At 38.5% G+C, this 243,793-nt stretch overlaps 1 protein-coding gene and 3 pseudogenes across 7 annotated transcripts; 2 read left to right on the forward strand and 2 right to left on the reverse strand.

Moving 5' to 3' along the window:
- The first annotated feature begins 3,639 nt into the window (after positions 1 to 3,639).
- Positions 3,640 to 4,285, forward strand: LOC123827758 (annotated as a pseudogene).
- A 3,825-nt stretch (positions 4,286 to 8,110) lies between these two features.
- Positions 8,111 to 9,140, reverse strand: LOC123827759 (annotated as a pseudogene).
- Positions 9,141 to 108,466: 99,326 nt separating this feature from the next.
- THOC2 (THO complex 2) lies at positions 108,467 to 226,300 on the forward strand. Of its 7 annotated transcripts, none has more exons than XM_045852173.1 (39): positions 108,467 to 108,558; positions 126,147 to 126,205; positions 130,278 to 130,369; positions 132,267 to 132,318; positions 138,837 to 138,907; positions 139,743 to 139,864; positions 140,433 to 140,566; positions 156,840 to 157,006; positions 168,482 to 168,574; positions 171,258 to 171,413; positions 172,014 to 172,186; positions 173,416 to 173,611; positions 184,332 to 184,373; positions 184,819 to 184,949; positions 185,044 to 185,145; positions 188,631 to 188,715; positions 189,307 to 189,400; positions 189,953 to 190,033; positions 191,839 to 191,935; positions 194,632 to 194,749; positions 195,346 to 195,525; positions 196,273 to 196,437; positions 200,881 to 201,156; positions 202,414 to 202,555; positions 203,002 to 203,159; positions 204,305 to 204,433; positions 205,196 to 205,327; positions 205,417 to 205,601; positions 206,017 to 206,195; positions 206,446 to 206,548; positions 207,183 to 207,613; positions 207,816 to 207,874; positions 209,383 to 209,418; positions 213,895 to 214,032; positions 214,376 to 214,445; positions 214,528 to 214,685; positions 216,721 to 216,797; positions 217,260 to 217,309; positions 225,527 to 226,300. In XM_045852173.1, the coding sequence occupies exons 1-38, from the start codon at positions 108,488 to 108,490 to the stop codon at positions 217,267 to 217,269; spliced, it is 4,764 nt and encodes a 1,587-aa protein (XP_045708129.1). In that variant the 5' UTR covers positions 108,467 to 108,487; the 3' UTR covers positions 217,270 to 217,309; positions 225,527 to 226,300. The 7 variants fall into 7 exon arrangements, with proteins under 7 accessions (XP_045708129.1, XP_045708125.1, XP_045708124.1 ...); XM_045852169.1 differs by having other exon boundaries at positions 217,264 to 217,309; XM_045852168.1 differs by lacking the exon at positions 225,527 to 226,300 and adding an exon at positions 223,504 to 223,635 and having other exon boundaries at positions 217,264 to 217,309.
- On the reverse strand, positions 222,614 to 224,164 carry LOC123827760 (annotated as a pseudogene).
- Positions 226,301 to 243,793: the final 17,493 nt, after the last annotated feature.

A 243,793-nucleotide genomic window follows, 5' to 3' on the forward strand; every position in this document is an offset into this window, starting at 1 on the left:
CTCGGTGTGTACATGCAGAAAGGACAAAGGTCAAGAGGCAGTCACAGGACAGGAAGCCATTCCCAAAGGGGGATAAGGAGGGAATTACAATCCATTTCCAAAACAATACACATTCTTTTTAGCTGGAGGCCCTTCAGCCAACCTTCCATTTTGGGGTTGGAAGAGCCATGTCTAGCATGTTTCCACACCACCCTAGAGTACCAGACCAAAAAGGGTACCCACGTAACATCCAGCTGTGAAAAACAGCAGGGTTTCTGTCTGCCAGGGAGAGATGACTAGAGATGCAGCCACCCTTATAAAGTGCCAACACACAAAATTTTGTTTGCAGTCACTCATCCTGGGCTCCAGTAGAGGCAGGACAGAGGGGACTATGGCTGTGTGAGGAAAGTCTGGGGTTGGTGGCTCTGGCAGAGAACTGAAGGAACAGCCACCAGGATCCCTGTGTTGAGACATCCCCCATAGTGCAGAAGTCATCTTTCTCAGGCAGAGCACTCCTCTCCATATAACAACAGCCTGGGGAGAAGCAATAGCCCCATCTGAAAGAATCCCTCTTGCCCCACCCTGTGGAGCTTAAGCCCTGCTGAGGAGTACAGCTGGAGGTTCTTACAGTAACTAAGTCTAATAAGCAGCCTGCAGGTGGAGGCAGATCTCTGGTTGTTTCCAAATTTTGTTGACCTGTCCCTGGGACTAGAGTTGGTAAAAGCTGGCCTTGGGGCACACATTGGTACTTTCCACACCATGCACCCAAGCCCAGCAGAGGGAACCACAAGCCGTGGATTGCTGATAGCTTCGAACATGTTGCCCAGGGCAAGTCACAGGCAACATCTGACATTGGTCTCTATCACAGTCTTTGAAGACCTACCTAACAGAAACAAACACAAAGAAGCTGCCAAAATGGGAAAACAAAGAAACAGACCCTAAATGAAAAAAACAAGAGAATTCTCCAGAAGAAAAGCTAAATGACATGGAGGCAAGCAATTTATCAATATAGAGCTCCAAGTAATGATTATAAGGGTGCTCAACAGCACAAAAAAGACACAGAAACCATAAAAAAGAACCAGTCAGAAATAAAGAAGGCAATATCAGGAATAAAGGACACACTGGAAGGAAAAAAAAAAACCCAGCATGTTAGATGAAGCAGAGGAGTGAATCAGCAATTTGGAAGACAAAGTAGAAAACATAGCCAATCAGAGTAGCAAGAAGAAAAAAGAATTTTTAAAATAAGGATAGTTTAAGGCACCCTTGGGGCAATATGAAGCATGAAAATATCTGCATCATAGAAGTACCAGAAGAAGAAGAGAGAGACCACGGGATAGAGAACCTATCTGAACAAATAATGACTGAAAACTTCTTTAATCTGGAGAAGGAAAAAGACACACAAGTCCAGGAAGTGCAGAGAGTCCCAAACAAGGTGAATCCAAAAAGGCTTGCACCAAGATACAACATAATTAAAATGGCAAGGGTTAAAGGCAAAAGACAATCTTAGAAGCGTAAGAGAAAGAGTTAGTTGTCTACTAGGTAGCTCCAATAAGAGTGTCAGCTGATTTCTCAAAAGAAACATTTCAGACCAGAGGGGTTTGGCATGAAAAGCAAGGACCTACAACCAAGACTAATCTACCCAGCAAGGCTATCATTTAAAATTGAAGGAGAAATGAAGAACTTCCCAGACAAGCAAAAGCTAATGGAATTCAGTACCACCAAACCAGTATTACAAGAAATGTTAAGGGATCTTCTTGAGAGAGGAGTAGGAAGAGGTGAAGGAGAGAAGGAGAAGAAGGGAAGAAGGAGCAGGAGAAGAAGATAAAGAAGGAGGAGGAAGGAACAGAGGAGCAGAGTTAGAAAGAATAAAAAGGCAATAAAACTTAGCTATCAATACTCTAAATGTAAATGGTTTAAATGCTCCAATAAAAAGACAGAAGGTAGCTGAATGGATAAATGTTGCAAGCCCCATACCTACTCTGTCTACAAGAGAACCACCGCAGAATGAGAGATATACACAGAGTAAGAGTAAAGGTTTGGAAGAAGGTATTTCATGCAAATGGAAATAAAAAAAACTGGGGTAGCAATACTTGTACCATACAAAATAGACTTTAAAACAAAGGCTATAATAAGAGACAAAGACGAACACTACATAATGATAAAGAAAAAAATCCAACAAGAGGATACAACCCTTGTAAACATTTATGTACCCAACATAGGAGCACCTAAATATATAGAGCAAATTTTCATGAACATTAAGGGAGAGATCAACAGTAATACAATCATAGTAGGAGATTTTAATACCCCATTGACATCAATGGATAGATCTTCCAGACAGAAAATCAACAAAGAAATAGTCGCCTTAGATGACACACTAGATCAGATGGATTTAATTGATATCTTCACAGCATTTCATTCCAAAGGAACCACATATACAGTCTTTTCAAGTGGATATCGAACATTTTCTGGAATAGACAATATGTTAGGACACAAAACAAGACTCAATAAGTTTAAGAGGACTGAAATCATATCAAGCATATTCTCTGACCATAATGGTGTCAGAGAAGGTGACACCATAATGGTGAAACTAGAAATCAATTACAAGAAAAAAACAACTCAAAAACACACAAAGACATGGACAGTAAATAACATGTTACTAAACAATAAATGGGTTAACAATGAGATCAAGGAAGAAACAAAAGATACTGGGAAATAAATAAAAATAAGAACACAACAACTCAAAATCTATGAGACATAGCAAAAACAGTCTTCAGAATATTCATAGCATTACATGCCTACTGCAAGAAACAAGAAAAAAAACTTAAATAAACAATCTAACTTTACACTTAAGGGAACTTAAAGAAAAGAAAATCAAAGTCCCAAGTGAGTAGAAAGAAATAATAAAGATTAGAACAGAAATAAACAATATAGAATCTAAAAAAGCAATGCAAAAGATCAATACAATTAAATACTGGTTCTCTGAAAAGATAAATGAGATAAACAAACAAACAAACAAACAAAAAACCTTTAACCAGACTAGTCATGAAAAAAGAGACAGGACCCAAATAAATAAAATCAGAAATTAAATAGAAATAATGACAGACACCAAAGAAATACAAAGGACTATAAGAAAATGTTATGATATGCCAATAAGTTGGACAATCTGGAAGAAAAGGATAAAATCCTAGAAACATACAGTCTTTCAAAGTGGAATCAGGAAGAATTATACAATGTGAATAGACAAATTACAACTAATGAAATTGAAGTGCCCTGGCAGGTGTGGCTCAGCTGGTTGGACATTGCCCCATAACCAAAAGGTTGCAGGTTTGATTCCCACTCAGGGCACATACCGAGATTGAGGGTTCAATCTTTGGTCTGGGCGTGGGAGCATGCGACCTGTGGCCTGGATGCATAGGACCCCTAGTCCAAAAGCGAATGATCCCCAGTCCAGGCACCAACCCCTGGTCTGGGCCAGACGCATATGGGAGCCATCCAATTGATGCTTCTCTTTCGCATTGATGTTTCTCTCTCTCCCTTCTCACTCTAAAAAAGAAAGTAATGAAAACAAATGTCTTTGTAGAGCAAAGCTGTGGTTGGTGGTGCTGTCTCACTGGTGAGGTAGTGAAGCCAGGGAGTCCCGCACCCTGTGGAGCCTGCAGCCCCTGGCCTCCCACCAGCATGGAATACTTCATTGGCATACAGGGCCCCAATTTTGTCCTTGTTGCCTCTGAGCAGGTGGCCACTACCAGTATAGTCCAGAAGAAGGACGATCCTGACAAGATATTTAAGATGAGTGAAAAAATCTTACTCCTACGTATTGGAGAGGCTGGAGACACCATACAGTTTGCAGAATATAGTCAGAAAAAATGTGCAACTTTATAAGATAAGAAATCGTTATGAACTGTCTCCCACAGAGGCAGCTAATTTCACACAGGGGAACCTGGCTAACTGTCTTCAGAGTCAGACCCCATATCATGTCAACCTCATCCTGGCTGGCGATGATGAACATGAGTGTCTGGTGTTCTGCTACATGGACTGCCTGGCAGCCTTGGCCAAGGCCCCTTTCACAGCCCATGGCTATGGTGACTTCCTGGACTGGTACTACACACCAACTTTCTCACGTGAGATGATGGTAGAGAGGATATTTGGAGATCTTCTTGCCAATCCCTTCTACCCTGCAAAGTTTCTTTTGTGAAATCAGCTGACAGTCTGTTGGGAACTTCTCTGTAGGTTACTAACTGCTTTTCTCTTGCTGCTTTTAAGACTCTCTGATTATCTGTCTCTTCCAGCTAAGATGGAGGCATAGGTGGACGCACCATACCTCCATGGACAACCAAGATTAGAATAACAACAACAATTTAGAGGCAGAATAATACCCAGAACTGGCAGAGAATTTATCTGAATGGAAGTCAGACAGCCAAGAAGTTGAAGTAGACCCATTCATCCATACCAGTAGGAGGGGTGGAGAGGAGCAACCAGGCGTGGGTCACGGCGCGGGTCTCGGCAAGAGCAGAGAGAGTTGGGAGAATAAGGCAACCAAGGGCGTGTAAGACATCTGGGGCTCGCAAGATCGCAGCTGATGGACCCTGAGTACACAACTGGCAGCTGGCAGACCCAGTGAGGCAGCGATTGTGGAGCAGGGCAGAGTGTGCAACCCAGGATCCCAGAGAAGGGACTGAGGTCCCAGGAGAACGGAACTACTGCCATTGTCCCCTCCCGCTCCCGCCCCCACATACAATGTCACAATCCAGCGACTGGAGTGCCCAGCCCTGGTGAACACCTAAGGCTCCACCCCCTCATCCTAACAGGAGTGACCAGACCCCCCCCCCCAAAAAAGAGAGAGACATGTCTCAAACAGAAGAACAAAGCAATGCCCCAGGACTCATCATTTTAAGTGGCCAAGAGATAGCCAACCTATCAGATGCACAGTTCAAAACACTGGTGATCAGAAAGCTCACAGAATTGGTTGATTCTCGGCGCAAATGAGATGAACAAATGCAGGTTACCATAAAAGGCATGAAGGAAAATTCACAGGGAACCAATAGTGATGGGAAGGAAACTGGGACTCAAAACAATAGAGTGGACCAGAAGGAAGAAAGAAACAACCAAACAGGAAAGAATGGAGAAATAAGAATTCAAAAGAATGAGGGGAAGATTAGGAACCTCCAGGACATCTTTAAATGTCCCAACATCGAATTATAGGGGTACCAGAAGGAGAAGAAGAAGAGCAACAAGTGGAAAAGTTATTTGAACAAATAATAAAGGAGAACTTCCCTATTTTGGCAAAGGAAATAGACTTCCAGGATGTCCAGGAAGCTCAGAGAGTCCCAAAGAAGTTGGACTCAAGGAGAAACACACCAAGGCACATCATAATTACATTAGTCAAGGTAAAAATGAAGGAGAGAATCTTAGAAGTAGGAAGACATAAGGCAACAGTTACCTACGAAGGAGTTCCCATCAGACTGTCAGCTGATTTCTCCAAAGAGACCTTACAGACAAGAAGGGGCTGGAAAGAAGTATTCCAAGTCATGAAAGACAAGGACCTACATCCTAGATTACTCTATCCAGCAAAGCTTTCATTTAGAATGGAAGGGCAGATAAAGTGCTTCTCAGATAAAGTCAAGTTAGAGGAGTTCATCATCACCAAACCCTTATTTTATGAAATGTTAAAGGAACTTATCTAAGAAAAGAAGATAAAGAAAAAACATGTATAGTAAAAGGACAGCAAACTCACAATTATTAACAACCACACCTAAAGCAAAACCAAAAGAAACTAAGCAAACAACTAGAACAGGAACAGAACCACAGAAATGGAGATCACATGGAGGGTTAGCAATAGGGGAGTGGGAGGAGGAGAGAGGGGGAAAAGGTACAGAGAATAAGTAGCATAGATTGTAGGCTGAAAATAGGTAGGGGGAGGGCAAGAATAGTATGGGAAATGTAGAGGCTAAAGAACTTATAAGTATGACACATGGACATGACTAAAGGGGGGGTATGGGTGGGAAAGGGTGTACAGGGTGGAGGGGAGTGAAGGGGGAAGTGGGACAACTGTAATAGCATAATCAATAAAATATATTTTAAAAAGACTCTCTGATTATCTTTAAACTTTGACATTTTAATTTTGATATATCTTGGAGTGGGCCTCTTTGCACACATCCTGTTTAGTATTCTCTGTGCTTCCTGGACTTGCATGTCTATTTCCTTCAGCAAATTAGGGAAATTTTTTTTTGTTGATTTTTAAAAACAGATTTCCAATTTCTGGTTCTTTCTCTTCTCCTTCTGTCACCCCTATGATGTGAATGTTGGAACACCTGAAGTTGTCCCAGAGGCTACATACACACTCCTCATTTTTTTGGATTCTTTTTTCTTCTTGTTCTGATTGCCTGGGGGGGGGTTTGTTTGTTTGTTTGTTTGTTTGTTTGTTTGTTTGTTTTTTGCTTCTTTATGTTCCAAATCTTTGATTCGATTCTTGGCTTCATCCATTCTACTGTTGTTTCTCTATAAATATTTCTTTATTTCAATTAGTGTATCCTTCATTTCTGACTGTATCTTTTTTTATGCTGTTGAGGTCCTCAGTAAATTCCCTGAGGATCCTTATAATCAGTGTTTTGAATTCTGCATTTGATAGATTGCTTATCTCCATTTTGTTTAGTTCTTTTCTTGGAGTTTTGATCTGTTCTTTCATCTGGGCCATGTTTCTTTGTCTCCTCATTTTGGCAGCCTCCCCATGTTTGTTTCTATGTATTAGGTGGAGCTGCTGTGACTCCTTATCTTGGTAGCATGGCCTAATGTAGTAGGTGTCCTGTAGGGTCCAGTGGCACAGCCTCCCCTATCACCCAAGCTGGGTACCTGAGGTGCACCCTTCATGTGGGCTGAGGACACTCTCCTCTTGTAGTTGAGCCTTGGTTGCTGTTGGCAGATCAATGGGAGGGATTTACCCAGGCAAGTCATCTGCAAGGATTAGATGTGACAACTTACCTCCAACCTCCACTGTCTGTGGAGTATCAGCTATGCTTGGGCAGGGTGGTGGTGCTCCAACATGGTCTGTAGCTGTTCACTGAGTTTGCTGGCCCTGGGGCTTTTTGGGTGGTGCAGGCAAAGTCAGCCCCCACCTGTGTTTTGCCCAGGGCCACCCTGCCTGAGCTATAAAGCTATCTGAGATGGCTGCTACTTGTGCTAGGTTTGGAGATTCCCAGGTGAAGCGAAGTTATGAACCTAGGCGGGCTGATGCTTGTGCTGCGCCTGGGGCCACTTAACTAGAAGCATGGGGGCTGAGGGCTCACTGAGATTGGCTGTTGCTTATTTGACAGGATTTAGGAAGTTGTGAAGCATGAGCCAAGATCTGTCATTCATGTGGAAGATTCTCTGTTAACAGCTTGGGTGGGCCCATTTGTTGGATGAGATGGAGTCTCAGAGAATATCCATGGTGGGACTGTTTATCCAGGTGATGGAGTCTCAGGTATGGCACCCACCTTCTGGCTTTGTGGCTCTGAGCAGGGATTATTGAGAAAGGGACAATGGCCTTTCAGTCTGGGAAAGAAAGATGTCCCCCAGCTCTTGCCTTGATGCCAAACCATTTACTTCCTCCCTGTATGCAACTGGTGCATTTTAAGCTCCTATGTCAGTGCTGGAGCTCAGAGAAAGTAAGTCTGAGTAGGTCCATGTGTGGGTTCTTTAAGAGGAATTGCTTGAGGCTCCAGCAGTTTCTTCCCCTAACTGAGTTCCTGCTAATTTTTGCAGCCAGAAGTTGTGGGGACTTATCTTCCTGGCACTGAAACCCTGGGCTGGGGGCCTGGTGTGGGGCTGGGACTCCTTGCTCCTCAGATATTCCCCCTGAATTTTTGCCTACCACATATAGGTCTGGGACCAGCCCATTCCATGTCTCTGCCCCTCTTATCAATCTGGATGGATGTGATTTCTTTAATTCCATAGTTGTCAGACTTCTGTTCAATGCAATTTCTGATGGTTCTGAGTGATGGTTGTTCTATAATTTAGTTGTAATTTTGATGTGGTTGTATATGGAGGTGAGCAATGTTTACCTATGCTGCCATCTTGAACAGAAGTCTAAATTGCTTTTGAATGGGAGCTTTCTTTCCAGTACTTTAAGATCTGTAAGACATATCATGGAAATTTACTGCTGTGGAAAATGAAGAGTGTTTAAATCACATAGGGAAAGGGAAAGGGCTTGCCGTTTTTCCTTTTGATTAATTGCTGTAAGATTTTCTTCAGGTGGCTGTGGGGGTTTCATATTTTCTTTAGATTGTTAGGCACCACTGAATCTCCTTCAGGACAGCTTGATGCCATATGAATTCTGCCATTTTGCTAGCGCTGATTAGGCTTGTAGATCCACCACTCCATTAGAACTATTAACTCCATTCATATTAATTTTTGTTACAAATCTTACAAAGAGGAGTGCTTTTGGGTACTTAGGTCCATGTTGGGAATAAGGAAATTAGGAACTAAATGCGACCTTAGTAAATAGGGACCACATTGTAGCTAAAAGGAACTAATAAGGGAGACAAAGTGCAGTTAAGCAAACATCCTGCGTCGAGCAGATGCTCTCCCCTGGGTAGGCTAGATAAGCAATGCTTTGTAGTTTTAATGAGAAAATAAGAACCTAGCTAGCTAGAGCCAGGAGATTACTAGGTTAATGAAGAAACATCCTGCCTTCCCGCCTTATGCAAGAATGCTTGGTTTGAAATTCCCACGTGGTCTTTGTAAGCGAATTGCTAACTGCCACGCCTGCTTCTGTATGACGCTTGCTTGCCCGCCCCTATATAAGGACGTAGTTGTAAGCGCTTGGCGCGGCTCTTGTTTGCAGCTCCTTGTGGGCACTGTGTCACTGAACACTTTGAGAGTTCGCCCCTGCGCAGGTTAAACTTGGCCAATAAAGTAACATCTTTGATACCCTGAAAGTCTCTGATATTTGTTATCGCGTTTGCTGGATGCTACAGTCCACAATCTATTTTAAAGCTTATATTACATTTTCATAAATTGTTCTTGGAGGCCCAATTATTACCCTTGTCCATCTTGTAAGTTTCATGTCTTCATCATCTTCTAGATCCTTGCTAACTGTGCCACCTACTACTCCTTACTGGTATTTCTTCTTACAGTTGGAAATTGCAAGAGACTTTTACCCCCAAGCCTGTGGTGGCTGCCATCTTGTGTCACTGTTGCTAGAAGGCTGACTACTTGAAGAGCTTTCTGAAACTACTAATTCTTGGACACTCCTTGCTCTGCAAATTGAGTCAGTAAATCTTGGCAATGTTTTGGAAAATGTGAAGCTCCCTCATACTCCCCAGCTGATTCTGGTGCAGTCAGGTTTGAAAACCACTTCCAAAGGCAAAAGAACCATCACAGGAATTTTTAGTAAGATAGTGAAATGATCAGAGTTGGATTTTAGAAAAATTACTCTGGTATAGTAATGTTGAGAATGGGATCAGCAGAGGGTGGGGGATGGTGAGATGTCTTAGGAGGGGATTGCAGGAAATAAGGAAGTTACCAGCAGAGCCAGTAGCAATGTGAATGGAGTGTAAGAATTGTGAAGAGGGGGTATTTGTGAATGAAAGAAGGAGGAAGCTGGGGATGAATGGTGGCTTCCTATCTAAGACCAATCCATTTAAAAACTCTTTCCTGAAGCCTTATCAAATTTGTATTCACACCCTATTGAATACTCTTATCTGCAAAGGAAAGTGGAAAGTGTATTCTTTTATCTGGACACATTACCATCTGGAATAAATCAGGGTTCTTTAAGGAAGGAGAGAAGGATGGATTTTGGGTGGACAACTAACTGTCTTTGCCACCACAATATTCATGGATTAGAAAACTCAATATCATAAAGATATTTTCCTCACACAAATCTAAATATAGATCCTGTGCAATTCCAATAAAAATTGCAACAGAGGTTTTTAATGGAATTTGACAAACGAATTCTAAAATTCCTATGGAAGAACAAACAGGCAAGAGTAGCAAATACAATTTTGAGGAAGAGGAACAAGGTGTGGAGACTTGTCTTTCTAGATATCAAGATACATTATAAAGGATATAGGGATTTAGACAATATGATGTGGTCCACATATAGACAAAAACAGAAAATAATGAATGAATTAGACCCTCATGTTTCCATATGGAAAATTGATATATGACCAAGGTAGCATTACAAATTATTGAGGAAAGAATGAATGGGCCAGTCAAGAAATGCTGTGTCTACCTGGACTATGTTGGGGGAAGGAAGATATTTTTCCACTTGATACCCTTTAAAAATCTACTCCAGGTTGATTAGAGATATAACTGTAAAAGGAAAAACTTTTAAATTAAAAAATATATATAGTAGAATACAATTTAATTAGAGTAGAAAAAGATTTCTCATAGTTTCCATGCTTTTTGCTCTCATATCCCTAAAAAATTTTTGAAAAATTATAAATCCTCTTTTACATGTTTAATGTGACATAGGAATGTTTCCATTATAAGTTAAAATACTTATAAAGGATATAATTTCCAATCTATTGTAAATATTGGTATAAGAGTCAAACCCATTCTTTATTATTTTCCATAATTATTTTAAATGAAATATAAATACATAGTAATTTGATACCCACTGTCCACTTGAAAATTAAAGGAATAAGCTCTTCTTTAACAGTCAGAAAATGTATATATATTTGACTTTAATTCATTTTTTCCATTTCACTTCCCCATCAGATTGTATCTTAATGTGATATAATTTTATGCTTAAGAAGTCTTTTATTGATCACCCTGTAATCATAGCTAAAAGCTATTAATTTTTTTCCAATTGAGTTATTGTAATAATTATTATTGATATAAAATTGCACAAAATGTAAATATAGTATACATTTTGATAAATGAATAGAAAATAAAAAGTCAAATTTTATTAGTAATGCAAACTTTAATGAGTTGGATCATTTTTCCCTCCCATGTATGTATGGATGGATACTACTTGTTGCTAGAATAAGAGTTCAGTGTCAATTTTATTTGTGTTTTATTTTTATAGATATACACACTGAGAAACTTGGTCAAACGTGTAAGAATATGAGAATATGCCTTAGCCAGTGTGGCTCAGTTGGTTGGAGCATTGTCCCATATGCCAAAAGTTTGGGGTTCCATGCCTGGTCAGGGACCATGCCTAAGTTGCAGATTTTATCCCTGGTTAGGGTGTGTAAGGGAGGCAATCTTTCACATCTATGTTTCTCTCTTTCTCTCTTCCTTCCTCTCTCTCTAAAATCAATAAACATAGTTTAAAAATTGAAAAAAGAATGAGATATAGCTTTCTAATAGAATGAAATTTAATTATTTGAACTCAGAGTTGTTTGCCAAAAACCACAGAGTGATGTATCAGAAATGTCTTTTTATGATCTATTGTCACATTACCTGATTATATTTTCCTTCAAATTTGTTGAAAGCAAAAAATTGGAAACCACCTGACTTGCAAATGAATTTGTTACTTATGCACTAGAGTCATTCACAGTTTCAATTTCTCAGAACTATACCCCAAAGTCTATTTAGATAACTAGTAAATATACCAGCTTACTTTTTCACTTGGGGATAATTTATTTAACTTGATATACTCAGAAAGAGTTGGAAAAATTAAAAAAAATGTTAATTTGAATGAATTTTCACCAACATAGTGTTTTAAATCAAAAGCTTCTATTTTATCTTGTGCTGTAAATATATTTTCATCAAAACTTTTTAGAGCTACTGATTTATTCAAGTTGTGGAAAATGCCCACCATATAATCTAATTGGCAGAGTCAGTCCTACTGTGTTTTAAAAAGTCTGACTTTTAAAAATTTAAATAAAATGTGTTAATGTATTCCTTGTAACAAGTATCTCATTTCTGAATTCTAATTCTAAGATAGGTGAGTCAGAGAATCTTGCCATGAGTTTATTGCCTAGATGAAATCAGGTGCTACTCCTTCAGTATTTCTTACCAAAGCTCTCATTGCTTTGTTCTCATGGATCCATCTCTCAGGAACAGAAAAAGACACAAGAGTTTGATTAGTGGAGGCTTCCTCAACATCAGTATTTTTATTTATTTATTTTTTAAAGTACTTTGTAGTGTTTTTTTTAGATGCTATTTATTTATTTATTTATTTATTTATAGAGAGGGGAAGGGAGGGAGAAAGAGAGAGAGAGAATCAATGTGTGGTTGCCTCTCACATGGCCCCCACTGGGGACCTGGCCTGCAACCCAGGCATGTACCCTGACTGGGAATCGAACCTGCGATGCTTTGGTTCGCAGCCCACGCTCAATCCACTGAGCTACACCAGCCAAGGCTAACATCAGTACTTTTTTGTATCTCCCCTCAACCTATTATTTTTTCAAAATTTAAACAAATGGAGTTAAAAGAATTGTACACAAATATCCATATCCTTGACACCTAGGTTATGCAATTAACATTTCACTATGTTTACTTTATTACCTATCTCGCATATATCCATTTCCATATCCATTCTTTAACCCATGTTATATTTTTATACATTTCAAAGGAAGTTTCAGACATTTACTCCTTAAGTATTTCAACATGCATATTATTTGCTTTTATTTTCTTGAGTTAGTCAATCTTCATTCCCACCCCAGAAGGAACCACTGTTCTGATTTTTTTCATTGCAAATTCAGATTTTCTGTTCTATCATTTTATACAGATATAATATGTACACTTTTAACATCAATATTTTGATTTGCTTCTTTGTTTTGGTCATCAGAGGTTTTATACTTAGGGCAAAAACAACAACAACAATACTAAGATTCAGGTTGGGGCAAAAGCGGACAGGCACTTGTGAAAGGAAAGGTGAAAAAAGAAATCCAGAAGGAATCCATCACACGTGCATTCTGAAATATTTCAGTTTTAGGAAAAAAATAGGTATGAAAATGAGGATCTGGAAATCAATTCCTTCAAAGATATCCATAGTCTTAACACCTTCAAATCTTCATATACCCTTAGGGAACGTGTGTGCCCTAGACACACACTCCTCCTAGATCACTCTCCTACACAAGAGGCATAAAGTACAAACCATAAAGGAAAAATTAGTAAATTTAATTATATTATATTTAAAACTTCTGAATAAGAATAGATATCATAAATAAGATATTTACAACATGTAAGAGATACATGATTACATCTTCCCGGCTGGTGTAGCTCAGTGGATTGAGCATGGCCTGTGAACCAAAGGGTCACCAGTTTGATTCCCTGTTGTGGCACATGCCTGGGTTGTGGGCCACGTCCCCAGTAGAGGGAATGTGAGAGGCAGCCACACATTGATGTTTCTCTCCCTCCCTTCCCCTCTCTCTAAAAATAAATATATAAATAAAATCTTTTTAAAAAGAGATATGTGATTAGCATCTGAATAAAGAGCTTCTTCAAAAAAGGATTAAAGACAAACAGCTCAACAGAAAATGAACAAAAGATTCAAGTAGACAATATATAAAATAAAATGTGGATAATATGAAAATATGTTCAATTTCACTAGTAATCAGAGATATGCAGGTTAAAATAATAAGAACCCAAGAGAAATGAAAGTATATGTCCAAAAAAGACTTACAGGACTGTTCATGGTGTTATAGAACCAGCCAATGGTGTTTTGGAACAGCTATGGGGTTTGATTGCCCACTACCAAGAAACATGACTCCCAAGGCAACAGTTTGTTGAAAAAGGCAAGGGGTTGTTTATTTAAAGGTTATATAGATTTAAAATAATGGCAGATTTTTCTATTAAGTCCTGCTCCCTTTAAAAACACTCTAAAACAAATAGCCCTGCCTCCCTCTGCCTTGCCAGACCAGTTTCAGAACATATTACTCAGAGGTACTATCTTTCAGAAAAGCAGAAATCTGCAGCTCAGCATTCCCAGTCACAGTGCAGCTCAAGGCATCTCTCATGTCTCTGTGTGAGTGGCCAGGCAGATCCCCATAGCTCTGCCGGCTCTGTTGCCATCTTCTTCAGGTGACCCACACACAGACCTCCAGGCAGACCTCCACTCCTTGTGGCAGACACCTGTTACTTGACCAACCCTAATTTTATTTTTTGTTTTATTTTTTAATATATTTTATTGATTATGCTATTACAGTTGTCCCATTTTCCCTCTTCACTCCCCTCCACCCTGTAAACCCTCTCCCACCCATACCCCCCTTTAGTCATGTCCATGTGTCATACTTATAAGTTCTTTAGCTTCTACATTTCCCATACTATTCTTACCCTCCCCCTATCTATTTTCAACCTATAATCTATGCTACTTATTCTCTGTACCTTTTCCCCCTCTCTTCTCCCACTCCCCTGTTGCTAACCCTCCATGTGATCTCCATTTCTGTGGTTCTGTTCCTGTTCTAGTTGTTTGCTTAGTTTCTTTTGATTTTGCTTTAGGTGCGGTTGTTAATAATTGTGAGTTTGCTGCCCTTTTACTATACATGTTTTTTCTTTATCTTCTTTTCTTAGATAAATCCCTTTAACATTTCATATAATAAGGGCTTGGTGATGATGAACTCCTTTAACTTGACCTTATCTGAGAAGCACTCTATCTGCCCTTCCATTCTAAATGAAAGCTTTGCTGGATAGAGTAATCTGGGATGTAGGTCCTTGTCTTTCATGACTTGGAATACTTCTTTCCAGCCCCTTCTTGTCTGTAGGGTCTCTTTTGAGAAATTGTTACAGAACAAACAAGGGGGGGCTGGGACGATATAAAGAAGCCCCCAGGTCCGTTATGTCCGCCGCCAGAGGAAAGACGTCTCTCAATGCCAGAGATTTGTGAAAAGGAAAGGAAATGTTTATTTAATGCTATACAAACTTAAAGTAGAGACCTAATGTCTTCACCAAAAATCCTAAAGTCCCTTAAAGCACCCACAAACAGACACAGTCCTTTCTTCCTTCCCCCTTTGCCCAATCCAGAGTACCGTATCTCCTAAAGCTGCGGGGGTCCCTACTCTGCCAGAGCCACGTGGTTCTCCCTCAGGGTCGCGAGAGTCTTCACTCTGCTAAAGCTGTGTGGTTCTCTCCTGCGGGGCTGCGCATAATCCTCCCCGCCTCAAATGGCTGCCGTGTCTTGGTTTAAATCCCAGCGCCAATCTTCCTCTGAAGCCCCATTTCCGGCTCCTCTCACAATTGGCTACAGCTGCCAGATTCTGGGCAGGTGTGGCCCTGTGGTGTGGAGCCAATTATCTCCAGGCTCTTCTGAATCTTATTACAGATCCCTATTTGAAACTCCCCTCTTGGCTGCACCCTGTTACAAAATCAGCTGACAGTCTGATGGGAACTTCTTTGTAGGTTACTGTCCCCTTATCTCTTGCTGCTTCTAGGATTCTCTCCTTCTTTTTTACCTTGGCTAATGTAATTATGATGTGCCTTGGTGTGTTTCTTCTTGGGTCCAACTTCTTTGGGGCTCTCTGAGCTTCCTGGATTTCCTGGAAGTCTATTTCCTTTGCCAGAATAGGGAAGTTCTCCTTTATTATTTGTTCAAATACGTGTTCAATCTGTTGCTCTACCTCTTCCCCTTCTGGTACCCCTATAATTCGATGTTGGGACATTTAAAGATGTCCTGGAGGTTCCTAAGCTTCTCCTCGTTTTTTTTGAATTCTTATTTCTCCATTCTTTCCTGTTTGGTTGTTTCTTTCTTCCTTCTGGTCCACTCTATTGTTTTGAGTCCCAGTTTCCTTCCCATCACTATTGGTTCCCTGTGAATTTTCCTTCATGCCTTTTATGGTAACCTGCATTTGTTCATCTCATTTGCACCCAACATCAACCAATTCTGTGAGCTTCCTGATCACCAGTGTTTTGAACTGCGCATCTGATAGACTGGCTATCTCTTGGCCACTTAAAATGACGAGTCCTGGGGCATTGATCTGTTCTTCTGTTTGAGACTTGTCTCTCTCTCTCTCTCTCTCTTTTTTTTTTTTTTTGGTCTGGTCGCTCCTGTTCTGGTAAGGGGCGGAGCCTTAGGTGTTCACCAGGGCTGGGCACCCCAGTCGCTAGATTGTGACATTGTATGTGGGGGCGTGGGTGGGAGGGAACAATGGTGGTAGCTCCGTTCTCCTGGGACCCCAGTCCCTTCTCTAGGATCCTGGGTTGCGCGCTCTGCCCTGCTCCACAATCGCTGCCTCACTGGGTCTGCCAGATGCCAGTTGTGTACTCAGGGTCCACCCGCTGCGATCTTGTGTGCCCCAGATGCCTTTCGTGCTCCCTCCCGGTTGCCTTCTGCACCCAGTTCTCCCTGTTCTCCGTGCGCTGCGACCTGCACCCGGCTGCTTGTCTTCGCCCCTCCTACCAGTCTGGATGAATGGGTCTACTTCAACTTCTTGGCTATCCAACTTCCATTCAGATAAATTCTCTGTCAATTATGGGTGTTATTCTGCCTCTGAATTGTTGTTGTTCTAATCTTGGTTGTGCGTGGAGGTATGGTGCATCCACCTATGCCTCCATCTTGCCAGAAGTCGGCCAACCCTAATTTTAAATGCTCAGGTCAGAACTTCCTATGTGACCTAACATCTGGCTCTTCCTATCATGCATTAGTATCCGTCATTTTTGTTAGCTCTTCAGTTTCTGTGACCCCCTTTTGGCTGCCATCTTTAGTTAGGGAAAGAGTTCCAAGCCATGCATAGACATCTGGGGTGGACCTCTGCCCCTGCAGCTCATGCAGCACTGCATCAGCTTCCCTTTGGCTGTGTCCTGAGTCTTTCTGCTGAGTCACCCTGCCAGCGCATGTTCTCACAGTCATGTACACCGTTTTTCAGCTTCAGCAGATCTTTCCTTCAGGAAGGGATGGGCTGTTAATCTGACTTTGTTATGCAACATGCCATAAATGTTATATATTTTCACTATTCCCCGCCCATTTCCAGACTGAAGGTAGGATTGTGGGGGTGTTCCCCTATTATTAGGGGACACATGCTCTGTACCTCATTACAATGGCAGTTTTTTATTGTAGTATTTAATTACATTTTCATTTAAAGTAATTGTTGATAGATATGTATCTATTACCATTTTATTATTCATATTTTAAAGTATATATTATTGATTATGCTATTACAGTTGTCCCATTTTTTCTCCCCTTTATCCCCCTGCACCCGGTATTCTCATTCTCTCCATCATTCCCCCTCTAGCTCATGTGCATGGGTCATAGATATAAGTTCTTTGAGTTCTCCATTTCTTATACTATTCTTAACCTTCCCTGTCTATTTTGTACCTACCAATTATGAATCTTATTCCCTGTATCTTCTCCCCCATTCTCCCCACTCCTCCTCCCTGCTCATAACCCTCCATGTGATTTCCATACCTATGATTCTATTCCTGTTCTAGTTTGCTTAATTTGTTTTTGTTTTTTAGGTTCAGTTGTTGATAGTTGTGTGTTAGTTGTCATTTTACTGTTAATATTTTTGATCATCTTCTATTTCTTAGATAAGCCCCTTTAACATTTTATGTAATAATGGCTTGGTGATGAACTCCTTTAACTTGACCACATCTGGGAAGCACTTTATGTGCCCTCTCATTCTAAATGATAACTTTGCTGGATAAAGTAATTTTTGATATTACCTTTGATCTTGCCTTTCATGACTTCAAATACTTCTTTCCAGCCCCTTCTTGTCTGCAAGTTTTCTTTTGAGAAATCAGCTGATAGTTTTATGGGAGCTCCTTTGTAGGTAACTCTCTTCTCCTGCTGCTTTTAGGATTTTTCCTTATCTTTAATATTTGGCAAGTTAATTATAATATGACTTGGTGTGTTCCTTTTTGGGTCCAATTTGTTTGGGACTCTCTGAGCTTCCTTGACTTGTATGTCTATTTTCTTTGCCAGATTGGGAAAGTTTTATTTCATTAGTATTTCTTTTTTTTTAAAGATTTTATTTACTTATTTTTGGACAGAGGGGGAAGAAGAGAGAAAGAGAAGGAGAAAAACTACAATGTGTGGTTGTATCTCTCTCACCCCCTGCTGAGTACTGGCTTGCAACCCAGGCATGTGCCCTGACTGGGAATAGAAGCGGCAACCGTTTGGTTCATAGGCCAGCACTCAATCCACTGAGCCACACCAGCCAGGACCTTTCATTAGTATTTCAAATAAGTTTTCAATTCCTTGTTCTTTCTCTTCTTCTGACACTCGTATGATTTAGTTATTGGAACGTTTAAAGTTGTCTTGGAGGTTCCTAAGCCTTGTCTCATTTTAAAATATTTCTATTTCTTCATTCTGTTCCAGTTGGGTATTTCTTCCTTTTGTTCCAAATCTTGATTAGAGTCCTGATTTACTTCCATTCACTGTTGGTACCCTGTATATTCTGCTTTATTTTTCTTTGTGAAGTCTTCATTCCTTCCTTCATTTTGTGACTGAGCTCAATCAATTCTCTGAGCATCCTGATTACCAGTGTTTTGAACTCTGCATCAGATAGGTTCTCTATCTCCTCGTTGCTTAGATCTTTTACTGGAGTTTTTGATCTGTTATCTCATTTGGGCCATATTTCTTAGTCTCTGCACAACTGTTACATCGTAAGAGGTGGAGCCTTTGGTATTTGCCAGGGCAGGGCAACCCATGTCCCTGCATTGTGGCACTGTATGTGGGGGATGGGACAGAGAGGGAACAATGCCACTTGCTTGGCTCTTGCTCCACTTTTAGTGACTTTCCCCACTTCCCACATGTGTATTGTACCCTTCCAGGTACTGCTCTGGTCCTGATTCCTGGGTAGGTGGACTTGTGTATGTTCTAAGACCTGGTGAGCCCTCCAATGGACTCTCCTATGAGACTGGCAGTTTCTCTCACCACTGCAACTCCCACAGGATTTTACAACCAACGGTTTTAAGGTTTTATTTTCCAGGTGCTGGAACCCTGGGTTGCACAGTCTGTCTTGCTTGCCCATTGTTCCTCCTGGTTTATCTGCAGGTGAATGTGGAAGCACCCAGTCTGCCAGTTGGTGCATCACCTGTCTGGTCCGCCAGCTGCCACCTTGCCCTGCATACTCTCCCTCTCAGCTGCCTGTCTCTGCCCCTCTTACCAGTCTGGAAAAATGTTTCTTCTTGGTTGTTGTACTTCCATACAGTTCGACTTCCTGGCAGTTTTTTTGCTTTTTTTTTTTTTAAATTGGTTATTATTCTTTTGGTTGTGCGAGGAAGGAAAGAATATCTGCCTACACCTCCATCTTGGTCAAAAGTTATTATTCATATTCTTTAGTGGCTGTCTTATTCAAAATAGCCAAAAACTGAAAAGAGACCAAGTATCCATCACGAGAAAAATGGAGAAACAAAATATAAAAATATTCATACAATGAAGTTCTACTTAGCAATAAAAAGAAACAGACTAGTGACAAATGCAACAATCTAGATGATTCTTAAAACATTATGGTGATTGAAAGAAATTTTCCATGAAAGAGTACATATTGTATCAAGAACAGATGAAACTAATCTATTATGAAAAAACAAAACAAATATAGAATAGTGCTTACCTGGTGGGAGTAGGACAAGGTATTGACTTGAAGCAGAATTAGGAAACTCTACTGGTTATGGTAATATTCTCTCTCTCTCTCTCTATATATATATATATATATATATATTTTAAATTTATTTTAATTATTGTTCAAGTACAATTTTCTATGTTTTACTCCCATCCCAGCCCACCCACCCAGCCCTCCCACCTCCCTCCCATTTCCACCCACCCCTAGTTTTAGTTCATGTGTCCTTTATATTTGTTCCTGTAAACTCTTCCCCTTTTCCCCTGAAATTCCCCTGAAATTCCCCTGAAATTCCCTCCCCTCTCCCCTCTGGTCACTGTCAGCCTGTTCTCTATTTCAGTGTCTTTGGTTATATATTGCTTGTTTCTTTGTTTTGTTGTTTAGGTTCCTGTTAAAGGTGAGATCATATGGTATTTGTCTTTCACCACCTGGCTTATTTTGCTTAGCATAATGCTTTCCAGTTGCATCTGTGCTGTTTCAAAGGGTAGGAGCTCCTTTCTTTCTGCTGCATAGAATTCCATTGTGTAAATGTACCATATTTTTTGATCCTTTCATTTAGTGATGGGCAACTAGGTTGCTTCCAACACTTGGCTATTGTAAATTTTGCTGCTATGAACATTGGGGTGCATAGCTTCTTTTGGATTGGTGTTTCAGGGTCCTCAGGATGTAATCCTAGCAGTGGAATTGCTGGGTCAAAAGGCAGTTCCATTTTTACTTTTCTGAGGAAATTCCATACTGTTTTCCACAGTGGTTGTACCAGTCTGCAATCCCACCAACAGTGTACTAGGGTCCCTTTTTCTCCACAACCTCTCCAACACTTGTTGTTCATTGCTTTGTTTATGATGGCCATTCTGACTGGTGTGAAGTGGTATCTCATTGTGGTTTTAATTTTCATCTCTCTGAGAGCTAGCGATATTGAGCATCCTTTCATGTGTTTCTGGATCCTCTGTATGTCCTCTTTGGAGAAGTGTCTGTTCAAGTCCTTTGCCCATTTTTTAATTGGGTTGCTTGTCTTCTTAGAATGGAGTCATGTAAGTTCTTTATATATTTTGGAGATTAAGCCCTTGTATGAGGTATCATTGGCAAATATGTTTTCCCATACAGGTGGTTCTCTTTTTATTTTAATACTGTTTTCTTTAGTTGTGCAGAAGCTTTTTTATTTTGATGAGGTCCTATTTGTTTATTCTTTCCTTTATGTTCCTTGCTCTGGGGGACATATCAGTAAAAAAGTTTCTGCGTGAAATATCTGAGATTTTCCTGCCTATGTTCTCCTCCAGGACTTTAATAGTGTCATGGTTTATATTTGAATCTTTTATCAACCCTGAATTTATTTTTGTGTATGGTATAAGTGGGTGTTTGAGTTTCATTTTTTTTGCATGTAGCTGTCCAGTTCTCCCAACACCATTTATTGAAGAGGCTATTGTTACCCCATTTTATGTTGTTGTCCCCTTTGTCAAATATTAATTGACCATAGAGACTTGGGTTTATTTCTGGGCTCTCTGTTCTGTTCCATTGGTCCATGTGCCAGCTTTTATGCCAGTACCAGGCTGTTTTGATTACAGTGGCCTTGTAATACAGTTTTGTTTCAGGTATTGTGATCCCTCCTACTTTGCTCTTCTTTCTCAACATTGCAGCAGCTATTCGGGGTCATTTATGGTTCCATATAAATTTTTGAAGTGTTTGTTCTATGTCTGTGAAATACACTATTGGTACTTTGATAGGGATTGCATTGAATCTGTAAATTGCTTTGGGTAGTATAGACATTTTGATGATGTTAATTCTTCTGACCCATGAACATGGTATATGTTTCCATTTGTTTGTGTCTCCCTTGATTTCTTTCTTCAGTGTTGTGTAGTTTTCTGCATATAGGTCTTTTACCTCCTTGGTTAGGTTTATTCCTAGGTATTTTGTTTTTCTTTTTGCTATATTGAACAGGATTTTTTTCTTGATTTCTGCTTCTGCTGTTTCATTGTTGGTATACAAAAATGCCTTTGATTTTTGGATATGACTTTGTATCCTGCTATTTTGCCAAATTCATTTATTAGGTCGAGCAGCTTTTTGGAGGAGTCTATAGGATTTTCTACATACACTATCATGTCATCTGCAAGCAATGACAGTTTTGTTTCCTCCTTTCTGATTTGCATGCCTTTTATTTCCTTTTCATGTCTGATCACTGTGGCTAAAACTTCCAGTCCTATATTGAATAGAAGTGGTGAAAGTGGACAACGTTGTCTTGTTCCTGATTTCAGTGGAAAAGATTTTAGTGTTTGCCTATTGAGTATGATGTTGGCTGTAGGTGTCTCATATATGGCCTTTATTATGTTGAGGAATGCTCCCTCTATTCCCACTTTGCTGATTGTTTTTATCAGAAACGGGTACTATACCTTGTCAAATGCTTTTTCTGCATCTATTGATATGATCATGTGACTTTTGTCTTTGCTTTTGTTTATGTGATGTATTACATTTACTGATTTGCGAATATTGAATCATCCTTGCATCCCTGGAATGAATCCCACTTGGTCATGGTGTATGATTTTTTTAATGTATTGTTGGATGCGGTTTGCCAATAATTTGTTTTGGATTTTAGCATCTATGTTCATCAGCGATATTGACCTGAAGTTTTCTTTCTCTGTTGTGTCTTTATCTGGTTTTGGGATTAGGATGATGCTGGCTTAATCAAAAGAGTTTGGGAGTCTTCCACTATTCTGGATTTTTTGGAATAGTCTGTAAAGGATAGGGGTTAGCTCTTCCTTAAATGCTTTGTAGAATTCTCCTGTGAAACCATCCAGACACAGACTTTTGTGTGTCAGGAGTTTTTTGATTACTGCTTCAATGTCATCTGCTGTTACTGGTCTGTTCAGGCTTTCTGCTTCTTCTTTACTGAGTTTTGGAAGATTATATTTTCTAGAACTTTGTCCATTTCAGCTAGGTTTTCAAATTTCTTGGCATACAGTTCTTCATAGTAATTTCTTACAATCCTTTGTATTTCTGTGGTGTTGGTTGTAATCTCTCCTCTTTCATTTCTGATTGGGTTTATTTGGATCCTCTCTCTTTTTTTCTTGATGAGCCTGCTTAAAGGCTTGTCGATTTTGTTTATCTTTTCAAAGAACCAGCTCCTGGATTCATTGATCCTTAGAATTCTGCTTTTAGTCTCTATGTCATTTAATTCTGCTCTGATCTTGGTTATTTCCTTCCTTCTGCTTGCTCTGGGCTGTCTTTGTTGTTGTTCCTCGAGTTCTTGTAGACATAGGGTTAGGTTGTTTGTTTGAAATATTTCTGTCTTTTTTAGGTAGGCCTGTATTGCTATGAACTTCCCTCTCAGGACTGCCTTCTCTGTGTCCCATAAGTTTTGGGTTGTTGTGAGTTCATTTTTGTGTGTTTCCAGAAACTTTTTGATTTCTTCCCTAATTTCATTCTTGACCCATTCTTTGTTTAATACCATGCTTTTCAATCTCCATGATTTTGAGTGTTTCGGGTTGTTTTTTTCCTTGAGGTTGGTTTCTAGTTTCAGTCCCTGTGTCTGAGAAAATGCTTGGTATGATTTCAATTTTCTTGAATTTGTTGAGGCTTGTTTTGTGTCCTATCATGTGGGCTATCTTTGAAAATGTTCCATGAGCATATGAAAAGAATGTGTATTTAGCTTCTTTGGGATGCAGGTCTCTATATATATCAGTTAAGTTCATTTCATCTAGGGCATTGTTCAATGCCACACTATCTTTGTTGATATTTTGTTTGGAAGATCTGTCCATTTTTGACAATGGGATGTTAAAATCCCCTATCATAATTGTGTTGCTGTCAATATCTTTCTTGAAGTCCTCTAAGATTTTCTTTATGTATTTGGGGGGTCTTATTTTGGGTGCATATATATTTACAATGTTTATGTCTTCTTGATGGATTCTTCCCTTGTGTATGATGTAGTGACCTTCTGGGTCTCTCTTTTTTTTTTAAGATTTTATTTATTTATTTTTAGAGAGGGAAGGGAGGGAGGGAGGGAGGGGGAGAGAGAGAGAGAGGCGCATCAATGTGCGGTTGCTGGGGGCTGTGGCCTGCAACCCAGGCATATGCCCTGACTGGGAATCAAACCTGCAATGCTTTGGTTCACAGCCCGTGCTCAATCCACTAAGCTATGCCAGCCAGGGCTTGGGTCTCTCTTTATGGCCTTTTTCTGGAAGTCTATTTTGTCTGATATGAGTATTGCTACCCCAGCTTTTTTTTTCCTGTTCGTTTGCTTGGAATATTTGTTTCCAGCCCTTCACTTCCCGTCTGTGTAGATCTTTTGTTCTGAGGTGGGTCTCGTAGGCAGCATATGTGTCTTTCATGCTTTCTTATCTATTCAGCTATTCTATGTCTTTTGATTGGAGCATTTAATCTGTTTACATTTAAGGTTATTATTGATAGGTACTTATTCATTGTCATTTTCATACCTGTGTTCCTCTCTCTCTCTCTCTCTCTCTTTCCCTTCCTTTCCTTAAAGCAGTCCCTGTAGCATCTCTTGCAGAGCTGGTTTGGTGTGGGTGTATTCTTTTAGACTTCTTTTGTCTGGGAAGCTCCTTATTTGGCCTTCTATCTTGATTGAGAGCCTTGCTGGGTAAAGTAGCCTTGGTTGTAGATCTCTGGTTCTCATTACTTGGAATATTTCTTGCCATTCTCTTCTGGCTTGGAGTGTTTCCATTGAGAAGTCAGCTGCTAACCTTCTTGGGGCTCCCTTGTATGTTACTTCCTGTTTCTTCCTTGCTGCTTTTAAGATTCTCTCTTTGTCTTGGTATTTTGCCATTTTAATTATGATATGTCTTTAAGTGGGCCTCTTTGGGTTCTTCTTAATTGGGACTCTCTGTGTTTCCTGGATTTGTGTGACCTTTTCTCTCATGAAATTAGGGAAGTTTTCCTTCATTACTTTTTCAAATAGGTTTTCTATCCCTTGCTCTTCTTCTCCTGGTATCCCTATTATATGGATATTATTACATTTCATATTGTCTTGCATTTCTCTTAATCCCTCTTCATTCTTTCTGAGCCTCTTTTCCTTTTCTTGCTCTTTCTGGGTGTTTTTTTTTTCTACTTTGTCCTCTAGCTCGCTGATCTGATCTTCTGCTTCATCAATCCTGCTTTTTATTCCTTCTACTGTGTTCTTCAGTTCAGAAATTGTATTCTTCATTTCCTCTTGGCCCTTGTTGATAGTTTCTATTTCCTTTTTCATGTTGATATAGTTTGCAGTGAATTCATTGTAGCTTCCCTGTAGTTTCTTGTAGCTCATTGTGAGCTCATTGAGCTTCTGATAATCATTTCTTTGAACTCAATATCTGATAGTTGAGTTGCCTCTGTTTCATTTAGCATTCTTTCTGATTCTTCCTCCTTTCATTTGGAGATTGCTTCTTTGTCTTCCCATTGTTTCTGAGACTCTTCTTGTTAGCCTCAGCTTCTTAAATTGATCTGTTCTGACTCTCTGGGTTTATGGTGTGAACTTCTGTGGTAGAATACCTGTGAGATTCAGTGGTGCAGTCTCCTTGATCTCCTGAGCTCACTGGTCTTGGGCTGTCATTTAAGTTGGCTCTGTGTTTGTCTTTGGGTTTTGGTTGTTGTTGGGTCTTTCTTTGGTGGGTCCGTCCCACCAGCTGGTTAATTGAGGGCCACTCTATCTACCACCTCTTGTATTTTGTTTTGCTGGTGAGGGCAGGTTGTGTTGAAGCTGGTTTTTCTGTGTGTACAAGGTTTTGAGGATTCTCTTATGCTCTTTTTCAGTTGTTTGTACTGGGTACTGTCTCCACTATTTAGTTATATTTCCAGATAGGTCCTGGAATTTGGTTTATGTGGTTTCCACTCTCTCCTTCACCTTCTTCTGTTGTTGTCTGTTAGTAGTTCCTTTGTTGTTGGGTTCCCTCTTCCAGTGGGTATCCTAGTGTTCACCACTTCCACCTACTCTTTTTTGTGATCAGTTGGAGGGGGAAGGCAAAATGGTTTAAGACAACAAGAGAGTGTTCTATGATGTTTACAGTAGCAGCCAGTAGAGAAGAGATAGGAGATCCTTTGGCTATGTATAGTGTTAACCCTGATCTTCCACCCAACTAGCTGATTTTTAGAAAGGATGAAAAGAAGATAAGACTCTTGTTGTGGAAGGAAGGATTGTCAGTTGGATCTAGAAAGCAGTGAGGTTGTGGGAGGTCAGATTCTCAGGTAAGGTGAGAGTAAAGAATAGTAAATAGGTGTAGGGTGTGAGAGAATAGAATTAACCACTACAGTAATAGAGTTCAGGAAACTGTGAAGTAGGCTAAGATCTGGGAGGGGTGTTGTGAAGTATTTACAATTGTATGGAACAGCTATTATTTACAATAACATTAGTGCAACAATCATGACAGAGCCTGTGTGATCTGGATAACAAGAATAGGGAGTATAGAACCTTGAGGAGTGTGCTAATGGGACACAGGTGAGGTGGAGGACAGTAAATTAGCAATACACTATGAAAGAGATATCAGGGGAAACCTGTGAAGTGATACAATATAACCATCCTAGCAAAGCAGACTATACTGAAAAAGAGGAGTACAAAAATACTATTAAAATAAAAGATGTAAGAATAGTGGAAAAATAATAATAAGAGAAATATACAATAACTTGCAGGTTCTCTGTAATAGCAGAGTGAAATTTGTCTCACTGTCACAACTCTTGTGATGCCCCTTATTTGCGTCCAACTCTGGTCTTTTCAGTTCCAGGGTTTTTTGTTTGTTTGTTTGTTTGTTTGTTTGTTTTTTGTCTCATTTGTAGGTATTTTAAAAAAAAGGGCAGACAAAGGAAGAAGAGATAAAATTGGGAAGAAAGGAAGAAGGAATAAAACAAGATAGAAGGAAAGAGAGGAAGGAATTGAAAGAGAAAAAATAATAAAAAATAAAAAATTATTAAAAAATAAAAATAGTATAAAATTAAAAAGCCTCTGGGTTTCAAAGTGTCCAAACCGGTTTTTCTGGTCTCGCTGGCTGCAGCAGGCTGGGGGGCGATTGGCATGGCTTTTCTTCCCGATCTGCACTAAGTCAGTTGTGCACACACTCCAGGGAGCTATCCTGGCACCTCTCCCCTGTGCCTTGGGTGTGGGATCCAGGCCTTTCCCTTGGGTTACCGCTCTGGGCTGGGGTGAGGTGGTGCTACCCTACCCTTCTCAGTGCTATGGGGATGCACAGGGTATTCTGCACAACCTTCCGTGCAACCTTGGGATCGCTGGCTAGCTGGGTGGCAGGGAGGCTGGAATGATTACTGTAGGAGAATTCCCCAAACTGTGTGTGCCTTTTCACTTTTTCTTTTTGAGAATTCCTCCTACTGAAGCCTGCCACTCCATACAGTGGCCTGGCCTCTCTCACAGCCCAGTTCTCCAGCCAGACCAGTGACTATGGGGGTCAGGGACCATTGTGCAACTCTCAACTCTGCCGGTGTCCACAGACTCCAATGGTGCTCACAGCCCCTGTGTGTTTGCTAGCAACCGGGTTTCTCCTGGTGCTGCTCAGACCTTGTTTGGCTGGTGAGGGAGCAGTTGCCCTTGCTTTCTCCCAAGGACTCTGTGGCAAACCTGACAGCAGGTGTTGGGCCTGGGGCTGCAGCCCCCCTGGACCCTGGGACCTTATTGTCCTGAAGCATGCTCCTTACCACCTGGTTTTTCAGTTCCGCTACAATTTTTGGTCTCTTATTTTCATATGCTGAGGTACTGTTGGTTGTTTACTCTTTTACTCTGTAGATTGGCTAGGATTTTCTCCCATGTGTAGGGGGAAGTGGAATCTGCTCCCTCCTACCCTGATGCCATCTTCATCCTCTGAATGTTCTATATTTTTATTGAAGTTTGAGTTACACAGGTGTACAAGGCCTGTCCTGAGAAAGTCCAACCATTGTTAATATAATGAGAACTGTTTGCGTGACGTCGATGTACCCTGGCAGCCAAGGAGAGTGGACTGGAATGCACATGCATAATAATGATGATTTCACTGGACTAGTCAGAGGGGGCAGTAAGTGTTGTTGAGTGAGCATGTGTACTGTGTGGCCATTGCATTCAAAATGACTGAACGAGTAGAGCAACGAATCTGCATCAAATTTTCATTAAGCTTGAACATTCCTCTGTGGAAACTATTCGGATGATTCAGAAGGCCACAGCTATGGGAAACTGCTCATTGGCAGCTTCATCCTGACAGTGCACCTGTTCACGTATCATGTCTTGTGTAGAGTTTTTTGGTGAAACATCAAATTACCCAGGTGACTCAGCCCCACTACAGCCCAGATTTGGCATCCTGCAACTTCCGGCTTTTTCCAAAACTAAAATCACCTTTGAAAGGGAAGAGATTTCAGACCATTGATGAGATTCAGGGAAATATGATGGGGCAGCTGATGGCAATTGGGAGAACTGTGTGAGGTCCCAAGGTGCCTACTTTGAAGGGGGCTGAGGCATAATTATCCTATGTACAATGTTTCTTGTATCTTCTTCAATAAATGGCTGTTTTTCATATTACATGGAAGGATACTTTCTGGACAGACCTCATATATCTATTTCTCAGAACTCAGTGAATATATACTTATGGTTTGGGCATTTCTCAGTGTATAAATTTTACCTTAAAAGTCTGTGAGCAAAAATTGAATTCTAATTAATGATATATATGCTGAAGTGTTTAGGGATGAAGTTTACAGTACTGATGTTTTCGACTTACTTTGTAACATATTACAAAATATGATTGATTTTGAGTTATACGTAGAGTGATGGATAGATATGTGATAAAGCAAATAGGACAAAATGCTCATGTAACCACCACCTGAATTCACTGCATAATTTTAAAAATTTTATTATATGTTTAATTTTCATAATAAAATACAAAAGCCAAATGAGGTTATCTTATGCCCATCAGATTGGTATAAATGAGAACAGAGTGTTGTGTGAAGATGTGGTTAAATGTAGTGGAGTATAAGCTGGTACAACCACTTTGGAAAGTAATTTAACAATATCTAGTAAAGCTGGAGATGCTCATTGTTTATGGCTCAGAAATCCCTTTGTATATACATAACCTAGAATGTCATATGCCCAAAAAGATATGTGCAAGAATGTTCTTTGCAACATGGTTCTCCCCAGTAATCTTTTGTATTGAAACACTTAAAATATTAAGTTGCAAGAATAATACAATTAATACCATAATACTATTTATCAATTGTTAGCATGTTCCCACATTTGATTTATCTATGTGTAAATATACATTATTTTTTTCTGAATTACTTGAGAATAAATTGTACTCAATCCCTAACTACTTCAGCATGTATTTCCTAAAGCAAAGACATTCTTCTGCATAACCACAATACAATGACAACACTCAAGATATTTTAACATTTATTAAATGTTATTATCTAATTTACAATCCATATTCAAACTTCTCCAATTATTTTAACAATGTCTTTTAGTGGTGTTTAAAAGTCCATGTACAATGGATATATACTTACCATGAATATACACATAATAAATAGTTCTATATGTAACCACAATATCTACATTAAGCTAAAGATGAGTTCATACTTATGTCATCAACTCTAATCTAGCATCATATGAACTGTTCTAGTCTCTTCCTTTTGCTTATCTGTAACCTCTTAGTCCAACCATGAGCAACATATCTTCTATCACCCCTATCATTTATTTATTGTTTGGAGTATATGTTCAGCGGTTTCAGAATTGTTAACCTTTATCCCCATAGGAAACAACTTTGGCAACCAGAGTTCAGTGTTTATGTACAGCTTATTTTGCCTTTAGTTGTATAGACTTCACTAATTTCCAAAGGTACTTAGGTTAGCACCTTTACCTCTACCTTCTTTTATGAGATTATGTCATACATTTGTAATACAGTTAGATTCTTTTGTCACAGTCTTTATTCCATCCTGGGATTCCCCGATATCCTAAATGATTTTTTCCTAATTTGCATACATTAAGGTTTACTCTTTGTGCTATAAGATTCTATGAGTTTTGACAAATGATAGCTAAAAAGTAAAAACAGCCAAGATAGCCTTCAATATGTGAATGGATAAACAAACTCTGTGGTACATTCCCACAATATAATATTATTTTGTACTAAAAAGAAATATACTATTAACTCATGCAGCAGTATGGATGAGTCTTAAATGCATATAGTTAAGCAAAAGAAGCCAGCCTGAAAAGGCAACATACTGTATGTTTCCACCTATATGACATTCTGGAAAAGACAAAACTATGGAGACAATAAAAAGGTCAGAGGTTGCCATGGCTTGGTGTGGAGAGAGGGATAAATAGGCAGATGTTGGTTCACAAACTGGCCCCCAAACATGAAGGGAAGAGAGAGACCAAAGAAAAAGGCAAGATTGTTAGGTGGCAGCTTTAATAAGCAAAGGAACTTAATGAGGCTTACCTTGGATGCCTTCAAGACAAGTAGATCTTTGCACCCACCTGCCAGAGTCTTAAAAGTTTATATAGGGGGTTTAACTGGGTTCAGTCAGGTATGGTGTCCAGATGGTCTCAAAAACACATTGCTCTCTGGCGAGGCTACATCCTTGAAAACAGCTCTCACTGTGGGAATGGTCAGCAGGATATACATTCCAAGGATAGGGGAGGGGGTGAAGAGCCTTTGTTTGCCCAGGTCCACTTCTCAGGTTAACTGACAGTATTGTCAGTTACTTGATGGCCTCCTACTACAACAGCAGAGAACATAGGATTTTAAGGCAGCAAAACTATTCTCTATACTTTAATGGTGAATGCATGTCATTAAACATTTGTCCAAACCTATAGACTGCATAACACCAAGAATGAATGCTAATATAAACTATGGACTTCGGGTGATAATGATGTGTCAATGCAGACTCATCAATTATAACAAATGTACCACCTGGTGGAGGATGTTGATAGTGGGGGGAGGCTGTGCATCAGTAGGGGGCAAGGGAGCATATAGAAACTCTGTACTTTCTGCTCAATTTTTCTGTGAACCTAAAACTTCCCTAAAAACCAACTCTATCTAAAGAGAAAAATGAATGGAGAATTACACAGGTATTTCTTTTATTATTCTCTATACTTGTTTGTATGTTTAAAATATTTGATAATAAAAAGAAAAAAGGTGCTTGCAAACAGGCATTTCTTCAGGACTCAAAACAATGTTGAACTGTCTGTAAATGTTCATAGCAGTTAGTTGTATTAATAGCACAAGATTGTAAACAACAGTTTATCATCAGGTAAATTGGTAAACTATGGTGCATCTACACAATGGAATACTACTTAGTAATAAAAAATAACAAATCACTGATATATGTACCAACCTGTGAGAATCTCAGAAACCTAAAATTGAGCAAAAGGAGCTATATGCAAGAGTTCATACATTATGATTCCATTTATGTGAAGTATTTATAAATGAAAATCAAACCAGTAGTTGACCCTTGGTAGAGAGTGGTGGTCATTGACTAGAAAGGGGCAAGTGGGGACATTTTTTCTAATTGAGAAATAGTTGTTATATAACATTTTGTGAGTTTAAGATGAACTATGTGTTGATGTAATACATTTATACATTGCAATATGATAACCACTGTAGCATCAGTTAACACCTCTATCATATCACATAATTATTTCTTTTTTATTGTAAGAACAGTTAAGATTTAGTTTCATAGCAATTTTAAAACTTGTAATGCAATATTGTTGACTATAATAATTATGCTGTGGATTAGATCTTCAGGACTTATTTATCTTCTAGTTGCAAGTTTAAGTGGGAACTTTTTTCTTATTTTTTTTATCCTTACTTGAGAACATTTTTCTCATTGCTTTTAGAGAGAAAGGAAGGAAGAGAGAGAAACATGGATGCGAAAGAGAAGTGTTGACTGTCTGTCTCCCATTCCCACCTGGACTGGGAACAGTACACACCTGGACCAGGTGTTCAAATTCACAACCCAAGCATGTCCCCTGACCTGGAGTTGAACCCGCAGACTTTTGGCTATGGGAGCATGCTCCAACCAACTGAGCTACACTGGCTAGGGCTTCAGTGGAAATTTTTGAGGTGATCAAAATGTTCTATAACTACACAGGGATGGTGTTTATGTCACTATATGCAGGGTTCAGCACAAATAATGTCCCTGTTTTATTACAAAATTATAAGCATGTAATTCTGTAACACAACAATATCACTCAAGCACACCATATGATATTTTAGGTGAAATGTTCAAATTAAAACTATAAATTGTTACACCCATATTATTACTCTACCAACCACACTCAAGCAGGCCTTATTTCTTCTGGACCTTGTATATTAGTTGAAAACTCTTCAAGTAGTACACTTAAAAGCTACATAATTTTATGTAAGCTATATCTCAATTTAAAAATTGAAAAAAAATGCTGAAGATGTTATTGTGCCTCAGAGGTAATCTTAGCTGAGGTGCACAGAGGGGAACAAATTAGTTTATAGGCCTCTTACTGTTAGAAACACCAACAACCTTCAGGGGGTAGGAGGACTCAGAGCTTGTCAATGGCATCAATTGTAGCCTCAGTCCATCATGCTTTGGGCGCAATCACAGCTTGGTTGTATAGATGGCTCAAGGCTTGTCAAGCTCAATGCCAAGGTCTGGGCCTGACTGATTTGGCCAGTAAAGATACAGTGAATCACTTCCAGATTTAGACATTTTATCACTTAAGTAGAATAGCAAAAAGTAGAAAAAGTCAAAGGTGCTAGGTCCCTGTCACCACTGTGTCACACAGTAAAAAATGACAACACAGAAACAATGGTGTTTCAGTGTTGCTGAGGAGCTTGTTCTAGGCTGCCACTACAGTGTTTTATGTTGTGCAGTTCTATTCTGAAGGAGTAGAACAGAAATCTCCAAACCTCATCAGAATTGGGGAGGTGATAAAAAGCTCTCTCATGACAGCTTCCTCTCAAAGGAGGTAGGGAGGCAAGTGGGACATGGCATTATTGTAACTTTCACAGACCTCCCTACTTCGTGTTTTAGGAAGACTACAAGACATTCCACCAAAACTCAGATAGTTCATCTCTGGCTGGTGTGGCTCAGTGGATTGGGTGCCAGTATGTGAACTGAAAGGTTACTGGTTTGATTCCTGGTCAGAGCATATGCCTCAGTTGTGGGTTAGGTCTCCAGTTGAAGCACATATGGGACTGATCTCTCTGTCTTTCTCTCTCCTTTCCCCCCTCTCTAAAAATAAATGAATAAAATATTTACATTTGACTATATGGTTACATGCAATATCTTTCATCATAGGACTGTTGGTCTAACGAAGCTATTTTTGTATTGACAATGGATAGAAGCAGTAGCAGCAGCTGCCTTGGGTAAGTGGAAGGACCCAAGCCTCTCCTGAGAGATCTGGCAATGTCCTCTCGTGATTGATCATGATTTGGAGGAAATCCAAGTTCAGTTTTCAGGTAACTGGATGTTAGTTTGTAGAATCCTTGTGTTGTCCTTGTGAAATCCTTGTGAAAGTGAATCAAGATTCACTTTCCTATGCCACACCTTGCTAAGGGAGAGAAGGAATTAGTGGTAATACACAATTTTTGCCTTTATATTAATTGTGATATGCTATACTTTTTATTATATTCTTCCTAGAGCATAGGTTCCATTTTCTCAATTAATTCTTTGAATTTTCTTTAGAAATTCCAGAGCAAAGATCTCTTTCTGTGTTAAGGAAAGAGCTCTTAACTGGTGGTTGGGCCTGAGTAAGAGCTGTAGCCAGGTTTCTGTCCAGAGAGAGTAGACTAAGTCAATAGTTCTACTTCAGGATGGTAGGCGAACAAGGCCTATTCCTGTTTGGGTATGCCACATGTTAGAAAACATTAGGAAAAATTAGACTAACATTAAAAAAGTCAATAACCCACAGGAAGCCTGTGGACTATTTTAAAAATACCGTATTGGAAGCCTGAGAAAATATATGCCAACAATCAAAAATACTAGACACTTGGGAAATAAAATATGCAGCTTGGTTAACTGGCAAAGTCAAAGAGGCTATTGTAAGAGGGAAAAGGATGTCTTTCAAAAATGGAAATGTAGTTTCTAATACGGAGAACAGGGAAGTGTGGAAAATACAGCAGCTCAAATACAAAGTAGAAATTACATGGGTTAAGAAAGAATGAGTTCTTTGCGAGGGACTCTAAAACTCCTCTCTGAAATATATCCAGGAGAAAGCCAGCTAGAGAATCAGGGATTACAAGGATTAAAAAGGGATTTTGACATGTGGCTGGAGCCTGGGAGGTGAAGGTTTCAGGTTGCTGGTAGTTTAAATGAGAAGGCTTTGGCAAAGCTTTGGGTAAGGCCCTGGATAGGTGACTAAGAAACATTTTACCTTTTCCTCTCTCTCAGTTTCTTCTTTCTTACTTCTACTTCATTCTCTCTCTGGCCTCTTCCTGAGTTGCCATTGCTTTGTTATTTGCCTAGAATGTCCTTTTCCTGTTTCTTCTTGACCTGATCTTGGTCACTTCCAAGTTGTGGTGGCTAGGGGTACTGTGGAACACTTCAAACTGGGCTTACTCAGTAGTCACACAAGTTCTTACTTAAAATTGCTATCAAGAAATTTCTGCACTCAAATAGTTCCAAACATGAGTACATGAGAGGCAAATGGTTGCATGGAAGTCCTTTGCTCCTTCCTCTGATGTTAAACAGGATGGTCTACCTGCTCTTCCTTGGCCTAGTAGGGTTTAGCTAGGGGAGGCTGACACCTGGTGGTCACCCTTAAGAGGTGCAGAAGAGTTCATAATAGCCCCATGCCTTTACTATTTACTTACCTTTTTTTTGAGCTGTTTGCTTTATATGAATTATCTCATTTAAAATTCACAACAAAAAAATAAACAAAACCCACAACAAACCTGTGAAGTATCATTATTCCAACTTGATTATAAATGTTTTATGTTAAACAGATATAAACTGATTTAAGTAATGGGGTAAGGGATTTTTTTTTCCTTTTCTAAATTCCTGGCATGGTACCTGGCACATAGTATGGTCTCAGGAAATATTTGTTGAAATAATAATAATTTTTACTTTTCAACATTAGGAAACTTTAATTCAGAGGGCAGTCTCTTTGTAATAGAGTTAATGTGAATATAGTACAACCAGCCAGATAAACCTAGACTCAATCTGTCACAACTCTTGCTTAAATATCCTTTCCCAGAAATCTCTCCATCTTTGATACTTGGAGACCAAGTCTGCCACTGAAAAAAATTCAAGTCTATAGAAACTCTACTCAACTACAATCATCCTGGATTCTCTACCTTGAATACCAGAAGGTTGAGTCTCTGTTCAAATGCAGCCATTTCAGCCCTGGCTGGTATGACTCAGTGGATTGAGTGCCGGCCTGATAAATGGTTGCTGGTTCAGTTCCTGGTCAGGGCACATGCATGGGTTGTGGGCCAGGGCCCCAGTTGGGGGTGTGCAAGAGGCAGCCAATCAATGTTTCTCTTGCACATTGATGTTTCTCTCCCTTCCCCTCTTTCTAAAAATAAAAAATAAAATAAAATCTTTAAAAAACCAAACAAATGCAGCCATTTTATATTGAGAAGCCACTAGGAAACCGGCTGTCCAAATGCCACCTTCTTAGATTCCCCCACCTGGATAATAGATGTCCAAGATCAATCCTTGTTAATAGGAACATTGAAGTTGCTCGGGCCAGTTTGTTAGAGAGGGAGACTATCACTCAAGTGGCAACATACAGAGAGAGGGAGAGAGGGAGAGAGGGAGAGAGAACTGTAGGTTGTTAGACAATCACAGTGAAGAAGAGATGAATGGTATGAACCTCAATGAAGCAATGGTGAAGCAGTTATGTGGTTATGGCTTGGAAGCAGTGACAAGGTAGTAGGAGAATGCCAACCCTGTCTCTGGATCCTGCGATATGTGAAGAATTAATGAAAAAGCAGCCTTCACTGGAGGGAGATGCAGGAGAAGTGGTGTCTTGAGGGGAGAACTGTGTTTCATTAAAGCCAGAAAGTGGGAGTGTTTCCATGGAAGAGAGTTTGTGTATCTTTCAATGAGAGTTCCCTAAGGCTAATTGGAAAAGTCTGGGAGAGAGAGCTACAGTGGGAATTTGGTGGGTGAGGAAGCACAAAGCAGTGTGGAGATGAAAGAAGAGAGAGAATTAGTGATCAGATGTTGATATGATGTAGAGAAGGGTAATATTAGCTTCCCTCAAATCTAAGGCAGGCTGAGACCCTTGGCTATGGTGGGGAACTGGAACATTTGGTCATTATTTTGAAACTCATCAGGGAGGGTAATGGAGCTATGAGCATAGAAGTGGTGGTTGCAGAGATAAAATCAAAGCCATCAGAGTGACTAACTTTGGCAGGTAAGAAAGGCCAGGAGTAGAAGGTGAAAAAGAAAGGTGTTCTCAGAAATCAGTAAGCTGCCCCACAAGAAATGCCATGTTCTTAACCCCCAAACCTTATCTGGCTCCTTCTTTGTCTTTTGATTTCACCATCTTCTTGGAAGATAGTTGTCCAAACTTGGTTAGCAGGCCTTTAATGCTTCTTTTCAGATATCTCTTGTTGATCCTCATGGATTCCATTAAGGAAGTTCTGGGCTCCTTGAGGCCATGGATCAACCATGTCTATCTCTCAGATGCCCCTCTATCATTGTCTCTGCCCATTTGATGTTTTCATAATTGAAGTAAAGGAAGTGAAGCAGTTGAAAATCCAGAGATTTTGAGGTGGAGAAGAGGGAAACTGGGTAACCTCATGTTGATATTCTCATTCTTTCCTGTACAATGGAAGGTATGGTCATTGGCTGCAGGTGAGAGTGGTGATTCATATTGTTACAGAACAGTTTGGGGGGGGGTGCTGAATGATATAAAAGACCCCCCTGTTTTCTCTAGGGGTTCCTCCTCACCTACTGGGTTCTTTTTGCCCGTTGCCTGAGAAAAGATGTCTCTTAATACCAGAGATTAGTGAAAAGGAAAGAAATTTATTATTCATTTGAAATAACACAAACTAAAGTTCCCCACAAATGCACACAGTCCTCCCGGCACCCTCCACGTGGCCAGAGGGAGCACTTCCAAAGCCTTGTGGTCCTGACTCTCACCCAAGCTACATGGTCCCAACCAAGACACCAAGGCCGTGTGTTCCTAGACAGATGCATGGTCCCAAAAAGAGAGACGCCCAATGGCTGCTGTGCCTCCATTTAAATCCCAGCACCAATCTTCCTCTGCAGCCCCATTTCTGGCTCCTCTCACAATTGGCCACAGCTGCCCGCATTCTGGGCTGATATGGCTCTGTGGTGTGGAGCCAATGATCTTCAAGCTCTTCTGGACCCTATTACAAATCCCTATTTGGGGGTCCCCTCTTGGGTGAACCCTGTTACAATATCTTATAGGGTTGTTGTGAGCATTAAATGCAATAGTGGATGTAAAAAATTTAGCACAGCCTGTGGCTCAATAAAATGGAGTTTTCTTAAAGATCTCTATAGAAAAGTCAAAGTCCTGACTGGGTATGGCAGTAGTCAAGGCAACTAACAAGGGTTGGGCAAGGTTCAGTAACTGGGAAAATGGTATAGGGTTGGGTAGTTGGTGTACAGCTGGGCAGCGCTAGGCAATGGATGAGTGAACAGACAGGAGCTGGGATCTAAGCAAGGAGAGACCAGCAAACTACTAAAGCTCAAGGAACTGATGTTTAATCACATCGTATAACCTTAAACAGTGGGTTTTAAGTGAGGCATGGATGCTGGCAAACCATTCGCTAGCAAGGGGGCCACATTAGACTCAAAGGTTATGCCTTTCCTGTGTTGGACTTCAAGAGCTATCTGTTATGACTAATTATGGAGGCCTGAGAGCCTGACCATTAGTACTGAATCTAGGCAATCTGATTTAGAGAGTTTCCTTAATAAAACTTAGTAGAAAGAGGAAGTAGAGAAATTGGGTCAGGGTACGAGCTGGCAAAAGGAGAAGTGAATGGGAAATTTAGGATAGCAGAAGGCATGTTATTGGAGTGTTTGATAATAGGATGAGGCAAAAAGAGAGAGAATTTTTTTAGGATAGTAGATGACTACAAAGAAGAGGAGATGGAATAAAACATTTTATATCTGGCTACCCTCTGTCAATTATAGTACCCAGAACACAAATATGGAATTGCTAGAAATTAATTGTAAGATATGAAGTGAATTTATTTGTTAAAAATTGATTAAAACTATACTACCCACAGGTTCAATTCCCAGCCAGGATACATGCCTGGGTTGCAGGCCATGACGCCCAGCAACCGCACATTGATGTTTCTCTCTCTCTCTCTATTTCCCTCCCTTCCCTCTCTAAAAATGGATAAATAAAATCTTAAAAAACCCCTATACTATCAAAATTAATAAAATGAAAAAACGGACTAAGCAGTATTGATGTAAGACATTTCCCCAGGAGTTTTAAAAATTCTTTCTCTCAAGGAATAAAAGATGTTTCTGTGTTTTAAATCAGTGGGGAATTTTTAAATTCACATTTTATGCTGTAAAAAAGTCCTATGTTTTTGCAATGCAGTTTATTTACTTTTTAATTATATTTTATTTATTATGCTATTATGGTTGTCTTGATTTTTCTTCCTTTGCCACCCTCCATCCAGTACCCCCATCCCCTTCAGGCAATCCCCACACCATTGTTCATGTCCAGGGGTCATGCATACAAGTACTTTGGCAACTCCATTTCTTATACTGTACTTTACACTCCATGCTATTCTGGAACTACCTATTTGTACTTCTTATTTTTTTTAAAAGCTTTTATTTATTTATTTTTAGAGAGAGGGGAACAGAAGGAGAAAGAGAGGGAGAGAAATTGGGAAATATCAATGTGCGGTTGCCTCTTGCATGCCCATACTGGGGACCTGGCCTGCAATCCAGGCATGTGCCCTGACTTGGAATTGAACTGGCCACCCTTTGGTTCACAGCTCAAGCTCAATCCACTCAGCTACATTAGCCAGCACTATCTGTACTTCTTAATCCCCTCACCTCTTCACCTTCCCCTGACAACCCCTTCTCATCTGGCAGCCATCAAGATGCTCTCTGTATTCGTGATTCTGTCTCTGTTCTTCTTGTTTGCTTAGTTTGTTTTTTAGATTCAATTGTTGATATATTTTTTTGCCATTTTATTATTTATAGTTTAAATCTTCTTTTTCCTAAATAAGTTCTTTAACATTTCATATGATAATGGTTTGGTGAGAATCAACTCTTTAGTTTTTTCTTGTCTGGGAAGCTCTTTATCTGCCCTTTGAGTCTAAATGATAGCTTTGCTGGATAGTGTAACCCAGGCATGTGCCCTGACTGGGAATTGAACTGGCCACCTGAACATAAGAAATCAAAAAACAACCAATCAGAACAAGAAGAAAAAAGAATCAAGAAAAATGAGGGTAGTATAAACAGCCTCTGGGACAACTTCAAGTATCCCCACATTCACATTATAGGTGTGCCAGAAGGAGAAGAGAAAGAGCAAGAAATTGTTCCTCACTGTCTAGGTTCTAGGTTACACTAGAACCTAGATACTGAATACTTCTTGTCAATCCCTTGTAGCCTGCAAAGTTTCTTTTGAGAAATCAGCTGATAGTCTTTCAGGAGCTCCTCTGTAGCTAACTAACTGCTTTTCTCTTGCAGCTTTTAAGATTCTTTCTTTATCTTTAACCTTTGGCACTTTAATTATGATGTGACTTGGAGGGGGACTCTTTTCATCCATCTTGTTTGGGACTCTCTGTGCTACCTGGACTTGCATGTCTATTTCTTTCATTAAATTAGGGAAGTTTTCTTTCACTATTTTTTTTTCAGATAGATTTACAATTTCTTGCTCTTTCTCTTCTCCTTCTGGCACACCTATAATGTGAATGTGGGGATGCTTGAAGTTGTCCCAGAGGCTGTTTATACTACCCTCATTTTTCTTGATTCTTTTTTCTTCTTGTTCTGATTGGTTGTTTTTTGATTTCTTATGTTCCAAATCATTCATCGATCTGATTCTCAGCTTCATCCACTCTACTGTTGTTTCCCCATAAATTGTTCTTTATTTCAATTAGTATATCCTTCATTTCTGACTGAATCTTTTTCTATGCTGTTGAGGTCCTCACTAAGTTCCTTGAACATCCTTATAACCAGTGTTTTGAACTCCGAATCTGATAGATTGTTGTGTTGCAACTGTTCAAGGCTGGACAGGTTCACACAGGACTCAGGCACACAGAAGAAAAATTGCAGAGCTGTTGGGATGCCCAACATGCCTTTATTCAAGGGTGGGGTGATCCATACATGCTGCAAGCCACTGTCACACTGGCAGGGAGTCCCAACTCCCTTATATGCTAAATGCACACAAAGCTGGCAGGGTGCCAAGATATTGTATAACAGAGCTTCATTCTGTGCATGTGGGCCCATTCTCAAGGTTATGGGAACACTGCCTATCAGGCTCAGTGAGTGAGCCTGACTGATTCCATTTACCCTACAATCCACCCTGTCAGGGTTCCTCACTGTATAATCTGTGTGAGGGTGTCTTCTGAGAAGGTCCCTTGGTGAGGAGGGCAGAGCTCTACACCCATAACCCACAACAGCAGAACAAGCTGCAGCAGAAAGCAACAAATAAGGCCACCCCCAGATACAGTGGCCAGTCTAATTTCCGGGCAGGTAAGGCCACCCATGTGAGCCACTTACCCAGAGGGCCTCAGTGGAAACTGCAGCCCACATATCATTCTGTGTTTCCCAGGAATGCTCTAGAGTCTGAGTCTGACACAGACCTGTTGGAGTCCAGCTCATGTAGGATTGTCCTTTGAGGCTCTGAATGAAAAGGAGAGCTGGTCTACCCAGCTCCACAGCCTCAGCTGTGAGCCACCTGGAGCCATCCCATATGGAGTAACTAACTAATGGCCTGGGCCAGTCATACCACTGCTTTGCCCCCATGTAGATGTCAGCCCAGTTTGTATTCCACAAGGAATATGCACTGTTCCACAGGTGCTGTAACCAAGTCCAATTTGAGATTGAAGCTGGAGAGATGCACCATGCAAGGTTGGCAGATGTGCTCAAGGGAGATTTCAGTGCAGACCCAGCATGCTGATTAGTCAGCCACTGAGGCATAGGTATGTACCCAATCCACTAAGGTGTTACTTTGCATCCGGTGAAAAGACAAAGCAGTTATAGGCACCAACAATGGCAAATCACAATCCTCAGAAAATATACAAGAAATTTTCTGTCTAGCCAACAAAGCAGTGGCTGGCAGAGGAGGCCTTCCTGGGTGTGAATTCCAGACCTTTTGTGCTTCAACTGGGGGCTCAGCATCTACCTGCAACAACAGTGGAGAAATCATAACGGGCCATAAGAATGTCACAAAGGTGCCATGAAGAAGCATTTCATGGTCTGCTGGCCCTAGATATGTCACCTTTAAGACTGGGGGCCATGTCCCAATCATCCAGGGCACCATTCGCAAGTTTCTCTCCATCCCTTGTCTCCAAGAGGCAACAAGAGCCACCCAACGCATGTGGGGGACTTTTATTTCCCAAGGCCACGTCCAAGTGGCTATTTGCCTTCGTTCTAGGCCCTCAGATGCAGGCAAGAGAATATTCTCCTGTTTTCCCATGCCTGGTTTCAGCAAAGCATCCTTAGTCTGTACCTGTAGCTGAATTGGAGCAGCAGTCTGGTGGAGTAAAGCTTCCACTGGAGCTGGGCCCCACCTCTGACTCCTCTCATTTAGAGTCCAGAGGACAGTCCACAATGGTTTTGTCCAGTCCCCCAATCCCTCAGCATGGGGGTGGCAGCTGTGGCTCACAGCCCCTGCTTTAAGGGACCATTGCACTGTTTAATCATCCCAGCAGCTTGGGGGTGATAGGCCACATGGAACTTTCAGTCAATCCACAGGTCTCAGGCCCATTGTTGCACCAAGGCCCCACTAAAATATGTCCTCTGATCACTTTCAATGATCAAGGTTTGCCCATCAGCAGCACCTAGGTGCTCCAGTGCAGTGACCACTGCCCTTTGATCCAGGTGGCATGTGGGGTAAGCTGCCAAAAATCTAGTAGCCATGTCCACATAAGTTATTGCATACTTATAACCCTCAGAACTAGGCAGGGACCTGACCATGCCAACCCACCACCAGGTCAGCAGTACTTGTTCCCACACCACACCTGCCCAATAGTTTGCACAGGCCTCTAGGGATGCTCTCGTGAACATACAACATAGGTCTCACAAGCTTCTTGTACCTCTGCTAATGTGACAGGTAACCGCCAAGCTTTTATAGTGGACCACATGGTCTTCTGCCCAGCATGTAAGAGGTGACAGTGCAGCCACTGGGCAATGACTCTTTCGGACAGGTCGGCAGGCACCGTTTCCAGACACCACACCTTGGCTAAAGTATCAGTCTCATCATTCCCAGGGGAAGCAAGGGGTTCATGTCCAGTAACATGATATACAGTGATTTGCTTCTGGTGGCCTAATTTCTAGAGGTCTTGCCACAAGGCCTGTCCCGATAATGGCTTATGCATAACCATCCATTTATTTGTATGCCGTGTAGAGATTCACAATGTTAGCCCCTGTACAACGCCCAACTATCTGTGCAAATAGTCACGGGCGGTGCATTATTTGCAGCCATGAGCCATACACCACATCCGGTTACTTTTCAATCAAGGAGTACTGTACCTCTGCTCCCTTCCACAGTTGGGACCAGAAGCTCAAGGGATCATGTAACTGTTCTGATTGATGCCAAAGACCCCACCAAAAACTTCCTTGTGGTACATGCACCTTTAGCTCACAGTGTCTAGCAGGATCCAGGGCACTCTCCAGCACTCAAGCAGGCCCTAGTTTGGAGCTGTTTCACAGTGGTTTGCAACCACAATCCTTGGAGCACATAAATGCCCAGGATATACTCAGGAATGAGGGACACATAAATAGTATACTCACGGGGGAATGGGCAGTCTCCCAATACCCAGCCACAGAGAGCCTCATGGCCTTCACCTTTCTGGTCCTCACCCATCCCCTATAGCTGGGTTCTTTGGCCTTTCCCCTATTGAAATTTCCAAAGGATATTTCCTCCCCCTTCTTGGAAGGCTGGCACAGCCATACAGTCCTACAGATGCACAGGATGGGCCTCTTGGGACACACTCCAGGGGGCGGGATTTCCTCACTGCCTTCTTCTTCTGGGGCCGTAGGAAACGTTGTTGAGTTTGCAACCACATGGGGTCGCTCTTTAACTGCGTGACAGAGGGAGCTTAAGACACCATCCCTCCAGACAGCTGCTGCTTTTCCTCGGGCCGCCCCACTGCCACCTCCGTGGCTCCAGCTCCAGCCTCCACTGTCTTGTTGGCCACCACCCCCTGCTCTGATCAGCTGCTCAAGGCAGAGCTTTCTGGGTGCCAGCATTGCCACTGCCAAGCACCCAACCCAGGTCCCAGTTCTCTGGCCCAGTCACTCTCAGCAACTATGTTCATGTCTGTGTGGGGCAGGTGAGTGGAAGGGGATACAGAAGTGGCAATTCCCCTTCTCTTCTTCCAAGTCATTCACCATGATTGGGGAGGGGGAATGTTATGGCTCTGGTCTTTGGAGGTCTTCCTCCAGGGCATGGACCTAGGCTTCTGCTCCCTCATGGAGCTCATAGCTGTGCTGCATCGTGAAATGCAGTTTCTATCACAGCTTGCAAAGTTGTAAGAAACACCTAGCTCACCACCCCATGGCTGCCTGGCCAGTCAGCTTCTCTAGGGTCTCCCCTACCACCCATAGGGCCTTCCCTACTGTGTCAGGTGAGCCACTAACTTTGAGCCAAATTCTGGGGGGAAACCCATGAATTCAGAAGACTCACCACCGGATACTACATTCCGATGACCAGCCACCCTTCCAGATCCCCTTCCAAGGGGCTGATGGCTCCTTCATAATGTACTGTGATGAATACTGCCAACTATGCCAATTGTGTTGCAACTGTTCAAGGCTGGACAGGTTCACATGGGACTTGAGCACATGGAAGAAAATTCACAGAGTTGTTGGGATGCCTGACATGCCTTTATTCAAGGGTGGGCAACCCATGCACGCCACAAGTCTTGTGTCTCACCAGCAGGGAGTCCCAACTCCCTTATATACTAAATGCACAGAAAGCTCACAGGGTGCCAAGATATTGTATGACAGAGTTTCATTCTGTGCATGTGGCACACTCAATGTTATGGGAATCTGCTTAGCAGGCTCGGTGAAGGAGCCTGACTGACCATTTACACTACAATTGCTTATCTCCATTTCATTTAGTTTTCTTTCTGGAGTTTTGATCTGTTCTTTCATTTGAGCCAGGTTTCTTTGTCTCCTCATTTTGGCAGCCTCCCTGTGTTTGTTCCTATGTATTAGGTAGAGCTGCTTTGACTCCATGTCTTGGTAGTGTGGCCAATGTAGTAGGTGTCTTGTAGGGTCCAATGGCACAGCTTCCCCATCATGACCAAGCTAGGTACTTGAGGTGCACCCTTCATGTGGTCTGAGTCCATCCTCCTCTTGTAGCTGAGCCTTGGTTACTGTTGGCAGATCAATGGGAGGGACTTACCCAGGCCAGTCAGCTGCAAAGACCGGCTGTGACCACTGACCACCACCCTCTGCCCTCTGTGGAGGATCTGCTGTACAGGGACAGGGTGGTGGTGCTTTGATGTGGTATGTAGCTGTCTACTGGGTGTGCTGGTGATAGGGTTTCTTAGGTGGTGCAGGCCAAGGTCAGCCCCCACCTGTGTTTTGTCCAGGGCCACCCTACCTGAGCTACAAAGCTGTCTGAGACAGCTGCTACTTGTGCTGGGTTTGGAGATTCCCAGGTGAAGCCAAGCTGTGAATCTAGGCTGGATGCTGCTAGTGCAGGGCCTGGGCTCACTGAGGCCAGTTGTTGCTTGTTTGGTAGGATTTAGGAAGTTGTAAAGCATGAGCCAGAACCAGCCATTCATATGGAACAGCAGCTTGGGTGGGTTGGAATCTCTTGGGATCTCCAAGACAGGTCCAACAGTGGTAGGTAGGTTGATGGAGTCTCAGATACGGCACCAGCTTACTGGTTTTGTGGGGGGAGGCTTTAGAAAAGGGACAGTGGCCTCTGATCATCTTGATGCCAAACACTTCAGTTTCTCACTGTGTACCACTGGTGCCTTTCAAGCTGTTATCCCTGTGCTGGAGCTCAGAGGGGGTGAGTCTGAGTAAGTCTGTATGTGGGTTCTTTAAGAGGAACTGTTTGGGAATCCTGAAGTTTCTTCCATCAACTCAATCCCCATGGGTTTTTCAGCCAGAAGTTATGGGGACTTACCTTCCTGTCACTGGGATCCTGGGCTGGGGGTCCTCATGTGGAGCTGGGACTCCTTGGTCCCAAGATATCCCTCCTGTATTTTTATCCACCCACGCGGGTGTGGGACCAACCCCATCCATGTCTGTGCCCCTTCTACCAGTCTGGATGCATGTGGTTTCTTTCATTCTGTAGTTGTCAGACTTGCATTCAACTCAATTTCTGATGGTTCTGAGTGATGGTTGTTCTACATCTTAGTTGTAATTCTGATGTGGTTGTGCAAAGAGGCGAGCTATGTTTGCCTATGCCGCCATCTTGACTGGAAATAGTCCTATTTTAAATAGGTACCACTTTGCTAACATGCACTGGTAATATTTTAGCAGTCACAGTTGTTTCACAGATGAAGATGTTTGAGGAAATTCAGTTGCCTAAATTATATTCACTTGTCAAAAGAGAAATTAAAAGAAATCCTTGGCATTTAATCAAGGTCTATACAAAACAAAGTAGAAAGGAAGTAGAGACAAGGTATATTAGTTTCACATGGCTGCTGTTACAAATTACATCAGACTAGATGGCTTGAAGCAACAGACACTTATTTTTTCACAGTTCTGGTGGCTGGAAGTCTGAAACCAAGGTGTCAGCAGAGCCATGCTCCTTTGAAGGTTTTAGGGAAGATTTTTTCCTTGTCTCTTCTTAACTTGTGGTGGTTGTCAGCAATCCTTGGCATTCCTTGCCTTGTAGGCCCATAACTCCAATCCCTCTTTGTCTTCACATGGCATTCTCCTCTCCCTATGTTTCCATGTGTCTGTGTCCAGATTTCCCTCTTCTTATAAAGATACCCGGCATATTGAATTTAAGGCCCACCCAATCCAGTATGACTCATCTAAATTAATTACTTCTACAAAGACTTTATTTCCAAATAAGGTTACATTAACAGGTTTCAGATGGACATGAATTTTGGGGGACACTATTCAACCCAGTATACAGGGGTAATGTACTCTCTTGAGAAATGGTATAACAAGGACGGTAAGTGTACTCTGTCTGAATTTCTGCAGCTATGAATGGGGATGGCAGAAGAGTGACTGGTAGAGAAGCTAGAGAGAAATGCAAAAATTTAATGATAGTGGTGAAGGAGAAGGTCCTCACTACTTGCCTATTAACCAGATTTCTTAGAATCTGAGCAGAACGAATGTTTGGGAAGATTCCCTGGCCCTCAGATTGAATCTTTTGATGTGACTGTTGTGGGAAGAGTAAAGTATTGTGTGTGGAAACAATAGTTGCTTCAAAGTGGGCCAGCTCTATGGAGGAGTGGGATAATACTGTTCCAGCAGAAATCGAGGGTGCAGAAATAGGCAACTTGGGTTGTACTGCTGATGGGATTTATAGTACCCACCTAGAAATGGACTCATGTCCTGCCACCACTCAGCATGTTAGAATATGGTCCCTTTTCAGAGCTGGACCCATAGTTATACCTCTGCTTAAAAAACCACAAGGCCTACCCTCACTGAAACTTAGACCAAGGCTGACAAAATAACACCACTCAACTCTTAGAACCAACCTTGCCTTATATCTCACTGCTAGTCAATACATTGCCAAAGTAAGTCATGTATTGGGTTGGCCAAAAAGTCCATATTTTATTTCTGAAAAATAAATGACACATTTTTTCATTTTCACCAATAACTTTTTTGATTTGGAGATTTTGAGTATGTCAGCTATCTCCCACATGATATAACATAGATTGCTCTCAATTAATGTCTTTATTTGATTACTATCAACTCCAACTGTTGTACTCGACTGTGTAGCATCGTCCAGTGAGAAATATCCAGAAATCTGCACAAATCTTTTTAAGTTTTATTTGCATTTTTACCTTTCTTGAAATAATAAAGCATAATATGCCAAAAACATTGCTTATTTTCTCCCATCTTCAATATTAAAATGGCTACATAAAAATTCACCAATTTTGATGTTTTTAAAAAATGCATGCTGATATGACAGCTGTCACAATACAATCTAACCAAGTTGTTTCCGAGTGAAGTTAAAGACAACTAAATGCTACTAGAGTGATCTTATGGGGAAAAACCAAATGAACTTTTTGGCCAACCTAATAGTATCACACTATTTAGCAAGCCTCAGTGAAAGCTTGTGCATTGGCCACAATACATAAATATCTCACCTCATGTGGGGACATGTATCTCAGGAGAATCTACATCCATTCCAATCTTCAACACACTTTGACAGAGTCCTGCTCAGATCACTGCTCAGACCCACACATTCGTATGCAAATCAGGAGACAGCTCTTACCTGAGAATTGGTCCTCTATTCCCATATCTTTAAAGTTTTCCAAGAAATGGCCCTCTAGCAGACTAGAACCCATATTCATACCAGCGTGAAGCATACTAGTAGACAGATTCAAATCCAGACAAAAACAAGAGTCTTTCCATACACATACTTTGTTTCAGCACATCATGGGAAAGTTAGCACAAAGGCCAACATCCATCTGAACTGCTAGATCTCAGTATTCTATAGAAATTATAAAGCAGAGACCAAGGAATGCATATCCCATCATTCAGTACATTATCAGGGACTCCACACCCAGAACAAGGAATGCATCCCTGTGAAGAGCTGAGCCATTACACAAAGCTGTACATCCATCACACCAGCAGAGAGTCTGTCTTGGATGGGTGCATACAACCATGCCAAACCACATGGCTCACTATCAGGCAGGACCAATCCAGAATAGAGCCTTTACCTACACCACTCCTCTCCACACCAGGACCTGAAGGCAGTTACTTCCCAGACCATATTTTGTGGTTACACCAGAACTGACCATACCCAGACAAAGACTTAAACCTATGTTATCACTCAGCCCATATGGAGAACCCCACTCCTTAGCTAACATAGTGTCTAGGGCACAAATGGCAAACACAAGGCCTGTGGGCTGAATCTGGCCCTCTACCTTATTTTATATGGCTTGGCACCTTGTTTCTACCCAATGGCAATGCCGAGCTCTCGCTTAACTGTTACGAAGTAGTTATATTTATACAGTCCTAACATTACATTCGGCCCTTTGAAGGCAACTGCAAGGCTGATGTGGCACCTGGTGAAAATGAGTTTGACACCCCCTGGTCTAGGGCATATCCCCTCAGCACCACTGGTGCCAAATCCTTCCCCGACAGAGGTCAACATCCACTCTATGAACATGCACCTTAAGAGGCAGTACCTGTTTAGGGAAAGGCCATTTGTTTTTCTTTCCAGATCAGAACTTCACACAAGAGGAGATAGACCTGATCAAACTGGGGCCTACACCACCTTTTGATGAACCAATAGACAGCCCCAGACAAAAACAGCCTATGAACACATCTCTGCTCAGCAAGTCACTGGAGAGTTGGGGTGATCAACACACTGCTCTGCATGGTGAGCGGTGTCTTGCCTAGAATAGGGCATAGACAGGAGCCTGCTTGGTGTGCACAATGTAACCTGAGAAGGCACAGGGCTAAGTGCACATACCTCACTTGGCATACCAGGAACCATCAGAATGAGTCCTACCTGAGCCATTAGTCAGGATACTATGAGAAGGGTCTCTCCAATCAGACCTGGACTCAGATCCCTGCCCAGCACTCAGCAAATCATGAGACAGCCCCAAGCCATACACCATGCCACCACTTGATTAGCAGAACAAACTGTGATACTGGTTCCAATACCAGGTGAAACAACTGCCTGTAGGACTGTATTCTCCTTGTTTGTCTACCCATTAAGGCACAGGACAATCTTTGCTTAGATCATGGTCTATATGAGTACATGTGTAATGCCCCCTTCCCCCCCGGTGGAGACCCAGTGTTCTTAGCTGACAGGATAACAAATGGGAGACTTAGATCAACATTCAGCACTTCATAGCATGCCTAGATATAGCCCCCCAAAAGAATTCTCTCTTCTATCTCTTCATTCCTCATTCACTCCTTTTCTACTTATAGATCCTCCCCCAATCTTCTTCTTATAATCTGATGTTACTCTTCCGTCTTAACACCAAAACCAGCCCTTTCTACTTTTTATTTGTATTATGTCAAAGTCTAGCTTTTAGAAGAGCAGTCTGTAACCCTGTCTCCACCTCCTCACCTTCCATTCATTCCTCTCCCCCTATACGCTGTCCTCTGCCATCATGCCTGTGCAACCTCTCCCAAGATCACTGGTTACCATATCCAATGGTTGCTTTTCCAGCTCTCACCTATTGGACCTGGTTGGGGGAATCAGACACTGGGTCCAAACTTTCTCCATGAAACTTGCTCACTCAAGCCCCTGGATCCTGCTCCTACCAATCCCAACTTCTCCCCTCACCACTTCTACTGTCTCATGCTCCCGTGGATGATGTCCTCTGGGCCCTACCAGGCCTCTTCCAAGATCCCCTTCTTTGCACAACTGACCCACGAGACTCCTCTCAGGTGTCCCCTCTCCAGGAAGCCCTGGTTGATCCCACCCTTGGTACCTGGACTTGTCTGTAGCACAGCGGGACCCTGTGCTCCAGGCACACATCAACCCCCTCTAGACCTTAGGTCTTCACAGGCAGCAATGCCTCGTCACTCACCTCTGGGTCCCCAGGACAGGACCCAATAACACCAGGCACCACTTGAACTGAAGGGCTGTGTGTTTGGAAGCCCAGAGCTCCTGGGACCTGCACATCCCAGGGATTTCTGAGCTCCCAGAAATAGGCAGGAGAGGAGAGGCTGGCCTGGTCTGTGTGTTGCTGCAAGACAAGCTGTGAGGAAGCAGGAGGGGCTGTCGAATCAGGCCTGCTCCCAGCAGTGGCCACCTCTAATGACCCTGTAAAAGGGTTCAGTAAATGTGTGTAGAATCAGCTGAGAGGCGTCAGTGCAAACTTAGCCATCATGAGAGGCATGGAGGGCCCTTGAATTCCCGCTGCTAGTGGAGATAATTTGGCAGGCAGAAGAGAGGGAGGTGGCATCGGTGGCTTGTAGAGAGAAGTGCCCAGCTGCAGCAGAGTGAGTAGTGGTGGTGGTGTCCGTACAGTTTCAGGTCAAGTGCAGGACTCTGATGACTTCTGGGCATTGAGAGGAGCCAGGGCCTTCCATCCATGCAGAGCTGGAGCACTCTGTACAGTAGTGGGTGATGCACATTCCATCACAGAAGTATGGGGGGATGGCCTTCAGGGTGACCAACTGTCCCAGCTTTCCTGGGATGGGGGATTTCTCAGGAAGTGATATCTTCGGTTCTCAAGCCAGGATAGGGTCCTGGACAGTTGGTCACCGTTGGTGGCATTGGAAGGAGTGCCAGTGTCAAGCAGGGCACTCATCCCTTCTGTTTAGTGGAAACAGAGGGGGTCATGGTCTGAGTTGTAGCCCCATCAGGACATGCCCAGTGGGACAAAGGGTCTGCATCCAGTCTGTGTGGGAGGGCTACCCAGAGGTGGCATGGGTTGGGCCCTCTTTGGGAGAGCTTACCCTAAAGGAGTTGGGCCTCAGCTCTGCTGTGGGGTCACTGTGCATGGTACATGTATGCTGTGAGGGTTAGTGCATATATTAGTTTTCTATAAGTGCCAAGCCTCAGGTGCTGGCTGCATATAATGGAATATGCAATAAGGCTGAAATTACCCTGAGCTGTTTTGCCAAAATTCTTAACTGGTGCTTGCCCCTGGCCGTGAAGCATGAAACATATTGATTACTAGTATGACTGTATAACCATGGGTCCCAAGGATTTCAAGGCAGTTTGTACTACCATGTCAACATTGTTTTGTTTATTTATTTTTAATTGAAAATAAATTCACACAACATGAACTTTGCCATTTTAAAGTGTACAATTCAGTGGGTTTTTTTGTATTATATACTCACAATGTTGTACAACTGTTGCTATTACCTGATTCCAGACTGTTTTCATCACTCTAAAAAGAAACTTTATGGTTCCCAATTTTCCCCTCCCTCCATCCACAGACAACCACTGACCTATTCTCTGTCTCTATGGATTTTCCTATTTTAGACATTTTGTATAAGTAGAACCATACCATATGTGGGCTTTGTGACAAGCTTCTTTCACTTAGCAAAATGCTTTCAAGATTCGTCCATGGTGTGGTATATGTCAGTATTCCATATTCTTTTTATGGCAGAATAAGATTCCATTTTTGGATTTACCACATTTTGTTTATCTATTCATCAGTTATGGGTATTTTTGTTGTTCCCCTCTTTTGGCTATTATGAATAATGCTGCTATGAACATTCATGTACAAGTTTTTGTATAAATGTATGTTTTCAGTTTTACTGGACATATATCTAGGAGTGGAATTGCTGGGTCACATGGCAACTGTATGTTTAATTTTTAAAAAAGATATTGCCAAACTGTTTCCAAAGTGACTGCACTATTTTACATTCCCACCACTGTGTCTGAGTGTTCTAATTTCTCCTAATTCTCACCATACTTATTTTCTATTAAAAATTATAGCCATCCTAGTTATTATGAAGTGGTATCTTGTGATTTTGGCTGGCATTTCCTTAATGCTTAATAACATTAAACATCTTTTCATGGCTTTTCAGCAAAGTGTACATCTTCTTTAGGGAAATGTTTTTTCATATGCTTTGACCATTTTTAATTAGGTTCTTTTTTATCACTGTTGTAAGAGTTCTTTATGTATTCTGAATACCAGAGCATTTATTTCATTAATATTGAGATTAATAATTTGCACTCAATCTTCGTGCCACACACTGTGGCTCTGGGATTGACCTTCTGTGGTCCCTGATCTAAGAGAGAAAGTACATCCTGCCATGACCCTTAGAGGAGACAATTGTAGCTTAGAGGGGACATCTGGTGTCTCCAGATTCCTTTCTGTGAGGCAACCTTTACCTATGACTTACATCCTTATTTTCTTGCTGTATCATACCTTTCTCTTATAATAAACTTCATTTGTAAGCATAGTCATATTGGGTGCTCTGAGTCTTCTTTAGCAACATAAACCTGTTTTACTACTAGGATCTAAAAGTAGTGGAGTTGTGCCTGCTTCTTTTCTGGAGATTTATGGAAGCAGGAGGATTGTAGAACTAAGCCACACCAGCATGGTATGAAAGAACTATAATGTGCCACCTAGACATGAGACATCCAAACATCTAGACATGAGAGAGGTCCAGGTTTTGTCTGATTCTAAAGCCCATGTTTTTGATCACTTGTCTATACTGTTTCTTTTTCTTTGTTAGGGGTTCCAGTCACAAAGGAAGTCTTTCCATTTTATAGCTTTGTCTCTCTTCTTGGAACTGATGCTTGGCAAGTATTTTTCTTCTTCCTCTCCTCCCTCTCCTGCTCCCTACCTACCCTTAGTCCCCCCCCCCCGCCTTCCTTTCTTCCTTCCATCTGTTCCTTGCTTTTTTCCTTCTAAAAATTTATTTCCCTTCCTCCCTTCCCCCCTTTCTTCCTTCCTTATCTACCATTGTGTTTTTCCCATTGTCTGTGCTGACATCTTGCAGCCCTGGGTTAATCCCATGCTTAATCCACTACTTTACAATATCTTGAAAAAAAAATGGACACTAAGATTCATCTTAGCCTCCTGCAGCAACATTAGTGGAAGGGCATGGAGGACACTCCTTAGCCTATTTCACAAGTACCAAGAGCTCTGCCTATGAGAAGAAAGTGATGGGTATTTTTTGTTGTTGTTCTCCTTACACACCACAATCCATCTCCACTTTTTTCTGCCTTGCATTGTGCCCAGAGGGCTGTATCACATGGCTCCCTTGTTCTGTGGCTTCTGGTTGGGTTTGGCCAGTGGCAGGTACCAACATTACATTGGATGGTAAGAATAAAGAGAAGTCAGTGTGTGTGTGTGTGTGTGTGTGTGTGTGTGTGTGTGTGTGTGTGTATATAGTTTCCTTCCTTCCCAGCTATGGTCCTGGAAAGAGCAACATTCCAACATTCCTCAATGGCCACAACCCTCTTCTACAGCCCCATTTCTCAGCAGACTCTAGTATTATTTCCCTCTCTTTGCCTCTTCTGGTCAAGGGGTGGTAGTGACTTCCCTTTTTTGCTAGTACCCAAACACTTTACCATCTCTTATTCCTGTGATTATGCTCATTCATCTCAGATAAATCCTTACAGTGCCATCTCTTTCCTGCCAAGACAAGAAGCTGACCTAAAACTGGGGCCAGGACAGTGCCATTTTCACTGAGCCTGGGGCTCTCTGCCCCATCAGGTGAGAGTATTTGTTTTCAGAGCCATGGCTTAGGTCCCAAAAACCAGGAAAATATGTATCTCAAGTACAGGTGCAAAAGGCAGTCATTCTTTTCTAAAAGGCTTTTGGGATTTTTGTGGAAAAGTGAAATAAGAAGGCCAAGCTTTGCTAGGACTACCAGACCCTGAACAAAGAAGATGTCACAAAATCATTATCTAATTCTGCTTGCCTCTGACTCACTGGTTTGTCTCTGGGTGGGGTGCAGTGGGGTTGGGTAGGGGTGAGGGTGAGGGGCTAGGGTGAGGGGCTCAGGTACTTTCAAACACAGACTTCATGGGAATGAACAATTCTATCTGAATCAGAGAGAGTGATAATCAAGATGTCATTTTAGCCCTTAGCAGGGCAGTGTGAGTATTGGGTGTTCCCTTTGCCTTCACTGTTCTTATGGAATGACAGCAATCAAGTCAGAAGATGACTACTGTAGGTCTCCTGGTTTGTGTTAATTGTTCCCATGGCTGGAATTCAACCATGTCTGGATATATCTCATAACCTGGAGGGGAAAACAACACACAGATGTTTATTTGCATCAATATCAAATTGCATAGAACACCTGTGTAAAAGAGGTTTGCATGGGCAGCTTGGGAGACATGAAAATAAAGAAGATGTTACCTTATTTTTCTTGGGTGTTGATTTTCCTGCCCAGCCTCAGACACACATATATTTGAGCTCTGCAGAGAGACAGGCTAATGGCACCAGCTGATGTATCTAGTTCCCAGCTGAAGAGTGATAGTGTGGGAGGGAGCACTCTCCTGGCACCTCAGTGATTTGCAATTTCAATGATATAGGGAGGCTACACCCTTGACACAGATGTTCTTATGTGGTGGTAAGAAACAGTATGCAAAACTTGGAAATAAAGCAAAAAGATGTCCTTTCCATGTCATATTGGAGCATTGTCTAACAGGCCTACCTGGAGATTATTTAATTCTTGATTAAAATACATTTTGTTTGACTTACTATTTACTATTGGTTAAAGTCAAGTTTCTGTTAACTTTCAGACTTGTTGATACACATGCAAATGATTCTGTCCAATAGAAAAGATGACCCCAAAAGTAACAGTTGTATTTCCCTATAGGACATTAACTGGTATTGCATCTAATTTAGTAATCTTATTCTAGAATTCTTTCTTTCAGTTGTACTTGCTTTCAAATTATCCTTTGACCCAACTTACCATACTGCTGTTTCCTCATTAATGGGTTAAATTTTAGTGGCTCACTTTACATTTTGTATGAGTTATATTTTTAACTTTGTAAAAATGATACTTGGACACTGGGCATGTAGCTGTGGCAAGGGTAAGACACAATGGATATTGAGCAATGGATATTAATGAGAGGGCTGAAGCAAGTGAGGAGAATGGTGGGTGCTATATGTTAACTATAGCTGGCAGATAAGTTCATGAGAACATTAGAAATGCTTCCTGGGGACTCCCAGACATCACTTGGTGAGATAAATATTTTTACCTAAAGTGCCTGGTTGCATCTTGACTGTGAAGGAAAAAGGAAATCAGAAGAGGGAGGTTTCTGGAGTGGTCTGCCTCTTTCTTCAGTCTTTCCTTGCCCTCCATGTAAGGGGGCTAGTTACAGATTTCACTGGGAAGTTCTCAAGGTTTGGAACCAACAAAAGGTTATACACATGTTCTTTATATTAGTCTTATTCTAGCACTTGTGATGTAAGCTTGAAAATATCTCCAATTAAAATTTTAAAAAACAAAGTAATAATACCTTCATTAGAATACTTATCATATTATATTGTGATTGTGGCGGCACTAGTCCATGGGCAACCACAGACATGGCTGTGTCTTATTCATCATTGCTAGGGCCTGGTGGGAGGGTACCTTCACAGGACAGGACAAATTGTAGGTATGCTATGAATATTTGTTGATCAACCAGAAGTATTTGCAAATGGTTGTACTGATGAGGGTTATTTCCTGGGTAATGTGTTAGATAGGAGTTCAAGCAAGTTAAGAAATGTCTGCTCATGCTCCTAGCAAAAGCATTGATAAGTTTCTTGATGTCATTGCCTCTTCCCTTCAGAGCTTCATTTGATACTATAGGCATTATCTCTGCAAAGCATGTGTTATGGATTCTTTAGTTCTGAATATGTTCAGGCTTTCCTAAACTAAAGCCCAAACAATTCCTGCTATCTCTATAGTTGAGCAGACACCCTGAAAAATTTTTGAACACTCCCATACCACCTTCACAGAAAGATATGATTATAAACTATGAAGAGGTCACAATTCACTAAGAAAACTATCCAAACAAGTACCTGACTCATTATATCTGCCTCTAATTAAGAGAATGATTCATTATTATTCCATAATGGTAATTATTTTTACTACTGCTTGTGACTATTTTCAAGGAAGCATAATTCATTTATTCATTAAGTTAAAAAAAAAACACTTGTTGAGCATCTACTATTAAATGCAGTGAATAAAACAGGTATATCCCTGGTGTTTACAGTCTAGTAGGGGAGACAGACATTAGATAAGTAAATGTATCAAAGATTACCTTTGTAAAACTCAATCTTTCAAAAAAGATTTTTTTTGGCTTATGACTCAACATTCTTGGAAATTATTTCTTTAGTAAGTTTAGGTGAATATATTTTGTGGTTTAACAAAATGATCTGTTACAGAGGGTTGTTTTTTTTTCCTTTTATATCTTCTCCTTGAATGAAAAGTTAATGATGTTGCCCTGACCAGTGTGGCTCAGTTGGCTGAGCATCATCCTGCAAAGTGAAAGGTCGCTGGTTTGATTCTGGGTCAGGGCACGTGCCTGGGTTGCAGGCCCGGTTCCCGGTTCAGGAGTGTGTGAGAGGCAACTGATTGATATTTCTCTCACACATTGAAGTTTCTCTCCTTCTTTTTCTCCCTCCCTCCCCTTTCTGTAAAAATAAAAAAAATAAAATCTTTAAAAATTAATGCTGTGTACTTGTCATTAATAGAAGTAATAGAATTGACTTATCATTAATCGAAGTAATAGAATTAACTTGTCAAGGAATTTTCTCAGTGACATAAAAATGAGTCCTGCATCATTTAACATCCAGAGGGAACAGATGGCACACTCGAACTTTTAAAAGAAGCATTTAGTGGAAAAAAAAACTATAAAATTTAGGTAGTGCATAGGGAATCCACAAGTGACACCGCAGATCCCAGGCTAGTAAGGCTGTTAACACCCTGATACTTGAAGCAGCAAAGGGAGAGAATAGTTTCTTGAACTCAGGTGGAGAGAGAGCAAGTGCCACTTGACAACGGCTATCTGACCAGAGGAGTTATGATTTTCAGGGAAAACAGCCAGCCAGCCTACAGAAACCTCTCAGGGAAAAAGTCATAGATATAAACATTCCAATTTTATTCTCTGCCATCCCTGCAGTTTCTTGCCTGTCCTCCTCATTGGCCAAACCCAACTGGAAGCCAGAGTCAATGGAGTCCACTGATGTATGTTATATATACAGGTCAGTACAGAGCAGAGTAGAGAGTGAATCTAAAAGAGCACACCAATAAAGCATATGTAGCACTGTTCCCTATTACTCTCTTCTCATCACAGCATAGGTCTTGAACTGTTGGCCCCAAACTATCTTATATTTTATTTTCTGAACTTTCCATCTCATAAACCCCTTTTCTTATTTAAAATTGAAGATCTTGGCCCTGGCTGGCATAGCTCAGTGGATTCAGCGTGGGCTGCAAACCAAAGCATCGCAGGTTTGATTCCCAGCCAGGGCACATGCCTGGGTTGTAGGCTATGGCCCCCAGCAACCGCACATTGATGGTGTTCTCTCTCTCTCTCTCTCTCTCTCTCTCTCTCTCTCTCTCTCTCTCTCCCCCTCCCTTCCCTCTCTAAAAATAAAATAAATAAATCTTAAAAAGTTAAAAAAATAAAACTGAAGATATTCTTTGGAAGCTAATGCTCTCATTGCATCTTATTTGTGACTTCTGTGTTCCTTCATTCCTCATCCTTTTGATCAAGATGTTTTCATCTGCTCTGGGTAGCCTTGTCTGGTTCAACATACACTTTAGAACACTATTTGAGCAAGGACCCTCATAGCAAGTACCCCTGCTATATTTGCTTCAGCTCTGTAAGAGGCAACTGGATGTGACGGGATGAGATGATGACACTGATATACATTAGACTAATAACTCAGTCATCACTCCAGCTCTGTTTACCTCCACCCACTCTCTTGTCTGACAACCACACCCATGAATAATAGATTAGAATCAAGAATAAAGACACTGGACTCCAAACAACCAGATTCAAAGCACACCTCATCAGAGGAGGGATGAAAAGTGTATGAACCCGAATAACTAGTATTTCTTGCCCATGCTAGGTGATGAAATTTTTGAAAAGGCAGGTTAGTAAAGAATTCAGGCATGCATGGGGAAGATAAATGCCATTTTCACTATAGTAGCTACCTTTGGAGCAGGAGAGAAAAGAAATCCAGAAGAAGTACAGAAAGAGCTCCAAATGAGGCTGTATTTTATTCATTTTTTAAATATATATTTTTAATTTGCTCCTTTTATGTGCCCTTACCAGGGATTGAACCCACAGCCCTGGCATATTGGGATGACTCTCCAACCAACTGAGCTACCCAGCCAGGGCTGTATTTTATTTCTTAGTAAATGAAATTCTGAAGCATATACAAAAATGGTAGAATTAAATAGTGAATGGTGGGGTACTCCTTATGAATGTCTTTGTGCTTTTCTCTGTGTGAAGAGTACAGTTGAGAAAAGGAGACGTACCTAAGAAAAGCAGACAGAATGCAGAGTAGTGTAATTACCTGTCTCCCAGGGTCCTAGTGGTGTTCTGCGAGCATGTTGCTTCAGTCCAGCCATGGGCTGAGGCCCCATGGGGCTCTGGAATCATGATAACACTAACAGTTTGGAGACCCAATAAAGGTTGCATTCTTATCTCTGCCCTACAACGGAAATAGTTCCCTGCAGTAGTTAGGAGCCAGTCTATAGGGCCAGACTGCATGGAGTCAGATCTTGGTTTGGCACTCATTGACTATGTCACTTTACCTCTCTGTATATCAATTTCTTCACCTGTAAAATGTGATGAGAATGTCTGTCATCCTATGTCAAAGGTTGTTGAGAAGATTATGGCTACAGGCTGAATTTTATGCTGTTATTCCCCCAGATAGGCTGAACTAATGGGAACAGTCCTTTTTTTGTAAAGGGCTAGGTAGTAAACATGTGAGGCTTTGAGGGCCTATGGACTCTGTCCTAACTATTCAACTCTAGTGCTGTAGTGACAGAACAGTGATATGCAACACATAAACAAATAGTTGTGGCTCTGATCCAACAAAACTTTATTCATCCTGGCTGGCGTAGCTCACTGGATTGAGCGCGGGCTGCAAACCAAACAGCCCCCAGCAACCGCACATTGATGTTTCTCTCTCTCTTTCTTTCTCCCTCCCTTCCCTCTCTAAAAATAAGTAAATAAAATAAAAAAGAATGCTATAAAAATTAATAGTCTTAAAAAAACTTTATTCATAAAAATAGGCAGTGGGTCCATGGATTATAGTGTGCCAACTATTTCCCTAGCATTTTATTTCTTTTTCTTTTAAATTAGGTTTATTAAGACCATGTCAAGTGCATAGCAATATGCTGTTGAGTTTTCCATTTTATTGATGTATTTATTTTTTAAATTTTAATATATTTTATTGATTATGCTATTACAGTTGTCCCATTTCCCCCCCTTCACTCCCCTCCACCCTGCACATGGCCTCCCACCCACATTCCCCTCCTTTAGTTCATGTCCATGTGTCATAAGTTCTTTAGCTTCTACATTTCCCATACTATTCTTGCCCTCCCCCTGTCTATTTTCTACCTACCATCTATGCTACTTATTCTCTGTACCTTTTCCCCCTCTCTCCTCCTCCCACTCCCCTGTTGATAACACTCCATGTGTTCTCCATTGCTGTGGTTCTGTTCCTGTTCTAGTTGTTTGCTTAGTTTGTTTTTGTTTTTGTTTTAGGTGTGGTTGCTAATAATTGTGAGTTTGCTGTCATTTTACTATATATGTTTTTTATCTTCTTTTTCTTAGATAAGTCCCTCCAACATTTCATATAATAAGGGCTTGGTGATGATGAACTCCTTTAACTTGACCTTATCTGAGAAGCACTCTATCTGACCTTCCATTCTAAGTGATAGCTTTGCTGGATAGAGTAATCTTAGATGTAGGTCCTTGCCTTTCATGAGTTGGAATACTTCTTTCCAGCCCCTTCTTGCCTGTAAGGTCTCTTTTGAGAAATTAGCTGACAGTCTTATGGGCTCTCCTTTGTAGGTAACTCTCTCATTTTGTCTTGCTGCTTTTAAGATTCTCTCCTTAATTTTAATCTTGGCTAATGTAATTATGATGTGCCTTGGTGTGTGCTTCCTTGGGTCCAACTTCTTTGGGACTCTCTGAGCTTCCTGGACTTCCTGGAAGTCTATTTCTTTAGCCAGAATGGGGAAGTTCTCCTTTATTACTTGTTCAAATAAGTTTTCCACTGGTTGCTCTTCCTCTTTCCCTTCTGGTACCCCTATAATTCGGATGTTGGAACATTTGAAGATGTCCTGGAGGTTTCTAAGCCTCTCCTCATTTTTTTCAATTCTTATTTCTTCATTCTTTTCTGATTGCATGTTTCTTTCTTCCTTCTGGTCCACACCATTGATTTGAGTCCCAGTTTCCTTCCCATCACTGTTGGTTCCATGTACATTTTCCCTTATTTAGCTTAGCATAGCCTTCATTTTTTCATCTATTTTTCGACCAAATTCAACCAATTCTGTGAGCATCCTGATTACCAGTGTTTTGAACTGTGCATCTGATAGGTTGGCTCTTTGTCGCTTAGTTGTATTTTTTTCTGGAGCTTCGATCTGTCCTTTTGTTTGGGCCATTTTTTTTTTGTCTTGATGCACCTGTTACATAGTGAGAGGTAGAGCCTTAGGTGTTCACCAGGGCAGAGCAACCCAGTCACTGGGTTGTGACGCTGTATGTGGTGAAGGGGTCCAAGAGGGAACAGTGGGGCTTGCTCCACTCTCTGCCAGATTTCAGTCACTTCCCCCACTTCCCTCAAGCAAATTGGACCTTTCTGGTGCTGATTCCCCTGTGGGTGGGTTTGTGTACATCCTGGGACCCTGTGGGTCTCTCCAACGAACTCTCCTGTGAGGCTGGAGTCTCTCCTGGCACCTTAACCCCCACAGGTGTTTTCAATTGGTGTTTTGAGGCTTTATTTCCCAGAGCTGGGACCCTGGGTTGTGCAGTCAGTCCTGCTCCCCAGTTTCGCCTGGTTTATCTCTGTAGGGATGTGGGACCGGATGCACCGTGCCCCTCTATAATCTGCCACCTCACTGGGTCCACCAACTGCTGCTTTGAGCTCCCGGGGTTTGCCCACTGCCACCTTGCATGCCTGGGGTCCCCTGGGGTCTGCCAGCCACCCTGTGGCGAGACCTCTCCATCCCAGCTCCCTGACTCCACCCCTCCTACCGGTCTGGATGAATGTGTCCACTTAACTCCTTGGTTGTCAGACTTCTATACAGTTCAATTTTCTGTCAGTACTGGTTGCTTTTTTTTGTTTGTTTCTAAATTGTCCTTATTTTTGTTGTGTGAGGAGGCACAGTGTGTCTACCTAGGCCTCCATCTTGGCCAGAAGTCTTCCCTAGTATTTTAATTACTTGGATGCTCCATGTATCGCTCAGAATGGCGGGTGGCCTAGGCTGTTTGGGATGAATGGCATGCATTCCTAGGTCTTAGGTGGACCCTTACAAAAGAGGATAAATTATAATGCTTCAACACAAGCTGGGACTACATCTTGACCTTCCTAAGTAGATTCTGCTTATGACACTCCACTTGAATTACCCCAAGTCTCAGGACTTGCTCCCTACTGAGAGGCTCAAAACAGTCTCTCTTTAGTCACACCATTACTACTTGAGAAAATTCTCCATCCTTTTTGAGTAAATATGGGAAGCCTCTCACAAAGGTATTAATAACCTGCCCACAATTCATGGTGCACAGTCTCTACAAATTGTATCAGAGATAATAGCATGAGTCAACCATTAGTTAGGTAGGGACCAGACAAACACTGAGAAGGCAACTGTCTTAAAAGGGACCACTTTGAAAACTACCACTTTCCAGTGTGCCAGGGGACAGTCATAGTCCATATCATTATCTCTAGCATATACCTTAGGTCATACCACCAGTCAAATTATATCATGGCACAGCAGCACTGCCAAGGACAGGACCCATGTATATACCTGAGGATAGCACTTTCCAAACCAGTTTGTGCCCAGACCAGAGTTTATGGCCAACACTCAGCTAGACATACTGTGAAGACAGTTGTCCCTCAAAAACCTGCTCATGCTCCCACTGAGGGAGCAGGCCTTGCCCAGACCTTCCCACTCAGCACAATGGAACACTGGATCACCATGAGCCTGACCACACACCCATGCCTAACCTAGTCCATAGTATAAGATTAGGAATTATCCAAGACAGACATAGGCCATACCCAGATTCACAATCCACCCTCCTCAGCTCAAGACCATGCTGAATCATCTCGGCTTACTTCCAGCAATTTATGTGTACATCTGTCAAGCACAGTGACCCCACAGCAGAGCTGAGGCCCAACTCCTTTAGGGTAAGCTCTCCCAAAGAGGGCCCAACCCATGCCACCTCTGGGTAGCCCTCCCACACAGACTGGATGCAGACCCTTTGTCCCACTGGGCATGTCCTGATGGGGCTACAACTCAGACCATGACCCCCCTCTGTTTCCACTAAACAGAAGGGATGAGTGCCCTGCTTGACACTGGCACTCCTTCCAATGCCACCAACGGTGACCAACTGTCCAGGACCCTATCCTGGCTTGAGAACCGAAGATATCACTTCCTGAGAAATCCCCCATCCCAGGAAAGCTGGGACAGTTGGTCACCCTGAAGGCCATCCCCCCATACTTCTGTGATGGAATGTGCATCACCCACTACTGTACAGAGTGCTCCAGCTCTGCATGGATGGAAGGCCCTGGCTCCTCTCAATGCCCAGAAGTCATCAGAGTCCTGCACTTGACCTGAAACTGTACGGACACCACCACCACTACTCACTCTGCTGCAGCTGGGCACTTCTCTCTACAAGCCACCGATGCCACCTCCCTCTCTTCTGCCTGCCAAATTATCTCCACTAGCAGCGGGAATTCAAGGGCCCTCCATGCCTCTCATGATGGCTAAGTTTGCACTGACGCCTCTCAGCTGATTCTACACACATTTACTGAACCCTTTTACAGGGTCATTAGAGGTGGCCACTGCTGGGAGCAGGCCTGATTCGACAGCCCCTCCTGCTTCCTCACAGCTTGTCTTGCAGCAACACACAGACCAGGCCAGCCTCTCCTCTCCTGCCTATTTCTGGGAGCTCAGAAATCCCTGGGATGTGCAGGTCCCAGGAGCTCTGGGCTTCCAAACACACAGCCCTTCAGTTCAAGTGGTGCCTGGTGTTATTGGGTCCTGTCCTGGGGACCCAGAGGTGAGTGACGAGGCATTGCTGCCTGTGAAGACCTAAGGTCTAGAGGGGTTGATGTGTGCCTGGAGCACAGGGTCCCGCTGTGCTACAGACAAGTCCAGGTACCAAGGGTGGGATCAACCAGGGCTTCCTGGAGAGGGGACACCTGAGAGGAGTCTCGTGGGTCAGTTGTGCAAAGAAGGGGATCTTGGAAGAGGCCTGGTAGGGCCCAGAGGACATCATCCACGGGAGCATGAGACAGTAGAAGTGGTGAGGGGAGAAGTTGGGATTGGTAGGAGCAGGATCCAGGGGCTTGAGTGAGCAAGTTTCATGGAGAAAGTTTGGACCCAGTGTCTGATTCCCCCAACCAGGTCCAATAGGTGAGAGCTGGAAAAGCAACCTTTGGTGCTGAATGGTGGGCATTTCAGAAACCCCAATATGAATGTGGATTTCTTGCTGTATGATCAATGATGGCATGAAGATCCCATCTGCATGAGAGCTTATCACATTCTGTTCTGATTCTTGGCCTGTGAATGATTTCTCTGTGGAACATGGACTGCAATTAAATGTGCTGGGCAGCAGACGTGCACCAGTTCTGTTCTCAGCAGTGACCATAATGTAGTTTTTTGTTACATGTTATGTTACAGCAAAGGTATGTGTTTGGGCCTCAGGCTTGGCTTTCCCAAGATATGGTTAGTATATGTAGGAGGCACAGGCCCAGCCTTAGTTGGAGACTGTCTCCTGGTGGTGCCTTGTATTGGCCCTGATATAGATTATGTAACCCATGGCTTGCTTCTGTTTGTTGAGCCTTTGACTGGGTTTAGGGGTTAGTCTGGTCATGTGGTGTCTCCTTGTGTTCTGAGTCATTCTGTTGTCATGGGCTCTGGTCTGAGTGAGGTCTGTCTCTTGGCGTACTGTGTGATGTGTATATGCATGTTGATTCTATTATAGGTGGTAGCTGCATAGAGATATATCTATCTGCTTATAGATATAAACCCTCATCTGAGAGATCCCCTCTTAGTGTGCTGAAGGTTGCTCTGCTCCACGACTCTCTGTGCAGCAGTGGAGAGGTGTCTTTGACTGTAGGTACTTTCAGGGGAAATAAACCAGCTTTAAAACAGATGGAAGCATGCAGTGTTTTTTTTTTTTTCTTTTCTCATCAATGAGACAAGATGTACCTCTCTCACTCTGCACTGCCCAAAGCAACCGGGCATGAGAGATGCCCATTGATAAACAGTGGAAGCCAGAATAGCTGATTTTTCAGGGCTCAAAAAGGTATTGGGAGAGCGGGGACTTTATTTTCCTGTGAGAAAAGGGCATACATCCCAAGGACAGGGTGTCAGGGTGGGTGTGGGGAAATGATTCCTTAAAAGGAGGAGAACTCTGCACTGGGGAGAGGGATGAAGAGAAGAGCTAGGGAAGAGGTTCCTAAATTATGTGCCACTGAACATAGGTGTGCTTCTTCTGGGATCTAAAAGTCTTGAGGTATTGTCATCCTCAGTCCTCAGGATGGCCACACAAGGACTAGTATAGCAGAGTCCCTAGACTAATCATCTTTGGGCATGAACAGTCTACCCATTTGCTGCTGTGTACCCAGGGAAATCAGTTTCTATGAATACCATGACAAGAAAATGACAGGGAAACACTGAATTAGGAAATAAGGTGTATCTAAGGCACCACTCCTGATCTTTCCATCAACCTGACCTTGTACAGTTTTGAAACAAATGCCTGAAACCTTAGGTCAAGAATTGCTTAAGGTCTTCCACATAGGTAAAGGAAGACCAAGTAATTCAGACCAACCTGCCTAAAGACAAGTAATAAAGGTGGAGTGGACAATGTATATGAAAAGATATGTTCAAAACCATCAAAAAGCTGTGAATGTTGTAAACACTTTATTGGTTCAAGACCAATAAATTATTTATTTATTAAATGGTAAATTTTATGTTATATACATTGTCATAATAAATTAAAACAAACACTCTTTGGTGACTTCCCATTGTCCATGCAGTGGCATAATGATGGTTACTGGGTTTTGGCTGCCCAGTATCTCAGCCTCTACAAGTGAGCTCTCTGTGTGAGACATGCCTATACACAAAAAATTTCATTGTTTATCTGGCATTTAAATTTAACCAGCTTACCCTATTTGCAGCAGGAGTACCCCACACCTTTGGAACGGCCCTGCCCAAACTTCTTTCTTCTGGATTGCCCTTATCTGGCTAAGCTACCCCATTTATTAAAGATCAGGCAGCACCTCCCCAATGGAGCCTGCCTGGAGCTTACAAGCCTAGTGTGTGGCCCACTCCTCTCATGACCAGGGCTTTCTGTTCAAGCCTCTTTATGGAACATCTCCCTGCATTATGGTCACCTGTCAACCTGGACCCAGTTACATCACCTGAAGCTTCTCTGGGACAGAACCAGACCATGATAACCTCTCTGTGTGTCCTCAGGATTTAGACTGAGGTCTGTCTTGCTGACCAGTTGGTCAACCAGTGTTTACCATTAACTGCATAAGGAATTGCATTCTGTCAAGTTCCTAAGTCATCATTTATTTACCTATTCTTATATTTGGACCCTTTAGGCCAGTTTCAGTTTTTCTTCTTGCCATAAATAAGCTACTATGGGCCTCTGTGTGATTATTTTTATTTCCTTTGGAGTCATATCTTTAGATCGAGTTTCCAAAATGAAGTTACCAGGACAAGGTTCTGGCTAGTTTTGTAGGTCTTGTTATATGCTGCTAGTACCCCTCTGGGACAGATCAAACCCGATGACAGAGCTCTCTGCTTCCCAGAATTGGTGTCACCCTAGAGCTTGGTGAGTCCCCAGGGTTACGGGCCCTTCTGTGGGCACTGTAGACCATGGAGGTTCTGTTTATATCATATGGACAGGAATGGTGATATTTAGGCCATGTGGAAAGGTTCAATGTAATGCAGAGAGCATGTTCATAGAATCCTCGCCACAGCCCACAGCCTGTCAGAGCCTGGGTGGAGCTCAGTGTGAAGGATACACCTAAGATCACTATTTGTCCTCTAATTGGATTGTCCCCCATCATTTTGCCAGAAGATGCACAAGATTCTGAAAAATCTGAGAGTGAAAAATGGTGTCAATTCCATCTATTGATTTATGACTTTCTGTGATTTGGGGAGAAGCTGCTATTTTAAGCCTACTTGGTGAGACATCTTATACCATCCTGCAGGCATCCTCAGGCTCAGCTCAGCTCCTACTCCACTGTAGAACTAAACAGGGAGGTCCCAGGGGAGGTGAGTTTGCTCAGCTGAGAAAAGCATGGGCTGAGTTCAGATTGCAGAAGTGGGTGGGAATGGGAGAAGGGTGAACATCATAAGCAAGAGCATGTCACTGGGGAAGGTTTGAGATGATGTTGGGAAGTGAGGCTCCTGGCTGGTCTGAGCAGAAGCTTGTTCAAAGATGGTGGAATATTATGTAGCTTAGGACCAAGGGTGTCCATAATGGAAGGTCTTGAATGCCACACTATTTGCTTCTCAATATCTAACTAATAGACAATTTCTATATTAAAAATGAGAGGGATTCTCCACTTTTTATAAAATTCTTTAAGGTTCCTTAGGGTCATCTCATCCTGTACCCCTCACCCCCACCCCTTGCATTTGCAGGGATCTGGTTGGCTGGATAGAACTGGTGGTGGAGATTCTCCATGCTGGAGGCTGCCCCTAGAAAACCAGATGAGGCTGGAAAGGGGTGGCTGGTGGGATGATGGAATGTGGCCCACCAACTGGGCTTTTGTCTTCCTCAATCTCCCTGGGGCAGACAAAGAGACCATTCTAAGCCCATTAAGAAGCCAGTGGTGCAGCCTGTTGAGGTGCAGAAGCTGGAAGACCCTCAGGTCTCTAGAGAGCTAGGCATGAAGGTGACAGTCAGGGGTGGCAGGAGGGCTGGAGAAATTCTTGGATCCCTGCCTTGGTGGAGATCTGAACTCCCAGATATTGCTCCAAGATGTGGGAGGACCCAGGCTCTTGGGCTGCCAGCCTCATGACACTTTGGTCACCATGACCCCTTTTCTTCCAAAGCTACCTTCTTCAGAGCCAAAGCTGGGCCCCAAGGTTAAGTCCAAGGCTTGTCTGTCTCTGCTGCTGGACTTGAGTTCCTGAGCACCTTTGCTTCCTCAGGGCCTGGCATGGATCCAGCAAAGAGCTGAATGACTCAGTGATGCTTCCCAAGGAGATATTTAGTTAATAAGAGGATATCATGACCAATCTTATGTTAGATACTTTATTTTAAATTGTCTTTAAATCCTCACCCAAGCACGTATTTATTGATTTTTTTGTAGAGGGAGAGGAAGGTGGGGTGGGAAGAGAGAGAGAGAGGGAGAGAGAGAGAGAGAGAGAGACATTGATCAGTTGCCTCCCATATGCGCTCTGACCAGGGATCGAACCCACAACTTTTTGGTGTATGAGATGATGATGCTCCAGCCAACTAAACCACCCACCTGGGGCATGTTAGACATTTTAACATTTAAATAAAATGTATAAATTTTCTGAAGGCATAACATCAAAATTGACACAGAAAAATGGAAAACTCAAATAATATTAAATTCTAGGCCCAGAGGGCTTTACAACTGAATTCTACTAAATATTTGAAGAAAAATAACTCCAGTCTCTTCCAGAGACTAGAAATAAAATATTGCCCAGTTCACTTTATGAGCCTCATATAACCTTGGTACCACAGTCCCACAAGGACAACTTGAGAAAGGCAAATGACAGGCCAATCTCATTCATGAACATAGATACAAAAATCCTAAACCAAATTTTAGCAAACCAAGTCCAGCAACATATGGTGGAAAGGATAATATATCTTGAGGAAATTTAGTTTATTCCCAAAAATGCAACGATGTTTTGACATTAGAGAATCAATTATTTTAATTGGTCATATTAACATATTAAAAGGGAAAATCATGTGGTAATCTCAGAATACAGAAAAACACAAAATTCAAGATCTGTTCATGATAAAAACTAATAGCAAAATAGGGATACAAAGAAATGTCCTTAATTTATAAGGATCTTGCAAAAATTTACAGTCATTGTCATATTTAATGGTGAGCAATTGGAAGCTTCTCCTCTGAGATCATATACCATGACAAAGATCCCACTATCATCACCATTTTTCTTTAACATTGTAGTAGAGATACTATGTGGTGCAGTAAGGAGAAAAATCATTCAAGGTTTTGAGGGGATAAACCAGAATTTTTGTTATTTGTACATGACATGACTGTGTATGTAAGCATTCCAAAAGTACATACAGATCAATTAGAATTAATAAGATTGTTCAATGAGGATGTTAGATAGAAGATCTATAGGCAAAATTCAATTTTTCCTACATAATGGTGACAGAAAAAAATACAAATAGAAAAGATATATGCTAGTAACATCATAAAAAGAACTTGGAATATTATGTTGAAGAATGTAGGGATAGGTGTACTGATGTATGCAATTCGCTTTGAAATACACCAACAATGATATGGATTAATGAGTGGATAGAGGAATGGAGACATAAATAAATACCTGATAGAGCAAATATAGTGAAGTGGTAATGGTAAAATCAAGGTGGTGGGTATATGGATGTTCCTTGTAAAATTCTTTCACTTTTTCTGTATTTTTGAAAAATTTCATGATAAAATGGAAAACCTTGAAACAAACATCAGTTTATATCCTCTATGAATAAAAACATAAAACTTTTAAAAGAAATATTAAAGAAGATCTAAACAAATAAAGAGATATACTGTGTTCATGGATCAGAAGACTGAATCCATGAACACAGTATATCTCTGTGTTGGAAGAGGTCATCTGGAGGACATGACCACCAGCTGACCCTTGAGCTGCACCCAGGCAGTTGGAGGCTCCTCACTCCCTCCCTTATCCTTGGAATGTACATCTCGCCCACCATTTCCACACTAGAAGCTGTTTCAAGAATGCAGCATTGAGACAGGAAGATGTTGAGACCATCTCTACTGAATACATGACTAAACCTAGTTAAAGCTTCTACATAAACTCTTAAGACTCTGGTGGGTGAGTGTGAAAATCTATTAGTCTTGAGGCTGCCCACAACAAACATCACATGCAAGTTTTTTTGCTTATTAAACCTTCCCCCACTAATCTGTAGTACTCTGCCTCTTCTGTCTCCCCCTGGCCGGCCCTCTACGTACAGGGACGAATTTTAAATTTCACCTGGGGAATGAACCAGCAATTGTAAAAAGACAAATGATGTATAGATTCAATGCAATTACAATTAATACTCCAGCAGGTTTTCTTTGTGGAACTTGATAAGCTGATTCAAAAACATACTTGGAGCCCTGACTGGTGTGGCTTGGTTGGAGTGTCATCCCCATATATCAGAAGGTGGTGGGTGTAGCATCCAGCAAACGCGAGAACAAATATCGGAGACTTTCAGGGTATCAAAGATGTTACTTTATTGGCCAAGTTTAACCTGCGCAGGGGCGAACTCTCAAAGTGTCCAGCGACACAGTGCCCACAAGGAGCTTCAAACAAGAGCCGCGCCGAGCGCTTACAACTACACAACTACGTCCTTATATAGGGGCAGGCAAGCAAGCATTATACAGAAGCAGGTGTGGCAGTTAGCAATTCGCTTACAAAGACCGCGCGGGAATTTCAAACCAAGCATTCTTGCATAAGGCGGGAAGGCAGGATGTTTGTTCATTAACCTAGTAATCTCCTGGATCTAGCTAGCTAGGTTCTTATTTTCTCATTAAAACTACAAAGCATTGCTTATCTAGCCTACCCAGGGGAGAGCATCTGCTCGACACAGGATGTTTGCTTAACTGCACTTTGTCTCCCTTATTAATTCCTTTTAGCTACAATGTGGTCCCTGTTTACTAAGGTCACATTTAGTTCCTAATTTCCTTGTTCCCAACAGTGGGTTTGATTTCCTGTCAGGACATATACCCAGTTTATGTTTTTGATCCCTGGTTAGGGCATGTATGGTAAGCAACCAATTGATGTTTCTCTCGTACATTGATTGCTCTCTCTCTCTCTCTCTCTCTCTCTCTCCCTCCCTCCCTTTGTCTCTCACCAAAATCAATAAACATGTCCTCAAGTGAGGATTAAAATTAATAACAAATAAAAAAACAGAAAGCATTAACCATAAAAGAAAGTATTGATGGAGATACACACACATACATACATACACATACACAGAAGCTGTCCTTCAAGAGTAGAATAGTTAAAGTCAACAAAAATGAATAAACTATAGATATAAGCAAAAAGTTATGGTTTGGAGAATTATCTGTTCTTGCTTGAATCTTTATTGAGTAAGATTTGTATCATGGGTTACAGGGGCAGAGATAAATTTAGTCCGTGGTCTGAGGGGTCTTTCCCTATGTTTAATGGTAGTATGTGGCTAAGTTGTGTCATGCATTGACATATGCATAAGCCAGGTGCTTAGGAAAGAGTATACCATGCTCTATAGTAGTATAGATTTAGGCTCTGTTTTGGTCTATGGCTGGTGCCTAGTGTGCTAAACCATGGTATGCATATGGATATGGACCCTGACCCATCCTTGGTGAAAGCTGTCTTCTCTTATACAGTCATAGCATGGGTTTAGGCTCTTGACTGAGAAGGTATTTATAGGCAGTTAGAGTATGTTGAGAGGTTGTGTGGGTAAGGGCCTCGTCTAAGCTGGCACTGGCCCTTGCCTTACCAGATTTAGCTGCCAGTATGGTTAGAGGACTGTGTCTCAGAGTGCTATAGGGGTTACTGTAGCCCAGTGACTTGTACATGGTAGGTCCTCAATAAACATTGATTTAATGAATGAAAGAATTACTGGACTTCCAGACAAGATGGAGGCATAGATAGAAACACTGTGCCTCCTCGCACAACCAAAAGAAGGACAACCACAATTTAAAAACAAAAAACAACCAGAAGTGACAGAAAATTGAACTATATGAAAGTACCACAACCAAGGAGTTAGAGAAGACACATTCATTCAGACTGGTAGGAGGGGTGGAGTCGGGCCGCCGGCGCAGAGAGGACTTGTTTGTTCCTCTGTTCCTTGTTTGTTCAGTCTGTTCCTTGTTTCTGTACCTCTGATTCTATTTTGCTTGTTAGTTTATTTCATTCCTTAGATTCCCCTTATAGGTGAGATCATATGGTATTTGTCTCTCACTAACTGGCTTATTTCACTTAGCATAATAGTCTCCAGTTCCATCCATGCTGTTGCAAAAGGTATGGATTCTTTCTTTTTTACTGCCGTGTAGTATTCCATTGTGTAAATGTTCCATACTTGTTTTTTCCATTCATCTACTGATGGGCACTTAGACTGTTTTCAAATCTTAGCTATTGTAAATAGCACTGCTATGAATGTACAGGTGCATATATTCTTTTGAATTGGTGTTTCAGCAGTTTTTGGAAATATTACTAGAAGTGGAACCACTGAGTCAAAAGGCAGTTCTATTTTCAATTTTGTGAGGAAAATCCATACTGTTTTCCAGAGTGAATTTACCAGTCTGCATTCCCACTAAAACTGCACTAGGGTTCCCTTTTCCCCACATCCTCTCTAGCACTTATTATTTGTTGATTCATTAATGATAGCCATTTTGGCAGGTGTGAGGTGATTTCTCACTATGGTTTTAATTAGCATCTCTCTGATGGCTAGTGATGTTGAGCATTTTTTCATATGTCTATTGGCCACCTGTATTTCCTCCTTGGAGAAGTATGTATTCAGGTCCTTTGTCTATTTTTAAATTGGATTGTTTTCTTCCTGAGGCTGAGCCATATGACTTCTTTTTTTTTTCCTTTTTTTAAAAAATATTTTATTTTAATTGTTGTTCAAGTACAGTTTTCTGCCTTTTACTCCCATCCCAGCCCACCCCTCCAGTCCTCCATACCTCCCTCCCATTTCCATCCCGCCCCTTGATTTTGTCCTTGTGTCCTTTATACTTGTTCCTGCAAACCCTTCCCCTTTCCCCCTGAAATTCCCTCCCCTCTCCCCTCTGGTCATTGTCAGTCTATTCTCTATTTCAGTGTCTTTGGTTATATTTTGCTTGTTTGTTTAGTTGATAAGGTTCCTGTTAAAGGTGAGATCATATGGTATCTGTCTTTTACCACCTGGCTTATTTCACTTAGCATAATGCTTTCCAGTTCCATTCATGCTGTTGCAAAGGGTAGGAGCTCCTATTTTCTTTCTGCTGCATAGAATTCCATTGTGTAAATGTACCATAGTTTTTTGATCCATTCATTTACTGATGAGCACCTAGGTTGCTTCCAGCACTTGGCTGTTGTAAATTGTGCTGCTATGAACATTGGGGTGCATAGGTTCTTTTGGATTTGTGTTTCAGGGTTCTTAGGATATAATCCTAGCACTGGAATTGCTGGGTCAAAAGGCAGTTCCATTTTCAGTTTTATGAGAAAATTCCATACTGTTTTCCATAGTGGTTTTACCAATCTGCAATCCCACCAACAGTACACTAGTTCACTTATATATTTTGAAGATTAAACACTTGTCCAATATATTATTACCAAATATGTTCTCCTATATAGTCGGTTCCCTTTTCATTTTGATGATGATTTCTTTTTAAAAAGATTTTACTTATTTATTCTTAGAGAGGGAGAGAAAGGGAGAGAGAGGGAGGGAGAGAAAGGGAGAGAAAGGGAGGGAGAGAAAGGGAGAGAAAGGGAGGGAGAGAAAGGGAGAGAATCATCAATGTGTCATTGCCTCTCACATGCCCCCTACTGGGAACCTGGTCTGCAATCCAGGCATGTGCCCTGATGGGGAATCGAACTGGTGACCCTTTGGTTCACAGGCCAGCACTCAATCTACTGAGCCACACCAGCCAAGGCTGATGATGATTTCTTTAGCTGTGTAAAAGTTTTTAATTTGATGTAGTCCCATTTGTTTATTTTTTCCTTTATTTCCCTTGCCCTAGGAGAAATATTGAAAAAGTATTGCTATGTGACATATCTAAAATTTTACTTATGTTTTCCTCTAGGATTGTTATGGCATCATGGCTTATATTTAAGTCTTTTATCCATTTTTAGTTCATTTTGGTGTTTGTTGTAAGATGGTGTAATCTTAATCCCCTACTATGACTGCATTGCTGTCAATTTCTTAAAGTCTTCCAATATTTTCTTTACATATTTATGTGGTCCTATGTTGGGTGCATGTATGTTTACTAGGGTCATATCCTCTTTTTGGATCAATCCCTTTAGTATTATGTAATGTCCTTCTTTGGTGTTATGCTCTTTGATTTGAAGTCTACTTTGTTAGATGTAAGTATTGCTTCCCCAGCTTTTATTTTGTCTCCATTAGCATGTAATATTTTCCCCATCCCTTCACTTTCAGTTTGTGTAAATCTTTTTTCCTGAGGTGGGTCTCTTGTAGACAGCATATATATAGATCATGTTTTCTTATTCACTCAGCTACACTATGTCTTTTGGTTGGAGCCTTTAATCCATTTACATTTAAGGTTATCATTGATAGATACTTGTTCATTGCCATTTTATTTCTTAATACCTATGTTCCTCTTTCTCTCTATTACCTCTTTTTCTTAAGGCAGCCCTTTTAACATGTCTTGCAATGCTAGTCTGGTGTTAATGAATTCCTTTAACCATTTTTTTTTTGGTCTGGAAAGCTCTTTATTTTGTTTTTCAATTTTAAATGATAGCCTTGCTAGATAGAGTAGTCTTGGTTGCAGATCTTTTTTAATTACTTTAAATATTTCATGCCAAAACCTTCTGGCATGAAGTGTTTTTGTTGAGAAATCAGCTGTAAGTCTTATTGGAGCTCTTTTGTAGGCAACTAACTGTTTCTCTCTTGCTGCCTTTAAGATTCACTCTTTGTCTTTTAAACTTTTCATTTTAATTATGATGTTGCCTGGTGTGGGTCTTTTGGGGTTTTTCTTGATTGGGACTCCCTGTGCTTCCTGAACTTGTATGTCATGTATTTCATTCACCAGGTTTGGGAAGTTTTCTGTCATTATTTCTTCAAACAGGTTTTCTATCCCTTACTCACTTTCTTCTTCTTCTGGTATCCCTATGATACAAATGTTACATTTCATGTTGCCCCAAAGTTCCCTGAAACCATCCCTGTTTTTTCTTTTTCAATTTCTTTTCTAAGTTTAGTCAGCACTCACTTCACATTTTCATGTTTGTATCTAATCTGGGTTTTTGAATTTCTGATTTATAGTATCCTTTCTATCTGTAATTGATGAATATGTTATAATCAATGCTTTGCCTTGTGGTTGGTTTTGTTGGGCATTGATTATTTTACCAGCTGAAAAGTTTTTATTTTTGCTTTTTTTTATAGTATCTTTGTGCAGATGTTGGGTTCCTTTTTCCGATAATGATAAGTGTTGCTGGATCTTCCTGATTCAGCAATGAGTTGATATTATATGAAAAAAAAAGAAATGAGGATGCTTTATTTGGTTTATGGGTTCAAGAGCACCCTCTTCTGTTGATACAATAAAGTAGTTTCTTTAATTAGCAGTGGTTTTGGAGGGAGGGGTCATTTGAACTTCTGTAATGCTATTCTCCAATGGAAACTTCTTCCTTCCAAGTTACTGCCTTTTTATTTCTCAAGGCTTTAGTTCCATGCAATTTTCAGGTCCCTTCCTTTTGACTCTTAATGCTCTGATCCAACAGGTCTCAAAACTGTTCTTAGTCAAGGTGAGAATTTCTCCTGAGAGTGTACTCTGAGTGATAGTATCATATTTTACCTCTGCTGGTACCTTGCAAAAGCCCCCTCTCTTCCTCACAATTCCTGCCTGACATTTCATATAAATGGAGTCATATAATATGTGGCCTTTTGTGTGTGGATTCATAATGTCTTCAAGTTTCACCCATGTTGTAGCAGCTATCAGTACTTTGTTTCCTTTTACAGGTGAATAATATCCAATTATATGGATATACCATAATTTGTTTATCCATTATTCAGTTGATAGATACATGGGTTGTTTCTACTTTTGGAGTATTATGAATAACACTAATTTGAACATTTATGCACACATTTTATGTGAACTTGTGTTTTCATTCCTTTTGTATATATACCCAGAAGTGAAATTCCTGATTTGTATGAGAACTCTATATTTAACATTTTGAAGAATGGCCTAGTTGTTTTCCAAACTAGCTGTACAATTTTATAATCCCATCAGAAATGTAAGAGAGCTCCCATTTTTCCACATCCTTGCCAAAACTTGTTATTGTCTGTTTTAAAGGTTATTTTATTGATTATGCTGTTATAGTTGTCCCAATTTTATTCTCCCCTTTATCTCCCCTCTGCCCTGTACCCCTACCACCCTCCAGCATTCCCCCCTTCCCTTAGTTCATGTCCATGGGTTGTACATAGAAGTTCTTTGGCTTCTCTATTTCCTATGCTATTCTTAACTTCTCCCTGTCTATTTTGTACCTACTAATTATGCTTCCTATTCCCTGTACCTTCCCCCCATTCCCCCCTCCCTCTTCCCACTGACAACCCTCAATGTGATCTCCACTTCTCTGATTCTGTTCCCATTCTATTTTTTTGCTTTGTTTTTGTTTTATAGGTTCAGTTGTTGAGAGTTGTGAGTTTTTATTATTCATAGTTTTATTATTCATAGTTTTATTATCTATCATTTTATTATTCATAGTTTTTTATCTATTTCTTAGATAAGTCCCTTTAACATTTCATGTAATAAGGGCTTGGTGATGATGAATTCCTTTATCTTAACCTTATCAGGAAAGTACTTTATCTGCCCTTCCATTCTAAATTAAAGCTTTGCTAGATAGAATAATCTTGGTTGTAGACCCTTGCTTTTCATCAGTTGAATACTTCTTGCTAGCCCCTTCTTGCCTGCATGGGTTCTTTTGAGAAATCAGCTGACTGTCTTATGGGAACTCCTTTGTAGATGTATGTATCCTTTAGTCTTGCTGCTTTGAAGATTCTCTCCTTGTCTTTAATCTTGTATAACTTAATTATGGTGTGCCTTGGTGTGTTCCTCCTTGGGTCCAATTTCTTTGAAAGTCTCTGGGCTTCCTGGAGTTCCTGAAAGTCTATTTCCTTCACCAGATTGGGGATGCTTTCCTTCACTATTTGTTGAAATAAGTTTTCCATTTCTTGCTCTTCCTCTTCTCCTTCTGACAGCCCTATGATTCAGATGTTGGAGCTTTTAAAGTTGTCCCAGAGGTTCCTAAGCCTCTCTTCATTTTTTTGAATTCTTGTTTCTTCATTCTGTTCCAGTTGGATGCTTATTTCTTTCTTTTGTACCAAATAGTTGATATGAGTCCGTTTCCTTCCATTCAGTATTGGTTCCCTATATATTTTTCTTTATTTCACTTTGGGTAGCCTTCATTTTGTGACCAAGCTCAATCAATTCTTAGAGCATCCTGATTACCAGTGTTTTGAACTCTGCATCAGACAGGTTGTTTACCTTCTCATCACTTAGTTATTTTTCTGGAGTTTTGATCTCTTCTTTCATTTGGGCCATATTTCTTTGTCTTAGTGCACCTGTTATGTTAAAAGGGGTGGAACCTTAGGTATTCTCAAGGGTGGGGCAATCCTCTTTGCTGCATTGTGGCACAGTCTGGATGAATGTTTCTTCTTTAACTCCTTGGTTGTTGGACTTCTATACAGTTCAATTTTCTGGCTGTTCTGGTTGTTTTTTTTTTTGTTTTTAAATTTGTTGTTGTCCTTCTTTTGGTTGTGCAAGGAGGCAAAGTGTATCTAGCTATGCTTCCATCTTCCCCATAAGTGGATGGAAATATATGTCAATAAAGAAAGTAAAATGAAGACATTTTGGGCAAAAAAAACCCTGAAACAATTTATTACCAGAAGATACTTACAAAAGGAAATTTTAAGCACTCTTCTTCAGGCAAAAGGAAAATTATCCCAGAGAGAAACTCAGAAATATAGCAAGGACTATTAAACAAAGAAAGTGGTAAATATATGGGTACTAAGTAAACACTGGATAAAATAGCAATAATCAAGTCTTGTGAAACATATGTAAATATATATTTAAAATAAATTACAGCATACAGTTACAATTTTGCAAGATAAGAAGTTCTAGAAATCTGTTACATAAGATGAATATATAATTATGAATTATGAATTAATACTATTGAACAGTACACTTAAAGATGGTTAATGTGGTAAGTTTAATGTTATGTGCTTTTTACTACCAATAAAATTAATGACAATAATAGCACATAAGTTGGGAAGAAGTTAGATGGGTTTAACTGGTCTAAGGTATTTGCATTGTCTGAGAGAAGGGGAAAGGTAAAATTACTATTAGATGTTGATAAGTTAAGAAGCATATTTTAATTTCTAACCATGAAAAGAATTTTTAGATGGTATAACCTTCAGACTGATGGGAGAGGTGAATGAATAATTTTTAATGTAACTAATCCAAAAGAGAAAAAAACAATAAAATGGAATACAGAACAGTAGGCATAAAGAGGCAGTATATTAAAAAGATTAATGCATGCTCATTAAATTAAATGTAAATTGACTAAATGCTTTCATTAAAAGAAAGATTAACACACACATATACTACATGCTTTAACAAGGGATACATCTATTAGAAAAAGATACAGAAAGGTTGAAAGTTTAAAAATATGGAGAAAGCTATGTCATTCAAACACTGCCCAAAAGAAAGCTAACATAAGCTATATTAATATCAGACAAAATAAACTTTAAATTAAAAATTATTATTCATACAGTCATCCTATTTACCAGGAAGATATAACAATTCTAAATATTTGTGCACCCAATAATGTGGTCTCAAAATATATAATGAAAAATTGACAGAACTACAAGGAGATATAGACTAACCAATCATACTGGATAATTTTAATCTCTTGCTCAGGTAGTATCTCTGGTAGATGTTGCAGCTCCTCTGTAAACCCACTGGGTAACCTTGGTGATTAAGTTCCAGTAATACCACCTCCTGCCTTCCATCCCCTAGGCTAGGGGCAGTAGCTGCTCCCTGCTACTCCAAGCTGTCACTCATTGTCCCCCATTTGGTTTATCTGCTGTTCCATTACCTGTGTAATCAATTCCCTGTATTATTATGGTCTCTGTTCTATTTCAAATATTCAGAGCAGCTTCTATTTTCTGGTTGGACGTAGACTGATACCCTTACAAAGGAAGATAAACTGGGATCAGACTTTTCACCTGTGACACAGAAAGCTAGAAAACTTTGGAATACCATCTGCAGAATGTTGGGAGAAGAGAACTACTAGCTAAAAATCCTATACCTAACTATGGAAGGTTGCTTCTAAAATGGCTCTCACTGATCCCCACCTCCTGCACTTGTGCATGTGTTAGACCTAGTGACTTGCTTATAACAGCCTATGGCAAAAGTGATGGGCTGTCACTTTCATAATTAGGTTATGAAAGACTGTGGCTTCTGTCTTGTTTACATTCTCTCTCTGGCTTTCCTTTTGTGATTACTCTGATGTAGAGATCTACCCGGTGAGGAACTCAGGCCATCTTCCAATAACCAGCAAGAAAGTGAATGAGTGAGCTTGGAAGTGGATCCTGTCCCAGCTGAGCTTTGGGATGAGTCTGCAGCCCCACCTGATGCCTTGATTGTCACCTGTCAGAGACCTTCTGTGGACACCTTGATTGCAGTCTTATGTGAGATTCTGAAGCAGATGATTCATTTAGGCCATGCTTGTATTCCTGACCTGCAGAAACTGTGGTATCATAAATGTGTGTTGTTTAAACCACTAAGTTTTATTTTTTAAAAAAGTAAAAGTCAAGATTAAAAGTAATAAAAATGACAAAAAGGGCACAAATTGTTCAATCTTTTTTTAAGAGGTTTCATTTATTTATTTTTAGAGAGGGAAGGGAGGGAGAAAGAGAGAGAGAGAGAAACATCAATGTGTGGTTGCTGGGGGCCATGGCCTGCAACCCAGGCATGTGCCCTGACTGGGAATCGAACCTGCAATTCTTTGGTTTGCAGCCTGCACTCAATCCACTGAGCTACACCAGCCAGGGCTCAAATTGTTCAATCTTTAATGAAGAGGTGAACCATAAACATGTATGTAGTGAATTATTATAGCAGCTTAAGATTTAAAGCCAAAACTCTTAGAGTTCATAAAGATTTTGACAAAAAAGCACAGTCATAATGGAAGATTATAATATACCCCCTTCAGAATTTAACTGGTCAAGTAGATAAAAAATGAGCTAGAGAGGAACTAGAGTTCTGGCCAAGATGGAGGCATAGGTAGAGACCCTTTGCTTCCTCACACAACCAAAAGGAGGACAACAACCAATCTGAAATCAATAAACAACCAAAAGTGCCAGAAAATCAAACTGCATGGAACTCTGACAACCAAGAAATTAAAGAAAAAATCAACCAGAACAGCCAGACCGGTAAGGCAGTGAACCTGGCCAGCTGACTCAGAAAAACTGTAGTGACTCGTGGACATTGGAGTCAGGGGTACCTGCCCAGCTCTGCTAGCTGCGAGGGTGGGGGGGGTGACTTAAGGGGACTCAGAGGTGGCTGTGGGCTATGACTGGGGTTGCTGAGGTGGGAGTTTCTCTCAGTCTCACAGGAGAGTCTGAGAGTCTGTTGAAAAGTACTCTAGAGACAAGCAGATGAGCCACACCATTCCCTCTCTGGCCCCTCCTGCACAGGCAGCACCACTGCACAGCAAAGAGGGTTGCCCTGCTTGGGTGAATACCTAAGGCCCTGCCCCCTTACAACCTATCAGATGCACCAAGACAAAGAAATATGGCCCAGATGAAAGAATAGGGTAGAACCTCAGAAAGACAGCTAAGCGAGGAAGAGATCACCAACCTATCTGTTGGAGAATTTAAAGCCATGGTAATCAAAATGCTCACAGATCTGACTGAGCTTGGTCGAAAATGAAAACAAACAAACAAACAAAAAAACAAAACAAATGAAGGATACTCAAAGTGAAAATAAAGCAGAATGTTCTGGGAACCAACAGTGAGGGGAAGGAAACTAGGACTCAAAGCCATGATTTGGAACAAAGGGGAAAAATAAACATCCTTCCAGATCAAAATGAAATAAGAATTCAAAAAAGTGAGGAGACTCTTACAAACCTCTGGGACAACCTGAAACATTCCAATGTCCAAATTGCAGGGGTGCTAGAAGGAGAAGAGCAACAGCAATAAATTGAAAACTTATTTGAAAAAATAATGAAGGAAAACTTCCCCAATCTGGCAAAGGAAACAGACTTCCAAAAAATCAAGGAAGCCCAAAGAGTCCCAAGGAAGTAGGACCCAAAGAGGAACACACCAAGGCACATCATCATTAAGTTACTCAAGATTAAAGACAAGGAGAGAATCTTTTTTTATAAAGATTTTATTTATTTATTTTTAGAGAGGGAAGGGAGGGAGGGAGGGAGGGAGGGAGGGAGAGAGAGAGAGAGAGAGAAAGAGAGAGAGAGAGAGAAACATCAATGTGCGGTTGCTGGGAGTTCTGGCCTGCAACCCAGGAATGTACCCTGGCTGGGAATCGAACCTGGGACACTTTGGTTCCCAGCCCACGCTCAATCCACTGAGCTATGCCAGCCAGGGAGGAGAGCATCTTAAAAGCCGCAAGAGAAAAGGAAAGAGTTACCTACAGAGGAATTCCCATAAGACAATCAGCTGATTTCTCAAAAGAACCCTTGCAGGCAAGAAGGGGCTGGAAGAAGTATTTGAAGTCATGAAAGGCAAGGATCTACATCCCAGATTGCTCTATCCAGCAAACCTTTCATTTAGAATGGAAGGGCAGATAAAGTGCTTCCTAGATAAGGTCAAGTTAAAGGAGTTTATCATCACCAAGCCATTATTATATGAAATGTTAAAGGGATTTATGTAAGAAAAAGAGGATAAAAAACATGTATAGTAAAATGACAACAAATTCACAACTATCAACAAATGAACCTAAAAGAAAAGAAAAACAATGAAACAAAAACTAAGCAAACAACCAGAATAGGAACAGAATAAGAGAAATGGACATCATCACATGGAGGGAGTTCAGCAGGGAGGGGGAAGGGAGTAATAGGAGGAAAAGGTACAGGGAAGAGGAAGGATGGTTAGTAGGCATAAGGTAGACAGGGGGAGATAAAAAAAATAGTAAGGACTCAAATAACTTATATGTACAATCCATGGACGTGGACTAAGGGTGGGGAATGGTGGAGGGTTGGGGGAGCAGGGCAGAGGGGAGAATAGAGAGGGAAAATTGGGAAAACTGTAATAGCATAATCAATGAAAATATTTAAAAATAAGCTAGAGAGTAGATGATTTGATTAATATAACCAACAAGCTCAATGTATAACCATATATATGTTTATACATATCTAAAAATGTAAATTATTTTCTAATGTCCATTAATTGTGTACTTCATCACAGAAGCAAAACTTCACTGATTTAAAAGAGATTTTAGAGGCTATATTTTCTCATTATAATCTAGTAAAATTAGAAATAAATAATGAAAGATGGTCAAGGACAACTGTAATATAAAAACAATAAAATTTTTTAAAAGATGGTCAAAATACCTTTACGACTTGGAAATTGAGGAACATTAATTTAATTCTAGATTAAATAAAAAGTAAAACAGAAATTATAAATAATTAGGAAGCAACAAAAAGGGGAATAGTTTATACCCAAACCTCTGGAATCATCTAAAGCTCTATTGAGAAGAAAATATATAGCTTTAAATCAGGAATCACAAATGTACTCATGGCCTAGGAAGGTGATGTAGATGTAGGAAGTGGCTAGATGTAGAAATAGAGGTGGGGTTTGTGAAAAAAAAAAAATAGAAGGTACATGACTGTCCTAAAGTCATTGAAGTCCACCAGTTTGAGACACTCCATTTTAATCCTCACCCAAAAATATGGTTATTGATTTGATGGGGGTGGAGAGAGAGAGAGAGAGAGAGAGACAGAGAGGCAGAGAAAATAAGTAACATCTATTGTCTCCCATACGTGCCCTGACTGGGGATTGAATTTACAACCTAGGTATGTGCCCTGACAGGAAATGGAATCCACAATCTTTTGATGCATGGAATGATGCTCCAACCAACTGAGTACCTGCTCAGAGCAACAAGGAAGAACTTTTTCAAAAAGATTTTATTTATTATTGGAGTGGGGGGAAGGGAGGGGACAAAGAGAGGGAGATTAATATTGATGTGTGAGAGAAATATTGATTGACTGCTGCTTGTGCACCCCCAAACAGGGATCTGACCCACCATCCAGGCATATGCCCTCACCAGGAATCAAACTTGTGACATTTCAGTTCACAGGCTGGCACTCCATCCACTGAGCCACTCTGGCCAAAGCAGGAAGGAATTTTTAATGAATTGAAATTAAGAATGAGCTATTCCTAATAAAAAACAGGAAAGGGATATTCTATTAGTTTGAGGTTTCATTGTCCCCCAAGATTAGGAGCAGTATCTCTGAAAGGGCCAGGTTGGGACCTCAAACATGGTGTGTGGATGTGCTGTGGCACTCCTGAGGGTCCAGTGCTTTAGTGGACTCAGAGTGCTCCCAATGCCCAACTCACTGAGATTTCCTGCCAGTTTCCACACTGGCTTGACTGGTTGTAAATCAAACAGGAAAAGCTCCTTGTCGGTCCAATATTCTGGAGTTCTGTGATAACATTTAGTAAGAGCTGATGGGATATGTTCCACGTGTTGTGTTATAGAATTTTTTCAAGTGATTGCTAAAATATATGGGATCCAATTGTTCTGTAGTACTCCTACATGTTTTATTTAGATTAGATTTTAGGTAGTCAATAGATCCATAAGTTGCCCCCAGGGATTCAGCAGAGTAACTGTTCCATGGCAGAAATAGAAGAAACTGCACTGTAAAAAGAAGAGGAGGAAGAAGGAGGAGGAGGAAGAGGAGGGCGAGGAGAAGAAGAAACTGTACTGCCCAGTATGCTGACCATTAGCCACATGTGGCTATTGAGCACCTGAAATGTGGCTAATCCAATAGGAAATGTGCTGGAAGTATAAATACACACAATATGTCAAAGACTTGGTATGAAAAAGAAAAGAGAATATGAAATATTTCATAATTACCACACTGATTAATATTGATACATTTTGGATATATTGGAGCAAATATATTAAGATTTATTTGACCTAATTTTCTAAAGTATGGCTACTAGAGCATTTAAAATTGCACATGTGGCTCACATTTGTGACTTGCATTCAATATCTGTTGGACAGTGCTGTACTAGATATTTACTATAGAGTTTCCTGAATTCTCATGATTTTGACTCATTCCGAGTTCCAACCAGTACAGGAATAATAGTAAACCTATCCTTATAGTCTGCCATGGCTTTCACAGTATAAAGCCAAGGTATGTCAATAACGTATTCATCTTCAGTTCTCCATAATCTTTTGATTAACAGGGAGGTCATACAGAGGTGTCCTGTGTCTATCTACACTGGAAAGTTTTGTGTTTAAAAAATTTTTTTTGATTGTTGTTCAGTTACAGTTGTTACTGTCCCCTGCCCTACTCAACCCGCCACCTTCCACATTTAATCCTCCCCCTCCCCCATTGTCTTTGTCCATGGGTACACTGGAAAGTTTACATCGAGAGAGGGGCTTATGATGGGAAGGCCACAAGCACAGGCAACAACAAAATACCCAGGAAGAAGCCTGGGCAGGGTAGCTCAGTTGGTTAGAGCCAGGTCCCAATACACCAATGTTGTGTGCATTCCATCCCATCACAGATCAGAGCACATACAAGAAGCAACCAATGAATGCATGGATGAGTGGTACCACAAAATTAATGTTTTTCCCTTTCTCTCCTTTCTTCTCTCTCTCTCTCAAATCAATAAATAAAAAAAATTAAAAATACATTAAAAAAAACCCTCAGTAAGTTATCCTGTACCAGGTAGGATAATGGCTCCAGGGAGTCTTTTTGTTGACCTACCCTGTGAAAGCCAGCTTTATAGCAGTGCATTCAGCTGAGGTCCTGTGGCTGGGTACCATTGTGTACCACAGGATCACTCGATTAGTCAGCTGAGGCTGAATGTCTGGTGCAAGAGGATGTACCCAGTGGCAGTGGTAGGAGCTGCTTCAGAAAGGACAAAGCATCTGGAGCCCGGGGAGGGGGGGAGAAGGAGGAGGGAGCAACAAAGGAGAAGGAGATAGCATCTGGACCAGTGACTTAAGACAAGGCCTGGCAGCTTTTTCCGCAGCAGCGAGGAAAACCCTAGTTAGGATCCCGGGAGTTGCAGCTTCTTCTTAATGTAGCTGATTCCACTGAGCTTCCCTGCTGCCCTCGCTGTCCTCTCCCCTCTGTTCAGAGTGACCTGGCCCCTAGGACTCTGCACCAAGGCAAGGTCCAGCTGAACCCCAAGCTAGGCCGGCCCGCTTGCCCCCCAAAGCCAAGTATTTTTTTGAAAGGATCAATAAAACAGATAAACTCCTGGCTAGCCAGACTGAGATAGAAAAGAAGAAAAGGAGGAAGGAAAAGAGGGAGGAAGAGGAATAAAATATTAGTAATGACAAAACAGATTAAAAACACAAATATAGAAGATATTAAAAGACTTTTAAGAAAATATCATGTTCGCCCTGGCTGGCGTAGCTCAGTGGATTGAGCGCGGGCTGCGAACCAAAGTGTCGCAGGTTTGATTCCCAGCCAGGGCATATGCCTGGGTTACAGGCCACGGCCCCCAGCAACCGCACAGTGATATCTCTCTCTCTCTCTCTCTTTCTCCCTCCCTTCCCTCTCTAAAAATAAATAAATAAATAAATAAATAAATAAATAAATAAATAAATAAATAAAGCAATAAATCTTTAAAAAAAAGAGAAAATATCGTGTGCAACAAATGTGAGCATATAGAAGGAATCACTGATTTCCTGGCAAACTATAAACTACCAAAACTGACCCAAGAAAACTTCAAGACAGGAATAATTATAGAAGAGAATGGAAAGTCAGCAGGTCCCTTTGGTTTGACAACTAAGTTCTAGCTAACCTTTGTCAAACATAATTTTAATGTGATTTGATCCGTGCTAGACAGTGTTTAGAAAATATCTGCAATGCCCTAGCTGGTGTGGCTCAGTGTATTGAGTACCAGACTGTGAAACAAAACATCTCAGGTTCCATTCCCAGTCAGGGCATATGCCTCAGTTGTGGGGAAAGACCCCAGCTGGGGGCTTATGAGAGGCAAAGTATTGATGTTTCTCTCCCTATGTTGCTCCCTCCCTTCCCCTCTCTCTAAAAATAAATTTAAAAAATATTTTAAAAAAGAAAATATCTGCACTGAAAGGCCAATTTTTAAAGATTTACAATTATTGTGGAGATATGCTTTTGTAAAACCAATGAAATATTTAGAAAAACAAAATAAGCAAAGTGCAAACTCGATTTTTAAATTTTAAAGATTCAGCAGAAACTAATTATATTTCATTAAATACAATCAAAACAAAGGTCACATAGGGACAAAAAGTAGTTACAAAAACTGATTGCCTTATTCCTTGATGAGTCCACTGATCATTGCTTAGATCTCATATTGATATCGAATTTTTATAACAGTTTCAGAATGCTCTCAATTCTGTACACATCCAATCCTCAGACCACAGACAATGAAGGAAAGATCCCAAATTCATTTTGCAAAGCTAGTATAGCCTTCCATATGGTAATATGATTTTAATATATGATAATATTTAGACAAAATATACACTTAGAAATTCCAAATAAAATATTAATAAACTGAATCTAGCAGTGTGACAAAAGTATAACACACCATGACCAAGTATGTTTATTTCAGAAATGCAAAAATGATTCAACATTAGGAAGTCTATCAACGTAATTCATGACATGAAGCAAGGAGAAAGCCCATAGCATTATGTCAATAGAAACTGAAAAGGTATTTAAAAATTCAGCAGCCATTCCTAATATAGAAAATAAAATGGAAATAAAAAAGAAATTACTGCACTGGCGGGTGTGGCTCAGTGGATTGAGTGCTGGCCTGTGAACCAAAGGGTCGCTGGTTAGATTCCCAGTCTAGGGCATATGCCTGGGTTGCAGGCCAGGTTGCCAGTAGGGGGCATGTGAGAGCCAACCACACATTATTATTTCCCTCTCTTCCTCCTTTACCCTCTCTCTAAAAATAAATGAATAAAATCTTTAAAAAAAGAAATTAGTTAACTCTAATACAGATTGTTTGCAAAAACTCAACAGCAATTAGTATCCTACATATAAATGATGAAATACTAAAGTCATTCTCATTAAATTCAGAAATGAGAGAAGGATGGTATCACCAATATTATTCAACATAGTTTTGGTTGACCTAACTAATCTAATAAGACAAAAAAAAAAAGAAGTAATATGTAGCAGACTGTTTTTCTGTCTTCTAAAATCTGTTCTCCTCTTCTTCCTTCAAAACACAGTTTTAGATAAGGATGTGGCTGAGAAACTACTTTACTTAGCTTTCTCTTTTTTAAAAACCTCAACATTATACTGTGCACCATAACATGTTTTAAAAATTAAATGAAAATCCACTACATGAATGAATTAGAAAATTTGTACTCTCAATACTATTTTTTTTTTACCTTACTTAACTTTACTGGGTACAGCTAAATTTTGTCCAAAGACATTAGAATTTTTCATTTTAGGTTTTTCATCGTGCAGTTTTTATAATTGCTGCTTTAGTTATTGTTGCTTTACTCATCTTCCTACACATCATTTTGATTATAATTTTCAGATGTTCAACATTGTAATTGACATCTGTATACATTACAAGGTGATTACTTCCAGAAGTCTAGTTACTATCCATCACCATACAATTGACCCCCTTCACCCCTTTTGTCCACCTTCCCAAATCATAAAACAAAAATACTACCAAACTGGAATTAATTAAAATAAAAACTTTGTGCTTTTCAAGCCCTGGCTGGCATAGCTCAGTGGATTGAGCGCGGGCTGCAAACCAAAGCATAGCAGGTTCGATTCCCAGTCAGAGCACATGCCTGGGTTGCAGGCCATGACCCCCAGCAACTGCACATTGGTGTTTCTCTCTCTCTCTCTTTCTCCCTCCCTTCCCTCTCTAAAAATAAATAAATAAAATCTTTTAAAAAATTGTGCTTTTCAGAAGAATAAAAGGCAAAATAAATAACAAAATAAAAAGGCAAATCAGACTGAGAAATAATAATGAAAAATAAATAACTTACTTAAATATGGGCAAGAGATTGGAATAGACATTTCAATAAATGATGACAAACGGAAAATTAAGATATGAAAAGATGATCAACATTACTGATCATCAGAGAAACATAAAAGCACAAAAAATACACCCCTATTAGAATGACTAAAATTTAAAAAGCTGACAATACCAAATGCTGATGAGGATATGAAGCAACTAGAAGTCATACACACTGCTTCCAGGAGTGCAAAATGGTCACATATGTTGAACAATTTGGCAAAATATAAATATACACTTACCCATATGCCCCAGCAATCCCATTCCTGGGAAAACAAAACCATGTGACCCCTCTTTGCCCCTACAGTTTCAAATTATATCTCTTTAGTGGGGTTTTGCTATTTTGTTCATCTCTGCAACACCTGTTTTTATCTCACTCTATGTATCTCATTTCCAAGCTTTTCTTGTTTCATCAAGTTCATTCTTCATAGTTTTCTTATAACTATATATAGATACTTGTGGAGAATCTGCCTGTATCCTTTGTTTTCTACTTGCTCCCAGACTAAAATCTTTTGTCTTTAATGTGCTTTTCTTTTTCCTTTTTTTTTTTTTTTTGTGGCTATTTACGTTCCTGTAGTAGCCACAACATTCTTTTCATCCTGGTATGGACAGCTCCATTCAGACTTTCTTTCTGAGGCAGTGTCAATGAATCCTCACACCCTCTCCACCTTATTTGTGACCAGTCCTCCTCCTCCCAAGTTACAGGTTGAGTATGGGGTTCTCTTTTCAATCTTTTCTGTAGTCTAGGATATAGGGGAGTGAATGAGCTCAGTGAGGCTCAGTGTAGCCCTCTTTAGGGAGTCTCTGCTTTCTCATCTGAGATCTTAGTACCTAGCCTGGCAAACAGTGGAGGTACCACCAGGCATGCCCAGCCAAGTGAGTATCCAACTGCTTTGGGCTTTGACTCCCTCACCCATCTAAGCACAGTTCCTTTGAAAGACACTTACCTGTTGGGCTTCTGCTCTGAACAGTTTATCCTCAGGTTACTTACTGGTTATTTCTAAGTGTTTTGTAAAGTCTTAAGAGTTTCCTCACTGAGCCCTGGCTGGTGTGGCTCAGTGGATTGAGTGCCAGACTGAGAACCAAAGGGTCGCCAGTTCAATTCCCAGCGTAGGGCACATTCCTGGGTTATGGGGCCAGGTCCTCACTATGGGGTGTGCAAGAGGCAACCACACATGGATGTTTCCCTCTCTTCCTCTCTTCCCCTCTCTAAAAATGAATAAAGAAGTAAATTTAAAAAAGAGTTTCTCATTGAAAAATAAAAACAAGATTTAAAAAAATTTCATTAAAAAGTTTATTCTTTCTTTCTTTGTTCTTTTTCTTTTCTTTTTTAAATTATTCAAATACAGTTGTGTTCATTTTCCCCACACCACTCCTCACTGCCCCACCCTTCCCCACCTCCCACTCCCCATCCTACCCACCTTTGGCTTTGTCCATGTGTCCTTTATACATATTCCTTGATAACCCTTTCCCTTTTTTCTCCCATTATGCCCATCCCCTTTCCCCTCTGGTTACAGTCAGTTTGTTCTTTATTTCAGTGTCTCTGGTTGTATTTTGCTTGCTTGTTTGTTTTGTTGATTAGGTTCCACTTATATGTGAGATCATATGGTATTTGTCTTTCACTGCCTGGCTTATTTCACTTAGCATAATGCTCTCCATTTCCATCCACACTGTTGTGAAGGATAGGAGTTCTTTCATTCTTTCTACTGCAAAGTATTCCATTGTGTAAAAGTACCACAGTTTTTTGATCCATTCATTTACCAATGAGCACTTAGGATGCTTCCAGCACTTGGTTACTGTAAATTGTGCTTCTATGAACATTGGGGTGCATAGGTTCTTTTGAATTGGTGTTTCAGGATTCTTAGGGTATAATCCCAGCACTGGAATTGCTCTGTCAAAAAGCAGTTCCATATTTAGTTTTTGAGGAAATTCCATACTGTTTTCCACAGTGGCTGCACCAGCCTATATTCCCACCAATAGTGCAGTAGGGTTCCCTTTCCCCCACAACCTCACTATTACTCTTTGTTTGTTGTTTGTTTATGATGGCCATTCTGATGGGTGTGAAGTGGTACCTCATTGTGGTTTTAATTTGCATCTCTCTGATGGCTACTGATGCTGAGCATCGTTTCACATGTCTCTGGGCCCTCTGTGTATCCTCCTTGGGGAAGTGTCTCTTCAGATCCTTTGCCCATTTTTTAATTGAATTATTTGTCTTCCTGGAGTGGAGTTGTGTGAGTTCTTTACATATATTTGGAGATCAAATCCTTGTCCAAGGCATCAATGGCAAGTGATTTTCCCATATGGTTAGTTCCCTTTTCATTTGGCTGATGTTTTCTTTAGCTTTCCAGAAGCCTTCTAATTCGATGTAGCTCCTTTTTTATTCTTTCCTTTATGTCCCTTGCTCTAAGGGACGTATTGGCAAAAATATTGCTATGTGGAATATCTGAAATTTTCCTGCCTGTGTTCTCCTCTAGGACTTTTATGGTGGCACGACTTATATTTAAGTCTTTTACCCACCTTGAGTTTATTTTTGTATATGGTGTAAGTTGATGGATGAGTTTCTTTTTTTTTTTTTGCATGTAGCTGTCCAGCTCTCCCAACACTATTCGTTGAAGAGGTAATTTTTACTCTATTTTATGCCCCTTCCCCCTTTGTTGAATATTAATTGACCATAGACATATGGGTTTATTTCTGGGCTCTCTATTCTGTTCCATATATCTATGTGTGTGTTGCTGTGCCAGTATCAGACTGTTTTGATTACAGTGTCTTTGTAATATAGTTTGAAAACATGTATTGTGATCCCTCCCACTTTTTTCTTCTTTCTCAAAATTGCTGTGGCTATTCAGGGTCATTTATGGTTCCATATAAATTTTTGAAATGTTTGTTTGATATCTGTGAATTATGTCATTGGTATTTTAATTGGCGTTGCATTGAATGTATAAATTGCTTTGGGTAGTATGGACATTTTGATGATGTTAATTATTCTAATCCATGAGCATGGTATATACTATCATTTTTGTGTCTTCCTTAATTTCTTTCTTCAGTGATGTGTAGTTTTCTAAGTACAAGTCTTTTACCTCCTTGGTTAGGTTTATTCCTAGGTACTTTATTTTTCTTGTTGCCATAGTAAATGGGATTTTTTTCCTAATTTGTGTTTCTGATATTTTGTATTGGTGTACAAAAATGCCTTTGATTTCTGAATATTGACTTTGTATCTTGCTGTTTCGCCAAATTCACTTATTAGGTCAAGTAGGTTTTTTTTTTTTTGGTGGAGTTTGTAAGGTTTTCTATGTACACTATCATGTCACCTGCAAACAGTGACAGTTTTGCTTCCTCTTTTCCAATTTCAATGCCTTTTATTTCTTTTTCTTGTCTCATCACCATGGCTAGAACTCCCAATACTATGTTTAATAGAAGTGGTGATAGTAGACAACCTTGTCTTCTTCCTGATCTTAGTGGGAAAGATTTTAGTTTTTGCCTTTTGAGTATTATTGCTTTTTCGTATGTGGCCTTTATTATGTTGAGGCATCCTCCCTGTATTCCCACTGTGCTGAATATTTTTATCATAAGTGCATGCTGTACTTATCAAATTATTTTTCTGCATCTATTGATGTGATCATGTGATTTTTGTCTTTCCTTTTGTTTATGTGATGTATTACATTTATTGATTTGTGAATATTGTACCATCCTAGCATCCCTGGGATGAATCCCACTTGATCATGGTGTATGACCTTTTTAATGTATTGCTGGATGCAGTTTGCCAATATTTTGTTGAGAATTTTAACATCTATATTCATCAGTGATATTGGCCTGCAGTTTTTTTTGTTGTGTCTTTATCTGGTTTGGGATTAGGGTGATGACGGCCTCATAAAAAGAATTTGGGAGTCTTCCCTCTTGTTGGATATTTTGGAATAGTTTGAAGTATACAGATTAACTCTTTCTTTAATGTTTTGTAAAATTCTCCTGTGAAACCATCCAGTCCAGTGCTTTTGTGTGCCGGGAATTTTTTGATTACTGCTTCAATTTCACTAGCTATTATTTGTCTGTTCAGGCTTTTTGCTTCTTCTTGATTCAGTTTTGGAAAATTATATGTTTCTAGAAATTTTTCCATTTCACCCAGGTTTTCAAATTTCTTGATATATAGTTCTTTGCAATAATTTCTTACATACTTTTGTATTTCTGTGGTATTAGTTGTAATTTCTCCTCTTTCATTTCTTATTTTACCTATTTGGGTCTTTCTTCTTTTTTTCTTGATAAGTCTGGTTAAAGGCTTGTTGATTTTGTTTATCTTTTCAAAGAGCCAGCTCCTGGATTTGTTGATCCTTTGAATTGCTCTTCAGTCTCTCTGTCCTTTAATTCTGCTCTGATCTTGGTTATTTCTTTCCTTCTGTTCACTCTGGGCTTTGTTTGTTGTTGTGCCTCCACTTCTTATAGATGTAGGGTTAGCTTGTTTATGTGATATTTTTCTATCTTTTTTTAGGTAGGCCTGTATTGCTAGGAACTTATCTATGAGGACTGCCTTTGCTGTGTGCAGTAGGATTTGGACTGTTGTGTGTTCATTTTCATTTGTTTCCAGGAATTTTTTTATTTTTTCTTGATCTCATTATTCACCCATTCACTGTTTAATAGCATGCTATTCAGTCTCCATGAATTTGAATGTTTTTTAGTTTTTTCCTTGAGTTGTTTTCCAGTTTCAAGTCTTTACAGTCCAAGAAAATGCTTGATATGATTTCATTTTTCTTGAATTTGTTGATGCTTGTTTTGGGTCCTATCATGTGGTCTATCTTTGAAAATGTTCCATGTGCATTTGAAAGGAATGTGTATTTTGCATCTTTGGTATGAAAGGTTCTGTTTACATCAGTTAAATTCATTTCATGCAGTAGGTCATTCAGTGCCAGGATATCTTTGTTGATATTTTGTTTAAAAGATCAATCCATTGTTGATAGTGGGGTGTTAAATTCCCCTAGTATAATTGTGTTGCTGTCTATGTCTTTCTTGAAGTCCTCCAAGATTTTCCTTATATATTTGGGTGCTCTTATGTTGGGTGCATATATGTTTACAATGTTTATGTCTTCTTGATGTATTCTTTCCTTGAGTATTACAAAGTGTCCTTCTGTGTCTCTTTTTATGGCTTTTGTTTTGAAATCTATTTTGTCTGATATAAGTATTTCTACTCCAGCTTTTTTTCCTGTCCATTTGCTTGGAATATTTTTTTCCAACCCTTCACTTTCAGTCTATGTAGGTCTTTTGTTCTGAAGTGGGTCTCTTGTAGGCAGCATATGTGTGGGTCATGTTTTCTTATCCATTAAGCTACCCTATGTCTTTTGATTGGAGCATTTAATCTATTTACTTCTAATGTTACTATAGAAGGATACTTATTCATTCCCATTTTTTCTTTTGTACTTGTGTCCTCTCTTTCTCACTCTGTACCTTAATATTCTTAAAGTTGTCCCTTTAGCAAGTCTTGCAATGCTGGTTTGGTGGAGGTGGATGTTTTTAACCTTCTTTTTTTCTTGGAAACTCCTGATTTTGCCTTCCATTTTAAGTGACAGCCTTTCTCAGTAGAGTCATCTTCGTTTGCAGGCTTTTGCTTTTCATTCCTTTGAATATTTCTTGCCATTCTCTTCTGGCTTGTATTACTTCTCTTGACAAATCAGCTGCTAGCTTTATCAGAGCTCCCTTGTTACTATCTGTTTCTCCCTTGCTACCTTTAAGATTCTCCCTTTGTGTTTAAAAATTGGCATTTAATTATGATGCATCTTGGAGTAGATATCTTTAGTTTCCTCTTAATTAGGACCCTGTGTACCTCCTGAACTTATATAGCTTTTCCCTTTTACAAGTTAGGGAATTTTTTTGTCATTATTTTTTCAGACAGGTTTTCTATCCCTTACTCCTTTTCTTCTTCTGGTATTCCTACGATTTGGATGTTGTTGTATTTCCTGTTGTCTTGTGGTTCCCTTAAACTACCCACATACTTTTTTAGTCTTTTTTCATGCTTCTGCTCCACCTGGGTATTTCTTTCTACCTTGTCTTCCAGCTCACTAATTCAGTCCTTTGTTTCATCTAGCCAGGTTGTGATTCCTTCTAGTGTATTTTTTATTTCAGACATTTTATTCTTCATTTTCCTGGTTCTTGTTTATAGTTTCTATTTCCTTTTTCATGCTGTTGTATTTCCCACTCAGTTCCTTGTAGTTGTCACTGAGTTCTTTGAGCATTCTTATAACCGTTTTTTAAAAAATTCTATGTCTGACTGATGCTTGCCTCAATTGCATTTAGCTCTTTCACTGGGGATTTTTTCATTCCTTTCAGTTGGAGGGTCTTTCTTTTTCTCCCAATTTTAGGTGACACTTTTTGTTTGTTTCTGTGTCTCAGGGTTCTCTGTTTTGCTTGGCTGTCTTCATGGGGTAGACTTATGTAGTAGGAGTTCTGTGGTACTCAGTGGTGCAGTCTCTTTGATCTTGTCTGTATGCTCTAGGATTTCCCTTTCTTCTGTGTGCTCTCTGTTGTACTTGGATTTTACTTGTTGGTGGTTTCTTTGTTGCTGGATTCTCCCTTCCAGGGGGCTTACTGATAGTCACAACTCACACTTTGTCTTGTATGCTGTTCTACAGGTGTTGGTTAACAAAGTGGTATTAACAGACAACCAAATCTATGACAGCAAAAAGAACACCCCCACCACATCAGCAAACTTAATTGCAATTGAGCAAAGATTAATAAAGTTGAAGAGAGATCACAGATATTATAAGATATGACAAAGGAATATGAGATGACTACAGAGGGAAAAATGTTATTGAGTGGTAAGAGGAAGGAGAATTGATGAGTTGGTATAGAACTGGGGTGAAGAGAGGGAAAGAACAAAATTTAAAACACAAGTAAAACATGGAAGTGCAATAGGAACAATGAAGTAAGGAAAGGGAAGAGTATCCTACCAGGTTTGAAGTAAAATTGAAAAAGTATTAGACCAATGGGTTCAAAATTGCCGAAAAACCACAGCAGGATCAATAGCAATAACAGCTGACTGAAGTTTATAAAGGTAGAATGGGAATAAAAATATTGTACAAAAGGGAAAAGTGAATATGAGATATCTACCATAGAGAAAAGTCATTTTGAGAGGATGGGGGAACCAAACTAGTAAGTGTAAGGAGTAAGCTCAGGTTGAGAGAGGGGGGAATAAAAGAAAAGGAAATTAAATAAATTCCTCACTCAACTGATAAGGGGTAGGGGAAGGCAAAACAGAATAAGATAGGGGGAGAGTATTTTATGGGATTTAAAGTGGAAACAAATAGTGAACAAATAGGTTCCATTGAAGAAGTACAGCAATAATGGTATTTTGCCCAACTATCCACTGTTTATAAAAAGTAGAAAAGAAATAAGACTCTTATGAGAGGGGAACAGCAAATGTGAGCTGAGTTAAGAAAGAACGCTTATGCAAGGTTAGATGGAGGAGAAATAGTGACTGTAAGGCATAGCAACATGGTATGTTCTGGCAGAAAATAAAGTTTACAACAGCAGTAATAAAGCTCAGGAAGATGGCGAAATGGATTAAGACCAGGGAAGGGTACTGTGTGGGATTTGGAAGAACGATAATATGATAAAAATATATGCTCTGAATAAAAAGAATAAAAAGTAGAAGACCAAGAGTAGTGAGTTATTTAGAATATGAGTGAAGTGAAAGAAGAAAAATTAAAATGCAATATGAAAGGGAAAAGCAAACAAACTAAAAAAATGAAAAGAAGGGAAATTTTATTTATTATTTATTTATTTTTAAAGATTTTATTTATTTATTTTTAGACAGAGGGGAAGGGTGGGAGAGAGGGAGGGAAACATCAATGTGTGGTTGCCTCTCTCTTGCCACCACTGGGAACCTGGCCCGCAACCCAGGCATGTGCCCTAATTGGGAATTGAATCAGGGACCCTCTGGTTCAAAGGCTGGCACTCAATCCACTGAGTCACACCAGCCAGGGTAAAAAAAAAAAGAAGGGAAATTTAAAAATGCAAGTTCTGAAGAAGAGCAAGGTGAAATTTGTCTCAGCTGTTGGTGGTCACCTTCTGACTTTTCTGGATCTGTTCCTCGTTTTCTCTTAACTTCAGGTCATATAGTCTTACTCTTGAAAGAAAAAGAAAAAAAAAGCCCCCCCCCCCCAAGCTTGTTGTTAAACCTGCCCAGCTGGTTTTGCAGGTCTTCCAGGCTTCTGTGGGCAGTGGGGGGCGGGGGTGGGGCTCTGTCTTTTCACCCTCTTCGAAGTTTCAGCAATGATGTAGGCTCAGTCTGGGCTTTAATAATCACAGGTGCCCAGTTTCCAGTCCACACCCTCAGAGCACTGTGTGGCCTTCACTTTCTGGGCAGTTACGTGGGTTGGTAGAGATATACCACCTCGCTTTGTGTCCCTTCGATCAATCCGTGAGGTGCACTGAGTGGGAGTAAATTGTGCTCTCACTCCTCCCTCTTTGTTGGCCAGACCTCGGTGTGGGCGAGGTCCCTGCACAGTGTGCCTAAGTTCCTCTTTTGAAAAAGTCTCTGTTGGCACCACTGCCACTTTGAGCCATTGTCCGGCTTACCACACACTGCATCTCTCTGGCAAGTCCAGAGTCTATCTGGGTCATGGCCAGTTGCCACCCACCTCTTCTCCCAGATGCAGGTGCTGCCAGGATCCCCCAAATTCTCTGGCACTCTCCTCAGCTTGGGTATGCCAATGGCTGTGTGTGTGCTTGCTGCCCTTTCCCTGCCCAGAGAATTTATGTGTTCAGGTCTCTCATGGTGGGTCTGGACTTGATCCAGAACCCCGTTTCCCACCAGGCTTATATACATCCTGCTCTAACAGGGGGCCCCACAATAGTATTTTGGGTTTCCTGTCAGCCCCCCCAAAATATGGGTATTCCTCTTTCCCCACTGTATAGTCACACTGATACATGGCCTAGGTCCTGTTGAGGCAGAATTGCTAGAATCATAACTGTATATTTGCTGTGGTATTTCAGCAAATTTCCTCAAGGGGACCTGGCATTTTCTTTACTTGATCAGTTCTGGGTCTGAGAACCTGCTTAGGGATGGAAACTAGGCAAGGTATCATGATTTTTCCATTGTGACAACTAACATCAGTTTACTGCTCAACTATTCTTGATTGATTGATTGATTGATTGATTGATTTTAGTTTCATAAGCAATACCCTTATTTGATCCTGTTATGGGCTGGATTGAGCCCCTCTCCAAATTTATATATTAAAGTCCTAACACCCAGTACCTCAGAATGTGGCTGTATTTGGAGAGAGGTCCTTTAAAGAGGTAATTAAGGTAAATTGAGGTCATTTAGGTAGGCCCTAATCTAATATGATTGGTATCCTTATAAGAAAAAGAAATTAGGCATAGACACAGACTGAGGAGCAGTTCTGTTAGAACACAGTGAGAAGGAGATAGCCTCAGAAGAAACTGCCTGTGGTGACAACTTGATCTTGGACTTATAAACTCTAGAACTGTGAGAAAATAAATTTCTGTTGTTTAAGCTACTAAGTCTGTGGTATTTTGTTATGGCAGCTCTACCAACTAATCAGGCTTCTCATCTATATTGTTCTTAGGCATGCTATGGTTTATTAGCTATCTCTGTAGACCCCTACAGATCACAAAGCCTATCTTTGCCATTACAGATTTGCTGACCATTAGTGTTAGTACACTCACCTTGACTCTGACAGTTAACTGCTGTCACCTGGCCTCTGCTATTCTAGACTCCTATCATTGCCACTGATACCAAGGAGCCTAATTACAAAGCAGTCTCCCCTACCTTGAAACCTGACTCATAGAAGACAGCCACTGTGAAGCTTTTCAACAATGCTAGCAATATACTTCTTGTTGCCTTAATACAAGAGATATCCTGTGCATCCTCCCAGGGGACATTGTCAACTGGTGTGTTTTCTGACCTTATATAAGAAAGCCATTCTAATTTGCCCACCTCTGACATTTTGACCCTTCTCTCATTCCTCTGTCAAGGCAGTTCCAACAATTCCACTTCATTTATTAAATGGGCTTTGTTGTGTCCAAATTTCAACCAGCCATTCCAGCAGCATACTAGGACTGGCTCCAGATTTCCTTGCCAGGATGTTAAATTCTGAGTAATAAGAGAGTGTTTTAATATAATATTTCTCTCTCATGGGATATAGGGTCTACTAAGGGAGAAAAATCATACAATAAGTATATAATTGCAAACTGTGAGAAGTGTTAGCAAGGTATGGCAGACATAGTTGTTCAGCTAACCCAACTCCCAATCCCATTTACTCCAGCTTCTTTCCAGCTAGAATTCTGGTCAGTGGAACAAAAGTGGGTTGTAATAGGCAAATCATGAATGCATCCCACATCCTAATCCCCAGAATTTGTAAATACGTTACATGGCAATAGGGAATTAAGGTTGCAGATGGAATTAGGCTTGCTAACCAGTTAACCTTAAAATAGGGAGCATAGCCTGGAGAATCCAGGTGGGCCCAGTATAATCCCAAGGATTCTTGAATGTGCCCGTGGAGGGCTGAAGATGAGAGAAGGAAGTGTGATCACAAAAGCAGAAGTCAGAGTGATTGTGATTGCTGGAAGTTATGGTGGAAGAGGGCCATCAACCAAGGAATAGGGACAGCCTCTAGAAGTTGGAAATGTCAAGGACACCAATACTGCCCTAGACTTCCAGAAGGAATGCAACTCTGTCAACACTGATTTTAGCCTAGTGAGACCCATTTCAGAATTATGATTTCCAAAGCTGCAAGATAATAAATTGGTGTTGTTTTAAGTCACTAAATTTGCAGAGATTTGTTCTAGAGTTTATAGGAAACTAATGCATGGGTTCTTGGGGGAGAACTTATGCTTTTCTGACACAGGTGTTATCTTTTCCTCTTCTTTCTTATTCATGTCTTTCTTATTCTTATTTGCTCCTTGAATGTGGACCTGTAAATGTCATGTAGTGACTTTGAGGGAAAGGTCAAGAGAATTGCAAAAGCCGTCAACTCTGGCATCATTGAGCTACTGAACTAATGCCAGCTTTCTAGTTCTGTGAGAAAAATAAACCCATAGACACATATTTTAAAGCCCTTATAGTTAGATATTCTGTTACATGCAGAAAAAAAACACATCCCTGAGTGATAAGAAGGCAAAAATATAAGGGGCCATGAGAGAATATTACAGAGACCTTACCTAATCATGGAAGGTATGTACAGTGGATTTTTCTCTTTTTGCTGTTCAGCACCCAATTCCCCTTTCTATTTGGAACAAAATTCCCAGTGGGCACATCATTGGTAGACTTCATTACCAAACCTCCCACTTCAAAATTTAAAGGAGGACATTTTCCATCGCCCTGCCCTTTGGCAGCCAGTGCATAGGTACAGGTTCGCCATTGTATTTTCTGCATATAACTTGTACATAACATGTAGTAGTAGCTCAGTGAATTTTTAGTGTATAAAGGAATTCATGAACAAGGACACAAACACATAAACATGCATACACACACACATATCCAAAAGTGTACTCACTACATCATTTTTTGGGCCATAATTAAAAACTGGAAACAAACTGAGTGTTCATCTATAGGAATTTAGTTATACAAATACTTGATTTTTAAAAAGTAAATTCTTGGTACATTTCAACAGTGGAATATTCAGCCTTTATAAACAGTGAGGCTGGTGTTCAATGTAGTGACATGAAAGAATGTTCATAATTTATTATTAAGGGAAAATGCAAGTTGCAGAACAGTATGACCCTATTCATGTGATACAGAATAAATTGAAGCTAATTGCCCTGGGAAGGAAGAACATGGAGAACCAGAAAGAACAAAGAGTCAAATTCTTGGCTTCAAACTGTTCCAGGAACACACACCCAGCACATTCCTGCCTCATGGTCTGAGCACGTACTGTCTGTCCTGCCTGGAATACTTGTCCCTCACATATTAACATATTGATTCAAACTATTAATATTAATATATTAACAAATTACAGCTTTCACTCTCCTTTCATTAAGGTCTCTGTTCAGTGTTACTTCCTTATAGAGGCCTGTCTTGACTACCCTGTCTTAAAGAGCATGCCCTATCACTCTCTATCCCCTTGCTTTGTGTAAGGCCCACAAGGCCAGGGATCTAGATGATTCTGGTGCAGCTGCTGATGTACCTCAGTTTAGAGACCACGCTAATACTTATAGCAGCAGTTCTCAAGGTGTAGTCTCCAGACCAGCAGCACCAGTATCACTGGGGAACTTGTTAGAAATGCAAATTCTCAAGCCTTACCTACTGAATCAGAAACCCTAGGAGTTTATAAGGTTTCACGATCATGCCACACACACTAGTCTGCAATGAACTTTTTTTTAAAATTTTGTAATGCTTCGTGGAAATTCTTCCAGGCTAATAAATTGTACATCTAATTCATATTTTAACAGCTGTGTCATATTCCATAGTATGGCTATACCACTTCAATATTGCTAAATGTTCAGATAGTTTCCAGATTTGTCGGTTATGCCCAGCAGTCTGTTTTCAACAAGCCCTCCAGGTGATTCTGATGTACACTAAAATGTGAGAACCATTAACTTCAGTTTTCTTTTTTAGTCAGCATTCTTCAGCTCTTTTCTTGGTATATTTTCTAGGTAGAAACATATCAACTCTTTTCCTTATTCTTTCCTCTATGCTGCTTCTAAGAATATTCTAAGATAGGAATGCTGAAATTCTGTTTAAGTTACCTTAAATTTAACTTAAAATTTTCTTGAACTTTACTGTCTAGAAAGGGGGATGCAAGTAAGTATTTTTGGCTTTGCAGGCCATACAGTCTGATGCAAACTATACAACCCTACCATTGTAGTGTGAAAGCAGCCATAGACAGCATGTAAATGAATGAAAGTGGTTGTTTTCCAATAAAACATCACATATGGACTCTGAAATTTCAATTGTTGGCAATTTGGTGGCTAATGTATATATAACATGATGTTATTTTGCATTTCCCTGATTACCTTTTGATTACACTCATTTTGCCTCTTCTGTGAAATGCTTGTCCATTTCTTTTGCCTTTTTTTCTATCTGCCGGAGGGAAGTCATTCTAGTGGGTAGCACCCTTGGTCATTCACTTTATATGGAAGGAGATGAAGCCTGATATGTAGACATACATTGAATCCTGGAAAGTAGCAAGTATTATTGGAGGCGTAGAAGGAACAATGTCGAAATACCAGTGGCAAGAAAGTATAGGAAAGATATATATAGATGGACTCTTGGGAGTGGGCTCAAAGTGCACAAATCTTTGTGCTTCACATTGATATCTGCCAAAGAGCATTCATTGCATAGGAGATTCAAGAACAGCAAGATGGGCAAGCCAACCTCTGTCTTTGGTCACCCATTACTTGCATGATGGGCCCATCAATAGGTGGTTATTCAGGCAGAGAGGGAGGCTATGCGTGGGCCCGCCCAGCAGCATGGACTTCACCTCCCCAAGGCTGATTTAGCTACCACCACTGCTGAGTGCCCAAGAAGCCAATGACAGAGAACAATGGCGAATCCTTTATGTAGTACCAGTGATTGAGGGGCACTAAGCCAGCCTCCTATGGCAAGTTAATTATACTGGACCTCTTCCACCTTGTAGGGAATAGTGAGCTGTCCTTAATGAAATCCACACATACATTGAATTTGGATTTTCCTTGCTTGCCAGTACTGCCTCTGCCTATTTCTACAGCCTTCTAATTTCCTTCACAGGTTTCACTCTTCAGCAAACTCTTTGCACTCTTAACCAGGTAATAATTTATTAATTATTGTATTATTTTCCAGAAAAACAACTGTAAGTGTACCTTTGTACCATCCTGTATACTGCAAGTCTTCCAAGTCCTCCTCAGACTGGTACCTGTGGTCATTTACTAGGCAACCATGACCACAGAAACAAATATCTAGAACCTTCTGAGAGTTATCAGATTCTGGTTTGGAACCGATGCTAATTCTCGAAGACTCAGTATGCCACTGTGCACACTGTGCACAGTGTGCATCTTTAATGCATCATAATGCACTGTGCACACTGCGCATCTTTAGAGTGGGGGCTTATGGAGTCAGGTGATAAATTAGGTTTTGGTTTGAGTTCATTTCAGTGGGAGCTTGAACCCAACTTGGCAGAATCACCACACATTTTTCTGACCCACTGATCCACGGAGAGGATCAAGTAGGAAGGGTCAAGTAGTGTCCACTGGAAATGTACCTCCCTTTCCTTTCACTCCTATGGCCAATACAGTAAATCAAAGCAATACCAAATTCCTGGGGCAAATGAAAAGATAAGAGTCACCACTAAAGACTTGAAAAGTGGAAGTATGATGATTCCAACCACACGCCTCTGTGTAACTTTCCCTTTTGGCTTGTGGGAAAAGCCACATGGGTTTGGGAAAATGCTTGTGGATTATTGCTAATTTAATTAGGTAGTGCCACCATTCAGAACTGTGGTTCTCAATGTTGTATCTCTACTGGAGCAAATCAACACAACCTTGGCACCTATTCCTCCAGCAAATATTATCAGCAGAGATAATCAGAAATAGTTTGCCCCTCTTACCCCAGGGTAACTATGCTGTTTTCAGTCACAATCTAGTCTGAAAAGAAGTTGATTGTCTTTTTATTCCACAGTCAGAATGCTGACTCACTACATTGATAACATTACGCTAATAAATCTGAGGGGCAGAATAAAACGAGTACCCTATATGCCTTATTGCCAGAGGACAGGTGATAAACCTTGTGAAAATTTAGGGGCCTGTTTACATGGATGACATTTCTAGAGGTCCAGTGGCCTGGGAAATGTCAGGATATCTCTTCTAAAATAAGAAGAATCCACTCAATCATCAAATGGCCACAAGTTGTTTCTGTGTTACTACTACAAAGAAAGGAACCAATGCTTGGTGGACCTTTTTAGATTTGGAAGGCAACATATACCATATTTGGGCATGCTGCTCCAACCCATTTAGTGAGTAACCTGTAAGGCTGCCAATTTTTTTATCCTCATCTGAGACCATGCTTACTGATTTTTTTAGAAAAAGGTGAAAGGAGGGAGAAAGTGAGGGAGAGAAACATAGATGTGAGAGGGAAAAGTTGACTGGTTGCCTTTCGCAGGCATCCTGACTGGGGACCAAACCAGTAACCTAGGTATGTACCCTGACCTGACCAGCAAATAAACCCATGACCTTTGGTTTGTGGGATGACACCCAAACTGAGCCACACTGGCCAGGATGAGGCTACAAGTTTTGAGTGGGGTCTGAAACAAGAAAAGTTTCTGCAGCAAATTTAGGCTGTAGAACATGCTGCCCTATTTCTTGGGTCTTAGGACTCTGCAGACCCAACAGTTTTGGAAGAGTCTGTGGCAGAGATGTTCTATGAAGCCTCAATGGAAGCCTCACAGCACAGTCCCTTAGATTATTCTTTCCTTACTTGACAATTGTTCTCTATCTAACAAGCAATGACTGGATTGCTACTAGGTCCTGGTAGTCACTGAATTCTGACGATGGATCAGAGACTATGTGACTTGAACTTCCCATCATGAACTGGGTGTTATCTAATCCACGCAATCATCAAATGGCCAGGTACAGAAACATTCCATTGTTAAATGGAAATTTGTATGAAATCAGATCCGAGCAAATTTGGAAGGTAAAAATAAAGTGAACGAGGAAGTGGCTCAGACTCTCATAGTACTTGCTCCCACTGCATCACTGCCTCTCCATCTGCCCACATGAAGGGCCTCAAGAAGAGTTCTCTATGATCAGTTAATAGAGCAAGAAAACACAGGCCTATAGGTTTTATAGGTGGATCTGCATGGTAGTCTGGCACTTGGTAGAAGTGGGTCACAGTTGTATAACTGCCCCACTCAGGGATGACTCCTAAAGACAGAGGTGAAAGAAAATCCTCCCAAGTACTATATCTGATTGTCTATTTTGGTGGAAGGAGAAATGGCCCAGTATACTAATATAGACATATTCAAGGATAGAGGCTAAATATTTGGCTGGAAGAAGAATGTGGAAAGAATAAGATAGGATTTTTGTAGACTGTTTTGCATGGTGTTGGTCCAGCTCCCACTCAAAGATGCACAGGACCCATGCCCACGGATAGGTTCTCCCGTGGGGAATGAGGCCTGCAATGTGCCTAGGTCACTTTGAGTCTTGCTCTTGCTAAAAAGCTCCCTCATCCTGAATTGAGGACATTTACTGAAAAGTAACTTGCTAAAATCCATGCTAAACCTTCCAAGGGTGAGTGTAACCGGTTCAACTACTTTTGCCTTTTCATTTGCAAATATCTCTCTTCTGTGATGTGATTAGCGGCATTGGCTCCTTTGTTTTCTGTCAAAGGTAACCACCTAACACGAACCTGTGCATAGTAAATGAGGACCATTATGTAATGTGCAGAGGAGAGAAACAAAGGCCTGTCATGGTGGAGGCAGTTGGTTTTGCTCCCCCTGAGAGAAAAGCCATGCTGTCCCTTTCCCTCCACTGGACTCGGTAGTCCGTGTGAATGTCTCATTTCATCTGTAATGATGCGGACACTGTGGGCCATTGTCTGCATCAGATTTTGGTGATAAGGAGGTCTAGGAAAGATGTATATGCATAGGCTTCTTATAATGAGCCAGAGTATAAAGATACTTGTGTTCCACATAACTGTTCCCAGAGGGCATCCACTGTGAAGGAGGCTCTCAATGGTAAGGTGGATTAGATCACCTATTCTGTTCATGTTAGCCTCTTCCTTCAGCTACCCTAGTTCTTGCTCAGTAGGCCAAAATACAGAATGGCTGTGGCAGCTGGGATAGGGTATATATATATGGTGTCTTCCCTCACCGAAGCTGATCTATCTGTCACCACTGTATTGGCAACCTGCTTATCCGCAGAGACCAAAGGCTGAGGCAATAACATTGCACCGTTATCTGGTCCCTAGGGGGACCAGATAGTTATCTGGTGGCATATTGGTTACACTGGAACTCCTCCATCATGGGTGGGGGCACTGACTGTCTTTACAGGAAAAGATGCATATTCTGAATAAGGATTTGCTTTTTATGCTTGCAATGCTTCTGCCAGCACCATCATGGGGACTCACATAATACCTGATTTATCACCATGGTATCCCACTCAATATTGCTTCCAACAAAGGAACTCAGTTTAGCCTGAAGGAAGTGTGGTGATTGGCTCATTCCCATAGAATTTATTGGTCTTATTACATGTCCCATCACTGAGAAACAATTGGCTTGATACAATGGTGAAATTTCCTGCTGAAGGCTCAGTTATGGCACCACAGCCTGAACGTTTGGGGTACTGTCCTGCACAATCTAGTAGTATATCTTTCAACAGTGGCTGATAATATATCATATTATCTCACTTGTAGCAAAAATGTATGGGTCCAGTATTCAAGAGATGGAGGTAGGAATGACCCCTCTCGCTGAAGAAATACTTGCTTCCCATCCTGACATCTTGGATTCAGTGGGTTAAGAGATTCTAATGCCCAAGGGAGAAATGTTCCCCCACAAAGGGAACATGTTGGGATTCTGGAGTTTTAGAGGCTGACACTGCCTTTTGTCCATTTTGTGCTCCTCATGCTGTTAAATGAATAGGCAGGCAAGGGGTCACTGTGCCAACCAGAGTGGTCTACCCTCATTACCAAAGAAAAATTAGGTTGCTGCTACACAATGGAGGTAAGGAGAACTATGTCTAGAATACAGAGGCTTCACTGGGGTGCCTCTTATCACTCCTGTCAGCCCTGACTGGTGGCTCAGTTTGTTGGGCATCATCCTGTAAAGTGAAAGGCCACCTGTTCGATTCCCAGTGAAAGCACAAGCCTGGGTTGCAGGTTTGGTCCCTGGTCAGGTCACGTATAAGAGGCAAATGACTGACGTTTCTCTCTCACATCAATGTTTCTCTCCTTTTCTTTCTCCCTCCCTTTCTCCTTCTCTAAAAATAAATAAACACAATATTTAAAAAACAGTACGGGTCAATGAAAACTGGTAACCTAATTGAGGTAAGATTTTTAAGGATTCATATCCCATAGGGATGAAAGTTTAGATCACTGCACCAAGTAATGTATCTTATTTTACTGTGATGCCAACAGAAGGCAAGAGAAACATGGAGTGAGTAGCAGAAAAAGGAAGCTATGATTATCAATTTAGAGCATGCTTCTAGCTACAGAAGCAGGGACTATAGCAACTGTGTTCTATGTTTATAGTCCCCTTTTCCCTTCTACTTTGTATGAAAAGCACTGGTGGTGACTAATACTTTATATTTCAAGTGAGAGTATGAATGAATTGACATCACCCTGTAATGATACAGTAGCTGATGGGACTTTGTACATTCTGTTTAAATGTATGGGTTTTTCATCTGGACAAAGGGTAAGAGTAGTGTAGAGGGGCAACAGGAATGGTGAGTGCTGGAAATTCTGTTTTTCCTTTCAAGATCTACCTTCCACCCTGCTCGGTTTTCTAACCCCTATCAACTTCATTTCTCTATTGCATTACGGCTTCCAGTAGCCATCAGCCAATGAAAGGTATCAGCAGATCAGATGATGGAGGGAGAGAAACTTCAGGGTATTTATTCCCCAGACTCCCTCCCTGCTGGGATGTGAGTTGGCAATAATTCCACTATCAAAGGCCACAGTTTCTGTTGAATGTTCCTTTCCTTATTGTTTCATTTTGTTTTACTTTTCCTTATTTCCTTAGTTTTTGCTAACCACTCCCTTCCCTTGACCCTTCAGGCTTAGGTGTACTACTTTTAGTACCTAAAGTGCTGCTTTACCATCCATTTGTTGGTTTCTTTTAATCCTGCACACACCCTTATGCACGGTTCCTCAATGAAAATATCATTAATTATCTCCTTTGAGTATGTCATAAATTTCCTGTCATGAACCCAATCTAAACAGTTCTTAATATTTGTTTATAATGTACCTTCTCTCTTTTTTTAATAATCAGTATTGCTAGAGGTTTGTCAATTTTATTAGACTTTTCAACCAACCAATTTTTGGTTTTGTTGATCTTTTCTATTGGATATAATTATTTTTCTTAGTATTTGCTATTTTAAAATATCCTGATGTCTGCTTTCTTTCATTTCCTGTTATTGTTTTTACAACTTCTTAAATTGATGCTTAGCTTTTTTATTTACAGCCTTGTTTCTTTAATAATACAAAGGTTTGATGATATAAATTTCTTTCTAAATATTACTTTAGTGGCAACCCATCATGTTTTTTATTAGTATAGATATGTAACATTTTCATTACTGTTCTGTTTTAAGTACTCTAATTTTTAGTATGACCTTTTCCTTTTGTTGCAGGAGAAAATCCCAGAAACCCAGTTCTTCTTACCAATTCGGTAAAGAATTACAGATCAGTAAGCCTACTAACATGCAAGCAAGTTTTATTAGTGCTAAATTCTAATGGGAAAGCAATAGTAGGGGTTGCAAAAGCAAGAGTGGTAAAATCAGGATGGCCAGAGGCTAGGTGGCCAAAAGAGGTGGTCAGGGGCCTGGTGGCCAGAGGCCAGGTAGCCAGGAGCCCCCCAAGTAGCAAAAAGAACCAAGAGAGTGAGTCCTTTGTTCTGAGGGCTTATGTAGTTGGCAAGATGGGGGTGAGGGAATTACATATTGATTGATGGACAAACGTGGTGCCAGCTCCCCTCCACTGAAGATGTTACTACCCAAACGTAGGTATGCATGGGGTGTCTTAGCCTAAATCCTTATCTTGCTCCAGACTCTACTTGTTCATGTTGCATACATGACAGGAGGCAGGCAGTTAACCAAAGTTGTTTTATGGGTTTTTCTTTGGGTACTGTAGTCCCTCCCCTTCTCCCTTCCAGGCCTTAGGCTCAAGGTTTTTCTTTTCCCAGCTAGTAGAGATGATATGCACAGACTTTCAAGGGCTTCCCCTCTGCACTATCATAGTTTACTTGTTCAGAATGCCTGGCAGCCTTATCAAACCAGACTCAGGACAACTGGGTCAATGGGTGAGCCTTTGCTTTTAGCCTCCTGTATTAAGTTCATTATTAGATTGCAATGGTGAGGGTGCTGCCTTTATGTCCTCTCTGGTCACTCATTCTACTGTAACACTTTGACTTGTAATTTATTTCAATGTATGTTTTTTAAATTTCCAAATATAAGTGTTTATTTTCCATTTGCTAACTATTGCATTCTATGTATATCTACTAGATTAAATGTGTTCACTTAATATTCATATTTTCTACATTTTTACCTATTGTAAAAGGCGAAAGATTTATACGATCTGAAGAGAAACCAGAGTATTATTTTTTACCTATTGTTAATCTGCTTTATTTCTGAGAGATGAATTAAAGACTCTCATTGGGGTGGTGGATTTGTCTATTTCTCCTTTTAGTTGTGTTAATTTTTGCTTCATATATTTCAAAGAGGTTGAGTACATTTCAGATTAGGATTATTACATTTTCCTGGTGAATTGAAATTTTTCTCAATGTACAGTTACCCTCTTTAAATCTAGTGATTATTTTCCCCTTAAAATCTGTTTTATCTGATATTAATTGAGCTGGAACAGCTTAATTTTATAGATCTTAGTATTTGACTGGTATATTTTCCCCATCATTTTTACTTTCAAACTCTGTGTCTCTGTGTTTTAAGGATGTCTCTTAAAACAGCTAGACTACTTTAAATCCAATCTGACAATCTTTACTTTTAACAGGAACATTTAGTTCATTTATATTTTATACAGTTCCTGATATATTGAAGGTTAACCCTACCATCTTTCTCTGTTCTCTTCGTCCCACCTTTAAAGGAATTTTTCCTCCTCTCTTTTTTTAGGTTTGATATTTTTTTTCTGTTTCTCTCTTTCAGTGTTTCTTCTTCCCAGCAGTTTGGAAGATATATAATATCTTTTTGTTATTTTAGAAATTGTAATTTGTATATTTAACACAACTAAGTGTTTAGTTCATAAACATCCATTTCCAATATTCAGCATTTCAGGGGTCAGGCCCACAAATGGTACAGCTTTTGTATTCATGCTTTGATTATTTTATATTTTGTTTTTATATGTTTTATTCTTGATATACTTATCTGTTTTCACTGAGATGATAAGATTGCTTGACTTTACAATTACCTAAAATCACCTCATCACTCTATGCATCAGATTGCATCAGAATGTCAACACTGGAGGGAGGAAGGGAGAGAGGAGAGAGAGAGAGAGAGAGAGAGACTGGTTACCCTTTCTACGTGCCTCTAACAGGTTGCCTTCTCTATACGTGCCCCTAACAGGGATGGAATCTGAGACCCTTCAATCTATCAGACGATGCTCCAATCAACTGAGCTACACCGTTGATAGCAAAGTTGTATTTATAAAGCCTTTTTAGTGTTAAAAATTGTCAACTACAAGAGAGAACCTCTGTACATCCTTCACCCAGATTTCTAAAATGTTAGTATGTTACATTGGTGTAATCATTCTTTTTATCTGAATACCTTTTTGAGTAAGTTGCAGCATAAGGTCCCATTATCTGTAAATACTTCAGTGTTACAATCAATGACATAATAACAGTATTAATAACACTAATACAATGTTACATAACCTATAGATTTTAAAGTATAGACCATTGTTCCAATAATGTCCCTTCTGTAGCATAAGAAAATGCTTTTTTTCCTGGTGGGGATCAGTTGTTATGTCTGTAGTCTCCTTTAATCTAGAAGAGCTGTCTCTAGTGACCTCGGCGATTTTGAGTAGTGCAAGCCAGTGATTTTGTTGACTGTCTCTCAATATGGGTTTGCCTAGTGTTCCTCACGATTACATTTAGGTTATGCAAATTTTGGCATGATGGACTCTACAAAATTAGAGCCTTAACAGGAGGCACTTGGTATCATGGTTTATTGTTTTTCTAGTCCCGGCATCTAGCACATATTAGCTGCTTTAAAAATACATGTTTGAATTAGTAGCCTGCAGTAGATACTACGCATGAAGATAAGGGCTATGAGTCAGCCTCGGGATGGCACTTTTCTTGTTGTAATGGGAAGCTAGGACATCTGTGAAGGGACCCACGGGTCTGGGCGACTTCGTTTGCCACGGGGCCTCGGGCTTCCGCGGGGTGGAGAAGACCGTGGGGCGGGAAATCAAAAGGCGAATTCGCAGTTCCCGGCATGCCTAGTGGGCGGCGCTTCACTTTGACCTCTCGCTCTCATGCTACACATCCGGGCTTCTGCTACTAGTGAGGGGAAGATGGCGGCCGCAACGGTGTTGGTTCCCGTAGAGTGGATAAAGAACTGGGAGAAATCGGGGAGAGGCGAATTGTGAGTGTCGGGACTGGAGGCGGGCGCACCGCCAGGCCGGGCCTTGATGTCAGCCGCGCTCTCACACATTGGGGGAGATTGGGGGTGGGGGGGAGAGGTGTGCCCCCTCCCCCATCCGGGCGGCGGGTGTGGATGTTTGGCTAGGAGTTTCTAACTGAGGTGAGGTGCTGTGCTAAGCAGCGCGGACCGCCTTCCTTCCCTGGCCTTGCCGAAATCTCCTTAGCCCGCCGTACGCTGCTTGTTAGCAGAACTCCCGTTTCGCCCCTGTGGGTACCCGTGCTCCTGCTCGGTCTCTCTTTTTTTTTGTCCCCCTCTTCGCTTCAGCTCACTTGGTTCCTTTCTCTTTACGGGCCCGCGTCGGGGGGTTTCGGACTTTCCGTCTCTCTCTTGTCCCATCTCTTCACTCTGCACCCGTTCGACTCCGCAGTTTGGAGCCTGGCGCCTCCTCTGCCCGAGGAGGGCGAACCATCCTGGACTCTCTCTCCCCTCCTCTCCGCCCGCCGCCGCGAAGCCCGGGGCGTCGCGAAGAGCCCATGTTGGCACCTCACGTCTTCCCGGGGAGCGGTCTTTCGGACTGTCCCGGCCTTGCACCGCGCCGCAGGCCGTGAGAGAAGTGTAGTAAGCATTGCTGCTTTCCCGAAGACCTACCGGCATTTCTTTGCTCCGTCTTTTCACCTTAGGAGCCATTTCGGGTTGGACTCAACTTTCGTCATTAAATGTTTCCTAAACCCCATTTTGTCCTGGGACTGCAACTAATTTTGGCAACTCTCCAAGGTTCTCGAGTACCCAGAATAACGCGTTTCCTTTAGTCATAAAACTTTTTTTTTTCCACTAATACATAACAGTAATTTGCCATACCCGCAGTTTCCTAGCCCAAAATTTCAGCGCTGTCTCGGAAAAAAAAAATTGTTTAAGTATCAAAACAAACCCTAGCTACTAAAAAACAAATAATTTATTTCTAATTTTCTTCTTTGAATCGCTTTATTAGCTAAGGCTCAGTCCTGTATGAGTTAACTCTTTAGCCAATTTTACCGCGTTGCCCTCTCCACTTCCCCGCAGTGGTCAGTTTACGGTTGCTGGTGCAGTGTACGGTGGGAACTTAGTTACTTAGAAGGAAACGCGGGGAAGGCGTGCGCAGGTATTGTTGCCTGCCTATATGGCCTCCCCAACTGCACTCTCACTGCCTTACTTAGTCTTAACTATGAGCTCTAGATTGGATTGCCTGAGTAAGCACCAGTCTTAGCCACTTAACTAGCTGAGTGACCTTGGATAAGTTCCTTAACCACTTTGACAGTTTCCTCTTGAGTAAATTGGGAATAAGTACTCAAAGGATTGTTGTGAAGACTAAATATTGCCTGTAAAGTACTTGGCTTATTATAAGTGCTCAAGTGATAACTATTATAAGTAATATTATTATTACAGTCTTTAGATATTTAAACTTTCTGTGCAGCTCTTGCGCTTAAAGTCTGTACCACTTCGGTTAGCAATTAATTGGTCCCTGACTCTTATCTGTAGTCTTAATGAATTGAGAGACCCTTGAAGAGTGGGGACTGTGTCTCAAATCTATTTTGGTTCAATTGTCCTGCTTCCCCCCCTCTAGACTTTCTAGCATATGCTTAGAATTTTCATTGGCTTATTAACTGACAAAGAAATCAGTTTGATGAATATTCATTTTTAACTGTTTGGAATATTTTCCAAATCCTTGTACTACTAGTTAACAAACAGCTATTAGGTCCCTTGTGTGCAGGGAAGGCAGGATGGGAAGTTACCAAACCATCATTTTCATCTGCATTAGATTAGGATAAATCAGTTCATTGTTTACTTTTAAAGTCCAACTTAGTTATTTAGGGGTTGTCATCTTTGTAAATTGCTCAACTTCCTCCTTCCAGCTAACTGTTTTTGACAGTTTTACTATTGTGACTCCCACCGTGGAATGACTGGTTTTAGGGCTGGGAGGTGAAATTCTGCTTGGCTTCTGACTGGCAGGCAGTCTTTGGAGAAAAACAAAGTGATGTAGTCCAAATGGAATTTTGGATTCACTTTATGTATATTTACATGATGCATGCTACCTGTCATAGTTCCTATGTTTGAAGAGCTGCTTCAAAACTGTTGCATGTAATATACTTATTCCATGGCTTGTGGAATGTAGTTTGAATTAGAGTAGATCCAAATTGATATAGTCAGTTTTATAATTGTATTCTGTTATATAAAGAGAGTTTAAACTTGATAGTTGTGCGACACAATGAAATCTTTTAATCAAACACATCACCATTCAGTACTTAGTCTTTTATTTGATACTTTGTTGCACATAGTTTAAACTTGGATTTTTTCTATCTTGCTAAAGATGGATGTGTTAGCATTTTCATTTTATTAGAACAAATGGTGTTGTAATTCATTATAAAACAGCACCTCCTTTGTCTGAAAACAGCCTCTTAAAAATAAACCAGCAACTGGAAATATTAAAAACCAAGGTAAGCTTTTCTGTGCTGATAACACTCTAGCAAATCTGGTGAACAAAAACCCACGTGGCTTTCTGTAAGAAGTGTGGCCACCATCAACCCAACAATGTAACAAAGTACCAGAAGGACAAGGACACTGTGCTCAGGGAAAGCAGCTACGACAGGAAGTAGAGTGGCTATGTTGGGCAGACTAAGAAGATTTTTCTGCAAAAAGGCTAGAACTACAAAGAAGATTGTGCTGAGGCTTGATGCACTGAGCCCAACTGCAGATCTAAGTGAATCCTGACTATTAAGAGACACAAGCATTTTGAACTGGGGGAGATAAGAAGAGAAAGGGCCAAGCAGTCCAGTTCTAAGCTTCATATTTTGTTTTATTTTGTGACAATAAAATCTTGAGGATATGTTCACTTCAAGAAACAAGCAAAAAAACAGGTAATGTGCCACCAAATTATTAGTGAATCATATATAGATTTGGCTTTCAGAATATGACCACTATTTAAAATTATATCTTGGGTGGATTTTTCCTTCTTAGCAAGATGAATTAGCAGATTGCCTTTAACTTAACTGAACGTTACCTTTTAAAAATGCATGATGCATTTCATGACATTCATTTCTTGTCTGTTACTTCTTACTAGTGTAAGTCTGTATTCTGGGAGTTGTAGTAACTTTAGCATCATAGTGTTAAAGCACCATATGAGATACATGGGGCATTTTATATAACTTTAAGAGAGGATAATTCTTAATTGTGCCTCATGAAAAGCAACTGTCTATTAAGATGGAAAGTCTTCACTTTGAAGAATAAGTTTTTTTAGGTAATTAGGAGGAAACCCCCACCCCCTGTATTTTGCCATCACATATCTAGCTAACCTATTCTTTCCAGAGATATTGATTTAGATGGTACATTACAGAACTTTTAAAATGATTTCTTTGACAATATCAAAAGGACAAAGGAGGACTACTGAACCATAATAATTGTGTTCTTTCCAGTAACACATCTATTCTTACAAGTTTCACATTTTTTTTTTGAGTTAGTTTTTTAAAAAGATTTTTATTTGTTTATCTTTAGATAAAGAGAGGGGAAGGGAGGGAGAAAAAGAGAGAGAGAAACATCAATATGTGGTTGTATCTCTTACACCCTCCCCCCCCACTGGGAACCTGGCCCACAACCTAGGCACTTGCCCTGACTGGGAATTGAACCAGTGACCCTTTGGTTCACAGGCTGACACTCAACCCACTGAGCCACACCAGCTGGGGCACAAGTTTCACATCTTAATGCAAACTCTTTCAAATACTATGACATATGCAAGATATGGATTTAATAGCTTTATTTTTTGGAATTAGAGTTTTAGTTTTTTTAATTTTTAAAAATTTTATTTATTTTTAGAGAGAGGGGAAGGGAGGGAGAAAGAGAGGCAAAGAAACGTCAGAGTGTGGTTGACTCTCACATCCCCCCCCCGACCCCCTGGGGACCTGGCCTGCAATCCAGGCATATGTCCTGACTGGGAATCAAACCCATGACCCTTTGGTTTGCAGGCCAGCACTCAGTCCACTGAGCCACACCAGCTGAAGTGTTTCCTTCTTTTTAACTTGACTTTTTATTATTGACACTATTACAGATGTCCTCATTTTCTCCCCCTTTGTCCACCTCCACCCAGCCCTGGCCCCCCTTTCCCTCAGGCCATCACTGCACTGTTGTCTGGGTCTATGGGTTATGTATATAGGTTCTTTGGCTAATCCCTTTGCCTTCTTTCATCCTGTTCCCCTCCCCCACCCGTATGACAGCTGTCAGTTTCTATTTTCTATTTGTTTCTATTTTGTTCATTCGATTCCACATATAAATGAAATTATATGGTGTTTATCTTTGTCTGACTGGCTTATTTCACTTAGCATAATAATTTCCAGGTCCGTCTATTCTGTCACAGAAGGTAGGAGTTCCTTTTTTTATTTTTTTTAAGATTTTATTTATTTTTAGAGAGGGAAGGGAGGGAGAAAGAGAGAGAGAAACATCAATGTGGGGTTGCTGGGGGCCGTGGCCTGCAACCCAGGCATGTGCCCTGACTGGGAATCGAACCTGCGACACTTTGGTTTGCAGCCCGCGCTCAATCCACTGAGCTATGCCAGCCAGGAAGAGTTCCTTTTTTATGGCCAGTACTATTCCACTGTATAAATGAACCACAGCTTTTTTTTATCTGTCATTTACTGATGGACACTTGGGCTATTTCCAGATCTTGGCTATTGTTAATAACACTGCTATAAACATAGGGGTCCTTATATTCTTTCTAATTGGTGTTTCAGGATTCTTAGGATATATTCCCAAAGTGGGATTGTTGGGTCAGAAGGCAGTTCCATTTTTAATTTTTCTGAGGAAACTCCATACTGCATTCCACAGAATGCAGGCTGTACCAGTCTGCATTGCCACCAACAGTGCACAAGGGTTCCCTTTTCTCCACAACCTTTTCAGCACTTGTCGTTTGTTGATTTATTAATAATGGCCATTCTGACAGATGTGGGGTGGTATCTATTTATGGTTTTAATTTTCATCTCACTGATTAATGAAGTTGACCATTTTTTTCATATGTTTCTGGGCCCTCTGTCCTCTTTGGAGAAGTATCTATTCAGGTCCTTTGCTCATTTTTAAATTGCATTGTCTTCCTGGTATTGAATTGTGTAAGTTCTTTATATATTTTGGATATTAACCCCTTATCAGAGGTGTGATTCACAAATATGTTCTCCCATACAGTGGGTTCCCTTTTCATTTTTGTTGATGGTTTCTTTTGCTGTGCAGAAGCTTTTTTTTAGAGTTTTAGTTTCTTGATGATTTCACATTAGTATGGGACTTGCCATGGATAAGCTAATAAACTTGTGTGTACTGGTAGATCCAATGGAGAAAACGTTTTCAATAGAAATCATTAATATGATGAGCTGGGTATTTCATTGTGTCATAAGCAACCTTAATGTAGGATTTATGTTCTAAGCTCTTAATCTGTAGGTATTAGCCTCATGTCAATGCTTAGTCAGATTTTGAAATACTTGCATTTATTGACTATCATCTACTTACTTGTTTGGACTTAATTCTTTTAAAAAATTACATATCAATTAGAATTTTTAGGTCTTATTGGTAGTTAACAATAAAGTTTTAAAATTTAATTGCAAAATGTTTTTGTTACCATTCTTTTTATTCTGCTGCTAAATGCTTCTACACATTCAGAACATAAGTACATTTGGATGTTCACTAGATGTTGCTTGATCTGAATTCTTTGGAGGGAAATAGGAGGGGGTTGGTCATGGCAAATAGAAATTTCTAATTCTAAGAAATTGCAGTCTTTGTTAATTGAATCTTTTTTTCTGTATTATTTTTGTATGTTTTTTTCTTTTTTCTTAAAGGGTGCCCTAAATTCAGCTGAAGCTTTATTTGAAACATTTCCTTCATGTCTTAGTTTTCATTTGGCATTTATTTTCTCATTTCGACTTGTATTCGCAAGTTATAAGTCTTGGTCCATTTTCTTGGTAAGAGAAATGCATTCTCCAGGAATTGTTGTAGCAATATCATTCTTTTTAGGCTACTGCTTTCTTTGTTAGAAAAATTAAATTATTCTACAATACTTAAATATTAAGGTAGAGTGAGAGCTATTAATGTACTTGTGTGCAGGAACTGTTGTCTTTTTAAAACATTTCCTGTTCCCTTTCCTCCTCAAGTGCATGCTTTCATTTTCATAAATGTATATTTCAAGTTAAAACTACATGTCCCATTATTCATTTTTTGTGGGTTATGTCTCTATTCTAACAATGATAATAGAAGTAGCACTTTACTTAATCAAATTTCCTTTTTTTGTTGTTTTATTTTTAAGAATTAAAGTACAGATTGACATTAGTTTCCTATGAGAAATCAACTTTCAGATGTTGATTTTAATCAAGTAGTTCAGGCTTGTGCTGTTTGCTTTTTTACTACAAAATGGGAACAACTAAGGTGGTAAGCTAAATACTCATGTTAAGAAGTAGTCACAAAATACTTCTGTCCTTGATAGAATTTCAGACATTTTATTCAGTTTGTTTCACAGACCTTTGACAAAAAGTAGATTCTGTCTTTGTTCTCAGGGACCTGAGACACCATCTCTACAATAGCACCAAACTATTTTAAAAGTGGGAAAGAATGGTAAAAATCAATTATTTAGAGTTTATTAAGGGACTGAAATAATTATTTGAATGTGGACTGAGACAGAATATTTATTTTTAAAGTCACATTAAAATGGGTAACCGTTGGAGAAAGTTTGTTTTTTCCCTTAATCATTTAGAATAGCGTACTAAAGCTGTTTTCAATAGGTATAGTAAGATATGCAGCATGCAGAAACAATTGTTTCTTTAAAGATACTTCGTGATCTTCTGTTAGTGGATTACTTAGGGAGAAGAGCACAAACCTACTGATTGGGGGAAATTTCTTTGTGATTGTTTTTGGTTTCCTTCTACAATGAAGGAAGAACTGTTTTGTACTAGGGAAATAAAAATTTCTGTTATGCAAGTGAATTCCCCCTCAGTGATTCCTATTTGAGCAACTATTTTTTTTTAGGTTTTATTTATTTATTTTTAGAGAGAGGGGAAGGGAGGGGAAAGAAAGGTAGAGAAATATCAATGTGCAAGAGAAGTATCGATTGGTCGCTTCTCACACACCTCCAACTGGGGGCCTGGCCACAACCCAGGCATGTGCCCTGACTGGGAATCGAACTGGTGACCTTCCGGTTCATAGGGTGGCACTCAATCCACCGAACCATACCAGCCAGGGGTTGAGCAAATATTTGAGATGCTAATTAATAGTTCATGTTGATATTACCATCTGTATCCTGATGAATATGTTTGTGGCCTTGTGACTGATAAGATGGCATTATATTTCAATTATGTCTTAAAATTATGTAACAATGATTATACTGTTAGATTAGGTGGGATATGGACATTTCCCCCTCCTCACTGGAAGAATTATCACAAAAGATATATGCATTAAGCTCATTAAAACAAACAAAATGAAGCTACTGAAAATGAATAAGCACAAACATTCACCATAAGGACTAGTTAGCTTTGCTTTTTCGTAATCTGGGCACAAGACGAGTTACTTGATTCCATTACATTCTTCTGTCAAAGGCAGGTTTGCTGCTACTATATTCTAAAGGGAATTGAAGCTATGCAGACAGTGAGAACTACAAGGGAGAAGTTTTCTAATACTTTATAGCAAATATTGAAGCAGTCTTCGTATACTTATATATTTACTCTTGACAAAAGACTTAGGTTGCAGACATTTTTAGGTTCTATTCTCTGATACTAATCTAAAACAGATGTTATTTCTATGTTGCCTATTGGAAGGAAGATTGATTTTGTTTCCTATTCTAGATAAGTTTGTGGTAGATTTAATGTATTGAGAAATGAGAAGCTTAACCACTGTTCTCAACACATTGGAAATCCCTGTCTAGTTCTCCAGGGAAGTAGTTGAAAGTACTTGGAGTCAAACTGAAATCAGTTTATTTTATCATTTCTAAGGTGTTCTCTGAAAAAAAATTTTAAATAGGAGTTGGTTAAAAATGAAACTTAATTAGATTTTCAGATTATGCAGATTTAATGTAGCAATTATTCTCCATTGGCAAGGCCTTTTTATTCTTTGGTTTTGAAAATAATTTTGTGAGACCTACAAGTGAATTATTGACCAGGAAAAGTTGGCTTTGACTTTTAACAACCTTGTACTGCTCATCCTGATGATGGAGTATTGAAATACTCAAAAGACACAGAGAGGTGGGCTTTAAGGGCATGGATAATCTGCAAAGTATATAATCTCTGTGGATGATTGTAATGTGGCATCATATTTCAATTTAGGTGTGATATATAAGCATATTCTATAAATTTTAAAATGACTTGTTTTATTGACTGAAAAAAGGATTGCTAGATGTAAAAGAGTAAGAAATATCTGTTCATTGGTTTTCTTTTGTTGTTAGAGCCTTGTACAATTGTAATAAGAATATTTCTTTTCCTAAATTGTGAAATTAAAAAAATACAGAAAAGTGCATAAAACCTAAATGTAAAACTTAAAGAATCTCTAAGATGCACACCTGCATGTAACTTATACCCAGGTTGAGACAACATAACCTTCCCTGCTGATTGTTCCCCCACTTACTTCCCCGAGGTAGCCATTGTCCTGATGTGGTCTTCTCTTCCTTGTTTTTATTTACACTTTTACTACCCAATAAGTTTAAGTTTTTCTTGGACTACACATAAATGGGATCATAGAGGCCATATTCTGTTGTATCTGACTGCTTTTGCTCAACATTATGTCTTTAAGATCCATTCATATTTTTGTATGTATTTGTGGTTCATTGATTTTCCTAGTTACAAAATGATCCATTGTGTACTCATACTATAATTTGTTGATCTCTAATGCTATTGATGAACAAATTTGTTTTCGGTTTTTAGCTGTTACCAACACTGCCAATAGAAACATTCCTATATAAGTATCTTGGTGTATACAAGCATATGTTTTGTGGGATATATATTAATACTTCAGTGTAGAATTGCTGGGTTCTTGATTGTGATTATACTTAGCTCCATTAGATACTGCCAAATTATTTCAAACTATACTCCTACCAGTAGTATATGAGTGTTCACCTTGCTTCACATCTAATATTGTCAGACTTAAAAATTTGTCAATATGATATGTACTAATGGTATTTTGTTGGGGTTTATATTTTCATGGGCATCTTTTTATGTTATTGGTCATTTAGATTTCTTATTTCTTGTGAAAGCCCTCTGTATCTTTTCCCCACTTTTCTATTGGATTGTTTGAATGTCTTTCATTGATTTGTAGGAGTTCCTGTTTGTTAAAAAAAAATATTTATTTTCAGAGGGGAAGGGGGGAAAAAGAGAGGGAGAGAAACATCAGTGTGAGAGAGAAACATCGATTGGTTGTGCTCTCATGAAGGACTGAATCTGCAACGTAGGCATGTACCCTGACTGGAAATTGATCCACTGATCTTTTACTTTGCCAGATGATGCTCAACCAACTGAGCCATACTGGTCAGGGCTATAGGAGTTCTTGATATAGTTTGTATTTGCACCTTTTGTGGGTTACACTATATGTGTGGCAAATACCTTTTTATTCTTTGGCTTCCACTGTTATAATGATGACTTTTAATGAACAGAAGTCATGCTCTTTAATGTAGTCAAGTTTATCAGTCTTTTCCTTTATGATTGGTACTTTTGTTTTTAAGTAGTCTTTCCCCATTTCAAGGTTAATGAACTTATCCTCCTTTGATGTTTCTGTAGATGTATTATTTTGCTTTTCATTAAAAAAATCTTCACCCTCAGTTATCTGGACTTCCTGGAAATCTGTTTCCTTTGCCGGATGGGGGAAGTTCTCCATTTTTTAAAATATATTTTATTGATTATGCTATTACAGTTGTCCCATTTCCGCCCTTCACTTCCCTCCACCCTGTACACCCTCTCCCACCCACTTCCCCCCCTTTAGTTCATGTCCATGTGTCATACTTATAAGTTCTTCAGCTTCTACATTTCTCATACTATTCTTATCCTCCCCTTGTCTATTTCCTACCTACAATCTATGCTACTTATTTTCTGTACCTTTTCCCCCCTCTCCCCTCGTCCCACTCCCCTGTTCTTAACCCTCCATGAGATCTCCATTTCTGTGGTTCTGTTCCTGTTCTAGTAGTTTGCTTAGTTTCTTTTGGTTTTGCTTTAGGTGTGGTTGTTAATAATTGTGAGTTTGCTGTCCTTTTACTATACATTTTTTTAAAATCTTTTCTTAGATAAGTCCCTTTAACATTTCATAAAATAAGGGCTTGGTGATGATGAACTCCTTTAACTTGACCTTATCTGAGAAGCACTTTATCTGCCCTTCCATTCTAAATGAGAGCTTTGCTGGATAGAGCAATCTGGGATGTAGGTCCTTGTCTTTCATGACTTGGAATACTTCTTTCCAGCCCCTTCTTGTCTGTAAGGTCTCTTTTGAGAAATCAGCTGACAGTCTGATGGGAACTCCTTTGTAGTTGACTGTCCCCTTATCTCTTGCTGCTTCTAGGATTCTCTCCTTCATTTTTACCTTGACTAATGTAATGATGATGTGCCTTGCTGTGTTTCTTCTTGGGTCCAACTTCTTTGGGACGCTTCTGAGCTTCCTGGACTTCCTGGAAGTCTATTTCCTTTGCCAGAATGGGGAAGTTCTCCTTTATTATTTGTTCAAATACGTTTTCAATCTGTTGCTCTACCTCTTCCCCTTTTGGTACCCCTATAATTCGGATGTTGGAACGTTTAAAGATGTCCTGGAGGTTCCTAAGCTTCCCCTCATTCTTTTGAATTCTTATTTCTCCATTCTTTCCTGTTTGGTTGTTTCTTTCTTCCTTCTGGTCCACTCTATTGTTTTGAGTCCCAGTTTCCTTTCCATCACTATTGGTTTCCTGTGCATTTTCCTTCATGCCTTTTATGGTAACCTGCATTTTTTCATCTAATTTGTGACCAAAATCAACCAATTCTGTGAGCTTCCTGATTACCAGTGTTTTGAACTGTGCATCTGATAGGTTAGCTATCTCTTGGTCACTCAAAAGGATGAGTTCTGGGGCACTGATTTGTTCTTCTGTTTGAGCCTTTTTTTTGGGGGGGGGGTCTGGTCGCTCCTGTTATGTTGAGGGGTGGAGCCTTAGGTGTTCACCAGGGCGGGGCACCCCAGTTGCTAGATTGTGATGTTGTATGTGAGGCCAGGGTTAAGAGGGAACAATGGTGGTAGCTCTGTTCTCTGTGGGACCTCAGTCCCTTCCCTGGGATCCTTGGTTGCGCCCTCTGCCCTGCTCCACAATCGCTGCCTCACTGGGTCTTCCAGCTGCCGCTTGCGTACTCAGAGTCCACCCGCTGTGATCTTGCGCACCCCAGATGCCTTATGAGCTCCCGGTTGCCTTAAGCGCCCAGTTCTCCCTGTTCTCCGTGCGTCACGACCCGCGCCCGGCTGGTTGTCTCCGCCCCTCCTACCGGTCTGGATAAACGGGTCTATTTCAACTTCTTGGCTGTCTGACTTCCATTCAGATAAATTTTCTGTCAGTTCTGGGTGTTATTCTGCCTCTAAATTGTTGTTGTTCCAATCTTGGTTGTGTGTGGAGGTACAGTGCGTCCACCTATGCCTCCATCTTGCCGGAAGTCTCTTTCTTCAAATAAGTTTTGAATTTCTTGCTCTTCCTCTTCTCTTTCTGGTACTCCTACAATTCGGGTTTTGGAATGTTTAAAGTTGTCCCAGAGGTTCCAAAGCCTCTCCTTATTGTTTTGAATTCTTATTTCTTCATTCTGTTCTTGCCGAATGTGTATTTCTTCCTTCTCATCCACACTGTTGATTTCAGTCCCAGTTTCCTTCCTGTCACTGTTGGTTCCCTTTGCATTTTCCTTTGTTCCACTTTTCATAGCCTTCACTTTTTCCTGTATTTTGTGGCCATACTCAACCAATTCCTTGAGAATCCTGATTACTTCCAGAAAGTCCAGGAAGCTCAGAGAGTCCCAAAGAAGTTGGACCCAAGGAAGCACACATTGAGGAACATCATAATTACACTAACCACGATTAAAGAGAAGGAAAGAATCTTAAAAGTAGCAAGAGAAGTGAAGCCAGTTACCTACAAAGGAGTTCCCATCAGACTCTCAGCTGATTTCTCAAAAGAAACATTACAAGCAAGGACTGGAAAGAAGTATTCTAAGTCATGAAAGGCAAGGACCTACATCCCAGATTACTCTATCCAGCAAAGCTATCATTTAGAATGGAAGGGCAGATAAGGCGCTTCTCAGATAAGGTCAAGTTACAGGAGTTCATCATCACCAAGCCCTTATTTTATGAAATGTTAAAGGGACTTATCTAGGAAAAAGAAGATCAAAATATGAACAGTAACATGACAATAAACTGAACTATCAACAACTGAACCTAAAAAAATAACAAAGGTGAACTAAGTGAACAACTAGAACAGGAACAGAACCACAGAAATGGAGATCACATGGAGGGTTATCATCAGGGAGTGGGAGGGGAGAGAGAAGGGGGAAAAGGTACAGGGAATAAGTAGCATAAATGGTAGGTACAAAATAGACAGGGGAGGTTAAGAATAGTGTATGAAATGGACAAGCCAAAGAACTTATATGTATGACCCATAGACATGAACTGAGGGGGGTGTGTGGGTAGGGGGGTTGCAGGGCGGAGGAGAATAAAGGGAAAATAGGACAACTGTAATACCATAATCAGTAAAATGTATTTAAAAGAAAAATAAATCCTCACCTGAGGATATGTTTATTGATTTTACAGAGAGAGGGAAGGAGGGAGGGAGGCAGGAGGGAGTGGCTGGGGAGAGAGAGACATCGATTTTAGAAAGAAATGTCAATTGGTTGCCTCCTGTGCACTCCCTGACTAGAGATTGAACCCTCAGCCTAAATATGTGCCCTTACTGGGGATTGGACCCACAACCCTTTGGTGCATGGAGCAACACTCCAGCTAACTCAGCAACCTGGCCAGGGCTTGCTTTTCATTTTTAAGTCTTGCCTAACCAGAGTTGATTTTTACGTATGCTGTGAAGTAGGGGTTGCAATATATTGTTGTATGATGTATAATGGAGAAAACCCAGCCTCACAGAGGAAAGTAGTTGGCTAAAGGAACATTTTAATAGCCTTTTCAGATAATTGTAGATATTCTTTGATATCATATCAAAATTTATCAGGTGGTAGTTTCTAGATGATTTGTTTCAATGCAAAGTCGAAAACCACATTAGTGATCTTTTGTGATTTGTTAAATTAAAATCCATTTATTTCTCTTTTATACTTGGAATCTTTTCCCCATGCATTATTTTGCAACATTGCTTTCTCCGTTAAAAAACATTGGTTTCACTAAAGGATGCAGCTCTTCTAAATATTGACACAGTGCATTGTTAATATCAGAAAACACATTCTTTAGTATCACTGCACTATCGGGAATCTATGAATTGGGAAGTAGTTAAGTACATGGTGGCACATACAATGTTTTCCAAATTCTAATATTTAAAATTATATTTTATTTATGCTATTGCAGTTGTCTCAGTTTTTTCCTTTGTCCCCCTACACCCATTCCCCTAACTCCCACAGGCAATCCCCAAACCATTGTGTATTGTCTGTAGGTCATAGCATATTTGTTCTTTGGCTACTCTATTCCCTATGCTGTGCTTTACATCCCCATGGCTGTTCTGTAACTCCCTGTTTGTACTTCTTTTTTTTTTAAGATTTTATTTATTTTTAGAGAGGGAAGGGAGGGAGAAATAGAGAAACATCAATGTGCGGTTGCTGGGGGCCGTGGCCTGCAACCAACCAGGCATGTGCCCTGACTGGGAATTGAACCTGTGATGCTTTGGTTTGCAGCCCGCGCTCAATCCACTGAGCTACGCCAGCCAGGTCCTATTTGTACTTCTTAATCCCCTCATCTCTATGCGTTCCCCCACACTCTGCTTGCATTTGGCAGCCATCAAAATTCTCTGTGTATCCATGATTCTGTCTCTTTTTCTTGTTTGCTTATTTTGCTTTTTAGACTCAGTTTTTTGATAGATATGTATTTTTGGCACTTTATTCATAGTTTTCATTCTGTTTCTATTAAATAAATCACTTTAACATTTCATATAATAATGGTTTGGTGATGATGAACTCCTTTAGCTTTTTCTTGTCTGGGAAGCTCTTGATCTGCCATTTGATTGTAAATGATAGCTTTGCTGGGTAAAGTAATCTTGGCTATAGGTCCCTGCTTTTCATGACTTTGAATATTTCTTGCCAATCCCATTTAACCTGCAAAGTTTCTTTTGAGAAATCAGCTGACAGTCTTATGGGAACTTCCCTGTAGGTAATTAACTTTTTTTTTCTCTTGCTGCTTTTAAAATTCTTTCTTTATCTTTAACGTTTGGCATTTTAATTATGATGTGTCTTGGCATGGGCCATCTTGTTTGTGACCCAGTGCTTCCTGGACTTGCATGTCTATTTCCTTCAAATTAGGGAGGTTTTCTTTCATTAGTTTTCAAATAGATTTCCAGTTTCTTGCTCTTCCTCTTCTCCTTCTGGCACCTGTATGATGGGAATGTTAGACCTCTTGATGTCCCAAAGGCTGCTTATACTATCCTGGTTTTCTTCTGGATTCTTTTTTCTTGTTCTAGTTAGTTGTTTTTTCTTCTTTATATTCCAAATCATGATTTCATTCTTGGCTTCATTCACTCTATAGTTGTTTCCTTGTAAATTGTTCTTTATTTTAATTAGTGTATCCTTCATTTCTGACTGGATCTTTTTTATGCTGCTGAGGTCCTCACTAAGTTTCTTTGAGCATCCTTATAACTAGTGTTTTGAACTCTGCATCTTATAGATTGCTGATCTCCATTTTGTTTAGTTCTTTTTTCTGGAATTTTGATCTGTTCTTTAATTTGGACCATGTTTCTTTGTCTCCTCATTTTGGCAGCCTCCCTTTGTTTCTATGTGTTAGATAGAGCTACTTTGATTCTATGTGTTGGTAGTGTGGCCTAATGTAGTAGGTGTCCTATAGGGTCAAGTGGCACAGCCTCTCCTCTCACCTCCACCCTCCATGGAGGATCAGCTGTGCAGGGGAAGGGTGGTGGTGCTCCAATGTGGTCTGTTTTTTACATTTGTTTCATAAATTGCTTTACTCCCAGTTTTTATGGACTGGCTTAGTGCAGGGAGAGGCCTTTACCAATCAACCTGGTTGTAGACTCTGGGGGATTCATATGTAGAGTCATATGTAGAATCTGTACATTTTTTCTACATATGTCCTCCGGTCTTAAGAGTATTGATTCCAAATTGGAGGGATGTTCCAGTTTCTTTCAGAAGTGTGTACTTTTTTATCCTCTGGTGTCCAGCTGTTGTACCATAGGTCTTATGAAGCAGCAACACACCACTCAACACTTTGTTGTTATTAGTGGCCCCCCAGGCAGCTAGAGTGTGCCAGGTACCATCAGCACTGTAAGTCAGGATAGATTGAAACCAGTCTCTCAGACAGTCCCCACAAGAGCTGGACTGTTGGACACATGCTCTAGTCCTCTCTTTCTCCCCTGAGGGAGAGGTTGCTGAGCTGTATTAGTCTCTGTTTGCTGGGTTCTCTGGATCTGCAGCTTGCCACTCAGTTCTTTGTTTTCAGCAAGTTATTTAGGCACCTAGAGTATGTCAGGACCTGTATCCAGGAAGTAACTAGTCCCTCAGGCAGCCTCCTACACCAGTCAGAACATTAGATGTACTGTTCAGTCTTCTCTTTTCCTCCCCATGGAGAATTTAGGAGCTAGGAGTTCCCTTCCAGTTGTGTGTTTCTGTGCCAGGAGGAGGGACTATGGTGAATGGGCAAATTTCCCTACCTGCTTTTATGAAGCTGGTTTACTGCTCACCTGGGATGTAGAAGCCTCTTAGTTTGTTTCTGAATTTATCATAAAGGGAATTGGTATGTACTTTGTTGAATTGTTTCCACGGGAGGAAGGAAAGGCCCAGGGCTTCCTATTCTCCCTTCTTGCTGATGTCACTCCCATCGAGCACATTCTTAAGTGAAACTGGCTTTTGTTTGTGGAGGGTCATGAAAAATAAAACAGTTTGGTGACATCTTACATGAGACTAGCTCTATTCTTTCCTTTGATTTCTTGATCATGAAGAATCAATGAGGCAGTTTGGTGTTTCTGCCTTGATGCATGCTAAGGTGCCAGCAGTCTTATCTTCCTTTGCTTTTTAACATGCAAATGTTAGTGTAGCAAAAAAAGGAAAATGAAATCTTAGTATTATCACAAGTATAGTTCTGACCTTGCAGAACTCCAGACAGTGTCTTGGGGATCAAGAGTTTGTGAACTCTTGAACCGCTACTTTATCAAATTATAACAGTTCCTTTCTATTCCTATTTTCTAAGAGTTCTTTTAAAAGGTTTTATTTATTTATTTTTAGAGAGGGGAAGGGAGGGAGAAAGAGAAGCAGAGAAGAGTCAATCAGTTTGTTGCCTATCACACATCCCCAGCTGGAAACCTGGCCCACAATTCAGGCATGTGCCCTGACTGGTAATTGAACCAGTGACCTTTTTGGTTCACAGGCTGATGCGCAGTCCACTGCGCCATACCAGCCAGGGCACATGGCTGGTCTTTAAAAAAAATATTAATGGATGTTGAATATTGTCAGATGTTTTTTATGCATCTGTTGAACAATAGTGTGATTTTAAAAAGTCACCTTGATATGGTGAGTTAATTTGAACCACTTTGCGTATTTGAGATAAACCCACACTAGTTTTGCTATATTTTAATATTTTCCATTTATATATATGTCAACTGCTGGCCAATCTTGTTTCTTCTGTAACCCCACCAATTTCCCCATTCTGTTGAAGTAAATATCATATGATACATAAATATTTCAGCATCTATCTCTGAAAAATAGTCTGTATGAAGTATTCCAGTAGACTCGTAAATGTTAATTTTTTTAAATATTTGTTTGAAACTGGATTCAAATAAAGATCCATACATTGTGATTGATATACCTCTTAAGCACTTTTTACTCTGAGGATCCCCCACTATCTTTTATTTTTCCTAGCAATATATTTGCTGAAGAGACTAGGTCATTGTCCTATAGAGTTTCCAACAGTCTGAATTTAGGTCAGGGCTTTTTATTTTTTTAAGACTACGTCATAGGTGTGTGGTATATTCTTTTATCAGAATCAGGAAGCACATCAAGTCTGATTGTCTCTGGTGTCTCTTGTGATGTGAACAGCCATCGAAGATGCCTAGGTCTTTTAATTTATTAGGAATCTTAAAATGGTAATGTTGTAATTCTGTCATTCCTTCATTATTTATTAGCTGAAATACTTAAGTACAGAGACATTTCTTATTGACTGTTGGTTCATATGTGAAGGCAGAAGACGTGCTTGATTTTTTATTATGTTTTACTAGTTTTCAAAATAATGAATTGATTCACTAATATCCTCCAGTTCTGACCAATTGGGGTTTTTAGATTTGTTCTATTCTTATTATAAACTGGTGGATTTAATCATCTGATAAATTTTCAAATATTTTTATTTGATACAATTTTCTCGATAAGGATCATCTTTAAGGTTTGAAATTAATGCAGACTATTTCTGTTTTTTTCTAGTTTGCATTTATGTCGGATCCTCAGTGAAAATAAAAGCCATGATAGTTCGACTTACAGAGGTAAGAGTTTCAAAAGTATAATAGCTATTATTTTTGGCTTGGTCAATATTAATAAATATCCCATTTTTCATCAAGTTGTTATGAATGAAAACAAAAGGTATAGGATAGTTCACATTATTTAAAACTTTTATATGAATATATTACAGTTAAGATTAAAAGTATAGTTATGGTAAGACTCTACATCTTGTATAAGGATTTTTTTTTTGTATAAGGATGTTTTTGACCTGTATAATAGTCATGTTATTGCTTGGCTTTTATAATTATGACATGGTGTATTTAACCAAATTTCAGCAGTCACTAGCTGTATGAAAAATTACATAGATTAGTTATCAGTCGGTCATAAACAGAAGAAAAAAAACTAGAGTGGCAGGAAAAATGATTGTGATCTTATTTACATGAGGAAATTTCCAGTAACTGAGGTTCGGTATTTTTACTAAAGGTATCTGGGGATCTTGTTAATGGCAGTTGTCATGGAAAACCTTAAAAGCAAAGGAGTTGTTTACTGCATATCACAAATATGGTGTATTAAGTAAAATGTTATGGAATTAAACATTAAAAATTTTTAGTTACTTTAATTTTGAAGGATGTTGCTATATATAACATTCATTAATTTAAAATTAGGCATATGGATTTAGAAAGGAGGGTTAAAACCAAAAGCAATTATGTCTAGTAAGTATCAAGTATCTTCTTACATAGCTTTCATTGGGGTTGAACCCATAGTGTTTTTTTCAATCTGGGAACAATTATTTATAACGAATATGTTATTTTAACTCCCAAATTATAAAATTCACTGCATTTACTTAAATTATGCCTTCACAAATAAAAGATTAAGAACAGAATGATTTTCTATAGATAAGTTTGCTTTGCTTTATCAAAAATTATATATTTCTTAATATGAGATTACATGCTTTTTAAAGAAAATTTGGCTTTTTGAGTGGAAAGCATTTTTTAACGAATGAGCTTTTTTTTTTCTTTCATTTTGGTTAAGATCTCTTTCAAGATTTAACATTTCTAGCCCGAGTCCCCATAGTTATTTTCCAATTCATTCTGCCTATAAAATTGTATGACTATTCATAAAGATTAAAAAAAACAGGGTGGAGGGGAGAGAAGGGGGAAATGGGACACCTGTAATAGCATAATCAATAAAATATGTAAAAAAAGATTTCTGAGGTTGACACAGTGCCTTCTTTTTCTTAAACATTTTTTAAATTGTTGTTCAAGTGGTTTTTTGCCCTTTTTCCCCACCCCTCCCCCTTCTTTTTTGAATAAGTTAACTGCCAGAAGTGTAAAAAAGAAAAAAAAAAACAACAAAACTTCTTTCTAAAAGCACTTGGGTGCTTAGTTTTTTTTTCTACCCCATGTTTAAAACAAGTTTTTAACTTCTTGGTTAACTTTGATATTTGCAATTGAAACATTAGTAGGTAAGAGAAAGAATTCTTAGAAAAACTATAAATAGCATAACAGGCTTATTCCTCTTTTAGTTTTAAATGGGGGCTGTGTGGATCATTAATAACTATCAGATATTGTTACTTTACATGGCTGTTCTGATTCCTGTATGGCACCAAAAATAATTATGGACGTGGCCTCATTGTCTGAATTTGTTGGTGGTCTCTTTTACTAGCTGTTGCCTACTTCCTGAACACATACACTCTTTGTCTGCTATCTCTAACAATCAAGCTTTGGTTTGAGTCCCCCATTTGGTATCTATGCAGGAAACTAAATGTCATTTCTTCGGAATTTCCTTTGTTCTATTTAAGGGGATCTAGTTTTAAGTAGTGTTCCCTCTGCCCTTTCCCTTTTCTGCCCCTCCCCTTGAATTGATTTCATTTCAGACAGGCAGTTTCCCTTGCACATACTATGTCACCTTGTTCTTTTTGTAATTCCTTCCCCCCATTAAAATAACATTGTGATGGTGGATTATAAACATGAGTACTGTAGTCCTAGTGATAATCGACATAACCAAGAACTGGTGTCTTCAACGTTCAAATGCCACAATGAACGTCTAGGAATCTTTAGAAGTCCCTTTTACTTGTGGCTATTCTTAAAACTGCTTTTTCTGAAATGTTAGCATTAAGATAAAATATTTATTTTTGTGTATAATTATACGGGTTATAAGTTTCTCTCCCATTGTAAATATAAAGTTTTTCAACTTTAGTATAGATTTTACAGGATTTTTGTGGAGTTAGCCTGGTAGTCTTAAGGCACCACTTATTGCTTCTATAGATAAAATACAATGGGATTTCCTAACGACTTAAATGGGCATTTAAATAACTTGTGAATTGGGGACTGTTTTTTGCTACTTTTGGATTACATTGTGATTGTTTTTATGTCACCTAGCATCACCAAAATGACCTGAGTTATTCTCTATTTTAATCTTCTGTGATTAAGATTAGAACTCCCTCAGCACCATGAGCCCATATTCTTATGGGAATTTAGTTTATGCACAGCTGTTTTGTCCTTTCAAGAGTTATTGCTTTAAAAAATTAGTTATCTATAAAACTTGAAATGAATATTCTTTCTTGTAAAAGCATTTTATTAATAGAAAGTGAAAACATGAAATTAACCCCATATTCCTACCATAATAACAAATACAAATTTTCCTTTGCATTTTAGCTGTTATATAGTTGATTATAAGTATAATGAAGCCATATTTGTGGAGATGGTAAAATATATAATAAAAAAGTAAATATATTTAGTAAGAACTAAATATATTTAAATTAGTCTTCAAAAGGAATTGGGATAATCTGGCTATATATATTTCTTTAGCGAGTAACTTAATGGGCAGATTTATTTCATTGCAAAATACTATTTTCATTGTTCAGAGGGAGATTGATAAAAGTTTTGATTTCTATTATATTCCTTTTTTGTGACTAGTAGTCAAACCAAGGGAGAAGATATTTTTTAATTTTTAAAAAATATTTATTTATTTTTAGACAGAGGGGAAGGGAGGGAGAAAGAGAGGAATAGAAACATCAATGTGTGGTTGCCTCTTGCATGCCCTGCCATGGCCCACAACCCAGGCATGTGCCCTGACTGGAAATTGAACCAGTGATCCTTTGGTTTACAGGCCTGTGCTCAATCCACTGAGCTATACCAGCCAGAGCAGAGTTTTAAATATTTGATTTTTTACTTGCAGTTTTGTCTTGAAAGATTTTTGAGTCCCTTCAAAAGGAGATTATAAATCGACTTTATTTTGCATTAATTCTTTTTAGAGCTACTTGTTTCCCTACTTTAAATGAGAGGAAGGATATAAAGTTTTTAATGTATGGAACTGAAGAAAAAGATGGCTGGAAGGAGGAGGCATTCACCTGACCATTAATCTCCCCCCCAAAAATAGTCCTTCTCTAGGAAAGGGGGTTATGCTAATTAATAGTGAATGAGACTGCTTGTGGTTGACAGTTCTCATAGAACTGCTGTTTTATGACTATATTTACATATGCAGTTTTTTTTTAGTTTGAATTCTGATGGAAATAGAGGAGAAAACGATTTAGGTTTGGGGAGAAATTTCTCTGATAGTAGGATATGGATAAAACCTGATTTTATGTTTACTGCTGTCGTTTACCTGTTGTCAGTGTAGTCTTGAGATTGACTTGACTATAATGGATATATTTAGGAAATCTATGAAATCTGCTGGTGAGAGGAATGGTTAATTTAGATTATATCCACTTGCTGGAGTTCTGTGCAGTAAATGAAAATAATTTTGGAGGTTTTGGTAGCATGAAAAAAATGCTTTTAAAAGTATGGGGATATCAGAATACCAAATTGTGAGTACTGTGAATGCATCTGTGTAAAATATATAGACAGAAAAAGATCGGAAGGTGTATTGCTCAAGCAGTAATTACATTTTAGTAGTGGAGCCAAGGTTAACTTTTTCCTACTCTTTTGGTATTGTCCTTTTGTGAAAATAAAAGGAAAAAATTTGCTAAAGTAAAACATTAGAAGTATGCTTATTATCATCATCATTGATGTTTATGATAAACTGAGAAGTAGGGAATATATAGATCGTACTCAGAGGGTCTGCCTTTCATGTTTGAGAGACTGTGTCCTTACCTCTTTCTTTTATGTTCAACAGATTTCCAGCAAGCTCTCTATGAATTATCATACCATGTGATTAAAGGAAATCTAAAGCATGAACAAGCATCTAATGTTTTTAATGACATTAGTGTAAGTGTATATATGTATGTTCTTTAATTTAATAATTGTTACCTATTTCTTTTCCTTTGATACAAATATCCCTAAAGCGTATAACTTGCATTTCATTTTGTTCACAATGAAATGTTTAAGATAATATTGGCAAGTCATTGTTTCTAGACAAATAAAGATATTTTAATTTTTTTGTCTGGCTGTGAGTAAGCTGGGAGAGCAAAAAAAAGCATGCTTGTAATGAAATCAAGATATAGTTAATTTAAAATGTTACTATAAAAATACTTTGGCTAGAATATTGAAAGATGAGCTCTGAAATTGTAAAGGTGTTAATAGTGTTTATTTTAAACCAGTAAAGTTTGAATCTTTACAGTGGTGTATTATTCTATTAGGCTGGATCTTAAACTTGTATAAATAAAATTATATGCCCAATTGAGAACACCTTTCATAATAAGCATGATTGAGGTGGGACCTGGAGCTTTTTAATTTAGTACAAATTTCCCCTGTGTTGCTTTAAGCTTCTGTAGCCTGTTTTTGTTATGGTAGGTAATCGCCTTTGTATGATATTTATGCTTTCCTGGGGAGAGTCTTAAAGAACTTTTATGTCTAGTTGTGATTTCCCCCCTCATATTGAGATGTATTTAAACAGTAAGACTTTAATATGAGTTTCTCTTTTATCCCTAAACTGTCTGTATCTACAGATAACAGCAGCATTAGCTATGTTAGAGTAGTCTATTTCTTACACAATTAATATTCCATCTTTGAAAACTCCTCTTGCTCTATTATTTCTGATTTTCAAGTAGCTTGAGTACTTTCATTCAAGTAGACATAGCCAAAGTTCTTAGCCTTTAAGAAACTAGAGACTAAAGTCTGCTCTGTAATTAAGGTTATTTCATTCTGTAAGTTGGGCATCAATGTAGGGTTTAGTGTGGTTATGGAATCTGATCCTGATACTTTATTGAAAATGAATAGTCCAAAATAATATGTATTTGGTTCTCACCTCCTTTCCTTTGAATATTTAGTGATACATATATATACGTTTGTAGCTGGATTGTCTTTGTCATGGCTTTCTCATAGTCCCATATAGCCTCACTGTCCCATAACTCAGCCACAGAAGCATATCTTGCATATCTCTTACAGATGCCCATTTGTTCTTTAGAATTAAATTTCTTTCCTTTAGTCTCTGAAAATAGGTTAATTTTAGGGTTGCTATAGTGGCAGCAAACTAATTGCAATAATTGAACTGTGATCCTTACTAATGAAAAATGGCTCTAAAATTGGGCATGGGAGTGGGAAGTGCTGAAGTTTTCATGCAGAAATGAGGGGAGCATTTTGAGTCAGTTTCTCCAGATGCTACAGACATCATCAATGCATAAGGAAGATAAAGATAGATTTTTGGTAATTATTTTCATCTTTAGAGAATCTTGAGTTATAGAACAATAGCTTGTAATTGTTTTTATCTTTTTTAGATTTCTGTTCTGCTGCCGCCACTATGATTTTTACATATATCATTGTTGGCTTAGGCACAAGCAAAGCATTTAAAGTTTTTGATGAAAAATTACTATTTTAACAGTCTTTAGATAGATGTGAGGTCCTCTAAATTCCAGTGGTTTCTAACATGAAACTTAAATGGAAAAATATTACTTGTTTGTGTGCTTTAATATCTCCTGAGGTGCTTGTTTAGGTTTCTGGTTTTTTTTTTAATCAAGTTATTTCATGGTAGACATTTAAATATTTTTTCCAACAGTTGTCTCCCATTTTTTATTTTCTCTATATTATGAAACTTGAAGAGTTCTTTGTAAATGTAGTGGTGTTCGGGTTTTGTTTTTAAATTTTACTGAAGAGTGTTATGCTGAAGTTATAATACTTGCTAGTGTGTTATTGTATTTACTATGAATAATTATGTTTTTAAAATTAGGAATTTCGCGAGGATCTGCCCTCTATTCTTGCTGATGTGTTCTGCATATTAGGTAGGTATTAAGCTTTTATTTTACCTGTAACAAGTGCTGTTTGGTAAACTAATGTACTGTGTTGCATTGTTTCCTTTCAACCTAAGAATTTTACAGATGTACAAAAGTTTATTCAAATCTACACTGTATTTTTTTATTTTATAGAGAATATAATATAGTAAGTCAAATGTGAGTATAATCACTTTATAAACTAATTTTACATAGTTTTAGTTTATAATTCAAATAGTTCGAGTTTTTTAGAATGTATCTTTATATAATAAAATTCAACTAAGGGATTTCAAATAAATAAGCCAAGTTTTCTGAAGTTAGTCTGAATTATTCTGATTTTAGTATAATTAATCTTATTCAGTGAATGTCAGAATCTCAAACTTAGGACACTTGAGATATTTACTTTTCTATTGTATTCTTGATTCTTAATTTTAGAAAGAGCAGGAAGAATGAAATAATTGAAATTACTTTTGTTTCGAAGATGAGGAAGCAGCTTTGGAAATAGCAACTTCTCTGTCCAGAGTAAATAAGAATTCATGCAAGATAAAAAGGATTATTGCTTTTTTTTTCAAATTATAAGAGAAAGTTACAGAGGTAGTAGAAGTGAGCCAACTGGGCAGTATAGGCTCAGGAAACAAGTTACGTAAGTAAAAGAAAGGCCCTTGTAGCTTAGTAGAGGGAAAGGTCAAAATGATGCACCTGAGGGAAAGAAAGGCCAAAATAATGCACCTGAGGGAAAGAAGAGGGGGAAGGGAAAGGCGTGAGGATATTTCTTGCCCTGGCCCTGGCCAGGTGGGTCAGTTGGTTGGAGCGTCATCTCATGCACCAAAAAGGTTTGCGGGTTTGATCTCCAGTTAGGACACACTCCTAGGCTGTGGGCTCAATCCCCGGTCAGGGCTGATACAGGGGTGGCCAATCGATGTTTTTCTCTTACACCCATGTTTCTGTTTCTTGCTTTCCTTTCCTGTCTCTCTAAAATCAATAAACTTATTCTCGGGTGAGGATTAAAAAAAGAGGAACATTTCTTTTTACAAAAGTAGCATTTTTCCATGGGAAGCATGGATTGAAAAATAATGTATATTGCAAATTTACTTTTCTAATTCTAGATCTGAATTAAAATAACTGAGCACAGTTTTTTCCCTCAGTCTTAGGCTTTCTATACTTTGATGTAATAGCAAACATTACGAGACATTATAGTATTCACTTTAGAATAAGACTTAACCTCTGTAGGCCCTGGCCTGGTAGCTCAGTTGGTTAGAGCATAGTCCTGATATGGCAAGGTTGAGGGTTTGATCCCGGTCATGGAACATATGAGAATCAACCAATGAATGTATTAAGTGGAACAACAAATTGATGTTTCTCTTTCTTTCTCTCCTCCCCCTTTCTATCTCTGAAATCAATAAAAAATAAAATAAGACTTAACCTCTCTGAAATTTGAAATTCAGCTGGCAACAAGAGTTTATAATGAGGGGCTGTGACCTGTATGAGACAACAGTGAACATGAATGCCCTTCAGCTACATGCATCGACATGAATAAATCTAAAAGAATAATGTTGATCAAAATAAGTGACTTATAGACGATTGTAAAAAAGTATTATTCCATTCATATAAAAGAAAGAAAGGGACAAATCCAGAGGAATATATATAGTTTAGACACATGCATGTCAGTGGGCAAATTGGCCCCCCACACAGAGGGCAAGGAGAGATTGAAGAGGCCTACCACTCCAGATTAATAGGTGGCAGGTTTAATAAGCAGGGAAATTTACCTTCAAGGCCTGTCTCTTGTGGATATAAGACTAGTAAGTAGGTCTCCACATCTGCTTGCCAGAATCTTCAAGTTTATGTAGAGGTCCTAATGGGATTTAGTCATGCATTCCATATACTGTCCAGATGGTCTCAACAACATGTTGCTGTCTTAAGGTTGCCTCCTTGAAAATGTCCTCCACTATGGGAACAGTGGGGAGAACTTAAGAAAAAAAAAGATTTAAATTCAGAGTTTGTGAAATTGGAATTAATGCATTTATCTCATTAATCCTAATTTCTAGAATTAGATAGGTTACTTAACTGTCTTACTGAGACTCTGGAATTTAACTTCAATAAATCTAAATGCCTGGTATTTATAAGATTTCATTAACTACAGTAATGTTGGAAACAGGTCCAAAATGTGTGGACTGTGAGTGAGAAATGAAAAGTTCAGACCATTGATGGGGTGACCATATGTCCCAGTCTTGTTTTGTTTTTCCTCGCATAATTATGAGTAGTGCCTTTTCAAAAAAGATTTTATTTATTTATTTTTAGAGAGAGGGGAAGGGAGGGAGAAAGAAACGGAAAGAAACATCGATGTGGAGGAAGAGGGGGAATGAAACATCTAAGTGCGAAAGAAACATCAATCAGTTGCTTCTTACATGCCCCAAGCCGGGGACCTGGCCCTCAACCCAGGTATGTGCCCTGACTGGGAATCGAACTGGTGACCTTTCAGTTTGCTGGATGATGCCCAGCCCACTGAGCCACACCAGTCAGGGCGAGTAATGCCTTCTTTCAATCTTAAAACTGTCCTGGTTTATAGAAACAACAACAAAACCCCTTTAAGCTTATTTTTTTAAAGCATGAACTATATAGATAGTAAATTATGTTACAGATATATGTAGCATGAAACAAGTTTCAATTTTAAAATTGGTTTTACTATAAGTTTGTAAGAGTGAAAATGATTTGTAGGTAACATTTTGTGGAAGCTGTTATTCCTTGATAGTGTCAGGAGTATATGTTTCTTTGGGTATTCATCACTCATCAGTTTATTAGTAAGTTCTAATAAATTCTTTTTAAAAAATGTTTTAAAATATTTTTAAAGATTTTTTGTTTATTTATTTTTAGAGGGAAGGGAAAGACAAAGAGAGGGAGAGGGAGAGAAACATCAGTGTGTGGTTGCCTCTCACATTCCCTCTACTGAGGACCTGGCCTGCAACCCTGGCATGTGCCCTGAATGGGAATCGAACCAGTGACCCTTTGGTTTTCAGGCTGGCATTCAATCCACACCAGCCAGGGCTAATAATTTCTTTATTGACTTATTAGGATATATTTGCCTTCATAGGCATTTAGTAATATGATTTATTGTTACAGGTCATTGCTTTTTACTAGTAGCATGAATTCATGAAAATGATTTTGGTTGTTCTTGGGAAATTTCTTTTACCCTATCCAGCCTATTTTTACAAGCAAGATTTAGTTAGGATGGCAAGTTTGGAAAGAGAATTTCCCTCACCTGCACCCTCACTCACATACCCTGATCCTTGGCAGAAAAAATGATCCAAGGGTGACTCCAGATCAAGGTGGGGGATAGGAGTAAGAATGTGAGCTGTCTCTGATGATGATGAAAAGAAAATAGTAAAAATAATGTAGGTGCCATTTTGGAGCACTTCTGTCTTCTAGGCATTGTGTTAAGCACTTAATATCATTTTACTTCCCATAGCAACTTGCGTAAGGTAGTTGTAGAGATCAGAAAATTGAAGCTCAGAGAAGTGATTTTTTTAGGGCCACATAGCCAGTGAGGCAGGGTTTGAACCTGGATCTTTTTGGTTCTAGAGCCCATGATCTTTTAACTACATCATGTTGTTTTTCTAATATTTTAATAGTTATATGACAAATGAGTGCTGTACTTTCCTGGTTAATATATCCATTTTCTTTAAAGAAACTTTGCCCTCGTGTAAGGGTGAGGGATTTTGAGAACTTTATTAACCTGAAAGGGGAGGAGTCTGATGTGACTTGATGTGCTGAGCTCAGGTAGATGATTGGTGATTCTGGGACCTAGAGTTAGAAATGGCTGAGGACTTTGTAGTAAAATCATAGGGGATATTAAAGAGATAGCTGAGCTAAGAAATTTACTGAGGGCCTATTAAGTATTTCCTAACATGGTCAGAACCCAAACAGTGGTATCTTAATCACGTCTGTTGGCTAAAAGGAGAGCATTTTGACTTGAAGAGGATAAACCTGTTACCCAGGTGCTCTGATCTTAGGAACCTTGGGAGTAGATCTTAGGGATTTACAGGTCTTGGATGGTAGATAGATGGTTAAAAGAATGGGCCCAGTTTTGTCCTGACTGCTCACAATCAGTATCCATGAAGTTCTAGGCTGAGTAGGGACCACAAGGCTAGGTAATGGGGAGACAACTAGGAGTTCCTGGAAGGGGGCATAGATGAGATACCCATGGATTAAAAATCTTATTGAGAGATTGAGATAGTACTGCAATTTACATTGCGTAAATTACACATGAAATTTCTTTAATACACTTGAGTTGACTGTGTGCTTAGCTATAGTGGCCATGATATTGGTAAATGGCACTGTCCAAGAAGGGTAAGTGGAGAAGGGCCAGGAAAGTGTAGATGTATTTGATGATAAATTCCTTTCTCTTTTGATTCTCAGTGATGGCAGTAGAAAGCAAAGCTGTGGTAGGACATCAGTTTGGGGAGACCCTAGAACTGTTAAAGGACAATTTTTATTATATGACAAAAAATTGGTGCCTCTTTCTATAGCACATTCTAATTATGAGTTCGTTGGCTTTTAAAATACGTAATAGTGTATAATCAGCTAAAGTAGTGATCCTGAGATCAATCTTGTAATCTTGCCAATCCTGGTTGAAATTTTTTAATGCTTGGCATTTAGAGCTAATTGTTTTATTTTCTCTATGCTTCATATCAGAAAGTTGTTGAGAAAATTTTTGAATAATTTACTGACACTTGCCCTAACTGGTGTGGTTCAGTGGTTTGGACATTATTGGGCAAACCGAAAGGTTGCCAGTTCTATTCCTGGTCAGGGCACATGCCTGGGTTGCAGGCCAGTTCCCCAGTTGGGGGTGTGCGAGAGGCAACCAATTGATGTTTCTATCACACATTGGTTTTTTTCCGTTTCTTTCTCCTTCCCTTCCCTCTCTCTAAAAATAAACAAAATTAAAAAAGATAATTTACTGAAACTTAAGGAGTTCTTCAAAGTATTTAGTGAGAATAAAACAAAAATCATGAATAATTTTTGTTTGTTAAGTAGACTTGTAATTCAAAATAAGATGTTAAAAATATCTTTCACATGCATTTTAAATGGTAAGAAACTGGGTGCCCATTTAGAAAAAGTGAAAAGCACTGGAAGCATTGAAACCATGATCAGAAATAGCCAGCCTTGCGTAGCTTCAGGTTTTAAATGTGCACTAATTCTGCTTCTAGATTATATTTTGAACCTTTTATGTGACACATGGTTTTTTTGGGGGGGCGTAATGAAAACCATGTTGAAGACATTTAATAATCATTTTCTGTTAGTGGTACTAAGACTACTAGTGAGAAGGCTTTGTACTTTGGAGAAATCTTAGCATGTTATTGTATAGACAGAGACCATGAGACACAGCACCTCTTCTGGATGTGCTAACTTTGGATAACTGCTCGTAGGTTGCACATAACTGCCATTGCAATAAACACTGGAAAAGTGCATGGTCCTGTTCCTGGTACCTGCCCATACCCCCCCGCCACGATCTCCCGCAATTGGCACCCATTTGCTTTATTTTTTTAAATTGTACTTACTGATTTTAGAGAGAGGGAAACATTGATTTGTTGTTCCACTTATTTATGCATTCATTCATTGATTCTTGTATGTACCCTGACTGGAGATTGAACCCACAACCTTGGTGTGTTGGGATGATACCCTAACCAACTGAGCTACCTGGCCAGGGCTAATACCCATTTGCCTTAAAATGCACTTTACCTTGAATCATGCAACACAAGTGTACTCTTCTCTAAGTTTTTGTGTCATTTATGGTGCCTTGCATAATGGTCAGAGGGCTTGTGTGTTTGTGAAGTATACAATAAACTGTTTTCAAGCTAAACAATATCTTTTAATACTTTCTTTTCATAGAGTTGGTGGCAAAGTAGCTTGGTTAGAACATGGTACATGGTACCAAGGTAGCCAAAGTCAAAGATTTGACCTTCATGAGTAATAGGATCTTTAGTATTAGAAGAAATTTTGTCACCCAGTTCATTTTTCCACCTAAGGAAGGAACCTTTTCTTTAGCATCTCTAACATGTGGTCATTTAAACTTTGCTTAAATATTGTGGATCTTTTATGTTAAATAAAATATATTATTTAAAAAATTTCCATGTTTGAAAACAGAATTTTTTCTTTTTTTCTATCACCATTTATCCCCCCATACCCTCTTCCACCTCCACCCACTGTCCTCCCTACCCCAAAAACAGTACTTTTTGAAACTTTGTTGCTTCTAGTGCCATAGCACATAGCTTCTCTGTAATTGACTTACCATTTTATGGATATGCCATTCGTCACAGGATCAGTCTCTAGTATCAGGAGAAATTAATTCTTAGCATTCATATGCATATGAAGGACATCTCATATTTACTATAGTTTCAACTTTTTTCCAAATTCAGAATGAGGCATTTTAAAAGAAGCTAATTTTAAATAAATTGTATTATCTTATTATAGTGCTGGAGAGAGTCTAGAAAATCAATCACACTTTTATCTTTTTTTTCCTTTCATCATTGTAGATATTGAGACAAATTGTTTAGAAGAAAAGGGCAAGAGAGACTATTTTACACAATTGGTATTAGCATGTTTGGTAAGTTTTAAAAAATATATTTCCTTTCTAAATTTTACATTGAACAAATATAATCACAGTTAATCATTAATGGAGAAGGGTATTGACATTCAGTTGACTATTCATTTTAAGGTATGATTTGGGTGTTCTTGAAATGGAATGAATGCTTTGTAGAATTAGACATGCTAATTATGTCTATGAAATAGGCATGCTACTATATATCACTTAAGGTATTTATACATATAAAACCTTTGGTGATATTCCTGACCTAGTAAGTTTCTAACCAAGTAAAAGGTAAGCATCTATCAAGTGAGTAGAAATGATGTGGACAGCTTTTAAACTGAATAATTTTTATAAAATTTTTTATTAGGTAAAGAGAAAAAGTGGAGTTTAAAAACAGTAAATTTTAGAACTTGTTATAATAATTGTCTCGTAAACAATTTCATGTTCATAAATTTAGAACTAGAAGAAATGTCATTACTCAGACCTGCAAGAATGTCTTTATCTTTGCTGTACTAGAATTATTTGGTTTAAACAGGAGAATCAGAAGAAGGCTTAAGTGCTGTATTTACTTAAAATTCATTTGACTCAATTTCAATCAGAATTTCATCTGTAGTTCTCATTTATAGACTGTGGACAGCATGCATATACAATCTTAGCAAGTTTTTAAAAAAGAGCTATATGTTGTTTTTACTTTATTTGGAGAGTTGTCATTTTTGTTGAAGTTCTAAGATTTGTTATAAGTTGATATCTATAGTATGATATTGATATTTTAATTATTTTCAGTATATTTAAGATTGTGGGTGCATAGTTGGAATGCTGAATAATAACTAGCCTTTAATATTTTTAAATATAGTATTTAGTTTCAGACACAGTTCTAAAGGAACGCCTGGATCCGGAAACATTGGAATCATTAGGGCTTATCAAACAATCACAGCAATTCAATCAAAAGTCAGTTAAAATCAAGACAAAACTCTTGTAAGTACATGTATTTTTATTTTGCAGTCAAGTACCTGAGTATGTGTTTTAGTTCTCATTTTGAATACTAGAAGTTTCTAAAGGCAGTGTAAATATTTTTTTTGTCGCTGTTAACATGTGTCTTGTGTTTTTTTTCTCTTAAAAGTAGCCCATGATTCAGTCAACAATGAACATTATCTATGTGAAACCAATGTTAATTTTCTTCGCATTGGAAGTTAAAATAATCAGTGCTTTTATTATTACTAATAAAATACTTTAGATTATGGCTGTACTCTAGGGTATATTCTTAGACAATCTTGGAAATAGTGGTATGTTATTGTTCCTTGGGATTAGCCATATCCTTCCTGTGGGTTACTGGTTTTCCCTGTGTAACTAACATTGGGGTGTCTCTTATGAACAACTACAGTTTTCTATCCTAAAAGATAAACAAAGAGGTAAACTTTCAACAACTACTTTTTATGATTGCTAATATGAGAAATAAGAAAATTCAATAACAGTACATTACTCTTTTGCAAGCTTGTTAATTGAAATTAATTTTATCCCCTTTATGATGTTTATCTAATTTCAGTTATAAGCAACAAAAATTCAATTTGTTAAGAGAAGAAAATGAAGGTTATGCCAAGCTGATTGCTGAATTGGGGCAAGATTTATCAGGAAATATTACCAGTGATTTAATCTTAGAAAATATCAAATCTTTAATAGGTAAGACATTTATTTATATATAGTATGTGTTAGTAAGATAAGGTTTTTTAACTGTGAAGACTATCCATAAAGAAGAAATTAGTGCATTCTCTATAGGTTTTTTTTAAATTAAATGAGAGGAGTACCCAGCTTATACTTTAAAATTTTTATCAATGATAATAAAATTTGGGATGATATTTATGAGAAATCTTCTTTTGTCACTGTAACTTGTATTTGTATTAGTTTCTGCTCTCTCTAGTACTTTTATCTTTAAATTTTAAGTATTTCTCAATAATTTTAATGTGGGCAGAAAATAAGCTAATGTGAAACTATAATAAAATCTTTGGTGTAAACTATTAAAACTTGAAGATATTTTAAGAGTTCAGACTTGATTTAAAAAATACCTTTACAAGGGACTTCGATACACCCCTTATTTTATATTTTGAAGTCTGTTAAAGTAAGTGCAGGGATGCTGTAAAAGTGTAACAGATAGGAAAGTGTTATTCTCCCTACCTTTTAAGTATGTTACTGTTTTTATTTGCATTGAGCATTTGGAGGAAATAGTTGACTTTATATACAGAAAGGAATGAATGGTAGAAAAATAGAGTAATCCTGATTTTTCAAGAATGGGAATACTTTTCTGCTGTTCTTTGTTAGGTGTTATGCTGTTTTACAGAAGATTCTGCAACATGTAGATGTCTTAGGTTTTTAGACTTCTCAGAGAAGTTATATTCTCTGCTTCACTGGTTATATTTTAGGAGATTCTTATTCTCAACTTCTCAGTTCTTTTCTGTTTTTGAAATTTATGTATGACTAAAGAGAGGTTTCCTAATCCTTATCCCCTTCTCTAATGCAGCGGTGTCAAACTCATTTTCACTGGGGGCCACATCAGCCTCGCAGTTGCTTTCAAAGGGCTGAATGTGATTTTAGGACCGTATAAATGTAACTACTCCTTAACAGTTCAGCGAGAGCTCAGCACTGCCCCCAGTAGAAACAAGGTGCTGGGCCAGATAAAACAAAGTGGTGGGCTGGATTGGGCCCGTGGGCCTTGTGTTTGCCACCTGTGCTCTAATGCACAGGGATAGGGACCCAGCTTTGGCTTTTGGTGATCAACAGGTATAGAAGATACAGAGCTTGTAGTTTAAATGTACCCTTGTCTTTGAAGTAAGTCTAGTGGTGACAGCTGATTTACTCTCTTCACTACTTCCAGGTGTCAATTTAACAGCAAGACGGGCAGCCCCATTGGTTAAAACTTGCTTACCTGTGTGGCAATGACCCATTTTTAAAATTCTTGTAGAGTTGTCTTTCTATTCTTTCCTCTGTTCTTGTTCCTTGGGATTAGCAATATTCTTCCCTTGTGTTACTGGATTTCCCTGTGTAACTAACATTGGGGTGTCTGGCTCTACGTTTTTTCTGGCAGCATTTTGATCTAGCTTGAGATGCTTGTCAGTACTGCATTGCTATAGCTTTGTCCTTTCTTGTATCCTGCCATGTACTTTCTTAAGATAGTATGCCCACATAAAAATTCTGTCCAGTGTACCTTCCTCAGTTGTTTATGTTTTTATTTTATCTGCCTATTTGTTGACATCTCTTATCTGCCCTTGTTTCTTCTATTTTTTGTCCTTGTGGGTTTATACCTTTTTAGTCCTTTGTTGTTTTGGGAACATTTCAAAGAGTGATTTTCTTGAATTGTGCTTAAATCTAGCTGGGAAAATGTATACTACTTTCTTATCTTGAACTTTGCCCTTATAGAGAGTAAGTTATGTTACTGTCTCTGAAGAACAATGTAGCAATCACCACTGCAAGCCCATGACACACATGGATATTACACGAATATGAATAATTTGATTAAATTTTTTTAATTGTTGTTCAAATACAGTAGTCTCCATTTTCACCCCACCATGCCCCCCTCCCTACCCATCCCTGTCTCCCAACCTCAAACCTACCCCCTTTGGTTTTGTCCATGGGTCCTTTATACATGTTCCTTGATGGTCCTTCCCCTATTATCCCCCATTATCCCTTTCTCCCCTCCTCTCTAATTACTGTCAGTTTGTTCTTTATTTCAGTGTCTCTGGTTGTATTTTGCTTGCTTATTTGTTTTGTTATTTAGTTTCTACTTATAGGTGAGATCATATGGTATTTGTCTCTCACCTCCTGGCTTATTTCAGTGAGCATAATGCTCTCCAGTTCTATCCATGCTGTTGCAAAGGGTAGGAGCTTCTTCTTTCTTTCTGCTGTATACTATTCCATTCTGTAAATGTACCATAGTTTTTTGATCCACTCATTTACTGATGGGTACTTAGGTTGCTTTCAACACTTGGCTATTGTAAATTGTGCTTCTATGAACATTGGGGTGCATAGGTTCCTTTGAATTGGTGTTTCAGGATTCTTAGGGTATAATCCCGGATAATGTATATTGTAGTGCCTCAGTTGTACTATGAAGCTTGTTAGTTCAGAAGCACTCTAATGTTGCCTCGTCAGTGTAGCCTTTCCTGGACACCCCTCTCAGGGCTCCCTATCATTCACTAGTTTTCTTCTTAGCACTTAACTACCATATAATGTACAATGTATTTTATTCCTAATGCCCACTGGAATGTAAGATCCATGAGGACAAGGGTTTTGTGTGTTTTTTAGTAACTACAACCTCAGTCCTTGGTATATAGATGCTGAATAAACACTTGTTGAAAAATTATTGAATTTTCCCCCCTTTCTGGTAGAGTTTATAGTGATTCTTAGCCTCTTTTTCCTGATAAAGAAGATTTTAGAAAATTTACCTTCCTGGCTCAGTGTGTGTTTGGTTTTGGCTATCTGACTCTCTCATCTTCCCCTTTGTCTGAGAAAGGAATTTTTCAATGACATGAAAATTGACATTAAGAATTCTAATTCCAATTAGTGTTACAACTTATTGGATTCCTCCTCAATGCAGATTCCATGCAGGCCTTGTCTCATTTGGCCGGAGCAGTTCACTGACACAGCATCCTAATTTTCATGGCATTTTTAAATGTTTCCCCTTGTTTATTCCCATTGTTTTCTCTAGGATCAATTTAGACAGATAATACCTCATACATATCTATCTCAGGTGTGATCTCTTTCACCAGCCATTGGCAGAATGGATATCTAGTTTTGGAGGTATGCATTTTAGATACATTACATTTCAGGGTACTTGGCCAAATCAGGAGAAATCCTTATTTATCATCCTATAATTAAAAATATTCATTTGCTCCCTAAATGATTCTGGTACATCAAAGGGTTTATATCCTAAATATAAAAAACAGTGTTTATACCCCATCAGATGGTTTGGGGCTAAGCAAGGAAACACATGGGTAAGCAAGGAAGTAGAGTCTTCATGGTGGTTGTGATCTCAAGTCTGACATTACATTTGGAAAACTTAAGTAGGAATTGGTGGTAGTGATTAGCTTAGGCTCTTGAGCTGTCAAGACATAGACCCCATACAAATGAATCCTGCATCAAGATGGCAAAAAGCATCTTTCAGAAATTACAGGAAAGGATATTCGAGAAGGACTTCTTTGATTGTTGAGCTCAACTATAAGCACTCTAGTTTTCTTAATGCCTTTCAGAAAAAGGCAGTAGGTAGGTATTCATTCCTTTTTTCTAAATGAGTGGTCAGCAACATTTTTTTTCTAGAGGGTGAGCTAGTAAATATTTTGTTCTGTTTTGTAGGCCATGTGGTTTTTTTTGAAATTACACAACTCTGCCATTATAGTGAGAAAGCAACCGTAGCAAATATGTAAATAAATGAGTGTGTCTGTGTTCTAGGAAAACTTTACAAAAACCTAATGGATTTGACCCAGAGGTCATAGTAAGCTGATTCCTGTTCTAAGTCAAGAGTACTGGCTAAAAATTAGTCATGGAACTTACTTGAGTTTGTTTGTTTATATCCCTGCTCCCCCCAAAATCACTACACTGTTGTCCATATTCGTGAGTTCTTTTTTGTTTTTGCTCAGTCCCTCTACTCCCTAACCTCTATCCCCACTAGCTGTTATCTGATGTCCATGTATGAGTCTGTGTCTGTTTTGCTTGTTAGTAGTTAGTTCATTAGATTCCACATATGAGTGAAATCATATGGTATTTGTCTTTCTCTGCCTTATTTCACTTAGCATAATGTTCTTCAGGTCCATCCATACTATTGCAAAGGGTAAACTTTTCTTCTTTCTTACAGCCAAGTAGAATTCCATGGTGTAAATGTCCCATAGTTGTTTTATCTACTCATTTATTGATGGACACTTGGGCTGCTACCAAATCTTGGCCACTGTAAATAACACTGCAGTAAACATAGGGATGCTTATGTTCTTTCAGATTAGTGTTCTGGGTTCCTTTAGATATCTTCCCAGAAGTGGGATCACTGAGTCAAAAGGTAGATCCATACTGTTTTCCACAGAGGCTGCACCAGTCTGCATTCCCACCAACAGTGCAAAAGGGTTCCCCTTTCTCTACATCCTAGCCAGCACTTATTTGTTGATTTTTTGATGATGGCCATTCTGACAGGTTTGAGATAGTATCTCATTATGAATATAATTTGCATCTCTCTGGTGATTAGTGACATTGAGCATCTTTTCATATGTGTCTTGGCCATCTGTATGTCCTCTTTGGAGAAGTGTCCATTCAGGTCCTTTGTCCATTTTTTAATTGTGTTGTTTGTTTTTTTGGTGTTGAGTTTTATAACTACTATATACATTTTATTTTATTATATTTTTCAAAAACAACAGATTTTTTAATAATATATTTTATTGATTATGCTATTATTGTCCCATTCCCCCCCCCTTTATTCCCCTCTGCCCTACACAGCCCCTCCCACCCACATCCCTCCCCCTGCCCCCGCTTTAGTTCATGTCCATGGGTCATACATATAAGTTCTTTGGCTTCTACATTTCCTGTACTATTCTTAACCTCCCCTGTCTATTTTCTACCTAACATTTATGCTTATTCTCTGTACCTTTTCCCCTCTCTCCCCCTCCCACTCCCCTGCTGATAACTCTCCATGTGATCTCCATTTCTGTGGTTCTGTTTCTGTTCTAGTTGTTCACTTAGTTTGTTTTTGTTTTTGTTTTAGGTGTGGTTGTTAATAACTGTGAGTTTGTTGTCATTTTACTGTTCATATTTTTATCTTTTTTTTTCTTAGATAAATCCCTTTAACATTTCATATAATAAGGGCTTGGTGATGATGAACTCCTTTAACTTGACCTTATCTGAGAAGCACTTTCTCTGCCCTTCCATTCTAAATGAAAGCTTTGCTGGATAGAGTAATCTTGGATGTAGGTCCTTGCCTTTCATGACTTGGAATACTTCTTTCCAGCCCCTTCTTGCCTGTAAGGTCTCTTTTGAGAAATCAGCTGAAGTCTTATGGGAACTCCCTTGTAGGTAACTGTCTCCTCTCTTGCTGCTTTTAAGATTCTTTCCTTTAATCTTGGGAATGTAATTATGATGTGCCTTGGTGTGTTCCTCCTTGAGTCTAACTTCTTTGGGACGCTTCTGAGCTTCCTGGACTTCCTGGAAGTCTCTTTCCTTTGCCAGATTGGGAAAGTCCTCCTTTATTATTTGTTCAAATAAGTTTTCGATTTCTTGCTCTTTCTCCTTTCCTTCTGGTACCTCTATGATTCGGATGTTGTAATGTTTAAAGATGTCCCGGAGGTTCCTAAGCCTCTCCTCACTTTTTTGAATTCTTGTTTCTTCATTCTTTTCTGGTTGAATGTTTACTTCTTCCTTCTGGTCCACACCATTGATTTGAGTTCCAATTTCCTTCCCATCACTGTTGGAGCCCTGTGCATTTTCCTTCATTTCGCTTAGCGTAGCCTTTTTTCATCTAATTTGTGACCATATTCAACCAATTCTGTGAGCATCCTGATTACCATTGCTTTGAACTGCGCATCTGATAGGTTGGCTATCTCTTTGTCGCTTAGTTGTATTTGTTCTGGAGCTTTGATCTGGTTTTCCATTTGGGCCTTTTTTTTTTTTTTTTTTGGTCTTGGCACACCTGAGTCACGAAAGGTTAAGTGCCTAAGGCAGGTTCTGCTGAAAGGACTGATGCTCCCGACTGGCTTGGAGGTAAAAAGGCTGGAGTAAATTGTCCCAGTGTAAAAAGTCTACCCGCATCCATGCAACTGCAGTTCCTTAGAAGAAAGTATGTTCTCGGTGGAAGGGATGGATCACAGCTCTTTTCTTTCCAAGTTTTCTGCCTGCCACCTAATTTTTAGATATGAACCCCTTATCAGATGTATTGGTGAATATGTTCTCCCATTCTGTGGGTTGTCTTTTTATTACGCTGATGATTCCCTTTGCTGTGTAAAAACTTTCTAATTTGATTTATTGTTGATAAATAATAATGATTATTGATTAAATTAATAATAATTATTGTCAGAATGCTTTAGTTTGATTTACTATTTGTTTATGAATGATAAACTCATTTGTTTATTATTTCTTTTGCTTCCCTTGCCAGATATAGTGATAAAATATTGCTACAAGCAATGTCCAAGATTTTACTGCCTATTTTTTCTTCTAGGATTTGTATGGTTTTGGGTATAACATTTAAGTCTTCAATCCATTTTGAATTTTATTCTTGTGTGTGGTATAAGGTGGTCTAGTTTCATTTTTCTGCACATATCTGTCCAATATTCCTAACACCATTTATTGCATAAACTATCTTTAGCCCATTGTATATGCTTGCTTCCCTTCTCGAATATTAATTAACTGGAAACATGTGGGTTTATTTCTGGGCTGTCTATTCTGTTCCATTGACCTGTGTGTCTGTTTTTATGCAACTACCAGGCTGTTTTCATTGCTATGGCCCTGTAGTACAGTTTGATGTTAGGTAGCTTGATTTCTCCAACTTTATTCTTCTTTCTCAGGATTGCTGTTGCTATGTGGAGCCTTTGTGGTTCCATATAAATTTTTGAAAAATTCGTTCCAGTTCTGTGAAATACGTCATTGAAATCTTGATAGGAATTGCATTGAATCTATAGATTGCTTTGGATAGTAAGAACATTTTAATGATGTTACATCTTTCTGTCCATGAACATGGTATCGGCTTCCATTTATTTGTATCTTCCTCCAGTTACTTTCTTCAGTATCTTATAATTTCCCAAGTACAGGTCTTTTACATTCTTGGTTAGGTTTATTCCTAGGTATTTTACTCTTTTTGAAGTAATTGTGAATGGGATTATTTTCTTAATTGCCTTTTGTGTTAGTTCATTATTGATATACACAAATGTAACTGATTTTTGGATATTAATTTTGTATCCTGCTACATTGCTGAATTCATTATTCAGTTCTATTAGTTTCTTGGTGGAATCTTTGGGGTTCTCTTTGCATAGTATTATGTCATCTGCAAATAAAGACAGTTTTACTTCTTCCTTTCCAATTTGGATGCCTTTTATTTCTTCTTCTTGTCTGATTGCTGTGGCTAGGATTCCCAGTACTCTGTTGAATAAGAAAGGTGAAAGTGGACATCCCTGTCTTGCTCTCAATGTTAAGGGAAATGCTTGTAGTTTTTGGTCCATTGAGTTTGATGCTAGCAGTGGGTTTGTCATACATGGCTTTTATTATGTTTAGGTATGTTCCCTTTATTGGCACTTTGCTGAGATTTTTATCATAAATGAGTGCTAGATATTATCAAAACTTTTCTGCATCTATTGATATAATCATGTGGTTTTTATCCTTCATTTTGTTTATGTGGTGAATCACATTTATTGATTTGCAAATGTTGTACCGACCCTGCATTCCTGGAGTAAATTCCACTTTATCATGGTGTATGATCTTTTTGATGCACTGCTGTATTTGGTTTGCTAAGATTTTGAGAAGATTTTAATATCTATGTTCATCAGAGATATTGGTTTATAATATTCTTTCCTTGTAGTGTCTTGATCTGGTTTTGGAATTAGGATAATGAGTTTGGGAGCCTTCCCTCCTCTCAAACTTTCTGAACTATTTTGAGAAACAGAGGTATTATTTTTTCTCAGAATGTTTGGTAAAATTTGCTTATGAAGCCATTTGGTCCAGGGGTTTTGTTTGTTGGCAATTTTTTTTATTACTGTTTCAATTTCACTAGGTGTAGTCTGCCTATTCAGATTCTCTTATTCTTCCTGATTTAGTTTTGGAAGATTGTATGTTTCTAGGAATTTTTCCATTTAATCCAGGTTGTCCAGTTTGTTGGCATATAGTTTTTCATAATATTTTTTTACAGTCCTTTGTATTTCTTAGGTTTCAGTTTTTATTTCTCCTTTGATTTTTAAATTTGAGTCCTTTCTCTTTTTTTTGTTGATGAGTCTGGTTAAGTGTTGTCCATCTTGTTTATCTTTTCAAAGAACCAGTTCTTGGATTCATTAATCTTTTGTATCATTTTTTTTTAGATTCTTTGTTATTTCCTTCTTTCTACTCTGGGCTTTGTTTATTGTTCTTTTTTAAGTTCCTTTAAGTATAAGGCCAGATTGTTTATTTGAGCTTTTTCTTGCTTGTTGAGATAGTCCTGTAATGCTATGTATGAATTTCCCTCTCAGAAGTGCATTCCCAGTGCCCCACTGATTTTGGGTTGTTGTTTCTGCAATTTCATTTGTTTAAATGTTACTTTCGATTTCTTCGTTGAGCTTGTTTTGACCCATTTATTGTTTAATAACATGTTATTTAGCTTCAGTGTCTTTGCATGTTTTTCAGTGTTCTTTTTGAGACTTCTAGTTTCATAGCATTGTGGTCAGAGAAGATGCTTGATATGATTTCAGACTTCTTAAATTTATTGAGACTTGTTTTGTGTCCTAAAATGTTGTCTATCCTAGAAAACATTCCATGTGCTCTTGAAAAGTATGTATGTTCTGCTGCTTTGGGGTGAAATGCTCTGAAGCTATCAATTAAGTCCATTTAATCTAGTGTGTTCTTTAAGGCTTCTGTCTTGTTATTGATATTCTGCCTGGAAGATCTGTCCATTGAAGTCAGTGGGCTGTTAAAATCCCCAACTATGGCTGTATTTCTGTCAATCACTGCTTTTAAGTCCATTAAGATTTGTTTTACATATTTAGGTGCTCCTGTGTTGGGTGCATAAAGGTTTACTAGGGTTATATCCTCTTGTTGGATTGTTCCATTTATCATTATGTGGTGTCCTTCTTTGTCTCATACTGTAGCCTGGTTTTTAAAGTCTATGTTGTCGAATATAAGTACTGTTACCCCAGCTTTTTTTCTTTTTCATTTGCATGAAATATCTTTTTCCATCCATTTAGTTTTTGTCTGTGTGTATCTTTTGATGTGAGGTCAGTCTCTTGGAGGTAGCACATATATGGGTCTTGTTTTCTTATCCATTCAGGTACCCTGTGTCTTCTGGTTGGAGCATTTAAGCCATTTACATTTAAGGTGATTATTGATAGATAACATGGTAGTACGATTTTATTGTTAGACTGTTTTCCTCTGTTTTTTTTTTCTTTCTCGTTTTCTTCTTTTTCTTAAAGAAAGCCCTTAATATTTGTTGCAGTAATGGTTTGGTATTAACTAACTGCTTTAGCTTTTAATGTCTCAGAAGCTCCTTATTTTTCTTTCGATTTTAAATGACAGCCTCGCTGGGTAAAGTAGCCTTGGTTGTAGGTCTTTCATTTTCATCACCTTGAATATTTCATGTCATTCCCTTCTGGCCTGATATGTTTCTGTTGAGTAATCAGATGCCAGTCTTATTGGTGCTTCCTTGTAGGTAAATACTTGCTTTTATCTTGCGGCTTTTATGATTTTTCTCCTTGTCTTTAAGCCTTGTCATTTCCATTATGATGTGTTTCGATATAGGCCTCTCTGGACCTCACTTGTTTTGAATCTCTGAGCTTTCTTGACTTCTGTATCTTTTTCCTTCACCAATTAGGGAAGTTTTCAGTCATTATTTCTTCAAATAGGTTCTCGATCTTTTGGTCTCTCTCTTTTCCTTCTGGTACTTCCATGCAGTGGAGGTGGTTATGCTTCATGTTGTCCAAAATGTTTGTTAAGCTCTCCTCATGTAAAACGTTTTTTTTTTCTTCCCCTCTATGTTGCTCTGCCTGGGTATTTTTTTCTACTTTGTCTTCCAAAACACTGATTTGATCTTCTGCTTTATGTGACATACTGTTTATTCCTCCTGGTATATCATTTAGTTCAGGTATTGCATTCTTTATTTCTGACCAGTCCTTTTTTTAAGATTTCTATGTCTTTTTTTCATGCGGTTGAGTATCCTTGTAATCATTACTCTAAATTCTATCTGATAAATTGCTTGCCTCTGTTTCATCTAGTTCTTCTGGAGAATTCTATTGTTCTTTCATTTGGGGTCTGCTTTCTTTGTCTTTCCATTTTGGCTGTTTCTCTGTATTTTCCACTTTAGCTGTTAAAGTAATCAGTCCCCAAGCTGATCAGTAGTTAATATAATCAAGCTATAATCAGCATCCTGGCCTGGCTTAAGCACCAGAGAGTGAGGCAGAGTAATTCCTGTGGGTGGGTATATTGCTTGCCCTCAGGCTGATGCCACTCTTGGAGGGGATTCCTCTGCCTGAGAAAGATGACTTCTGCAATATGGATAATGACTCAACAAAGGGATCCTGGTGGCTGTTCCTTCAGTTCTCTCCTCAGAGCCACCAATCGCAGACTCTCCTCACACATCTCTAGTCTACTCTGCCCTCCTTCTGCTGGAGCCCAGGGCAAATGGCTGCAAATGAAATTACATATGTTGAGCCCTGTCAGAGGCTCTCTGCGTCTCTAGCCATCTCTCCCTGGCAGACAGAAAACCTGCTCTTCACAGCTGGATGTTATCTGTGTTCCTTTCCATTGCTGGTGCTGTAGGCTGGGGAGCCCACCTTGGGGTTTAGACCTCATACTTCTCAGAGGGAACCCCATGGCCGATGAAATATCCCCCTGGATCTTCAGCTGCCACCAGTGGGATCTTAGCCAGCCCTCTCATGCCTCCTTTGCATTGCCTACCAGTCTTGTGAAGTGGTTTCTTCTATCTGTCCTTGGTTATAAGACTTCTCTGCATCTCGTGTTCAATTGGTTAACAAAGATGATTTCTCTACAGTCTTGCTGTAATTCCAGATTGGTCCTTGGAGGAGGTTAGTGTAGCTTCCACTTACTCCTCTGCTATCTTGGATTCTTGCTTAGTTGAGCTTAGGTTTGGAGAGTGAAAATAGTTCTTCCTCGTTTTGGGTTTAGTGGCCTAGGATGTTTTTGGCATAGACTCTTAATACTTCTTACCTAGAATCAGAGCCCATTTCACCAAACCCCTCAGGACCTTCCTTTGTTACCTGTTGTCTAAGGTTGTAGATTTGACTGGGGATGCACAAGTATAGGGTGAGAGCCTCTGCCCCTTCAGCCTCACAAATACCCTTGGTTGCTTGTTAAGTGACCATAGGAACATTAAAATAAAAACCACAAGCCAAACGCTTGTTCCTCTTTGTCCACATTATCTTGAGTGTACTTAGTATTTTATCTTTGGACCAGTTTGGTTGTAAGGGCCATTCAGCCTAGAAGCATCTTATTGTGTTAGTTCTTTCCTATGCCTTTGACTGCCACTTGCATGCCTCCTTTACTTAAGTATTTGCTTTGTTGAAAGCTTCTTTACTACACACTAGGTATGAAGAAGTTGTTATTGTCTACTATGAAAAAGATGGCAGCAGTTGGTGTTCTCAATCATAGTTGTGTTTTACAGTTATATTTTTATTTTGTTAGCTGTATTTCTTTGCATCTTTGTTTTTTGGTAGTTTTTGCCTTTAGATGTGCAGTTTTTTTTGCAAATACTATTTCTTAGAAATAGCCTAGCATTAAAAAAAAAAAAGAAATAGCCTAGCATAAGTTTTTACTAGACTTTTTTAGTTCATTTGACTGCTCTAGTAAAATACCACAGACTGGATGGTTTATAAACAACAGAAATGTGTTTCTTACAGGTCTGGGGATTGGAAATCCAAGATCAGGGTGATAGCATGCTCACATTCTGGTGAAAAGCCTTATTTGCAAACTGGTGACTTCTTGCTGTATTCTCAGATAATGGAATGGTCAAGGAAATTTTTTTTAAGCGCATTGATCTCATTCATGAGAGCTCTGCTTTCATGACCTAATCACCTCACAAGGCCCCCACTTCATAATATCACATTGGGTATTAGAATTTCAAAATATGAGTTCTTGGGGGGGGCAAACATTCAGACCATAACATATCCTGTTTCTAAAGTAATTCTAGATGCTAGATCATGTCTAAAACATGGTTATTTAAAACATGGTTTGTTTTACAAGCTCCATTCTGTCAGGAATATGATGATTGAAGATAGCATTTTGTCTTCTTGTCTGAAATGTACAGGAACAGACATCTTGCCCATTCATGTTTACATTGTTACCTTGGTCTTTTTCTGTTAAGAATCTCAATTTGGCCTGTTCCTGAAACAGTCATTGTTGGTTTAATCATACCTTTTGCCTGTAGTTGCAAACACTTGCTCTAATATACTGGCCATCTTGGCATCTTTGGGGAAACTTCATTTACTTTTCAGTGCATTTTTCTCCAAAGATGTTTCATCTAAAAGGTATGAATTCTCCTCAAGGGTAGGGAAGCCATTTTCTTAATCTGTGTATCGTAAGCACCTGTCACACAGTGGGTAGTTATTTAATGTTTAAGTGAAAGAATGAATCTGTGGCATTACAGGCCCACCATTTCCTTATTTTTCCATTTGTTCCCTTCTAATATGGTTCTCTATTTGTTCCTTAAAAGGCATAAAGGTATTGTGTGTATATGTTTGTGTATTCCTTAATATAGCTAGCTGGTGATAGAGCTATGGAGCTAGGCTTATGATTTCTCTCAGATCACATGACTGCTGTGCTTGAGTTGGACAAAAGCCTTTTTAAGATGCTTGAGCACAAGAGTGCTTCTGTTCTATTACTGCTGCCACTAGAAAAAATATTTTGGACACTTCAAGCTTACTGGTTGTTCCTAGATTATCATTGTATATGAAATAGTTTAACTGTTGCTTAGCAAATTTTTAGGTTTAAAAGATTTTCTAAATCTTAGTTTGGCAACTTTTTCCATCTTATGTAGCAAAGGTCATTGTAATTGATTGGATCAACATATGGCACATTAGACATTTAATAGAAAATTTATAAGCCAGTGGAAAATGCAAAGGTTGATTTCTGTCATTAATAAAAATATGTGCCTCTTCTAGATTCCTGCCTTAAATTGCACCTGGAAAGGAATTGGTAGTTAGTCGATAGTACACATCATTGATAGAATAGCCTTGATAGAGTACTACTATTAAATAAAACATAATGTCAATGGTTCACATTATAGCACATTGAAAGTAGAAACTTTAAAGCAATATGAATGAAACACTTAAATTTCCTTGTACCATGTTACTGTTCTTAGACCTTATTCACAAATTTTGTGTATATAACTTAATGGGTAATTATAAGTCAGCCATTTTTTCAAAATTATATTCAATTATCTTTGTCCTCTCTGCTAGAATAAAGTATTATTCATTTTATTCAGTGATTGAATTTTTACATTTAATAAACCTGGGAGCAGTTACAAGGTTGGAGAATTTGCAAGATCTTACTTTCATAATCTGTTATCAATGTTGCAGCAGTTTGGAGACATTTTTCCACTTTATTCAGGCATAATTGACATGAAATAAACTGTGCATATTTAAAGTGTACAATTAAAGTCTTAACATATGCATACCACATGTGAAAACATCACTGCAGTCTAAGTAATGCATATTTCTATCACTCCTCTCCACAGTTTCTTCTTAACTCTTTATATTTCATTTCCCCTCAATCCCCCTGTCCATGCACCCACTGATCTGCTTTCTGTCACTATAGATTAGTTTATATTTTCTAGAATTCTTTTATAAATGGAATGATATAGTGAGTTCTTTGGTTGTGTCACTTATTTTAGCATAACTATTTTGTGATCATGTTGTTGCTGGTATTATTATTTTTTCAGGTAACAGCTTTTAAATTTTTTTGATTGTTTAAAACATTTTATTATGCTGTGACAGTTGTCCCAATTTTTGCTCCTTTGCCCCCCTCCACGCAGCATTCCCCACTCCCTCAGGCAAATCACCCACCATTGTTCATATCCGTGGGTCATGTGTATAAGTTCTTTGGCTACTCCAATTCCTATATTGTACTTTACATCCCTGTGGCTATTCTGTAACTACCTATTTGTACTTCTTAACCCCTCACCTCTTCACCCATTTCCCCATATCCCCTTTCATTTGGAAACCATCAAAACACTCTCCATATCCATGATTCTGTCTCTGTTCTTCTTATATGCTTTGTTTTTTTTAGACTCAGTTATTGATAGATATGCGTTTATTACCATTTCATCATTCATAGTTTTGACCTTCTTTTTCTTAAATAAGTCCCTTAACATTTCATATAATAATGGCTTAGTGATGATGAACTCCTTTAGTTTTTTCTTGTCTGGGAAGCTCTTTATCTGCCCTTATTTCTAAAGGATATCTTTGCTGAGTAGAGTAATCTTGGCTGTAGGTCCCTGTTTTTCATGATTTTGAATGTTTCTTGTGAATCCCCTCTAACCTGCAAAGTTTCTTTTGAGAAATCAGCTAACAGTATTATGGGAACTCCCCTGTAGGTAATTAACATTTTTCCTCTTGCTGCCTTTAAAAATATCTCTTTATCTTTAACCTTTACATTTTAATTATGATGTCTTAGAGTGGGCCTCTTTGTATCCATCTTATTTGGGACTCTGTGCTTCTTGGGCTTGTATGTCTATTTCCCTCACCAAATTAGGGATATTTTCTTTCATTATTTTTTCAAATAGGTTTTCAATTTCTTACTCTTTCTCTTCTCCTTCTGGCACCTTGTTTATGTGGTAAAATTGGTTTTGTTATACATCATTTTGCTTCAAGTTGTAAAATATTGATGATGTTAATTGAAGACTTACCCTTCAATTAATCGGACATTAGTTTTATAGCATTTAATATAATTAAGTGTAAAATGTAGAGTTAATAGGAGTAACTCTTGAGATTTCTTCTTATAAAATATAGTATATACAAATTTTCTTTGAAAAATCCCCTAAGTTATCCATAGGTACAGTGTTTAGACCTAACATCTCTCCCTAATTTTAATACACTTGTTCTTTTTTCATGTAGCATTAGAAGAAATTAGTGTTTATTTGCTTGCCCCAATGAAGTGGTTAGCTTGCATTGAGGGGCTACATCTAATGAAAAATATGTTATTGAAAATATTAGAATTTCATTTAACTTGATGCATAAGGCACGTAGAAACTGATGTAAATTGAGGGAACAGCAGATTGATAGCTCATGCTCGCTCTGGGTCATAAGAATACATTTTGAGAGGAATGGTGGGTGGAATGGCCTACATTACTTAAATTACTTTTCTTATTTGCTGTGTATAAATAGATGCATCCTCATAAATTAAATGCATATATGATGTGACTGCATTATAATTTAATTATGGTAACAGCTGAAGCTGAATGCAAATAGAGGTGATACACATATTAAGAGGAGGGTGGCTGACAGGAATGTTTGTTAAGTCCATGGGCCCTTTTTAGCTTACCATTGGAGATTAGTAAGGATAAGTGGCCATCAGCACCTATTCAGTGCTTCTTCCCTTTCTTTTCCTGCTCTACCTTGATCGTCTATTTTGTTCTTGTTTTGCTTGTTTTGTCTAGTCTTTTTTTATGTCCCTAGTTCTTTGATGTTTTCCCATCTCTTTTGTTATCAGCAGTATACGTGTTTTCCCTTTAGAATGCTACCAAAAGCAATAAATATAATCAGTGATACAATTATGTTTTGTAGTTTTGTTGTGTATATAAGATAAAACTACAAAGTTATTCTCAAAATGGTCTACTTTTGTGAACTTTTTATCAACATTACAAATAACTTCTGCATGAAACATTAAGAAAACCTTTAGTTGTCTAACTTGTAAAAAATGCATTGTTTGATTTTCATACTTTGCTAAGTGTTCAAAAATGTGGTGCTCTTTCACTAGCCTGAGTAATGAAGAACTGATGAGACAGTGTACCATAGAAGAAAGTTTACTCAACTTAGTGTCACAGGTTTTGAGCACCAGCCCAGCCCTGTTATTAACCCATTTTGTAATCGTGGGCAAGTCACATTTCTCATCTGTAAAATGTGGGGCATGACTTGATGATCTTAAAAATTATAAAGATTTCCCTCTGGGGCAGGGGAAGCAAACTTGTAAAAGAAGTTGTTTTTAAAAATATTTTTATCTTATTTATTATATAAGTTGTCCCTGAAAGTTAATGGCTTTACTAGAAATGATGTATAATCATTTTGAATTTTGTATATCTCATCTGTTACAGGATGCTTTAATTTGGATCCCAATAGAGTTTTGGATGTCATTTTAGAAGTGTTTGAATGCAGGCCGGAACACGATGACTTCTTTATATCTTTATTAGAATCTTACATGAGTATGTGTGAACCGCAAACACTGTGTCATATTCTTGGGTTCAAATTCAAGTTTTACCAGGTAAAAAAAAATGTATGTGTGTGTGTGTATCTATATCTATCTATAGGTTAATTTCATGATTTTATATGTATAATTTTATTTGTAAATTATTGGTTTCAGCTCAACCATTCTAGCAGAGGAGATAGATAAATGGATAGCTAACAATAAGCTGTAATAAGTACTGTATTTGTAAGATGAATGATGTGATGTGAAAGCCTAGAGGAAAGCATAATAAATTTTTTGCCTTGGGAGAGTTGGAATCAGGGAAGACTTTATAGATATAAACTTTAAAAAACCTGGACCTTGAAGAAGGACGAGTGCTTGTTTATTGAGAGTTGTCTGTGTAGAAGTAATAAATAGTGTGAGTGAAGATGTGATGGTATGAATGTACATAAGAGATTGAAGAAATGGTGTATAGTCAGATGTGGCTGTTCTGTAAGATGTGGGGTAAAGAAGGGACAGGAAGTGAAATTGGAAAGGTAGGTGCACTTTTTATTGTCAAGTGCCTTGAATACTCTGTTGAGTTATAATTTTATTATGTAGACAATGAACACTGAATAATTTTCACTCAAGCCACTTGAGTAGTTACGTAGTAAATCTTTGCCTCTGATTATTTCTCTTTAAACTCATCTTTCATGTTATTTATGCTATTACATTTTAAAAGAGATCTAATTGACTGCTCAAAAACCTTTCCTTACAGGATGAAATTCAAACTACTAAACATGTCAGAAAAGGCTATTCACAGTGTAGCCCTATTCTTTCTTTCCAGTCTCAACTTTAGTGTTCTTTGCCCTCAAATCTGATATTCTGGTCATATGAAATTACTAGCTATTTTCTGAACTTAGGTATAGGCATTGGTATGTATACGAGGTCTCTCCAGAAAAAATCCAGCCATTGTTAATATAATGAGAATAGTTGCATGACCACTGATGTAACCTGGCAGCCAAGGAAAGTGGACTGGAATGAGCATGCACGAGCAGTGATGACTTCACTATACGAGTCAGTGGGTAGTAGCCATCCTGTAGAGTGAGCATGTGTATTATGTGGCTGTGGCATTCAAACTGACTGAGCAGAGCAACAAATCTGCATCAAATTTTACATTAAGCTTGAACATTCCTCTGAGGAAACTATTTGGATGATTCAGAAGGCCACAGTGGTGGGCAACTGGTGATTGGCAGCTTTATCATGACAATGTGCTTGCTCATGCATCACATCTTATGCAGTTTTTTGTGAAACATCAAATCACCTGGGTGACTCAGCTTCCCTACAGCCCAGATTTGGTGCCCTGTCTGGCTTTTTCCAAAAGTAAAATCACCTTTGAAAGGGAAGAGATTTCAGACCATCAATGAGATTCAGGAAAATATGACAGGGCAGCTGATGGCGACTGGAAGAACTGTGTGAGGTCCCCAGGTACCTACTCGAAGGGGACTGAGGTGTCATTGTCCTGTGTATAGTGTTCCTTGTATCTTGTATCTTCTTCAATAAATGTCTCTATTTTTTATATTACATGGCTGGATATCTTCTGGATAGACTTTTGTTTACATGCAGTTCCTTATAACCAGAAAACTATTCTTATATAACTCTCTCACCTGTCTTTCCTTAATCTTATGAACTTCTATTTATTCTGTAAAATCAAGTGCTGCTTGCTCTATAAAGTCTTGGCTGATACTTCACCCATGCAGAATTAGTCACTTCTTGATCTATATTTTTGTAAAACTTGACACAGACTAACACTTCTCAGGTTATATTAGAATAAACTATGTCTATCTCCTTTGCCAGATTGTGAGTCATTTAGGGCAGGGTCTATGTTTTACTAATTTCTCTGGATTAAATTACTACTTAGTCTATAGTAAGTGCTCACTAGTTGTAAATAAGTGGTCTGTCTCTTGATAGCATGGAAGATTTTAATGTAATAAGGCCTCCATTAGCCTTTTGGTATAGCTTTCGTGATTTGTCTGCTTGCTTGGGTTATTCAACTAATCAAGAAATACTCATTTATTGAGTATTTAAGATATGCTGTTGTTTTGTGAGGTACTGTGAATTCTCTGGTAAAGCGTGTCTATTTCTGTCCTCTGGAACGCAAGTTCAGGATAGATATTAAGATGATTTCTTTTAGGATTCTCAAATGATATACCACCTACTGCCTCTGGTTATCTTTTATTTTTCACAATCTGGGATGCTCTAGAATGGAAATCAGATCAGAACTTGAAAGCATATAGCTTTTTGATATCAAACAAGACACATGGTAGGGTTTTGAGGCAAGAGTATTTCACCTTTGTTCAAAAGTTAGTGATGGCAGCTATTCCAGTTCCTATCAGAAACCAGGGAGTCCACTCTTAGTACAGGGAAGGAGAAGTTCAAGTATTTCATCACATATTAAGAGACCATGATAGTTTTGGCTTTGAGAACATGAAGCCAACTGCTAAAGTGACAGGATAATTGAAATTTAACTTAGGCATGATTAATTGGAATATAGGTTAGGGCTTTGGAGGCTGTAGGTTTACATAGCACACTTGAGTAATAATGATCTATTGTATAACATCAAGTATTGTTAGTTGAATATGAGTTTTAGAATTAAAATTTTTATATGAATATATTCCTCATAATAGTAACACTTTTTGAGCTGAATTAAATTTCCCTGGGGGTTGACAGTGTTGGAATAATCCTTTTTTAAATAGATATTGGGCCATTTTACAATACAAGGTCCAGCAGAAGTAAGGCCAGCTTGAGTGTGGTAGGTAGGGTAATAATATAAGTGTAATAATTTGTAGTTTCCATTTGAACATTTCACCTAAAATGTTATATGGTGTTCTTGAGTGTGATATTGTTGTGTTACAGAATTACATGTTTATGCTTTTGTAATAAGAAAGGGGTGTTATTTGTACCAGACCCTGTATAAGAAGTACCCAACCAAGAAACATGTGATTTAGAAATAACCTAGTGTTGGAAAGAGTAACCCTCATATTGCTTTTTGTAACACCATTGCCTTGTTTCTATTACCTGAGGTATCTGGTTGTGAGAATCTGCAGTCTTAAGGACCACTAAGGCCAGGGGAGGAAATGTCAGAGAATTTTAGGTAATTTGTTGTCTGGGAGGTAAAGTAAGGAAAGCCACCAAAATCAGGAACTGCTTAGAGAACATAACCCTGGTAATTGGCTCCTAGGCATGTATGGTCACCCTGTATGTTCCTTGCTTTATTCCACCCTCCCCTCTTTCCATCACTGTTTGATAATGTTCACTCCTGCTTGCAACCTACATTTTCACCAGTTGGGACTTATTTGGGTTGACAGGCCACTGTTCCCCCTCCCCACCTTAATGCTAGGACTTCTAGGCAAAGCTCATTATTTCTGCCATGAAGTCAGTGAGAGTGATTTTATTCTAGTTTCAACCTGTGGTTAGCTATCCTGGATGCTTTGACTTGGAAGGGTAGTAAGGGGTGTAAGCAGTTTTAGAGTGTATGATCATTTTGGAAAATTGGACAGGCATATCTGCTTGACTCCCCTAACAGGGATTGCTGTGATAGAAGATTTAGGGACAGTATGAGGGGCAGCACAAAGGACAGGGAAGAATGGAGTACTAGAAAGTGTATCAAAAGACAAGCTTGGTTCGAGGTGTCTTGCCATAGGAAAGAGGAAGGAGATGATGACTCTCACCATCACAGCTCCTTGATTTGTGGAGTCAAAATACAATAGTAGTAGTAACAGTGGTAGCATGATTAGGTGATGTTATAAACCAAATTGATTCATTTAAGAAATATTGATTGAACACCTTTTACATGCTAGGTAATGTTCTAGGTGCTGGGCTACATCTGTAAACAAATAGAAAATCTTGCCTTTATGAAGCTAAACTAACATTCTAAGTAAATTATATGGTATGTTAGAAGTAGATCAGTGAGATGGAGTGAAAAAATAATACAGAGTAGGATAAGGAAGATTGGGAGTGCTGGAGTGGCAGGTTGTAATTTTAAATAGAATAGTAAGAGTAGACCTCATTGAAAAGATGAGATTTAAACAAACAAATGAAGGATGTAGGATGTAGACTATAGATATCTGGAGAAGAATCTTCAGGCAAAGAGAAGAGCTAAAGCAAAGCAAAGCCTTAAGGTGTAAGCATGCTGATGTGTTGAAGAGCAGCAAGGAGACCAGTGTGGCTGGATCAGAGTGATTGAATGGGAGAGCGATAGGAGAGGAGTTCAAAGATGAGAGACTAGATTACACAGAGCTAGTGCGAAGTTTTTGACTTTGATGCTTGCTGAAGCCTGGAAGATTCTGAGTAGGAGAGTGATGTGATGTGACTTAGTTTTTTCATTTTGTTTCTTTTTACTTTTTCACTTTATTATGAACATTTTCAAACATATAGGAAAGAGTGTATAATATAACATATACCCATAACCCCGTCACCTAGAAGTAAGTTTATTAACATGGTGGTATACTTTTTTTGAAATATTAATTTATATTACAGGTATCATGAACATTTATTCCTCGATATGTTAGTTTGTATTTTTTAAAAGTAAGGACATTTTTCTGTTTAACCATGATACCAATTTCATACCTAACTAGATTGTTATCATATAATAAACACAGACCATATTCATATTTCCCAAATTGCCTCCCTCCCCCAAAATGCATTTTACAACTGGTTTGGTCAAATGATCTGATCAAACACAACAACATTATATTTGATTGTTAGAATTATTTGATTTAGAATAGTATCTTCCTTTTGTTTAATGACATCAACTTGTTCAATCCCCATAGCACACTCTACCTTTTGAATTTATCTAATTGCTTTTTCATGGTTGGTTTAATTTGTTCTTTGTTTCCTGTCTTCCTTATGTGCCTGGAGTTGGGCCTAAAGGCTTGATTTGATTATGTTCGGGTAAAATATTTAAAAGCAAAAATACTAAGAGGGTTGTGCATTATGTTTTATATTGTGTCTGACTGTTAATGTTCCAGTAAGTTGATGACAGTCCTTTTACTCCATTATACAGTGATACTTCCTCCCTTGTCAGTAGCAGGTTATCTGCAGGTTGATACTTAGTCACCATGTGAACACCCATTTTTTTCCATCAGTCTTACATTAAGTGGTTTAGAATGCATGTATGATCCTTTCCTGAGTCAACTATTTAAGGTTTCAAATTCTTGAAATTTACTAATTTTATGATGCCTTCTACATTTTTTAGGTGTCATTCTTTTTATGAAGAAGAGTTGTCCCTTATCAGCTTGGTTGTTTGGTTACCCTGAAATACATTCCTACTGGAAAGACAGGACAAGTGCTTTAATTTTTCTCTATTAATTACTAGCTCTTAAACTGAGGAGTTTCTTTAGTAGCCATCTCTAGTAATGACATGAGTAGTGTTTGTGTGAGAGAGATGAGAGACAAAAAGAGATAGTGTGCATTTGTATTTTGACTGAGGTTAAAGGATTGATATGGTTAAGGTAGCAGTGGAAGTTGATGAGATTCTGAATATATTTTGAAGGCAGAGCCAATAGTATTTAGGTAGATTAGATACAGAATATGAGAGAATAGAGTTAAAGACTTTTTGGTTTTGGATTGAGCAGCTACAAAGATGGTGTTATCATCATCTGAGATAGGGCAGATTTCAGGTGAAATGGATGTAGAGTATTGTCAGTAAGGTTAAGTTTTGGACCTGTTAAGTTTGAGATGTCTGTTAGATATCCCAGTGGAGATGTTCAGTACATTACTGGACGTATGGATCTGGTGTTCCAGAGAAAGGACTGGGCTAGAATAGAAACATAGGTGTCAAAAGTGTGGAGATGATATTTAAAGTTGTAATAATGGATGAAATCATCAGGGGTTGGCTATAAAGAGATAAGAGAGGAGATCCAAGGGCTCATTCTTGTGGCATTTCAATATTAAAGGGCCTGGGAGGATGGGAGGAACATATGAGGTAAGAGGAAAACAAAGAGAATATGGAATTTTGGAAGCTAAATGGAAGAAGGAACGATCAACTCTGTTAAATACCTCTGATAGGTCATTTAAGGTGAGAACGAAAAATTAATAATTGGATTTATCAGCAGTAAGGTCAAAGCTAGCTATTTTGGTAGAGTTGGAGTAGTGTTAAGAGGGAATGGGGAGAGTGAAATTGGAGACAGTGAGATTAGTCAGCTCTATAAAGGAGTTGCTGCAGAGACACAGACAAATGGGGTGGTAGCTGGTACGGCAAGTGAGCTGGAGAGATTTTAAGATGGGAAAGAGAAACTCATTTCTATGCTGATTGGAATGATTGAGTAAAAAAGAGGAAAGCTGATGATGTAGGAGAGAGGAAAGAATTACTGGAGTAGTGTTCTTGAGTATGAAAGAGAATGGAGTTAATGACATAAGGGGATGGACTGACTTTAAATAGGCGCACAGAGAATTTATCTATAATAGCAGGTGGAAAGGCAGCATATGTTGGTATAGTTGTTGGTAGGTGGGTAGATATGATGGTGATAGTTTATAAAAGTCCTATTGATTGCAGTAGTTTCTCATTGAAATAGAAAGCAAGGTCATCAGCAGAGAGAATGACAGAGGAGGTTTTGGAGATTAGGAGAGATGATAGGAAATAGTTGTGTAAGACAGTGAGAGAGTGAATGGCCAATGGAGATAGAGTATGATTGGCCATCAGCATTAAGGACCCACTTGAGGGTAGATATGTGAAATTGGCATTTTGTAGGGGTTGTAGGTATTGGTAATACTAAGTTTAAGATATCGAGGGAATGGCTGAGATAGGTAAGGGAGAAGATTTGGGGAAGAGAAAGTCAAGGAGCAAAGAGGCCAGCAAGATGGAACTATCATTTACATGTATATGAAAATTTAAAATTAGGAGAGGAATAGAGATGGGGAGAGCTACAGTGAATCAGAGGGGCAGTGCTAAATGAAGGGCAGTGATGCTGGGGTCCACAGATGGCAACAATAAGACACCATGAAAATGGCAGAGTAGAGAACTCTGGAGGTCTGTCCCTCCATAAAAGTAACCAAGGAGTTGGCAAAAACTGTCAATCAACTTTTACAGGACTCTGGAATTTAATAAAAAAAAAAACGTAAAACAACCAAGGAAAACCTTGGTGAAGAAAGCTACTGCTATGGGATAAGAGCAATGTCACATTTTAAATTGCCTATGTACTATCTATCACACTCAGATACATGGTTGGCCATGAAGATAGAAGCCCACACTCCTAGTGAGGATCGCTAATGCCAGAGGATGCAAATAATTGTTTTCAGAGAACTGTGGGTTTTGACCTATCTGGGATGGCCTGTCTTTTCTTTTGCCTGACTGGGAACATCCCCAGAGCTGGGGTGGCTTTTGCCCAAAGGATTTTGCCTTTAACAACTATTGGCTTTAGCAGCCTGGAACAAGAAACAACAGTTGGACAAGTGATAGAGGGACTTGAAAAGTTGGGAAGGAAGAAGTTGAATAAGAAGCTTTGTGGCAGGGGGTGGAGGAGGGGAATAATGGCTTTTAAAAAGTAGATGAATATACCAGGTAATAGGGGAAAAAGGCCATGTACATGCCTAGAACTCTATGCATGCTCAGAAAAGGGCTGAGAAGACCCTGAGCTGTTTTCCTCTGAATGGCCTTCAGGCTCTGTAAAAACAGGAAGTGAAGACTAAGGCAGGGTTATAAATGACCTTGCCAAGTGTTGAGGAGTGCCCTAACACACCGCCAATTTGCAAAGAGTGGGAGGTTATTTATCTTCTTTTTTTTTTGGCTGGGTGGGGCCCTCTGGCCTTTAAAAAAACTTAAAACACTAGCTGACTACTAAGTTAACAGAATGCAGATTCAGTGGCCACACATGACAATAATATAGACTTTAGAAAATGAGTTTAGGAAAGTCACTGTTCAAGCAAACAATAACCCCCAGTAAGCAGCATCAATAAACCCCAGAGCAGGTGCAGAATGTGATTTTCTAAGTTGCTGCATAATACTCAAATGTCCAATTTTCAACAAGAAATAATGAGGTGTGTAGACAAACAAAATATGGCTTATTCGCAAGAAAAAATAATAGAAACTGTCCTTGAAGAAACCCAAGCAATGGACTTACTAGATCAATAATTTAAGTCAACCATCCTAAATATGCTTGTGATCTATAGGAAATCATGGGGAGAACTAAAGGAAACCAGAAAAGTATGATCTCATCAGATAGAATATCAATAAAGAAATAATTATAAAAAAGGAACCAAACAAATTCTGGGATAAAAAAGGTACAATAACTACAGTGAAATACTTACTAGAGGGGTGCGAGAGCAAATTTGAGAAGGCTGAAGAAACAATCAGCCAACTTGATAGTCAATTGAGGCTATCCATTCTGAGGAGCAGAAAGAGGGCAAAAACAAAGAAACATGAACAGAGCCTATGAGACCTACAGGACACCATCAAGTGTACCAGTATGTACATTATGGAGTCCTAGAGGCAGGGGAGAGAGATGAAAGGACAGAAAGCATATTTGAAAAAATAATGGTTGAAAATTTCTGAAAAAATATGAAACTTCACATCAAAGAAAGTCCACAAACACCAAGCAGGAAAAACTCTAAAGAGATTTCACACTGAGACACAGTACAGTCAAATTGTTGAAGCCAGAGACAAAGAGAATCTTGAAAGCAATAAAATAGATGCGACCCGTTATGTACAAGAGATCCTCAAAAAGATTTACAGCTGATTTCTCTTGGGAAGGCAGTGTGATGTCATGTATAAGGTGCTGAAAGAATACAATTGTTAACCAATAACTCTGAATCCAGCAAGACTGCCCTTCACAAATAAGAGATGATGATATTCCAAGTTAAAACAGGAGCTGGGGGAGTTCATCACTAGTAGAGCTGCCCTCCAAGAAATGCTAAACGGAGCCCTTCAGGCTGAAATGAAAGGACACTATAAAATAACTTGAAGCCGTATGAAGAAATAAACACTAGTTAAGGTACCTATAGGTAAACATAAAAGCCACTGTGGTTATTATTATTACTATTTTTGTATTGTAGCTCCTTTTTTCCTATATGGCTTAAAAGAGAAAGGAATAAAACAATAATTATAAATCTGAATTGGCACACAATGTGTAATGTTATAAAAGAGGGAGGGATAAAGATGTATAGGTGCAGAATTTTTTATACTATTGAGATTAAGTCAATATTAATTAAAACTAGGTTATTATAAGTTTAAAGTGTTAATTGTAATAGTACCTATGGCAACCACTAAGAAAATAACTAGGAAATAAACAAAAGGCAAGGAGAAGGAAATCAAAATGGTAAACTACTAAAAAAGTCAAACACAAATGAAGGCAGTAAGTAATAGGAAATGAGGAAGAAAACATAAGATACATAGGCTTAGCAAAATGGCAGAAGTCCCTCCTTGTCAGTAAATTTAAGTGTAAATGAATTAAACTTTAATTAAAAGGCACAGTTCAGCAGAATGTATAAGAAAAGCAAGATTCAACTATATGCTATCTTTAAGAGACGCACTTTAGATCCAACAATACAACTATGTTCAAAGTAAAAGTATGGAAATACATATCTCATGCAAATAGTATCCAGGAGAGAAGTGGGGCTATTCTATTATCAGACAAAATAGACTGTAAGATATTTTTCTAACAACAGACAACAAAGAATATTATATACTGATAAAAGTGGCAACCTACCAAGAAGGTACAGTATTTATAAGCACATGTGCACCAAACAGAGCCTCAGAACATTAACAGAGTTGAAGGGAGAAATTGGTTTTACTAAATAATTGTTGGGCATTTCCATACCCCACTCTCATTAATAGAATAGTGAGACAAGATCAATAAGCAAATAGAGCACTTAAACAACATTATAAACCAACTGGACTTTAAACAGACATATAGAGAGAACACTCCATCCAACAATAATAGGTTACAAATTCTTCTCAAGTGCACATGGAACATTATCTAGGCTAGACCCTGTTAGAGACCACAAAACAAATCTCAATGAATTTGGAACATTGAAATTATACAAAATAAATTCTTTGACCACAATGGAATGAAAACATCGCAATTGTGAGGGATAGTAAGTGATAGGGAATTAAGAGCTGGGTGAGCTTTAGAGAGAGGGTGCAGGGAAATAATATGAAAACAGCTTTAAAAAGTAGACTCTTACCCCACCTCTGGGCCTAGTAGTATCAGGGGTCTGGGGAAAACAGCACCACTTGACTGGGTTGTAGTGGGTGCGGTATTTCTGGGGAGTGCTAAGCCACCTTTGAGCATGAAGGTGGAGGGAACAGTTAGAGGAGAGGTAGGGGGTTTTGCTGCGAATGGGTCATAAATTCCAGAGGATTCTGTGGAAATTTTTTCAAGAATGCAGAAAGGTGAGGTAGTACAGAACAGGGATTCTGTGGAGCAATATGAGGATCAGAGTGTGGGAGTTTACATTTGGCCTGGTAGTTTGGGCTTCTGGTGGTGACTCATTTAAACAGATGTAGAAATATTGAAAGTATTCCTGGTGGATTCAAGTAAGGTAGTTAGCTTTTGTGGGTTTGCCCTGAAACCCTGGTTTTCTTTTGTTTTTATGGATAATGTGTTACTACAGATAACCCTTTATAAACATTTAAAATGAAACTGTTAAGTTGAAAACTTATGTACCCTAAAACTTACAGTGAAACAGTGCCTTCTTTATATATGTATTAGTTTGATTAGCTTCACGTGTTATGTGCAGAATACCTCTCAACAATTGTAGGGGGAGCCTTACTTAGATCTCATTTTCAGCGTTGAGTAGAAGCAAAATATAATGTATAGCCACTGTTTGCTTTTTATTTACATTCGGTCATTTAGTAATTGCCAGGTGCTCTCACTTCATTCTTCTTTTCATCTGACCCCAAGTAGTGTAAAAATTAAGGAAGAATTCTTTTTGATAGCATTCAAAGATCCTTCTGTTTCCTTGTAGGGTCCAATGGACTGGCCTGGAATTGGTGATTCATTCTCTCTCTCTCTCCCCTCTCTCCTCTCTCCTCTCTCATTGATTTATCCATGTGTAATATATGTAGACACCTATTTTGAAGGGGAAATCAGCTGACAAACACACATTCTTAGCACAAAACCCAAGAAACAAAAGAATAGGGAGTATGTATAAAGCAGACACAAATGGTTCTGCATTTGCAAGTTTGTCAGTCTTATCTGTGTTTCCACCTAGAACTATTTGAAAAAAAGCAAGTTAAGAAAACACACATATAAAGAAATTCAAACTAAATATTATGCAGTATAAAATCACCCTATTCTGTTTACGTTTTAGATTTGTTCAAATATTAGCATGCATTGTAAAATGTGTCCATTTTTAAAACTCCTTTCTTTGTGATCATCATCAGATGTTTCAGTATGAAAAGGGATATTGACATAATTATCTTTGTCCTGAATTCAGATGTTATGTATGCTCAGGAAGAGCAATGGCTATTGTTGAGCAAGAGTTATTGATCTAATTTTTTCTTAAATATTGGTAGATAAAGGATATGATTTTAATTGTACTTTATGCACTAAATAGAAACTTTTGTTTTTCAAGGAACCAAATGGAGAGACTCCTTCATCTTTATACAGAGTTGCAGCAGTACTTCTACAAGTAAATCTTATTGATTTAGATGATCTCTATGTACATGTAAGTCAAGTGGGCTGCTAAGAGTCTTTGGTTGTCTGTTCCAGGGGTGGGGAAGAGAAGTAGGCAGCTATCTAGTACTTCAGGGTTGGTCATAGACTCTCAAGTCTTAATTTTGAAGCCCAGATGCATTATTACTTTGTGTTTATAAAGTGAATGCCTTTAATTCTTTTATAAATTATGGAAATCAAATACCTTTTGTCACCCTTACAGAGTTCAAGGTTGGATATGAAGTTAAAAGTTCTTAATTATTATCAAGTCAGATCTTGGGGGGGAGGGGCCAAGTTCTAACCAATGTGGTTTTAGACTTCTCTATTATGTGCAACAAATTATAGGAAACACGGGATTACCTAGATATTCTTTCCTTCTCTCTACAATGTTAATTTTTGGCATTCAGGATGAATGGGGAAGTCTTCGCGTATTTTTTAAAAGTGGCTTTTCTTGTGTTTTTACTGGGTAATAAATGACTAGTATTGTACTTTTATTGCTGGATCCAGATATAGAAGAGTATGTATGTTATTGTGATTGATGATCTTTAAGGTAGCAACAGATTAGCCTGTTAGTTTGAAAAACTAGGTTTGTAGTATAGAACTTTCTGTTTTATGATGTTGTGCATTAGGATATCTATTAAGTTAAAACAAACCTGTTCAAAGCTGACATCATCTTCACTGCCTTTGAGGTCACTTTTAACTTCCTTGCCTATCATCATATATTGTGGTTACAGAGGTGAATAAAACTTGATCTCTACATTGGAAGCAGTCATAATCTACTGGGAGAGAAAACATTTAGCATTGTGTAATAGGAACTATATTGGAGGTATTCACATAGTGCTGTGTATGTGTGGGGGGTCCTCAGACTAGATAGTGATCCTTTCTTTCTGGGGGCATTCAAACTAGTGATGTTGAACTGGGAGTTTGATGATCAGTAGGCAATGGCTATGCTTAAAAGGTGGGAAACTTCATAGGTAGCATTAACTGGATATAAAGGCAGGAGGTTTGAAAGGGCTTCATTGTTACCAGGAAGCTCAGAGTAATTGGAGCCTAGGATGGTATGTAGGGGTGATGAGGATGAAAAGTAGGTTGGGTCTAAACTGTGAAGGACCTTAAGTGCCATAGTAAGGAGTTTGGGTTTTTTTCTTGTTGGGAATAGAGAGCCATTCAAGATTTAAAGGAGAGGAATGAAGTACAAACTGAAAACATGGAAATTTGGTCAGGAAAAAAGGAGAATTTGAAGACATAGGTATGAGATTATAGTGCAGACTGGCAGGACAAATGGAAAATACAAAAATGATGATTGATTTATTAATGGTATGTTTGAATTTAACAATAAATGAAGGCAGACTAAGTGTTCCTGTTGAGGTGACAAAGATGTCCAAACAGGATTAAAAACCAATTTATTGATTACATAAGACTTCTAAAAGACAAAGAAGTTTGAAAGTAAAAGAGTGGGAAAACTATAGTAGGGAAATTATGATTATTAGACAAAATAGACTTTGTGGTCTGTTTTGGTCATAATAATGAAGTTGTATTCACTAGGAAGATGTGATAGTTGTAAGTTTATATACAACTAAAAATATTCTCAAATACACAAAACTAGAAATTGAGAGAACTATAAAGAAATTTACAGTTCACCCATTATAATGGGAGATATTAGAGGCAATTACAATAGTCTAAGTAAAAGATGAGGACCTATGGCAGATAAGTAAAGCAATAAAAATGGGTTTGATTGCCAGTGGGGAGCATAAATAATGGGAGAAAGTCTTGCTTACCTCCTTGCACCAGTTTGTAGTGACTTTTCTTCCACCTCCCCATTATTTGACTAATGGGATGAAGTCTAAAATATGTAGTTCAATATTTTGCTATATTTCTGTTTATTGTTTCCTGATGGTTTACTTTGCTTTGGAATTAGCTACTGAAATAGAGTATGCATTTCTAGAGGCAGGAACATTTGTTTTATAACTCACTATAGTGCCTAGCTGAAATTACTAAGTAATGGTTCTTTGGTTATATTTTTCTTAGTGTGATTTATTTTATGAAATGTCTACATTAACCATCTTCCTCTCATATATGATAGCTGTACTTGACATACTTGATCCTTTTTCATAATGGAGGGTCGACAGTACACACATTACTTTCTCTTTTGTAATAAACTAGAAACTAGTTTGTGCGTTAAGTCAAATAGGTATCTAGAAAATGAAAAGTGAGGTGTCAAGTTCATAATTTTTCTACTTGAAATTTTTAATTTAAAGAAATCAATTTTACCTCTTTATATAATTTAGCTATCCCAAATTGGGTCCATGTGAAGTACTTTACTTAATTTGGGCTTTGGCTTTTAAAGGGGAAATCTATAATATTTTTCATGGAACATGTACACATTTTCTTGTATAAACTAATAAATTCAATGGTAAACATCATTGTAGTATTATATTAATTTAGGACCTCTAACAGACAGGGGACATGAAACTCAAACTAATACCAAGTTTTAAAGGGTATACAAAATTTAGGTACTTAACTGTGTCAGATTTTAAGAACATAATGGAAAGAAACTTATTTAGATGGGAAATCATGGTCATGAATAGGCTAGACTTCTTATGTACAGTTTTATCAATCGATAGTAAACAGTATTTGCTTTTTATATATGCAAATAGTATTATATATTTTATGAAATTTTAATGAACCATTTTTAGCTTCTTCCAGCTGATAATTGCATTATGGATGAACATAAACGAGAAATTGTGGAAGCTAAGCAAATTGTTAGAAAACTTACGATGGTTGTATTGTCTTCTGAAAAAATTGATGAGCGAGAGAAAGACAAAGAAAAAGAAGATGAGAAAGTAGAAAGGGTATGTAGTTCTTTCTAATAAAATTAACATTGTTTTCTAGATTTATAATTATACAGTTTAACTTGTAATAATTAATCAACTTATAGAAGAATAATTTCGTAATTTTGATTTTGGTGAAACATGGTTTTCAGAATACTAATTTGCAGAGGTGGTTTTGCTTTTAATTTGATTGCTACCTTCCCAAAAGAGGCTGTCATATTTTTATATAAAATTCAAAATGTATCTAAGTAAATCACAAATGTATTGACTATATTTGTGCTATGTGTATTAATGTCTTTCAAGTCCTAAAGGGATTCTCAAAGATGAATGAATTCTGGTTCCCTGTGGCCCAATAAAACATTAAGTACAGCTCAATATAATCCTAAGCCTGTAAACTGTCACACTGCCTCTGCTAAATGTAAAAGAAAATCCTGTTGGTTTTTTTAATAGCTAAAATCTTGATTATACTTTGAGGACTATAACATTGCATTTCCCATGAATGACAGCTGTTGGTGACATGCATTGCTGTGTGTGTTTAGCTCTCTTTTATTAATGAAAAAATATTAAGATTTATTGGTGTTCATATTCTGAGAATTTTTTGCTGTAATTGTTTCTTTTTAGCCACCTGACAACCAAAAACTTGGTTTGTTGGAAGCCTTATTAAAGATTGGTGATTGGCAGCATGCACAGAACATTATGGATCAGATGCCTCCATACTATGCTGCTTCACATAAGCTAATAGCTCTTGCTATTTGCAAGCTCATTCACATAACTATTGAGCCTCTCTACAGAAGGTATGTTAATGTATGCTTTACTAATCATTGAGGTAGAAATAGTTTAGTACTACAACAAAATCTGCATATTTATCTTGTCTCCTCAAACCATTTTAGTGTGTTTTATGAGAAGATAAGAACTATTTAGAGTGTATCAGTCTGATATGTGCTAATCAGTGATTGTAATTCTCCTGATGTCTAGACTAGGTATTGGAGAATGTGTGCTGCAGGGTAGTCTAAAAACTAGAGGTTAGACTTCTAGGTTGGATTTGTTCCTTTGAGAGTGAAGACTCCATTCTTCTGTTTTTGACTTTCCCCTTCTCTTTTGGGGGAAGAACATTCCTAAGGCTTTTACTGAGTGTAATTTTCTTCTGTGTCTGGTTGAGTAGCTCTGAGTGAGGACCTTGCTTCTCTTCTTGCCTTACCTTTCCCAGAAAATAAGCTGCTCTTCTGGAAATTGCTAGTGAAAATCTCTTTCATTATCCCTAGTTATTGCGTTGACCAGTCGTCTAGCTCAGCCTACTTTCAGGATACTTAAGAGAAGTATTGGCAGCAGCTCTGGCTTCAGCACCACAGATCAGAGCCTGCCTCAGATGCCTCAGCCTTGTGGTTCATGCATAGCTGCTGGCTGCTTTCTTCCAGTGCCACCTGGGTTGTGGACCATGAAGGCTTCTCAGAGAGTGACCCCTGTGACTCCACAGTGGGACACCTGCTAGCAGGTGAAAACTCTGGGTATACTCTCCTTCTTAGTGTGAAACCCTCTTTCATTATGCTGCTCACCTTCCCTTCCACCAAACTACCTCCTGCTCAGTCTAGGTAGTGGAACCCAGATTGAGAAATGTTTATTGACTTGAATCAGTGTCGTAATATTCATATATTTTTGTTTTATCCCCAGCATCTCTGAGGTCCATTCTTTGTTCCCCATTCCTATATCCAGTTTCCTGAGACTGGCTGAGCTTAACTAAAAACAAATTCATATGATGTATGTTAAATGTTACTTAGAATCTGCATTTCTCTGATTTCTTTTTCTTATGCCATTAATTTGAAACATTTTCTGAGCTCTAATGTTTTTCAGGTGAATATTCTTTCTGTCTTTTTCTACTTGTTAAATTAGCTGGTATAATACAGTTAGGCACAATTGAAATATAGAAAGCAAATACAAACAAGAAAAGTTTTACTTTTAATATGATTGTGTTAAGTTAAAATGGGGTATTGTATATTATACATGTAAATTTTGCTTCTTTTTATAGGGTCGGCGTTCCTAAAGGTGCTAAAGGCTCACCTGTTAATGCTTTGCAAAATAAAAGAGCACCAAAACAAGCAGAGAGCTTTGAAGATTTGAGGAGAGATGTCTTCAATATGTTCTGTTACCTTGGTCCTCACCTTTCTCACGATCCCATTTTATTTGCAAAAGTGGTGCGCATAGGCAAATCATTTATGAAGGAGGTTAGTAAGATTTTTTTTCTTCCAAGTAGAAAATAAAATTTTGGAATGAGTTTATTTATGTTATGTGTATCTCTAGAAATAAAACAAAAACTGAACTATAATTTAAGAAAAGGTTACGTTGAGTAAAGTTTGGGGAATGTCCATTTATATTTTTATGTGTGTGCATGCGTGTGTGCGCATATGAGGTCTGACCAGAAAAAGTCCAACAGCCATTGTTAATATAACAAGAATGGTTTGTGGGACATCGATGTAACCTGGTGGCCAAGAAGAGTGGACTGGAATGCACATGTGTAAACAATGATGACTTCACTGTACTAGTCGGCGGGGGGCGGGTAGATGCTGTTGAGTGAGCATGTGTACTGTGTGGCTGTTGCATTCAAAATGACTCAGTGAGTAGAGCAACGAATCTGCATCAGATTTTGCATTAAGCTTGAATATTCTTCCATGGAAACTATTTCGATGATTTAGAAGGCTTTCAGGGACGATGCAATGAGAGCAGCACAAATAAAAGTGTGGCACAAATGCTTCAAAGATGGTTGTGAATCTCTTGAAAGTGATCCATGTTTTGGAAGGCCTGCAACAAGCAGAACACCTGAGAATGTTGAACCTGTATGGGCTGCAATCAACAGAGATTGGTGACTGACAGTGTGAGAACTAGAAGGTGATCTGGGGTTCCCAAAACTACTACGTCCAAGATTTTGATGCAGGATCTTGGCATGAAATGTCTAGTGGCAAAATTCATTTGTGGCTTCTGTTACCAGAGCAGAAGGAACATTATGCTGCAGTTGTTAATGACTTGATTCAAACCATACCAGTGAACCAGATTTCCTCAAGAAGGTCATAACTAGAGATGAATCATGGGTCCAAGGCTATGATCTGGAAACAAAGGTCCAGTCTTTCCAATGGAAGTTTCCTGGTCCTCCACATCTGAAGATGTGACAAAGTTGCAGCAAGATCAAGACATGTTAACTGTGTTTTTTGATGAAGAAGGTATTGTCCATCACAAGTACGCCCCTCCAGGCCACTTAATAAGGAGTATTACCTCAGTGTTCTTCCTTGGGTGAGAGATGCAATACAATGAAAATGGCCGTAGCTATGGGCAACTGGTCATTGGAGGCTTCATTATGACAATGCTCCTGCCCATGCATCATGTCTCATGCAGTTTTTTGGTGAACCAGCAAATCACCCAGGTGACTCAGCCTTCCTACAGCCCGGATTTGGTGCCCTGTGACTTCTGGATTTTCCCAAAACTAAAATCACCTTTGAAAAAGGGAAGAGATTTCAGACCTTTGATGAGATTCAGGAAAATATGATTGAGCAGATGATGGCAATTCCAACAAAGAATTTTGCAGAGTGTTTTGAACAGTGGAAGAGATGCTGGGAGAGAACTGTGTGAGGTTCCAAGGTCCCTACTTTGAAGGGGACTGAGACGTCTTTGTCCTATGTACAGTGTTTCTTGTATCTTCTTTGGTAAATGTCTTTAATATTACATTGCTGGGTACTTTATGGACAGACCATATATATACACACATATACATGCACACATAGATATTAGATATATCCAATATCTATATTATATTTAATATCTATATGCATATATGTGTATAATTATATGTATCTGTGTGCACATATATGTGTATTCTATATAATTACAGATATAATTATACCTATATCTATAATCCTATCTATGTATTTTCATATATATGTCTCTATCTTAAATCTAGCTGGATTATTAGTCAAGTGCCCACGTAGGAAAATATGCTTTGGACAAATGATTGCTTTTTGAATCCCCTTATAATTAGTGGTTAACTCAGCATTCTTTCCCCTTTTCTTCTCAGTTATTTTCTTGGTTGCTATTTTGAGTCATTGCCATTATTTGTATGAAGTCCCTTGAACCTCAAACTGTTAAGGATTTGCTTTTAATTTTTTTAGTAAACTTTTTATTGAAATAAAACATAAATACAGAAAGTACACAAGTCATAATTGTATAGCTCAATGACATTTTCCAAAGTAAACACCCAAGTATCCACCACACAGACCAAGAAATAGAGCAGTCAGTACCAGCACCCCAGAGTTTCTGTTGGACTCCCTTCTAGTCAGTACCTTAGAGGTAACCATAATTTATGCTATTTTTGTTTGGTTTTGAAATCAGCTTTGAATTAAATTTATGTACAATAAACTTCACAGATTTTAAGTGTACAGTTTGATAAGTTTTGACAAATGTATACAATTGTGAATCCACCATCACAGTTATGATATAGTATATTTTCATCACCCTAGAAAGTTCTGTCTTTCCTCTCTGCTGTCAATTCCCTCCCTTTATTGTTGGTTCCTGGCAACCACTGATACGCTTTCTGTCACTATAGTTTTGCTTTTTTCTAGAACTTCATATAAATGCAATTGGAGCTTTCTGTCTGGTTTTTTCCACTTAATGCTTTTGAGATTCATCCAAGTTGTTGCATGTGTCAGAAGTTCTTTATTGCCAAGAATTATTTCATTATATAGATGCAACCAGAGTTTATTCACCAGTTGGTGGGTGTTTGCACTATTTCTAGTTGAGGGCTATTATAAATAAAGGTGCTATGAATATTCTTGTACAGTCTTTGCGGGGGGCACATGTTTTTGTTTTCCCAGGAATGGGATTGCTGGGGCATATGGGTAAGTGTATATTTATATTTTGCTGACTTGTTCAACATGTGTGACCATTTTGCATTCCTGGAAGCAGTGTGTATGACTTCCAGGTGTTTCACATCCTCATCAACACTTGCTATTGTCAATTTTTAAAATTTTAATCATTCTAATTGAGGTGTATTTATTGTGCTTTTATGTTTCTCTCATGTTGAGCATTTTTCATGTCTTAATTTTCCATTTGTAATCTTTATCAAAATATCTGTTCAAATCTCTTGCCCAGTTTTAATGAGGTTATCTGTCTTTTATTACTATTTCTCAGTCTGATTTGCCTTTTTGTTTTGTTAATGGCCATTTGAAAAGCAAAATTTTAAAATTTTAATTAATTCCAGTTTGGCAGTTCTTTTTTTTAATGGTTTGCTGTTTGTGTTCTAAGAGATCCTTGCCTAACCCAAGGTGTTAACACTGAAAAAAAGTACATAATTTCTTTTCAGTTGTAAAACCAGGGAACCAAACGAATCCAGGCATTGTTACAAGTATAGACGCAGTTCTCTCTAGTGTTTGATTGCCTCTAATTTTAATTTTGACAACAGTGACTGTAGAAAATTTAATAGCTGTTGGGTATTATTACATTTTTGACATCTGAAATATTTTGGCTTTTATGTTAGCTGGTGGATTGATTTTTTATACTCACAAGTTTACGTTGTGTAAGAGAAAGAAATCTGAAGAAATCTAAGTTTATTATAGATATCACTTATTATATAACATTTGTATAAAAAGGAAGTATAGCAGTGTTTCATTATTTTGATCCTTTTAATCTGAAAAGGTTGAGTGATGTCAGCTAGTGCCTGTTCAAAGAAAAAAGGTGTCTTTCTCAGTGCATCAGATTGGAAAGCATGTGAAGTCAATTTGTTTCATTACTGGTAATGTTTACTTTGATCATTTGGTTAAGGTGATGACTGCCACATTTCTCCACTATATAGCTACTCTTCTCCCCTTTGTTGGTAATATGTATCTTGTGGGGAGATGCTTTGAGACAGCGTAAATTGCCTCTCTGATCTTAGTTTAAACCACGAATACTATCTTTTTAGTTGAAAATCTTAATGTTCAGATATCTTGGTCTGAAATTCTTTGGCTATAAGTATCATGAATTTGTAAGCAGGGGACTGACTCTATATAAAATATCTGTATATAATGAAACATTTTGTTATCTTTAATTTTTTTAATTGCAGAACACTAACATTGTCACTTGGCATGCTTAACTGTTTTTCATAGTACCTACGCATTTGAAGATGAATTCCTTGGTGGTTTCTTTCATCCCACTGGTCTGAATGGACTAAGTTGTGTACTATAGTGATAGCAAATATTGAGCTCCTATTCTGTGCTTGGCCCTATTCTTCATACTTTTGAATTAGCTCATTTAATCTTTACCAAACCCTTGGTGCTCTAGGTGAAGTAGCTTGTCCGAAGTCACATGGTTAGTATGGGACAGAGCTGTGATTTCAATCCTGGAAATCTGACTTCAGAAGCCAAGCTTAAAACTACCATACTCTACTGCTAGTACAAATGTAGTATGTCTGAAATTGAAGAAATAAGTTATCTAAATTTTTAATTCTTGAAATTCCTTGTTGTTTCAAATTATATTTGTTTAGTGTGGTTTTGCTATTTTGTTTACCTCTGCAATCTCTGTTTTCATCTCATTCTGTGTATCTCATTTCTAAGCTTTTGTTTTATTGAGTTCATTCTTAATAGTTTTTCTTTTTTGATACTCATTTTTAAGTATATTTTATTGATTATGCTATTATAGTTGTCCCAATTTTTCCCTTTTTGCTCCCCTCCACCTGGTACCCCGCTTCCCTCCAGCAATCCTCCCCTTAGTTCATATCCATGGGTTGCATATGTTCTTTGGCTTCTCCATTTCCTAGGCTATTCTTAACATACCCCTGTCTATTTTGTTCCTACCAATTATGCTTTTTTTTTCTTAAAGATTTTATTTATCCACTTTTTAGAGAGGGAAGGGAGGGAGAAAGAGAGAGAGAGAGAATCACCAATGTGCGGTTGCTGGGGGCTGTGGCCTGCAATCCAGGCATGTGCCCTGACTGGGAATCAAACCTGCGACACTTGGGTTCGCAGCCTGCGTTCAATCCACTGAGCTATGCCAGCCAGGGCACCAATTATGCTTCTTAATCCCTGCACTATTTTCCCTATTTTCCCCCTACCCCCGATAGCTGATAACCCACCATGTGATCTCCATACCTACAATTCTGTTCCTGTTTTGTTTGCTTAGATTTTTTTAGATTCAGTTGTTGATAGTTGTGAATATGTTGCCTTTTTAATGTTCATGGTTTTGGTCTTCTTCTTTACTTAAATAACCCCCTTTAATGTTTTAGGTAATAATGGCTTGGAGATGATGAGTCTTTTACTTTTACCTTGTCTGGGAAGCACTTTATCTGCCCTTCCATTCTAAATGATAACTTTGCTGGATAGAGAAATCTAGGTTGTAGGTCCTTGATTTTCATCACTTTAAATATTTCTTGCCATTCCTTTACAGTCTGCATGGTTTCTTTTGAGGAATTAGCTAATAGTCTTATGGGAACTCCTTTGTAGGTCACTCTCTGCTTTTCTCTTGCTGCTTTGGAGAGTCTCTCTTTATCTTTAACCTTTGGCATTTAAATTATGATGTGTCTTGGAGTGGGCTTCTTTGCATCCATCTTGTTTGGGACTCTGTTCTTCCTGGACTTGCCTGTCTATTTCCTTCACCAAATCAGGAAAGTTTCCTTTCATTATTTTTTCAAATGGAGGTCCTCTTTCTTTTCTCATTCTAGAACCCCCACAATGCAAGTGTTTAACCTTTTGAAGGTGTCCCAGAGGCTGCTTATACTGTCCTGGGTTTTTCTTTTTGTTTTTTTTCTTTTTTCTTGTGCTTATTATTTTTTTTTTGTATGTTCCAAATCATGGATTTGATTTTCAGCTTCATCCACTCTACTTTGTTTCCATATAAATTGCCCTTTATTTCAGTTAGCATAGCCTTTGTTTCTGACTCAACCTTTTTTTATGCTGCTGAAGTCCTCACTTAAGTTCCTTCAGCATCCTTATGACCAGTGTTTTGAGCTCTGCATCTGATAGATTGCTTTAGCTCTTTTTCTGGAATTTTGATCTGCTCTTTCATTTGGGTCATGTTTCTTTGTCTCCTTGTTTTGGCAGCCTCCCTGTGTTTGTTTCTATGTATTATGTAGAGCTGCTTTGACTCTGTGGCTTGGTAGTGTGGCCTTATGTAATAGGTGTCCTATAGAGTCCAGTGGCACAGCCTCTCCTATCACCCAAATTGGGTGCTCGAGGTGTACCCTTCATGTGGGCTGAGTACACCCTCCTCTTGTAGTTGAGCTTTGGTTGCTGTTGGCAGATCAGTGGGATGGACTTACCCAGGCCAGTAAGTTGCAAGGACTGGCTGTGACCACTGACCACCAACCTGCTCCCTCCATTGAGGAGCAGCTGTGGAGGGACAGGGTGGTGGTCCTGCAGCATGGTCTGTAGCTATTCACTGGGCATGCTGGCCCTGGGGTTTCCTGGGTGGTGCAGGCCAAGGTCAGCCCCCACCTATGTTTTGCCCAGTGCCACCCTGCCTGAGCTATAAAGCAATCTGAGATGGCTGCTACTTGTACTGGGCTGAGACTCCCAGGTGATGTCAAGCTGTGAATATAGGCTGGCTGCTGCTAGTGGGGGCCTGGGGCTCACTGAGGCCAGCTGTTGCTTGTTTGAGAGAATTTAGGAAGTTGTGCAGAATGAGCCATGACCAGCCATTCATATAGAAAAGAAGCTTGGGTGAGCCAGTAAGTTGGGTGGGGCAGAGTCTCTGGGATCTCCAGGGTAGGACATACAGTGTTAGCCAGGTTGATGGAGTCTCAGATGTGGCACCACCCTGTGGGCTCTGTGTGGGGAGGGTTTAGAAAAGGGACAATGGCCTCTCTGCTTGCCTTGATGCCAGACACTTCGTTCCTCCCTGTGTGCCACTGGTGCCTTTCAAGCTGCTACCCTGGTGCTGGAGCTCAGAGGGAGTGAGTCTGAATAGGTGAACCCGTGTGTGGGTTCATTAAGAGGAACTTCTTGGGGCTCCAACAGTTTCTTCCACTGATTGAATCCTTGATGTTCTTTTCAGCCAGAAATTGTGGGGACTTATCTTTGTGGCACTGGAACCTTGAGCTGGGGGGCCGGGTGTGGGGCTGGGGTCCTCACTGCTGAGATATCCCTCCCGAATTTTTATCCACCACATGTGGGTGTGGGATCAGCTGGTTCTGCATGTGTCCCTCCAATCAGTCTGGATGGTGGTGGTTTCTTTAATTCCATAGTTGTCAGACTTCCATTCAGCTTGATTTCTGATGGTTCTGAGTGATGGGTCTATATTTTAGTTGTAATTTTAATATGGTTGTGCTAAGAGGTGAGCCATGTCTGCCTATGCTGCCATCTTGACTGGAAGTCCAATAGTTTTTTCCTGTAACTATATATGAGTGTATAGATACTTACAGAGAATCTGCCTGTACCCTTTGTTTTCTACTTTCTCCCAGACTAAAATCTTTTGTCTTTAATGTGCTTTTCTTTTTTTTTTGTGGCTATTTACGTTCCTGTAGTAGCCACAACATTCTTTTCATCCTGGTATGGACAGCTCCATTCAGACTTTCTTTCTGAGGCAGTGTCAATGAATCCTCACACCCTCTCCACCTTATTTGTGACCAGTCCTCCTCCTCCCAAGTTACAGGTTGAGTATGGGGTTCTCTTTTCAATCTTTTCTGTAGTCTAGGATATAGGGGAGTGAATGAGCTCAGTGAGGCTCAGTGTAGCCCTCTTTAGGGAGTCTCTGCTTTCTCATCTGAGATCTTAGTACCTAGCTTGGCAAACAGTGGAGGTACCACCAGGCATGCCCAGCCAAGTGAGTATCCAACTGCTTTGGGCTTTGACTCCCTCACCCATCTAAGCACAGTTCCTTTGAAAGACACTTACCTGTTGGGCTTCTGCTCTGAACAGTTTATCCTCAGGTTACTTACTGGTTATTTCTAAGTGTTTTGTAAAGTCTTAAGAGTTTCCTCACTGAGCCCTGGCTGGTGTGGCTCAGTGGATTGAGTGCCAGACTGAGAACCAAAGGGTCGCCAGTTCAATTCCCAGCGTAGGGCACATTCCTGGGTTATGGGGCCAGGTCCTCACTATGGGGTGTGCAAGAGGCAACCACACATGGATGTTTCCCTCTCTTCCTCCCTCCATTCCCCCCTCTAAAAATAAATAAATAAATCTAGAAAAGAGTTTCTCATTAGAAAATAAAAACATTTTCAACCAAATCATAGGAAGGTTAGTTTTCTCCAGGCTTGATAAACTCGTGTTTCTGTAACTTTTAATCAGTAGGTTATATTTCTTGTTTGTTACTTTGATGGCTCTTATTTGAATCCTTTCTAGCAAAAAGATTTTCCTCATAGGGTAGTTTTAAGACATACACGTGAAGTTCTTAGCCTAGTATGTGGCACATAATGTGTACTCAGTACATGGTAGTTAATGAGAAGAATAAAGAAGGTGAAAATAGTGCCATAATTTACTTAGGTACAGCTTAAGGTTCCAATCTAGTCACAGATCTTAGTATTTTTTTCTGAGATAAAATATAGTCTAAAGTAACTTTTGAAATGGTCATGGGTTTAGAGGTACTAAGTATACAACATTGGTAATAAAAAGTAAATTATCTAGTTATATGTACAACTTTACCCAGCCTTTATTTCTTGACTCTTCAAATGCCTCCTTTTAATGGACCTACACTCTTTTTGTGCCCAGCACTGTCATGTTGCCCTATCAGCTGCTCCATCATTATAGGGCAAGAATGGAACCTGCTTGAAGCCATTTATAACTGATCGTCTGTCTAGCCTCTAGGCATATTTGTGAGGGCTTAATTTTATTTAAACTAAAAAACTCGTTTCTAGCAGTACATTGGCAAGTGTAGTTTTGATCTTCAAGAGATCCTCAAAGATACGAACTACCTTTGTCAGTTCCTCAAAGAGAGGAACTCCATCTTTTTCGTCCTAATTCCCAGTGCCTGCCACATAGTAAATGGATGAATGGATGCATGCATGTCTTTTGTTTTTTTCTACCTCCTTTCTTCCCCCCATTTCCTACTTGCCTGGCCACTCGGTAAAACATTTAGGATTATATTATGGGAATGGAGAATTTCATATTTACTCTGAATTAAAAAGGAAATTAAAAGAAAAAGAAAGCATCAAAGGGGTGGAATGCTTCTTTATCTTCTTACCAAATAAAAGAAAATCACTTTTGCTGGTATGTACTTCTTGATTTTTTTTGTTCATCTTTGTTGTTATTAGCCTTTGATAGAAAGGTTTCTTTCTGTTTTTCTAGATCAGTGATTTTCAACTGCTGTGATGCGAGGATTTTTAAAATACACAGTATCTGACTATTTAGTCAGGGGCACTGACCTATTTTCCCTTAGACTGACAAATTAAAAAATGACAACAGCCAACATAACAATAGTTGTCTGGTGTCAATGAATCACAATTATTCCTATTTTTTGTCAGAATGGCAAAAAAAAATTTTTTTTGGTACTCCACAAAATTTTAGTAATTAGTTTATGTGTGCCATGATATGAAAAAGGTTGATAATCAGTGTTCTAGATGGCTTCCCTTTATCTCCATATTTCTTTCTCTCTTTTAGTTTTTTTGCTTATGAACTCTAGAAAACTGATGTATAGACATCAGAAACTCATGTAATCATCTTATAAGGGAATTGGGACAGCTTAGTAACTAAGAAATGTCTTATTGCTACTGAGAAAACTATGTGTAGCTATATTAGTTTTGTTTGAATCATACTATACTAGGTCAGGAGTAGCTTAACTGCCTTTCTGCCCCATATAATGTACTATAAACCTAGTTCTTCGAATTATTTCATACGTTATTTCTGCCTCTCAGTGTGTAGCCAGTATTCCACCAGAATTACCACCCCCGCAACAACCAGAAAAAACAAACACAAGTATCTAATTTGTTTTCTGCCAGGCCACTGCTTCATATCCTGACTCCTTATTTGCTAACTAGAGTATATATTACTTAATAATTGTTTCTGTGAAAGGGAACCATAGCTTTTTATACTGTCTATTAAAACAAATGTGATTGTGTGTTTTTCCCATCAAGGTGACATGGCAGTCCCTGAATAGTCTTAGGTGAAAATGTTTCACAGAAGTTACACTTTCCTTTAGTTATACCCATTAAATCACATAAGCATGAAAACATACACTCACAGAATATCCTCAGCTGCCAAGAAAATAGGATGCTTATTAGCTACCTTTTAGCTTTTCCCCTTTCCTCATTCGTTACTGTGCTAAATCCTATCCAGAACTCTAAGATTGTCCTTAAGTATCAATCAGTACTTCATTTGTCCTTTGCACACTCTCGCAAACCGCTTGCCTATAGACATGCACGCATTACTCACTGTTTCATTTTGAATGAGTAGGTAGCATTGTCAAACATGGTACTTCAGCTGCCCACCTGAAAATCACTGATAGACTGCTGAGCCATGTTTTTTCAGTATGTCCAGTTTAGTTAGTGATTTTTGTCAGCAATATTATTAATATTGTGGGCTTATTTCTCAGTGAGGGCTTAAGTAGTCGGGAATTAAAGTATAGCTTTAAATTTCTTTGGGTTTAATTTTTTGCGGTGGCTTTAGTGTTAGATTTTATCTGTTTTGTAAGGGAAAATCATCAAATTGATGTAAAATGCAAAGGAATTATAACTAACGTGGTGGCTACAATATTATAATAAATACTTTGATTAATTTTAGGATGCTTTGGTTTGCAGTGAGATTGAGAAAAGAATTGACTGATAAATTTGATATTTAAAATTCATGAGTGTTGGAAATGATTTAGAGGTTAGAAATACAATGAAGTTTAACAATGTTAATTGGTAATACTGACTATATTTAAAACCTACATGTGTGTAAGTAGTAAGGAAATAATTCACAACCATGTGGAAGTTAATTTTTTTCAAATTAGAAATAAATTGTGACAGCATAATCTTAACCTTTTTGCATATATTTATAGTTTATTTTTAAATTTTAGTTTCAATCTGACGGAAGCAAACAGGAAGATAAAGAAAAAACGGTAAGAGACTAGAAAATTCAATGTGTCTAATGTTTGTTCTAGATACAGCATACTACAAAATTTTACTGTGGATAAGCTTTCATCACCTATGTGAACATTTTTTTTTATTCTTTACATGCTGAATATAGCTTTTGGCCTATTTATTATACAAGTTATCTTTTGAGATTGACAACCTCCTGTTTTTGAGGAATACCATGTTGAAGCAGGAAGAAGTATAATAGAAGTCCCCCATTCTCTACCTACCTCTTTCCTGCTCTCACTTCATTTGCTTACTTAGATGGAGAAACCCAAATAGCCATTATGGAAAGGACAGTGATAGTGTGGGGAATTAGATACAGTGTGTTATGAGATCAAGGAATGGCAATTTTCTCAAGGCTGATGAATTTATTTGGGGGGGATTAATATGGACTTCTTACTGAAATAATTTTTCTTCCCTCCTTCCTAGGAAGTTATCCTTAGCTGTTTGCTTAGCATTACTGACCAGGTACTACTTCCATCTCTTTCTTTGATGGACTGCAATGCTTGTATGTCTGAGGAATTATGGGGAATGTTTAAAACATTTCCATATCAGCACAGGTAAATATGTATTTTTTTTATTTTGAACTACTATTCTAATGCATTAACCTCTAAGCATTTAACTTTTCCTAATTCTTCATCTCATTTTTTAAAGATATCGTCTGTATGGCCAATGGAAGAATGAAACTTATAACAGTCACCCACTTTTAGTAAAAGTTAAAGCTCAAACGATAGACAGAGCCAAATATATCATGAAGTAAGTTTTAATTTATTTTCTTCATATTGATCTAAAGTATATCTGGATCTAATTTACTTCTTTTCAGTCAGCTTATGTGTCTGAGCCTCAATTTTGAGGCTTCCCAAGAGTATTTTCTAATGGTATAGCTGATTATATACTGCAGATAGAATGACTATTGATTTTTGTGTTTTTTTTTTTTTTTTAGCTCATTTGGACTACCGAGTTAGTTTTTATAGTTGTTGTTTTTTGCATAGCTGTGAAACCTAGTAAAAATCCATTTTAATGATCACATTATAGGATTTTTAAAAAATGACGGCCTACTGTGTCCTTTGCTTAATTTAAATAATACATTTAATGGCTTGTACAAGGTAGTCAAGTTCTAGTAATTTCTTTGGAAAGTTTTTTAATAAAGATTTTTTCCTTTTGGAGTATCTAATGGAATTATGTAGAACTGTCTCTATAGGGAGTCAGCTTTAGAAAAATTCCAAGATTTTTTTTCATTTGTGAGCTTTATTTCCATGTCATTAAAAGTACAAGAACCCCGCCCAGTGTGGCTGAGTTGGTTGGGCATTGGCTTGCAAACTGCAAGGTCACCAGTTTGATTCCCAATCAGGGCACATGCCTGGGTTATGGGTTCAGTTCTCGGTCAGGGTGCATAGTAGAGGCAACTGATCAGTGTTTCTCTCTCACATCGAGGTTTCTCACCCTCTCTCCTTCCCTTCCCCTTTCTCTAAAATAAATAAATAAAATCTTCAAAAATAAGATTACATGAAGCATAGGTTAAAAAAATACAAGAGTGATATTTTTACTTCCTGGTAAACTGTGTAAAGTTTAATTATGAAAATTTTATACTTCAGATTAATATTGGTTTAGATAATAAACATAATGCTGTATTGCAAGTGTTTTCTGCAAGGATTTTTATTATAATTTCTTTATCATGTATGCAGTAGTATGGCTATTCTGATTAAAACCAGTAGATTCTCCAGTTTAACTAGATTTCAGTTTGTGACATTACTGTCTTTGCCCAATGATAGTGTTCCTGGTCATAGTCTACTGGGGAAACAGGCATATGAACAGTCACAATCTGGTTTCATAGGTGCTGTTATACAATATGTATAAAGTTCTATGGGAAGATAGAGAAGTGAGTGAATTATTTCATCCTGTGGAAGTTAGGGAAGGCATGGAAAGCAGCAGTGTTGGAACTGGTTCTTCTGAGTTTTGGTCTTAAGAATTCCCCAGATTAAAAACAAAGAATTTCCCAGGTAGACTTTCTAGTTTAACAACAACTAATATTTATGGAACCATTGCTATGTGTGCCAGGCACTGAACTAAGTGCTTTATATGGATTATTTAATATATATTAAATATTATTAAATTTCTTCAATCTGTCTCTTCTGCTCTCTACTGCCATTAATTTAGTTCTTTTATCTAGAAGATTAGAGTACCTTGTATTATTCTTTTTTCAAAAATCCATTGGTGACTGCCCTGGCAACCAAATAGTTGCGGATTTGATCCCTGGTTGGGGTGAATGCAGGAGGCAGTCAGTCAATGATTTCTTCTTGCATCATTGTCTTCTTCCCTCTCCCCTCCCCCCCGCGCGCGCTCGCTCTCTCTCTCTCTCTCTCTCTCTCTCTCTCTCTCTCTCTCTCTCTCTCAAAGTAGTAAATGTATCCTCCGGCAAAGGAAAAAATTCCTTTGGTGACTATTGCCACCGTGTTATATATTACATTTTATGGTATGGTCAAGTAAGAGACCCTCCATGATCTGTTCCTCCTTCTTTTCACCATCACTTCCTGCCAGCTGCACTGAGCCCACTTATGTTTCCCAGCTTGAGTGAGCACAAGTACAGGGACTATAGCACTTTGCCTGTCATAGAAGACATTAATATGAATGAATGAATGATTAAAATATCATAGAATGTACACAGAATTTTTAATGTACTTGTATTTTTTATTATATTTGTAAGGTAAAACTATTTCACCAGGCTTGAACAATATGATTTTGATACTGATTGAACTTGTTATGTTGAGAATGGAATGTATTAATTTATTACTTGCAGAATTTCACAAGTTTTGATTATTGTTTAAAACATGAACTTGCTATAGGGCATCTAATGATTTCTTCTTCAAATACTCATTGATTGTGTTCCATATGCCAGTCACCATGGTAGCTTGCAGGAAGATATAATCAAGAAAGTATTCTTTTATTTTTGTTTTTCCCTTTAGGGTGTTGGAGGCAGAAGGGAATGGGATAAAAAGTATAAAGGTTAGTTTTAACAAGTAGGAGGGTCACCTGCAATAGTAGGGTTAGAAATAAGGAAAGATGGTGATAAGTTTTAAGGTAAAACAGTATAGCCAAAGTTTGGAACCAATGGGGGTGGGGATCCAAGAAACTAGACCAAGAAGAATGGGAAAGGGAAGCAGTTGATGATGAAGTAATTTTTTTTTAAGATTTTATTTATTTATTTTAGAGAGGGAAGGGAGGGAGATAGAGAGAGAGAGAGAGAGAGAGAGAGAGAGAGAGAGAGAGAGAGAGAGAGAGAGAGAAACATCAATGTGCGGTTGCTGGGGGTTATGGCCTGCAACCCAGGAATGTACCCTGGCTGGGAATCGAACCTGGGACACTTTGGTTCCCAGCCCGCGCTCAATCCACTGAGCTACGCCAGCCAGGGATGATGAAGTAATTTTAATTGAATGGTCAGTTTTGTCTTAAGAAGCTTCTTAAATAATTATATCAAGTTTGTCACTTCCAGAATGGTTACATTCCTTGAGCTATTAACTGAATTCATTATTTGCTTCATAATATTTTCATTCTAGAAAATTTCTTGAAAGCTTTCCAGGTTTCAGGTTTCTAGATTTATTATGTAATGATCTTGTTGGAAGAGATTAAGATGATCTATATTGATTGTTTTGAACTGTAGACATTTCATAAATATAAATTTCCAGAAATGTTAATAAAAGAAGACTGAGCTGAGGAAGACTTAACGAAAGGAGTAGAATTGACTTTTTAAAAATTTTTTATACTTTGAATATGAAAACCAGAGAACTTCCTATATTAAGGAATATAGTTATTAGTGGTTACTCTGTTAGGATCACTGAGATGGCACGAGGCATTTCATAGCATTACACCAAATTGGATACCTTAATCTCTAAACTGATAAAAAAAATAGCCCTTCTTAATCTAAAATAATTATGATTCTCTATAATTTTTATGTACTTATAGAATACCTTAGAGTTTTAATGTTTATTATATTGTTACTAAAAATGGAAATGTATATATTACAAATTGTTAAGCATTAACACAAAATCTTAATACCCTGTAGGAGAATGCCTAATGAAAATAGCCCAAGTCCTGCAGTAAAATCTGTGGTAAATGTAATTGTTTACCTGGATCCATTTTGGGTATTTGGCAAGGAATTTTTTTTTTCATGATGTAACAAAGCTGTCAATATTATGAGGGAAATTACTTAAGATGATCGGTGTCATCTTTTTCTCCCCTTGTAGGCGTCTAACCAAGGAAAATGTAAAGCCATCCGGAAGACAGATTGGGAAGTTGAGCCACAGTAATCCAACCATTTTGTTTGATTATGTATGTTTTGAGGTTAATGTTCTTTAAGGGTTTTTTGTTTTTGTTACCACTAGTGAAAGTGGAATGATACAGTTTTAAAAATGTTCCATAGTTTCAGGGGGGAAAACCTTTAGCAAATGAAACATTATATAGTTACTCTAAAAACAAAACTTAGCATACAATATATTTAACAAACTGATCTACTTTAATAATATGTAACAATGCTGCTTTTATAAATACTCTAACATGTTATTTACCACATTTTGATTTATAGAAGCATTAATAAATTTGATTTTAGCCAGAAACATTTGAATAACATTTCATTGTGATTCATATATAATACTTTCATAATTAGACAGGTTTGTAAAACACATTTGACTAGCCTCTATATTTCCAAAATTGAAGTTTTAGATACCCTGGAATTATTTCCTAGTTGGAAAATGTAGCCCAAGAAAATATTTTCTAAGGAAACAATAGGAGAGTAGGTTTTATATAAATACAAAATGGAAGGGAACTACTTTTGAAAAATGAAAAATTCTGCCATTATTTAGTTAGTACAGTAGTTCTCTTTTGATTAGTTAACATCATCTATTCTGTGTTGCTGTCTTCCAGATCTTGTCACAAATACAGAAGTATGATAACTTAATAACACCTGTAGTAGATTCACTGAAATACCTCACTTCACTGAATTATGATGTCTTGGCCTGTATCCTTTCAAGCAAAGTAATACATAGATTTCACATTTCATAGATTTTAATTGTGAATATTTTATTTTCATTCTGAGTTCCTTTACTAACCATGTGAGGCTGATTCAGTTGGCTGATCTGAAGGTTGGCTAGTCAGGGTTTGTGTGTGCTGTCTGTATTGTATGTAGGGAGAGACAATGTTACACTTGTGAAACATCTTTTTTTTTTGTATCATCCCACTGATTACTCAGTGTTTAGAAAGAACAAACATCTTTTTAATTTAATTTTTGTTATTTTTAAAATTAAATTTATTGCAGTGACATTGGTCAATAAGATCATATAGGTTTTAAGTGTATAGACATCTTGATATTGGTGGAATCTGTATTGCTTGCTGAAAGATGTAAAAAGGCTAAAGAAAAGTTGGTACTATAGTGAGTGTATTTTTCAATAATTTGCAATAACTTGAAGCTGTCAATTTTATTTTTTCCCAAGACGTGGCATTTTTTGTTGTTGTTTTTAAGGGTCTTTGTTAGAGATATAGTGACTTAAATTTTTTTCTTAATGTGTGAAAGATTGTATCATTGAAGCTTTAGCTAATCCTGAGAAGGAAAGAATGAAACATGATGATACAACCATCTCAAGCTGGCTTCAGAGTAAGTATTTTTATTTTTCCAAGGATTCCATTTCCATCTGCTATGACTGTCATGCTGTGTGTTCTCTTACCTATGCTAAGAGCCTGTTGGCAAGAACTCTTGAGAATAGCCACTCAACTTTTTTACTAGTGTTCAAGGTCTTGGCTGTGTAAGGAGGTTCTTATAGTACTTATTCATTTTTCAGCTTAAGAGGCCAGTATTTGCCATGATAGAATTTGGGCAGACATTACTGGGGAGATGAAAATTCCCTTCTGTTTTATTGTTTTAGAGGAATTAATCTTAAGGGAACTATTCTCCCTTCTTTCATTTCCATCCCGATATTTCAGTCATCTTAAAGGAACAAATAGCCCTGGCTGGCGTAGCTCAGTGGATTGAGCGCGGGCTGCGAACCAGTGTCACAGGTTCGAATCCTCAGGGTACATGCCTGGGTTGCAGGCCATGACCCCCAGCAACCACACATTGATGTTTCTCTCTCTCTTTCTCCCTCCCTTCCCTCTCTAAAAATAAATAAATAAATAAATAAAATCTTAAAAAATAATAAAAATTTTGTTTAAAAAAGGAACAAATAACTTGGTTGCTTAATGAAAAACAAAACAAAATTCTAGTCTTTTAAAAAATGTTTTGTGTCTTTGATTTCTAGTAGCCAGTTTCCTTTTTCTTTAACCTATCTTGTCTGATAGCTGAATCTTGCAGTAGCTCCCCAATTGCCCTTTAGTTTGCAATCTATAATAAATCACACAGATATGTTCTTTGGGAATCGGGGTCTTAATGTACTTTATTAGCTTCATCTTTTGCCCCTCCTCAGTAGTCTAGGTTCCATTAATACTGAACTTCTTGCACTTTCCATGATCCATCTGCACATTATTCCCCTACTTGGAACAACCTTCCATGCCCACTTATCTCCTCCACTACATCTTAGATTTCAGCTTAGAGGTCACTTTCTTTGGAAAGCTTTCCCTGTTAATGCTCCTACCCAAAAGTCAGAATTAGGTTCCCCTCTTCTGTCCATAGAACCTTTTATTCATCATAGTTATTTTAGTTTACTTTTCTTTATCCTCTACTAGATGGTAAGCTCTTGGAGGGCAGGACCTGTTTTTTGTCCATTATCTTTTTATGTGCTCAGCAAATAATTGCTGAAAAGACTACAGATCACTTGACCTTACTAGGATCTCCTCCTCTTGACCTGACTGGGATTTTTCTCTCTACTCATAATATGATAAGGATTGTTGGTTAAAATTGGTCTTTTTTCCTGCTTCTTGGTCTGGCAGTGCTTACCTGTTTTCTTGTCAACTTCACAAGAAAGTAGCATGTTCCTAGATAGAAAGAGGTTTTTTTTTTTTAATGATTCAGACATTTGAGGGGCAGGTGTTTTGTTCGCTATTCAAGTTTACTGAGTGATCTGAAGATTTTGTTGTGGCCTAATTAATGTCAGACTCTGGAAACAGGCCATATGCATTTGAATTATTGCTCTACCTCATACCAACTATGTGAACATGAACAAGTTACATGATATATGTGTTTTAAAATTTCATCATTGATAAGTTCATACCAGCCGGGATGATTATTGTAAAGGTTAAATAAGGTAGTTAACAAAGTGCTTATTCAGTGCAGTGTTTGGCATATGTATGCTCTGTAAATATTAGCTATAATCAGTTATAAAACTCTATTAATTGGCATCAGCAATGCAGTTATTCCTACCTCATTTTATTTTAGAAATTGAGTTAGTTGAAGAAATGACATTCAATATTGTACTTTTTATTTTATGAATTGTTTTTTTTAAAAGCCCTTTTTTTAATTTCATATAGGTCTGGCTAGTTTCTGTGGTGCAGTTTTTCGTAAATATCCAATTGATCTTGCTGGTCTTCTTCAATATGTGGCTAATCAGCTAAAGGCGGGCAAAAGGTATTCTTAGCAAATTATATGTAAATGAAATTCAATAATTAGACTACTTCTGGTGATATTAGGATGTTGAGATTTCTATTATCTTGAAAACCGATTTTGTTGGTTGTAGGCTTAAGAAAGTTGCTCACTTTTTTTATGTGGAGTTCTTTAACTAAAATAAATTATAATTTAATACATATACACATTTTTGCAGAAAGAAATTAATATTCAGATACACACACACATACATAAAAGACTGACTCATTTTGACTACCTGTTAGGCTTTTGACTACATGGTTAATGTGGTATATTATACATCCTCTCATGACAAAACTATTGATTATGCTACTGGACAGTAACAGGCCTTTACACTGAGCATTTGGTAGGAACATATTTATTTTGAGGGTGTATATAGTATCTTTAACACAATCATTTTGGAATTTGAACTTTGAGAGACATAAAGCTTATACACCTTTTGAACAGTACCCTCTCCTTTATAAATACTGAGTTTTATTATTTTATTCTGGGCCAACAGCAGTGCTTAGAGTTTGAATTTGTATGTATATTAAGTGTTATCAGCAATAGACTAATGAGAATCACAGAACTCAGAATTGTTAGCAAAAACTTTCTGGTAGAAAGCAAACAAAAGTCTGTAAAGCTACCTGGTGTTCCAAACAAGTACAAGGGGGGACCCAAAAAAAACCCCGGAATTTATTTATGAAAAATTGTGTATCAGTCACTTTCAAAGTACTCTCCATTTGATGCAGTATACCTATTGAGACCTTTTTATCCGTATGGCTCAAAACGGCTTTTGAATTTGTTGATTTTGATGCCTTTTAGTGCTTCTGCCATTTTTTGTTTTATTCTTCCATTTCACCTTTCCATCAGCAAAATGTTTCCCTTTGAGGATTTTTTTCATCTGGGGAAACAAACAAAAGTCGCCTGGGGTGAGATTGGGTGAATAGGGCAGTTGGGCCACGAGGGTCAGTGCCATTTTTGGTCAAAAACTGCTGAACACTCAGCAGGGTGTGGGCAGGTGCACTTATAAATTACCCATTATGAAATGGGCAAATGTGTTGAAAGAGTCTTCAAAAAAATTCGCTGAAGCCCGAATGAAGCCTCTCACAACAGTGCCAGCTGGTGCACTGATACAGATGGGTTCCTAGAGCACTCACCTAGCAGGGGAAGCCTGTATTTGTACTACAAGGGGCCTGCTTGCCAGAGGTAATTCCGGTGTTTTTTTTTGTTTTTGTTTTTGTTTTTTTTTTTGGATCCCCCTCATATTACCTAAGGAATTCTTGACATTATTTTGGTTTAGGGGAAACTTAAAAAAATAATATGTAGATAGAAGATTTTATCAACATAACACTTCTTGCTGTATTCATCTTATTGGTCATTCCTGTACATTGTACTCTTCTGTGTCTATAGGCCAGGAGAACATAATGTTATTTTTAAATCTATAATTCAGTTCTCTGTGCTGTGAATATAGTTTTTGTGACCATCTAATTAAAAGATAGTTTAAAGAAAAAATATTTTATTGCTACTTGTTGTGCATAGTAATTTGCATGAGTCCATTCTTGTTTTCAAAAACTATGTTTAGGGAAGATAAGGCTAGTTGAGAGAGAGTAAGCATTTACTAAGAATCTTAGAAAACTGTTCCTTTGTCTATTAACTTGTGTCTTGGATATGTCTACCTTTACCTTTGGATAAACAACTGCATTTGTTTTGTGGGAAAGAATGTTTTCACTTTATCTTCATTACTTAACTAATTAAAGAAGATCTTGGAAGTCATAGGTGTTATTTATTTGCATTGCCAGTCCTAAACGTTAAGAATTAAAATGTGTAAGTGTTGGCATAGTAATAAATATGCTGAAGACTGGTCACTAAATTGTCATCTTAGACTCAAATACCACAACTTGGAACTTCTGTCCTCGTCCTTATTTCCTTCCCTTCCTCCCTCTCTCTCTCCATTCCTTCCAAGTGTGTGTGTGATTGTTTAGAGAGATGGCTCTATACCATCAAAAATACATATATTGGCCATACTGTACTAGAGGATTAAGTGCTATGGAAGACATTATTGGGTCAGCTGATGAAAGTGAAATCTAAACTGTAGATTCACCTGATAAAAATAAAGTATGAGCTATAGATTAAAGTACTCTATCAGTGTTAGAATTACTAAAGTTGATAACTGCTATGGTTATGTAAGATAATAGCTGTATTTTTAGGAAATGCACTCTCAGGAAATACAGTCTTAGGAATTTTAGGGGTAAAATGTACCCCTAAAATGATGTTACATAGTAAATAAATTCTCAAATGCTTCGGAAAATTTGTGTGTGTGTTTATGGAGGGCAGAGAAGGAAAGGGAGGGAAAGGGGAGGAAGATAGAGAAAACACAAATGATAAAGTAAGCAGGAGTAAAAATGTTAATAGATGAAATTGAGGTACAGCTTTATACTGTTTTTATCTTCGCATACTATCTGTACATTTGAAATTATTCCCAAGTAAAAAGTTCAAATAAACATAAACATACTACATGGTCCAAATATTTTTCAGTATAATTCTAGGAATGCATTTTTCTCTTAAGAACTGCTTCAGCCCCTTTCTCCTCATATTTATATACAAATAATTTAGGGTTTCTTGGTATATTAGTTATAATATATTGTCACTGTTATATTTGAAATTTCAACTACAGGCTGTTTCTCATTTTTTCTAAATAGTTTTGACTTGCTTATATTGAAAGAAGTGGTACAAAAAATGGCAGGAATAGAAATTACAGAGGAAATGACAATGGAGCAACTAGAGGCCATGACTGGTGGAGAGCAACTAAAAGCTGAGGTGAGAGTTGCTATTTGTATTTATGATTTTTAAAAAGTTCCAAATGTATGCATGCTTATAGTAAAGAATCCAAACAGTACATAAGTACATAAAGCCAAACATCAAAGCCATACATATTCTCCTCTCACAACCGCCCCAGCTTCCTTTTAAAAGTTGAGATATACTAGTTATTTTAACCTTTTTAAAAAACTGAAACAAAGTATAAAAAGAGTTTAAGTAATACATCTGTAAGGTCAATAAACATCACATCTTCTTTGGTCCTTATATCCTAACTGGCATAAATCTGAACATATTTACTCTGTAGTTAAATCTGCTTCACACTGAATAAAGAATAATCCACCATAAGGGACTGCATGGTGGAAAATGGAAAATATGCAGAAGTTTCGAGGCAATTAACAGTTGTGTTTAAGTCAGTGACTATAACTAGTAATGGTGTCAGTAAAATAAATTTGTGAAGGGAAGGAATGTAGACTGTATGAGTTTTGTTTTTTTTTTTTAATCTTCAGGATGGTAACTGAACATTTTCTGTCTTTTTCAAATCAGATGGCATGTGTTATGTACTGTATGCTGGTAAATTTATGTCTTTTCTTTTGCAGGGTGGTTATTTTGGCCAGATCAGAAACACTAAAAAATCTTCCCAGAGACTAAAGGATGCTCTACTGGACCATGATCTTGCTCTTCCCCTCTGTTTGCTTATGGCTCAGCAGAGGAATGGGGTGATCTTTCAGGAAGGTGGAGAGAAACATTTGAAACTTGTGGGAAAGCTCTATGATCAGGCAAGTTAAAGTGGCTTTTGTGTTCATGGGGATTTTTTTTTATCCTGTTAATGGCAAATATGGGATGCTATATAACTTGAAAAATGTCATTTTGCACATATGAGTGTGAAATAACTCTAAAGTAGACATTCTGGAAATAGGGGCAACTTTTGTGCAAATTATGGTATCTAATTGATGCTCTAGGAGATGTAATAATATGTATAAAATTCTCAATTAGGTAGATAACGTTAAGTTGTTTGCTCTCATATCTTTCTTAATCCCTGGAATTTCAATCACAGCAAAATAGATGTGATCTTTATTTATAAAACGTATTTACCAATATTAAGCACCAAAACCTATGATTATCTTACAAAATGTGTTTAACTATCAAGGGAAAAAGGCATGTATTTTATAAATGAAGTTTTCATCTTTTAAAGGCAAGAGAATTGATTACTATATCCATAAAATTGTTGTTTGTGATTTAGGTAGATATATTCTGCTACTAAAAGTGATGAGCAGTAGGTTGAAACTTGAGATTTAGTTGATATTAAAGCCTTAGGTTAGTATACTTTTCAGTACCCTTAGCAGCTTTTTTTGTAATATGATTATGTTTGTAGATTGTCTCTAAATTTCTTTCAATTTGTAAATTTTGAATTCTTGTTAATCAAAATATTGTTTAAATGATGCCTTAATCATTTTAGAAAATGTTTATATTGTTTTTGTAAAATGGTAGCACATTTGTGTTATTTGTCTTATTTTTAAATTTAGTGTCATGATACCCTGGTACAGTTTGGTGGGTTTTTAGCATCTAATCTAAGCACAGAAGATTATATAAAACGAGTGCCTTCAATTGATGTGCTCTGTAATGAATTTCATACACCCCATGATGCAGCATTTTTCCTGTCTAGGCCAATGTATGCACACCATATTTCAGTAAGTATATATATTTTTGCTGTCATTCAAGAATGATTCCAAGTTATTTTTTAATTATTTATAATTGCATTTTACTTTGACATAATATAGATTGTCTCTTGGATAGTTACACTTTTGTTAATACTCAGCTCTGAGCAGTGTATAATGAAAATGCCCCTTTGAAAGTAAGTCTTACTAGTTCTGTAATTTTACTGTTACTTTGTCACTAGTTGTCCAGGTTGATGTCTTATGGGCCCTTTAGAACTATGGTTCTCAAACATTAGTGTAGAGAAGAATCACCAGCAAAGCATCTTAAAAACTCAACCTCATGTCCCCAGATTCTAATTTAATTCTTTGGATGGTACCTTGAAATTTGTTTTGTTTTTATTTTTAGTTTTTAAAAATATTTATTTATTTTCAGAGGGAGGGAAAGGGAGGGAAAAAGAGAGGGAGAGAAACATCAGTGTGTGGTTGCTTGTCGCATGCCTCCAACTAGGGACCTGGCCGGAACCAGGCATGTGCCCTCACTGGGAATCAAACCCACAGCCTTTCTGTTTGCAGGCCGGTGCTCAATCCACTGAGCCACACCAGCCAGGGCTGTTTTTATATTTTTTAAACAAGTACTAGATGATTCTACATTAAGTGAATGTGGTATGTCATCTTGAGAAACACTTTGGTTGAATACACGGCCCTGTTTCCTCAATGACAATATCCCTGTCAGATAGTTGACTTGCTTTCATAGATAGAGAGCAGGCAGACAGCTGGTAGGGGCGGGGAGTTGCAAGGTGGAAGGATCCAGCAGAAAAGAAAAAGGACTCATGGGCAAAGACAACAGTGTGATGATTGCAGGGTGAGGGGGTGTGGTGGAGGTGGATTGCAGGGTATGAAGGGGATAAATGGTAATGGAAAAAAATACCATAAAAAATACGGACAGAAAGATTTAACCAGCCCAAAACATTCTAAAAAAATCCTATAATCTCTGTTGTGTAACTTCTTGGAAAGATGTATTGATGATTCTTGTTTTATTTCTCTCTACCTAAATGAAACCACTAAAAACAAACAAACAAAAAAAAAGCATAAAAAGCAAACTAGAGCCTTTCCAAGCAGGGTATCCCAGTAGTGACTAATGAAATTTAAGTAAGGATGTTGGGGAAGAGGAGACAGCCTCCTCTACTCTATCTGCCAACTATTCTTATGTGCAAACCGGTGACCTCTAATTGGAATTCACCTTCTCTTTTCCCTCAGGGCCATGATCAATACTCTGTTTGGAAACTATGGTACTTCTCCACTCTGACTGGAGTCCTCACATATTCTTAATTTTTGTGTAGAATTGGATTCTGGCCCCTCTGTTTATTTATTTGTTTTTAAGTCTGTACTATACAGGGCTTTCTCTGCAGATTTTGGGGATGATCCTTGTCCTTTCTCTTAAGCTAGTATACTTTCTTTGTTCCAAGTAGGGGTACAAGACTGCAGTAGAGGCACAGAAAAAAGGCACTGAGTAATTGGGGGGAATAATTGATCATTTAATCAACCATTAGCTTTTAGTGTTTATATATCAACTGCTACGGTCTCACACCACCCTCTAACTACTAAATGTTAATTGATTGAATTATCACTTTATTAGCATGCAGCTATTCTTTGCTATACTCTCTATAGAGTAGAAAGGGATAAAGGAGAAAGATTAGGGCATTTCTTCTCCTTTAGAATCTCTCAATCCAGAATATTGTATGCTTGTTGCATAGTTATGTCTTGTGTTGTCGTTCCACCCCACAGTAGATCAGTCTCAGCCATACAACAGGGGACCTGATTTCTTGAAGGACTGAGGTGAGACACTTTCTTCATCTCAGGAATTCTGACCTGCCTTGTGCTGTAGACTGAGAAGAGAACACACTAATCAGTGATACTGAACCATAGCAAACAGGAACACTTGGTTGCCTGAGATTGGCTGAACTTTTCCAGGTCAGAAAATGGAGCAGTTCATTCATACCAATAGCTACCTTTTCAGTAGCCTGTGTAAAATATTTTGCCTTTGTCAATTAAGAGATACAAAAATCTAAACGAAGAGATGTGATTTCCCCCCAGGGTGGAGAAGGAAAACAAAGAACTATCTAACCCATAGACCCAGAGGCTACATGCCACTCTTCGGAAAGGGAGTTCCTCAGCAACCTTGCACTAGATGATATCCAGTCTTCCCTAGGAATCCTTGCTTTTGCTTTTTAGGTAAAAGCCTCTGCTGAAGAGCCTTCTATGAGAGAATATGAGTATTGGAGGACTGCTAGGTACCTTCTATAAGTTGACTACCAGTAGGCTCTCATGGGAATAATTCAGCCAATCAAACACTGCTTAGATTATTGGGCTAACAAGAACTGTTTGAACAGTCATTAGAAGTACAGCAATAACTGTGGATATCAGTTCTGTTCCATAGATCTAGTTCCCCAGGTGACTTGAGATGTAGAGTTCTTATGCTAGTCCATTTGACTGAAGATGTGAGCTTGATGAGGGAACTAAACTGACTTTAGACAAGGAAATGTTCATCCTAGGTAAATATGCAATGTAGATGTTTTCTTTCCTTTCCTCTTTTCTTTTCTTTTCTTTTCTTTCTTTTCATCAGGCCTTTTTTAAAAAAAAAAACAAGATAGGCAACAGGGGGTGCCTAGCAATAGAGGTAATTTTTCAATTAATTGCTGAGACCCACTTTGCAATGTGGGTCTGAAAGACAAGTGCCCCTCCCCGTCCAAGTCAGGCAACTACCACATTTCACTGTGTAGTTTTGCCCAAATTTTTGAGGGAAAAATAAGGATGCATATTGTATATGGGTATAATGATTTATATACTGTGGGTGTAATAATCCTGTTTATAATGCGCACAAAAACATGAGTGTTCATTATACATGGTAGTGCATTATACATAGCAAAATACGGTAAGTCATCTTATGCAGGTAGTTTCTGTACTGTTTTATCTTGTGTTTTGTTAGAACTTTAGCAGATGTCATTTTGCTCACAGAAATCCATTAGTTACCATCAATAGGACCTGCCCTCAAAAATTTTAAACCCTTTTTTATCCCAGCTACTATTCTCTCATATCTCTGATGTAAGTGGGACTTCTATCGTATTAGTAATGTTGCTTGTAACTGTGTCACCTGTGTGGTCTCAGTAGTTATCAGCATGCTGTCTAAAATGTGAATAGCATGAGATAAATCTTTCCGTTTCTACAATAGTTGTACCATTCTCAGAGCTTGCTTGAGATACTCTCTGGAACAGGGTACTTAGTATGCCTTCAGTTCCAGTGAGCCTGGGGTAAAGCAGCCCTCAGGATGGAAGACAGCTGGACTGCAAGGAGCCAAGACTGCTATCATGAAGCAAAACCTTTGACTTTTGACCTTTTAGTTTTGGGTTCCATGTTTAGCATGAACTGTGAATGATTTAGTGCTTTTCTAACATGAAGAAGAAGCTAATTTTAGATCTACTCTTAGGTTCATCTTCAGGGATGATGCCTAACCCAAACAATTTTCTGGGTGAGAACTCTGTCATCCTAAAGAGACTGAAGGACATGATACAGTAGCCATAGCTCTGCTTGGTGGTATTTTCTTTTTGACATTTGGCATACACTCCGAACCATTAATGTAGTTCCTCCCATTGCACTAACAGATTCATTTTCTCATACAGTTAAGAGGATGGTCTTCTAACTCTCTTCCTAATTAGGATAAACCAACCAGGACAAAAAACTGCAGTGTCAGTTCTCACACACTTTAAACTCCAATATACCGTAGTTATTCCTACGAAATCTTATTTAGCTTAGCTAAATAAGTAGTGAATGGTGACCACTTGGGCCTGTTTTGCCTGGTACTTTCCCAGTTTTAGCACTAAAGTCTAGCAAGCTAGGAAAACCTTCAATTACTGGCAAAGCTGACCATTGGTCACCTTACTCAGTAGTCTTATGGTGACTTTCTCATAACCTTTCTTAGTGTTGATTTAGCTTCTTAACTGACAAATTGTAACAGCTGATAGGGGCTATTTGCAGTGATAAAACAGTCTGTCCTGGTTGGCTGTTACTTGTTTAATTCTGCCTCTTTACTAGTGTTAAGAGCTTCTACTTGGTTCCCTTGAATATCGCAAAAGCAGGGGTGGAAACCCTACATGCCCAGTACATAATACAACAGTAAGAGAGAATAGGGTGGGGAGAATGGACCTTGGGCAGACATACACTCCATTCACTTACTTAGCAGGTCAAATTCAGTAAGAATCTTCTGAAAAGCTTCTAGTTAGCACAGTGGGGACTAAATATTGGAATAGCTTCCAGGGATGATTTGTCTTAAAGTAATTTTTTGGTAAAAAACTGGAATTCCTACAACAGTTTTAATTGCTCGTCCTCTGATTTTTGAAAAGGGAACATAGGTTTTTATACTGTGAAAGTCATTGGTATAAATTGTGTTGTGTGTGTGTGTGTGTGTACTTTTTATTCCAGTCCAAGTATGATGAACTTAAAAAATCAGAAAAGGGAAGTAAACAGCAACATAAAGTTCACAAGTACATCACATCATGTGAAATGGTGATGGCTCCTGTCCATGAAGCAGTGGTCTCCTTACATGTTTCCAAAGTCTGGGATGACATCAGCCCTCAATTCTATGCCACCTTCTGGTCATTGACAATGTATGACCTTGCAGTTCCACATACCAGCTATGAACGGGAAGTCAGTAAACTTAAAGTCCAGATGAAAGCAATTGATGACAATCAAGAAATGGTAGGTTTTTGTTCTCATAGCCCAAGTACAATAATTTCATGGTATTAATTCAGCATTATCCATACTTTGAAATTATGTTAGCTTGGGTTTCTTAAAGCTGCAATCCTGTTGCTATCTAATACTGCCTTGAGTGGGTTAAATGGTGACTTCTCAATGGCTGGGGGCAGGGGCTTGATGTATATGTGGAGATTTTGATCACTCAAATGATATTTGAGTTTGCTTTTCTACTGAAGGCCGTGTTAACTATTGAAGTAATCTGTGTGACTCCAATTACAAGGGCCATAGGGGTTCCAAAGAGGAGAATGCTTTAGGAGAAGGTTTTATTGAATAGGTGAGTCTTCAGCTGGGTATGCCTTGAAGATAGATTAGGCTTGAAAATACAGGAGCAAATTGTCTACTCTAGAGATCTAGCAGAGGTGTGAAATAGTCCAAAGTTTAAGGCCACTTTTACTGTAGTGAATGGGCTTAGTGATAAATTTGAATGGTTAGGATGGGGCTAGTGTATGTAGAAGAGTGAATGTTAGAAAGAGGACTTGGTAAAATAGAGGGTAATTTTCTTTTTTCTTTTTTTAATCCTCATGTAGGGCATGCTTATTGATTTTAGAGAGAGAGTAAGGGAGGGGGAAAGAGAGGGAGAGAAACATTGATTGGTTACCTCTCAAATGTGCCCGACTGGAGATTGAACCCGCAATCTCGGCATATGCCCTTTCGGTTTTGGGATAACTCTCCAGCCAACTGAGCCTCAATGACCAGGGCGAGGGTTATTCTAGATTTCCTAAGATGGACTTGATAATGGTAAAAATACTACTTTAGAAAAATTACTCATGACAGCAGTATGAGAGGTGTATTTGATAGGGGAAGGGACTAACATTAGGCTGGAGATTAGGTGGGTGGCTTTTTGGGTAATTCATTGTGATGTGCTGACAGGAAGACTATAGTGGAGGTTGTGGGAATACACAAGACTTGTAAACAGTTGGAATATTGTAATGAAGGAGAAGGCAGAGTCAGAGGTGACTCCATCCCTCAGAATAAAAGCACCAGTGTTGGGAAGGTCCTATTTTGGTGGTGTACAAAAACTGGATGATTTTGTCTTGAATTTGTTAAATGAAGGTGAAAGCACATCTGAGTAGAATCCTAAGCACCCCTGTCGAAGTAATGAATGTAAAATATCAGGATTTATCTTTTTGAAATTTTTAATTAAAAGAAAGGGAGGTAATGTGCCTGTAGTTAGAGAAGTATCTAACTTATACTTTGTAGCCTCCAAATAAAAAGAAAAAAGAGAAGGAGCGCTGTACTGCCCTTCAAGATAAGCTTCTTGAAGAAGAAAAGAAACAGATGGAACATGTACAGCGAGTTCTACAGAGACTGAAACTGGAAAAGGACAACTGGCTTTTAGCAAGTATGTTGTTGGAATTGTTACATTCCTGCTACTGCTAACTTATAAAAGCAAACCTTTATAACTGGAGGTGTTGAAGGGTATTATGTTTGATTTCACCTCTTCACTATACTGTTCTTTGGTTATTCATTGATGCAGAGTCAACTTCACATATTCACTGATGGAACTGATTTAGTTTGCTGGTGAAATTGATTAGCTTATAACTACAATTGGCAGCTATCATTCAACTTTTCTGTATAAAATCATATTTCCGGAGAAATTATAAATAGGAAAGTGTCCATAGAATTAAAATGAAAGTCTTATTCCAGGCATGCCCTTTTGGTTACATACTATAAATGGTTTGTGGTTTTATAGCATTTGGTACATTGTAGTTAGTACGTTGTCCTGTTTAGTGGCCTTGAGGAACTTGAGGAAGTTTACCACTTAATGTATTCTTCTCTTATTTTTAGAATCTACCAAAAATGAGACCATCACAAAATTTCTACAGCTCTGTATATTTCCTCGATGTATTTTTTCAGCAATTGATGCTGTCTACTGTGCTCGTTTTGTTGAATTGGTACACCAGCAGAAAACTCCAAATTTTTCCACACTTCTTTGTTACGATCGAGTAAGTCCATTTTATTGCAGTCCTTAAAAAAGTCACCCTTTTTTTTCTCAATCCTTCTGCTCCCTGACCCCCAGAGCTGTCTGCCTGCTCTCTATCTGAATCTGTGTCTATTTTGTGGTGATTGTGGGGTGGGGGGGAAGTGATGAGTGGAAGTGGTAGAGGATACGGGGAGGGGATAAATGGCAATGGAAAAAAACAATAAAAATGAACTATTTACAAAAGTCTCATATAATAAAAATGAACTGTTGAAAAAGTCTCATGCAAAGATAGCTAAGCATTATGATCTTTAGAGCTACTATTGTGTCTGTAGTTAAAAGCATGAACTAAAGAGCCAAGTGCCTGAACTTGAATCCTAACTCTGCTACTTTATAGCTACATGATTTTTGGCAAGTTTTTAAACCTCTCTGTGCCTCAATTTTCTTATCTGTAAAATGGGATAATAGTACCTGCTTCATAAGAGTGCTGTGAGGATTAAATGAGTCACTATACACAAAAGTACTTTGAATAGTGCTTGATAGTAATAAGCACCCTTAGTTAATCTATTAACTCAACATTTGAGTTCATATGTTTGCCATAATAGGTAGAACTCTTCTCCATTTTTAACCTTCACCCCCTTAAAAACAACAAAAATGCTCATACCTTCTCACGTACAGAAAAAGCAGGGATGCTTTTCAGTATGGTCACATTCACAGATTTTTGCATTTGGCTTTTTTCTTAATAAATTACTGTATTTTGTGGTTTAAAAAGGAAATGCACGTTACAGCATGTCGGCTGCCTATTTTTAAAAGTTTCTATCAGCCTCGCCTCTGCTTACTGTCCCCCAGCCCCAGTTATATCTATGGCTAAGTCTTTGTTAAAGAACTTATGATGTAATAATAATGATAGCTTTTTCTCTTCTGTCACTGTAGATTAGCATTCTTTATAAAAGTTTTGTTGTTGTCATTGCCGCCTTATGAATGTTCTGTTTCCTCACAAAAGCCAGTCTTTAAAGGTCTCTGGGATTGTGAATATAAAAGGGGAAGATAGATCTTGACTAAACTTAACTGTTTAGTTTATTATGCTTTGCTGTAACATGATCTTTTGATATTTTGAACTAATTTTGACCTCAATTTGTTTTTATTTTTCAAAATACTTTTTTTCTGTAGGTTTTTTCTGACATAATTTACACAGTTGCAAGCTGTACTGAAAATGAAGCTAGTCGGTATGGGAGATTTCTTTGTTGCATGTTAGAGACTGTAACCAGGTGGCACAGTGATAGAGGTACATATGAAAAGGTATGACTAATAAATATGCTTATATTTTACCCATGCATATAATGACCCTTTCCAGTATTCTCTAGGTTGTTCAGTTTTAAAAGGGAAGCTGAGCTCTGGCCAGGTGGCTCAGTTGGTTGGAGTGTTGTCCTGTGCATTGGAAGGTTGTGGGTTCAATCCTTGGTCAGGGCACATACAGGAGGCAGCTGATCGATATCTGTCTGTCTGTCTGTCTTTCTGTCTGTCCCTCTCCCTCTCTCTCCCTTCCTTTCTCTCTAAAATAAAACAAAAGGAAGCTGAGTTTAAGATACATTTGTAAAACAGGTTTAAAACTTAAGAATAATTCATCCCTTATTAAAAGTGCTATATGTTTTATCATATTTCAAACTGGTAACATTCCAAGTTAATGTTACTGAATAAACTGAACCTTTCTGTGAAAACTACCTATCATTCAAATACACATCATGTTTTCACATAGAATCGTTGATCTAGTTTACTTAAGTTTCAGTCTCTGCTATTTGGGGAACAGAATTTTTCTTTAAAAGTAACAACTTTTTGCCCTGGCTGGCGTAGCTCAGTGGATTGAGCGCGGGCTGCAAACCAAAGTGTCGCAGGTTCAATTCCCAGTCAGGGTTCATGCCTGGGTTGCAGGCCATGACCCCCAGCAACCGCACGTTGGTGTGTCTCTCTCTCTCTCTCTCCCTCCTTCCCCCCCTTCCCTCTCTAGAAATAAATACATTAAATAAAATAAAAATAAAAGTAACAACTTTTTCCCCCTCTTAGGAATGTGGAAATTATCCAGGATTTCTTACTATATTGCGGGCAACTGGATTCGATGGTGGAAATAAAGCTGATCAATTAGACTATGAAAATTTTCGACATGTTGTACATAAATGGCATTACAAACTAACCAAGGTAAAAATTTTGTATTTCTCAAAAGTGTTTTGTTTTTTCTTTTCATACTTACACTTTTAGAGTAACACATCTTAAAATGTTTGTTGTAGGCATCGGTGCATTGCCTTGAAACAGGCGAATATACTCATATCAGGAATATCTTGATTGTGCTAACAAAAATACTTCCTTGGTATCCAAAAGTTTTGAATCTGGGTCAAGCTTTGGAAAGAAGAGTGCATAAAATCTGCCAAGAAGAAAAAGAGAAGAGGCCTGATCTATATGCATTGGCTATGGGGTAACACAATTATACTTTAATGTGATTTATGAGACTAGATAACAGAAGGATTCTGAAGACTTTAAAATGTTTTACAGTGTTAAAGTTTATCTTCTGCTTTACTTCAGGAGATTATGGGAGATTATGCGATCATGTTGCCACAGGCTGGTGAGAGTTGTCACTTCTGATTATCAGTTTCCGGTCTATACTGGATGATAGTTTCACAAGTCATATATAATATATACTGGTTTGGAGGAAATGTAATCTTATCATCAGTTGGGTTATCAGATCTTTAATAGAGAAAAAAGGCATCTTTAGTTTAAGGATTAGTTTAAATTGAAATTTTAATTTAACTTGCTAATTTTATTCTTTTAAACCCCATGTTTGTGCCTTTTGATTTGTATTTGTGTATTTAAACACTTTGTGCGACTTTCAGCTACTCTGGGCAGTTGAAAAGTAAAAAGTCATACATGATACCTGAAAATGAGTTTCATCACAAAGACCCCCCTCCGAGGAATGCAGTTGCCAGTGTACAAAATGGGCCTGGTGGTGGGTCTTCTTCATCGTCAATAGGAAGTGCATCTAAATCTGATGAAAGCAGTGCTGAGGAGAATGGTATGCTTATTTGTAGAAATTTATAAATAATATGTTTTGTTTCTACAAACTGAAATGTTTTGTATCACATGACAAGTAAAACACTGCCTTATAATTAAGTTTTCATTCTGTAGGTAGGAGTATATATGTAACTGTCAAGAATTAATCAGTCCTTTGTTTCTTTCTAGTTAATCTCTAATCATTTTGCTGTGAAATTGTAGTTTACTTACATTTAAGGGTTTGTCAAATAAAATCTTAACCTGTATTTCAGATAAATCAAGGGAGAGAGCTCAGTGTGGTGTGAAAGCTGTTAATAAATCTTCTAGTGCCACACCGAAAGGGAATTCAAGCAATGGAAATAGTGGCTCTAACAGGTAGGAACAGTGTGCTCTATGTCAAAAGTCTGAATTCTTACACGATTAACCTCATTAGACGTGAGTGGAAAGAGGGTAGTAGTTGAATACTATGGAAGTCCTTTATGCTGGACCTCGACATTTTGATGATACTGTCCCCATGTTTTGTACAATGCTGATACTAACTTTCTTTCCCCAGTTGAGATGTGCAGGGGAAGGTAGGTAGTGAAGTTAAGAAAACAGTTTAAGGTTGTTTGCGGTGGACAGTCTAGATAGGGATAATTAACATAAGAGAAGTCTACATTGATTTAGATTAGTGATCCATTCAGACAGATAATCCGTTTCCCAATAGTAGTGCCCTTTATTGGCTTGTGGGATAGTTTTTGGCTGTGACCTTGTTATTCTCAAAGGTTATTAATGTATAGCAAAAAAGACGTGGCATAAATTTGATCATTCTTTTTAATCTGTTCATGAATTTGGCTATTTATTATTTACTGGACAAATAAGTCCTTTGTTCTTGCCTCACAGTTGTCCTTTAGTTTTCAAAAGGCAATTCCTAGTTCTATAATTTTTCAAGGCAATAGGAAACCCTTAATGATTTATAACATGAAATATATGTTATGACTCTCTTAAAATCTTATATTTTTTCCTTAAGCAGCAAAACCATTAAAGAAAATGACAAAGAAAAAGGGAAAGATAAAGAAAAGGAGAAAAGAGAAAAGACTCCAGCTACTACTCCAGAGGCCAGGGTACTTGGTAAAGATGGTAAAGAAAAACCGAAGGAAGAGCGGCCAAATAAAGATGAAAAAGCAAGAGAGACGAAGGAAAGAACACCTAAGTCCGACAAAGAGAAAGAAAAATTCAAGAAGGAAGAAAAAGCTAAAGATGAGAAATTCAAGACCACTGTCTCCAATGTAGAATCAAAATCAACTCAAGAGAAGGAGAAAGAGAAGGAACCATCCAGAGAAAGAGATATAGCAAAGGAAATGAAATCAAAGGAAAATGTTAAAGGAGGAGAAAAAACACAAGTTTCTGGGTCCTTGAAGTCACCTGTTCCCCGATCAGATACTACTGAGCCTGAAAGGGGCAAGTTTGCCTTTCTTTGTATTTGTTTACCTTTGGTTGTTATAACATATAGTTGCTTTCTGTCTCCTTATTTTAGCATGTTATCTCAGAACTTTACTGGGGGCAATAATGCTTGATGACCTTAAAAGTGGTGATTTTTTGAAGTGCTTGGAGAAAGTGGAAATAATGCCTTATTGTGACTACTGCTTTTTTCCCCCAACAGAACAAAAACGCCGCAAAATTGATACCCACCCTTCTCCATCACATTCCTCAACAGTAAAGGTTAGTATAGCCTGAGGAAGGCAGCGTCCATGTTAGGCTCACCTGTTTGGAATACGTATCCTGACTTCCTTCAAGTCTTGCGCCAAGTATTCACTGGAGCCACTGGAGGTTTTATGTTGCATTAGAAAATGAATTTTTTACATATTGGTGGACTGATATTTTTTTCCTATTGAGTATTTTTGTAATAAAAATGTTAAAACTTCAAGGACCTAGCACTAATTTTGTAGTTTCAAAGTGCAAGAGAAATTTTACCCAGAAGTGCCTCACTGCTTTAAGCAGTCTTTTTGGAGTGCAATGGTAGCTACAAGCAAATGAATCTTTTCAGCAGAATGAAGCCTATTTTTCGGCATAAATATTGAAGAATGTATAGCACTGAAGACTTCCTGGATGTTACAGGATAAACAAGATACCTCTGAATTCATCAAGCTTCTTGATGAGCATCATACCGATGTGTGCCTTCTAAGAAGGAATCTTGAAAGGAGTTCCATTTTAAAGTCTCCTTGGTGATCAGTTCTCCTGTAGTGTATATTCAGTGAGCATGCAGCTTCTGTTGTATCTTCCCTTGGAGGTTTGTTTATACCCATTGGGTTCCCAACAAGTTGAACCTTGCATTACGATAAAAGCAGATGTGGCATCCAATCCTACCACCCAGCAAAGAGAAACCCCAGGCATTCAACTGCAGCACAAAATCGTGGGTGTAGCCTTCTTGAAGACTCAGGGTAGCCATTCCTTGCTCCATATTTAATTTTAATCCTAAAGTCATCTAATTTCATGGAATCTTTGAATTTGCAATACATTGAACTTTTAAAACTGTAAGTTAACTAATTCTTCATCAAGAGCACTGTGGTCGAATACCATAATTTCTTTTCTTCTTCTTTTTTTGGGGGGGGTGGTTAAGTTCTCTTCCCCCCCCCCCCCCGGGAGGTTTGAGATTCACCATCAGAGGCACTTTGGAAACAAAAAAGTAATTATTGTTTTTATAAAATACTTTTTGTTTTTTTTTGTTAATGTAATGCCACTGAGTTTTTTGGCTAGAATAAAGAATGGGCATTATTTTTTATGTTCAAGTCACAGTAAGGTAAAAATTGAAACCTCCCAATTAAAGAAAAACTATACAAATATGAGTTTTGTTCTTCCACAGTGACCTCCATTATATTACACTTTTTTGTGTAGAAAAAAAATCTTTTGATTTCTTAAGCTTCTTAACATTACCTAAAGCTTAAGTACAGTGTAATAAAAAATGTGGCATTGAACTTTATTTTTAAATTTTGAGCAGAGTTTTATTTGTTACATTGAGTACACATAGTTTAGTTTTTTAACATTACAATTCCATTACATGGTTTTGCTTTTCTTTTTTATTGTTGATATTCATGTAATAGTGACATCACCAGATTTATCCTCACAAGAAGTAGCTGGTTTATTTCCAGGTTACAGCCTTACTTCCCAAAGTTCTTCTGGGTTCTGAGAACTATGCCAGCTCACCTGTCATCTCCATTCATTTTCTACAGGACAGTCTCATCGAACTCAAGGAGTCTTCAGCAAAGGTTTGAGTCTTTTAAAATCATCATGCCTAAGTAAAACAAAAAAAATCTTTCCTTCATTTATTTAGTAGATAGTTTTGCCCTAGTAAATTCAGTAAGCTAGTACAATAACCTTTAAAAATACCTATCACAAACTGAAACAATGGATGACAGTGGTCTCTTTTAATGAGATTGTTATAAAATGTGTGTAATGTGGCAACATTTCTATAATCTCTCCTTGCTTGCTGTGTTATGCATTGTCCTCTCATGCTTTAAAATCTGGAAGTTAAGGTTTGGGAAAGACATTGCTGGTTTGTTTTGGAGAGATGGCTTATTTAATTTCTTAAAACAAATCTGTAAGGCTGTTTTCCAACTTTCTTAGACAACCTGAAAGGCCAAAAAAGAAATTTGATGCATTCACATAATGATTCTAAACACTGAGCCCATCTCAATCCATAAAATTCTTTATATTGCCTCTGCTGAGCTACCTTTTTGGTAGTTGTAGCATCATATCAAGAAATATGGTTAATATAAAGTAATCATTTTCCTGGAGGGGACTACTCAACTTGATGGTTGTGTTTACATGTCAGTATTCTTGCCTATTACTCTACTTTCTTGAATAGCACTGCTACTAAAAATAATGTGCAGTTTGTATATCTTATTACAGAGTTCATTTCATTATTGTAGTTGAATTGTCCATTGTTCATGTTATTTTGTCTTTATTATTATAAAACTTGTACTCTTCTTTACTTTGATATTCTACTCTGCCTCCTCTTATATATCTGCTAAGTATGATTCCATACTGGTGGACCAGTACAAAATGAAATTTTGAAACCAAGTCAGTTGACAGTACTAACTGCTTTAGATCTATAGCTTTACAATGAAATGTCTGTGGATATTGGGCAAATAAGCATTAATTTTTAACATTTTAGATTAGCCAATATGCTTGTGTCCTGAAATTGTAGCATTGTTTTTAGAATCTACTGTATTAATCAAAAGAGTATCAGCTGTACTGTGAATGCTTTCTTTTAAAGTAAAACTTTTTATTGGCTAAATTAAATATGTATTACAATATAGTAGGTTTTCCTAATCAGTTTGGGATTGTGTATGTCAGTCTTAACCATCGGTGGCTTGTGTGGGCTATTTAAAACTCATGGGTTAACAATGTTACCTTGTGAATATTTATTTCCTGAAACATACTTTGAAGCAGTTTGAAACCTGCTGTTATAGTTAACTGGATTTTCTAATCAATGATGAAGATTATGGTTCCTTACATTTGTGAAAGCCTTTTGAAAATAAAACATATGTGCGAGAAACATATGTTATCTCATTTCGTGCTCATTACAGTGCTGTGAGGTAGATAGGGCAGGTGGTAGTGTTTTTTGACAAGAGACTGAAGAAGTTCTTAATCTTTTCTCAGTGGCATATAACTTGTCAGTACCAAAACTTGGACTACAATTAAGGTTTCTCAGGTGTTCTTACCACAATGAAAAAAATTGCAAGAAAAGTTATGTTTACTTGATTCTTAGCACCCATTTCGACAGTAGTTGATAGGGTTCCTGACTCTTTTAGTGTGTTTGTCTTGTTTTTTAAATTACAGTGATTCACGTCAGTCTTCCTACCTCTTCCCTTTTTCAAAAAGATGCTGACATTTTGAGCATTTAAAATTCAATAGATTTATTCCACAGTCATCCAGAAAATTTTGAAATGGCATGTGAATACACTTCTAAAAATTAATGTGACTCATACCACTCCTCAGACCCTTAGTGCTTTAGTATGGTGGCTGGCAATATTATTTGGTGTTTAATAAATATTTGAAATGAACTCTTAGGCCTTTAGACTTCAGTAAAGCATCCAAAGTTTATTGGTTAGCATAGTAGTTGATGTTGCATTTTTATGTGCCTAGGATAATTCAATAGCATATGAGTGTCTTAGAAAAGAAATGTTACTGGACTTTGATCTCTAAAATTGATGATCTGTATGCAGTCACTGTTCCTGGGGTAGCTTTTATTTTTTAGAGCGCTTGACAAACGTGTGTCTATTTTTTCTTGCTGTCTTGTCACTTGTACATATAAAATTATTTCCCTGCTTTAGTTTAACCTTTTAGTTATGCCCTAGGATACTCTTTTTAAAATTAAATTACTTACTATTTTCATTTTCTAATCCATAGTAAAACATAATACATGGACTTGGCTTTTTAAATAGGATTAGTTAAAGGGAAAAAAATCTAGCTTAGTATCCACATATTTTGTCAGTTCACCTTTCATCCCCAATTTCCAATTGGCATATTTCCAGTTTTGGTCAGTTGTGTTTTTACCTAGCAGTCCTATTAGCTGCATTTGACAAAGGTAGAGAATGCTGCTTTTAATTCTGTTCACCATCTTAAAAGAAAGATGTACAACCAAACCCAAGCCTACAAGTGAGGCCTTCTTTATAAATTGTAACCTTAATAAAGTCAATGTAGCAGTGTTCTGTTAAACAGATTTTGAAAATCAGGTATGTTATGGACAAAAAAATGACATGAAGTTAATAGGGAATACCTGTCACAAAAAGATTAATATGAAATACTATGAGTTTACCAGAAAGTGAGTTGCAGAGTTGAGGGACAAACGGAGATGGCTTCTGAGCCATCCTGGAAGGCTAAGTAGGATTTTAAGAGATTAGGGTAAAAGTGAACAACCATTCTGGTGAAGAGAAGTGGGAAGGACAGGGTATTAGGGAGCTGTGCTAGCCATGGCATAAAGTGCATTGGGTGATCTATAGTAGGGTATAGTTGTGCAAAGATTGTGAAGAGCTTGTAATATCTAAGCTAAAGAATATGCATTTTATTCCATAGGTAATGAGAGACTTTGCTTTTGTGGAAAAGAGTATTGTGATCAGAACTATTAGAAGGGTAAAAAGAAGGAATAGAATTGAGTACATTTCTAAGCTAAAAATATCTATGTTTCTCAATTTCTTGCAATACAGAATTCAAGTTAGGCATAGTTAAAAACTTCATTCTTTGTATGTGTGTGTGTGTTTCTGTTTGCACTTCAGTGTGCATGCAGGCACATGCATGCTTATTTGAAACCAAAACCTTTTTTGTTTGCTTTTATTGGGAGAATTAAGCAGCACTTCCTTTAGAAAAATCTTCTTTGAGTATTGCAGTAATATATTATTTCCACTGTCATACCAGTTTCATGAGTAATATTAAGATAGGAATACACCTCATAAATAGAAAATCTTGAAGTGTCATTTAGCACATTATACCCAGCAAGAGTACATTTTGCACAAACACTTGTATAACTGTTTCTCTTTCTCTTGCTCTTTGTTATTAATGTACATTTTGTCTATTTCAGTTGATCATCAACTTTTAAACATTGAAATTTTAAAGAATCTACCTCTGCATTGCTATGGCAGTATTTCTGAGCCAGCTGAGTTGAAAATATTTGGTGGTGTTAAAAAATGTGTTTCTTTAATTCTCAAACTGATGTTTGTCCTTTTTTTTCATGTATTCCTTTGAATACTAAAGTATTTCCTCATGTAAAAATGCTTGACTTTTGACTCACTGTTCTTCTCATTCCTAAGGTGTATCTAGAATTGTGTAGTTATGTAATGAGTTATATTCAGTGTTCTGCTGCCAAATACTTTTAATGTTTTAAACATAAGCTTGTAGCACAGTTATAAATGCTTTAAGGTTAGGAATTTGATTGATTCCTTAATAATTTCCTCTGTAATGGGTTTCTGTATCTACAGCTTGTAGAGCTAGCAAATCCTTGATCTTTGGCTGTTTTATTGCCTATGGGCCTTTTGGCAGAGAAAGAATAGGCAGAGGAGAACATTGGTTCATCATTTTTCAGTCTTTGAGGTGTTTCATCATCTTCAGCTGACTGTATGGTTTTCTGAGTTATTTAGAACCAGGAAGACGAATTTCACAGTTAGTTGTGATTATTTGATAGAAATTGGAGTGCTTTTTCAGCAGTGGAGACTATGTTACCTTTACATTTGTAAAAGTAATTTAGGATAGTGTATACATGGTATACTCTGAGGCAGAAAAGACTTATTGGTGATGGCTAGGCTTTATTTTATACTTTTCCTCACTGTCATTGATTGCCTATCACTAGATGGTAAAACTATTTAAAATTTCTGTGATTATGTATAGTTTTTTTTTTTTTTTACAGTAGAGAAAGTCTAGTCACTGTTTTTCAAATAAGGGCTCTTGTAATGGTGGTTATAGGTCTTCATAGTAGAGCTATAAAAGGAACTGTAGCATGTGAATTTACTAATGAGTGTAGTTGAGGCAGGAATGAACTGATAATTTTTGTAAGACCAAGAATTGAAGTCTTTGTATAATTCGTGCCATGCTCTTTTATTTTACCTCTTAAAATCCAGATGGCTGAGCAGTTTTGACTTTGGGTATACCAGTTGTCTACCAATTGTCTTTCATTAAATAAACAGCAAGCAAATGATACCAGTACTGGAAAACTAATAATCTTTAGTAATGTTGCCTTAATTTAACAGCTCTACCTTAATCATACTCCTTCACCACTGTCCAAGAGTAAGGAGAGAGAAATGGACAAGAAAGATTTGGACAAGTCAAGGGAAAGATCCAGAGAAAGAGAGAAAAAAGATGAAAAGGACAGGAAAGAGCGGAAAAGGGTTTGTAATTTTTTAAAACTAGTTTGGAAAGCTCATTATCCTGTACAGCAGTATGTTTGTTGTCTATTTTTGAAGTACTAGTTTGTTGCATGGCAATCTGTTACTTAGTGTTCTAACTGATCTTTTCACCCTAAAGTGTGTTTGAATCTTCTACAGTAATGAGGATCTTCAGCCTAATAATCTCTTCCAGTTCTGCTTGTCTTTCATGTCATTTTACCAACTATGTGAAACTACTGCAAATACTCTCCAGTGCTAGTTAGCCGTGCACTTCTTGTGTAAAAGTAATACTTTAAAACAAAAGTATAAACTTTCGATCAATGTAGTTCACAATTTTTGGTTCTAGGATCACTCAAACAATGAACGTGAAGTGCTACCGGACTTAACCAAGAGGCGAAAAGAGGAGAATGGAACAAGTAGGTAGACTTATCGAGACTTTTGAAGCAGTCATCAAACTGAATTGGAAATGGCTTTCATGATTCTCTTTTATAATTTTAGTGGCAGTTTCAAAACACAAAAGTGAAAGTCCATGTGAGTCTCCTTATCCAAATGAGAAAGACAAGGAAAAAAATAAGTCAAAATCTTCAAGCAAAGAAAAAGGAGGTGATTCATTTAAATCTGAAAAGATGGATAAAATCTCCTCCAGTGGCAAAAAGGTAGGAAAACAAAGGAACAGTATATGTTTCTTAGAAAATTAACCCTATGAAACTCTAGCAAATATTGAGGTTCTTTTGAAGTCAAATAGTCTTTGGTTAATTATTTGGCATAGGAAGATGAGACATTAGGGGAGGGAGGGCAGGTAGTATGAGGAATTTGAGCCAATTTAGTCCCAAATTACTGGGAGGGTGACATTAGTTTACCTCTGAAGTTCCTTTCCTCTCCCTTCCACTCCCACTTGTTTCTGTTCATTGAATTTCAGCTTTTCTTTTTTCTCTGCCAACAATGCTTTTAAATTCTCTTTGTTCATGAGATTAAGATGCAGGTACATGTATTCTCCCTGATCATTACAATGTCATGAAATCAAAATGTTTGTGATTGTAAACATTTTTATAACATTTTCTGAATAATCTCATGTGATTGCAACTTACATTTGATTCTCAAATTAAGTGTAGCGTGCATTCTCTTAGTCATGAAGTCAAAAATGTTTTATTGTGATTCTGAACATTCTTATAACATTTTCTCCTAATAACTTTATGTGCTTGAAACTTTGATTGTCAAATTGAGTGTAGTTTGCATTCTCTTAAATGGATGTTATTCAAAATTCATCTCATGCATCTGACATAAAGTAAGCGAGTTATTACTAAAGTGAAAAGTGATTATAAAGCATTATTATGGTGTATATAAAAATATACATTTTTATATGTTATAGTTAAATTTGCAGCTGTTTAAAGCAGTTTTGGAAAATTGTAAGGTGATAATTTAAAAATTTTATATGCTTTAAAGGGGAGGTTGCTCCTTGTAAATATTTTTAAGTTTCTCTAAAATTGACATAACATAAAATTAACAATTTTAAAGTATACAGTCAGTTGCATTTAATATATTTACAGTGTTGTGCAGTCACCATCTCTTATCTAGTTCCAAAACATTTTCATCAGCCTGAAGGGAAACTCCATACCCATTAAGCAGTCATTCCTCATTTTCTCTTCCCTTTATCCCCTGGAAAAAACTAATCTGCTTTTTGTCTCTGTGGATTTACCAATACAGGATTTATCATATAAATATAGTCATAAAATAAAGTGGCCTTTTGTGTCTGACTCCTTTCACTTCGCATAATGTTTTTGAGATTTTTTCCCACCATGTAGCATGAATCAGTACCTCATTTCTTTATATGGCTACATAATATTTCATGGTATGAATATACCAGCTTCTTGCCTATTTGTTATTTGATGGACTTTTGTGTTGTTTTCTACCTTTTGACTGTCATGAATAGTGCTACTGCTAACGAACATTTGTGTGCTGCTGTGAAGTATTTATTTGAATACCTGTTTTAAAATCTCTTGTGTGAATACCCAGGCGTGGATTTCTGGGTATTCACACAATTTCTGGGTTATATGGTTAATGTTATGTTTACCTTTTTGAGGAGCCACCAAACCATTTTCCACAGTGGCAGCACAGTTTATATTTATTTCCTCCAGTAATGCATGAGAGTGCCAATTTCTCTACATGCTTGGCAACACATATTTTTATTTTTATTTTTATTTTTATTTTTATTTTATTATGTAGCCATCCTAGTGGGTGTGAAGAGGCATCTCATTGTGGTTTTGATTTTGCATTTCATTAATGACTAATGATGTCAAGCATTGTTTCATGTGTTTTGGGGCCATTTGTATATTTCCTTTGGAGAAATCTTGATGCTTTGGCCATTTTTTAATTGGATTATTTGCTTTTTCTTGCTCAGTTATAAGAATTCTTTATACAGTTTGATACTAGATTCTTATGAGATGCATGATTAGCAAATATTTTCTCCTGAATTCAGTAGGTTGTCTTTTCACTTTCTTGATAGTGTTATTTGATGCATGAAAGTTTTTACTTTTGATGAAGTCCAAATCTTTATTGTTGCTTGTGCTTTTTGTATCATATTAAATAAGTTTTTGAAGAGAAGTTTATGACTGGTGAGTGATTGAAATGGGATTTTAAGCTGATTTTTTATTTGTTTTTTCCTTCCCCAACTAATTGCACCGTTCCTTATAGGAGTCCAGGCATGATAAAGAAAAGATAGAAAAGAAAGAGAAACGGGACAGTTCAGGAGGAAAGGAAGAGAAGAAACAATATCCTTTTCATCTTATTGATGCTTTTAATCAGTGAAATGGAAAACTGTGATACTGTTCATGTTTAGCATTGTACCTTTGTAGTATGTACTCTAAATGCTTATAAGAGCTTCTTAGTTTTTAAATGGTCTCTCCAGTTAATCCTCTCAAATGTACAAAATGTGGAAAGTGGGAGAGTTGGTATATTTTTTTAACTTCTTTGTTGACTGAGGTTGTTTTATGCCACCAAGGGATTTGGAGTCTTTATGGCTGTGTTGTAATTGAGAGGAAGAAAAAGAACAGAGTCCCTTGGGCTAGAAGCATGGGGAATTGAAGGGCAAGCTGCTGCAGCAGACAAGCAGAGCTGGTGGAGTTTGAGGCTACCAGGCTGGTCAGAGCCAAGTAGGCCTGTATGCTAAGGGATTGCACTAAAAGATGAGACACCGTTCTCTTTTTTCCCTAGTTTTCCCCTTAATTTGCCATCTACTCATAAGTCCTCAGACAAACACAGATAATGAAGACTTTCAATCAAGGTGAGTGTTCTCTCACCCCCTTTTCCTGTTAAGAGAAATTTGATAAAATGGGGCCTAATGATGTTGAAGAAACTAGATTCATTTTGCAAACTACAACTAGAATTTTTCACCTAAATGTAATGTCTAGGTCTTTGGGTATAGATGCAAAAACAAGATTCACAGTTATTTTTAAGCTTGCTGACTAGCTGTGCATTTTTTTTTTTGGTACCAAGTTGTATTTAAGAACATCTGGCTTTCTCTTCTCCACTCATTTCTGTCTTCTCTCGATAATTAATTACCTTTTTAAAGTGCCTGTAACCTTGTAGGTGGTCATGGCATCTGCATTTTACAGGTGGAGAAACTGAAACTCTGAAAGGTTAAGTTGAAGAAAGTGACAGAGACTCTAGCTGACAGAGCCAGTGCTTAAACATAGGTCTTGCCCCTTAGTGTTGTGTTTTTTGCCTTTGCAAGCAGACATGTTATTCAGACGTTTTTGTTTTAAGGTTTTGTTCCTCTTTGTCTTACCACTGCCCAAGTTTTGCAAAGCCAGAAAATATGGTCTGTGCTTTCAGTTCTGGAATTTAAAATACGCAACTTTGTTTTCAAGGTAGTTTTGCCTTATGTGAGATTCAAAGTGTTTTGACCATCTTAAATAAATTGTATGTGGACAGTAGTCTACTCTCTTTCATGGACAGAGTGTTCAGAAGCTAATATAGACTTTTTTGAGCACTCAGGTCCTCATCTGAAGAGTTAGTGTGTTGTGATGACTTAGGATTATTGAGGTGTGTAGGATGATTTGCCGTCTACATTTGGTTCAGTGTGGCTGTATTTGAAGTTGATTCTTCTTTTATAGTCCATTTTCTTGCCTCCATATTAGTTATCACTGACTAATGATATCAAGTGTGTAAGAGTGAGAAGTGTCTGAGAGTCCATTCTGTATAAGGGTGATGAGTTTTAGGATATAGATATTGTTATAGCTATTTTGGCTGCAAAGCAGGGGTTTGAGGTTGCCAGGTAGGTAACCTTGTGACTAGGGGTGTGCTTTTTCTGCTTTGTTATTCTATGCTTGTCATGTAAGTAGTAAAATGAGAGTTATGAGAAAGCATTTCAATTCAGTAATTTTTTTAATTAAAAGGATTATAAAAGAAGTATTACTGCCCGTTCTTCAATTCTAGGTATCCCCAGCTTCAACAATTAGCTGTTTTCTGTAGTGAACTACAGACTCTTATCTTTCTTTTCTTTTTTATTCTTAACCTTAAGATTTCTTTTAGTTTGGCATTTTGCTTTATACTTCTTGCTTTCACAAGATCTCCTTATTAAAGAAAACCAAAAAACCTACCTCATACCTTCATTAGGAAATGGGACAACCATGGTCACTGACAACTTTCACTGTGATTTTATCCATCTCTCTTCACTCAGTGCCTAAATATTATTCTTTGGTATGTGAAAATTATGCTACAGATTCCTTTGAGTTCTTCACATAGACCATGAATTTGTATTTTATCTCTCTTCTGTATTATCTCTCAGGACAAAAGGCAGGAAAAGACTGGCCTGGGTGTTAGATGTTAGTTTGGTGGTCTTGTAGCACAGCTTCTCATTTCAGGTACCCTTTTAGCATCAGGTACCCATTTAGCATGATGTTCATCCTGTTCAATTTCTTGCTGACAATTATGTACTATATATTTTTTTTCTTGGATAGACTCTTAATTTCCTGAGACTCTGGTTGGTATTTCTTTTTTTCTGGCTGCCTCCTATTGGATACATTCTGGAGTTGGTGAGGTCTTTCTCTTGTTTTTCCTTTACCTTTAGAGATCTCATCATTTCAAATTGGTACCATTTACCCTTAGGCTACTTCAAATCTGCTGCTTCCACTGTATTTTATTTACTTTACTTTCTATAGAAAGGAGCTACTACATATGTCACATTTCTGTGATTTAAAGGTGTCACTAATTGTGAGAATCATTATTAGTTTCTAGAACTGTTTTTTGAGAATGGTGAAAAGAGAAATAACTGTGACTGTAAATACCACCCTGATTTCAGAAACATTAAAGTGATTGCATTAGAGTTAATAAAATACAATGTACAGCCCTGGCTGGTGTAGCTCAGTGGATTGAGTGGGGGCTTGTGGACCAAAGGGTCAGTGGTTCGATTCCCAGTCAGGGCACATGCCTGGGTTGTGGGCCAGGTGCCCAGTTTGGGGTGCGCGAGAGGCAACCACACGTTGATGTTTCTCTCCCTATTTTTCTCCTTCCCTTCCCCTCTCTCTAAAAAATAAATAAACTCTTTAAAAAAAAGTTTACAGTTGTGAGTATGCAAAAAAATTTTAAAAAAAGAAAAGAAAAGAAAGTACAATGTGCAAATGTGATCTGGATTAAATTCCTTGCAAGGTCTTTTGTCTTTTCCTGTCTCAAAATTTTAATTGTGCAATTCTTTCTTGTAGTTCTCTATATCTTCTGTTACTTGTTATTGCTAAAGACTTTGTCCACATTCTTTACCTCTCCTTCATTTATTTCCTTGAATACTACTAACTGCTTTGCCTTTAACCTTTCCTCTAGTTTCATCTTTAAAAATTACTGCCAATGAAATTTTTTTTCTCAGAACCATCCTTTAGCATCTCAATTTTAATTTGATACATGTGGTCCTCAATTCATGAATGTTGAGCTCAGTTAAATCATTGAGAATCTTTTTAGAACCAGATGCTATGCTAAATGGAAACTTGTTCCTAGACTTTGAGAAGCTCAATCGTAAGCGTTATTCTTGATTTCAGAGAACATAGCACTTAGCTCTATCTTTTCCATCTGTATTTGTAGTATACTATTGCACATCCCTGTTCTAATCCTCCACTCCAACAAGGCCTAATATATTTTGCAGGTCCATCTCTCACCTCCAGTCTCATATGTGCAACTCAATTAACTCTTTTTTTTAAAAAGATTTTATTTATTTATTTATTTTTAGAGAGAGGAAGGGAGGGAGAAAGAGAAAGAAACATCAATGTGTGGTTGCCTCTCGGGTGCCCTGCAACCCAGGCATGTGCCCTGACTGGGAATTGGACCCGCAACCCTTTGGTTTGCAGTCCGGCACTCAATTCACTGAGCCCACATCAGCCAGGGCTTAATTAATTCTTTCATCCTTTAATTCCAAGGTTGTAAATTCTCAGCCCTTGGGAAGAACATGGCCTGTTAGATGTACCTTCTGGACCTCACACAATATTTAAAATTTTAAAAAAGTGGTCACCTTTAAAAATCAGAAGAGTTGACAAATCTGAATTTTAGTTTCTATTCAAGAATTGGGACATCTGGCAACATTGTATACTGATTTCTGTATGGCAACTATCAGGTAGACCTGCCTAGGTGTAGCTCCCCTTATACAGAGAGTGGGTCTTTTTTTTATAGTGTACCTCAATGAGTCCCCACACAGCTCACTTCATTTGTTTCCATTATATGAGGCCTGTCTAGAAAGTAGCCATCCATGAAAAGTAAGAGTCTATTATTGAAGAAGATACAAGAAATACTGTACATAGGACCATGACTCCTCAGTCCCCTTCAAAGTAGGCACCTTTGAACCTCACACAGTTCTGCCAGTCTCTATCAGCTGCCCTGTTGTATTTTCCTGAATCTCAACAGTCTGAAATCTCTTCCCTTTCAAAAGTAATTGTAGTTTTGGGAAAAGTCAGAATTCACAGGATGCCAAGTCTGAGCTGTAGGGAGGCTGAGTCACCTGGGTGATTTGATGGTTTGCCAAAAAACTCTGCGTGAGATGTGATGCATGAGCAGGTGCATTGTCATGATGAAGCTGCCAATCACCAGTTGCCCATAGCTGCAGCCTTCTGAGTCATCCAAACAGTTTCTGTGGAAGAATGTTCAAGCTTAATGCAAAATTTGATGCAGGTTTGTTGCTTTATTCACTCAGTCATTTTGAATGCGATGACCACACAGTATACATGCTCACTCATCGGCATCTACCGCCCCTACTGACTAGTATTGTGATGTCATCATTGTTCACGTATGTGCATTCCAGTCCACTCTCCTTGGCTGCCAGGTTACATTCATTAAAAAAAAAATTATTTTTTAAAGATTTTATTTATTTATTTTTTAGAGAGAGAGGAAGGGAAGGAGAAAGAGAGGGAGAGAAACATTAATGTGTGGTCGCCTTTCACATGATTCCCACTGGGGACCTGGCCTGCAACCCGGGCACGTGCCCTGATTGGGAATCTAACTGGCAACCCTTTGGTTTGCAGCCTGCACTCAATCCACTGAGCTATAGCAGCCAGGGCCCAACGTATTTTTTGAGGGCAGGTTTATTATGCTTTCATATGAGTCTCTATGTAGTAATCATTGAATGTGTCCAAAAGTTTTATGCACTGATATTCATAGGCACCAAAAAAGTTGAAGAGAACAGGAGGAATTTTCTATTTTTTTTCTTCCACTTAAGGTAAGCCAAATATTTAGTAAGGTGTGGTGCTGTTTTTTTTTTAAATCTGGACATAGGCATAAACACTTATAAAAGACTCCTGTGCCACCATTTACCCCTGAGCATGACTATCCCCTATACATGCATTTACTCTGAGAGTCACCTCTGGTTATGCTAAGATTCAGGTCAAGAAAATCTCAGTTTTAACTCTGTTACATTTTATCCACATGAAACATCCCAGGAAGTGTGTTTGCTATGTTAAGAATTTCTAGGTAGCACTATAGGGAGGGGTAAATGAAAGAAGTGAAATAGATGTCTGTCCCTGTAACTTTTTTCATCCTCATAAATAAATAAATGTTCATTTGACTTTTTAGCTGTCAACTTCATCTATATATGCCTTTTTACTTGCAGATGGAGAACAAACTAGTATCATGAAATCTTGAAGGGAACTGAATTCTGGAATACCTTCTTTGAGGGCAAGACACTTAACCAAAAATAATCTGTTAATTCATTGTGGGCTTATATTTTCTCTAAAGCACATTTTGTCATGAGGGAGGGCTCTTTTATGAGGAATCTATGAGCTATTGAAACATTTCTTAGGACCTTCTTGGTGAATTTGATCATAAAATTAGATAGTGTGTGTTTCTAAAAGCATACTTCTGACAAGAAAGGCTGATATGTATTTGTGTTTCTTCTCTACTTTGATCGCCAGTATAGCTGCTCTTTTCTCTAGACCACCATTCTTTTCAAACTTGTTTCTTGCTGTCCTTGGTCCCTATCAAATAACATCATTTAAAATCAGCTGCCTCAATCCTGAGAGAGTGCTCTTTGAGGTCATTTCATGCAGTTTTTTGATTCCTTGAAAAAGGAGGAGGGAGTGGTGGAACATAGGTAAATGACAGTGTTACTGATTTGTCAGGGCCTGTTTCTGGCAAGAAAAAAGGAAAAAACTTAGGATGTCCAGATAATTCTCAGTAGAAAGTGATGTTTACAGGGGTAATCTTGTCTAAGCAGAGTGGAGGGCCAGTTTTTTTTAGAATGTGTCCTGCAAACATGGTATTACCAGTGCTGTTTATAGCACCAATAAAGTAGAGGTGTCTAGGAGGAAGTGCACGTAACTCTGAACTGAACCTGAAGTAGAAACCCTTTGAGAAACGTCAACAGTTCTAGGTGTGAAAAAGATAGATCTGTGTGATCCATTGCATTTAGAGCCTGTGCTTTCTTGTTTACAGTGGTTAAAGGGGCCCATGTTTTAATAAAAAGTTAATTTAAAAAACTTTAGAAAATGTTCCAGGTAAATTCATTGTTAGTGAGAAGAAAATATTCTGCTGGAAGATAAGAGTCCTGAAGGCTGCATTTGGCACTGTTTCATCTCTATGTGACTTTCTTCTTGATGAGACAGTTTGTGAAGTTCTCATTGAACTTGGGTTGGTTTTCAAGTTTGTAATCCCAACACTTTCTCTCTCTCTCTCTCTCTCTCTCTCTCACACACACACACACACACACACACACACACTCTCTCTCTCTCTCTCTCTCTCTCACACACACACACACACTTGATTTGAGAGAGGAAGAAAGACCAATTTGTTGTTCTGATTATACATTCATTGGTTAATTCTTGTTTGTGCCCTACCGGGGATCAAACCCACAACCTTGGTATAATGGGATGACGCTCCAACCAACTGAGCTACCCAGCTAGGGCTCTTCAGCATTATTTTATAAATACACTCTGGACACTGCTGAGAGACTGACATCCAGTATCTTCTTTCCACTTGCTTTTTGTGCTTGCTAATTTGTCATTCCAGGCTATGGACAGATCCCTAAGCTGAAGGTCTCCCAGAGGAGGATGCCAAAGCTCCATGCGTCACTCTAGGAACGGTATCTCCCATAATTAAGAGCTTCTGGTGCTGTCCATTTAATGGGAATCTGCTTTAAGTCAGAAGATGAATATACACCACCATCCTCTTGACGAGACATTCCAAAGTCACTGATTTTCAGAACATTATTTTCACCTCCAGACAGTTCCTTTGCAGCAAGGTCCCTGTGTATACAATTTTTACTTGAAATTCGCCATCCAGAAGCAGCATCTAATGAGAAAATTTCACTAACTGTTCCAGTTTATCCTTCTTTCTCAGAAAGGAGAGGAAATCGCCTCCTGGAACCAGTTCCTTAATAATGTAGATAGACTGCATTTGTGTATGAACTCATAAGTTTGACAATATTGGGATGATTGTATTGCTTGAGGATTTTGGCTTCTTGTAAAAATTTTAATTTCCATTCCTGGGAAAGATCATCTTTACATGTTTTGGTTTTAACAGCAATAGCGGTTTTATCCTTCAATATGCCCTTAAGTGTGTCATCACAATTTCCCTTGCACAGTAATTCTCCTGTTGTGACATCTTTCTGATTGAGAACCTATTTCTTATTACAGCTGTACTGATACCATGATACTCTTGATTGGAACATTGACTTTTTTTGCCATTTAAAAAATGAGATAAAATTTACAGAACATAAAACTTGCCATTTAAAAATGGGTTTTAGTATATTTATTGATACTATGTTGTGTAAACATCACCATGAATTCCAGAACATTTCCATCACCCCAAAGAGAACCCACACCTATTAGCAGTCACTTCCAGTTCTGCCCTTTCCCAGCCCCGGGAAATGATTAATATACTTTCTGTCTCTATAGGTTTGCCTGTGTTGGACATTTTATAAAAATGGAATCATGCAATATAGTGACCTTTTGCGTCTGGCTTCTTTCACATAGCATCATATTTTCAAGGTTCATCCATGATATAGCATGTATCAAAAGTTCATTTCATTTTATAACTGAATAATCCATTGTATGAATGTGTACCATATTTTATTTATCCATTCATCAATTATGGACAGGAACAATGATTTTTAAGTATTAAAATTGTAAGTTCACCATTAGTGTATCCACAATTATAATTAAGAAGATATCAAGATTATACATGGTGTGAACAGAATGCTGTATAGAAATGATATGTAAATTATTTGTCAGCATTTCATGCAAGTGTGATTATTTTCTAAGGCTCTTCTAGCTCTGATTTTATGAAATACGTGAATGTAGTATTTTCATCAATAAAGTTTAATGCGTTAAGCATTAGTTTAAAATGAATGAGAAAATGTTAGGCAGATAAGTTATTTGCCACATGTTGTAATGATCATGTTTTGAATTTATTTCAGTATGCAGTATTTGAAAAATGTCAATACATAAAGGAAAGGAAATGAGTATAATTAAGTCAATATATTTTTAAAGCAATTTTTATAATTTAGCAGACATTGCATCTTAATATAAGTCACTATTAAAGTCATGCCCTTGTGAAAAATGTGATGTCATTTTTCTCTTTTTTTGTTGATCATGTTAAAATTGGTTCTTTTTCATTGCTACGTGTTATATTTACTTTTGACAAGCTGTTGCCTGCCCCTGAAGAATGTTTTACTTGTTCCTATTTCATTTTTCCCTTCCTCCCCTCCCCCACTCATCCCTCTTTCACAGATAAAATGTTCAGTGTTTCTTATTTTTAAGTCATTGTAGTGTGCCTATCTTTAATGGTTTTTGAGAGTGGGCAATAAGAAATACACAGATATTTCATCCTTATCTAGGGATTTAATTTAAGCCTTTGTTATTGATAGAACTCACTAATTTTTTCTACTTTATTAAACCGAACTCCCCTCCCCTTTCCTTCTTCTCCCCTCCCCTCCTTTCCCTTCTTCTCCTTCCAACTTCTTTTTTCTCTCCTTTCATCCTTCCCTCCTTTCTTCCCTCATCGATCAATATAATCACTTTGTTTCTTTCAGATGAGATTGAAATGCAATGGTTCAGCTGTGACCAGACATGTATAATCCTGAGTAGATTGCCAAGAATCACGAATGAAGAGGGCCCAGTTGCATCTTCTTAAATTATTCATTTATCTGCTTTATTGCCCCATGCTGAAAACTTTAAATTGTTGAGTTGTACATTACTGTATTTAACTTGTTGCTTAGTTTCTGCATATTTATTTTCAGTAAATGGCTGAAAGTGTTAACTATTCCATATTTTTAGCACAATGTGCTGCATAGAGTTCCCAAGAAGCAGATAAGGTTTCATGTGTACAGAATTTCACTTCAGGTTTAGTTTTTTTAAAATCTGAAATGTCTTCTTTTTATTGTTTGAAGCTGAAAATAAACAATTATTGAACTATTTTGAATTTACCTCATTTAAAACTCATTTTTAATTTATTATTTGGCCTGTTTTTAATATTATTCACTGAAAAGAAAGTAGGAGCAGTGTCTAATGCAATGCTTAAAGTTCACTTTATATAGTACATGTACAACAGTAAACTCTGTCTCAGAAAAGAAAAAGGTACCAGCACGCACTTGTCCCTTGCCATTTTTTCTTGTTATTTTGTTAGAGAAATTTGCGGTGGGTGGGGGGTGTCAAAGCTTAGTTTTGTTTTAATTCTACAGCTAGAGGAGCTTTGTATTGCTGAACTTTCACCTGGAAAAGTTTGAGTGACATTTTTAAAAGAAAATTTTTTAATCTACTGAATTCTACTGGTGTAACCTTTTTTCTAAATAAACAATTTTCTCAAATGATTGTGTATGTTGTTGCTTATTCAGAATAACCTAGCAAAGATAACTCAGTAAGGTTCCTAGCCCTTTTGTCACTTCCATCTTAGTCCATGGACTATAATGTTTTCCAATGATACCTCCTTTAATTATATGAAAACATTCTATTTGCTCACTTCTGCACCTGGGTTAAACATTGGGCTGAAATGATGCCAAGAATTACCATTTATTCTTCAGTTACTTGGAACCAATGATAGCTATGCAAATTTTTTTTTTAATTTAAATATTTTTATTTATTTATTGTTAGAGGGGGAGGGAGGAAAAAAGGGAGAGAAACATCAATCGGTTGCCTTTTGCACACCCCTAGTGGTGCCCTGGCCCAAACCCAGGCATGTGCCCTGACTGGGAATTGAACTGTCGACCCTCTGGTTTGCTACACCAGCCAGGGCTGCAAATTAATTTTTTAATGACAAAAGCTATACTTTTTAAAAGAATTGGACAAAGCCGAGCATATTCTAGAATTGGTGAAGATACAAATCTTGATGCTCCTTTTCAGGTAACTAATTTTCAAAATTTGATGATCACAATATTTATGGGAGAGTGATCCATTCAATGACCGTTTGAGCACCTATAATGTGCCTGGCATAAAAAGAAATGATACATCTTAGAATTATTTTTACATTGAGAAAATAACTGGTTTACCTCAAAATCATTTGTCTGAAATAGGAAAGAGCTTGCTTTCACATTTTAAAGCACGATTGTGAGTTTGAATGAGAACGCTTGCTACTACTTAACATAATATCACTTCTCCCTATTCCCAAAATTATTGAACACAGGTAATCTTTGGTTGTGGTCGTGGTAGAAATGCATTGAAAGGGGAAAATATTAACTGGGGAAAAATTATGTTGCAAGTAGCAAATCTGTATATGTGTGGTGATAGCTGTTTTTAAGCATCTGCTCTGGGTACAAAGGAGTTGGCTTGAGAAATGAGGGCCAAATGAGTGCTACTGGTGGTCAGCAAAGTCTGTGAAGAACCAGGTAGCAAGTGTTTTAGGCTTTGCAGCCTTATGTGGACCCTGTGGCAACTCCTCAGCTCTGCCATTATAGCATGAAAGCAGCCATAGATATGTAAATGAATGAGCATGACCAAGTTTCAGTAGAACTTGATTTACAAAAACCTGTTAATAAAGAATCCTCTGAAAAAAAAAGAAAAAGAATCCTCTGAAAGACTTATATAACAAATATTTGAGTGCCTCTTATGCACCATAGGTATAGCCATGAGCAAAACAAAGTCCCTGCCCTTATGGAACTTCATTCTAGTCAATGGAGGCAAACAGCAATTTAATGTTAGCTGGATGGAGGTCTTCTGAGGAAAAATAAACCTGGGTTGAGGGATTGGGTGAGGCAGGGTTTTACTGCTTTATGTACAGAGTGATAATGTGGAGTGACTATGCAAAGCAGGATATTTTGAGGCAGTTATTACAGTATGAATACTACCAAATAATATGAACATTAGCTATCTTTAATCCCCCACTCATTGAGTTTTTACATGAAAATTGTGTAATATGCAGGGTTTCTCTCAGGATGTAGGTTGTGAGCTCTAGTGTCTGGTGTCTAAGCTTGCCATTTACTAGAAGGGGGTTTTTAACTTTAGGCTCATAAACGGACTTGGAGGATATCTATGGATACCCAGAAGTTGCAAGTTGTAGTGTGTGTATTTTTCTGGGTCTATAGCTTTCACTTGATTCCCAAAAAGACATAAAATGGTGAGTTTGCTTTTTCTTGGTCTTGTTCCAAAGAACTCCAAAACCTTTATAACTAACCCTGAACCTGTCTTCTCTGGAGCTGGCAAGAAGTTGGAAAATAGTCATCCATTCCCTCCCTTGTCTTAAAAGGTAGGGGCAAAAATGAGAACATCTTGTCCTGTCAAGTGACCTACGAGTGATTTGCAGTTTAGTGGAAAGTCATTATAGTATAGTGCCATTTTTGCCATTTAATGTATATTTTTTATTTTTTCAGTTACAGTTTACATACAATATTAGTTTCAGGTATATACCCTAGTGATTAGACATTATGTAGTTTACTAAGTGATCATCCCTATCAATCTAGTACCCATCTGACACTATACTGACTACATTCCCTATCCTGTACTTTACATCCTCATGACTTATCTGCAATGTCCCCCATTCCTTCCCTGCCTTTTCCCACCTCTACCCAGCCTCTGTCCCTTGTCCTGGGCCTTCACCACATTGTTGTCTGTGTCCATGGGCTATGCAAATATGCCTATATGTTCTTTGGCCAATTTGTACTTCTTAATCTCTTCACCTTTCCTCCGCATCTTCCCAAGCACCACCCGCCCTCTGGCAACCATCAAAATGTTCTCTACCTCTGTGAGGGTCTTACTTTTATGCATGTTATTTTTTTTTACATTCAGTTGCTGATAGACATGTATTTATTGCCATTTTATTCGTTTATCTTTTTTCTTCATAAAGGACACACTTGAATTTCATATAATACCAGTTTGGTGGTGATAAACTCCATTAGCCTTTTTCTTGTCTGGGAAGCTTCTTATCCTTCAATTCTAAAAGAGAGCTTTACTGGGTAGAGAAATTTTTTTTTAAATTACATTTTATTGGTTATGCTATTTCAGTTGTCCCAATTTCCCCCCACTCTACTACTCTCCACTCAACACCCTGCACTCTCTCAGACAGTCCCCACAACCATTGTTCATGTCCAGGGGTCATGTGTAGCAATTCTTTGGCTTCTCCATTTCCTATACTGTACCTTGCATTCCTCTGACTATTCTGTAATTACCTATTTGTAATTCTTAATCCCTTCACCTCTTCACTCTTCCACACATCCCCTCCCATCTGTGAATCATCAAAATGCTCTCAATGTCCATGATTCTGCCTCTGTTCTTGTCTGCTTAGTTTTTTTTTTTAGATTCAATTATTGATATACATTTAATGCAATTTTATTGTTCATAGTTTTGATCTTTTTATTGTTCAGTTAAAGTTGTCTCAATTTTTCCCATTGCTCTCCCCTGTCCCACCCCGCTCCTGGTCCCTCAGTCAGTCCCCATCTTTTTGTCTATTACCATGTGTCCTTTATACATGTCCCTTGACTAGACCCTTCCCCTTCTTTCCCTTGTTATCCCTCTCCCCCATCCTCTAGTCACTGTCAGTTTGTTCTTTATTTCCATGTCTCTAGTTCTATTTTGCTCATTTTTTTGTTTTGTTGATTGGGTTCCACTTATAGGTGAGATCACATGGTATTTGTTTTTCGCCATCTGGCTTATTTCACTGAGCATAGTGTTCTCCAGTTCCATCCATGCTGTCACAAAGGGTAGGAGTTCTTTCTTTCTGTTGCATAGTATTCCACTGTGTCAATGTACCACAGTTTTTCAATCCATTCATTTACTGATGGGCACTTAGGCTGTTTCCAGCACTTGGCTGTTGCTCTAAGGAGTGCTGCTATGAACATAGAGGTGCATACGTTATGTTAAATAGGTCAATTGGGATTCATAGGGTGAATTCCCAGTAGCAGAATTCCCGGATCAAAAGGCAGTTCCATCTTCCTTTTTTTGAGGAAATTCCATACTGTTTTCCATAGTGGCTGCACCAGTCTGCATTCCCACCAACAGTACACTAGGGTTCCCACATCCTTGTCAGCACTTGTTTGTTGATTTGTTTATGATGGCCATTCTGACCACTGTGAAGTGGTATCTCATTGTGGTTTAAATTTGCATCTCTCTGATGGCTAGTGACGCTGAGCATTCTTTCATATGTCTGTGTGCCCCTGTATCTCCTCCTTGGAGAAGTGTCTGTTCAGGTTCTTCGTCTGCTTTTTAATTGTATTGTTTATGTTCCTGGAGTGGAGTCATGTGAGTTCTTTACATATTTTGGAGATCAAACCCTTGTCTGAGGTATCATTAGCAAAAATATTTTCCCATACAGTTGGGCCCCTTCCCATTTTGCTGATGTTTTCGTTAGCCGTGCAGAAGCTTTTATCTTACAGTCCCATTTGTTTATTCCTTTCCTTATGTCTTTTGTTCTAGGGGACATATCAGTGAAAATAATTGCTGTGTGGGATATCTGACATTTTACTATGTTTTCTTCTAAGACTTTTATGCTGTCACGACTTACATTGAAGTCTTTATCCATCCTGAGTTTATTTCGTTGTATGGTGTAAGTTGGTGGTTGAGTTCTCCTCCCTCCCCTCCCCTCCCCCTCCCCTCCCCTCCCCTCCCCTCCCCCTCCCCTCCCCCTCCCCTCCCCCCTCTTTTTTCCCATAACCTGCCCAGATCTCCCAGCACCATTTAGTGAAGAGACTATTTTTACTCCATTTTATGGTCCTGCCCCCTTTGTCAAATATTAATTGACCATAGAGACATGGGTTTTGTCTGGGTTCTGTTCTGTCCCACTGTTCAATGTATTTGTTCTTATGCCAGTACCAAACTGTTTTGATTACCATGGCCTTGTAATATAGGTTGATTTAAGTTATTGTGATCCCTCCTACTTTGTTCTTCTTTCTCAAAAAAACTGTGGATAATCAGGGTCATTTATAATTCCATTTAAATTTTTAAAATATTGTGTCTGTGAAATATGTCATTGGTGTTTTGATAGGGATTGTACTGAATCTATACACTGCTGTGGGTAGTATGGATATTTTAATGACATGAATTATTCCAATCCATGAACACAGTACATGCTTCCATTTGTGTCTTCCTTAATTTCTTTCTTCAGTGTTCTGTATTTTTCTAAGTACAGATCTTTTACCTCATTGGCTAAGTTTATTCATAGGTACTTTATTTTTCCTGTTGCTATAGTAAATGTGATTTTTTTCCTAATTTGGTTCGGATATTTCATTGTTGGTGTACAAAAATGCCTTCAATTTTTGTATATTGACTTTGTTTCCTGCTGTTTTGCCAGATTCACTTATTAAGTCGAGTAGTTTTTTGGTTAAGTCTATGGGGTTTTCTATCTACACTATCATGTTGGCAAATAATGACATTTTTACTTTCTCCTTCCACTTTTTATTTTTCCTTGTCTGATTGCTGTGGCTAGGACTTCCAATACTATATTGAATAGAAGTTGTGAAAGCAGACATCCCTGTCTTGTTCCTGATCTTAGTGGGAAAGCTTTTAGTTTTTGCCCGAGTATGATGTTGGCTGTAGGTTTCTCATATATGGTCTTTAATTGTGTTGGTATGATCTTTCTGCTCCCACTCTGCTGTGTTTTCTTTTTTCCATAAATGGGTGCTGTACTTTATCAAATGCTATTTCCGCATCTATTGATTGATCATTGATTTTTCTTCCTCATTTTGTTTATGTGGTGTATTACACTTATTGATTTGCAAATATTGTATCATCCTTGCATCCCTGGGATGCATCCCATTTGATCATGGTGTATGATTTTTTAAATGTATTTAGAATATGGATTGTCAGTACTTTGTTGAGGATTTTAGCTTTGTTCATCAGTGATATTGGCCTGTAGTTTTCTTTCTTTCTTATGTCTTTACCAGATTTTGGAATTAGCATGATACTGGCCTCATAAAAAGAGCTTGAGAGTCTTCCTTCTTGAATTTTTTGGAGTAGTATAAGCAGGACAGGATTTATCTCTTCCCTAAATGTTTGGTAAAATTCACCTGTGAAGTCATTCAGTCCAGGACTTTTGTGTACCGGGAATTTTTTCATTACTGCTTCAGTTTCACTAGCTGTTATTGGTGTACTCAGGCTTTCTGCTGCTTCTTGTGATTCAGTTTTGGAAGATTATATGTTTCTTGAAATTTTACTATTTCGCCCAGTTTTTCAAAATTTTTGTGGTATATACTTGTTTGTAGTAATTTCTGATAGTCCTTTGTATTTCTGTGGTATAAGTTGTAATTTCTCCTCTTTCATTTCTGGTATTATTTATGTGGGTCCTCTATCTTTTTTTCTTAATGAGTCTGGTTAAAGGTCTGTCGATTTTTCAAAGACCCAGCTCTTGGATTCGTTGATCCTTTGAATTGTTCTTTTAGCCTCTATGTCATTTAATTGTGCTCTGATCTTGATTATCTCCTTCCTTCTACTCACTCTGAGTTTTGTTTGCTGTTATTCCTCTAGTTCTTATAGATACAGGATTAGTTTGTTTATTTGAGAGTTTTCTATCCTTTTTAGGTAGGCCTGTATTGCTATAAACTTCCCTCCTAGGACTGCCTTTTCTGTGTCCCATAGGTTTTGGGTTGTGGTATATTTGTCTTCATTTGTTTCCAGAAACTTTGATTTCTTCCTTGATCTTATTGTTCACCCATTCATTGTTTAATAGCATACTATTTAATCTCAATGAATTTGAATGTTTTTGAGTTTTTTCCTTGATGTTGGTTTCTAGTTTCAAGCCATTGTGATCTGAGAAAATGCTTGATATGACTTCAGTTTTCTTGAATTTTTTGAGAATTGTTTTGTGTCCTATTATGTGGACTGTCTTTGAAAATACCCCATGTGCATTTGAAAAGAATGTGTATTTTGCTTCTTTGGGATGAAATGTTCTATATATCTATATCTATATCTATATATATATCAGTTAAGTTCCTTTGGTCTAGAGTGTCGTTCAGTGCCACATATCCTTGTTGACTCTTTGGAAGATCTATCCATTGTTGACAGTGGGGTGTAAAACCCCCTACTATAAGGTGTTGCTGTCTGTATCTTTCTTGAAGTCCTCCAAGATTTTCCTTATATATTTGGGTACTCCTATGTTGGTTGTGTATATGTTTATAATGGTTATATATTCCTCATGGATGCTTCCCTTGTTTATTATTAAGTGTCCTTCTCTATCTGTTTGTATGGCCTTTGTTTTGAAATCTATTTTGTCTGATATAAGTATTTCTATGCTGGCTTTTTTTGTGTGTCCATTTATTGGACTATTTTTTCCTTACTTCACTTTCAGTCTGTAACTTTTTCTGAGGTGAGTCTCTTGTAGACAGCATGTATACAGCTCATGTTTTCTTTTTCTTTTTAAATGTATTTTTTAAAGATTTTATTTATTTTTTAGAGAAGAGAAGGGAGGGAGAAAGAGAGGGAGAGAAACATCAGTGTGTGGTGTCCCTGACATGCCCCATAGTAGGGACCTGGCCTGCAACCCAGGCATGTGCCCTAGGCTGGAAATTGAACTGGAGACTCTGGTTCGCAGGCCAGCACTCAATCTACTGAGCCACACCAGCCAGGGCACGTCATGTTTTCTTGTCCATTCAGCTCCCTTATATCATTTGATTGGAACATTTCAACCATTTACATTTAAGGTTATTATTGGTAAGTACTTATTTATTGTCATTTTTTCCATACCTGTGTTTCTCTCTGTCTCTCTCATTCTCTTTCTCTCCCCACCCCTTCCCCTCTCTCTCTGTTTCTCTCTCTCCTTCTTTTTATAGCAGTCCTTTTGGCATCTCTTCTAGTGTTGGATTGGTGGAGACATACACTTTTACCCTTTTATCTGGGAAGCTATTTCATGATTTTAAATGAGAGCCTTGCTGGATAGAGTAGTCTTGGTTGTAGGTCTTTGTTTTTCATTATATGGAATATTTCATGCCCATCTCTTCTGCCTTTTAGTGTTTCTGTTGAGAAATCTGCTGATAGCCTTATTGGAGCTCCCTTGTATGTTATTTGCTGTTTCTCCTTTACTTCCTTTAAAATTCTTTGTCTTTAACATTTGGCATTTTAATTATGTTGTGTCTTGGGGGAGGCCTGTTTGGTTTCATCTTGATTGGGACCTCTGCTTCCTGAACTTGTGTGACTTTTCCCCTCAGTAAGTTAGGGAAGTTTTCTGTGATTGTTTTTTTCAAACAGCTTTTCTATCCCTTTCTCCTTTTCTTCTCCTTCTGATATTCCTATGTTGTGATTGTTTCTATGTTTCATGTTGTCCCTTAGTTCCCTTAAACTGTCATCATTCTTTTTGAGTCTTTTTTCATTTTATTGCTCTGCCAGGGGATTTCTTTCTACCTTGTCTTCCAGCTCACTGATTCCTCTGCTTCATCTAGCCTGCTTTTAATTCTTTTTAGTGTATTTTTCTTTTCAGATATTGTGTTCTTCATTTCTTTTTGTTCTTGTTCATACGTTCTATGTCCTTTTTCATGCTGCTCTAGTTTCCACTCAGTTCTTGTAGTGGTCACTGAGTTCCTTGAGCCTCCTTATAACCATTCTTTAAAATTCTATGTCTGATAGACTACTTGCCTCAATTTCATTTATCTCTTTCTCTGGGGAATCCTCCATTCCTTTTTATTGGGGCTTCTTTCTTTGTCTTCTCATTTTAGGTGAGTTTTTGTTTGTTTCTGTGTCTCAGGACACCCTGTTTTGCCCCCCTGTCTTTGTGGGAGGGACTTCTGTGGTGGTAGTTCTGTGGGACTCAGTAGTGCAGTCTCTTTGATCTCCTAATCTGGGTGCACTAGGCTTGACCTTTATTAAGTTTGTGTGGGGTGTCTTGTTGCGCTTGGGCTTTGCTTATTGGTGGCTCATTCATTGGTAGGTTCTCCCCTCCAGCTGGCTGACTGGTAGTCACAACTCCTGCTGTGTCTTGTATGTGACCATTTTGAAGTGCCTTCTGTACACTTTGGCTTCCAAACTTGATGTCAGTCAGCTAAGATTCCATTGACCATTTCCTTTATTTTTCAGATCAGCTAAGTGACCAAGCTGGGTGCAAGAGCAAGTGAACTTGGCTCCCACCTACTTGGCCACCATTTTTCACTCTCCTCCTCCTCTTCTTAAATATGTCCTGTTACCATTTCATAAAATGATTGGTGAAAATGAACTCATTTCATTCCCTCTCTGGGAAGATATCTGCCCTTTGACTCTAAATGCTGTCTTTGCTGCATAGAGCAATCTTGGCTGTAGGTCCCTGCTTTTCATGACTGAATATTCCTTGCCAATCCTTTCTAGCCTGCAAAGTATCTTTGGAGAAATCAGCTGATAGTCTTATGGGAACTCCCCTGTAGGTAACTAACTTATTTTCTCTTGCTGATTTTTCAGTTCTCTATTCTTTATCCTTTGGCATTTAAATTATGATATGTCTTGGAGTGGGCCTCTTTGCATCCATCTTGTTTGGGTCACTGTGCTTCCTGGGCTTGCATATCTACTTCCTTCACCAAATTAGGGAAGTTTTCTTTCATTATTTTTTCAAATGGATTTCCAATTCTTGCTCTTTCTCTTCTCCCTCTGGCATCCCTATGGTGTGAATGTTGGAACACTGGAAAGTTGTCCCTTGAAGTTGTCCCATCCATAGGGTGCTTGCACTATCCTCATTTTTAAAAAATTCTTTTTCCTTCTTATTCTGATTGGTGGTTTTCTTCCTTATGTTCCAAATCATTGATTTGATTCTTGGCTTCATCCACTCTACTGTTGTTTCCCTGTGAATTGTTCTTTATTTCAATTAGTGTATCTGTTGTTTGTGACTGGATTTTTTTTTTTTATGCTGTTGAGGTCCTTACTAAGTTCCTTGAGCATACTTATAACCAGTGTTTTGAAGTCTGCATCTTGATAGATTGCTTATCTCCCTTTTGTTTAGTTCTTTTTCTGGAGTTCTGGTCTGTGTTTTTTATTTGGGCCTTGTTTCTTTTCCTCATTTTGGTTGTCTCCTTGTGTTTGTTTCTATGTATTCAGCAGAGCGGCTAGACTCCCTGTCTTAATAGCGTGGCCTAATGTTGTAGGTGGCCTGTAGGGTCCAGTGGCACTGCCTCCCCTGTCATCCAAGCTGGGTACTCACTGTGTACCCTTCATGTTGCCTGAGTATGCCCTCTGCTTGTAGTTGAGCCTTGTTTGCTGTTGCAAGGCCAGTGGGAGGGATTTACCCAGGCCAGTCAACTGCAAGGACTGGCTGTGACCACTGACTGCCAACCTCTGCCTTTTGTGGAGGATCAGCTGTGCAGGTGCAAGGTGGTGTTGCACTGATGTTGTCTGTAGCTCTCCAGTGGGTGTGCAGACTCTGCAGTTTCCTGGGTGGTGCAGGGCAAGGTCAGCCCCCACTTGTGCTTTGCCCAGGGCCACCCTGCCTGGCCTATGAAGCTGTCTGGGACACTTGTTACTTGTTCTGGGCTTGGAGATTGCCAGGTGAAGCCAAGCTGTTTACCTAGGCTAGCTACTGCTAGTGTTGTGCCTGGGTCCACTTAGCAAGTGTTATGGTTGACTGGGGGGCTCACTGAGGCTGGCTGTTGCTTGTTTGAGAGGATTTAGGAAATTGTGAAGCATTAGCTAAGATCAGCCATCCATATGGAAAAGTCTCTGTTAACAGCTTGGGTGGGTTCATAAGTTGGTTGGATCCAAATCTCAGGAGATCCCCATGGGGGCACAAACAGTGTTAGCCAGGTTGATGAAGTCTCAGATATGGCACCTGCCTGTGGGCTCTGTGGGAGGAGGGTTCAGAAAAGGGACAGTGGCTTTTTTCTCTGGGAGAAAGTTGTCTCTCCAGCTCTCAGCTTGATGCCAGAACCTTCACTTCCTCTCTGTATGCCACTGGTGCTTTTCAAGCTGCTACCTTAGTGCTGGAGCTCAGAGGGAGTGAGTCTGAGTAGGTAAGTCCGTTTGTGGGTTCTTTAAAAAGAATTATGTGGGACTACAGAAGTTTATTCCACTGACTCAACCCCTGCTGGTATTTGCCGCCAGTAGTTTTGGGGAGTTATCTTCCTGTCACTGGAGCATGGCTGGAGGGCTTGTGGGGCTGGGACTCCTTGCTCCTGAATATCCCTTCCAAGTTTTCATCCACCACACATGAGTGTTGCACCAGTCTATCTTCTCACTCTGCCCCTCCTACCAGTCTGGAAGATTAATTCTGTAGTTGTCAGACTTCCATTCAACTTGATTTCTGATGGTTCTGAGTGATTGTTGTTTTATAATTTAGTTGTAATTTTGATGTGGTTTTGTGAAGATGTTAGCTGTGTTTATGCCACCATCTTGATTGGAAGTATTCTCAGAGTAATTTTGGTTGTAGGTCCTGATTTTGATCACTTTGAATATTTCTTGCCACAATGTTCTAGCCTGCAAAGTTTGTGTTGAGAAATCAGCTGACAGTCTTCTGGGAGTTCCCTTGTAGGTAACTGGCTGCTTTTCTGTCACTGCTTTTAAGACTCTTGGTCTTTAACATTTTGCATTTTCATTATGAGTTGTCTTGGTGTGGAACTCTATGAGTTCATTTTGTTTGGAACTCTGCTCTTCCTGGACTAGTATGTCTATTTCCTTCACCAAGTTAGGGAAATTTCCTGTCATTTTTTAAAAGACTTTATTTATTTATTTTTAGAGAGAGGAGAAGGGAAGAAGAGAGGGAGTGAAACATAAATGTGTAGTTGCCTTTTGTATACCCTGCACTGGGGACCCAGCCCTTAACCCAGGAATGTGCCCTGACTAGGAATTGAACTGGTGACTGTTTGGTTCACAGGCCAGTGCTCAATCCACTGAGCCACACCAGACAGGGCTCCTATTACTATTTTTTAAAGTTGGTTTTCAGTTTCTTTCTCTCTTCTCCTTCTGGCACCCCCATGATGATGCAAATATTAGTATGGTTGAAATTGTCCCAGAGGCTCCTTACACTATCTTCATTTCTTGAATTCCTTTTTTTTTTTTTCCTGTTCTGATTGGGTGTTTTTTGCTTCCTTATATTCTAAATGACTGATTTGATTCTTGGCTTCATCTACTTTACTGTTGATTTCCTGTAAATTATTCATTTCAGTTACTGTTTCCTTCATCTTTGACTGGTTCTTTTTTATGGTTTCTTTGTCCTTTTTCATGCTGTTGAAGTTCTCACTAAGTTTCTCGAGCATCCTTATAACCATTGTTTTGAACTCGGTGTCTGTTTATTTGCTTACCTCTACTTCTTTTTCTGGAGATCTCTCCTTTTCTTTAGTTTCGAACCTGTTTTTTTGTCTCCACATTTTGGCTGTTTTCCTAAGTTTGTTTCTATGTATTAGGTAGAGTTGCTGTCTCTTGGACTTGATATAGTGGCCTTATGTACTAGGTGTCCTGTAGGGCCCAGTGGCACAGCCTCACTAGTCACCCAAGCTAGGCACTCCAGGTGCACTCTTTGTGGGCTATGTGCACTGTCCTGTTATAGTTGAGCCTTGATTGCTGTTAGTGTCACTGGGAGGGACTGACCCACAGGCTGGTGAGCTGTGGGGACTGGTGGTAACTACCACAGAGAAGTTGCTGTGTAGAAGCTGACCTCATGGAGCAAGACTTGCTTCAGGGGGCTCGTGCTCACTGAGTCCACCCCTTGAGTGTGTTGCTTGTGGAGGCTATAGGGTTGTAATCCTGCATGGTCTGAAGCTGTCCACTGGGTGCACCAGCTCTGGGGCCTTCGTCAAGGTGCACAGTCAGCCACTGCCTGTGCCCTGCTCAGGGCCACTCAGAATGAACTACAGTGATCTTTAGATGGCTGCTACTTGTGCTGAAATTGAAAGTGATTAGGAGAGGCCAAGCTTGAACCAAGGCCAGCTGTTGCAAATGCTGGGCCTGGGGCCACTTAGATAGAGATAAGAGACACAGTGAGCCCAGAAGCTGCTTGTTTGCAAATTGTGAACCTTTGAGAGATTTTGGGAAAGTCTGCAGCAGGAGCCAAAACCGGCAGTTTGTATGGAAAAGCCACTGGAAATGGCTTGGGTGGGCCTGCAAATTGGGTGGGGTGATGACTTAGGGAATTACTAGGGCAGAACAGTGTTAGTCAGGGTGATGGAGACTCAGATACGGCACCTACCTGCCAGCTCTGTGGGGTGAAGGGAAGCTGGTCCTCCAGACCTTGCTTGATGCCGGACAATTCATTTCCTCCTTGTATGTCCCTGGTGCCTTTTGAGCTGCTGTCCCAGTGCTAGAGCTCAGAGGGAGTGAGTCTGAGTAAGTCCATGCATGGGTCCTTTAAGAGGAACTACCTGGGACTCCAGAAGCCTTCATCTCACTCAGCCCCAACCCCCACTGGTTTTATACTCAGAAGTTATGGTACTTCTCTTCCTGGAACTGGAACTTTGAGCTGGAGGGCCTGGTGTGCAGCTCAGGGGTTACTTCTGCAGCCATGATACCCCTCCCAATTTTTATCTACCACATGTGGGTATGGAACTAGCCCTTCTGTGTCTTTGTTTCTTCTACCAGTTTTATGTGACTTCTTTAACCCCCTAGATATAGGACTTCCATTCAGCCAGATTTCAGGTGGTTCTGAATGATGTCTCTGTAGTTTAGTTATAATTTTGATATGGTTATAGAAGGTTCTGAGTTCTGCATTTACCTACACAGGCAATCTGACTAGAAGTCTTAAAATGCCATTTTCTATTTCAAGGAAGCACTTTAGCCAATTATGTATGGAAGTCCAAGTAGTCTTTTTTTCCTTTTTTTTTTAATTTCTACCCTACCATGTCCAGAAAAGGATTTATGTAAAAACATATAGTACAGTATTTAAAAAGTAAATGAGAATATTTGATTTCTGGGTGAAATGTACCTAAAATGAGGTTAATATTCCAAATTCTATGTAGACCTGGGCTATGAATCAGGTCTGAGAAACCTGGCAGGCCACACAGAGAAGGTAATGTGGTCAGGTACTCTAATTACAGTGACCATCATATAAAAAGCCTGTCATGGAGGAGAACATTTTCTGGCTTGAAGCCTAAAAGACTTACTTGCATTCTCATAATGAAGAAACCCTGTCTTTTCAGTAAATAAAACAAAGGTGTATGTTTTGTAATGGCCCCAAATGTTAGCTGATGGACAACATGTCAAATCATTCTGGTAAGGATATTTCTGCAATGTTACCATTGTAGAAATATGTGGTCCTGGCACCCAGGTCTCTGATGGTTTGGTTTAGTACAGGAAAAAAAAATTTTGTATATTTGGGACAGGGTTTATCAAGTGGGACTTATGAAGCCTTAATTTTTATAAGCATGTTTGTAAAGATCAGAAACTCATGCAACTGTTGTTTGAGTCCCATGATACAGGCAACATAAACAAGATCTCATTAGTTGAAATGTTGTGCCCGGCCTTTTGATTTTCTTTTATTGCATTTTTATGGATCCTGATCTGCAAGGCTGTCTCAGGTAGACTGAAGCTTATAATATTACAGCTGCTTAATATTTTCATCACTTATCAGAAGCATGGTTTAAGCATTTAATTTCTTTAATTGAAGTAACATTTTTAGAGACACTGTCAGGGTCAAAGAGATTTTATTGTGTCTAGAGTTGAGAATAAAAAGAAGAGCTACTTGAAAGATACTAATTCATGCTAATTGAATACAGATTTTGTTGTATTTATAGACACAAATGTACATGATAATTAAGAATAACAATAGAAGGGATATTGGAAATACTGACTAAAGGAAGTGTGGTAACCTGAGAAGATAAACTTTAATATAAGAATAATTGCTTTTTGTTTCTGATTCTTAGGTACTGTTTTAAGCTTTAATGACCATTATTTCTACCTGGGTCAGGCTAACAAAGCTTAATTCCTGTGATAGGTTATTAAATAGAGGTGTTTAATAGAGGAAAATAGAAAGGAGAATATTTTGATTGAGGATAGGGCATATAAACTTGAGAAATGCATCAGCATAAGTCAGAAGTAGCCTTCATTTCAGGGACAGGAACTTGAAAATAACCTAGTACTTATCTCCAGCTTAATCTGAGAACTGTTATTTTTTTCCAGATTACAGATAGCTAGATGTCCTTGGACTTGAGTAAGAGGTTAAGGAAGAGGTACTGTTATCCATGTCCCCCCAAAATTCTAACTGGAATGATATTGTACTATATTCAAGGCCTTCATGATTCTAATTTTGTGCAGTATGTAGTGGTACTCATCTCCTAGGGTTACATATATCATTATTAAAGAATATGAGTTGTAATTAGATATGCCACTGCTAGGTACTGTTATGCAGGCAACTTTTGTGCTTCTCAGGACAATTGATCCAAGATGTCAGTACTACAGAAAAAAGATCATGCTAACAAGATACAAGCAGGAAATGATTTGTAAAATGAATATTCATACCACATGCATCTGGGGTCCAGTTATATTTTAAAATTATGGTGAGTACTCAGGGTAAGAATGACCTTAGACTAGGTGTGATTTGGGAAGTCTTGTTCTCAACAGGTTGACCTGGGAAGACTCCATGGAGGATTTAGATGTTCAAGAATTTAATTTATATATTTCTATTAGGTAGGATAGACAGTAAACGAAGGCAGGGAGGAGGAAGGAGACATGTCTCACCCATTGGCCCAGCAGTCCTGAGCCCAAAGTCCCCAAAGATTTGCATTCCTATTATTTCAGGAGTGTATGTTGCATAGCAGCTAGGAATGAGCAGCCAGAGGGGAAATAAAAGAAGGGCCCTCACCATTACAATCTAATAAAGAACTTAATACATGGAGCAAAGGAAGTCATGTCTCACTGCTGACCCAGTAGTCCTGAGCCTGGCTCGATAAGGCTGCCAGGCATTCTGAACAACACCAGCAAAATTATGATAGTGCAGGAGTGGGGGCCACCCCTCAAAAGTCTGTGTGTATCATCTCCACTAGCTGGGAAAAGGAAAACCTTGAGAGTGTGTATTCATTCTAAGGCCTGGAAGGGGAAGGGGATGAGGTCCACAGTGAAGCCCATGAAACAGCTTTGGTTTACTGCGTGCCTCCAGGCATGTATACAAAATGAACAAATAGAGTCTGGAGCAAGATAAGGATTTGGGGTAACACACCCCCACACATATGTAAGTTTGGGTATTCACATTCCCCCAGAAAAGCTGGCATCACCTTTACCCATCAATCAATATGTAACTTCTTCACCTCCATCCCGCCAACTACAAAGGACTTGTTCTGTTGGCTCCTTTGCCACTTGTGGTGGAGGGGGAGTCTGGCCAGCTGGACTCTGGCCAGGGGGCCTCTGATCAGGCCCCTGACCACCCCCTTTTGGCTACCTGGCCTATGGCACTGGTCAGCTGAGCTTTGGTCACCCTGTTCTTTTTTTAAAGGGATTGATTTTATTTGTTTGTTTATTTATTTATTTATTTTCAGAGAGAGGGAGAAAGAGAGGGAGAGAAACATCCATGTATGGTTGCCTCTCATGTGCCCCCTATTGGGGACCTGGCTTGCAACCCAGGCATGTGGCCTGACTGGGAACTGAACCAACAACCCTTTGGTTTTCAGGCCAAGGCTCAGTCCACTGAGCCACACCAGCCAGGGCTGGCCACCCTGCTCTTGCCACCCTTACTTTTGCTTTCCCTTAGAACTTAGCACTAATAAAGTTTGTCTGCACACTAATAGGTTTTTGATCTGTAATTCTTTACTGTGTTGGCAAGAAGAACTGAGTTTCTGAGACTTTCTCCCGTAACATTTCTACTCAAACTTAGAGGGTGCAGGTCTGTTTGGGTCTGGTTTAACCTTAAATTGGTACTGAAGGAGAGACAATATTGAACTTGAAATCCGGACCCATTCTTGTATAGTGCAGAGTCCTTGAAGTCAACCTGTTGTCATACTAGCCAGGAGGATTGGATCATATTTGAGAGGCAAATGTTCTCTACTTCTTTGGATACTGCTCCATATTGCCTTGAGACTTTTTCATTTTTTTTTGTTCTTTTTTTCATGACTAAGCCTGACATCAACCTTATTTTGTTAATCAGTGTTAGTCACATTTTTCATATTTTTATGGGTAACCAGAAAGTGCCTGTAGGTCAAGGTTACTTTGTTCCCTCTGAGTGGTGATGAGCTCCACTTGTACTTCCTCACCTAGTCTTCACAATAGCCTTTTGTTAATGAACTCAGTTTAACAATACGAATACTCTGTAACTGTTAGCAGTTGTTCTTAGTGGTAATACTTATATGAGTACTTTTCAAACTGGGAATCATCAGAATCAGAGGTAATGAAAAACTTTAGGCACCCAACTCCAAATATACTGAATCAGATTCTCTTGTGGGTAGGAGCCTGGAGTGTTGTTAAAACAGTTCCTCAAGCCCTGGCCATTGTGGCTTAGTTGGCTGGGTGTCATCCAAAAGTCACTGGTTCCATTACCAGTCAGGGCACATTCCTAGGTTGCGGGTTTGGTTCCCAGTCTGGGCACATGTGAGAGGCAACTAACTGATGTTCCTCTCTCATATCAGTATGTCTTAAAAAAAAAAAAACAAAACCAGTTCCTCAAATGATTCTAATGTAGGGTTGACATTTGGGAGTTATGGAATTTAAGCAACCTGTGATTCTAGCATCTCTGTTCTTACCTCAGTTAGGGACAGAACCCATCTGGAGGCTTCTTTATTTTCTTTTTTATTGAATATATTGGGGTGACATTGGTTAATAAAATTATATAGGTCTCAGGTGTACAAGTCTGTAATGCATCACCTGCATATTATATTATGTGTTTACAACCCCAAGTCAAGTCTCCTCTAATCACCATTTATCCCCCTTATACCTTCTACTTCCCCCAGGCCACCTTCTGTGTGGTAATCACATACTGTTGGCTGTGTGGGGGTGATAAGTATATTAGGCCCCAGACACAATCCATCCTTAGCAAGAGATATTTTAAAAGCAAGAGCAACAGTATCTGTCCTGGGATTAGA

The sequence above is a fragment of the Phyllostomus hastatus genome, unplaced genomic scaffold (genome assembly GCF_019186645.2).
Source record: "Phyllostomus hastatus isolate PE091 unplaced genomic scaffold, TTU_PhHast_1.1 phas_contig_90, whole genome shotgun sequence".
Lineage (NCBI taxonomy): Eukaryota > Metazoa > Chordata > Mammalia > Chiroptera > Phyllostomidae > Phyllostomus > Phyllostomus hastatus.

Bases quoted from the DNA above. Each gene is read 5' to 3' on its own strand.
- THOC2 (XM_045852167.1), top strand. From the start codon at position 108,488: ATGGCGGCCGCAACGGTGTTGGTTCCCGTAGAGTGGATAAAGAACTGG. The intron at 172,187-173,415 runs GTATGTTAATGT...TTCTTTTTATAG, and splicing joins ATTGAGCCTCTCTACAGAAG to GGTCGGCGTTCCTAAAGGTG. The intron at 184,950-185,043 runs GTAAATATGTAT...CATTTTTTAAAG, and splicing joins ACATTTCCATATCAGCACAG to ATATCGTCTGTATGGCCAAT.